This window comes from Oncorhynchus nerka, linkage group LG28 (genome assembly GCF_034236695.1).
Source record: "Oncorhynchus nerka isolate Pitt River linkage group LG28, Oner_Uvic_2.0, whole genome shotgun sequence".
NCBI classification, from domain to species: domain Eukaryota; kingdom Metazoa; phylum Chordata; class Actinopteri; order Salmoniformes; family Salmonidae; genus Oncorhynchus; species Oncorhynchus nerka.
This window is the reverse complement of record NC_088423.1, coordinates 76,627,433-76,915,790: the sequence shown is the minus strand read 5'-3', so window position 1 is coordinate 76,915,790 and position 288,358 is coordinate 76,627,433. Positions and strand designations below refer to the sequence as shown.

At 43.9% G+C, this 288,358-nt stretch overlaps 1 protein-coding gene across 2 annotated transcripts; it reads left to right on the top strand.

Annotated features, from left to right (window-relative positions):
- The first annotated feature begins 92,374 nt into the window (after window positions 1-92,374).
- On the top strand, window positions 92,375-256,850 carry LOC115116157 (spondin-1-like). 2 transcript variants are annotated; one of them, XM_065013128.1, is made up of 16 exons: window positions 92,375-93,048; window positions 93,701-93,807; window positions 106,592-106,725; window positions 141,447-141,520; window positions 141,838-141,960; window positions 154,082-154,230; window positions 230,485-230,549; window positions 237,434-237,635; window positions 239,570-239,710; window positions 243,233-243,308; window positions 244,332-244,514; window positions 250,863-251,033; window positions 251,503-251,670; window positions 251,906-252,070; window positions 254,555-254,848; window positions 255,644-256,850. In XM_065013128.1, the coding sequence occupies exons 1-16, from the start codon at window positions 92,811-92,813 to the stop codon at window positions 255,805-255,807; spliced, it is 2,454 nt and encodes an 817-aa protein (XP_064869200.1). In that variant the 5' UTR covers window positions 92,375-92,810; the 3' UTR covers window positions 255,808-256,850. The 2 variants fall into 2 exon arrangements, with proteins under 2 accessions (XP_064869200.1, XP_064869199.1); XM_065013127.1 differs by having other exon boundaries at window positions 237,413-237,635.
- The last annotated feature ends 31,508 nt before the right edge of the window (window positions 256,851-288,358 follow it).

Sequence of the window (288,358 nt, the reverse complement as noted above, 5' to 3'; positions counted from 1 at the left end):
TTGATCTCTGATCAGAGAATTAATCAATCCTTCCAAATCAGTTGGCTTTTGTGCAGCTCCGCTTTGCTCTAATCTGTCTGTGGAAGATTACAACTCTCTGTGCACTGACTGACGAATGAGAAACAGAGAAAGCTAAAACTCCTTCAGACTTTTTGGATAGGAAAGATACATACTTAGTTTGTGTGGGAACTTTGTTTTGAGTTCAGTAATATTTTATGATGAATTACTTTATGCAGAATCAATGCGTGTTTTTATACTCCTACACTGCACTCAAGTTCAATAAATAATTTCTACGAACCAAACAATTTGTAAGATTCAGTCCTGCATTGGATCTGTCCTGTTATGAACCTTGACCATTCAATTCCATGCAAGAATCTCTCAGAGAATACACTGTAAAAAAAATCTAGTTGTTTCAACTAATTATTAAGGAACTGGTTCCACAGACTTTTTTAGTTTGCTCAGCTTTTCAGTGTTACCTGAACTTAACATTTTTAGTTGGACCAAACTTGCCTCCAATATTCAGTCAACTTTGAATGTCTTTGCTCAAATTCTTGTACAGTATGTTCTTTTAACCCTCCTGCTGTGTTCTGATCGAATTGGACCGATTTACAAGTTTTCTCTCTGAAAAATGTAGTTAATTTAATCTGATTGTCATAAGGTTCCATGACTTTGTCCACACAGGGTATCTGAACACACAAAATACATTTAGATGATTTTCATTACATTTTGGGTGTTTTATTTAACTTTTGTACACTGTGGTGTCACCTGGTCAAAGATTACCGGTCATTAGAAATGAATGTGAGACTACAATTAGTGCATACAATTGAGTTCAGGCACATGCCCATTCATCAGATGGGCACACTTCCTCTCCCAGACCCCCACATGCATGTGTGTTTGAGCACACACACTTCACTCCCCTTCTTGGCATCCAGAGCAACCCTCATGGGAATCTTTCCTCCAGGTGAACCACACCTGTTGGCATTCTCACAAACAATCGCAACATTGTTTCAATAATATATAGAATTTTTCTCGAGCTCTGGTATATAAAGCTTTTTGAGGCCTTGCTCACAATTAATTATGTGGTAGCACAATGACCAAACGATATACTGTATGTGAGGCTCTTGATCACATATTTGATCGTGACACTGGTGAGTCCATGTGAGTCCATGTTAACCATTAACACAAAGTAATCTGTGATAAATAGCACAATATGTTTAATCTGAGTATTTGTTATAGTCAAAATCATCCATACATTATGCTTTTTTTACTCCAAAACTAGTTGTATGAGCTCAGGTCAATGAGAATTAATTAATATGAAACAAACACAAAAGGGGGGTTAACTAGAAATCATTATTTGGGGATTTTACCTAAAAAAAAAGTGGTGGAACTATTTACAAAGACAGTGCTTTTAACAGGCAGAACAATGTTTTAAATGAACATATTTGACACTTTGACATACACTACCGTTCAAAAGTTTGCAGTCACTTAGAAATGTCCTCATTTTCCATGAAAACGTACATGAAATTATTTACAAGATGAATAGGAAATATAGTCAAGACGTTGACAAGGTTATAAATAATGATTTTTAAATTAAATAATAATTGTGTCCTTCAAACTTTGCTTTTGTCAAAGAATCCTCCGTTTGCAGAAATTACAGCCTTGCAGACCTTTGGCATTCTAGTTGTCAATTTGCTGAGGTAATCTGAAGAGATTTCACCCCATGCTTCCTGAAGCACCTCTCACAAATTGGAGTGGCTTGATGGGCACTTCTTACGTACCATACGGTCAAGCTGCTCCCACAATAGCTCAATAGGGTTGAGATCCGGTGACTCTGCTGGCCACTCCATTATAGACAGAATACCAGCTGACTGCTTCTTCCCTAAATAGTTATTGCATAGTTTGGAGCTGTGCTTTGGGCCATTGTCCTGTTGTAGGAGGAAATTGGCTCCAATTAAGTGCCGTCCACAGGGTATGGCATGGCTTTGCAAAATGGAGTAATAGCCTTCCTTCTTCAAGATCCCTTTTACCCTGTACAAATCTCCCACTTTACCACCACCAAAGCACCCCCGGACCATCACATTGCCTCCACCATGCTTGTCAGATGGGGTCAAGCACTCCTCCAGCATATTTTCCTTTTTTCTGCGTCTCACGAATGTTCTTCTTTGTGATCCGAACACCTCAAACTTAGATTTGTCTGTCCGTAACACTTTATTCCAATCTTCCTCTGTCCAGTGTCTGTGTTCTTTTGCCCATCTTAATATTTTGGCAGCTTTATTAAATAGTACCCGCAAAACACCAGTCTCAACGTCAACAGTGAAGAGGCGACTCTGGGATGCTGGCCTTCTAGGCATAGTTCCTCTGTCCAGTGTCTGTGTTCTTTTGCACATCTTAATCTTTTACTTTTATTGGCCAGTCTGAGATGGCTTTTTCTTTGCATCTCTGCCTAGAAGGCCAGCATCCCGGAGTTGCCTCTTCACTGTTGACATTGAGACTGGTGTTTTGCGAGTACTATTTAATAAAGCTGCCAGTTGAGAACTTGTGAGGCGTCTGTTTCTCAAACTAGACACTCTAATGTACTTGTCCTCTTGATCAGTTGTGCACCGGGGCCTCCCATTCCTCTTTCTATTCTGGAAAGAGCCCATTTGCACTGTTCTGTGAAGGGAGTAGGACACAGCGTTGTATGAGATCTTCATTTTCTCGGCAATTTCTCGCATGGAATAGCCTTCATTTCTCAGAACAAGAATAGACTGACACATTTCAGAAGAAAGCTCTTTGTTTCTGGCCATTTTGAGCCTGTAATCAAACCCACAAATGCCGATGCTCCAGATACTCAACTAGTTTCAAGAAGGCCAGTTTTATTGCTTCTTTAATCAGGACAACAGTTTTCAGCTGTGCTAACATAATTGCAAAAGGATTTTCTAATGATCAACTTGGATTAGCTAACACAACGTGCCATTGGAACTCAGGAGTGATGGTTGTTGATAATGGGCCTCTGTACGCCAATGTAGATATTCCATTCAAAATCAGCCGTTTCCAGCTACAATAGTCATTTACAACATGTCTACACTGTATTTCTGATAATTTGTTATTTTAATTGATTTTTTTGTGTGCTTTTCTTTCAAAAACAAGGACATTCCTAAGTGACCCCAAACTTTTGAACGGTAGTGTACATGACTACATTGTTCATGTTAATTCATACAGTAACTAATATTCAACATGGCCTCACCTGGGATTTGAACTCAAAACCTCTTGGTTCACAGATGGGATGGCTTGGCCTGGGGGGATTTACTTGGATGATCACACCCTAGCGACTCCTTGTGGCAGGCCAGGTGCTTGCAGGCTGACCTTGGTCACCAGTTGAACAGTGTTTTCTCCAACACATTGGTGCGGCTGGCTTCCGGGTTAAACTGGCAGGTGTCAAGTATACATTAAAGCAGGCAATACCCCACCAACAATACAGATTAACATTGCTGAAATAAATTAATCAAATCAATGATGAGAAAATAGTCAGATTAAATTATAATTGAAACAGACATGGTGGCATAGCCAGAAGATTAAAATACTGTGAACCAAGAGGTTGTGAGTTCAAATCCCATGTTGAATAATAATGACTGTATAAATGAACACAAACTTCTTCAGGCTAGCCGTCCCACCAGCAGGACAACTTCGCGCAATTTAAATAAATAATCATAAATATTCATAAAAATTATGGATATGAAATTCATAAATTCATAAAATCACAAATAGCAATTATACATTCACTTACTTTTCTGAATTGCAATCCAAAGGGTCCCAGCTACAACATTTATTGTTGTTTTGTTAGATAAAATTCTTCTTTATATCTCAAAAAGTGTGTTTAGTTGGCGCCATCGATTTGAGTAATCCACTTGTTCAACATGCAGAGAAAGGAATCCAAAAAGCTACCTGTAACCTTTTTTAAACCAAGTGAAAATACGTACCCTAAAATGTAATTAAACTATAATATTTCATACGGAAAGAAGTATGTTCAATAGGAAAATGATATTAGCAGGTGCGCGCCCTCTTCGTCGCTCGCGCACAGACTGATTTCCAACTTGGAGTCCCAGTAATAAAACTCATAATTCTTCCTCGTTTGGGAAGAAACAAGCCTGAAACCTTGAACAAAGACCGTTGACATCTAGTGGAAGCCATAGGAATTGCAATCTGGGAGCTGGATTTAGTTTATTTGGATATGACCCTATACTTTCCATTGTAAGAGCATGGGCTCTCAAAAAAAGAAAATCTGATGTACTGTGTGGACAAAGTCATGGAACCTTATGACAATCAGATTAAATTAACTACATTTTTCAGAGAGAACTTGTAAATCGATCCAATTCGACCGGAACACAGCAGGAGGGTTAAAAGAACATACTGTATAAGACAATTTGAGCAAAGACATTCTAACTTGACTGAATATTGGAGGCAAGTTTGGTACAACTAAAAATGTTAAGTTCAGGTAACACTGAAAAGTTGAGCAAACTAAAAAAGGCTGTGGAACCAGTTCCTTAATAATAATAATTAGTTGAAACAACTACAAGAAATGTTTACAGTGTAGAAAGATGAAACCCAACAATTCCCCTCACAACACAGGCTATCAAAGTGTGAGGCTTTGGACGATAAGTTAGGCTCCAGGAACCATTCAGGAACAGTCCTTGCCTATAACCTTCTAAAATATCTCCTCTGATGATCTACAGTGTGTTAGAACCCCAGTTTAGGAGACCTTGCCCCCCTGCTCGTGTTTACGTAACCTGGCTCTGAGTAGCGCTGCGAGGAATGCCATGATTTATTAATCTTCTGCAGGTCTTGGTTGGTGATTATTTGCTTGGCACATTCTTGCCCTGTGCTTTTGTAAGGGTGTTCTGACTGAGAATGAATACTTTCTTATAGTAGAACCGGGCCCTTGATCCGTCATCTTATGCATATACTATTATCGAGCCTGCCTCGGCTTCTTTGCAGATTCATTTTGTTTTTCCCCCAATCAACACTCAGAATCATGGTGACCTCAGCTACACACCACACAAATAGAACTCTCCACTATAACTCTAATTCCACTTTGTAGATCTCATACTCCATGGAGATCGATCTCCACAGTGGGAGGAACTGCTAGCTGATTATTAAACAAGTTTTAGCTAAATTCCTACTAAAGAATTCATGAACAAATTCAATATATTCATTAATACAGTACTTACCTAGCTTTGACTGATTCATTTGGTGCTAAAAAAGCTGTGGTAGGAAATGGTTAACCATTCTCTGCCAATATGGTTCGAAATGCATCAAGCATTTAACATTGTCTCTCTCTCTCTCTCTCACTCTCTCTCTCTCTCTAGCTGTCTCTCTCTCAACAGGGAGAGAAACATATATCATTAATCTCTGTGCAGTGGAGGAGGTGACAGTAACAAAGTTGCACTGCCAGGCCATGTTTTCCAAATAGCTTTGTAATGCATGCCTAGAAACTCATTAATGAGTTTAACGCTAACCCCGTGGGATTGTTTAAAGTAATTAAATTCACCTTAAATTATTCAGAAGAATCCATCAGGTGTCTGCGCTGTGAAAGGAGCCGTGAGAGAGAAGAACACTTCCCATAGCAGTCGTAACATTATGACGTTGAACTAGCAGCAAAGCATAGCCATGTTTTGGAGATTTATGGATGCATGTACTGTATGTGTGTGTAAAATTGGCTGATTAAACAAATTATTGGGGCTGCATTTAAAGAGTAGAAGATTGTATTAACTGGTACAGAGGTATTCATTCTTTTTCAGATTGAAGTTTGCTTAAATAAAAGTCTAAAAAATAGAAAATAAGAAGAAATTCAAGGAGCAGCCTTCCTGTTGAACCCATTATGGAACTATAATCTGAAAGGAAAATGTCATTTTCAACATGAGTCCACTCCAATCAACCTCCTGTATTGTTCAGACGGCAAAATATCCACAGTTTTTCCAATCACGAGTAAGCACACATCTCCGGTGACATAGCCACGGGAATAGTGGGGGTGATGGGGTGTTGCCATTTATCCGCCGGCGGGGGGATAATTATACATATTTTGTCCGCGCTACAGACGACTATATCGGTTCGCTAATACAGGACTAGTAAAGGCCCAGTGCACTACTTTTGTGAAAAATATACACTACCATTCAAAAGTTTGGGGTCACTTAGAAATGTCCTTGTTTTTGAAAGAAAAGCACATTTTTTTGCCCATTAAAATAACATCAAATTGATCAGAAATGCAGTGCAGATTGTTATTAATGTTGTAAATGACTATTGTTGCTGGAAACAGCAGATTTTTTTATTGAATGTCTACATAGGAGTACAGAGGACCATTATCAGCAACCATCACTCCTGTGTTCCAATGGCACGTTGTGTTAGCTAATCCAATTTGATCATTTTAAAAGGCTAAATGATCACTAGAAAACCCTGCTGTGCTGATTAAATAAGCAATAAAACTGGCCTTCTTTAGACTAGTTGAGTATCTGGAGCGTCAGCATTTGTGGGTTCAATTACAGGCTCAAAATGGCCAGAAACAAATACCTTTCTTCTGAAACTCGTCATTCTATTCTTGTTCCAGTAAATGAAGGCTATTCCATGCGAGAAATTGCCAAGAAACTGAAGATCTCGTACAACGCTGCGTACTTCTCCCTTCAAAGAACAGCGTAAACTGGCTCTAACCAGAATAGAAAGAGGAATGGGAGGCCCCGGTGCACAACTGAGAAAGAGGACAAGTACATTAGAGTGTCTAGTTTGAGAAACAGACACCTCACAAATCCTCAACTGGCAGCTTCATTAAATAGCACTCGCAAAACACCAGCCTCAACATCAACAGTGAAGAGGCTACTCCGGGATGCTGGCCTTCTAGTCAGAGTTGCAAAGAAAAAGCCATATCTCAGACTGGCCAATAGAAGTAAAAGGAACTCTGCCTAGAAGGCCAGCATCCCAGTCGCCTCTTCACTGTTGACGTTGAGACTGTTTTTTTGCGGTTACTATTTAATAAAGCTGCCAGTTAAGGACTGGAGCTTGCCGAGGAGTCTTGTTCTGAGCATAATCTGTGCAAGCGGCGATGAATATGAAGATGTCAGGAACCATGGTGGGTCACCAAAAGCGTCATCGCACAAACGCCAGGGTCCAATGAGAACCAGGGTGGCAGGCCAGTCCGAAGGAGTGGGCCCAGTACAGGACCGCTGAGCAGACCGCGTCAGGCACGAGCATCCAGTTATCTGCCAACGTGCGGAAATCCACCGCATAGGCAGCCATACTGCAGGAGTCCTGCCGAAGCTGGATTAGCTTCCGGGCAGCTTCTCTCCCGAAGAACAGGGCGTAAAAACCTTCTTCACCTCTCCCATGATCCCCCAGACTAACACATATGGCCGGCTGCTGTTCCCATACAGCAGTAGCCCAGGTGAGAGTCCTCCCAGACATCAGCGTGATGAGACATGCTATCTTGGAGCGATTCGAGGGGAAGGATGAGGGCTGAAGCTCGAACATGAGGGCACACTGAGCTAGAAACGCCCGACAGGTGCTCGACTCCCCATTGAAGCATTCTGGGGGGGGGGGGGGAGTCCTGAGAAAGTGGAGTGTCCGATGAGACTCCGCTGTGTTAACACTTTTTTGGTTACTATATGATTCCATAAGTGTTATTTCATAGTTTTGATGTCTTCACTATTATTCTACAATATAGAGATTTGTAAAAATAAAGAAAAACCCTTGAATGAGAACTGTAAGTGCATCCAAACCTTTGACTGGTACTGTGTATATATTTTTTATTCTTATTTTTCAGGGGGTGCTTCAGCACCCTCAGCACCCCTACTTCCTGCGGCTACAGTATGCCTGGTGACACATTCACGTGCATTCACACACTCAGTTACTCACTCACTCACTCACTCACTCACTCAGTGACTCACTCAGCAATCATAACAAAAATATTTCATTCCTATCAGTCCAACAGGTCTGTTCCATCTCAATCCAGGAACAGACATTTCCATTGTACTGTACAGCAGGGAGGAGAAACCTACGCTATAGGCTTAGCGCCATTTTGACATTATCTGTAGAGGACAAAGATCTCCTGCCTTCTCCACTTCTGGTTTATAACAACACCACAGGGAATATCTGTTTAACAAGGTGACAAGCACTTAAATGAACAGACAACCTTGCTGCTTCATCAGAGTCTCTTGGTCTCAGTCTCTTTTTCTCATTCAGTATTCCTCCCACGTGTGTCCGTGATTGACTGTAACAGACCAAGTCTTGATAAATAGAACATAGTTCAAGAGAAGTTCAGAGACCCCCGGCAATGACAATCTTTTATTAATTGTTTTCCATGCTCTAGGACTACATATAAAGTAGTTGTAATATGGGAACTATGTAAAAAGCAGGATGTTTTCCACTTGTAGATTGGTTGAAATTGGTGATCAAATAATCCTAATGGCTCAATTGTCTGTTGAGTAAAGTTGAGAACACATGATGCAAGATCAAGTGGTCATTTGTAGAAACAGAGGGCGAGCATTCTGATTGACTGCTTGCCGTCCTCGTTAATCAATTATCTCCAAAAAATGATTGCATGGCAACTGGAATATGGTCTGGGTTTAGCCAATAATGATGATGCATATACACTAGCTTCTAGGTCAGGGGTTTAGCCTAATACCTGAGGCACAGGAAGCATTTAATGTACAACTCCTTTCCATTGGGAGATCTTCTGAAGCATTGACTAGAACACAAGTCATTTCATATGTCCCTTATGTGAATAGGAGACAACTATTTATGTTTTGTCAATGATATAATTTAAAATTCCCTCTCTAGCCACCTTTCTCTGCAATCAGAACAATGCATTCCATTAGCTCACCAGAACATTATAGAGGTGATCGGTTGATTATGTTGTCTCTCTCCATCTGATTGGCTGTAAATGGCAGGTGGATGCTTGGTAGCCTGGCCTAGTCTCTGTGTTAGACATCTTGTTGTTGTCATGTTTGATAGCACCAGAACATTTTGGCTAAAGCCGAAACAGATTGACATCTAGGCTAGATGCTCGGTGACCTTTGAGTGGGGCTGGAGCTGGGGGGCATATTTGGAGAAATAACTGTTTGAGTGCAAAGTCCATCAGTTGTGGGACGATTACTCATAGCTATTATTTCTATGTGTACCTTTTGTGTTGGTACTTTACAACGATGTAAAATTAGTATAGTGTCCCCTGTGTTAATGGTACTCTGGGAAGGAGGGGTGATTCTAAGGGGATATCATCATTCACTGCTGTGCACTGTGCTTTAGTAGCCTACACCATAACATTTACAAGTTAAATAATGCAAGAATACCCTTAAAGTGGAACTGACATCATTTTAGCAACATTAACTATTATTCAAATCTGTTCATATACTCCCCCAGGAACAATATGAAACATTTATTTGACATTTTCTGACAAGTGAGCACTTAGATATGGTCATTTTCATGTTTTCATAAATTCATAGAATGTTTGGAGTCTTTGCAGACCGGTGCGCTATACCCAATCAGAGCTACAGTAGGCCTATATGCAAATAAGCCATTTGCCACACGGGCATGCCATCATTCACTGAACTGTGTGTTTACAGGCAGTAGCAACAGTGCGACTTCAGATCATTAGAATGAATTCGCCAAAAAATTCACCTGAAAGGATTTCTGCATAAATGTAAATACTGTAATGACCTGACTGGATCATAAAGGAACAATTGTCCAGACAGAGGTTTGAGTTTACGAATTGACGGTTTATTAACCCAACTTTACACAGGCTACGGTTTGGCCGTAGCCCACGCCAAATAAATGAAAGGTAACCCACAAGCCAACCGTGATATTCTATTGTGAAGGCCAGACATAAGAGAGAGAACAAAGGCTAAACCTGGTCTTAACTTCCAATGCTCCATCCCCCTGCCCAACCCCCCTCCACCAACTGCCAGGCATCAGAACATTCCAGGCATTCCCGTGATTGGCAGATAGCAGATTGATTGGCATGTCGGACCCCGCGAACACTGGGTACTGGTACATTTACATTTACATTTAAGTCATTTAGCAGACGCTCTTATCCAGAGCGACTTGTAAGTACAACACAACCACCTACTAGCCTAACACATAAAACACAGCTGTCTGTGCAGGTCGCTACAATACCATGGAAGTCCTCTTACATTTGGAAACTTCGTAGTCCGATTGATCAAACAACTATGAAAAGGTATGCTATCGCTCCCTCAGTTGCTTATACACATCAATAAGATCAACAACTAATGCTAGCCAGAGAAAGATGAGCTAAAATCTAACGAGGGAATATTAGTTAAACCCTGGTTGGCCATCATAATTGCACTGATAAACGATGGAGAATTAGTAGCCTTCTCGTCCTTCTGCAGCTTGCCTGCCAATGCATGCTGGTTCCAACCCAAGTTTTGACAACTGAATGGGAACTTGCCTGCACGCTCTTTTGATCAATGCCAAATACATTTAATTGACAACTAAGAGATATGCTAACTGTGGATAAGTCATTCAAGTTCAGTATAGCTGGCTAGCTAGCAATGCGATTCACATTTCTTGCTAGCTAACCAAATTACACATACATCTTTAGCTGTAGTCACAGAAAAACGCTATGAGGGGGAAAAAGTTGGTCACTTACCCACTCCTCCAATGACATGACATCCACCCAGCAGCTAACTAACGTTAGGCTCCGTGTTTTTAGCTTGCTAAATAAATACCTAGCTACATAAATATATATGCTAGTCCAGGGGTGTCAAACACAATCAGTGCACGGGCCAAACACAAATTCACGGGCCAAGAAATAATAAAAAAGAGAAAAAATATTTGTCCAGATTTTGCTGCAATGCTTGCAAATGTGCAAATTATGTGACCCCAATCAAAAAGTATTTATTAACTCCAAATAACAAAAGTACCTTTTTTTAAAATAGGTTTTTGTAACATGTTTTAAATTGTTTTGCACTGTATGGATCACCGGTCCGGTTGAATGCAGCATTGCTGTATGGTCCACACAAAATGTATTGTAGTTGAGTAGCCAGCGTAGGCTACTGCTCAAATGTATTGTAGTTGAGTAGCCAGCCTAGGCTACTGCTCAAATGTTACTATACTAGGCCCACGTGTTTCTCCTTGGCTTGATGTTTTGTTGCAGGTTTAGTTTTTTGGTTATTCATTGTCAAGCTTTAAAAACCAAAGCCAGACTGCAACATTTTAGTATTGTTTGGCCTTTTGTTTGACACGTGCGCTAGCCTATTAGTCACATTATGACGGACTTGAGATCGTTGCCCTTTGATTGTATTGACATTCCCAGCCTTAGTAACAGTCGTCCGTTTTTGTTCAAAATATTGAGTAATTCAACTGAAACAGTGCCTCCCGAATGGGTGGAGGCAGCAATCAATGTCCCATGCCAGCTGTGATTTACAACCTGATAGCAATATTTTTTGGAATACCAAGACATTTATTGGTAAATTAATCATGCATTGAGCTGCATTAAAGCTTCAATGCTTTAATGTAAGTCATGGAATTTTGAGTAAAATATAACGTGTTTTAAAACCTCTTAAGTTGGTTTTGAAGCATACACTGGAAATTACATATTTTTGGCTGGTATTATGATTGTCTGTTTGTTTCATATATGCAAAGTAGTTAAAACGCTGTCAGTTCCACTTCAAAATATGTTTTTCTACACCCTGTACTATTCTCCTCTTGATCCCTTACCTCCTGCTATTCTTCCTGTCGACACAGTAGCGACAATCTTAATTACACCATTTCCTTAATGTGCTGAGTTGAATGGAATATTTATCACACAGTGTCCTAATACTTTGTCATTCTTTAGTAGAACATTGTAATGCAGAGTGTGGTTGTTGTAAAACATATTGGTAAAGCAGTGAAGTAGTATGACAAGGTTTCATGTATGATATAAGAGTTGTTGTTGACCATTGGTGTAAATAGGCAGGAGTTTGTGTACACTGTTGCTTTTGACTCCTTCACTTAGTCACGACAGCTCATATTCTTGCATGGTAATACCATAAAGCTTCCCAATTGAAACAGTTTGCACATATTACGACTTCGGTAGCCGAAGTCCTACGCCCCTTCATCAGTGATTGGTCAAAGTACTACTCCTTGTAGAGGTGGGAACAATGGATGGGATTCTTCAATTAAGTGTTTGTTGTCATTCAACAAGAGACGACTAGTTTTCATGCACATTGTTTCACTTGAAAAAAACTGTGCTTAACATCTTAGTTAGATGTACAATTTGGCGACTAAGACCAAAACATATATTACATGTTTCTTGATTATCTTAGATTAATTTGGCCTATATTGAGGAAGTGTTACTGAGTATGTTGGTGCTACAGTGGCTCAAGAGGGGCAAACAACTAATATTGGTGCTTTTTTCCCTAATTTTTCAAGTGAAGGTCTTTAGGGAGTATGTGAGCACAGATGTTGATTTTGCATAAGTTCTGATAGAAGCAAACCGAACCTACAGTTGAAGTCGGAAGTTTGCATACAACTTAGCAACTTATACATTTGAACTCAGTTTTTCACATTTCCCCGAATTTAATCCAAGTAAAAATTCCCTGTTTTAGGTCAGTTAGGATCACTACTTTATTTTAAGAATGGGAAATGTCAGAATAATAGTAGAGTGATTTATTTCCTCTTTTATTATGTTCATCACATTCCCAGTGGGTCAGAAGTTTGTATACTCTCAATTAGTATTTGGTAGCATTGCCTTTTAAATTGTTAAATTTGGGTCAAATGTTTCGGTAGCCTTCCACAAGCTTCCCACAATAAGTTGGGTGAATGTTGGCCAATTCCTCCTGACAGAGCTGCTGTAACTGAGTCAGGTTTGTAGGCCTCCTTGCTCGCACAAGCTTTTTCAGTTATGCCCACAGATTTTCTATGGGATTGAGGTCAGGACTTTGTGATGGCTACTCCAATACCTTGACTTTGTCCTTACGCCATTTTGCCACAACTTTGGAATGCTTGGGGTACTTGTCCATTTGGGAGACCCATTTGTGACCAAACTTTAACGTCCTGATTGATGTCTTGAGATGTTGCTTCAATATATTCACATAATTTTCCTGCCTCATGATGCCATCTGTTTTGTGAAATGCACCAGTCCCTCCTGCAGCAAAGCACCCCCACAACATGATGCTGCCACCCCGGTGCTTCACGGTTGGGATGTTCTTTGGCTTGCAAGTCTCCCCCTTTTTCCTCCAAACATAACGATATTTATTTTATATAACCTTTATTTTATCCGGGAGTCATTATGTCCAAACAGTTGTATTTTTGTTTAATCAGACCAGAGGACATTCCTCCAAAAAGTACGATCGTTGTCCCCATGTGCAGTTACAAACCATAGTCTGGCATTTTTATGGTGGTTTTGGAGCAGTGGCTTCTTCCTTGCTGAGCGGCCTTTCTGGTTATGTCGATATAAGACACGTTTTACTGTGGATATAGATATTTTTGTACCTGTTTCCTCCAGCATCTTCACAAGGTCCTTTGCTGTTGTTCTGGGATTGATTTGCACTTTTCGCACCAAAGTAGGTTAATCTCTAGGAGACAGAACGCGTCTCCTTCCTGAGCGGTATGATCACTGCGTGGTCCCATGGTGTTTATACTTGCATACTATTGTTTGTACAGATGAATGTGGTACCTTCGGGCATTTTGAAATTGCTCCCAGGGATGACCCAGACTTGTGGAGGTCAACAATTTTTTTTCTGAGGTCTTGCTGGATTTCTTTTTATTTATCTAAAAATAATTATACAGTATGTGTATATATAAAAATATACAAAGTGTGTGTATATATATATATGTATTTGACACACTGCCGATTTTGCAGGTTTTCCCACTTACAAAGCATGTAAAGGTCTGTAATTTTTATCATAGGTACACTTCAACTGTGAGAGACGGAATCTAAAACAAAAATCGAGAATCACATTGTATGATTTTTAAGTCATTTGTATTTTATTGCATGACATAAGTATTTGATACATTAGAAAATCAGAACTTAATATTTGGTACAGAAACCTTTGTCTGCAATGACGGAGATCATACGTTTCCTGTAGTTCTTGACCAGGTTTGCACACACTCGCACTGCAGCAGGGATTTTGGCCCACTCCTCCATACAGACCTTCTCCAGATCCTTCAGGTTCTGGGGCTGTCACAGGGCAATACGGACTTTCAGTTCCCTCCAAAGATTTTCTATTGGGTTCAGGTCTGGAGACTGACTAGGCCACTCCAGGACCTTGAGATGCTTCTTACGGAGCCACTCCTTAGTTGCCCTGGCTGTGTGTTTCGGGTCGTTGTCATGCTGGAAGACCCAGCCATGACCCATCTTCAATGCTCTTACTGAGGGAAGGAGGTTGTTGGCCAAGATCTCGCGATACATGGCCCCACCCATCCTCACCTCAATACGGTACAGTTTTTCCTGTCCCTTTTGCAGAAAAGCATCCCCAAAGAATTATGTTTCCACCTCCATGCTTCACTTTTGGGATGGTGTTCTTGTGGTTGTACTCATCCTTCTTCCTCCAAACATGGCGAGGGGAGTTTAGACCAAAAAGCTCTATTTTGGTCTAATCAGACCACATGACCTTCTCGCATTCCTCCTCTGGATCATCCAGATGGTCATCGGCAAACTTCAAACGGGCCTGGACATGCGCTGGCTTGAGCAAGGGGACCTTGCGTGCGCTGCAGGATTTTAATCCATGACTGCGTAGTGTGTTACTAATGGTCTTCTTTGAGACTGCGGTCCCAGCTCTCTTCAGGTCATTGACCAGGTCCTGCCATGTAGTTCTGGGCTGATCCCTCACCTTCCTCATGATCATTGATGCCCCACGAGGTGAGATCTTGCATGGAGCCCCAGACCGAGGGTGATTGACCGTCATCTTGAACTTCTTCCATTTTCGAATAATTGCGCCAACAGTTGTTGCCTTCTCACCAAGCTGCTTGCCTATTATCCTGTAGCCCATCCCAGCCTTGTGCAGGTCTACAATTTTCTCCCTGATGTCCTTACACAGCTCTCTGGTCTTGGCCATTGTGGATAGGTTGGAGTCTGTTTGAGTGTGTGGGCAGGTGTCTTTTATACAGGTAACGAGTTCAAACAGGTGCAGTTAATACAGGTAATGAGTGGAGAACAGGATGCCTTAAAGAAAAACTAACAGTTCTGTGAGAGCCGGAATTCTTACTGGTTGGTAGGTGATCAAATACTTATGTCATGCTATAAAATACAAATGAATTACTTAAATCATACAATGTGATTTTCTGGATTTTTGTTTTAGATTCCGTCTCTCACAGTTAAAGTGTACCTATGATAAAAATGATCAGACCATGCTTTGTAAGTAGGAAAACCTGCAAAATTGGCAGAATATCAAATACTTGTTCTACCCACTGTATGTATGTACAGTGGGGCAAAAAAGTATTTAGTCAGCCACCAATTGTGCAAATTCTCCCACTTAAAAAGATGAGGCCTGTAATTTTCATCATAGGTACTCTTCAACTATGACAGACAAAATGAGAAAAAAATCCAGAAAATCACATTGTAGGATTTTTTAAAATGAATTTATTTGCAAATTATGGTGGAAAATAAGTATTTGGTCAATAACAAAAGTTTATCTCAATACTTTGTTATATACCCTTTGTTGGCAATGACAGAGGTCTTCACAAGGTTTTCACACACTGTTGCTGGTATTTTGGCCCATTCCTCCATGCAGATCTCCTCTAGAGCAGTGATGTTTTGGGGCTGTTGCTGGGCAACATGGACTTTCAACTCCCTCCAAAGATTTTCTATGGGGTTGAGATCTGGAGACTGGCTAGGCCACTCCAGGACCTTGAAATGCTTCTTACGAAGCCACTCCTTCGTTGCCCGGGCGGTGTATTTGGGATCATTGTCATGCTGAAAGACCCAGCCACGTTTCATCTTCAATGCCCTTGCTGATGGAAGGAGGTTTTCACTCAAAATCTCACGATACATGGCCCCATTCATTCTTTCCTTTACACGGATCAGTCGTCCTGGTCCCTTTGCAGAAAAACAGCCCCAAAGCATGATGTTTCCACCCCCATGCTTCACAGTAGGTACGGTGTTCTTTGGATGCAACTCAGCATTCTTTGTCCTCCAAACACGACGAGTTGAGTTTTTACCAAAAAGTTATATTTTGGTTTCATCTGACCATATGACATTCTCCCAATCTTCTTCTGGATCATCCAAATGCTCTCTAGCAAACTTCAGACGGGCCTGGACATGTACTGGCTTAAGCAGGGGGACACGTCTGGCACTGCAGGATTTGAGTCCCTGGCGGCGTAGTGTGTTACTGATGGTAGGCTCTGTTACTTTGGTCCCAGCTCTCTGCAGGTCATTCATTAGGTCCCCCCGTGTGGTTCTGGGATTTTTTTTCTCACTGTTCTTGTGATCATTTTGACCCCACGGGGTGAGATCTTGCGTGGAGCCCCAGATCGAGGGAGATTATCAATGGTCTTGTATGTCTTCCATTTCCTAATAATTGCTCCCACAGTTGATTTCTTCAAACCAAGCTGCTTACCTATTGTAGATTCAGTCTTCCCAGCCTGGTGCAGGTCTACAATTTTGTTTCTGGTGTCCTTTGACAGCTCTTTGGTCTTGGCCATAGTGGATTTTGGAGTGTGACTGTTTGAGGTTGTGGACAGGTGTCTTTTATACTGATAACAAGTTCAAACAGGTGCCATTAATACAGGTAACGAGTGGAGGACAGAGGAGCCTCTTAAAGAAGAAGTTACAGGTCTGTGAGAGCCAGAAATCTTGCTTGTTTGTAGGTGACCAAATACTTATTTTTCACCATTTGCAAATAAATTCATTAAAAGTCCTACAATGTGATTTTCTGGATTTTTTTTCTTCTCATTTTGTCTGTCATAGTTGAAGTGTACCTATGATAGAAATTACAGGCCTCATCCTTTTAAGTGGTAGAACTTGCACAATTGGTGGCTGACTAAATACTTTTTTGCCCCACTGTGTGTGTATGTATGTATATGTACAAAACATTATGAACATCAGCTCTTTCCATTACATATATTGATCAAGTGAAAATAGGTGAAAGCTATGATCACTTGTTACATCCACTTCAATCAGTGTAGATGAAGGGGAGGAGACAGGTTAATAAGGAATGGACAATTATTTTCAATTTTCGCCTAAAATTACATACCCAAATCTAACAGCCTGTAGCTCAAGACCTGAAGTAAGGATATGCATATTCTTGATATCATTTGAAAGGAAACACTTTGAAGTTTGTGGAAATCTGAAATTAATGTAGGAGAATATAATACATTAGATCTGGTTAAAGATAATACCATCATCTTTGAAATGCAAGAGAAAGGCCATGTTGTATTATTCCAGCCCAGGCCATATTGTAGTATTTCACTCTCAACAGTTTCTTATGTGTCTCAAGAATGGTCCACCAAGGACATCCATAAAACTTGACACAACTGCGGGAAGCATTGGAGTCAACATGGGCCAGCATCCCTGTGAAGTACATAAACTCCTGACTTTCAAAGATAATGAATAAAAATCCAAATAACTTCACAGATCTTCATTGTAAAGGGTTTAAACATTGTTTCCCATGCTTGTTCAATGAACCATAAGCAATTAATGAACATGCACCTGTGGAACGGTCGTTAAGACACTAACGGCTTACAGACAGTAGGCAATTAAGGTCACAGTTATGAAAACGTAGGACGATAAAGAGGCCTTACTACTGACTCTGGAAAAACACCAAAAGAAAGATGCCCAGGGTCCCTGGTCATCTGCATGAACGTGCCTTAGGCATGCTGCAAGGAGGCATGAGAACTGCAGATGTGGCCAGGACAATAAATTGCAATGTCGGTACTGTGAGATGCCTAAGACGGAGCTATAGGGAGACAGGATGGACAGCTGATCGTACTCGCAGTGGCAGACCACGTGTAACAACACCTGCGCACGATCGGTACATCCAAACATCACACTTGCGGGACAGGTACAGGACGGCAACAACTGCCCGAGATACACCAGGAACACACAATCCCTCCATCAGTGCTCAGATGGCCGCAATAGGCTGAGAGAGGCTGGACTGAAGGCTTGTAGGCCTGTTGTAAAGACAGGTCCTCACCAGACATCACCAGCAATAATGTCGCCTATGGGCACAAACCCACCGTCGCTGGACCAGACAGGACTGGCAAAAAGTGCTCTTCACTGACGAGTCAGGGGGTGTCTCACCAGGGGTGATGGTCAGGTTTGCGTTTATCGTCGAAGGAATGAGCGTTACACCGAGGCCTGGATCGATTTGGAGGTGGAGGGTACGTCATGGTCTGGGGAAGTGTGTCACAGCTCATCGGACTGAGCTTGTTTCATTGCAGGCAATCTCAACGCTGTGCATTACAGGGAAGACATCCTCCTCCCTCATGTGGTACCCTTCCTGCAGGCTCATCCTGACATGACCCTCCAGCATGACAATGCCACCAGCCATACTGCTCAAACTGTGCGTAATTTCCTGCAAGACGGGAATGTCAGTGTTCTGCCATGGCTAGCGAAGAGCCCGGATCTCAATCCCATTGGATCGGAGGGTGAGGGCTAGAGCCATTCCCCCCCAGAAATGTCTGGGAACTTGCAAGTGCCTTGGTGGAAGAGTGGGGTAACATCTCACAGCAAGAACTGGCAAATCTGGTGCAGTCCATGAGGAGGAGATGCACTGCAGTACTTTATGCAGCTGGTGGCCACACCAGATACTGACTGTTACTTTTGATTTTGACCCCTCCCCCTTTTGTTCAGGGACACATTATTCCATTTTTGTTAGTCACATGTCTGTGGAACGTGTTCAGTTTGTCTCAGTTGTTGAATCTTGTTATGTTCATTTTTGATACTAGTGCTGAGAATATTGTTTGTGTGTGTGCAAGTGGATGACTTTAGTCTCGGAGGTAAAGGGCTCTATCTTTTTTGTGCCGATTAGCTGTGCTCAGTAAGACAATGAGCTGGAGTAGGGATACACCCCTACCAGCATGGTGCGGCGTGGCATGGATGGGAGGTTTCTAATCACCTTTCGGAGATTCAATTTATCTACTATCTTTGTGGGAGGGAGGCCTATCTGACTCAAGGAGGCTCAAGGAGCTGTGAATGGTGGGAAACTTGTCTGTGTGTGAAATCTTAATTAAAGCCCTCACAGGTGTGTGTGTGTGTGTGTGTGTGTGTGTGTGTGTGTGTGTGTGTGTGTGTGTGTGTGTGTGTGTGTGTGTGTGTGTGTGTGTGTGTGTGTAAAACGGGCAATTAGAACATGTTGATGGAGGAGTGTGTTTTAGTGTTATTTTTTTCTATTACCACAATTGAAAATAGAAAATGATTAAATGAATGCCGGCATGAAATTGCAGGACGAAGGCCGTGGCACATAGTGCGGATAAACAATGGATCGTGTGTATGTTGCAATAGATTCCTTATCTCCTGTAAAGATGGTCGTCATTTGTCAGTCACGGCCCACCCAGCAGGAGGCCATAGTGTTCTCTTAATGAAGAGTGTCCCTCTCCCACTGTGACCAGACCACCTGGCACAGTCCTGTAGTCAACAAGAAAAAAAGTCACCAGTTAACAAACACTGCATCTTCTGCCTTGTGGATTGCAATGTACTGCATGTCCATTCCATCAATGCATGTTCACTTTGCTCTCTCTGTCAGTATACTGTTCAGGATTTACCATTCACTGCTTTGTTGAATAATGTCCTTGATATCTTTGGTTTATTTAAGGTGATGACTATGAGGATCAGGCCGTAATGACCTATACTGTAAACTTTTTCCTAACATGTGACCCAACCAGGAAGTACTCCTGGCCGTAGTCATAACAGGTTACTGTCATGCAAATGAAACTGTCATGCTGATCAGGTAAAATGTAGCTCTGTCCCCATGGAGCCCCCTCTCTCCCTTGCTTTCCTGCCACAAAGATCATTATCTGGCCTTTCAGGTGTTCAACTTCTTCTCCCCTGGCCACATTGATGTTTACCTCAAATTTCTCCTCATGTTAAGATAATCTAATTATTCATGGGCCCTGCCACGGAGTTGGAGTTCATGATTATTCACTTTATTATTCAGCACAGGCTGCTTCCACAAGCATGGACCAGAGCATGGACCAGAGCATTGGAGTAAAGAGAGAGAGAGAAGAGATGAATGCACATATTACATTTGCATGACTGAGAACAGGTAGGCCTATTGGCTAATTACTAACTAGTCATTGGCTTGAGAAAAATAAAAAGTATTTCCTAAATGTTTATCTTTCTGATCACGATTATAATCGATCCAAACAAACAAATTATTTTTTATCCTGCATAGAGCATGTTTTCTGCATAAATTGTTAACTTGTTGATGTCCCCCGCCCCTAAAATGTAGTACAATTAAAAATAGACTACTACCATGGCAGGAAAATACCATGGTAGTGGTGCAAATATCATGGTATGTCTCTGCCACGGTGGTGACAAACATTATTTATTTCATTGTATTACCATGGTACAAATATGCACCATGGTAGTACAATGAAAAACATAACATGATTTTGTACTAGCAGCATGTAGTGAAACATGAAAGCATGGTAGTGGTTTACAATGTATTATCATGATTATCAACCAGTTTTTTGCATAAAGTGACTTAATACTAATTTATGGTACTCACATAATGCAATATTGACTACTCACTCTGCAATGGCAAAGCATAGGCCTAGTGTACCCTCTGAAACCTCTTAAGCTCATAGTGAAAAACCATAACACACATGGTCTAGTTGTGTAGTATACCCTCTTAAATCTTGGGATGTGGATAGGGTATGATGAGTAGAATCGATGGAGTCTGACACCTTGAACATAAGGTTTAAAATAATGAGTTGATCTGGTGCTTTCTCTTCAATACAGTTTTCAGTAGGCTCTCTCTCATTTTAACTTACTAGGCTACTAGTATACATTTCTAAATTTGTGAAAAGTTATTAATTATCTTATTTCATACATTTTCCTTATGTCATTCCCACAGCAAGTTACAATTTTTCCATTTGTTTACGCTCTGTGTCATTGGAGTCCTCTGTCACCATGACTACGACAGGCTAGCTTGACTGCAGCTAACGTTAGCCAATGTTAGCTTCTATTCTAACTGACTTAGTTTAATTAATTTATCAAAATGTCATCACAATCACTTAAAACTGAAGCTGGAAAGACTGCAAACTAGCTGCACTTCGTTTCCTTTTTTCAATTGACATTTCTTTGTACATATCCATAAAAATGATCCATCTGATTCAGGATTTTGACTGGCTGAGAAACGCTGCCTGTCTGTCCGCCTCGTCCCCTCATTACTATGGGACAGCTGGAGATCTAATTTTAATTATAATTTTTTAAATAAATAAAAATTCTTAGGGGTGGATCAGCTTAATATTGCGGAATGAATGTTGCTTCCATCAATGTAATTGTCTGCATCATTTCCATTCCCCCATATATTCTGGGGGTAAATATAAATATCTATATACATACACGCATGCATACACATACCTATATAGACATACATACTTTTTTTTAGAATATACCTTTATTATTACCCGCAAACCCTACCACCCTTCCCCCAATTGGAGTAAACCAATAAACACTTACGCTTCTACCTTCAGTTTATATATCTTATACACATTTTACAGACACAATCTATTTTACAATAGTTATATTTAGTTTGTTTTTAGTCCTTCCTCTATTTCTGATGTCCATCCAGTTTGATTTCTATTTGTAACTGTGCTATTTCACAAAATTTCTTAACCTATAAACATTTGACAACCAACGTAAAACATACGGGGTCTATCTTGTTATTAGTCCCACCCTTCAGCTCCATTCAACCCCGTCCATCTATTTCTCAACATCATCCATTTTGGATTTCTATTTGCCAATAATTTTTCAACTGTGCAGTGAGGCTTCATAAAAATATTGAACCTTTCTATTCTCAAAAATAAACATTTTTGCTAAAATAATTATTATATTATTGATTGATTGACTATGGCTTTTCAAATCACCCAGTATTGCTATCTGCAGCGTTAGTTCTAGGCAAATGTTGCAATTCTTCAGCCATTCCTTCAACCATTCCTGGAGCTACATATGGACAGTACCAAAATAAATGATCTAATGACTCTGCCTCCTCACAGCAGAATCTGCAGAGCTGTGAAGATTGTATCCCCTATATATAACATTCTATTGGTTGCAATAGTTTTGTATGGTAATTTAAATTGGAGTTTTGAATCTGGCGTTGGTTTGCGTATCAATTCATAAACCATGTGCCATGGACTGGGTACATCGCAAATCCCTTCCCAACTATTTTGCAATTTAATGGCACAGCTGTCAGTTTTTGGTCCTTAAATGAAATTGGGATATGTTTTTTATTTTTCATACTTTTCTTTAACCATTTATGTTCTTTAATTCAGGGCCGACAAACAAGTTCCTTACTTTTTTCCCCTTTGACTTGCCTCTTCCATTTGTGGTAATGCTGCAATTAATTGGTTGTAATTATGGGTAGAGCAGATATTTCCATATGTCTGTGTTAGCTATATGTGTGACGTAACTCCACCAGTCCTATTTATGATAACATTCACTAAAATTATACCTTTAAAAAAAAATGTGTTTATGTTAACCTCTTACGTCGACCCGGCACGCATGCATCCCATTTAGACATCTGGAAATGCAAATGCGCTACGCTAAATGCTAATAGCACTCGTTAAAACTCAAACGTTCATTAAAACACACATGCAGGGTACTGAATTAAAGCTACACTCGTTGTGAATCCAGCCAACAAGTCAGATCTTTAAAATTATTTTCGGCGAAAGCATGAGAAGCTATTATCTGATAGCATGCAACACCCCGAAAGACCCGAAGGGGACGTAAACAAAATAATTAGCATAGGCGGCGCTACACAAAACGCAGAAATAAAATATAAAACATTCATTACATTTGACGATCTTCTTTGTTGGCAGTCCTAGATGTCCCATAAACATCACTATTGGGTATTTTTTTCGATTAAATTGGTCCATATATACTCTAGATATCGATCTATGAAGACTGTGTGATCAAGGAAAAAACAGCGCTTTAAAACGCAACGTCATTTTTTAAAATAAAAAAAGTCGACGATAAACTTTCACAAAACACTTCGAAATACTTTTGTAATGCAACTTTAGTTATTAGTAAACGTTAATAATCTATCAAATTGATCACGGTGCGATGTGTATTCAATAGCTCCACGTCTTGAAATCATGTCCGGATATTTCTCATCCAAAACATCCTGTCGGAGACCGGAAGAAATAGGCTGTCTCTCGCTCGTTTGACCAAGAAACAAAGCCCAGGCATATGACAAGACTGGCGACATCGCGTGGAAGCTGTAGGAATTGCAATCTAAGCCCCATGTAATTTGGTTTCCCATCAACAATACATGCAAGTGGCGCATTGATACTTTTTCCAGTTTTCAGTGATCAGTTTTTCTTGCGCTTTTCGATGAAACGCAGGCTCTGTTATAGTCACAGTCGTGGTTTAACCAGTTTTAGAAACGTCAGTGTTTTCTATCCACACATACTAATCATATGCATATACTATATTCCTGGCATGAGTAGCAGGACGCCGAAATGTTCCTCGATTTTTAACAGAATGTTCGAAAAAGTAGGGGGTCAACTTAAGAGGTTAACCTCTTGAACCTCTGGGGGCAGTGTTTCATTTTTGGATGAAAAACGTTCCAGTTTTAAACAAGATATTTTGTCAAAGATGCTTGACTATGCATATAATTGACAGCTTTGGAAAGAAAACACTCTGACGTTTCCAAATCTGCAAAGATATTATCTGTGAGTGCCACAGAACTGATGCTTCAGGCGAAACCAAGATTACATTTCAAACAGGAAATGCCCCAGATTTGAGGCGCTGTGTTCCAATGTCTCCTTATATGGCTGTAAATGCGCAAGGAATGAGCCTACACTTTCTGTCGTTTCCCCAAGGTGTCTGCAGCATTGTGACGTATTTGTAGGCATATCATTGGAAGATTGACCACGAGACTACATTTACCAGGTGTCCGCTTGGTGTCCTCCGTCAAAATTATTGCGTATTCTCCAGCTGCATGCATTTTTCCATTTGGTACAGAGGAGAAACCAAACTGCCACGAATTATTTATCATCGAATAGATATGTAAAAAACACCTTGAGGATTGATTCTAAACAACGTTTGCCATGTTTCTGTCGATATTATGGAGTTAATTTGGAAAAAAGTTTGGGTTGTAATGACTGAATTTTCGGGGTTTTTTCTTAGCCAAACATGATGAACAAAACGGAGCGATTTCTCCTACACAAATAATATTTTTGGAAAAACTGAACATTTGCTATCTAACAGAGTCTCCTCATTGAAAACATCTGAAGTTCTTCAAAGGGAAATTATTTTATTTGAATGCTTTTCTTGTTTTTGTGAAAATGTTGCCTGCTGAATGCAAGGCTTAATGCTTTGCTAGCTATCAATACTCTTACACAAATGCTTGTGTAGCTATGGTTGAAAAGCATATTTTGAAAATCTGAGATGACAGTGTTAATAATGAATGATATGATTTGATCTTTGATTATGAATTTGATTGGATACATGTTTCCTTTGTGATGCAGCACAGACTACTCAGTAAATATACCGCTTTATGGTTAAAGGAATTCCTGCCTGTCTCATCCATTCCTGTCACCTGACACGTGACCACCTGTTCACCTTCACTGTCAGTCATCCTACCTGTCCAGCTACCCACACAGATTCCACTAATCTTTCAATAGGGATGTCTAAGGTCATGGCGTGACACATTCTTAATGTACTTTACTTCCTCTTTCAAAATATCATTCAGTGAATCATGCTTAACTCTATTTTTAACAAGTTTTAATTTTTTTTTTGGGGTAGCATTTCTATATTGAAGATTGAAAAAGAATTTGGTGCATTTTTCAGTTCGCTTTATTTTTCTAATATATTGCACTGGATCTTTCTTGAATCTTCCTCCATTTCTTATTGTTTTTCCTCTAACTTATTCTGTGCCTCTATAGTACCGTTTTTATTGCTATCTAACTGTACTGTTAGTCCTTCCATTTCCTTTGTTAATATGGACTCAATGATCTAAATTGCTTTTGTTTTATAGATGAGTACTGAATTGCATAGCCTCTAAAGGCACATTTAAAAGTGTCCCATACAATCTGGGATCTGCTGTACCTATGTAAGGTCTGAAAGTTAGTTATAATTTATTCTGTCCTAGTTCTAAACAATGTATCATCTAGTAGGCTTTGATTAAATTTTCAATATCCTCACCCTCGTGGAAATTCTGTAAGAGTAATATATATGCCAATTATGTGATGATCCGACCGCATTCTGTCCTCTATCAACACTTTTAAAACTTTTGGTGCCAGAGAGAATGGTATAAGAAACTAGTCAAGACAACTAGCTTGATTAAGCCTCCGCCATGTATATCTCACTAGGTCAGGGTATCTAAGTCTCCATATATCCACTACTTCCAATATATCCTTGACATTCATGATTTCCTTAGGTGTCTGAGGGTGATAGTTTGTAGTGTGATTTCCTTTCCGGTCAATAGAGGTATTTAAGACCGTGTTAAAATCTCCCACCATAATAATAGAGTCTAGTGTTGCTTGTAGAGTTGATACATTTTAAAATATTTTTTCAAAGAAGCTTGGATCATCATTATTTGGACCGTATAGGTTAATAAGCCATATCTGTTCATTGTCCAAAAACATATTTAAAATAATCCATTGACGATCTGTTTGTGCAATTGGATCAAAATTACTGTTAATTAAAACCATCACCAGTTTTTGAATTCCTTTGCCCATTTGAGAAATATATTTCCCCCCCAGTCCTTTTTCCACAACTTCATCTAAAATTGTTGACTGGGTTTCCTGTAAACAATAAATATTATGTTCCTTCTCTTTTAGCCAGGTAAATACTGATCACCTTTTCTTATCTGCTACGCCATTACAATTGTAACTGGCTATACTTATTTCACCACTTACCATAATGAGACACAACTTTCAATTCTATTTATCAAAATATATGTTTGTAAACATGACGATTTGAGTGTCTATATAGTTGTACCATGATATTTGCATTGCTACTAAGTAAACCTCCAATTGGTCCCCACTATTCCACCCTCTAAAACCCCTCATCCCGAGTTGGGTTGTCATACCAATGCCCGGCAGACCACCCCCGACCCACCCATAGCCCCGAAAAGACTGAGATTCATCCTTCCATTTACAGAATAGAAGTAGATTAACTGCCAAATGCATTTCCATCGCCCTCACCTCAAATATATATATATATATTTCTAGAATCCTGTTTCTTATTTTCCATAATTAGCTATTAATATTTGTAGTAATGTAGGCAATTTTTGAAAAGGGTTTTACCTCTCACCAGTCTCGCAATTATCAAAATGACATTGTTACAAGCAATTATTATATTAGCCAACCATTGTTGTGAATCATCCTCTATTGTCCCTAACATATTTTACTCCTTTGCAACAGTTGTGGGATACACTCATACACACTCAACCCTTTCCCCCCGCACAACCATAGGCTCACATTCAACCGTTGCACCCTCCAAGAGCCCATTCAACCGTTGCACCCTCCCAGACCCCAAGGTCTGGATTTACAAATGCATTTACAGTTGCAGCTGTATGAGATGGCCGGCAAGACCGTGCAAAAATGGGGAGATTTTATTAACCATTGTCACGTCCTAGATGATGGAGGTCAAATGTACACCTATTCCCTGAAACACCCACAACACGGTCCCCCCTATTGACCATATTCCCAAGCATCTCCATGCAGTCAGACTTTTTATTTAATATACCCCCTCCCTGAATGTCCGAGTGTGACCCCCTCCCCATGGTTTACTGCAGTTAGTGTTGCCAGCACTGCAACTGCCTGGGTGGGGGCACCCCACCGGAATCCCCACCGGCTAGGTACAAGGTCGTCAAGGTTCTCATTAGCAGCTTTGAGCATTTCCTTGTATATTATGCTCTCCCTTTAGGGGGCTTTGGCTTTGCAGGACCAACCCTGCCAAGCAGGCTCAGAATCTTGAATGGGCAGTGCTACCCTAGGTCTCTGACATCATTTTGGCTGCATACAGACTACTTACAGCAGGCCCTTAAAACAAAGGCCCTTAAAACAGGACTTCTCCTTAGTATCTGGTTCATTCAGGTGGGTGTCTAGGGTAGAGGGCTGAGGACCGTTTCATCAATATAGGATAATAAATAAATAAATTAGATATCATTTATTTTAAAAATGTAGTTACCCATGATAGGACAGTAAATAAATTAAATGTATAATTTATTTTAAAACTGTTCCACCATGACAGGACAATAAATAAATAAGACGTATAATTCATTATAAAAAGTATATCCATCATCTGAACAACATTGAAAGCTCTCTCACACCACCGCTCACAGCAATACATTGGTTCTGGGATATGCAGCCATTTAATTTCTCACTCAACGCTACACTTTCCCAAACATAACAAATTAAATAGAAAATAAACACACACCACACCATCCATACATACCGTGCCTTCTGCTTACTGAGTTGTTAACTTCACCATGTTGAATTAGTGCTTGTGTGTTCCAATTAGTTATATTTGAAGATGTATAAAAGCATTTTTTAAAATGTATTTTATGGTTACAATCCATAACCGGGCTAAAATTGTGTTTTAATTTTCCTCGTCTATGAGAACTTTATAATTTTTTAAATAACCATGGAGTTGTCTTTGTGTCTCTGAACAACTGGTTATCAATATATAGTTTATCGACGACGAGAGCTACTAGTTTCCCTTTTAATCTATTTTCTTTGAAAATTGGATACAGAACTTTACGCCGTTCTGCAATTTCCTTCGGGAACTGATCATTCATGCCAATTTTGGTCCCAGCAAGTCTTGTACCCAGGCTTTTAACCATTTTATCTTTAAAGGAAGCAAATTTGCCAACGATTGGGTGTTCATACCTTTGCCCTCTCTGTCCGAAGCGGTGTACACGTTCGAGTTGGATTTTTTCGATACCTTCGCATGGAATCTGAAGCGCTTGTAAGGAGGAACTCTAACTACAGATTCAGGAACTTCTCCTTCTTTCTCTTGGATACCTGTAAGTACCAGATTCTCTCTCATGGATCTAGTCTGTATGTCAAGTAAAGCTTCTCTCAGAACGGTGTTCTCCTTTTTAAGTTCATTCACTTCGGTTTCAATCTTATTGACTGTCCCTTTTAGCTTGTTTGTTTCCTTCTCCAATGTCACAACTTTTTCCTTCACTCATCTCGAGGCTTGCCTTCAACTATTTTATATCTTTACTGACTAATTCAAGTATACCCAGTTTGTCATTTGTTGATTTTAACAGATCAGTTTCGACCTTTTACCATTGCCGGTGGTGAAAATATTAAATCGTCTGTCTATAGAAGTCACATTTTAGTTTAGAAATCTGTTCCCCTGTCTTACTCTCCGTCATGTTTGGGTGTTTTCATAATATTTTTCGATAAATGTTTCTCGTCCTAAGATTTGTTTTGTGTTATTATCCAGATTGAAGGTTATCACCCACCAGATTGTGTAGTGCTAATATTTAGTCTAACTTGCCGATATTGAATATTACGTTTTTATCTTGAGGTGCTTTACACAACTTCCAAGGCGCAGCGTGGTATGCGTACATTCTCTTTATTAAAACTTCTTGGTGACAGGGAGGTAGTATTGAGTAACTTGGATGAATAAGGTGCCCAGAGTAAACTGCCTGCTACTCTGTCCCAGATGCTAATATATGCATATTGTTAGTAGTATTGTATAGAAAACACACTGAAGTTTATAAAACTGTTTGAATGATGTCAGTGAGTATAACAGAACTCATATGGCAGGCAAAAACCTGAGAAATCCAACCAGGTAGTGGGAAATCTGAGGCTTGTATTTTTTTTAAACTCGGCCCCTAACTTTGTTTGAGGATTCTACTGTGAAGTGGGGGCTCATAAGTGCTGTTTGAGCCAGGTGTCTGGCAGGTTGCCACAGGCTCTGCCCTACACTTTCACTGGTTGTTAGCGAGGTGGGACGCTATCATCCCACATATCCCAGAGAGTTTAAAAGAATGAACACCGAACAAACTAACAAAATAACACCCGAAATGTGAAGCTAAACAATATAGTGCTGACAGGCAACTACACACAGTCAAGATCCCACACCAGAAAGTGGGGAAAAAGGCCTGCCTAAATATGATCCCCAATCAGAGACAACGATAAACAGCTGTCTCTGATTGGGAACCATATCAGGCCAACATAGATATACAAAAACCCCTAGACCTACAAAAACCATAGACATACAAAAGACTAGAGTACCCACACTAGTCGCACCCTGACCAGTAACGTTACCAGTCAAAAGTTTGGACACACCTACTCATTCCAGGATTTCTATATTTGTACTATTTCCTACATTGTAGAATACTAACTATGAAATAACACCAGTCTCCCGCGTGCCCTGCATTCTGTAGTACAGACATGGCCCTTATGTAAGGAATTTGGCACTTTCCCATGTTTACTACAGTATGTATTGTAGACTGCACAGTAGCCTTAATAAACAAATAAACACATTTTGTTAATAAAATAATGATAAAAAATACTCTTTCAAAATGCAGATGTTGATTTAGTTAGGGATCCATAACGAATTACTATGGAAATAAATATCACTGATTTACAGAGATATTGGAACAAAGTTGTCTAATGAAGGCAAACAATTTATAATCCTCCAATCCTGTAGCCTACTCCTGACGGTCATGTTGTACATCGCCATATTTTCCATTCCATCCTGACGTAAACCCTGAGGGTTTCGTTTTTCATTTTTCTCTGAATAGAAACACCATAATATTAATCAAATGAATTAAGCCAAATTTCTTAAATTCAATCCCATACACTATGTTATTACAAAAAAAGGTTCTGGTAAGGTCTCTGGTAATGCCAATACAGAATTCCATAAAATGCTTCTCAAAGATTGCCTCTGGTGCTCAAACTAGCAATAATTTGCAGTAACAGAAAAAATGGCTGGGAATTAAATGACGTGCCACACGTCCAATCGATGTTCAGTTTTGGTAGAAAGTTAAAGTTGAAAGGTCATTGTAAAAACAACTTTATAAAGACATCTGTTTACATTAGTTTTTTTACGACTTGAAAACAACTTAACTTCAATCTACTTGCAGCCTATGAACAATTTTATTAACAATTATACATCACTCCAATTTTTACACACATTATTTCTTCACAACATTCAAGTGCTAATTGTCTTTATTCCATTACCGAAGAAGCTTGACTTGCATCATCACCTACTTATATTTCAAACATCCAGCATGACAAAATATGAGTTTGTTATTATTTCATTCCTCACCATTAAGTTCATTATTGCCACTACATATTAACAAAGGGGTTTCCATTCGGTTTTGTTACTTCATATTTCCACTTCAGCTAAAATTGAGTAATCATCATTATTTATGCAACCAAATGAGACTTTATATTATTTACAAACAATGGAGTAAAACAAGCTTATATTTTGGGTTGGACATTGCATCCTATTCTTACTCTTTTAATCAATGGCATCAACATATTTTAAAACCAATGAAGCCAATGAACTGACTCAACACGTCTTGGTCCATTTTGTTATGAAAAACAGTATGAATTCATTATGTATCTTCCACTATGTCAAAATAGTGCAGGGTAAAGTAAGTAGCCTTGCATGTGCATTGGCTTGTCGAAGCTGGAACCGGAACAGGCTCCTGCCATATGAGCTATCTCCTGTTTCTGTAGTGTAAAGCAGCTTGATGTACTAGTACACCCCCTGGACAGGACACTAATCTATTGCAGGGCCTGGTATATTCACTGAGAACAAAACATTAACAACACCAGCTTTTTCCAGACCTGACCAGGTGAATCCAGGTGAAAGCTATGATCCCTTTTATGTCACTTGTTAATCCACTTCAATCAGTGTAGATGGGGGAGACAGGTAAAAAAAAAGCCTTGAGCCTTGAGACAATTGTGACATGGGTTGTGTATGTATGCTTTCAGAGGGTGAATGGGCAAGACAAAAAATGTAAGTGCCTTTGAACAGGTTATGGTAGTAGGTGCCAGGCACAGCAGTTTGTCAAGAGCTGCATTGCTTCTGGGTTGTTCACACTCAACAGTTTCCCTTGTGTTTCAAGAAAGGTTCCACCCCCCCCAAGGACATCCAGCCAACTTGACACAACCGTAGGAAGCATTGGAGTCAACATGGGCCAGCATCCCTGTGGAACGCTTTCAACACCTTGTAGAGTCCATGCCCCTACTAATTGAGGCTCTTCTGAGGAGGGTGTGATTTAAATTTTAAAAAATCAACACGTGTCATATGTTGCTGCTGTGCTATGTTGTTGTCTTAGTTCTCTCTTTATGTAGTATTGTGGTGTCTCGTCATGTGTTTTGTCCTATATTTTTACATATATTTTTATATATATATATATATATATTTTTTTAAAAATCCCAGCCCACATCCCCGCAGGAGGCCTTTTGCCTTCTAGTAGGCAGTCATAGTAAATAAGAATTTGTTCTAAATAATTGACTTGCCTAGTTAAATAAAGGTTAAATAAAAAGCATAAAAAATCCCTACATCAAAAGATTGAACTACTGAAAAAAACTAAGACAAACGGATCAATCCCACTTTTCCAGCCTGCTGAAGGCATGTGGTGGTGGGGTACTAAACACCACCCTCTGCTTGTCTCCCACAGTTCTGTGTATGTCATGTTCTATGGACTTACCGTTCCATTTCTTGACTGCCCCTACAACACAAAAAGAAACATGTTTAGTTATATTATATAAAACACTCAAAATAATGTATATGGAGCATCTATGGCCTCTGTTGCACCCAGCACTTAAATGTGACCTCGGCCATCCGATCACTCCAAGCTGCATTAGGTCTGGATGCAAGAAAGTCACATTGTGCTCGCATTAGGTTTAGATCTGTCAGGATCGGCATTGTGTTCGTAAATTGACATAGTCTGGATGCAATCGGACCACTGAATATGCATAAGTAATGTAAAAGAGAACAAATGTGAAATTACATGAACATCGGTGGACAAATGTAAATGAACATAGGTGATGGAACATATTCCCTTTTGCTTATGTGATGAACTACTATGGGGATATAGATATTTACCTTAAACCATGTGTGACCTCTCACCTCTCTGGCTGTAGAAGTGTTCTTCCTAACCAGTGCCTCAACAGCTCACAGACTTGAGCTCCACCCTCACTGGGTCCTCAGAGGAAAGTATGGCTGGGGAGAGATGGAGGGATAGAAGGATGAATGGATTAATCATTCAACAAGTCAATCAAATGAAGAGTGTTGATAAGCTTAAATGTCCATCTCCCACCCATGGAGAGACCTATCTACTGTAACTTACCCTCCAGGCAGTCTCGGAGGTAGTGAGGCGGAGCGGCTTAGCTCATTTCCTGGTCAGCATAACAGGGAGTGAGCGAATCATCACTGGTTCATACACACACAGAACAGTTAATACAACACTACTATTGAGAGAAATAGTAATTGCTTATTTTTGTAGGCACTAAATCCGCCATGGTTCTTTGGAAAAAGCCTATGGGGAAATGAATGGCTTTTTTTGTAGGGGTTTTGGATAAATGCCGAACATATGGTCTGGTAGATACAGGTTTAGGAGATCTTAGTTATGAGAATCTTCATAATTAAAAAATAAATAAAAATAATAATAGAATTAAAAGCATTTACAGTATGTAACCAAACAAAGCCAATAAAGCACATAAAGGTATCATACTGGTCATGTTAAGTGACTGGTATTAATTAATAGAACAAAACGTATTATATCTTGTAAGCCAGTGTAAACCTCAGACGTTATTTTCGGCGTTAATCCCAAATTTCCTTTACTCCTACTGTTAGCCATCCGTAATTTGTCTATGTCCTAGTTTTAGAAGTGATAGTTTTGATCAGTTAATGTCATTTTGACAGCACTGACATTGCGGCAGTTTGTAACCGCTAGACTGGCGGTTGATGGGACGTGTTGGTATGTTGTATTTAGTTCGACATTGGGAATCACATGTATAGAGTTTTGGAATATCAACTCTTAAAACGTATTTTATGTTTTAAAATCAGATATGCAAAAACCCAACTGTTACATGACACCTTGTGTAACAGCGGAACAACACGTTGATCTGTGGAAAAAAAGCAAAAAGCTCTGGCATGGCAATATATTATAAAAACTGTTCTGTTGCTATATTATCCTACAATGACTACTGAAGGGGTGTTTAACAGCTATGCCACTGGTATGACAATAATATCACTAGCTAGCTATTACAGTTTTCACTCAGCAATAAAGTAAAGTGCTTCACAGCATAATAAAACTCTGATAAGGAGAAGGAATAGCTCTCATCTTTGAACTGCATTTGCCAGTAAGAGTACACACACACACACACACACGAGAGCCAGGAAGAAGCAAGAGGGAGGGGCAGGGAGGGGGATGAAGGTTTAAACTACAGGATGATTCTTGTTTTTGCTCGTTTAAAACATGTTTGACTAGATCGCTAGCTAATAGAAATGGTGCAGTAATGAAATGTATCACAGTGTATAATTCTGACTTGGAGGGTTATTCAAGGTTAATTCTCCACTGGGAACTAGGAGCTTTCAAAATGTACTACAAAGTGTAAATTGCATCATTTTGGTCATGAAGTAAGTGTCTTCCAAAAGTGTGATTTGCGAGATTTAGAGAAACTCTGACATTCCTACATCCTTGGAAATTTGCAGGTTGGGTTTTGATTTCAAATCATGCCCAGTCATGACCACATTTCCACTAACAAGGGATGGTAATGACAAGTGAGAATTGTCATGCACAGAGAAACAGCTGTGCTGATTGCACTCTATCCAATCGTAGCAGCAGAATCAACCTAGACAGTGAGACAGACCTGCCCAATATGCAGCGACTCGGACATGTTTACATGAGACAACACATCACCAATGTTATGTTGAAAGAACACTTGACCCCTAAGCCCTTTATTAAGTGGCCACTTACTGATATATTTGATATACAGTTGAAGTCGGAAGTTTACATACCTTAGGCAAATACATTTAAACTCAGTTTTTCAAAATTCCTGACATTTAATCCTAGGAAAAATTCCATGTCTTAGGTCAGTTAGGATCACCACTTCATTTTAAGAATGTGAAATGTCAGAATAATAGTAGAGAAAATGATTTATTTCAGCTTTTATTTCTTTCATCATATTCCCAGTGGGTCAGAAGTATACACACTCAATTAGTATTTGGTAGCATTGCCTTTAAATTGTTTAACTTAGGTTAAATTTTGTCCCATTCCTCCTGACAGAGCTGCTGTAACTGAGTCAGGTTTGTAGGCCTCTGTCCTCGCACATGCTTTTTCAGTTTTGCCCACAACTTTTGTGTAGGATTGAGGTCAGGGCTTTGTGATGGCCACTCCAATACCTTGACTTTGTTTCCCTCAACTTTGGAAGTATGCATTGGGTCATCGGGAAGACCCATTTGCCACCAAGCTTTAAGTTCCTGACTGATGTCTTGAGATGTTGCTTCAATATATCCATATAATTTTTCTCCCTCATGATGACATCTATTTTGTGAAGTACACTAGTCTCTCCTGCAGCAAAGCACCCCCACAACATGATGCACCCCCGTGCTTCACGATTGGGATGTTCTTCGGCTTGCAAGCCTCCCCCTTTCTCCTCCAAACATGATTATGGTAATTATGTCCAAACAGTTCTATTTTTGTATCATCAGACCAGAGGACATTTCTCCAAAAAAGTACGATCGTTGTCCCCATGTGCTGTTGCAAACCGTAGTCTGCATTTTTTTATGGTGGTTTTGGAGCAGTGGCTTCTTCCTTGCTGAGCGGCCTTTCAGGTTATGACAATATAGGATTCGTTTTAATGTGGATATAGATACTTTTGTACCTGTTTCCTCCCAGCATCTTCACAAGGTCTTTTGTTCTTGTTCTGGGATTGATTTGCACTTTTCGCACCAAAGTAGGTTAATCTCTAGGAGACAGAACGTGTGTCCTTCCTGAGCGGTATGATGGCTGCGTGGTCCCATGGTGTATATACTTGCGTACTATTGTTTGTACAGATGAACGTGGTACCTTCAGGCGTTTGGAAATTGCTCCAAATGATGAACCAGACTTGTGGAGGTCTACAATTTATTTTCTGAGGTCTCGACTGATTTCTTATGATTTTCCCATGATGTCAAGCAAAGAGTCAGTGTGAAGGTAGGCCTTGAAAAACATCCACAGGTACACCTCCTCAATTGACACAAATTATATCAATTAGCCTATCAGAAGCTTCTAAAGCCATGACATCATTTTCTGGAATTTTGTTGTTTAAAGGCACAGTCAAATTAGTGTATGTTAACTTTTGACCCACTGGAATTTTGTGATACAGTGAAATATAAGTGAAATGTCTGTAAACAATTGTTGGAAAAATGACTTGTGTCATGCACAAAGTAGATGTCCTAACCGACTTGCCAAAACTATAGTTTATTAACAAGAATTGTATGGAGTGGTTGAAAAACGAGTTTTAATGATTCCAACCGAAGTCGGATGTTTACATACATTTAAACTGTATCAATCACTCGAGTCTGAAACTGTTTTGGGCAAAATTTGAATCAACACGATGCACAACTACCTCTTATCAATATTCAACATTTTTCAACCCATTCGTGAGAATCTTGTCTCGCCGTGACCTGTTTTGTAGCCTGATTCGCTAAGAAACACTGCCAGAGAGACGCACACTCCAGTAATGGATAGTGAAGTTTTAAAAATAAAACACTATCGCTCTACTCCAGCACAAGAAAAGCATGTAGCCACTCATCAGTGACTTGATAAAATGATTTAGCTGACATAACATCCCTGTTCTTCCCTAGCTCTAGTAATTTTGGACACTGATAAACAGCTTCCTTTATTGTCTTTAATTTATGATAATTTGACAGCTTGCTGAATCTGATGTTGTAGGCTTGTTCTCAGAAGTCTACAGTCGTGGCTAAAAGTTGAGAATGACACAAATATTAATTTTCAAAGTCTGCTGCCTCAGTTTGTATGATGGCAATTTGCATATACTCCAGAATGTTATGAAGAGTGATCAGATGAATTGCAATTAATTGCAAAGTCCTTCTTTACCTTGCAAATGAACTGAATCCCCCAAAAACATTTCCACTGCATTTCAGCCCTGCCACAAAAGGACCAGCTGACATCATGTCAGTGATTCTCTCGTTAACACAGGTATGAGTGTTGACGAGGACAAGGCTGGAGATCACTCTGTCATGCTGGTTGAGTTACAATAACAGACTGGAAGCTTCAAAAGGAGGTTGGTGCTTGGAATCATTGTTCTTCCTCTGTCAATCATGGTTACCTGCAAGGAAACACGTGCCGTCGTCATTGCTTTGCACAAAAAGTGCTTCACAGGCAAGGATCTTGCTGCCAGTAAGATTGCACCTAAATCAACCATTTATCGGATCATCAAGAACTTCAAGGAGAGCTTGAAGTTGTGAAGAAGGCTTCAGAGCGCCCAAGAAAGTCCAGCAAACGCCAGGACCGTCTCCTAAAGTTGATTCAGCTGCGGGATCGGGGCACCAGCAGTACAGAGCATGTTCAGGAATGGCAGCAGGCAGGTGTGAGTGCATCTGCACACACAGTGAGGTGAATACTTTTGGAGGATGGCCTGGTGTCAAGAAGGGCAGCAAAGAAGCCACTTCTCTCAAGGAAAAACATCAAGGACAGACCTGATATTCTGCAAAAGGTACAGGGATTGGACTGCTGAGTTCTGGGGTAAAGACATTTTCTTTGAATCCCTTTTCCTATTGTTTGGGGCATCCGGAAAAAAAGCTTGTCCAGACAAGACAAGGTGAGCGCTCCCATCAGTCCTGTGTCATGCCAACAGTAAAGCATCATGGGACCATTCATGTGTGGGGTTGCTTCTCAGCCAAGGGAGTGGTCTCACTCACAATTTTGGCTAAGAACACACCCATGATTAAAGAATGGTACCAACACATCCTCCGAGAGCAACTTTTCCCAACCATCCAGGAACAGTTTGACGATCAATACCTTTTCCAACATGATGGACCACCTTGCCATAAGGCAAAAGTGATAACTAAGTGGCTTGGGGAACAAAACATTGATTTTACGGGTCCATGGCCAGGAAACTCCCCAGACCTTAATCCCATTGAGAACTTGTGGTCAATCCTCAAGAGGCGGGTGGACAAACAAAATCCCACAAATTCTGACAAACTCCAAGCATTGATTATGCAAGAATGGGCTGCCATCAGTCAGGATGTGGCCCAGAAGTTAATTGACAGCATGCCAGGGCAGATTGCAGAGGTCTTGAAAAAGAAGGGTCAACACTGCAAATATTGACTCTACATCAACTTTGTAAGGGTTTTCTTCCGTTGAAGGAGAGGAGGACCAATATGCGGTGTGGTAAGTGTCCATGGTTGTTTATTAAACACATAAACTGAACGCTCTATACAAAACAATAAACGTACCGTAAATAACGAAAACCGAAAACAGTACCGTGTAGTGTAAAACACAGAAAAAAAACACCCACAAAAACACAGTGAAACCCAGGCTACCTAAGTATGATTCTCAATCAGAAACAACTAACGACACCTGCCTCTGATTGAGAACCATACTAGGTCGAACACAGAAAAACAACCTAGACACACAAAACATAGAATGCTCACGTCCTGACCAACACTAAAACAAGGAAAACACAAAAGAACTATGGTCAGAATGTGACAAACTTAATGTAATTGTCAATAAAAGCCTTTGACACTTATGAAATGCTTGTAATTGTATTTCATAGTAGCATCTGACAAAAATATCTAAATACACTGTAGCAGCAAACTTCGTGGAAATTAATATTTGTGTAATTCTCAACTTTTGACCACGACTGTACACACTGTTTCTAAGCAATTTATTCAGCTAAGTGCAGCAGCAGCTGACTTGATAATGTATGCTGACTAGTTTTCATGCACTTTTTCCTAACTACAGAAATGCTGCTCTTTCAATCACAACGCCTTAGCTAGATGTAAAATTGCTAAACGAAGGCCTCTTTGGCAAAACGGCAACATGTATTACAGATTTCTTGATTTATCTTAGATTTATTCAGATCATTTTGAGGCCCAAATTGCTATGTTGTTGCTATGGTGGGTAAAGAGGGACAAAGAACATCTGCCAGGAACCGATATAGCGAACATAACACACCCACATTAAACCACACCCCCAAGATGCGAGTGTCATTTTTCTTAATGAGCAGCAGAAAATCCCAGGCAAACCTGGGTGAGTTCATCCCTCCTTAAGTCATTATTTGTTTGGACAAGTGGCCATCCCAACCGTGATTATGGATAATCATGAATGATTCGTGAGAAAGTTGAGGCACAAAGATCAAACACCCCCCAAGAATGCTAACCTCCACTGTTATTGGAGCTGTTGTAGCTTCTGCAACCTTCTCACTCATCATTATTCATGATTCATTCATTATTTTTCTTTATCATGGCATCATGAGTAATCAGAAGTGTTCAGAAATCTTATTTTCTCACTTATAAAGATAAATTAAGTATACATACAAATACCCCAGTCCTCATTCACCATCCATTTGCTACTTGGCAAAACATAACCCCAAACTGTCAAGCCATCTCCTCCCAAGGTGCCACCATTGGTAGGCACGAAGTGTTGCTTCGCGGTCTGATGGAAGGGTTCCAGGCTGTGGCCGAACCTAGCCTTGGACGACCTAGCCTTGGACGCATTGCGGGAGCAATTCCGTGGGTTGCCTATTAGGCAGCCTACCACGATGGTAACCTCCCAGCCCCCCTGTAACCCGGCTGGTAGTAGCGCCATCGCTACGGTTTCCCGGGAACCCCGCTTACCTCCCCCGGAGTGCTACGATGGAGATTCTAGAACCTGCCGGGCCTTTCTCTCCCTCGTTTTCGAGCTGTAGCTTTCTTCGTCCCCCTCGGACCGGTCAAAGATAGCATACATTATTACACTGATGTCTGGGAGGGCACTCACCTGGGCCACGGAGGTGTGGGAGCAACAATTCACTGTCTGCCTCAGTCTGGAGGTATTCATGGCAGAGGTGAAAAGATTTAGGCTCTGGTGTCCGGTAGAGATGCTGCCCGGTAGTTACTCCAGCTTCTGCAGGACACCCTCAGTGTGGTAGACTATGAAGTGGAGTTCCGCACGCTAGCAGTGGAGGGTACCTGGAACCCAGAAGCGCTGTTCGACACGTTCCTGCACGGATTATCAGAGGAGATGCAGTAAAAGATAAGCTGGCAGCCCGAGAACTACCGACGGATCTCGACTCACTCATCGCTTTAACCATCCGGATCGATTGTCGGCTACGGGAACGTAAGAGGGAGAAGAGGTCCGATTGTGCTCCATTTCACTCACTCAGGGATCCCACCTTGCAGCTGATGAACTTGGATGTCCCCGGCGTCTACGTCCCCGAGAGGATCCGAGCTTACCCGAGTCCCTCCAAGAGCCTCCTGAGACTGCCGATTCACTTCTTCCCAAGCCGATGCATCTCGGCAGGGCCAGGCTGTCTCCAGCCGAAAGTGTGCGCAAACTTGAGACCCAAAGTAAATCCAATCAAATCAAAGTGTATTTGTCACGTGCGCCGAATACAACAGGTGTACAGTCACTCCCTGATATGTTTCACCTGTCCTTGTGCTTGTCTCCAGCAGTGTTTGTCCTGTAAGCTCCTGTCTTTTCCCAACCTGCCTTTTTTCTCGTCCTCCTGGATTTTGAACCTTGCCTGTCCTGACCCTGTACCCGCACGCCTGACCCCCCTGCCTGTCCCTGAGAATGCCTGCCATCCTGTACCTTTTCTCCTTCTCTGGATTATCAACCCCTGCCTGCACTGACCTGTCATTTGCCTGCTCCTGTTACAATAAACATTGTTACTTCACCCAGTCTGCACTTGGATCTTACCTTAATACCTGATAAAAACACAACCAAAACAAACTGCACATACATCCAATGTTTTTTAGAGTCCCAAGCTTGATGTAGTCATTACTTGCTAGGAATATGGGACCAAATACTAAACTTTTGACTACTGTAATATGTTAATTTGTCCACTTATTTATGATTTCTTCAAATGGGGGGACTCGATACATACAGTGCTTTCGTTTCAAAACGGTAAAACAGATACAGTATGAATAAAAATAGTCAAATAGAAGGTAACATTCTGTATTTCACCTTGTATGAAATATTTGATCTCCAATTCAAAATGCTGGAGTATAGAGCCAAATATTTTTTTTTTTCTTGGAGGTGAGTGTGCTTGATGTAGGACAACACACCAGAGAAAGGGAGCATAATTATACACTACATATACAATTGTATATATATTGCAGCTCAAACTCAAGTTTGAGCTGCAACCATGACGCAGTTAGCCATTGTGGCTGTGACCGTGGATTGTCCCGGGTTTGTGGCTGTCTAGATCCCTGCTGTTTGTTTTCAATTTACCCTGTGACCTGCTCTGTCTGGAACTGCGAGGAGTAACAGCCTAACCTAAGTTGCTAGCTACCATGACATAGACCAAAGCTGGTGGGAGTACTGTTGAGGACAGTGCCAGTGGTGTCTGTCACATGTGAAGGATCTTTTAAACAAACAAAAAGAGACCTAGAAGCATTTGTTACAACAACAAGAAAATGGTTTCAACTGTTTTGTCCAAATACTCATGGATTATACTAATAAAAGAATGGACAACCTGACCAGAAAGGTCCAGGACCTGAAGAACAGTTTGCAGTTCTCCCAGGGTCAGCTCGACGAGTTGAAACGGGAGAATAGCAAGATGAGAGGACATCCGTTCTGTGTGTGAATCCATGATAACAGATAAATTAGACTATTTCGAGGGACAATTAAGGCAAAACAACATGGTTGTGGACAAATGCAGAATCTCCACATGAGATTTGGATGGAGTCTGTGGACAGTGAGGGAAATGACCTTTGAGAAATTGAAGATGGCCCACAGGAAGATTGAGGTGGTGCGAGCCCATAGGACTGGAAACCCACCACCAGCCCAGGTGATAGGCCCAGGCCGATAGTGGTCAAGTTCCTGAGGTTCAAGGACAAGGTAGCTGATCTGGAAAGAGCCAAGAACTTGATAGGAACGTATATCTTCCTCAACGAGGACTATCCTGAAGCTGTGCGCCAGAAGAGGAAAGAACTGATCCCAGCCATGAAAGCTGCCAGAGCGCGTGGGGACATTGCGTACATCTGCTATGCTCTTTGTCCACCCTCCCAGAAGCCTGGAAGGGATGAGAGCGCCAAATCTATGGGTTCGTAGCCTCAACCCCGCAGCACACACACACACAAATTGATTAATGGACTGCTGAATGTACTTTTTTTTCATGCTTTGTCTGCCCCTTTCAATATTATGTCTATCTCATAAGCTGTGCAGGAAAGGGCTGAAAATAGCCCATATTAATATATGTAGCCTTAGAAATAAGGTTAATGAAATCAATAACTTGCCAACATCAGTAAACATTCATATTAGCCATTTCTGAGACTCACTTAAATAATTCATTGATACAGTAGCAATACAAGGATATAACATTTATAGAAGAGACAGAAATGCTTATGGGGGAGGAGTTGAGCCAGAGCCATATCCCTGTAATGTTTAGAGAATCTTATGTCAAGTGTTTTTGAAGTGTTGTGGTTGCAGATTCACTTGGCACACCTAAAGCCTTTTCTTTTGGGTTGTTGCTTTAGGCCACCACGTGCTAACAGTCAGTATCTAAATCATTTGTGTGAAATGCTTGATATTGTATGTGATGTAAACAGAGAGGTCTACTTTCTTGGGGACCTGAATATTGACTGGTTTTCAACAAGCTGTCCGCTCAAGAGGAAGCTTCTTACTGTAACCAGTGCCTGTAATCTGGTTCAGGTTATTAATCAACCTACCAGGGTGTTTACAAACAATACAGGAACAAGATCATCCACATGTATCGATCACATCTTTACTAATGCTGTAGAACTTTGTTCTAAAGCTATATCCATACCCATTGGATGCAGTGATCACAATATTGTGGCTATATATAGGAAAGCCAAAGTTCCAACAGCTGGGGCTAAAATAATGTATAAGAGATCATACAAAAGATTTTGCTGTGACTCTTATGTGGATGATGTTAAAAATATTTGTTGGTCTGATTTGATTAATGATGAGCATCCAGACGCTGCACTTGATACATTTATGAAATTGCTTCTTCCAATTATTTATAAACATGCACATGTTAAGAAACTGGCTGTTAGAACTGTTAAGGCTCCATGGATTGATAAGGAATTGAAAAACTGTATGGTTGAAAGAGATGGGGCAGAAGGAGTGGCTAATAAGTCTGGCTGTACATCTGACTGGCTTACTTACTGTAAATGAAGAAATTATGTGACTAAACAACAAAAAGAAGAATAAACTTTATTAATGAAGCCAAGCTCAGTGATATAAAAAATGATTGAAAAAAAACTTCAATTATGTTCAATTAAGTTCAATTATGGGCAGAAGACAAATTCTTTCATCGAATCACAAAATCATTTGATGTTGCCAATTATTTTAATGATTATTTCATTGGCAAACTTAGGCAGGAAATGCCCAGGACAAACGGTGAGCAATTATGTTCATGCATAAAAAAAAAAATAATGTAATAAAAGGGCAAGTTTGAATTTTGTAACGTTGGTGTGGGAGAGGTGGAAAAAATATAGTTTACGATCAATAATGACAAACCTGGCATTGACAACTCAGATTGAAAGCTACTGAGGATGGTGGCTGACTCTATAGCCACTCCTATCTGTCATATTTTTAATCTGAGCCTAGAGAAAAGTCTTTGTCCTCAGGTCTGTAGGGAAGCCAAAGTAATTCCGCTACCCAAGAGTGGTAAAGCGAACATTACTGGTTCTAACCGCAGACCTATAAGCTTGCTGCCAGCTCTTAGCTTGTATTTGACCAAATACAATGCTATATCTCTGTAAACAAATGAACAACAGACTTTCAGCATGCTTATGGAGAAGGACACTCAACATGTACTGCACTGATGCAAATGACTGATGATTGGTTGAAAGAAATTGATAATATGAATGAGTGAGCTGTGGTGGTAGATTTCAGTGCAGCCTTTGATATTATTGACCATAACCTGTTGTTGAAAACTTAAGTGCTATGGGTTCTCAGCCTCTGCCATATAGTAGATTCAGAGCTATCTATCTAATAGAACTCAAAGGGTTTTCTTTAATGGAAGCGTGTCTAATGGAACTGTCTCTAACATGTAAAGTCTGGTGTACCGCAGGGCAGCTCTCTAGGCCCTCTACTCTTTTCTATTTTTTACCAATGACCTGCCACTGGCATTAAAAAAAGCATGTGTGTCCATGTATGCTGATGATTCAACCATATACACATCAGCAACCACAGCTAATGAAGTCACTGAAACCCTTACCAAAGATTTGCAGTCTGTTTTGGAATGGGTGGCCAGTAAAAACTGGTCCTGAACATCACTAAAACTAAGAGCGTTGTATTGGGTACAAATCATTCCTTAAGTTCTAGACCTAGGCTGAATCTGGTAATGAATGGTGTGGCGGTTAAACAAGTTGATAAATTACTTGAACCAAGATGGTGTAGCAGTGGTTTGTTGTTCTCTCATGTACTACTTGTATTTTGTAAAAAACTAAAAATTTATATTTTTAAATGTCTTAATCTCCTTTCCATTTTTAAATGAAATATACCTTCCGGTAGCCAGCCTCACCCAATGTGATACGGATCCATCGGAAGCTAGACGTCAGAAGCTAATGAGTTAATTATCTACTAGCTATTTAGTCATTGTCAACCACTGCTAGCGGCCTTTACCTTCCGCACAGACACCAGCCATTTTATAGCCTGGATAATACTTGCCAGCCTGCCACTATCAGACTGTTTTCTCCACTACAACGCCGGATTCCAGCTGTAAGCCCTGGACCATTACTCCTGATCATCACAGCTAGCTAGCTGCCACCGAGTGACCCAGCCCCGAAGCTAGCTCTGAGCCAGGCCTACCTCCCGGCCTACTCAGTGATCACTCGGCTACACTGCTGATGCCTCCTGGACTCTACCCCAAAACTGCTAGAACCCACTATTCCACCGGATCCTTGCCGTAAGCTCTGGACCTTTGCATCGGATCATCACTGCTAGCTAGCTGCTACCGAGTGGCCATAGTGGCTTATTATGCCCCTGCCCCCGAAGCTCGCACCATTTAGTCGCGAGCCAGGCGCATCTCCCGGCTAGCAAACAAAATTACTAGAACTACAATGCCTCTTTCGCCATCTGGCCTGGACTCTTTGTTGACACGGCACCCCGCCATACCACCACGACTGGTCTGCCAACAGAACTCCATCCACAGTGCCCTCAACCGGTCTTTGCCGGACGTCAGCGCAGACGCTTCTACTAACCCCGGCCTGCTAACTTTAAACGCCATATCTCCCACGTGCTAGCATAGTAATGACTACCCCGCGGCTTCCCTGTTCCATCTATTGCTGTTCACTGGACCCTATGATCACTTGGCTACATAGCTGATGCCTGCTGGACTGTTCATTAATCTATTTTAGTTTAGTTTTTTGTTTATCTGTCGACCCCAGCCTCAAACTCAGGCCCTGTGTGTAGTTAACCGACCCTCTCTTCCCATTCATTACCGTTTTACCTGTTGTTGTCTTAGCTGATTAGCTGTTGTTGTCTTACGTGTTGTTGTCTTAGCTAGCTCTCCCAATCAACACCTGTGATTGCTTTATGCCTCGTTTTATGTCTCTCTCAAATGTCAATATGCCTTGTACACTGTTTAGGATAGCTATTGTTTTTAGTTTACTGCGGAGCCCCTAGTACCACTCAACATGCCTCAGATACCTCCTTTGTCCTACCTCCCACACATGCAGTGACCTCACCCAGCATAACTAGCGCGCCCAGAGATGCAGCCTCTTATCATCACTCAGTGCCTGGGTTTACCTCCACTGTACCCGCACCCCACCATACCCCTGTCTGTGCATTATGCCCTGACTCTTTTCTTCCACGCCCAGAATTATTCTCCACAACGCACTAGACAAGTATTGATAGCCTTTAGCTGTACCCTCATCCTACTCCTCCTCTGTTCCTCGGGTGATGTGGAGGTTAACCCAGGCCCTGCTTATCCCCAGGCACTCTCATTTGTTGACTACTGTAATCGGAAAAAGCCTTGGTTTCATGCATGTTAACATCAGAAGCCTCCTTCCTACGTTTTTTTGCTCACTGCTTAAGCACACTCCACCAACCCTGATGTCCCCGCTGAGTCTGAATCCTGGCTTAGGAAGACCAACAAAAATTTGGAGATTTCCATCCCCAACTACAACTTTTTCCATCACGATAGAACTGCCAAAAGGGGAGGAGGTGCAATCTACTCCAGAGATTGACAGAACTTTGCAGGCTAACTTTCCAGGTCTATGCCCAAACAGTTCGAGCTTCTAATTTAAAAAATAAATCTCTCCAGAAATAAGTCTCACTGTTGAAGGCTGTTATAGTATATACAGTGGGGCAAAAATGTATTTAGTCAGCCACCAATTGTGCAAGTTCTCCCACTTAAAAAGATGAGAGGCCTGTAATTTCCATCATAGGTAAACTTCAACTATGACAGACAAAATGGGAGAAAAAAATCCAGAAAATCACATTGTAGGATTTTTAATTAATTAATTTGCAAATTATGGTGGAAAATAAGTATTGACATCGCCGAAGTCGAGGATCAGTAGGATAGTCAGTTTTACGAGGGAATGTTTGGAGACGTGAGTGCAGGAGGCTTTGTTGCGAAATAGGAAGCCGATTCTAGATTTAATTTTGGATTGGAGATGTTTAATAGTCTAGCCCGACACCTAGGGATTTGTAGTTGTCTACATAGTCAGACCACTCCAGAGTAGTGATGCTATTTGGGCGGGTGAAAACGGTTGAAAAGCATGCATTTGGTTTTACTAGTGTTTAAGAGCAGTTGGAGGCCACGGAAGGAGTGTTGTATGGCATTGAAGCTCATTTGGAGGTTAGTTAATACAGTGTCCAAAGAAGGGCCAGATGTATACAGATGTTGTCTGCGTAGAGGTGGATAAGGGAATCACCCGCAGCAAGAGCGACATCATTGATGTATACAGAGAAAAGAGTCGGCCCAAGAATTGAACCCTGTGGTACCCTCATAGAGACTGCCAGAGGTCCAGACAACAGGCCTTCCGATTTGACACACTGAACTCTGAGAAGTAGTTAGTGAACCAGCCGAGGCAGTCATTTGAGAAACCAAGGATGTTGAGTCTGCCGATAAGAATGTGGTGATTGACAGAGTCGAAAGCCTTGGCCAGGTCGATGAAGACAGCTGCACAGTGCTGTCTTTTATCAATGGCGGTTATGATATCGTTTAGTACCTTGAGCGTGCTGAGGTGCACCCGTGACCAGCTCGGAAACTGGATTGCACAGCGGAGAATGTACGGTGTGATTCAAAGTGGTCAGTGATCTGTTTATTAACTTGGCTTAGGAAGATTTTGGAAAGGCAGGGCAGGATGGATATAGGTCTGTAACAGTTTGGGTCCAGGGTGTCTCCCCCTTTGAAGAAGGGAATGACTGCGGCAGCTTTCCAGTCCTTGGGGATCTCAGACGATATGAAAGAGGTTGAACAGGCTGGTAATAGGGGTTGCGACAATGGCGGCGGATAGTTTCAGAAAGAGAGGGTCCAGATTGTCTAGCCCAGCTGATATGTAGGAGTCCAGGTTTTGCAGATCTTTCAGAACATCTGCTATCTGGATTTGGGTAAAGGAGAACCTGGAGAGGCTTGGGCGAGTAGCTGCGGGGGGAGCTGTTGGCCGAGGTTGGAGTAGCCATGCGGAAGGCATGGCCAGCCGTTGAGAAATGCTTGTTGAAGTTTTCGATAATCATGGATTTATCGGTGGTGACCGTGTTACCTAGCCTCAGTGCAGTGGGCAGCTGGGAGGAGGTGCTCTTGTTCTCCATGGACTTCAGTGTCCCAGAACTTTTTGGAGTTGGAGCTACAGGATGCAAACTTCTGCCTGAAGAAGCTGGCCTTAGCTTTCCTGACTGACTGCGTGTATTGGTTCCTGACTTCCCTGAACAGTTGCATATCGCGGGGACTGTTCGATGCTATTGCAGTCCACCACAGGATGTTTTTGTGCTGGTCGAGGGCAGTCAGGGCTGGAGTGAACCAAGGGCTATATCTGTTCTTAGTTCTGCATTTTTTGAACGGAGCATGCTTATCTAAAATGGTGAGGAAGTTACTTTTTAAAGAATGACCAGGCATCCTCAACTGACGGGATGAGGTCAATGTCCTTCCAGGATACCTGGGCCAGGTCGATTAGAAAGGCCTGCTCAGAGAAGTGTTTTAGGGAGAGTTTGACAGTGATGAGGGGTGGTCGTTTGACTGCGGCTCCGTAGCGGATACAGGCAATGAGGCAGTGATCACTGAGATCCTGGTTGAAGACAGCGGAGGTGTATTTGGAGGGCCAGTTGGTCAGGATGACGTCTATGAGGGTGCCCTTGTTTACAGATTTAGGGTTGTACCTGGTGGGTTCCTTGATGATTTGTGTGAGATTGAGGGCATCTAGCTTAGATTGTAGGACTGCCGGGGTGTTAAGCATATCCCAGTTTAGGTCACCTAACAGAACAAACTCTGAAGCTAGATGGGGGGCAATCAATTCACAAATGGTGTCCAGGGCACAGCTGGGTGCTGAGGGGGGTCGGTAGCAGGCGGCAACAGTGAGAGACTTATTTCTGGAGTGAGTAATTTTCAAGATTAGTAGTTCGAACTGTTTGGGTATGGACCTGGAAAGTATGACATTACTTTGCAGGCTATCTCTGCAGTAGACTGCAACTCCTCCCCCTTTGGCAGTTCTATCTTGACGGAAGATGTTATAGTTGGGTATGGAAATCTCAGAATTTTTGGTGGCCTTCCTGAGCCAGGATTCAGACACGGCAAGGACATCAGGGTTAGCAGAGTGTGCTAAAGCAGTGAGTAAAACAAATTTAGGGAGAAGGCTTCTGATGTTGACATGCATGAAACCAAGGCTTTTTCGATCACAGAATTCGACATATGAGGGTGCCTGGGACATTACTTACTTTCATCACATTTCCAGTGGATCAGACATACACTCAATTTGAAATTTTGTAGCATTGCCTTTAACCTTTCTGAACCACCCATCCCGGATCCGGTATAATTGTCACAGCAACGTTGAATAGCATAGCGCCACAGTCAAATAATATTACTAGAGAATATTCATGAAATCACAAGTGCAATATTGCAAAACACAGTTTAGCCTTTTGTTAATCCACCGGTCGTCTCAGATTTTGAAATGATGCTTTACAGCGAAAGCAATACAAGCGTTTCTGTAAGTTTATTGATCGCTAGACAAAACAGTAAGTACACTTAGCATCAGGTAACTTGGTCACGAAAATCAGAAAAGCAATCAAATGAATAGTTTACCTTTGATGATCTTTGGATGTTTTCACTCACGAGACCTCCAGTGAGACAACAAATGTTCCTTTTGTTCCATAAAGACATTTTTTAAATCCAAATACCTCAGTTTGGTGCGTTGTGCCCAGGAATCCACCGGAAAGAGCGGTCACGACAACGCAGACAAAAAATGTCCACAGAAAAATGTCAAGCGGTTTTTATAATCAATCCTCAGGGTGTTTTTCAAATATCTATTTGATAATATATCAACTGTGACAGTTGGCTTTTCACTAGGACCGTGAGTAACAATGGCCGCCTTTCTCTTTTGCGCAAAACTCACTCAGAGCCCCCACCTGTCCACTTACGCAATGTGGTGATTCACGCTCATTTTTTAAAATAAAAGCCTGAAACTATGTCTAAAGGCTGTTGACACCTTAGGGACGCCATAGAAAAAGGAATCTGGTTGATATCCCTTTAAATGGGCAATAGGGATGCATAACAAGAGAGGTTTCAAAAACAGGGGCACTTCCTGATTGGATTTTCCTCAGGTTTTAGCCTGCAATATCAGTTCTGTTTAACTCAGACAATATTTTGACAGTTTTGGAAACTTTAGGGTGTTTTCTATCATCTGTCAATTATATGCATATTCTAGCATCTGGTCCTGAGAAATCGTCCGTTTACATTGGGAACGTTATTTTTCCAAACTCAAAAATAGCTTCAAGAGGTTAAATTGTTAAATTTTTTTGGGTAGAGCTGCTGTAACTGAGTCAGGTTTGTAGGCCAGGTGGTGCTTAAATATCCACATTATGTTCCATCCTCATGATTCCATCTCTTTTGTGAAGTGCTCCTGCAGCGTAGGTCACCCACAACATGATGCTGCCACCCCGAGCTTCACGGTTGGGATGCTGTTCTTAATGTAGATAATAGATACTAGATCATGTATATAATGTTGCCACTATGAAAAGTTTATTTTCAAAAAAGTTATCTGATTAAAGTTTCTTTCTCTACATCTTTCCCTTCCCTCTCTCTTTTCTCTTTGATTTCCTCTGTCTCTCTGTGGGCTTTCGTCAGACCAGAGGACATTTCTCCAAAAAGTACCATGTGCAGTAATGTACACTAGTAATGGACATTATCGAACAAAAACAACGATTTATTGCAGAACTAGGATTCCTTGCACTGCATTCTGATGAAAGATCATCAAAGGTAAGGGAATATTTATGATGTAATTTCGTATTTCTGTATTTTTATGTTTCAGCGCCGTCTCAGATTATTGCATGGTATGCTTTTTTTTCATAAAGTAAAAAAAAACAATCTGACACAGCCGTTGTATCTTTAAGTATATGTAAAACATGTATCTTTCGTCAAAGTTTATGATGAGTATTTCTGTTATCTGACTTAGCTCTTTGTAATTACTCCGGTTATTTTGGAGGCATTTCTGAACATGGCGCCATTGTAAACAAAGAGATTTGTGGATATAAATATGCATATTATCGAGCAAAACAGAAATGTATTGTGTAACATGATGTCATCTGATGAAGATTATCAAAGGTTAGTGATTAATTTTCTCTCTAATTCTGCTTTTGTGACTATCTTTTGGCCGGGAAAAATGGTTGTGTTTTTTTGGATTTGGTGGTGATCTAACTTAAATATATGTTGTGTTTTCGCTGTAAAACATTTTAAAAAATCGGACACGATGGGTAGATTAACAAGATGTTCATCTTTCATTTGCTGTATTGGACTTGTTAATGTGTGAAAGTCAAATATTTCAAAAAAATCTCCCAGGTAAGACCTGGGCGGACTACCCCCCTGTACTTTGGTTAGAGCACCAGGTGGTGCTAAATTAGGTAAGTAGTGGTTAGGCAGGTAAGATAGGAGAGGGGGCTTTGATATTTACTTTCTTTGCTTTGGTTCCGTCCAGCCCCTTTTCCCCATATTACCGTGTGAAGTAATACATTCCTAGTAAACGGGAAATTCTCTGCCTTTTGTCTCGCACCTACAGTCCATACCTCTTTCACTTCACGGAGAGTTGAGTTGTAGCAGGGTGTTGTGTTCCCTCTTCATAGAGGTGTGCGTAACAATGTTGAATAATAATTACTGCACAAATGAACATCTACAGTCTGTGCTGTCATCAAGGCAAAGGGTGGCTACTTTGAAAAATCTCAAATATAACATATATTTTGATTGGTTTAGCACTGTTCTGGTTACTAAATTATTCCATATGTGTTATTTCATAGTTTGTCTTCACTATTATTCCACAATGCAACAAAAATTGAAAAATAAAGAAAAACCTTTGAATTAGTAGGTGTCCAATCTTTTGACTGGTAATGTGTGTCAAATATGTAAGTTGCGCAGCCTCCCGAGTGGCACAGTGGTCTAGTGGCACTGCATCGCAGTGATAGCTGTGCCACTAGAGATTAGAGTCTAGGCTCTGTCGCAGCCGGCTGCGACCGGGAGACCCATGGGGCGGCGAACAATTGGCCCAGCATCGTCCTGGTTAGGGGAGGGTTTGGCCAGCAGGGATGTCCTTGTCCCATCGCGCACTAGCGAATCCTGTGGTGGGCCAGGAGCAGTGCACGCTGACACGGTCGTTGGGTCTACGGTGTTTCCTCCAACACATTGGTGCAGCTGGCTTCCAGGTTAAGAGGGCATTGTGTCGAGAAGCAGTGCGACTTGGTTGGGTTGTGTTTCGGAAGATGCACGGCTCTCGACCGTAGCCTTTCCCAAGTCCGTACGGGAGTTGCAGCTATGAGACGACTGTAACTACCAATTCGATACCAAGAAATTGGGGAGAAAAATGGGTAAAAATATATATATTTAAGTTGAAACCATCGTATGTTGTGCTCCCGAGTGACACAGCGGTCTAAGGCACTGCATCTCAGTGCAAGAGGAATCACTACAGTCCCTAGTTTGATTCCAGACTGTATCACATCTGGCCGTGATTGGGAATCCCATAGGGTGCCGCTCAATTCGCCCAGTGTTGTCTGGTGTAGGCAGTCATTGTCAATAAGAATTTATTTTACTGACTTGCCTAGATAAAGGATAAATGCATAAATAAAATTTAAAAATTTAATTTTTTGTACCAAGTTGCACAGCCATTTTTAGTTAAAATGCCCAATTAAAGTCAATGAACACGTAGAGAACTATTTTAAATGGACTTAATTTTAATTTTTCTCAAGTTGGAGCTAAGTTTGGGCCAACCATTTTTTTTGTTTAGTTCAGGTAACACTTGGACCGAAATATTTAGTAACCACTTACTTCATACAGTTCCTTAATATAAGTAACTGGAACCAGTTAATACAAATGAGTAAAAACAACTAGATTTTGGGGTGTTGTTTTTACAGTGCTGACATTGCACAGAATGGTTAGTGTCTTGGCATTTCTCACCACTCATAACATCATATTCTTAATGAAGTTTCCACAAGTGATCATGACCTTTCTCTGTGCCCCTGTATAACCCCTGTACAACGACTGTGGATCTTTAACGTAGCATATGATGACACGCTTTTAAGGTATGTTCATGATATAGGAGCCATTGTGTGTTCGTGTGTGTAATACTGGTCACTCATTCATTTCACCTGTTGATGATAAATAATGAGAGGTCCCTGTTACTAAAGCAAATTGCATGGGTGATTGTTGTCAACTGTATGTTGATCTGTTTCTTAGTAAGCATATTGTTTGGTGGAAATGCAACTTATCAGGCTGATCAGTAAAGGTTATGATGGACTGTGGTGTTGGTGTAGAGACACTGAGGGTGGTTTTACTCCATCTGATTTGCTGAATCCTATTGATTTAAGTACGGTTGAGCAGACAGGGAGAGCATGCCATTGATTCTGCTACTGGAGCACCGGAACACTGGCGAGGGTTGAGTGAGTGGGAGAGCTAGAAAGCATGTGGAACAATCTCCATGCACACCAAGAAACCATGCTCAAAGAGACACTGCCTGGCCAGTTTCCAAGCCACACAGACTAAACCCTGGAGTGGGTGACAAGTGTTCTGCCCACTTCACCCTTAGACAATTTCCTGTGAGCCTCCATTTTTTGCATTTCTAGCTACGCAACATATCCAGTAGTCTCCGTGGAACCCCACACCCCTAGCTTTAAGGGCAATAACTAAACCCTGCACTTCCAGTTCAGCGCTGAGCTGTTCCTCCATTTCCATTCTTTAATTTTTCTGGAAACTTTATGTAGTATATAGATATATACTGAGTATACCAAATATTAGGAACACCTTCCTAATAGTGAGGTTTTTTTTGCACTCAGAACAGCATCAATTCGTCGGGGCATGGACTCTACAAGTTTTCACAGGGATGCTTCCCCATGTTGACTCCAATGCATCCCACAGTTTTGTTTAGTTGGCTGGATGTCCTGTGGGTGGTTCACCATTCTTGATACACACGGGAAACTGAGTGTGAAAACCCATCAGCGTTGCAGTCCTTGACAGAAACCGGTGCACATGACACTACCATACCCCTTTTTATTAAAGGCATGTAAGTAGTTTGTCTTGCCCATTCACCCTCTGAATGGCACACATACACAATCGAAGTCTCAATTGTCTCAAGGCTAAAAATCCTTCTTTAACCTCTCTCCTCCCCTTCATTTACACTGATTAAAGTGGATTTAGCAAGTGACAATGGATCATGGCTTTCACCTGGATTCTACTGGTCAGTCTGTCATGGAAAGAGCGGGTGTTCTTAATGTGTTGTATACTGAGTGTATGTTAACTAATTGTGAAAGTGGAGCTGATAGCTTTCAATTAGGACTAAAGAGAGAAGGATGAAAAGAGCTCACTTTGGTCCTGTGCCCCTTCAACTCACACACTGTTTTCCTTTCCACACACCTCATCACCTCCTTCCTCCCCTCTGGCACTCTGTTTACTCTCCCTCTGTTACCACTGACGGCCCTGTGTCCCTCTCTCTCCACCCTCTCTCCATCCTTCCATCTGAAGCCTGTAGAGCACTAGACGTCTCGCGCTCTGCTCTGAAGCCAAATTCAGGAGATTAAAACCCAACACTCTTCATTGTTATTCAGTGCTGGCAGGGCTCTATGGAGCTAAGTGGCCCTCCACTCTTTGTACCCGATGCCCAGCAGAAACAGAGAGTGATTGAGACCCCTTTGTTTGTGATGGGCCTCCATGGAATTCACTCAGTATGGATATCTGTCTAAGAGTGTGATGGTTATGAATTCTGCATATGCTTTGTACTCCACAGGTTTTCACACTGCTTTGTTGCTATAGGCTGGAACTAGCATCCCATACAGCCATACAGCATGAATGTACATATTTCCCCCTTTGGTGTGTGTGTGTGTATATGTATCTGTGTATGTGTGATTTTTATCAGTGCATCATGAAAACATGAGGCTAATGTAGTCATTAACTCCTTCAGAAATTGTGCCCCTTCAAGACACCCTCTCGTCCTCTCTCTCACACTGGCATTCTTCATTAATCAAAAAGAACAAACTATCTATTTCTCTCTCTCCATCAGACTCATTCCCAATGATCTGGAATAACTGTATATTACGTTTTCACCCTCTCTGGTTTCCCAGATTATTGCCTGTCGTTTTTCTTCCGAGCTCACTCCTCCAGCCCTGTTTCTGTGGAGATGGGTGGTCTGGGTGTGGGGAGAGTGAACTGATTCAGAGTGTATTAACACATAAATCACCAACTACCATCTGCTGCCGTCTAATAAAACAGACTTTTGGTCTCTCTTCCGCTCTGAGATTCGCTTTCTCTCTCACTCATCTCTCCCTCTCACTATCTCCCTTTCATTCTACTTTACTTCTGTACAGCCTTTTCATATTAATCAACCTTAGTATTGGAATTTAGTTTGAAGGCGTGCCTCAAAGTATGCCTTTTCATTTTCCCTCTTCTTTTTACGATGAGGATTCAGAAACCGTGTCTTGAAAGACATGACCTTAAGAAGAAGTATCCCTGTTCTACTAGATTTATATCTATAGGGCAGAGCAGTGCTTTAAAACATCGATTGGGACACTCTCTGCACTGCAGGCTTCACACAGCTTACATGACAGGGCTGTACTCAGGACCTGGTGTGTCTGCCTTACATGGTAAGACGAATGAGACAACCTGTACTCTTTGTCATGTTGATAGAGGGTAGTGGAGGGTCTACACTCTTAGAAAAAAGGGCTCCCAAAGGGTTCTTCGGCTGTCCCCATAGGATAACCCTTTTTGATTCCAAGTAAAACTATTTTTGGGTCCAGGTAAAACCCCTTTTGATTCCATGTAGAACCCTATGTATGGAACCCAAAGGGGTTCTACCTGCATCCACAAAAAGGGTTTTAAAAAAGGTTAATCTATGGGACAGCCAAAGAACCCTTTAAGGTTCTAGATAGCACTTTTTTTTCTAAGTGTACCCTGCCTTGACTAATATTCCCTCTACTAGGAGAGATAACATACTTTGTTCAGACCTCCAATTGTATTTCTGAACTAAAGAGGAAATAGCATGTAAAGTGGTGGTATGGAATAAAATAAATGTTAGAACATGTGACAGTCTTATACAGTCGTGACAAAGTTTTGAGAATGACACAAATATTCATTTTCAGTCTGCTGCCTCAGTTTGTATGATGGCAATTTGCATATACTCCAGAATGTTATGAAGAGTGATCAGATGAATTGCAATTAATTGCAAAGTCCTTCTTTACCATGCAAATGAACTGAATCCCCCAAAAACATTTCCACTGCATTTCAGCCCTGCCACAAAAGGACCAGCTGACATGTCAGTGATTCTCTCAATAACACAGATGTGAGTGTAGACGAGGACAAGGCTGGAGATCACTGTCATGCTGATTGAGTTTGAATAACAGACTGGAAGCTTCAAAAGGAGGGTGGTGCTTGGAATCCATTGTTCTTTCTCTGTCAACCATTGTTATCTGCAAGGAAACACGTGCTGTCATCATTGCTTTGCACAAAAAGGGCTTTACAGGCAAGGATATTGTTGCCAGTAAGATTGCGCCTAAATCAACCATTTATCGGATCATCAAGAACTTCAAGGAGAGTGGTTCAATTGTTGTGAAGAAGGCTTCAGGGCGCCCAAGAAAATCCAACAAGCGCCAGGACCGTCTCCTAAAGTTGATTCAGCTGCGGGATCGGGGCACCACCAGTACAGAGCTTGCTCAGGAATGCAGCTGGCAGGTGTAAGTGCATCTGCACACACAGTGAGGTGAAGACTTTTGGATGATGGCCTGGTGTCAAGAAGGGCAGCAAAGAAGCCACTTCTCTCCAGGAAAAACATCAGGGACAGACTGATATTCTGCAAAAGATACAGGGATTGGACTGCTGAGGACTGGGGTAAAATCATTTTCTCTGATGAATCTCTTTTCCGATTGTTTGGGGCATCCGTAAAAATGCTTGTCCGGAGAAGACAAGGTGAGCGCTGTGTCATGCCAACAGTAAAGCATCCTGAGACCATTCATGTGTTGGGTTGCTTCTCATCCAAAGGTGTGGTCTCACTCACAATTTTGGCTAAGAAAACAGCCATGAATAAAGAATGGTAATCACACATCCTCCGAGAGCAACTTCTCCCAACCATCCAGGAACAGTTTGGTGATGAACAATACCTTTACCACCATTATGGACCACCTTGCCATAAGGCAAAAGTGATAACTAAGTGGCTCGGGGAACAAAACATTGATTTTACGGGTCCATAGCCAAGAAACTCCCCAGACCTTAATCCCATTGAGAACTTGTGGTCAATCCTCAAGAGGCGGGTGGACAAACAAAAACCCACAAATTCTGACAAACTCCAAGCATTGATTATGCAAGAATGGGCTTCCATCAGTCAGGATGTGGCCCAGAAGTTAAATGACAGCATGCCAGGGCGGATTGCAGACGTCTTGAAAAAGGGTCAACACTGCAAAAATTGACTCTTTGCATCAACTTCATGTAATTGTCAATAAAAGCCGTTGACCGGTATGAAATGCTTTTAAATATACTTCAGTATTCCATAGTAACATCTGACAAAAATATCTAAATACACTGAAGAAGCAAACTTTGGAAATTAATGTTTGTGTCATTCTCAAACCTTTTGGCCACGACTGTACAGTATCATGTGATTGCTGTTGAACTAATACATCTGTGTGGACAGAGCAGAGTAGAGTCTATACTATACTGCCTTGTCAGTATCTCCTACCGCCTTTACACGTCACACAACCTCCAGCTCACGGTTCTATCAGACACACATCCCTGTGTTCCCCCATCCCTGTTACTGGGGAGCCCACCTCCCATCCAGCCTGGCGGGATGAGTGAAGACTCCAGCAGCAGTTACATCAGGAGGGGAGAGAGGGGGATGTGGAGGACAAGAAAGCTGGTATGGAGAAATAAAGAGGTTGGATGGAAGAGGGAGAAGAGGAGGGAAGGAGAGGGGGTTGTATAGTTGTACTGGTGGATTTGTGAGACACACAGAGCTCTCATACACCCCAGAGACCTGAGTACTTACATGTAGGGAAGAGATGGATCTATGCTGGTGCGTCTGGCATTCAGGAGAGGAAAGTGTCTCTTCAAAAACATCCCCTCCAGTTGGACTTTTGGAGTGCATGGTGAAGCATCAGCCGTAATAAACACAATTATGCCAGGGTGTGTCAGTTGGTGCTGAGCGTTGAGCGAAATGTCACATTTTTGTTTAGATGATGTTCATGAACATCACAGAGAGATAATAGTAAGAGATGTTATGCTGAGATTTGGGGTAAGACACTCAAGTCCAGTAGGCCTAGTCCCAAAACGTGTTCCCCACTCCAATACATACAACATAAAGACAAACCCCTAACTCTCACACTATAGATGGACGATGATTACTTTCGGTTTCTCTTTTTTATGATCTGTTGTCCCAGGATCTATTTTAAGTGAGATAGGAAAATAATTGACAGTGTGTCTATTTGGAATCCATTACATACGTGTTCTTGAGATGGGCCCAATGTAATTTTGGAGCGACGGTGATAGCGGTGGGAAATTGTGTGGCTCTGCCATGAGATAAGGAATGTAATTACAGAAGCAGCGAGGCGGAGAGCGTGAAGGTCCGTGTGTCAACACACACCCAAAGCCTGTACTTACTACCTCTCATCATCTCAGGCGATGGGGAACGGACGAGAGGGCAGTGGTAAGGATAAAAGGAAGATGAAGAACGAGAAAGGAATGAGAATGAGGGAGAGGTGTGTGTGTGTGCTTGCCTTCCTGCGGGTGTGTGTGTTTGGGAAAACGCCACCTAACATCTTATCTCATATATTCTTCTAATGAATCTCTGTGTGAGAGGCTGCTGGTTTCAGACCACTCACACCGCGCTCCACATTGAGCAGGCCTGCTCCATATCAAGATGATATCCTGCTGATTTCAGCAGAGCCGCTTGTCGTTGGCACTTCAAATGGGCCCAAACCTCATTAACCTGGGCAAGGCTCATTATTTTGGCCAAGGGAGCTCGACAGAGACATATGCTGTGTGAGCGGTCCATGACAGGGGAAGACATTAGACTTCAATTAGCAAGAGGCCTGGCCACCAACTGTGTGTCAGAGCGGCAATCTACCTGACCCCAGTGTCCTGATTACAACGCTTCAGGAGAGGAGAGGAGAGGAAAACATGTCCTGTAGTACTCTGGCCTTCATGCACCCACACTTACCACTCACTCTCACAATCTCTCCTGTATTAAAAGGAAACTGTTCTGTGTATTATTGAACTGATTGGACTGACCTTCTCAAAAGCCTGTTCAGAGAGAAAGCACATCAACATTATCTCATCAAAGTGATGCCTGTGTTAATTAAAAATGAATGTTGTCTGGCACTCCAGGTTCATGGCTTGTAAATGCCTGCTTTCTACCTCCGCTTTTGATCTCCGAGAGGGTTTGCATGTGTTTTTGTTATTGCAGAGCCAAGCTTTTTGTAGTACGCTTGGAAAGTGGAGACACAAATCGCAATAATGTAAACAAAACTGGAGACACCTTGGCTGTTTTGGAGACTGCCTTCTTTTGCTGGCAAAGAGTGGTGCACAGCTAACTAATGGGGAAATAACTGACTTGTTCCCCCCCACACTTTGCCAAGATGGTTCGCTACAGCTGTCTACAGTTAGCTAGCAAGCAATCACTCTACCAATTCCTCTATAGTAGAGTGGGTAATTGGGTAAGGAGTTGTTCACTTATATAACTTTTTTCAGGGTTTGTGGAGAGTGATGGATCCCTATTCTTCTGTTTAAGTACTTCCCTCTCAGCCTCATCTCAGCCTCATACACACCAAGTATAAAAATGATCATATCAACATTGTCCATCGCTTGATATGACTTCCTTTCAGTAAGTCCTGCATGGAAAACACAACAGATGTAAGCTCTCTCATCCTTCCTGTTTCAACTCCAATCTCCACTTGACTTTATCTCGGCATTGTACACTCAAAGAGAGTGAGTTTTTTTGTTCTGTCATCTTCTTGTTACCTCAAGTGGTATCACTGAACCAAATCACGTTTAACTTAACCAATCACCTTGACAATTTCAATGAGGACTTAGTATTTGTATTGTTTGATATTACCTTTTTTTACGTCTTTCATATTTCACTGGGCTGTTGACAGGTAGCTCACAAGTAAGCATTTAATTGCACTGTTTACACCCTGCTGTGTCCTGTGTGTATGAGACATAAACAATATTAAATTGTGTGCTGGGCAGGGTCAGAATAAATATATAGGCCGATAATACATCATGTATCCGAATATGTTTCTTTTCTTTCGGATATCATTCTGAATCAGGTGACATTCTTAGGAAATACATACTTTAAATGCATACATGTATTTCACCAGATCTGATGCAGGTAGATTGCTATTTCCCAGTTTTGCCTTCTTGCCAGGTCACCCTCTGAAAATAGGTTTTCAGCCTCAATGGGTCTTACAGCCCCTACAGCAAATACCCTTTATGATTGGAATACATTTTCCGGGGTGGAATACACTAACAAATCCAATGAAAAATATGAGCTTTCTTTATAATCATTTCAATTAGCTGAGGAAGGAACAGGAGCAGAATGTTGAGTGCAGTATATAGAACCCCCAGCTGCAGCTCTCAATGTGGAGCGTAAAGCTGCAGGATAATGTCACCATACAAATCAGATTCCTGTGTGAGCCTGAACTGCTATTAGACGTTATTGCCACTTAATGTATCCCCAGATAATCGTCCTCTTTCCACCAACCATGGCTGATTGATAGCGTTTAAAGAGCGTCACCTCTTTAGCCCCATGTGGGATTGGGAGAGGATTCCACCATTACCCGGTTCGCGCTGGAACAAGAGATTTAGTTTGGAGGTGGAAATGTTGTCAAACTGTGACAGTGAATTTCACCCTCTGTGTTGCTCTGTTTTTCTCCTGATTGTTCTAGTCATCTCTAAAAAAGTAAACATCAAGCATTGAGTGTACAGCATTTACATTGTTTCAAAGACCATGACTGGCTTTTCAGTTTGTCACTACAGTTAGCATATCCAACCCTCACAAGAAAATAACCTTGATGTTGAGTACAGTGGCTTGCGAATGTATTCACCCCCCTTGACATTTTTCTTATTTTGTTGCCTTACAACCTGGAAGTAAAATGAGGTTTTGGGGGGTTTGTATCATTTGATTTACATAACATGCCTTCCACTTTGAAGATGCAAAATATGTTTTATTGTGAAACAAACAAGAAATAACTTGACCCCTCCCCCCCAAAGTACATACTTTGTAGTGCCACGTTTTGCAGCAATTACAGCTGCAAGTATCTTGGGGTATGTCTTTAACCTTGGCACATCTAGCCACTGGGATATTTGCCCATTCTTCAAGGCACAACTACTCCAGCTCCTTCAAGTTGGATGGCTTCTGCTGGTGTACAGTAATATTTAAGTCATACCACAGTTTCTCAATTGGAGTGAGGTCTGGGCTTTGACTAGGCATAGCGTTTTCCTTGATGTCCAAAAAGCTACGTTTTAGTCTCATCTGACCAGAGTACCTTCTTCCATATGTTTGGGGAGTCTCCCACATGCCTTTTGGCGAACACCAAACGTGTTTGCTTATTTTTGTCTTTAAGCAATGGCTTTTTTTTCTGGCCACTGTTCCATAAAGCCCAGTGCTTTGGAGTGTTTGGCTTGGTGGTCCTATGGACAGATACTCCAATCTCCGCTGTGTAGCTTTGCAGCTCCTTCAGGGTTATCTTTGGTCTTTCAGCTGCCTCTCTAATTAATGCCCTCCTTGCCTGGTCTGAGTTTTGGTGAGCGGCCCTCTCTAGGCAGGTTTGTTGTGGTGCCATATTCTTTCCATTTTTTATAACAGATTTAATGGTGCTCCATGGGATGTTCAAAGTTTCTGATATTCTTTTTATAACCCAACCTTGATCTGTACTTCTCCACAACTTTGTCCCGGACCTGTTTGGAGAGCTCCTTGGTCTCCGTGGTGCCGCTTGCTTGGTGGTGCCCCTTGCTTAGTTGGGTTGCAGACTCTGGGACCTTTCAGAACAGGTTCTGAGATCAGAACATGTACTGAGATCATGTGACTGACATTGCACACTGGTGGACTTTATTTAACTAATTATGTGACTTCTGAAGCTAATTTGGTTGCACCAGATCTTATTTAGGGTCTTCATAGCAAAGGGGTTGAATACATGTGCACGCAGCACTTTTCCGTTCTTTATTTTTTAGATTTTTTTAAACAAGTAATTTCTTTTCATTTCATTCACATTTTTGGACTAATTTGTGTATGTCTGTGACATGAAATCCAAATAAATCTATTTCAATTACAGGTTGTAATGCAACAAAATAGGAAAAATGCCAAGGGGGATGAATGCTTTTGCAAGGCACTGTATGTTCTATGGTACTGCTGGGCACAAAGTCATGCATAGTGCATTCCAAGGTCTACCTACTACTACATCAATGGTCTGGTCTGCTGCACTGGTTCTGCTTTATACATAAATGATTCCCCAGCTCGCATCCACTTTCTGTTCAGCCGTCTTACTTTGGCCAAACATGGGAGTGGAGGTGCTCCATGTTCTTTACATGACTACTGAGCTGCGGAACGCCACACCTGCCCTGATAAAGGTTCCTGTCAGACCCATTCCACCCCTCCACCGGATAAAGGTTCCTGTCAGACCCATTCCACCCCTCCACTGGATAAAGGTTCCTGTCAGACCCATTCCACCCCTCCTCTGGATAAAGGTTCCTGTCGGACCCATTCCACCCCTCTCCACTGGATAAAGGTTCCTGTCGGACCCATTCCACCCCTCTCCACTGGATAAAGGTTCCTGTCGGACCCATTCTACCCCTCTCCACTGGATAAAGGTTCCTGTAGGACCCATTCTACCCCTCTCCACTGGATAAAGGTTCCTGTAGGACCCATTTCACCCCTCTCCATTGCCTGCTTGTGCTGGCTGAGGATTACAGCTCACAGAGATTGGGGCTTAGACTAGTCCAGGGAGGGGACGTCCACACTTTTAACTAGACACAGATCTCCCTGAGTACCTCGTTCAAAGCCAGACCCAAAAGCACAGGGTTATTGATCTACTTACTGCTAAACTGCTTCAATAATGGCTGGGTCTGAGACATTAAGGGCTGGCGAATATCATTATACAACAATGAGAATACTTGGGAAAGACAGAGGTGGAGATTACATGACTATTACTATTAGGCAACACAATGTAAATCCACCTGGATGTGGACAGAGAATAGGAGACATGTTTGTTTGACTCTCCCTTTATGTGTAGTGCATACCCATACGTTAAGGATTGGCAAACAGTGGTAGAGGACTAATTTAGCTTCATTCTGGACAACTTGCTATACACTTTCAACGCATATATTAAAACAAGGGTATGGGTAGAGGTATGGTTTACCATGGCAAATGTGCACACCTTGCTAATAGCATGTACAGCCCCCTCACAAGAATTGGCTATTAGCATGCAGAGTATTGGCACACCTAGATATTAGCATCGGAAGTCCGCACAGTCTGCTGATGGCATGGACACAGGCGTCCTGCTCAGCGTGCTATTAGCCTGGCTATCCTGCACAGCTGGGCTAGCGCAGCATCCACATCTTACAGCTGGCCCTTGGCACGGTTATAAGTCACAGTCAACCAATAACAGAGAAGCGCGGCTCCACGCTTGGCTAATTACACTGGAGCTCCCTCGGTGCCACGCTATTCTAGCAGACGGCAAGACCTCATTGCGGCCCTGACCCTGAAATACTTACCCATGACCACTTCCCCGGACGACGGTCAGAGAAACTAGCCATCATCCATCATGGACCTAACGCTGCAGAGAGAGAGGTAGAGAGAGAGAGAGAGAGGTAGAGAGAGAGAGAGGTAGAGGTAGAGGTAGAGAGAGGTAGAGGTAGAGAGAGAGAGGTAGAGGTAGAGAGGTAGAGGTAGAGAGGTAGAGGTAGAGAGAGGTAGAGGTAGAGAGAGGTAGAGGTAGAGAGAGGTAGAGGTAGAGAGGTAGAGAGAGGTAGAGGTAGAGAGAGGTAGAGGTAGAGAGAGAGAGAGGTAGAGAGGTAGAGGTAGAGGTAGAGGTGGAGGTAGAGAGAGAGAAAATCTTGGTTCCCAATAGGCATTACACAAGCGCATTGTGAAAAGCACAGTGTATTCTCATCATTGCATCAGCACAAAAATCCAACAGAACAGCTACATCTGTAATTGATTATTTTGAAACGTGTAATTTGTTGCTTGCTCTCTTATCCCCTCCCTATAGCCTGCTTTCTCCATTCTTCTTTTCTCTCTCACTCCCCAGCCTATATTTCCCTCTTATATACTCTCATCTCATATCACTCTCTAACTTCCGTTCTCTCTCCCTCCCTCCCTCTCTCCACGTTTACTCTATATCCCGCTCTCCTTCCCTGTGGGAAAATCTCAATTGCATTTTCCTCGTGTCCCCTCTCCTTGTCTCCTTCTCAAAACCCATTGGAAGAGAAGGTTAGAGGGGCAGGGACATCTGGCTTTCTCATCCAATGGGATTTGAGAAAGAGACAAGGAGAGAGGATACGAGGAGTGTGCAATTGTGATCTTCCCACAGTTTCTATACTGAATGTAATGAGGTGAGTGTATATACACTGAGTGTACAAAGCATTATGAACACCTGCATTCCATTATATAGACTGACCAGGTGAATACTATGATGCCTTATTGATGTCCACTTCAAATCAGTGTAGATGAAGGAGAGGAGATGGGTTAAAGACAGATGTTTAAGTATTGAGTATTGAGACAATTGAGACATGGATTGTGTGTGTGCCATTCAGAGGGTGAATTGGCAAGACAAAATATTTAAGTGCCTTTGAACTCGGCATGATAGTAGAAGCCAGGTGCACCGGTTTGTGTCAAGAACTGCAACGGTGCTGAGTTTTTCACACAACAGTTTCCTGTGTGTATCAAGAATGGTCCACCACCCAAAGGACATCCAGCCAACTTGACACAACTGTGGGAAGCATTGGAGTCAACATGGGACAGCACCCCTGTGGAACACTTTCGACACCTTGTAGAGACCATGCCCCCACGAATTGAAGCAGTTCTGAGGTCAAAAGATGCTCAGAAAGATGTAATGGGCTTTTAGTCCTCCATTACACCACAGCTCCTTGTCAGCGAGTAACAAGAAAACAGCCATCCGCCCCTCATCTTCTTTCTCCCGGTCATGACAGTCTTGAGAGGAAGACTAGGAGTCGTGTTTCGCTCTCTCCAGTTCACCAGAACTATAAACCAGGCATAGCGTGAGATATGAGTTAAAGTTCAAATGATGTGACCGCTCGTCTTGGTTTGGGTACACATGCTCAGCATACTGATTGAGTCAGCCGCCTTAGAGGCTCGCTTCAGGAAAGACTGCAAGGATGGTAGTGGTTTTGTGCTGGATGTGGTCCTCGCATTGCACCACCTGGAAATGCTTATTGGAAAGGAGATATTCTAAACATGAATTCTGATTATATTGAAGGCAATGTCCCTGCATTATTTCAGTACCACCTGAACTGAGAAACTCAAAGTAAAATCCCAGCCACACCAGGTAAAGCAGGGTAGGCAGATGCAACTGGAGTCAATAATACAGTATGTTCACTTGCAAAAACACAGCAAATATTCACCCCTATACACACATGCCACATTATCTCCCATTGGCACACAAACTCACACACACGACATTAACACCCAGTGGAAGACATTACTCAGGTAAGGACAGTGGTGTAGCTTTACCTCCCACACACCCGTCTCACTCAATGGGCTCTGACCGTAGGGTGGAAACACATCCCATGGGCCCGTTATGATAGTAATTATGAAGAGATGGGTGGTTTACCTGTTTAGCTTGAGTCACAAATACTCTGTAATCTGAATTATAAATATATAAGATTTTGCATCATTGGAAATCTATAATAAATAAATCAATACATTTCTGGTTTGAAAAGTAAAACAATTTCTTCGTCTCTGTACCGTACATTCTGTGCTTATATCACTTCTTCTCTCTCTCGAACACAGGTAAGATCCTGCATCCAGAGCCCAAGTGGCTGTGGGTGTTTTGCCTCAAATGTCAAGGAATTCATTAAAAAGCCCATAACGAACGCAGCTCACCTGCACAAAGGCAAAAGCAGAGGGATGTAGGGAGAGACGGGGAGAGAGTCTGTGCTCAGAGCAAACCAACTCACCTCTGTGCTTCACTTCTGTGCCATTGGCACCCACGGGCTATCACTGTTGTGGTTGCCGATGGCAATTTACATATTTATTTATTTGAAATTTTGCAGGACGAAATCTCGTTTTCAAGTCTCCAAACGAAAAAAGCTAAACAAACAAACAATACTTAGTAACAACAATAATATGGCAACTTTTACATTATCATCGACGGGGCAGGCAATATCAACACTGTGCGTTACAGGGAAGACATCCTCCTCCCTCATGTGGTACCCTTCCTGCAGGCTCATTCTGACATGACCCACCAGCATGACAATGCCACCAGTCATACTGCTCGTTCTGTGTGTGATTTCCTACAAGACAGGAATGTCAGTGTTCCGCCATGGCCAGCGAAGAGCCCGGATCTCAATTCCATTGGATCAGAGGGCTTGGGCCATTTCCCCGCAGAAATGTCCGGGATCTTGCAGGTGCCTTGGTGAAAGGGTGGGGTAACATCTCACAGCAAGAATGGGCAAATCTTCTGCAGTCCATGAGGAGGAGATGCACTTTATGCAGCTGGTGGCCACACCAGATACTGACTGTTACTTTTGATTTTGACCCACTCTTTTGTTCAGGGACACATTATTCCATTTCTGTTAGTCACATGTCTGTGGAACTTGTTCAGTTTATGTCTCAAGTTGTTGAATCTTGTTATGTTCATGCAAATATTTACACATGTTAAGTTTGCTGAAAATAAACGCAGTTGACAGTGAGAGGACATTTCTTTTACATACATACATACATACAGGTGAAGTCAGAAATATACATACACCTTTAGCTAAATGCATTTGAACTCAGTTTTTCACAATTCCTGACATTTAATCCTAGTAAAACTTTCCTGTCTTAGGTCAGTTAGGATCACCACCTATTTTAAGGATGTGAAATATCATCAATAGTAGAGTGATTTATTTCAGCTTTTATGTCTCATCACATTCCCAGTGGGTCAGAAGTTTACATACACTCAATTAGTATTTGGTAGCATTGCCTTAAACAATTTAAACTTGGGTCAAACGTTTCAGGTAGCCTTCCACAAGTTTCCACAATAAATTGGGTGAATTTTGGCCCATTCCTCCTGACAGAGCTGGTGTAACTGAGTCAGGTTTGTAGGCCTCCTTGCTTGCACACCATTTTTCAGTTCTGCCCACAGATTGTCTATAGGATTGAGGTCAGGGCTTTGTGATGGCCACTCCATTATCTTGACTTTGTTGTCCTTAAGCCATTTTGCCACAACTTTGGAAGTAGTCTTGGGGTCATTGTCCATTTGGAAGACCCATTTGCGACCAAGCTTTAAGTTCCTGACTAATGTCTTGAGCTGTTGCTTCAATATATACACATAACATTTCCATCGTCATGATAGCATCTATTTTGTGAAGTGCACCAGTCCCTCCTTCAGCAAAGAACCCCCACAACGTGATTATGCCACCCCCGTGCTTCACATTTGGGATGGTGTTCTTCAACTTGCAAGCCTCCCCCTTTTTCCTCCAAACATAACAATGACCAAACAGTTCTATTTTTGTTTCATCAGACCAGAGGACATTTCTCCAAGAAGTACGTCTTTGTCCCCGTGTGCAGTTGCAAACCAAAGTCTGTATTTTTTTATGGTGGTTTTGGAGCTGTGGCTTCTTCCTTGCTGTGCGGCCTTTCAGGTTATGTCGATATCGGACTCGTTTTACTGTGGATATAGATACTTTTGTACCTGTTTCCTCCATCTTCACATGGTCCTTTGCTGTTGTTCTGGGATTGATTTGCACTTTTCGCACCAAAGTAGGTTAATCCCTAGGAGACAGAACATGTCTCCTTCCTGAGCGGTATGTCAGCTGCATGGTCCCATGGTGTTTATACTTGCCTACTATTGTTTGTACAGATGGACGTGGTACCTTCAGGAATTTGGAAATTGCTGCCAAGGATGAACCAGACTTGTGGAGGTCTACAATTCTTTGGCTGATTTTCTTTTGATTTCCCCATGATGTCAAGCAAAGAGGCACTGAGTTTGAAGGTAGGCCTTGAAATACATCCACAGGTACACCGCCAATTGACTCAAATGATGTCAATTAGCTTCTAAAGTCATGACACATTTTTCTGGAATTTTCCAAGTTGTTTAAAGGCACAGTCAACTTGGTGTATGTAGACTTCTGACCCACTGGAATTGTGATATAGTGAATTATAAGTGAAATGGTCTGTCTGTAAACAATTGTTGGACAAATTACTTGCATCGTGCACAAAGTAGGTGTCCTAACCGACTTTTCAAAACTATACTTTGTTAACAAGACATTTATGGAGTGGTTGAAAAACGAGTTTTAATGACTCCAACCGAAGTGTATGTAAACTTCTGAATTCAACTGTACATACATACATGCAAATTTACAAATATCTTCACACGGTGATGTTTCTATTAGTTAAACAGATTGAAACAATAGGGCTTCTTAAAATTCACTGTGTGGTTGTAATGCCCTGATTTCTATTTGTAAATTATTCCAGTAAGTTGGGCCTTTGTATCTGAAAGGTCTTACTCAAACCTCATGATGTATTTTGTCATTTCTGTTGTTGAAAATAGTAGTGTGAGTTTTGCAATGTTAGGTGTTCCTTAATATGTACAGAGATGTGAATTGACACATTTCAACATTTAAATATTATGCAGTAGCTACATCAAAACCTGTTTTTTCAATGTGAATGAAATCCGAGACTCCAAGAAAGGAACTTGTGGTCAGAGTTCATGGTAAAATGGCATAATCCACAATAAGAGGCAATAGGTGGAATCGTAAGTTAAAGTATTTTTGGGGGTATTTGGTATTTTATTAGGATCCCCATTAGCTGTTGCAAAAGCAGCAGCTACTCTTCCTGGGGTCCACACAAAACACAATACAGAACATCAATAGACAAGGACAGAACTACATACATACAAAGTCAAGGTCAGTATTAGCATAGGCAATAGCATTACAAAAGTCCCTTGGCCAACCGCAGCATATAATGTAACAAAGTCCAGTGTCATATTCGGGTGTTTTTTTTCTGTATTTATATCTCTCTGTAAATGTACCTTGACTTTCAACTTAATCTGAATAAATATAAAAATGTATCATTATAATGACAGACGTTTTACTACAATGTATGTGTGAGGGCTAGGGGGTTTCTTTTTAGAATATAAATGTCATACTGACTGAAAATCTCCAACTGTGCAATTGGATTTTCTTTAGATAGCATTGTGGTATTGTCCTTCGGGCTAGAGAGATCTCTCCGCTATAACACACGCCATGGTTTCTTACTTTTATTTGTGTGGATACATGTGGAGATAAGCATAATAACTTGCATAGCCCAAAACAGTACTGAAACTATAAACATATTTGTATGCTTAATCATTTATTAAGCTATATGACAGATTTTCTTCTCAGTTCTGTGTAACTCCTTATTTACCCACCAGTACGTCCAGTATATGTGCATAAAAACAAGTTTGCAGTCAGCACTCCATAAAGCTGTGTGCGTGTGTGTGTGTTGTGTTTGCGTGTGTGTGTGTTCATGCGAGTGTAGTCTACTACGTGTGTGTGTTCAAGTGTGTGGTAAGGAAAGACACTGTATCACCGAACTTTTGACATCATTCCCTTATTCAAGTTGAAATTAGGCCTTTGATAAATGTTTGTCTTTTCAAGCAACATTTCTCTTACATTAGTCTGACATGACCTCATTTTGTCAGGCCTTTTTTTGTGAGCATTTAGCTGCTGTTTTAATAACAGCATAACAGCTTGAATGGTGATAAAGTGAGATGCCTGTAGATGAGCTACAGAGCACTGTTGTGCCTCCAGGCATGACATTCAGGAAGGGAAAACACGAGTGAGTCTTCACATTAACAAACTCGCCTTCCCAGCGAAAGGTCAGCAACCGAGTGGAAGGCCCAGTTGTGGAGAAAAGGTCAGAGTTGCTTGGAGGGGGTTGTAAACAAAATGGTTGACATTGTGAACAAGTGAAATTCAATAGGACTGATTAGTGATGACGGTGTAGTATGTGCAGTCGGCTGTGAATAATGACATACTGTTTGTTCAATCTGGGTAACAGCGTTATAAAGGGACTGATATGAATCGTGTCACTGAGTTACAGTTTTTCTTAATCACGTACAATAATTTTTGGGAACAATTTTGGCGATTTTAAAAACAGTGTCCACAACACACAGAACTCTGTGGCCTTTTGCAAAACATTAAATGCATTTTCAAATTGTAGTTGCCTTCTCAAAACATAAATACATACATCAAAACTATATTATATTCTTAAAATTCATACACATACGATCTAATATTATCCCTGATGAAAAATGTAATAAAAAAATAAGCACCTTGTGTGCAGGATTTATTCACACAATCCGATTCCATGTATTCAATACATAGGTTGGTTTGCTTATAGTTTTGTAGACTTTCTATTGGCCCACAGAAACACAATCCACTATAGACATAAGGAAAGGTGACCACAATAGAGGAACACAACTAAATCCACACCAAAGCAAAGCTGTAATGGAAGGTCACAATGTTGGAGATGATGACTTAAAAGTAACCCAACTTCATTCTCCGCATCTCTGCATGTCTGCAATATTGTAAAAATAATAATTACACAGTCCCCATTGCCTATATTGTACATGTTCAAATCCTATCCAAAGTACAACAGGTGTGGACTTTACAGTGAAATGCTTACTTAGATGCCCTTTCCCAACAATGCAGAGTAAAAAAAAAAACATTTAGAAATTTAGTGCACGAGAGTCAGTGCCCCCCAAAAAGGGGGGTCAATGCAGATAGTCCGTGTAGCCATTTTATTAACTGTTCAGCAGTCTTATGGCTTAGGGGTAGAAGCTGTTCAGGAGACTTTTGGTCCTGGACTTGGTGCTCCGGACCTGCTTGCCGTGTGGTAGCAGAGACAACAGTCCATGACTTGGGTGGCTGGAGTGTTAGAAAATTTGGCACCGCCTGGTACAGAGGTCCTGGATGGTAGGGTGCTCAGCCCCAGTGATGTACAGTGCCTTGCAAAATAATTAATCCCCCTTGGCATTTTTCCTATGTTGTTGCATTACAACCTTTAATTTAAATGGATTTCTATTTGGATTTAATGTAACGGACATACACAAAATAGTCCAAATTGGTGAAGTGAAATGAAAAAAATTACTTGATTCAAAAAATTATGGCAAAAAATTATGGCAGGGTGTGTGTATATATATATATTTTTTTAAAGTGGTGCGTGTGTATGTATTCAACCCCTTTGCTATGAAGCCCCTAATAAGATCTGGTGCAACCAATTACCTTCAGAAGTCACAGAATTCGTTAAATAAAGTCCAGCTGTGTGCGATGTAAGTGTCACATGATCTCAGTATATATACACTTGTTCTGATATGTCCCAGAGTCTGCAACACCACTAAGCAAGGGGCACCACCAAGCAAGCGGCACCATGAAGATCAAGGAGCTCTCCAAACAGGTCAGGGAGAAAGTTATGGAGAAGTACAGATCAGGGATGGGTTATAAAAAAAAATTCTTAAACTTTGACCATCCCAATGAGCACCATTAAATCTGGTACAAATAAATGGAAAGAATATGGCACCACAATAAACTTGCCAAGAGAGGGCCGCCCACCAAATCTCACGGACCAGGCAAGGAGGGCATTAATCAGAGAGGCAGCAAAGAGACCAAAGAACCTCAGTCCCAGTCTCACATCTCTAGAAGACTGAAACAGGTTTTCCTCAAGAATTTCCCTGTACTTAGCGCTATCCATCATGCCTTCGATTCTGACCAGTTTCCCAGTCCCTGCCGATGAACAACATCCCCACAGCATGATGCTGCCACCACCATGCTTCCCTGTGTGGATGGTGTTCTTGGGATGATGAGAGATGTTGGATTTGCGCCAGACAGCATTTTCCTTGATGGTCAAAAAGCCAAATTTCTGTCTCAACTGACCAGAGTACCTTCTTCCATATGTTTGGGGAGTCTCCCACATGCCTTTTGGCGAACACCAATTGTGTCTGCTTATTTTCATCTTTAAGCAATGTTTTTTTTCTGGCCACTCTTCAGTAAAGCCCAGCTCTGTGGAGTGTATGGCTTGGTGGTCCGATGGACAGATATTAAATCTCTGTTGTGGAGCTTTGCAGCGCCTTCAGCTTTATCTTTGGTCTCTTTGTTGCAAGTGGAAAATTGGAAAATCACCAAGGGGGATGAATACTTTTGCAAGGCACTGTATCATCGGAAGCAGAGTACGCTCTGTATATTGATGTTCGTCTTGCTGAGCCGGCCACAGTACTTGTGGAAGTGTCCGGAGGGCAAGAGAAGTTTATCTCAACTACCGTATTGCACAACTTTAAGGAGGAGGGAAGTTGCTCATTCACAGAGACAGCTAGCTCGAAATCATGAAAAGAATGGTCAATCAGGTTGGCTGATGGAATGTGTCGAGATATCGTAACATCTCCTTGGATCGAATTCTTCACCAAGAGGCTTCAAAATGTATTTTTCCCAAGGGGTGCTTACGACCGATATCCCTCATGAATGACTGTGTTGCAGCTAGCGTTAGGGGAAGACCGTGTGGTCGGTTGAGAAGGCACTGTGGCCTGTGACCATACCTGGTTGGTTTTCCAATCCATTAGTGGGAGTAACCGATCCATCAAGTCTGCTCCAAGAAGCAGGGCTTCAGATTCGAGGCTAGTAACATACACAGGCTGAACGAGCAATACTTCCTGGAAGTGTAGTTTCAGCATGACTCTCAATGTGAGAGGCGAGGTTGTCTGAGTGAAACCTCAAAGTGTAGTGTCGCATCATTCCACTTTTTAACCAACGTTTAGTTGGTTTCAAAGCCCTTTTGATATCATCGAACAATGTTTGAGAGATGAGCGATATTTTCACGCCCGAATCAATTACACGGAACCCAAACTGGCTGCGCGGTGTGCCATCATGCGTTATCGTGAATAAATGTATTCCCCCCCCACACCAAATGTGAGGTTAAAATATCAAAACAAACTCTGAACCAATGACATTCATTTGGGGACAGGTCGAAAAGCATTAAACATGTATGGCAATTTAGCTAGTTAATTTGTCCTATTTAGCTAACTTGCTGTTGCTAGCTAATTTGTCCTGGGATATAAACATTGAGTTGTTATTTTACCTGAAATGCACAAGGACCTCTACTCCGACAATTAATTCACACATAAAACGGCATACCGAATCATTTCTAGTCATCTCTCCTCTTTCCAGGCTTTTTCATCGTTTAACTTATATGGTGATCACATCTAAACCTTCATTGTATTACCACGACTACTCGTCTTTCAATCACCCACGTGGGTATAACCAATGAGGAGATGGTACGTGGGTACCTGCTTCTATAAACCAATGAGGAGATTGGAGAGGCAGGACTTGCAGCGCGATCTGCGTCACAAATAGGAATGAGTTCTATTTTAGCCCTTGGCAACGCAGACGCTCGATGGCGCGCGCAATAATTGAATAACATGGATTTATATTATTATTATTTTGTATATTATTATTATTTGTATTTTGCGATGACAAGTTAAAAGTTCTTTGGGCTAGGCCCCTTTTTTCTCCACTTCGTGTCTGAATGAAGTGCCCAAAGTAAACTGCCTGTAGCTCAGGCCCTGAAGCCAGGATATGCATATAATTGGTACCATTGGAAAGAAAATACTTTGAAGTTTGTGAAATGTTAAAATAATGTAGGATAATGTAACACAATAGATATGATAGGAGACAATCCAAAGGAAAAACCAACCGGAATATCTTTTTTTGAGAGGGACCATTCTCTTAAATGCAAGAGAAAGGTCATATTGAACATTAGCTCCCTGGATGCAATTTCTATGACTTCCACAGTGTGTCAGCAGTCTGTGTTCAAGGTTTCAGGCTTGTAACTTCAAAAATGTATAAGAAATATCAGTTTTAGTAGAAGGACACAGTCTTGGAAATTCATGTTTGCATGCGCCATGAAGACATTACGCACCTGCTAAATCGGTTTCCTATTGAACATACTTCTTTCCGTAAGAAATATTATAGTTTGAAACAAAGTTTAGGGGTAGATTTTCAGATTCCTTTCTTTGCAAGTTGAATGAGTGGATTACTCAAATCGATGGCGCCAACTAAACTGACCTTTTGGGATATAAAATAATTATTTTTTTCCAACAAAACGACACTACATGTTATAGCTGGGACCCTTTGGATGACAAATCAGAGGAACATTTTCAAAAAGTGAATATTTAATCTTTATGCGATTTGTATGAAACCTGTGCGGTGGTTTCTTTTTAATGTGGGGTGCCTTCCTCAAACAATTGCATGGCATGTTTTCGCTGTAATAGCTAATGTAAATTGGACAGTGCAGTTAGATTAACAATAATTTCTTTCATTCGATATAAAATACTTATGTACCTAAATGTTTAAAATCCATAATATTTATGATTATTTATTTGAATTGCGTGCCCTCTAGTTTAACCGGAAGTTGTCCCGCTAGCAGGACACAGATTCTTATTAAGCAGTCCTACTGGACTGTTTCCAGGTTTAGATTGGTGTTCAGTGGTCGTTCGCAACGACCTGATGTGCCATTTCTGTTCAAGGTGGAAGCAGATCGACTTTTCAGATTTTGAGTGAGCTTGGCTTTAACGAAGCTTTTGACAATTTTCTTCGCAACCTTTGTATCAGAGTCTATAGGCAAAGCCTGTGGGCTTCTTTCTTGATCAAGCGGGCCCTGGATAGGGTCTCGAGTGAGAGCGGGAGAAAGTTGAATTTTAACGTCCTTGCTATTAGTGTTAATTCCTGCGGACCTGGTGTCCGGTAATTCCCTTTCTAGTCCTTCTAGTCTTTTGCCCTTTTTCTCAAAATGTTCTCGCTTTAGTGGAACTAGAGTAGTGGAACTTCGGGACTACCCTTGTTACCCTTGTGCTCTGACACTTTGTGTGGGTTGGTTGCAGGAAGGTAGCGAACAGGTTGATTGTAGCTGTAGTCGTTCCGATTGCAACGTACTTTACAGTTATTTTTGATAGTGGAGATTATTGGACTCGTGGTTCCGTGGTCGAAACCGTTGTTGTGCTCCATCTCTTAATGCACCAATACTTGATAATGCACCCTCTAACTGGAGTGAGTGATCCTGGTCAAACTTCAAAACCTTGTGGACAGGGCTCTTAGCGTTGTGAACTTTTGATGCGTCAAAAGCTGTGCTTGCAAGCTCTCTGAGTTGTAAGATAGGCAAGCCAACGTGGGATGCAGGGCACAAGTACGTAGGTATGAAGGTGGGAAACATGTTCTACAGAAACATTTGTTTGAATGGTAACAGCTCTTCCATTCCTTTTTCAGTGAGTAGGCCAAAGTAAGCTGAACGAAGCCTATGATAGTAATCTTGTGAGTGTTCGTTCCGAGCTTGTTTGATGGTGTTAGCCAGGGAGCTATGTGGCACATATAGCATATTCATTTAGCACGTGTTGCACTTTTTAGATGAATGAAGCTCGTCATGTGTCTATTTGACGTTCCCTTCAACAGGTAAACCCTGTCAGAACCCGCAAGCATTCGGGTAGCCATCCAATGCGACCTCTATGTCAGATCGGAACATCTCAGAATCTGTTTGGCTGACCGGGAAAGGGGTCAAAGGTGGGGAAGTTCTTGTCAAGGTATTCCGCGTCAAGTGGGTGGAGAGGGTTGGCTTCCTCCTGTGGAGAATTTGGGGCCGAAAGTCCAAGAGGAGAAGCCAAGCTTTGGCTTTGTTGGCCAAGAGGCGCCATATTACTCAGTGCCAAATGGCCAATAGGAGAAGACTGAGGGAAACATGAGCGAGGCAAAGTCTCAAACCTATCGTCTTTACTCCTTTGAGTACCGGTCTCCGATTGCTTGGATGGGAAGACACGTTGTTATGCGTGATCATTCTGGATTTTTTCCAGATGGTAACTAAGGGTGTTATTCTGGTGCATTGCAGAGTCCACTTGAGCTCTTACAGTACTAAATTTGGATACGTGAGTGTCGCACTTGCTCCTTTTGGTCTCAAACTTAACTGTCATTGTTTGCAGATAGAGTTCTTGAGTTGAACGAGAGATTCAGTGGTGAGATTTCCTCCGCTTGCTTAGAAATCAATATTTTAGTTAAATTCGATTAGACATCAATATCCAGTCAATTGCGATTGGCTGGATATCTTAACCTGAGCCACGTTCGGGTGTTACCTAATTTCTTTTTAAGAAAATGTACTGGTGATTCTTCACTACCAGGGGGTCACTAATAACAGAAAGTTGAAATCAACGGAAATACAAATGGGTGTTACCTGGTGTTACGTTCGGGTGTTACCTAATTTCTTTTGAAGAAAATGTACTGGTGCTTCTTCACTACCAGGGGGTCACTGATCACAGAAAGTTGAAATCAACGGAAATACAAATGGTGGGACTTCCATCGCGCAAGGTGGAGGGATTTCAACGCGACACAGGAAAAAGAAAATGCTGTTTTCCATTTGTAAGCTTAGTATCTCGTGCAAGCTAATCCTACTTTGTACAGAAATCTCACTTCCAAGCAGAAAATAGGGTCCCCTTCACCATGGAAAGGGGGGTTTACTAGTGACATCTCACATTAACCCATTCGGAATACTATTTGCTAGCATTATATTACCGGAGCCCACGGTACATAAAAACAGATATGCCTGTGGCCTACCCACACTGGTTTAGCGAGGTAGGCGGACAGATAATACTTCGGCTCGGTTACCAAACAGATATCTCCTCTAATTTCTAACCTTGCTGGCTCTATGCTCTTGCTCTAGAAATTAATATTGACCGACAGAAATAGTACCGTTTGGCCTGGACTAAATCTGGAATTTACAACTCATTGCGCTGACGCTATCGACACACGACCGGAGGCACTTCCAAATAGCTTGTTCAAATGGAAACACACATGCAACCAATAATTTTCTCTATTTGCATACAAACAATTCTGTTTCCACAATTGATAAATACATAATTCAACAGCAAAGTCTCGTGCAATCTTAGATGCCTCACACGGGGCACAATAATATGTTGTGTCTTTGGCATCATTAACCTCTAGTGACTCCCCATCCTGGGTGCGGGAGCGTAATCATCGACTGACACTAATTAGCATAACGCAACGGACATAAATATTCCTATTTATGAAAATCACAAGTGGAATATCTTGAGACACAGCTTAGCCTTTTGTTAATCACCCTGTCATCTCAGATTTTCAAAATATGCTTTACAGCCAAAGCTAGACAAGCATTTGTGTAAGTTTATCGATAAGCTAGCATAGCATTTTGTCCAGCTAGCAGCAGGTAACTTGGTCACGGAAATCAGAAAAGCAATCAAATTATCGTTTACCTTTGAGCTTCGGATGTTTTCACTCACGCGTCTCCCAGTTAGATAGCCAATGTTCCTTTTTTCCAAAAATATTATTTCTGTAGGCGAAATAGCTCCGTTTGTTCTACACGTTTGGCTGAGTAATCGCCCGGAAATTGCAGTCACAAACGCCAAATATTCCAAATTAGCTCCATAATATCGACAGAAACATGGCAAACGTTGTTTATAATCAATCCTCAAGGTGTTTTTCAAGTATCTATTCGATTCCTATCGGACCTTGTAGTCATTGCAGATAATATTCTAATCTTTGGTGACTTTAATATTCACATGGAAAAGTCCACAGACCCACTCCAAAAGGCTTTCGGAGCCATCATCGACTCAGTGGGTTTTGTCCAACATGTCTCTGAACCCACTCACTGTCACAGTCATACGCTGGACCTAGTTTTGTCCCATGGAATAAATGTTGTGGATCTTAATGTTTTTCCTCATAATCCTGGACTATCGGACCACCATTTTATTACGTTTGCAATTGCAACAAATAATCTGCTCAGACCCCAACCAAGGAACATCAAAAGTCGTGCTATAAATTCACAGACAACACAAAGATTCCTTGATGCCCTTCCAGACTCCCTCTGCCTACCCAAGGACGCCAGAGGACAAAAATCCGTTAACCACCTAACTGAGGATCTCAATTTAACCTTGCGCAATACCTAGATGCAGTTGCACCCCTAAAAACTAAAAAAATGTCTCATAAGAAACTAGCTCCCTGGTACACAGAAAATACCCGAGCTCTGAAGCAAGCTTCCAGAAAATTGGAACGGAAATGGCGCCACACCAAACTGGAAGTCTTCCGACTAGCTTGGAAGGACGGTACCGTGCAGTACCGAAGAGCCCTTACTGCTGCTCGATCATCCTATTTTTCTAACTTAATTGAGGAAAATAAGAACAATCCGAAATTCCTTTTTGATACTGTCGCAAAGCTAACTAAAAAGCAGCATTCCCCAAGAGAGGATGACTTTCACTTTAGCAGTGATAAATTCATGAACTTCTTTGAGGAAAAGATTATGATTATTAGAAAGCAAATTACGGACTCCTCTTTAAACCTGCGTATTCCTCCAAACCTCAGTTGTCCTGAGTCTGCACAACTCTGCCAGGACCTAGGATCAAGAGAGACGCTCAAGACTTTTAGTACTATATCTCTTGACACAATGATGAAAATAATCATGGCCTCTAAACCTTCAAGCTGCATACTGGACCCTATTCCAACTAAACTACTGAAAGAGCTGCTTCCTGTGCTTGGCCCTCCTATGTTGAACATAATAAACGGCTCTCTATCCACTGGATGTGTACCAAACTCACTAAAAGTGGCAGTAATAAAGCCTCTCTTGAAAAAGCCAAACCTTGACCCAGAAAATATAAAAAACTATCGGCCTATATCGAATCTTCCATTCCTCTCAAAAATTTTAGAGAAGGCTGTTGCGCAGCAACTCACTGCCTTCCTGAAGACAAACAATGTATACGAAATGCTTCAGTCTGGTTTTAGACCCCATATTAGCACTGAGACGGCACTTGTGAAGGTGGTAAATGACATTTTAATGGCAACGGACCGAGGCTCTGCATCTGTCCTCGTGCTCCTAGACCTTAGTGCTGCTTTTGATACCATCGATCACCACATTCTTTTGGAGAGATTGGAAACCCAAATTGGTCTACACGGACATGTTCTGGCCTGGTTTAGATCTTATCTGTCGGAAAGATATCAGTTTGTCCTCTGACAAATCAACTGTAAATTTCGGTGTTCCTCAAGGTTCTGTTTTAGGACCACTATTGTTTTCACTATATATTTTACCTCTTGGGGATGTTATTCGAAAACATAATGTAAACTTTCACTGCTATGCGGATGACACACAGCTGTACATTTCAATGAAACATGGTGAAGCCCCAAAATTGCCCTCGCTAGAAGCATGTGTTTCAGACATAAGGAAGTGGATGGCTGCAAACTTTCTACTATTAAACTCGGACAAAACAGAGATGCTTGTTCTAGGTCCCAAGAAACAAAGAGATCTTCTGTTGAATCTGACAATTAATCTTAATGGTTGTACAGTCGTCTCAAATAAAACTGTGAAGGACCTCGGCGTTACTCTGGACCATGATCTCTCTTTTGAAGAACATATCAAGACCATTTCGAGGACAGCTTTTTTCCATCTACGTAACATTGCAAAAATCAGAAACTTTCTGTCCAAAAATGATGCAGAAAAATTAATCCATGCTTTTGTCACTTCTAGGTTAGACTACTGCAATGCTCTATTTTCCGGCTACCCGGATAAAGCACTAAATAAACTTCAGTTAGTGCTGAATACGGCTGCTAGAATCCTGACTAGAACCAAAAAATTTGATCATATTACTCCAGTGCTAGCCTCTCTACACTGGCTTCCTGTCAAAGCAAGGGCTGATTTCAAGGTTTTACTGCTAACCTACAAAGCATTACATGGGCTTGCTCCTACCTATCTCTCTGATTTGGTCCTGCCGTACATACCTACACGTACGCTACGGTCACAAGACGCAGGCCTCCTAATTGTCCCTAGAATTTCTAAGCAAACAGCTGGAGGCAGGGCTTTCTCCTATAGAGCTCCATTTTTATGGAACGGTCTGCCTACCCATGTCAGAGACGCAAACTCGGTCTCAACCTTTAAGTCTTTACTGAAGACTCATCTCTTCAGTGGGTCATATGATTGAGTGTAGTCTGGCCCAGGAGTGGGAAGGTGAACGGAAAGGCTCTGGAGCAACGAACCGCCCTTGCTGTCTCTGCCTGGCCGATTCCCCTCTTTCCACTGGGATTCTCTGCCTCTACCCTGTTACGGGGCTGAGTCACTGGCTTACTGGGGCTCTCTCATGCCGTCCCTGGGGGGGTGCGTCACCTGGGTGGGTTGATTCACTGTTGTGGTCGGCCTGTCTGGGTTGGCGCCCCCTCTTGGGTTGTGCCGTGGCGGAGATCTTTGTGGGCTATACTCGGCCTTGTCTCAGGATGGTAAGTTGGTGGTTGAAGATATCCCTCTAGTGGTGTGGGGGCTGTGCTTTGGCAAAGTGGGTGGGGTTATATCCTTCCTGTTTGGCCCTGTCCGGGGTGTCCTCGGATGGGGCCACAGTGTCTCCTGACCCCTCCTGTCTCAGCCTCCAGTATTTATGCTGCATTAGTTTATGTGTCGGGGGGCTAGGGTCAGTTTGTTATATCTGGAGTACTTCTCCTGTCCTATTCGGTGTCCTGTGTGAATCTAAGTGTGCGTTCTCTAATTCTCTCCTTCTCTCTTTCTTTCTCTCTCTCGGAGGACCTGAGCCCTAGGACCATGCCCCAGGACTACCTGACATGATGACTCCTTGCTGTCCCCAGTCCACCTGGCCATGCTGCTGCTCCAGTTTCAACTGGCCTGGGCCCTAGGACCATGTCCCAGGACTACCTGACATGATGACTCCTTGCTGTCCCCAGTCCACCTGGCCATGCTGCTGCTCCAGTTTCAACTGTTCTGCCTTACTATTATTCAACCATGCTGGTCATTTATGAACATTTGAACATCTTGGCCACGTTCTGTTATAATCTCCACCCGGCACAGCCAGAAGAGGACTGGCCACCCCACATATGCTCTCTCTAATTCTCTCTTTCTTTCTCTCTCTCTCGGAGGACCTGAGCCCTAGGACCGTGCCCCAGGACTACCTGACATGATGACTCCTTGCTGTCCCCAGTCCACCTGACTGTGCTGCTGCTCCAGTTTCAACTGTTCTGCCTTATTATTATTCGACCATGCTGGTCATTTATGAACATTTGAACATCTTGGTCATGTTCTGTTATAATCTCTACCTGGCACAGCCAGAAGAGGACTGGCCACCCCACATAGCCTGGTTCCTCTCTAGGTTTCTTCCTAGGTTTTGGCCTTTCTAGGGAGTTTTTCCTAGCCACCGTGCTTTTACACCTGCATTGTTTGCTGTTTGGGGTTTTAGGCTGGGTTTCTGTACAGCACTTTGAGATATCAGCTGATGTACGAAGGGCTATATAAATAAATTTGATTTGATTTGATTAATACATCCCCCGGGACAACTGGTTTTTCAGTAGGACCGATTGGAATAATGGCTACCTCCTGTATTTTACGCGATAATCACTCTGGGAGCCATCATTTATCACCACCATTTATTGAGAAATGTACACATTCAGAGATATAGTTATGTGTGTTTCCTGTCCTTCGGAGGGTCATCAAATGAAACACACTCAACATAACTGTCCCTTAAGTGTCCATAGACCCTTCCCATATCCTCACAAATCCTTTGTTCACTCTGTGGTCTCTCTCTCTGCATGAAAAGGGGAAGAGAGTCTCCGCCAGGAATTTACAACCTGAGATAATAGAACTTGGGTGTAGGAGAGAGTGAGAGAGGGGGAAGCCATGATATACACCCAGAAAGGGCCACGTCATGACACTTGCTTCCTCCAAAGCTCTGACTCATTGAATCTTGATTAGCAACATTAGACGTGCCAACACCAGGGTTTTATTTTATTTCACCTTTATTTATTTAGGCTTAATTCTTTTTACATTTCTGTTAATTCAGGAAGTACACTGAAATTCCTATTTGAATTATCTTCAATGCTTTTCAGTTAGGAAAATGTGTATTTGGAATTTGGTGTACTTTCGGAATTGAGTGGAATTCAAATGGAATTGATCCCAATCCTGTCCAACACACATTCTCCCTCACACACAGGCACACAGACCCAGACACATACACGCACACACACACACAAACCTATTCCCCCTAAGCTCCTTCTTGCTGTCAAACTGGTAAACAGTGCTTGAAGCTGTCAGTTCAGAGTGTGTGTATCAGTCTGTATTGATCCCTGTCTTCATGTTGTCGCATTCTATCTAACAGAGTGCAGTTCAAGGGCCTATAATGGTGGCTGACGTCCGTGCTGAGCAGAGCTGAGTGTTATGTCTATCTAAATAGCCCAGTCTGATTCCTCTTATCGGCCCCTTTTGTTCAGATAAGTCCTACTCAGGTTGACGTGTGGCGCAGATGGGTGTCTGGGGGAACTCAAAGAGAGCTTAGCCAGAGCTACAGGTTTATAATCTTAATTTGATTACACTGTTACAGGGGTAATCAAATTATAATCCACATAATAATAATTCACATTTCCTGTTGCTGCAGGATTATTTTCCTGATGTAGCAAACTGGCTCAAATTAACATCATTACATTACATTTAAGTCATTTAGCAGACGCTCTTATCCAGAGCGACTTACAAATTGGTGCATTCACCTTATGACATCCAGTGGAACAGCCACTTTACAATAGTGCATCTAAATCTTTTAAGGGGGGGGGGGATATTACATCTGTTTTTACAACTACGCTGGATGCAGGGAATTGACATTAAAGGTAAAAAATGTCTGGCTGCTTGAAAAATAATGCAGGAGGAATCAAACCTGCTACTTATATCAAGGCTGTCAAACAGATTCCTACAATCCACTCACTGTCTTGGATATAACTTGGTTTAGCCAGCCCCTTTATCACTGCCCAACACTCTCCTTCTCATTTCTCTTTCTTAGCACACGTTGGCTGACCCTGGCTGCATCTGTGGCGGGGGCTCAATAGCTTCTGACAGGGTGTATGATTTCCTTAGAGTCACTAGGATACGCCCGAGCCCCTCCGGAGCGGGAGACAGGACCCAATGAGTGACGCCTTAGCGACTTCCCATACCTGGGGATGTGGGTCCCCCAAATCCCCTCCCCCTGTTCAGCTCCGTCCACCCAACTGACTCTAATCACTTCTGAAGGACCCCATACACTACCAGCCCTCGAGTGCACACGTTTCACTCAGGCATTTAGACGGACATCAAAACGCATTACCTCAGAGATCAGGAGACGTGTGTGCGTGTGTGTGTCTGTGTGTGAGGCAGGGTGTGGAAATGAAGACATTAACTCTGTCTGCTGACTTGGAGGAACCTGTACAGTTCCTGAGTGGCAGAAAACAGAAGGTCAGTTATGTGTTTATCCTACCAGGGTTATTGAGTACAGCCTGTAGGGAGGTCAGGTAAAAGTAGGCTATAGTTATGATTAAAACATCCTATTGTATCAATCTCTATTTTCATCAACCTTCTGCCTATCTGTCTGTCTGCTGGCATTTCTGTCTAGATTGACATTATTTAAGTCCATAAATTTCCATAAGTCACATTTACATAGATTTTCTTGGGGTTTATACAGTGGAAGTCAGAAGTTTACATGCACTTAAGTTGTCATTACAACTCGTTTTTCAAACACTCCACACATTTCTTGTTAACAAAGTATAGTTTTGGCAAATCGGTTAGGACATCTACTTTGTGCATGACACAAGTAATGTTTCCAACAATTGTTTACAGACAAATTATTTCACTTATTAATTCACTGTATCACAATTCCAGTGGGTCAGAAGTCTACATACACTAAGTTGACTGTACTTTTAAACAGCTTGGAAAATTCCAGAAAATTATGTCATGGCTTTAGAAGCTTCTGATAGGCTAATTGACATCATTTGAGTCAACCTGTGGATGCATTTCAAGGCCAAGACCTCAGAAAAAATTGTAGAACTCCACAAGTCTGGTTCATCCTTGGGAGCAATTTCCAAACGCCTGAAGTTTCCATGTTCATCTGTACAAACAATAGTATGTAAGTATAAACACGATGGGACCATGCAGCCGTCATACCGCTCAGGAAGGAGACACGTTCTGTCTCCTAGAGATGAACGTACTTTGGTGTGAAGGTGCAAATCAATCCCAGAACAACAGCAAAAGACCTTGTGTAGATGCTGGAGGAAACGGGTACAAACGTATCTATATCCACAGTAAAACGAGTCCTATATCGACATAAGCTGAAAGGCCTCTCAGCAAGGAAGAAGCCACTGCTCCAAAGCCGCCATAAAAAAGCCAGACTACGGTTTGCAACTGCACATGGGGACAAAGATCGTAATTTTTTGAGAAATGTCCTCTGGTCTGACAAAGGCCCACAGAGAGAGACAAAAAGAGGGAGGGAAGGGAAAGATGCAGAGATAAAGAAACTTTAATCAGATTATAACTTTTTTGAAGATAATGTTGCCACTATGAAAAGTTTATCTACATTAAGATAAAAACGTTTGATAGTGGCAACATTATCTACATTCTGATAGAAACCTTTCATAGTGGCAACATTGTAGCGGTATTTATTAGAGAGGGGTAAAGAATGATTTTGTTCGGGCGCCAGGCAGGTATTAACCATGCCGAAAGGAAAAGAGTAGAATAGAGAGAGTACCACTACCAGACCCACACACATCAGCAGAAGAGACTGCCTAGAGTGTAGCCTAGAGTGTAGCCTGTTTACCAGATAGCCAGTGGAGAGAAAAGAGAATACACACCATATAAAACCCAAACAAGAATACCTCATACAATAATACTAATACTAATAATGGCAGAGCAATTCAACAGCAACTTCATACAAGAACGAACCCAGTCATCAACATAGGATTTGCAATAATCTGTATTATTTTCTAGTGGATGAGTGCAGAGGGTATGAATGTGGGGGGTGTTCATCGACACAACAAAGGCCTTAAAAATGTCCACAGTCTTCTCGGCCTATTGTCATTAGTACACCTCACCTCAATACAGTTCACATAACAATACACAACTTGCAAGCAACCTCCCTTTTAACTAAAATGTTCATCCAGATACTTCTGGCAGGGAAATAATAGTCCAGCTCTAATGAACTTCAATGGGAAGTGCATTTGAAAAATAGAGAGTCTGTTGCAGGGTAAAGCACTGGAATGAGAGGGAAGAGAAAGAGAGAAAAAAACATAAATCTTAGCTGTGGTCTTCAGGCCTGCCGGTGTCTGACTGTCCGATGGTTTGTTGGTTTGTTTGTTAAAGCTTCGCAACAATGTTGCTACTAATCCATGCGATCCATAACGGGCGCGGTCCCAAACAAAAACAACCACGATCTAAAGCGATCACACCGATGATTGAGTTAAATACTTTATAAACTACAAACGCTGAAAACAAACAACTTCTGCAGCACAGCACACACAATCAAACTGTCGCGCCACCCAAGAGTTCCTCCCCAAAGAGCTGAACGAGCTCTCTTTATTTCCTCCTTCCTTACTGCTCATGCGCTCTTAAAGTGGCAGCGCACGGTGAAGGCTCCGAGCAGATTTCGCCACACTCCTCCCCCCATGAAAAAACAATGCCTGTAGAAACAGAGGATGCAGGCTTTGACAGGTTCATGTTCCTGCTACACAAAACCAGGGAAGTCCTCATCAGAGTCCTCCACGAAGAGGTCCTGCAGGTGTTGCTTTTGCCTGCGATCCAGCTCTTCTGCCGTAGGGTAGCAGGGCTTTAGGACAACAACATGCACTGTCCTGACATCTTCCCCAGTGTCCTCCAAACAGACCAAGTAGTTCACTGGTCCCATTTGCTGCACTACACGGTATGGACCTTTCCATCTCGAAGCTAGCTTGGCAGTGAACTTCTTAGATGCCTTTGACAGATGATGTGAACGTACCCAGACACAAGACGGGTGGAAAACACATGTCTCGTCTATGTTTGTCATAGTTTCTCAGCTGTCGTTGTTTGGCTTTGGTTTTGCTGGCCTCCACTCTGGCTAGCAAGGTGTGGTGGTGTTGTACGGCATCAAACGCTGTGCAGTCAGGTGAAACATTCGAACTTTGCAAGACCCTGTCCATCGACCCTTTTAGTGGTCTTCCCAGGTGGAGTTCGGCGGGAGTGACCCCAGAAGTCTCCTGCACGGCAGAGTTCAGTGCAAAGCGAAATTCAGGGAGATGCTGATCCCACCTTGTGTGCTGATCCCCCACGAATGAAGCAATCATCCCCTTCAGGGTTCGGTTTACCCTCTCGGTCAGGTTGGTCTGAGGATGATAGGCTGTGGTCAACTTGGCAATTACACCCCAATAGGTACAGAGCTCTGTAGATTCCTGATATGAACTGCGGACCTCGGTCAGAGAGGATTTGGTCTGGAATTCCAAATCTGGTAAAAACCTCCCTTCGCAGAATTAGAGCAATGGCTGATGCAGTAGCTTTGCGGAGGGGAAACAACTCCACCCAGTGTGTGTAGTAGTCCACTACCACCAATAAAAATTCATTCCGTGTCCCCCGGCTGGGAGGAAAAGGTCCCATGAGGTCAATTCCCAACATTTCATTTGGATGGTTCACCACGGTCTGCTGCATTTTCCCGGCAGGTCTGCCAATGTCTGGTTTGTATTTCTGGCAGACTTCACACTGCTGTACAAACTTCCGGGTATCAACCCACATGCCTGGCCAGTAAACCACCTCTTGTAGTCTTCGTTAAGTTTTAAGAACTCCAAGATGGCCACTCATGGGATTGGCATGATAAACTTGGATTATCTGGTCACACAATGTAGAGGGAATGAAGACGAGATAATGGGTGCTGTGTAGTCCATCTCCTCTTGGAGTTTTTCGATACACTTTATCCTGAATTATGCTATACTTATCATTGAAGCGACTCTTGGAGTCTTCTTCAGACAGACTCTTGTGGATCGCCATGATGGCAGCATCCTTCTGCTGTGCTCTCCATACACTCTCATCATCCAGAGGAAAGGAATCATCCAGACATTTAGCGGTAGTATAAGTACTGCACAAGGGAGGACAAACATTGGCAGTCTCTGTAATCCGAGAAAGGGCATCTGGTACAACGTTCAGTTTTCCTTCGCGATACTCAATGATGAAGTCAAACTTCTGCAGTCTGATAGACTAGCGAATAAGACAGCTGTTGGTCTTGCCTGATGCCAGAACCCACTGCAGAGCAGTATGGTCTGTGACAACGGTGAAGATCTTTGCCTCCAAGTAGTAGCTCCATTTCTCCAAAGCCCAGACCACAGCGAGGCACTCCCTTTTCAGTCGTTGAATAATTCCTCTCCGCTGAATTAAGGGTGCGACTTGCATAGGCAAGAACTTCTTCTGTTCCAAGTCCTGTTTGTTGAGCGAAGACTTGCATCTGTGTACACAATGAAATGAGCATTCAGGTTAGGATGTCCAAGCACTGGAGGAGTAATTAGACTGTTTTTGAGTGCTTCAAATGCACCTTGGCATGCAGGGGTCCATTGGAATTTCACACCTTTCTTCTTAAGGTGGTTGAGGGGTTCAGCTACCTTTTGAAAAATCAGGCACAAACCTGTGGTACCATCCAGCCATACCCAGAAACCGCTGAACAGCCTTGAGGGATGTGGGAATTGGGAATTCCTGCACGGCTGCAACTTTGGCTGGATCTGCATGGATACCTTCAGCATTAACCACATGACCAAGGAACTTGAGTTCTGGCAGACAGAAACGACACTTCTTCAAGTTCATGGTCAAACCTGCAGCCTTTAGTCTGTCGAAGACGGACTGAATGTCTTGCAGATGATCCGCAACAGAGGAGGAGTAGATTATGATGTCATCCAGATACACGAGACAATTTCTACCCCTCAGATCTCCCAGGACAGTCTCCATCAACCGTTGGAAGGTTGCTGGAGCATTCTTCAAACCAAAAGGCATGACTTTGAAGGAGTACAAACCAGCAGGGGTGACAAAGGCAGTCTTGTCCTGACTAGCGGGGACCATTGTACTTGGCCAATGGAGAACCTACCATACCTACTCTTTTCTCTCCACTGGCTATCTGGTAAACAGGCTACACTCTAGGCAGTCTCTTCTGCTGATGTGTGTGGGTCTGGTAGTGGTACTCTCTCTATTCTACTCTTTTCCTTTCGGCATGGTTAATACCTGCCTGGCGCCCGAACAAAATCTTTCTTTACCCCTCTCTAATAAATACCGCTACAGAAGTGGCGCCCAAACAGGGACAACCACGATGTAAAGCGATCACACCGATGATTGAGTTAAATACTTTATAAACTACAAACGCTGAAAACAAACAAAACTTCTGCAGCACAGCACACACAATCAAACTGTCGCGCCACCCAAGAGTTCCTCCCCAAAGAGCTGAACGAGCTCTCTTTATTTCCTCCTTCCTTACGGCTCATGCGCCCTTAAAGTGGCAGCGCACGGTGAAGGCTCCGAGCAGATTTCGCCACAACATGATCTACATTAAGATGGAAACCTTTCGTAGTGGCAACATTATCTACATTAAGCACATACACCCATACAAACACACACACACACACATATTGTACACCTACATAGAGACATATAAACACACATACACATACTGTACATTCACACACAGACAAACACGCACATACACACACACATACACACACATACAGGCATACACTTAATGGATTAAAATAACAACATAGTCATTAAACAGCAACTAGAAGAACACACATGTCATACATATGGAGGTATATGTTTCTATAGACAGGCAACACACACAGTCAGTCCTGTCATTAGATGAGCTGCTTCCTTCAGGAGTGGATACCATTGTGACCACTTCAAAACCAACCCTGTGACAGTGTTGTGACCGCGGCGTCACCAGCTAGGAAAACACAACACGAGTGTCTGGACCGGAGGCGACCGCCTCGCGTGCCGGTGTAACCACATTCAGAGGCCACATGTGCATTCTCAGAATGATGTCATTTATGGTGAGGAAGGATTACCACCTCCTCCCTCTCTTTTCCTCTCGCTCTCACCACTCTTCATGTTTCGTATCTCCTCTCTCCTTTTCATCTCTCGCTTCATGTTGCACCTCTCCTCTCTCCTTTTCATCTCTCTCCATGTTGCGCCTCTCCTTTCTCCTTTTCATCTCTCCATGTTGTGCCTCTCCTCTCTCCCCATCCTCTCTCCTTTTCATCTCTCTCTTCATGTTGCACCTCTCCTCTCTCCTTTTCATCTCTCTCTCTATGTTGCGCCTCTCCTCTCTCCCCATCCTCTCTCCTTTTCATCTCTCTCCCCATCCTCTCTCCTTTTCATCTCTCTCTCCATGTTGAACCTCTACTCGGTCCCCAGCATCTCTCCTTTTCATCTGTCTCTCCATGTTTCACCTCTCCTCTCTCCCCAGCCTCTCCTTTTCGTCTGTCTCCATGTTGCACCTCTCCTCTCTCCTTTTCATCTCTATCCCCATTATTTTATTTTATTCCTTTCCCCATCCCTGCAGCGTATGTTACTCAATCAATCTCTTCTCTTCTTTCCCCTGCTGCCCTCTCTCCTTTCCTTTTCCAATTATCTCCCCTTTCCCTCTTTCCCTTTCCAATTAACAGCTGACCACCTCCCAGCCGTTCATACCCATGGGATCTTGGTGAACTTTCATCTCTATATGGAGGTGCATCTAACTGGAGGAGATTGAGCTTCCATCTGGCTATATGAGATCCACCCCTGATATGAGTTTTCAAAATCAGAACCTGCATGCTACTCCTCTTTCACAATTTTGCTCCCTTCTTCTGTGCCCTCCATCCCTATTGCCTTGCTATTTTATTCCCTCTCACCATTTTCTCTTTATCTTCCTCCCTCCCCCCTTCCACTCTTAGAGGCCATCAAACTGTGTGCCATCAGACATTATGTGTCTCCATCCATATCACTGAGTGAAGTCATTCCTAGTAAACAGAGGAAACAGACTTTAAGCAAAAAAAAAAAATCATGACTGAATTATGAAATTGTACCATTTTTTTACTGCCCTTGCAACAGTCCCCTGGCTACTAAAAATAAGCACAGCCTTTGCTGTAGGCTACCATTAACTAGAGACTAGAGGGAGGCTGAGGCAGGGTAAGGCAGTCTAACATATGTGTGGTTGCACTCCCCCGTGTAAAAGCCTATACATGATAATTACAAACACAAACCCGTTGGATCGTAAATAATTTTATTACGCAAGTCTGTTGAGTCACTGCTGTGAGCTGGCGGGGAATGAGTCAATTTGCTTCTCTGAAAAATAATAGATGTGATTGTGTGTTCGCTTTCATATGCAAACATCAGTAGGCCTACACGTCAGGAAATGCTATGAGGAACAGGTTCAGTGTGTTGTCTTTTCTATATGCAAAATGTATGTGTTGTAGTTCTATGCTTTGGACAGGAAAAGTTAGACCTACAGTCAGGTCCATAATTATTGGCACCGTTGACAAAGATTGTATGAAATAAATTATACAAATACTGAGCTATATTGCATGCAATTATGTATTTTATACTACAAGAACTGCTCAGAGAAATATATTTTGTTTAATAAGTCATATTAAACAAAAACAGGGGTCAATTATTGGCACCCCTGTTTTCAGTACTCCGCATCCTACCCTTGTGAGGATAACGCCACTGAGCCTTTTTCAAAAATGTTTTCTGAAATTGGAGAACACATTGGGAGGGATCTTCGACCCTTCCCTCATTCAGAATCTTTCCAGATCTTTGGATCTTTTCAAACCATAGGTTTTCAATGCGGTTTAAGTCCGGAGACTGAGATGGCCATTACAAAATGTGGATTTTGCGGTCAATTAATAATTTATTTGTGGATTTTGATGTGTGCTGATGTGCGTGGCCAAAGAGGTCTACTTTCATGTCATCTGACCAGTGCTATGGTCAGATGACATGAAAGTAGACCTCTTTGGCCATGCATACCAGTTGTGGGTTTGCCGTTGGAAAAACAGAAGCATATGCAGAACAGTACCTCATACCTACGGTAAATTATGGTGGTGGATCTTTGATGTTATGGGGCTATTTTGCTTCCACTGGTCCTGGGGTACTTGTTAAGGTCAACGGAAGCAATATCTTTACCAAGTACCAGGACATTTTAGCCAAAATCCTGGTTGCCTCTGCTAGGAGGCTGACACTTGGCCGGAATTGAATCTTCCAGCAAGACAATAACCCCAAGCACACTTTAAAATCCACAAATAAATTGTTAATTTTCTACAAAATCAACATTTTGCAATGGCCATTGCAGTCTCCAGACTTTAACCGAACTTAAAGAGGGAAGTCCATAAGCGCATACGAAGGATATCAAGGTTCTGGAAAGATTCTATACGGAGTAATGGTGGTCTAAGATCCTTCCCAAAGTGTTCTCCAATCTTTTTTTATTTTTAATACTAAATGTCATTATCCTTGCAAAAGGGGAGGGTGCTGTAGTATTGAAAACTGGGGTGCAAATAAATTTGACCCGTTTACCTCTTTCTCTAAGCAATTGTATTAGTATAAAATAATATCATTTCCCAATTTTAGCATATTATACAGCTCAGCATGTGTATAATTTATGTGATAGTCTTTTTTGCTCATCTTTATGATCTTTATCAAGGGTGCCAATAATTATGGACCTGCCTGTAGGCTACATATAGGATCAAAGGCGAAATAAATAAATGTACGTATTGCTTTGAATTGCGTTCTTCAAATATCTCTGAACACAGCACTTTTAGTCGAGGAAAATGTGCTTGATATGACCACAGCCTATGTACAATCTATAAGCTGAATCATTATTTGTTTCCTTGTTGAGAGAAATGAAGGCATTTTCCCAGTCTGTGTCAAACCTTCCCATCCCAAACAAGAAGGAACAGGAGCAGAGACAAGCGTCATTTTCAGCACAGTAAATGCCTGACTGCTATGCTTATCCCCTCGATGCTGCCTTTTATCTGCAGTTTTATATAGTCTACTCTGTGGTTGTGTTGTAGGAGGACGAGCTGTGACCGCAGTGGAGACTTTCATGACACCTGCTGGTGTTTTGCCCAGCTATCCCTGGCCTTCCCCGCTCCGCTTGCATCTTCTCCGCGTAGAGCACCACGTCTGACCGCATCCATTGGACGGATCGGCAGGCTTCTATATATTCACATCTTACTCCTACGTATTCCTTTGAAGACTGAAATAAACTGAAGATCTTTGAAACAATGTTGCAGAAGATGAAGTAGAATATGTCTCACAGGTTGAAACTTTATCTAATGAAAACGTGTGATTGCTCCAACACTTCCCGTTTATCGATTTGTAGCGTACTTGTTTCTTGTTACACATCTGAGAAAACAGCTTCCACACCTGTTTCAAAAGGCTAATCGAAAATACACAATTCTTTGACTTTTTTTGTAAACCTCATTAAGATGTATTTAATTCAATCAATGATGTAATCAAATCAAATCATGATAGATAATAAAGTGCTGAGAAAGTATAGGTCTACAGCAACACTAGCACACCCTGTCCCATGTCCAAGCAAGGCTATTTTTTCTCATATTTCCAATGGCTCTGAAGCAAGGGAACTAGAGAGGAAAAGGCAGAGGTACAAAGAAATGGGGAAACAAGAGACTATACAGTGTGTGTGTGTGGAGGAGGCTGAGGGGGTGAGTGAGATCATTTTAATTTCAAAGAAAATCATTTTAAAGCTGGATTACAGTATGCCTACCATAGGAACTATTGACCTATATGGAAGATGAAAGTTCACTGAGGCCCCAAGGGTATTGTGGGTGATACTGAGGAGAACGCATGACAGGGCATCATTACTCATATTGTTGCTATAACAAAGACAGTCCACATATATCATTTCTGGTGTTGTTTTCATTATTGTTTTTCAAGGTCTGTTGTGGTCAGTTATACAGTTGAAGTCTGAAGTTTACATACACCTTAGCCAAATACATTTGAACTCAGTTTTTCACAATTCCTGAAATGTAAAAAAATCAATAAAACTGTAACATATACTGCCCCCAACTTGTGAGCATTGTTGATTCATCATTCAAGACATATTAAAATAAAAGTTTATTGATTATTGTGACCATTCTCCTTCTCTGACAGTGACCATTCTCTGTCAGTGGCAACAGCTGGACAGTGGCTGAAAGAAGCCAATATGAGGTTAAGAATGAAGTCCCTGGAAGCTCGGTCCACATTCCATATTTCTTTAACTTCATTCCCTCTAAATGAAGGGCTTATCGGCCCTGTCTCTCTCTTTCAAACACAGACACACACACACAATAGACTGTGCAGAAGGGGGGGGGGCATAAAGGAAACCGTTTAGCATACATTATTAATTACTATTTGAGAAACTGTCTGTGTCTGTGTCTGTGCGGTCAGCTTTGGGGGCGGGGGGATCCGCGGCTGAGCAAACACACAGGCAGGTTCCAGCTAGAGCGTCAAACGCGTCCCTCCATCACTGCAGCCATTGGTAGAAATGTCTGTTTCCAGTCTGTTGGCTTGGGTCGTTGGGCTCATAGCCTGCGTCAATGCCTTGGAGACAGCAGCGCTACACTGCTCCACTATTTCCCCTGACCCTGAGTAGGCTCTCACGCTCAGTTAAGCAAACACTAGACCCTCTGATCATCAGACGCTCTTCAACAAATCAGTGTGCGATTCTGCGAGAGCGAGTCCACATCGTAAACTATTCTTTCTCTACACTATATATTTCTCCATGATGGATTTACCTTTAGCGGTGACAGCTACCTCGTATCCCGAGTGAGGGGAGTCTTATCAATTGCCAAGTTTCGTCAATTCCTGGAGTTTTGAGTGGGGAAGCAAGCGTTTTTTCCTCTCTTTATCCTCACTCGTATTTCACCACCGCATCAGCTGGAGCGATAGCTGCCGCTTCATGATGGCAGGAGCGGGAATATTTCTGTGCATTCTGCTGTTACAGTGTTTTATCTCCACTGCGCTGTGCAACGCCGGATTCATCTTCACGGAGGAGCCCTCGGAGAGAGCTGGGAAGTCAGACGGGTATTGTAGTCGGATATTACGGGCCCAGGGCACTCGGAATGAAGGCTACAACGAGTTTCGGCTCCGAGTCGAGGGGGACCCAGAAAATTATCAGCCTGGGAGCACTTACAGAGGTACTGTATTCCGTCCTATTGCGCGCACATTGTCTGACACCCAATAGGGTATTTTTTGCCTTTACACTATTTCTCTTTTGTGTTCAACTCATGTGAAGACGCAGTGTTGTGGTCATTTATAAGGAAGTGATATAAGTCTAGAAGTCAGAGCTGTGTTATGACAAGTCAAACTCTCTTGTGGAAAGAGGAGTTGGGCACAGACCAGAATGCCCTCATACTGTAACATCATAGGCGTCTGTTTATCGCTTAAATATTTGGAACTTGTGATGCTCTAACTTCATTTTTGGTGACTCCACCTGCAAACTCATTGGTCATTATAGTTAACATTTTGTTTCATTAGTCTAACAAAAGTCCCATTTTGGCTCAATCACTCATCACATCACAGTTTTATTCGAACACATTATCTCAGGGCAGCTAGTGTATATCAATACAGTAATGATAATGACACGAGTAATGGCAGCAATTGCCAGTTGTTTCAGCAAGTGAAGAGCTAATTTCCCTTCTGATTGATATAGCCTATAAAGATCTCATTCCTATGAGGTACGAATCCAGAAGGGTTAGTACTTTAGGATTTTGCAAACCTTTATTAAACCTATCAATCTGTTCCCCGTCAGTTAGTTTTCTTCATTGACTGTGTGTTTGTGATCCCCAGTGACTCTGTATGCATCCAGTCCCGCTTACTTCAGAGGTTTCACCCTCATCGCTCTGAGGGAGGGCAGGGAAGGAGACAAAGAAGAGGACTATGCTGGCAATTTCCAGGTAAGACAACAATTCAACTTGTCATTATATGTCATTGAAATGATAAAAAATGAAAATGTAGATATTACAACATGCATATTTTTTTAAATTGTAAATGACCTTCAGTTATTCAGGTGAAAGTAATGTTATTTCAAGATGCAGTCAGTCATCAGAAGCTAGCAGATTCATTACTTAATGTACCAACAACAGCTGCAAATTCCAATAAAACTACATCACGTTTTGAAGTTCACCTTCCTTGCTTTGTCTATCATGAATCTAGCAAATAAGTTTTGTAGGTCAGATTGCAGTATTTATTTGATTTCATAGCACAAACGTTTGTTAGAACATTTCTCACACATGCTTTAGCCAGGTATAGACCAGGCCTGCCCAGGCAAGTGCAGGGGGTTGCCTAGTAAGATGTGCCTCAGAGGGAGACAACGTCTTCACAGTGCGGCAAATACCCTTGATTTGTGAATCTGTTCGGCCTGAACAGCTAGCCAACAGCTAAAATGTCTTTGAAAAATAAGATTTCAGCTCATAGAGAGAAGTTTCTAACTAAATAACTACATTATGGCGTTCACTAATCATAAACTATTTACATATAATATAAATATGGGTACATTTGTGGACATAATTCCTACTTACTCAACCTTTAACTTGTTATGCCTGAGATCCTGTTACCGGGAGCAATATAACAACAACCAGTGATAGTACAGGGCGCCATATTCAAAATAACAGAAATCTCATAATTAAAATTCCTCAAACATACATGTATCTTATATCGTTTTCAAGGTTGTCTTGTTGTTAATCCCACCACAGTGTCCGATTTCAAATAGGATTTATGGGGAAAGCACCACAAATGATTATGTTAGCTCACCAACAACTCACTAAAATACACAGCCAATTTTACCAGCCAAAGAGACAGAGAGAAAAAGCACATATAGAGATAAAATGAATCACTAACCTTTGATAATCTTCCTCAGATGACACTCATAGGACTTCATGTTACACAATACATCCATGTTTTGTTTGATAAAGTTCATATTTATATCAGAAAATCTGAGTTTACATTGGAGCATTACATTCACTAGTTCCAAAAACATCCAGTGATTTTGCATAGCCACATCATTCAACAGAAATACTCATCATAAATGTAGATGATAATACAAGTTATACACACGGAATTATAGATATAACTCTCCTTAACCTCTTGCCTCTACTTGGGACGCTTGCGTCCCAACTAGAGCTCTGGAAATGCAAATGCGCTACGCTAAATGCTAATAGTATTAGTTAAAACTCAAAAGTTCATTAAAATACACATGCAGGGTATCAAATTAAAGCTACACTCGTTGTGAATCCAGGCAACAAGTCAGATTTTTAAAATGCTTTTCGGCGACAGCATGAGAAGCTATTATCTGACAGCATGCACCAATACACTACAACAGAAAAGCACAGCAGGGGACGTAAACAAAATAATTAGCATTTCGGCGTTACACAAACCGCACAATAAAATAGAAAACAGTCATTACCTTTCACCATCTTCATTGTTGGCACTCCTAGATGTCCCATAAACACTATTGGGTCTTTATTTCGATTAAATCGGGCCATATAAAGCCAAGATATCGTTATATGTAGACTGTGTGATAAACGAAAAAAACAGCGATTTCACAACGTAACGTCATTTTTTAAAATTCAAAAAGTAGACGATAAACTTTCACAAAACACTTCGAAATACGTTTGTAATGCTACTTTAGGTATTAGTAAACGTTAATAAGCGATAAAAATCATCCATAGGCGATGTAGAAATCATTAGCTGTCGTCTTGGAAAAAATTTCAGGAGAGAGCTCTTCCGGAATGATCTGGGCGGAGACCGGAGGTAAGTCGTGCCCCTCTTTCGGTTCAACCAAGAATCAAAGATGATTCAATTCACAAGACTCTAGACAACATGGGGATGCTGTGGGAGTTGAATGCTCGGTCTTATCTAATTCGGCTCACTGTTAACAATTGCTGGAAGTGGCGCAAGGATATTTATTTCCATTTTCTGTGATCAGGTTTTCCTGCGCTTTCCGATGTAACGCACGTTATGTAATAGCCACAGTCGTGATTTAACCAGTTTTAAAAACGTCCGAGGGTTTCCTATCCACACATTCTAACCATATGAACGTACTATATTCCTGGCATGAGTAGCAGGGCGCTGAAATGTTGCGCGATTTTTAACAAAATGTTCAAAAAAGTAGAGGGTCGACTGAAGAGGTTAATGCAACCGCTGTGTCAGATTTTAAAAAAACTTTACGGAAAAAGAAACCCATGCAATAACTCATCCATATCTCGCTGTAATTTCAATGGGAGCTTGTTTGAAAATCTACCAGCCTCAGACAAAATCCAAACAGGAAGTGGAACTTCTCAGGTTTTTGCCTGCCATATGAGTTCTGTTATACTCAAAGACATAATTCAAATAGTTTTAGACACTTCAGAGTGTTTTCTATCCAATACTAATAATAATATGCATATATTAGTAACTATGACTGAAGAGCAGGCAGTTTACTCTGGGCACCTCTTCATCCAAGCTACTCAATACTGCCCCTGCAGCCATAAAAAGTTAATACATTTATTCACAGTGTAAGTCAAAGACATTTTGATTATACTGTATTTCAAGTTTGCATGATACAGGAACAAAAGAAGGCTGCACTCGAAGTTCACAAAAGTAGTGTAGGTTTTTATACCCTATTCGTATTATGGAGTCAGTCAGTCAGCAAGTCAGTCGCTAGGGGCACAGCAGTCCCAGCGAATAGGGAGTGTATTGATGCAGTCATGCGATATACAGGTGCAAGGATATCCTCTCTCCCAGAGCTGAGAAGAGCCAACACACTTAACCACACCTGGCAGAACACTTACATCAACACCATATGCTGCCTGTGCTGGCACTCACCCTCTCCGCTCTGTGTGAGAGAGAACTCCCAACATAATCTGTCCCCTCTCAGACCCCTCATGCCAGAGTCGTTCTGTTTCACGCATCATCTTGGAGGAAGCGCAATTACTTTCACCTCGTTTCCTCTAATACCTCTATTTATGCCCCCCTCTGTATTCCGTGTGTGTGTGTGTGTGTGTGTGTGTGTGTGTGTGTGTGTGTGTGTGAAAATGGGAAAAGGAGCCTTGTGCCAGTCAGGGAGAGCCCAGGTGTGTGAAATTGGCAATGCATGCATGTATGGTGCGCACACACAAATCTAGCCAGGTTTAGAGCAAAGATCGTTCCCAGCCTACACAGACAGCTCCAACTGGACTGGAAAAGGGAGGGAGCGAGAGAGGGGGAAGGAGGGATGGGGAAAGTGTTTTCACACTTAGATGTCAGGGGATATTGTAGGACATGTCCCCAGCTCTGATGAGGCCCTCCGGGTTCTAGTGTGGTGAGACATGGGCTGGGGGAGACAGAGGTTTCAGGCCAAGAACACACAGCAGGTGAATTGGCCAATAATATGTTGTGTATAGGTTTTATAACCAGATTGCTGGGCCAGAGGACTGATACTCCTCCCTTACAAACACTATTTTAAACAAACAATGTTATGAAGCCATTTGTTAAACTAGTCACGCACAATCTGACTGAAATCTTATGAATAAATCAATGAAAACTGAGCTCCTATAATGCTTCGGGAAAGAAAATCTTCTAACAAGGTGGAACTTCCACAATATATATTATATTTATGACCTTATTATAAATCATTTTCGCACCTTGTAACAACGATAAATGTAATAACACTTGTAAGTGTAATAACTCTCCTTTTAGACTCTCCAATCCAAAATTAAACCTAGAATCGGCTTCCTATTTTGCAACAAAGCCTCCTTCACTCATGCTGCCTAACATACCCTCGTAAAACAGACTATCCTACCGATCCTTGACTTCAGCGATGTCATTTACAAAATAGCCAACACTCTACTCAGCAAATTGGATGCAGTATATCACAGTGCCATCCGTTTTGTCACCAAAGCCCCATATACTACCCACCACTGCGACCTGTACGCTCTCGTTGGCTGGTCCTCGCTACATATTCGTCGCCAAACCCACTGGCTCCAGGTCATCTATAAGTCTTTGCTAGGTAAAGCTCTGCCTTATCTCAGCTCACTGGTCACCATAGCAACACCCACCCTTAGCACGCGCTCCAGCAGGTATATTTCACTGGTCATCCCCAAAGCCAAATTCTCCTTTGGCTGACCTTTCCTGCCAGTTCTTTGCTGCCAATGGCTGGAACGAACTGCATAAATCACTGAAGTTGGAGACTTATATCTCCCTCACTATCTTTAAGCATCAGCTGTCAGAGCAGCTTACCGATCGCTGCAACTGTACACACCCCATCTGTAAATAGCCCATCCAATCAACTACCTCATCCCATATTTGTTTCTGTCTTTCTGCTCTTTTGCACACCAGTATTTCTACTTGCACATCATCATCTGCACATCTATCACTCCAGTGTTAATTTCTAAATTGTAATTACTTCGCCACTATGGCTTATTTATTGCCTTACCTCCTTACTTCATTTGCACACACTGTATACAGATCTTTCCATTGTGTTATTGACTGTACCTTTGTTTATCCCATGTGTAACTCTGTGTTGTTGTTTTTGTCACACTGCTTTGCTTTGCTTTATCTTGGCCAGGTCGCAGTTGTAAATGAGAACTTGTTTTCAACTGGCCTACCTGGTTAAATAAAAGCAAAACATTTTTTTTAAAATGAACGTTCTATTTGAATAACTTTTCTAAAATTTGGTAATACCCCCGGTACAGTTTATAACTTGCCGATAAACAGAATTTTCCCACTAAATGGAGTAAGTTATTACATTAACCGGTGGTTATTACGTTAACTGGTGGTTTCATGAATAATGTAATAACTTCATCCAATCATGTAATAACATACCAAAATATATATATTTTTGATGTAATACTTCAGTAAATGTGATGCACATACAGTACCACCACCCACTGCCAATTACAACACTAACAAACTCTTGCACATCATACATGAATAGTCATACATAGAGACACCCACAAGCACACATTGAAATGTACACACACACACACACACACACAGATACAAAATACCTGAATGAATCTGTAGGCCCTGGTATTAAACATGTCATCTGCAATATTTCCCCGCAAACAATAATGAATCATTAGGTCACAAAAGTCACCTAAAGTCGCCAGGATGTTGTGTCATGGTCCCTGGAGTTTTTTTTCTAGATTCCAGTTGGTCCTGGGGATGTTCTTGGAACATTGTGTCATGGTCCCCTCAAGATTTTTTCTAGTTCACAATTTGACCCGGAGACGTCCCAAAGGACGTTGTGTCATGGTTCCCTGGAGGTTTTGTCAAGTTCCCAGTTTGTCCCGAGGACGATTTTGGGACATTGTATCATGGTCTCCTGGAGGTTTTGTCTAGTTTCCGGGTTTGTCTCGAGGACAATTTTAGGGACGTTGTGTCATGGTCTCCTGCAGGTTTTGTCTAGTTCCCGGTTTGTTCCGAGGACAATTAATGTAATAACCAAGGATTAATGTAATAACTTTTTGCATTTAGCGTAAAAAGTTATTACATTTACCATGTTTCTTAAATAAAAAATGTATTACATTTAGAAAAGTGATAACATTTACTGGTGTTATTACATTTACAGTTGTTACACACCTCTCCACCTTACTCTGCTTCACTCCCCTTTGGCACCGCATGTTCTTTCACTACACTCCCCTTTGGCACCGCATGTTCTTTCACTACACTCCCCTTTGGCACCGCATGTTCTTTCACATCACTCCCCTTTGGCACCGCATGTTCTTTCACTACACTCCCCTTTGGCACCGCATGTTCTTTCACTACACTCCCCTTTAGCACCGCATGTTCTTTCACTACACTCCCCTTTGGCACCGCATGTTCTTTCACATCACTCCCCTTTGGCACCGCATGTTCTTTCACATCACTCCCCTTTGGCACCGCATGTTCTTTCACTACACTCCCCTTTGGCACCGCATGTTCTTTCACATCACTCCCCTTTGGCACCGCATGTTCTTTCACTACACTCCCCTTTCACCGCATGTTCTTTCACATCACTCCCCTTTGGCACCGCATGTTCTTTCACATCACTCCCCTTTGGCACCGCATGTTCTTTCACTACACTCCCCTTTGGCACCGCATGTTCTTTCACTACACTCGCCTTTGGCACCGCATGTTCTTTCACTACACTCCCCTTTGGCACCGCATGTTCTTTCACATCACTCCCCTTTGGCACCGCATGTTCTTTCACATCACTCCCCTTTGGCACCGCATGTTCTTTCACATCACTCCCCTTTGGCACCGCATGTTCTTTCACATCACTCCCCTTTGGCACCGCATGTTCTTTCACATCACTCCCCTTTGGCACCGCATGCTCTTTCACTACACTCCCCTTTGGCACCGCATGTTCTTTCACTACACTCCCCTTTGGCACCGCATGTTCTTTCACATCACTCCTTTGTTTTTAGACCTTTGAAAAGAAGAGTGCAGTTAGTTCAACACTCAGCAAGGGCTGAATGTATGTGTACAAGCCAGACCTCATCAATTAGAGCCTGTTACATTGGTTTTAAGAGCAACCATAACTGTAGCAGAACTATCACTCTCGTGAACCTTTTCGTTTCATTCCCTTTCCACATAAAGCTGTAGTGGCCACAACACGGCGTGACAGAGCATCGTAAATGTCACAGGGTGAAACAGGGAAAATGTATCATCCAGTCAGTTCCAATCACTCAGCTCTACACACACTGACAATGCTGCTGTATCTTCTGTGAGATACAAAGGGTAAACTGAAATATCTGCTGTGGGATACGAGGGGTAAACTGAAATATCTGCTGGGTGATACGAAGGGTAAACTGAAATATCTGCTGTGGGATACGAGGGGTAAACTGAAATATCTGCTGTGGGATACGAAGGGTAAACTGAAATATCTGCTGGGTGATACGAAGGGTAAACTGTAATATCTGCTGTGGTGATACGAAGGGTAAACTGTAATATCTGCTGTGGGATACGAGGGGTAAACTGAAATATCTGCTGTGGTGATACGAAGGGTAAACTGAAATATCTGCTGGGTGATACGAAGGGTAAACTGTAATATCTGCTGTGGTGATACGAAGGGTAAACTGTAATATCTGCTGTGGGATACGAGGGGTAAACTGAAATATCTGCTGTGGTGATACGAAGGGTAAACTGAAATATCTGCTGTGGGATATGAGGGGGAATTTGATTGTTAGTGCTCTTGTAGAGGTCTTGACAAGCACAAGTGCTAAGGCGTAATTGTAATGACTGTGTTGTGTTTATGTTGATACTAACGTATTTAACCATTTAAATGGGTGTTTATTGTTGTATTTATAGGTACACAGAATGTAATTATTCAAAACACGCAAACACACTAATACAGTACCAATACCCACTACTATGTGTGGTACGGCACACAGTACACACAGAGTACAATATTGCTCCTCCCCTTTCTTCTTCCCGTCCTCTCTTCCTCCCCCCATTCCTCTGCTGCTCTAGAAGTGTTCCTTTCACTGTCAACCTCAACTACATGCAAACAATCCATATACACACTCACACACACAAACAAACATGCATGTACACACACACACACACAGTTCTAATATGTTAGAGCGCCCCTCATCAACAAAATCCCATTTCTATGTCTTTCTCTGTAGTGTCTTCCCATCATCAGCTAGTCATATTGGAGATTTGACGCACAGCTCCTTTCAAACACAACTATCTGGTCCTGCCTGGTAGGACAGAAACTGTAACATGTAACAACACCTGCACAGGATCGGTACATCCGAACATCACACCTGCGGGACAGGTATAGGATGGCAACAACAACTGCCGAGTTAAACCAGGAACACACAATCCTTTCATCAGTGCCCAGACTGTCCGCAATAGGCTGAGAGAGGCAGGCCTGTTGTAAGGCAGGTCCTCACCAGACATCACCGGCAACAACTTCGCCTATGGGCACAAACCCACCGTCTCTGGACCAGACAGGACTGGCAAAAAGTGCTCTTCACTGACGAGTTGTGGTTTTGTCTCACCAGGGGTGATGTTCGGATTCGCGATTATCGGCGAAGGAATGAGCATTATACCGAGACCTGTACTCAGGAGCGGGATCGATTTGGAGGTGGAGGGTCCATCATGGTCTGGGGCGGTATGTCACAGCATCATCGGACTGAGCTTGTTGTCATTGCAGGCAATCTCAATGCTGTGATTTACAGGGAAGACAACCTCCTTCCTGCAGGCTGATCCTGACATGACCCTCCAGCATGATAATGCCACCAGCCATACTGCTAGTTTTGTGTGTGATTTCCTGCAAGACAGGAATGTCAGTATTCTGCCATGGCCAGCGAAGTGCCTTGATCTCAATCCCATTGAGCACATCTGGGACCTGTTGGATCAGAGGGTGAAGGCTAGGGCCGTTCCCCCTAGAGATGTCTGGGAACTTGCAGGTGCCTTGGTGGAAGAGTGGGGTAACATCTCACGGCAAGAACTGGCAAATCTGGTGCAGTCTGAGGAGGAGATGCACTGCAGTACTTAATGCAGCTGGTGGCCACACCAAATACTGACTGTTACTTTTTTTTGACTCCCCTTTGTTCGTGGACACATTATTTCATTTCTGTTAGTCACATGTCTGTGGAACTTGTTCAGTTTATGTCTCAGTTGTTTAATCTTGTTATGTTCATACAAATATTTACACATGTTAAGTTTGCTAAAAATTAACACAGTTGACAGTGAGAGGACATTTCTTTTTTTTGCTGAGTTTATCTGCCTCACTTTCCTGACATCCCCACTTGTTTTGTCATCTCACCCTGCTGTGAAGTGATGTGTAGTCAGAAATCCATTTCCCTTGAAAGTATTGTTGGCAAATCGTGCACACACACACACACACACACTTCTAGCTGACCTCCCCAGAGAGCTCAATAAAAAGCGCTTTTCAAAGACAGCTGAGATGGAGCACATTTTCAAATTTCAAATGAGCTGTACGTCAAGTAGACGCTGTCGTGTGTGTGTGTGTAACGTGTAATCACTTTTCATGTTGGCCCACAATAGTTTGGGCAGAATGTTGTTGAATGTTATTGTTAAAGTCTGACCAGCTGTTGCAAGCAAACAGACTACCTAAAACAGTCTTCCCCTTTCTCTGTTTCTCACATTTATTCTCTCATGCACGGTCTCAGTCTCCGTCACTCGCTCTCTCAAACGCACACACATACACACACACACACACACACACACACACACACACACACACACACACACACACACACACACACACACACACACACACACACACACACACACACACACACACATGCAGTCAGAGCCATAGGTCAGTTGAATGGCTGCTGCTTTTCACAGATGGTGTTTAATGCTTTCAATCAGTCAATTAAATGTATTTATAAAGCCCTTCTTAAATCAGCTGATGTCACAAAGTGCTGTACAGAAACCCAGTCTTAACACCCCAAATAGCAAGCAATTCAGGTGTTGAAGCATGGTGGCTAGGAAAAACTCCCTAGAATGGCCGGAACCTAGGAAGAAACCTAGAGAGGAACCAGGCTATGAGGGGTGGCCAGTCCTCTTCTGGCTGTGATTATAACAGAACATGGCCAAGATGTTCAAATGTTCATAGATGACCAGCAGGGTCAGATAATAATAATCACAGTGGTTGTAGAGGGTGCAACAGGTCAGCACCTCAGGAGTAAATGTCAGTTGGCTTTTCATAGCCGATCATTCAGAGTATCTCTACTGTTCTTGCTGTCTCTAGAGAGTTGAAAAGAGCAAGGTAGCACGTCCGCTGAACAGGTCAGGGTTCCACAGCTGCAGGCAGAACAGTTGAAACTGGAGCAGCAGCACGGCCAGTTGGACTGGGGACAGCAAGGAGTCATCAGGCCAGGTAGTCCTGAGGCATGGTCCTAGGGCTCAGGTCCTATGAAAGAGAGAGAGAAAAAGAGAGAGAATTAAAGAGTGAATACTTAAATTCACACAGGACACTGGATAAGACAGGAGATATAACAGACTGACCCTAACCCCCGACACAAACTATTGCAGCATAAATACTGGAGGCTGAGACAGGAGGGGTCGGGAGAACACTGGGTCATCACAGACTCCAGTCAGCTCAGTCAGCCCCCACCCCAGGGATGCCTGTCAGAAACCATGGGAACCCAGCAAGGGTTTTATGACCTCTGGGTGTGATTCAGAGGGCTGGATACAGACGCAGCCAGGCCAGTCAATCCCAGAGCTCGCTCTCACACACACACATACACACATACACACAGTCCAGTCCAAAGTAACCTGATTCATAACATGGCGTGACAGAGGGAATTCTCCGCTGACAGCTTTAATGAGTGAGAGAGTTCCGAGTATTTATCGCCCTGATGTCACTTCCGGTCAAATAGAACTGTGGAGAATGTTGTCACAAACATGCACAAACACGCACACACACGCACGCACCCACATGCACACAAACGCACAGGTACGCACCCACACACATGCAAACACATGCACGCACACACCAAAAGCAATTGGAGTTGAAAATGCGCACACACGCTGAAAATGACCCTTCAAGGACGGCACTTAAGCCCTTCATTCATTTGCTAAGAATTGTTGCTGGTCACATACAGTATGTCTGTGAAATGCGCTATCGATCCTACAGTATAACTACTGGTGCGTGACACAGAGGTTGTGAGTGTGTGTGTGTGTGTGTGTGTGTGTGTGAAAAACTATTATATTTGCTGTATAGCTGTCAATTAGCCACTATAGGATAGACTTATGTATGTATTCAAACACAATATATTACATTGCATACCAGCCAGACATACAGTGCCTTGCAAAAGTATTCATCCCCCTTGGCGTTTTCCTAGTTTGTTGCATTACAACCTGTAATTTAAATCGATTTGTATTTGGATGTCATGTAATGGACATACACAAAATAGTCCAAATTGGTGAAGTGAAATGGAAAAAAAATATTGTTTCCAAAATCGATAAAAAATATTTAAAAAACGGAAAAGTGGTGCGTGCATATGTATTCACACATAATTAGTTAAATAAGGTCCACCTGTGTGCAATGTAAGTGTCACGGCAGGTAGCCTAGTGGTTAGAGTGTTGGACTAGTAACTGAAAGGTTGCAAGATTGAATCTCCGAGCTGACAAGGTAAAAATCTGTTGCCCCTGTACAACCATCACTGTAAAGTTGTGGAGAAGTACAGATCAGGGTTGGGTTATAAAAAAATCTGAAACTTTGAACATCCCACGGAGCACCATTAAATCTGTTATAAAAAAAAGAAAGAAAGAATATGGCAACACAACAAACCTGCCAAGAGAGGGCCGACCACCAAAACTCACGGACCAGGCAAGGAGGGCATTAATAATCAGAGAGGCATCAAAGAGACCAAAGATAACCCTGAAGGAGCTGCAAAGCTCCACCGCGGAGATTGGAGTATCTGTCCATAGGACCACTAAGCCATACACTCCACAGTGCTGGGCTTTACCGAAGAGTGGCCAGAAAAAAGCAATTGCTCAGAGATAAAATAAGCAAACACGTTTGGTGTTCGCCAAAAGGCATGTGGGAGACTCCCCAAACATATGGAAGAAGGTACTCTGGTCAGATGAGACTAAAAGTTAGCTTTTTGGCCATCAAGGAAAACACTATGTCTGGCGCAAACCCAACACCTCTCATCACCCCAAGAACATCACCCACACAGGGAAGCTTGGTGGTGGCAGCATCATGCTGTGGGAATGTTTTTCATCGGCAGGGACTGGGAAACTGGTCAGAATTGAATAAATTACGAATGCAACTAAATATAGGAAAATTCTTGAGGAAAACCTGTTTCAGTCTTCCAGAGATTTGAGACTGGGATGGAGGTTCACCTTCCAGCAGGACAATGACCCTAAGCATACTGCTAAGGCAACACTCAAGTGGTTTAAGGGGAAACATTTAAATGTCTTGGAATGACCTAGTCAAATCCCAGACCTCAATTCAATTGAGAATCTGTGGTATGACTTAAATATTGCTATACACCAGCAGAACCCATCCAACTTGAAGGACCTGGAGCAGTTTTGCCTTAAAGAACTGGCAAAACACCCTGTGGCTAGATGTGCCAAACTTATAGAGACACCCCAAGATGCTTGAAGTTGTAATTGCTGAAAAAGGTGGGTCTACAAAGTATTGAATTTGGGGGGTGAATAGTTATGCACGCTCAAGTTTTCTGTTTTTTTTCTTGTAGGTCTCACAATAAAACATATTTTGCATCTTCAAAGTGGTAGGCATGTTGTGTAAATCCAATGATACAACCCCCCCATGAATCCATTTAAATTCCATGTTGCAACAAAATAATAAAAATGGCAGGGGGGGAATAGTTTCGCAAGCCACTGTATCCACGGAGTCATATTGTAGAACGACACAAGGAGCTTAAAATGGACCAAATTCATTTAATTGAAAATCATTTGTGAAATGCCAAAATGTACTATTACTTTGCAATGAACAGATGCTGCTAATGAATGAGATAATGTCTAATTGAAGCGTTCTAATTAGGCCTGGTAATGGGAGCCAATGGCAGTTAAATGAAGTTGCACTTGAACTCACATTGAGAGAGGGTAACATAGTAATGAAATGTATGGTATAATACCGAGAGAACATGAGGTACAATGCCATTACTATTACATTATCTTTCCTCATTTGCTTGTCCTTATTTAAATCGAATCCGTGCTGTGTGTGTGTGTCGTCTGTCTGTCTGTCCGTCTGTGTGTGTGTGTCTGTTTTGATGTGTTATACAGATCATCGATGAAGAGGACACCCAGTTCATGATCAACTGTCCCTCGGCAGTGACAGAGAGTACCCCTCGGAGACGCACCAGGATCCATGTGTTCTGGACAGCACCCCCCAGCTCCTCTGGTTGTGTCACCCTCAAGTAGGTACATTTACTTGGGGCTCTCTGAAGAATCCTAAAGTAAGGATCTATATGGCTGTGTCCCCATTTTCCACCCCTCTCCCGAAGTGTGCACTTGTCCTGCATACTCCCCATTATGGATGCATCAACAGTGGAAACTCCCTCTAGCCAATGCTTACCTCAATCCAATGTGCAAGTGCACACTTTGGGAGAAGTGTGGAGAATCGGGATGCAGCCAAATGTGATCACCACCCGTGGTACTGGAGAGCTACGGTGTTTAGAGGCTTTTATTCCAGACCAACGGTAATATTATCGGATTCATCGAATCAATGTTTTGATGGCTTGGTGATTAGTTCATCCAGGTGTGTTAGTGCTGGGCTGGAACAAGACATTCCCAACCTTTAGCTTGTGTATAGGACCAGAGTTGGTGACCATACTATGACACAAATCCAGTGTGTGGTTGATTGTATACTGTGAATAAGGAGCTGTATGTGGACCACTTAGGCATGTTTACATACAGTATCGTACTCACATGTGTCAACCAGTGTGTACCCAGTGGGGGGAGAAACATAGGGTGGTGCCCTACATGGCATGCTAATCTCTGCATTATTAAAGAGTTCAGTTGGCCTGTCACTTTCTCTCCTGCCCCGTTTAAATCTCTCACTGTGCCGTTGTTATGTGTGTAGGGGCGTAAAAAAAGGCTTGCATTTCTTATTAATGTACGTTATTATGTGCCTGTCAGAGTGAGTGATGAGATGTCCTTGCCTTCGTCTCTGTCTCTGAACTCCCCCTTTCATTGGCTTTCTTCCTCCCTCTCTCTCTCTACTCTCACTCACTCTTCTCTCTCCTGTCGGTTTCTCTCTCTACTCTCACTCACTCTTCTCTCTCCTGTCAGTTTCTCTCTCTACTACACACACTCTTCTCTCTCCTGTCGGTTTCTCTCTCTACTACACACACTCTTCTCTCTCCTGTCGGTTTCTCTCTCTACTACACACACTCTTCTCTCTCCTGTCAGTTTCTCTCTCTACTCTCACTCACTCTTCTCTCTCCTGTCGGTTTCTCTCTCTACTACACACACTCTTCCCTCTCCTGTCGGTTTCTCTCTCTACTCTCACTCACTCTTCTCTCTCCTGTCGGTTTCTCTCTCTACTCTCACTCACTCTTCTCTCTCCTGTCAGTTTCTCTCTCTACTACACACACTCTTCTCTCTCCTGTCGGTTTCTCTCTCTACTATCACTCACTCTTCTCTCTCCTGTCAGTTTCTCTCTCTACTCTCACTCACTCTTCTCTCTCCTGTCAGTTTCTCTCTCTACTACACACACTCTTCTCTCTCCTGTCGGTTTCTCTCTCTACTACACACACTCTTCTCTCTCCTGTCGGTTTCTCTCTCTACTACACACACTCTTCTCTCTCCTGTCGGTTTCTCTCTCTACTACACACACTCTTCTCTCTCCTGTCGGTTTCTCTCTCTACTCTCACTCACTCTTCTCTCTCCTGTCGGTTTCTCTCTCTACTACACACACTCTTCCCTCTCCTGTCGGTTTCTCTCTCTACTCTCACTCACTCTTCTCTCTCCTGTCGGTTTCTCTCTCTACTCTCACTCACTCTTCTCTCTCCTGTCAGTTTCTCTCTCTACTACACACACTCTTCTCTCTCCTGTCGGTTTCTCTCTCTACTATCACTCACTCTTCTCTCTCCTGTCAGTTTCTCTCTCTACTCTCACTCACTCTTCTCTCTCCTGTCAGTTTCTCTCTCTACTACACACACTCTTCTCTCTCCTGTCGGTTTCTCTCTCTACTACACACACTCTTCTCTCTCCTGTCGGTTTCTCTCTCTACTACACACACTCTTCTCTCTCCTGTCGGTTTCTCTCTCTACTACACACACTCTTCTCTCTCCTGTCGGTTTCTCTCTCTACTCTCACACTCTTCTCTCTCCTGTCGGTTTTCTCTCTACTACACACACTCTTCTCTCTCCTGTCGGTTTCTCTCTCTACTACACACACTCTTCTCTCTCCTGTCGGTTTCTCTCTCTACTACACACACTCTTCTCTCTCCTGTCGGTTTCTCTCTCTACTACACACTCTTCTCTCTCTGTCTCTCTCCTACACACACTCTTCTCTCTTTTGTCGGTTTCTCTCTCTACTACACACACTCTTCTCTCTCCTGTCGGTTTCTCTCTCTACTACACACACTCTTCTCTCTCCTGTCGGTTTCTCTCTCTACTACACACACTCTTCTCTCTCCTGTCGGTTTCTCTCTCTACTACACACACTCTTCTCTCTCTGGCGGTTTCTCTCTCTACTACACACACTCTTTCTCTCTCTACTACACACACTCTTCTCTCTCCTGTCGGTTTCTCTCTCTACTCTCACTCACTCTTCTCTCTCCTGTCGGTTTCTCTCTCTACTACACACACTCTTCTCTCTCCTGTCGGTTTCTCTCTCTACTACACACACTCTTCTCTCTCCTGTCGGTTTCTCTCTCTACTACACACACTCTTCTCTCTCCTGTCGGTTTCTCTCTCTACTATCACTCACTCTTCTCTCTCCTGTCGGTTTCTCTCTCTACTCTCACTCACTCTTCTCTCTCCTGTCGGTTTCTCTCTCTACTCTCACTCACTCTTCTCTCTCCTGTCGGTTTCTCTCTCTACTCTCACTCACTCTTCTCTCTCCTGTCGGTTTCAAATCAAATGTATTTATATAGCCCTTCGTACATCAGCTGATATCTCAAAGTGCTGTACAGAAACCCAGCCTAAAACCCCAAACAGCAAGCAATGCAGGTGTAGAAGCACGGTGGCTAGGAAAAACTCCCTAGAAAGGCCAAAACCTAGGAAGAAACCTAGAGAGGAACCAGGCTATGTGGGGTGGCCAGTCCTCTTCTGGCTGTGCCGGGTGGAGATTATAACAGAACATGGCCAAGATGTTCAAATGTTCATAAATGACCAGCATGGTCGAATATTAATAAGGCAGAACAGTTGAAACTGGAGCAGCAGCACAGTCAGGTGGAAGTTGACACTGGAGTAGCAGCATGGCCAGGTGGACTGGGGACAGCAAGGAGTCATCATGTCAGGTAGTCCTGGGGCATGGTCCTAGGGCTCAGGTCTCAGGTTTCTCTCTCTACTCTCACTCACTCTTCTCTCTCCTGTCGGTTTCTCTCTCTACTCTCACTCACTCTTCTCTCTCCTGGCGGTTTCTCTCTCTACTACACACACTCTTCTCTCTCCTGTCAGTTTCTCTCTCTACTACACACACTCTTCTCTCTTTTGTCGGTTTCTCTCTCTACTCTCACTCACTGTTCTCTCTCCTGGCGGTTTCTCTCTCTACTCTCACTCACTCTTCTCTCTCCTGGCGGTTTCTCTCTCTACTCTCACTCACTCTTCTCTCTCCTGGCGGTTTCTCTCTCTACTACACACACTCTTCTCTCTCCTGGCGGTTTCTCTCTCTACTACACACTCTCTCTTCTCTCTCCTGTCGGTTTCTCTCTCTACTACACACACTCTTCTCTCTCCTGTCGGTTTCTCTCTCTACTACACACACTCTTCTCTCTCTTGTCGGTTTCTCTCTCTACTCTCACTCACTCTTCTCTCTCCTGTCGGTTCCTCTCTCTACTACACACACTCTTCTCTCTCCTGTCGGTTTCTCTCTCTACTACACACACTCTTCTCTCTCCTGGCGGTTTCTCTCTCTACTACACACACTCTTCTCTCTCCTTTCGGTTTCTCTCTCTACTCTCACTCACTCTTCTCTCTCCTGTCGGTTTCTCTCTCTACTACACACACTCTTCTCTCTCCTGTCGGTTTCTCTCTCTACTACACACACTCTTCTCTCTCCTGTCGGTTTCTCTCTAGCTGATATCTACACACACTCTTCTCTCTCCTGGCGGTTTCTCTCTCTACTACACACACTCTTCTCTCTCCTGGCGGTTTCTCTCTCTACTCTCACACACTCTTCTCTCTCCTGTCGGTTTCTCTCTCTACTACACACACTCTTCTCTCTCCTGTCGGTTTCTCTCTCTACTGTTCAACACTCTTCTCTCTCCTGTCGGTTTCTCTCTCTACTACACACACTCTTCTCTCTCCTGTCGGTTTCTCTCTCTACTCTCACTCACTCTTCTCTCTCCTCGGTTTCTCTCTCTACTCACTCACTCTTCTCTCTCCTGTCGGTTTCTCTCTCTACTCTCACTCACTCTTCTCTCTCCTGACGGTTTCTCTCTCTACTCTCACTCACTCTTCTCTCTCCTGTCGGTTTCTTTCTCTCTCTATTTATATAGCTTTTTCCTTCTACACTCACTCTTATCTCTCCTGTGCTGGAAACCCAGCCTAAAACCCCAAACTCTACTGCAGGTGTAGAAGCACGGTGGCTAGGAAAAACACACTCTTCTCTAGGAAGAAACCTAGAGAGGAACCAGGCTGTGGGGTGGCCAGTCCTCTTCTGGCTGTCGGGTGGAGATTATAACAACATGGCCAAGATGTTCAAATGTTCATAAATGACCAGCATTCTCTCTCTACTAAGGCAGAACAGTTGAAACTGGAGCAGTTTCTCTCTCTCAGGTGGACTCAAGGAGTCATCATGTCAGGTAGTCCTGGGGCATGGTTAGGGCTCAGGTCTCTACTCAACACTCTTCTCTCTCCTGTCGGTTTCTCTCTCTTACACTCTTCTCTCTCCTGGCGGTTTCTCTCTCTACTACACACACTCTTCTCTCTCCTGTCGGTTTCTCTCTCTATAACAGAACTGGCCTTCAAATGTTCTCTCCTGTCGGTTTCTCTCTCTACAGTTGAAACTGTCGGTTTCTCTCTCTACACACAACTCTTCTTCTCCTCTCTACTACACACACTCTTCTCTCTCCTGGCGGTTTCTCTCTCTAACACACACTCTTCTCTCTCCTGTCGGTTTCTCTCTCTACTCTCACTCACTCTTCTCTCTCCTGTCGGTTTCTCTCTCTACTACACACACTCTTCTCTCTCCTGGCGGTTTCTCTCTCTACTCTCAACTCTTCTCTCTCCTGTCAGGTTCTCCTCTCTACTACACACACTCTTCTCTCTCAGGTTTCTCTCTCTACTCTCACTCACTCTTCTCTCTCCTGTCGGTTTCTCTCTCTACTCTCACACACTCTTCTCTCTCCTGTCGGTTTCTCTCTCTACTCTCACACACTCTTCTCTCTCCTGTCGGTTTCTCTCTCTCTACTACACACTCTTCTCTCTCCTGTCGGTTTCTCTCTCTACTACACACACTCTTCTCTCTCCTGTCGGTTTCTCTCTCTACTACACTCACTCTTCTCTCTCCTGTCGGTTTCTCTCTCTACTACACACACTCTTCTCTCTCCTGTCGGTTTCTCTCTCTACTACACACACTCTTCTCTCTCCTGTCGGTTTCTCTCTCTACTCTTCACACACTCTTCTCTCTCCTGTCGGTTTCTCTCTCTACTACACACACTCTTCTCTCTCCTGTCGGTTTCTCTCTACTACACACACTCTTCTCTCTCCTGTCGGTTTCTCTCTCTACTACACACACTCTTCTCTCTCCTGTCGGTTTCTCTCTCTACTACACACACTCTTCTCTCTCCTGTCGGTTTTCTCTCAGCCTACTACACTCACTCTTCTCTCTCCTGTCGGTTTCTCTCTCTACTCTCACTCACTCTTCTCTCTCCTGTCGGTTTCTCTCTCTACTGTCACTCTTCTCTCTCCTGTCGGTTTCTCTCTCTACTACACACTCTTCTCTCCTGTCGGTTTCTCTCTCTACTACACTCACTCTTCTCTCTCCTGGCGGTTTCTCTCTCTACTACACACACTCTTCTCTCTCCTGTCGGTTTCTCTCTCTACTCTCACTCACTCTTCTCTCTCCTGTCGGTTTCTCTCTCTACTACACACACTCTTCTCTCTCCTGTCGGTTTCTCTCTCTACTCTCACACACTCTTCTCTCTCCTGGCGGTTTCTCTCTCTACTACACACACTCTTCTCTCTCCTGTCGGTTTCTCTCTCTACTACACACACTCTTCTCTCTCCTGGCGGTTTCTCTTTCAAATCACTCTTCTTTATGTCGGTTTCTTCGTCTCAGCTGATATCTCAAAGTTTCTCTCTACTACACTCTTCTCTCCCAGCGGTTTTCTCTCTCAAACTCCTGCAGGTCTACTACACACACTCTTCTCTCTCCTGTCGGTTTCTCTCTCTACACACTCTTCTCTCTCCTGAAGGCCAAAACCTAGGAAGAAACCTAGAGAGGAACCAGGCTATGTTGGGGTGGCCTCTTCTCTCTCCTCGGTTTCTCTGGCTGTCGGGTCTCTCTATAACAGAACATGTCGGTTTCTCTCTCAAGATCTTCAAATGTTCACTAAATTCTCAGTTCCTGGAGCAGCAGCACACTCAGGTCTTGAAACTGGTTTCTCTCTCTACAGCTCTCTGGCCAGGTGGACTGGGGACAGCAGTCATCTCTCCTGGGGCTCTCTAGGGCTCTCTCGGTTTCTCTCTCACTTTACTCTTCTCACGGTTTCTCTCTCTTAAAACACTCTCTCCTGTCGGTTTCTCTCTCTACTCTCACTCACTCTTCTCTCTCCTGGCGGTTTCTCTCTCTACTCACACACTCTTCTCTCTCCTGTCGGTTTCTCTCTCTTCTCTCACACACTCTTCTCTCTCCTGTCGGTTTCTCTCTCTACTCTCACACACTCTTCTCTCTCCTGTCGGTTTCTCTCTCTACTACACTCACTCTTCTCTCTCCTGTCGGTTTCTCTCTCTACTCTCACTCACTCTTCTCTCTCCTGTCGGTTTCTCTCTCTACTACACACACTCTTCTCTCTCCTGTCGGTTTCTCTCTCTACTACACACTCTTCTCTCTCCTGTCGGTTTCTCTCTCTACTCTCACTCACTCTTCTCTCTCCTGTCGGTTTCTCTCTCTACTACACACACTCTTCTCTCTCCTGTCGGTTTCTCTCTCTACTACACTCACTCTTCTCTCTCCTGTCGGTTTCTCTCTCTACTCTCACTCACTCTTCTCTACACTCACTCTTCTCTCTCCTGTCGGTTTCTCTCTCTACTACACACACTCTTCTCTCTCCTGTCGGTTTCTCTCTCTACTACACACACTCTTCTCTCTCCTGTCGGTTTCTCTCTCTACTCTCACTCACTCTTCTCTCTCCTGTCGGTTTCTCTCTCTACTCTCACTCACTCTTCTCTCTCCTGGCGGTTTCTCTCTCTACTCTCACTCACTCTTCTCTCTCCTGGCGGTTTCTCTCTCTACTACACACACTCTTCTCTCTCCTGTCGGTTTCTCTCTCTACTACACACACTCTTCTCTCTCCTGTCGGTTTCTCTCTCTACTACACACACTCTTCTCTCTCCTGTCGGTTTCTCTCTCTACTACACACACTCTTCTCTCTCTTGTCGGTTTCTCTCTCTACTCTCACTCACTCTTCTCTTTCCTGTCGCTTCCTCTCTCTACTACACACACTCTTCTCTCTCCTGTCGGTTTCTCTCTCTACTCTCACTCACTCTTCTCTCTCCTGGCGGTTTCTCTCTCTACTACACACACTCTTCTCTCTCTCACTCTTTCTCTCCTGTCGGTTTCTCTCTCTACTCTTCACTCTTCTCTCTCCTGTCGGTTTTCTCTCTACACACACTCTTCTCTCTCCTGTCGGTTTCTCTCTCTACTCTCACTCACTCTTCTCTCTCCTGTCGGTTTCTCTCTCACTCTCACTCTCTCTCCTGCGGTTTCTCTCTCTACTACACACACTCTTCTCTCTCCTGTCGGTTTCTCTCTCTACTCACACTCACTCTTCTCTCTCCTGTCGGTTTCTCTCTCTACTACACACTCTTCTCTCTCCTGGCGGTTTCTCTCTCTACTCTCACTCACTCTTCTCTCTCCTGTCGGTTTCTCTCTCTACTCACACACACTCTTCTCTCTCCTGTCGGTTTCTCTCTCTACTCTCACTCACTCTTCTCTCTCCTGTCGGTTTCTCTCTCTACTACACACACTCTTCTCTCTCCTGTCGGTTTCTCTCTCTACTACACACACTCTTCTCTCTCCTGTCGGTTTCTCTCTCTACTCGGTTTCTCACTCTTCTCTTCTCTCCTGTCGGTTTCTCTCTCTACTACACACACTCTTCTCTCTCCTGTCGGTTTTCTCTCTCTCTCACACACTCTTCTCTCTCCTGTCGGTTTCTCTCTCTACTACACACACTCTTCTCTCTCTCCTGTCGGTTTCTCTCTCTACTACACACGGTTTCTCTCTCTACTACACACACTCTTCTCTCTCCTGTCGGTTTCTCTCTCTACTCTCACACACTCTTCTCTCTCCTGTCGGTTTCTCTCTCTACTTTCACTCACTCTTCTCTCTCCTGTCGGTTTCTCTCTCTACTACACACACTCTTCTCTCTCCTGTCGGTTTCTCTCTCTACTACACACACTCTTCTCTCTCCTGTCGGTTTCTCTCTCTACTCTTCACACACTCTTCTCTCTCCTGTCGGTTTCTCTCTCTACTACACACACTCTTCTCTCTCCTGTTTCTTTCTCTCTCTACTACACACTCTTCTCTCTCCTGTCGGTTTCTCTCTCTACTCACTCACTCTTCTCTCTCCTGTCGGTTTCTCTCTCTACTCTCACTCACTCTTCTCTCTCCTGGCGGTTTCTCTCTCTACTCTCACACACTCTTCTCTCTCCTTCGGTTTCTCTCTCTCTACTACTACTCTTCTCTCTCCTGTCGGTTTCTCTCTCTACTACACACACTCTTCTCTCTCCTGGCGGTTTCTCTCTCTACTACACACACTCTTCTCTCTCCTGTCGGTTTCTCTCTCTACTACACACACTCTTCTCTCTCTTGTCGGTTTCTCTCTCTACTCTCACTCACTCTTCTCTCTCCTGTCGGTTCCTCTCTCTACTACACACACTCTTCTCTCTCCTGTCGGTTTCTCTCTCTACTACACACACTCTTCTCTCTCCTGGCGGTTTCTCTCTGTACTACACACACTCTTCTCTCTCCTGTCGGTTTCTCTCTCTACTCTCACTCACTCTTCTCTCTCCTGTCGGTTTCTCTCTCTACTACACACACTCTTCTCTCTCCTGTCGATTTCTCTCTCTACTACACACACTCTTCTCTCTCCTGTCGGTTTCTCTCTCTACTACACACACTCTTCTCTCTCCTGGCGGTTTCTCTCTCTACTACACACACTCTTCTCTCTCCTGGCGGTTTCTCTCTCTACTACACACACTCTTCTCTCTCCTGTCGGTTTCTCTCTCTACTACACACACACTCTCTCTCCTGTCGGTTTCTCTCTCTACTCTCACTCACTCTTCTCTCTCCTGTCGGTTTCTCTCTCTACTACACACTCTTCTCTCTCCTGTCGGTTTCTCTCTCTACTCTCACTCACTCTTCTCTCTCCTGTCGGTTTCTCTCTCTACTACACACACTCTTCTCTCTCCTGTCGGTTTCTCTCTCTACTACACACACTCTTCTCTCTCCTGTCGGTTTCTCTCTCTACTACACTCACTCTTCTCTCTCCTGTCGGTTTCTCTCTCTACTACACACACTCTTCTCTCTCCTGTCGGTTTCTCTCTCTACTCTCACTCACTCTTCTCTCTCCTGTCGGTTTCTCTCTCTACTACACACACTCTTCTCTCTCCTGTCGGTTTCTCTCTCTACTCTCACTCACTCTTCTCTCTCCTGTCACTCTTTCTCTCTCTACTACACACACTCTTCTCTCTCCTGTCGGTTTCTCTCTCTACTACACACACTCTTCTCTCTCCTGGCGGTTTCTCTCTCTACTACACACACTCTTCTCTCTCCTGTCGGTTTCTCTCTCTCTCTCTACTACACACACTCTTCTCTCTCCTGTCGGTTTCTCTCTCTACTCACACACTCTTCTCTCTCCTGTCGGTTTCTCTCTCTACTCTCACTCACTCTTCTCTCTCCTGTCGGTTTCTCTCTCTACTACACACACTCTTCTCTCTCGGTTTCTCTCTCTACTACACACACTCTTCTCTCTCTGTCGGTTTCTCTCTCTACTACACACTCTTCTCTCTCCTGTCGGTTTCTCTCTCTACTACACACACTCTTCTCTCTCCTGGCGGTTTCTCTCTCTACTCTCACTCACTCTTCTCTCTCCTGTCGGTTTCTCTCTCTACTACACACACTCTTCTCTCTCCTGTCGGTTTCTCTCTCTACTCTCACTCACTCTTCTCTCTCCTGTCGGTTTCTCTCTCTACTACACACACTCTTCTCTCTCCTGTCGGTTTCTCTCTCTACTACACACACTCTTCTCTCTCCTGTCGGTTTCTCTCTCTACTCTTCTCACACTCTTCTCTCTCCTGTCGGTTTCTCTCTCTACTACACACACTCTTCTCTCTCCTGTCGGTTTCTCTCTCTACTCTCACTCACTCTTCTCTCTCCTGTCGGTTTCTCTCTCTACTACACACACTCTTCTCTCTCCTGTCGATTTCTCTCTCTACTACACACACTCTTCTCTCTCCTGTCGGTTTCTCTCTCTACTACACACACTCTTCTCTCTCCTGGCGGTTTCTCTCTATACTACACACACTCTTCTCTCTCCTGGCGGTTTCTCTCTCTACTCTCACTCACTCTTCTCTCTCCTGTCGGTTTCTCTCTCTACTACACACACTCTTCTCTCTCCTGTCGGTTTCTCTCTCTACTCTCACTCACTCTTCTCTCTCCTGTCGGTTTCTCTCTCTACTACACACACTCTTCTCTCTCCTGTCGGTTTCTCTCTCTACTCTCACTCACTCTTCTCTCTCCTGTCGGTTTCTCTCTCTACTACACACACTCTTCTCTCTCCTGTCGGTTTCTCTCTCTACTACACACACTCTTCTCTCCTGTCGGTTTCTCTCTCTACTACACTCACTCTCACTCTCTCCTGTCGGTTTCTCTCTCTACTACACACACTCTTCTCTCTCCTGTCGGTTTCTCTCTCTACTCTCACTCACTCTTCTCTCTCCTGTCGGTTTCTCTCTCTACTACACACACTCTTCTCTCTCTTGTCGGTTTCTCTCTATACTACACACACTCTTCTCTCTCCTGGCGGTTTCTCTCTCTACTACACACACTCTTCTCTCTCCTGTCGGTTTCTCTCTCTACTACACACACTCTTCTCTCTCTGGCGGTTTCAAATCAAATGTATTTCTATAGCCCTTCTCTCAGCTGATATCTCAAAGTGCTGTACAGAAACCCAGCCTAAAACCCCAAACAGCAAGCAATGCAGGTGTAGAAGCACGGTGGCTAGGAAAAACTCCCTAGAAAGGCCAAAACCTAGGAAGAAACCTAGAGAGGAACCAGGCTATGTGGGGTGGCCAGTCCTCTTCTGGCTGTGCCACACTCTTCTCTTTCCTGGTGGAGATTATAACAGAACATGGCCAAGATGTTCAAATGTTCATAAATGACCAGCATGGTCGAATAATAATAAGGCAGAACAGTTGAAAGTGGAGCAGCAGCACAGTCAGGTGGAAGTTGAAACTGGAGCAGCAGCATTGCCAGGTGGACTGGGGACAGCAAGGAGTCATCATGTCAGGTAGTCCTGGGGCATGGTCCTAGGGCTCAGGTCTCAGGTTTCTCTCTCTACTCTCACTCACTCTTCTCTCTCCTGTCGGTTTCTCTCTCTACTCTCACTCACTCTTCTCTCTCCTGGCGGTTTCTCTCTCTACTACACACACTCTTCTCTCTCCTGTCGGTTTCTCTCTCTACTACACACACTCTTCTCTCTCCTGTCGGTTTCTCTCTCTACTCTCACTCACTCTTCTCTCTCCTGTCGGTTTCTCTCTCTACTCTCACTAGCTCTTCTCTCTCCTGGCGGTTTCTCTCTCTACTCTCACTCACTCTTCTCTCTCCTGGCGGTTTCTCTCTCTACTACACACACTCTTCTCTCTCCTGTCGGTTTCTCTCTCTACTACACACACTCTTCTCTCTCCTGGCGGTTTCTCTCTCTACTACACACACTCTTCTCTCTCCTGTCGGTTTCTCTCTCTACTACACACACTCTTCTCTCTCTTGTCGGTTTCTCTCTCTACTCTCACTCACTCTTCTCTTTCCTGTCGCTTCCTCTCTCTACTACACACACTCTTCTCTCTCCTGTCGGTTTCTCTCTCTACTACACACACTCTTCTCTCTCCTGGCGGTTTCTCTCTCTACTACACACACTCTTCTCTCTCCTGTCGGTTTCTCTCTCTACTCTCACTCACTCTTCTCTCTCCTGTCGGTTTCTCTCTCTACTACACACACTCTTCTCTCTCCTGTCGATTTCTCTCTCTACTACACACACTCTTCTCTCTCCTGTCGGTTTCTCTCTACTACACACACTCTTCTCTCTCCTGGCGGTTTCTCTCTCTACTACACACACTCTTCTCTCTCCTGGCGGTTTCTCTCTCTACTCTCACTCACTCTTCTCTCTCCTGTCGGTTTCTCTCTCTACTACACACACTCTTCTCTCTCCTGTCGGTTTCTCTCTCTACTCTCACTCACTCTTCTCTCTCCTGTCGGTTTCTCTCTCTACTACACACACTCTTCTCTCTCCTGTCGGTTTCTCTCTCTACTCTCACTCACTCTTCTCTCTCCTGTCGGTTTCTCTCTCTACTACACACACTCTTCTCTCTCCTGTCGGTTTCTCTCTCTACTACACACACTCTTCTCTCTCCTGTCGGTTTCTCTCTCTACTACACTCACTCTCACTCTCTCCTGTCGGTTTCTCTCTCTACTACACACTCTTCTCTCTCCTGTCGGTTTCTCTCTCTACTCTCACTCACTCTTCTCTCTCCTGTCGGTTTCTCTCTCTACTACACACACTCTTCTCTCTCTTGTCGGTTTCTCTCTATACTACACACACTCTTCTCTCTCCTGGCGGTTTCTCTCTCTACTACACACACTCTTCTCTCTCCTGTCGGTTTCTCTCTCTACTACACACACTCTTCTCTCTCCTGTCGGTTTCTCTCTCTACTACACACACTCTTCTCTCTCCTGTCGGTTTCTCTCTCTACTACACACACTCTTCTCTCTCCTGGCGGTTTCTCTCTCTACTACACACACTCTTCTCTCTCCTGTCGGTTTCTCTCTCTACTCTCACTCACTCTTCTCTCTCCTGTCGGTTTCTCTCTCTACTACACACACTCTTCTCTCTCCTGTCGGTTTCTCTCTCTACTACACACACTCTTCTCTCTCCTGTCGGTTTCTCTCTCTACTACACACACTCTTCTCTCTCCTGTCGGTTTCTCTCTCTACTACACACACTCTTCTCTCTCCTGGCGGTTTCTCTCTCTACTCTCACACTCTTCTCTCTCCTGTCGGTTTCTCTCTCTACTACACACACTCTTCTCTCTCCTGTCGGTTTCTCTCTCTACTCACACACTCTTCTCTCTCCTGTCGGTTTCTCTCTCTACTACACACACTCTTCTCTCTCCTGTCGGTTTCTCTCTCTACTCTCACTCACTCTTCTCTCTCCTGTCGGTTTCTCTCTCTACTACACACACTCTTCTCTCTCTTGTCGGTTTCTCTCTCTACTCTCACTCACTCTTCTCTTTCCTGTCGCTTCCTCTCTCTACTACACACACTCTTCTCTCTCCTGTCGGTTTCTCTCTCTACTACACACACTCTTCTCTCTCCTGGCGGTTTCTCTCTCTACTACACACACTCTTCTCTCTCCTGTCGGTTTCTCTCTCTCTACACTCACTCTTCTCTCTCCTGTCGGTTTCTCTCTCTACTACACACACTCTTCTCTCTCCTGTCGGTTTCTCTCTCTACTCTCACTCACTCTTCTCTCTCCTGTCAGTTTCTCTCTCTACTACACACACTCTTCTCTCTCCTGTCGGTTTCTCTCTCTACTACACACACTCTTCTCTCTCCTGTCGGTTTCTCTCTCTACACTCTTCTCTCTCTTTTCTCTCTCTCCTGTCGGTTTTCTCTCTACTACACACACTCTTCTCTCTCCTGTCGGTTTCTCTCTCTACTCTCACTCACTCTTCTCTCTCCTGTCGGTTTCTCTCTCTACTACACACACTCCTCTCTCCTGTCGGTTTCTCTCTCTACTACACACACTCTTCTCTCCTGTCGGTTTCTCTCTCTACTACACTCACTCTCACTCTCTCCTGTCGGTTTCTCTCTCTACTACACACACTCTTCTCTCTCCTGTCGGTTTCTCTCTCTACTCTCACTCACTCTTCTCTCTCCTGTCGGTTTCTCTCTCTACTACACACACTCTTCTCTCTCTTGTCGGTTTCTCTCTATACTACACACACTCTTCTCTCTCCTGGCGGTTTCTCTCTCTACTACACACACTCTTCTCTCTCCTGTCGGTTTCTCTCTCTACTACACACACTCTTCTCTCTCCTGGCGGTTTCAAATCAAATGTATTTATATAGCCCTTCGTACATCAGCTGATATCTCAAAGTGCTGTACAGAAACCCAGCCTAAAACCCCAAACAGCAAGCAATGCAGGTGTAGAAGCACGGTGGCTAGGAAAAACTCCCTAGAAAGGCCAAAACCTAGGAAGAAACCTAGAGAGGAACCAGGCTATGTGGGGTGGCCAGTCCTCTTCTGGCTGTGCCGGGTGGAGATTATAACAGAACATGGCCAAGATGTTCAAATGTTCATAAATGACCAGCATGGTCGAATAATAATAAGGCAGAACAGTTGAAAGTGGAGCAGCAGCACAGTCAGGTGGAAGTTGAAACTGGAGCAGCAGCATTGCCAGGTGGACTGGGGACAGCAAGGAGTCATCATGTCAGGTAGTCCTGGGGCATGGTCCTAGGGCTCAGGTCTCAGGTTTCTCTCTCTACTCTCACTCACTCTTCTCTCTCCTGTCGGTTTCTCTCTCTACTCTCACTCACTCTTCTCTCTCCTGGCGGTTTCTCTCTCTACTACACACACTCTTCTCTCTCCTGGCGGTTTCTCTCTCTACTACACACACTCTTCTCTCTCCTGTCGGTTTCTCTCTCTACTCTCACTCACTCTTCTCTCTCCTGTCGGTTTCTCTCTCTACTCTCACTAGCTCTTCTCTCTCCTGGCGGTTTCTCTCTCTACTCTCACTCACTCTTCTCTCTCCTGGCGGTTTCTCTCTCTACTACACACACTCTTCTCTCTCCTGTCGGTTTCTCTCTCTACTACACACACTCTTCTCTCTCCTGGCGGTTTCTCTCTCTACTACACACACTCTTCTCTCTCCTGTCGGTTTCTCTCTCTACTACACACACTCTTCTCTCTCTTGTCGGTTTCTCTCTCTACTCTCACTCACTCTTCTCTTTCCTGTCGGCTTCCTCTCTCTACTACACACACTCTTCTCTCTCCTGTCGGTTTCTCTCTCTACTACACACACTCTTCTCTCTCCTGGCGGTTTCTCTCTCTACTACACACTCTTCTCTCTCCTGTCGGTTTTCTCTCTACTCTCACTCACTCTTCTCTCTCCTGTCAGTTTCTCTCTCTACTACACTCACACTCTTCTCTCTCCTGTCGATTTCTCTCTCTACTACACACACTCTTCTCTCTCCTGTCGGTTTCTCTCTACTACACACACTCTTCTCTCTCCTGGCGGTTTCTCTCTATACTACACACACTCTTCTCTCTCCTGGCGGTTTCTCTCTCTACTCTCACTCACTCTTCTCTCTCCTGTCGGTTTCTCTCTCTACTACACACACTCTTCTCTCTCCTGTCGGTTTCTCTCTCTACTCTCACTCACTCTTCTCTCTCCTGTCGGTTTCTCTCTCTACTACACACACTCTTCTCTCTCCTGTCGGTTTCTCTCTCTACTACACACACTCTTCTCTCTCCTGTCGGTTTCTCTCTCTACTACACACACTCTTCTCTCTCCTGTCGGTTTCTCTCTCTACTACACACTCTTCTCTCTCCTGTCGGTTTCTCTCTCTACTACACTCACTCTTCTCTCTCCTGTCGGTTTCTCTCTCTACTACACACACTCTTCTCTCTCCTGTCGGTTTCTCTCTCTACTCTCACACTCTTCTCTCTCCTGTCGGTTTTCTCTCTCTACTACACACACTCTTCTCTCTCTGTCGGTTTCTCTCTATACTACACACACTCTTCTCTCTCCTGGCGGTTTCTCTCTCTACTACACACACTCTTCTCTCTCCTGTCGGTTTCTCTCTCTACTACACACACTCTTCTCTCTCCTGGCGGTTTCTCTCTCTACTACACACACTCTTCTCTCTCCTGTCGGTTTCTCTCTCTACTACACTCTTCTCTCTCCTGTCGGTTTCTCTCTCTACTACACACACTCTTCTCTCTCCTGTCGGTTTCTCTCTCTACTCTCACTCACTCTTCTCTCTCCTGTCGGTTTCTCTCTCTACTACACACACTCTTCTCTCTCCTGTCGGTTTCTCTCTCTACTACACACACTCTTCTCTCTCCTGTCGGTTTCTCTCTCTACTACACACACTCTTCTCTCTCCTGTCGGTTTCTCTCTCTACTACACACACTCTTCTCTCTCCTGTCGGTTTCTCTCTCTACTCTCACTCACTCTTCTCTCTCCTGTCGGTTTCTCTCTCTACTACACACACTCTTCTCTCTCCTGTCGGTTTCTCTCTCTACTCTCACTCACTCTTCTCTCTCCTGTCGGTTTCTCTCTCTACTACACACACTCTTCTCTCCTGTCGGTTTCTCTCTCTACTCTCACTCACTCTTCTCTCTCCTGTCGGTTTCTCTCTCTACTACACACACTCTTCTCTCTCCTGTCGTTTCTCTCTCTCTCACTCACTCTTCTCTTTCCTGTCGGTTTCTCTCTCTACTACACACTCTTCTCTCTCCTGTCGGTTTCTCTCTCTACTACACACACTCTTCTCTCTCCTGTCGGTTTCTCTCTCTACTACACACACTCTTCTCTCTCCTGTCGGTTTCTCTCTCTACTACACTCACTCTTCTCTCTCCTGTCGGTTTCTCTCTCTACTACACACACTCTTCTCTCTCCTGTCGGTTTCTCTCTCTACTCTCACTCACTCTTCTCTCTCCTGTCGGTTTCTCTCTCTACTACACACACTCTTCTCTCTCCTGTCGGTTTCTCTCTCTACTACTACACACTCTCTCTCTCCTGTCGGTTTCTCTCTCTACTACACTCACTCTTCTCTCTCCTGTCGGTTTCTCTCTCTACTACACACACTCTTCTCTCTCCTGTCGGTTTCTCTCTCTACTCTCACTCACTCTTCTCTCTCCTGTCGGTTTCTCTCTCTACTACACACACTCTTCTCTCTCTTGTCGGTTTCTCTCTCTACTACACACACTCTTCTCTCTCCTCGGTTTCTCTCTTTCTCTCTCTCTCTACACACACTCTTCTCTCTCCTGTCGGTTTCTCTCTCTACTACACACACTCTTCTCTCTCCTGTCGGTTTCTCTCTCTACTACACACACTCTTCTCTCTCCTGTCGGTTTCTCTCTCTACTACACACTCTTCTCTCTCCTGGCGGTTTCTCTCTCTACTACACACACTCTTCTCTCTCCTGTCGGTTTCTCTCTCTACTACACACACTCTTCTCTCTCCTGTCGGTTTCTCTCTCTACTACACACACTCTTCTCTCTCCTGTCGGTTTCTCTCTCTACTACACACACTTCTCTCTCGGTTCTCTCTCTACTACACACACTCTTCTCTCTCCTGGCGGTTTCTCTCTACTCTCACTCACTCTTCTCTCTCCTGTCGGTTTCTCTCTCTACTACACACTCTTCTCTCTCCTGTCGGTTTCTCTCTCTACTACACACACTCTTCTCTCTCCTGTCGGTTTCTCTCTCTACTACACACTCTTCTCTCTCCTGTCGGTTTCTCTCTCTACTACACACACTCTTCTCTCTCCTGTCGGTTTCTCTCTCTACTACACACACTCTTCTCTCTCCTGTCGGTTTTCTCTCTCTCTACTCTTCTCTTCTCCACTTTCTCTCTCTCTCTTCTCTCTCCTGTCGGTTTCTCTCTCTACTACACACACTCTTCTCTCTCCTGTCGGTTTCTCTCTCTACTACACACACTCTTCTCTCTCCTGTCGGTTTCTCTCTCTACTCTCACTCACTCTTCTCTCTCCTGTCGGTTTCTCTCTCTACTACACACACTCTTCTCTCTCCTGTCGATTTCTCTCTCTACTACACACACTCTTCTCTCTCCTGTCGGTTTCTCTCTCTACTACACACACTCTTCTCTCTCCTGGCGGTTTCTCTCTACTACTACACACTCTTCTCTCTCCTGGCGGTTTCTCTCTCTACTCTCACTCACTCTTCTCTCTCCTGTCGGTTTCTCTCTCTACTACACACACTCTTCTCTCTCCTGTCGGTTTCTCTCTCTACTCTCACTCACTCTTCTCTCTCCTGTCGGTTTCTCTCTCTACTACACACACTCTTCTCTCTCCTGTCGGTTTCTCTCTCTACTACACACACTCTTCTCTCTCCTGTCGGTTTCTCTCTCTACTCTCACTCACTCTTCTCTCTCCTGTCGGTTTCTCTCTCTACTACACACACTCTTCTCTCTCCTGTCGGTTTCTCTCTCTACTCACTCACTCTTCTCTCTCCTGTCGGTTTCTCTCTCTACTACACACACTCTTCTCTCTCCTGTCGGTTTCTCTCTCTACTACACACACTCTTCTCTCTCCTGTCGGTTTCTCTCTCTACTACACACACTCTTCTCTCTCCTGTCGGTTTCTCTCTATACTACACACACTCTTCTCTCCTGGCGGTTTTTCTCTCTCTACTACACACTCTTCTCTCTCCTGTCGGTTTCTCTCTCTACTACACACACTCTTCTCTCTCCTGTCGGTTTCTCTCTCTACTACACACACTCTTCTCTCTCCTGTCGGTTTCTCTCTCTACTACACACACTCTTCTCTCTCCTGTCGGTTTCTCTCTCTACTACACTCACTCTTCTCTCTCCTGTCGGTTTCTCTCTCTACTACACACACTCTTCTCTCTCCTGTCGGTTTCTCTCTCTACTCTCACTCACTCTTTCTCTCTCCTGTCGGTTTCTCTCTCTACTACACACACTCTTCTCTCTCCTGTCGGTTTCTCTCTCTACTACACACACTCTTCTCTCTCCTGTCGGTTTTCTCTCTACTACACACACTCTTCTCTCTCCTGTCGGTTTCTCTCTCTACTACACACACTCTTCTCTCTCCTGCGGTTTCTCTCTCTACTACACACACTCTTCTCTCTCCTGTCGGTTTCTCTCTCTACTCTCACTCACTCTTCTCTCTCCTGTCGGTTTCTCTCTCTACTACACACACTCTTCTCTCTCCTGTCGGTTTCTCTCTCTACTCTCACTCACTCTTCTCTCTCCTGTCGGTTTCTCTCTCTACTACACACACTCTCTCTCTCCTGTCGGTTTCTCTCTCTACTACACACACTCTTCTCTCTCCTGTCGGTTTCTCTCTCTACTACACACACTCTTCTCTCTCCTGTCGGTTTCTCTCTCTACTACACACACTCTTCTCTCTCTTGTCGGTTTCTCTCTCTACTCCACTCACTCTTCTCTTTCCTGTCGGTTTCTCTCTCTACTACACACACTCTTCTCTCTCCTGTCGGTTTCTCTCTCTACTACACACACTCTTCTCTCTCCTGTCGGTTTCTCTCTCTACTACACACACTCTTCTCTCTCCTGTCGGTTTCTCTCTCTACACACTCACTCACTCTTCTCTCTCCTGTCGGTTTCTCTCTCTCTCTCTCACTACACACACACACTCTTCTCTCTCCTGTCGGTTTCTCTCTCTACTACACACACTCTTCTCTCTCCTGTCGGTTTCTCTCTCTACTACACACTCTTCTCTCTCCTGGCGGTTTCTCTCTATACTACACACACTCTTCTCTCTCCTGGCGGTTTCTCTCTCTACTCTCACTCACTCTTCTCTCTCCTGTCGGTTTCTCTCTCTACTACACACACTCTTCTCTCTCCTGTCGGTTTCTCTCTCTACTCTCACTCACTCTTCTCTCTCCTGTCGGTTTCTCTCTCTACTACACACACTTCTCTCTCCTGTCGGTTTCTCTCTCTACTCTCACTCACTCTTCTCTCTCCTGTCGGTTTCTCTCTCTACTACACACACTCTTCTCTCTCCTGTCGGTTTCTCTCTCTACTACACACACTCTTCTCTCTCCTGTCGGTTTCTCTCTCTACTACACTCACTCTTCTCTCTCCTGTCGGTTTCTCTCTCTACTACACACTCTTCTCTCTCCTGTCGGTTTCTCTCTCTACTCTCACTCACTCTTCTCTCTCCTGTCGGTTTCTCTCTACTACACACACTCTTCTCTCTCTTGTCGGTTTCTCTCTCTACTACACACACTCTTCTCTCCTGGCGGTTTCTCTCTCTACTACACACACTCTTCTCTCTCCTGTCGGTTTCTCTCTCTACTACACACTCTTCTCTCTCCTGGCGGTTTCTCTCTCTACTACACACACTCTTCTCTCTCCTGTCGGTTTCTCTCTCTACTACACACACTCTTCTCTCTCCTGTCGGTTTCTCTCTCTACTACACACACTCTTCTCTCTCCTGTCGGTTTCTCTCTCTACTACACTCACTCTTCTCTCTCCTGTGTTTCTCTCTCTACTACACACACTCTTCTCTCTCCTGTCGGTTTCTCTCTCTACTACACACACTCTTCTCTCTCCTGTCGGTTTCTCTCTCTACTACACACTCCTCTTCTCTCTCAAAACTCTTCTCTCTCCCGGTTTCTCTCTCTACTACACACACTCTTCTCTCTCCTGGCGGTTTCTCTCTCTACTCTCACTCTCTTCTCTCTCCTGTCGGTTTCTCTCTCTACTACACACACTCTTCTCTCTCCTGTCGGTTTCTCTCTCTACTCTCACTCACTCTTCTCTCTCCTGTCGGTTTCTCTCTCTACTACACACACTCTTTCTCTCCTGTCGGTTTCTCTCTCTACTCTCACTCACTCTTCTCTCTCCTGTCGGTTTCTCTCTCTACTACACACACTCTTCTCTCTCTTGTCGGTTTCTCTCTCTACTCTGGGGCACTCCTCTTCTCTTTCCTGTCGGTTTCTCTCTCTACTACACACACTCTTCTCTCTCCTGTCGGTTTCTCTCTCTCTCTACACACACTCTTCTCTCTCCTGGCGGTTTCTCTCTCTACTACACACACTCTTCTCTCTCCTGTCGGTTTCTCTCTCTACTACACTCACTCTTCTCTCTCCTGTCGGTTTCTCTCTCTACTACACACACTCTTCTCTCTCCTGTCGGTTTCTCTCTCTACTCTCACTCACTCTTCTCTCTCCTGTCAGTTTCTCTCTCACTCTCACTCACTCTTCTCTCTCCTTTCTCTCTCTACTACACACACTCTTCTCTCTCCTGTCGGTTTCTCTCTCTACTACACACACTCTTCTCTCTCCTGTCGGTTTCTCTCTCTACTACACTCACTCTTCTCTCTCCTGTCGGTTTCTCTCTCTACTACACACACTCTTCTCTCTCCTGTCGGTTTCTCTCTCTACTCTCACTCACTCTTCTCTCTCCTGTCGGTTTCTCTCTCTACTACACACACTCTTCTCTCTCTTGTCGGTTTCTCTCTCTACTACACACACTCTTCTCTCTCCTGTCGGTTTCTCTCTCTACTACACACACTCTTCTCTCTCCTGTCGGTTTTCTCTCTACTACACACACTCTTCTCTCTCCTGTCGGTTTCTCTCTCTACTACACACACTCTTCTCTCTCCTGTCGGTTTCTCTCTCTACTACACACTCTTCTCTCTCCTGTCGGTTTCTCTCTCTACTACACACACTCTTCTCTCTCCTGTCGGTTTCTCTCTCTACTACACACACTCTTCTCTCTCCTGTCGGTTTCTCTCTCTACTACACACACTCTTCTCTCTCCTGTCGGTTTCTCTCTCTACTACACACACTCTTCTCTCTCCTGTCGGTTTCTCTCTCTACTACACACACTCTTCTCTCTCCTGGCGGTTTCTCTCTCTACTCTCACTCACTCTTCTCTCTCCTGTCGGTTTCTCTCTACTACACACACTCTCTCTTCTCTCTCCTGTCGGTTTCTCTCTCTACTACACACACTCTTCTCTCTCCTGTCGGTTTTTCTCTCTCTACTACACACACTCTTCTCTCTCCTGTCGGTTTCTCTCTCTACTACACACACTCTTCTCTCTCCTGTCGGTTTCTCTCTCTACTACACACACTCTTCTCTCTCTTGTCGGTTTCTCTCTCTCACTCACTCTTCTCTTTCCTGTCGCTTTCTCTCTCTACTACACACACTCTTCTCTCTCCTGTCGGTTTCTCTCTCTACTACACACACTCTTCTCTCTCCTGTCGGTTTCTCTCTCTACTACACACACTCTTCTCTCTCCTGTCGGTTTCTCTCTCTACTCTACACACACTCTTCTCTCTCCTGTCGGTTTCTCTCTCTACTACACACTCTTCTCTCTCCTGTCGATTTCTCTCTCTACTACACACTCTTCTCTCTCCTGTCGGTTTCTCTCTCTACTACACACTCTTCTCTCTCCTGGCGGTTTCTCTCTATACTACACACACTCTTCTCTCTCCTGTCGGTTTTCTCTCTCTCTCACTCACTCTTCTCTCTCCTGTCGGTTTCTCTCTCTACTACACACACTCTTCTCTCTCCTGTCGGTTTCTCTCTCTACTACACACACTCTTCTCTCTCCTGTCGGTTTCTCTCTCTCTACACACACTCTTCTCTCTCCTGTCGGTTTCTCTCTCTACTACACACACTCTTCTCTCTCCTGTCGGTTTCTCTCTCTACTACACACACTCTTCTCTCTCCTGTCGGTTTCTCTCTCTACTACACTCACTCTTCTCTCTCCTGTCGGTTTCTCTCTCTACTACACTCACTCTTCTCTCTCCTGTCGGTTTCTCTCTCTACTCTCACTCACTCTTCTCTCTCCTGTCGGTTTCTCTCTCTACTACACACACTCTTCTCTCTCTGTCGGTTTCTCTCTCTACTACACACACTCTTCTCTCTCCTGGCGGTTTTCTCTCTACTACACACACTCTTCTCTCTCCTGTCGGTTTCTCTCTCTACTACACACACTCTTCTCTCTCCTGTCGGTTTCTCTCTCTCTACACACACTCTTCTCTCTCCTGTCGGTTTCTCTCTCTCTACACACACTCTTCTCTCTCCTGGCGGTTTCTCTCTCTACTACACACACTCTTCTCTCTCCTGTCGGTTTCTCTCTCTACTACACACACTCTTCTCTCTCCTGTCGGTTTCTCTCTCTACTACACACACTCTTCTCTCTCCTGTCGGTTTCTCTCTCTACTACACACACTCTTCTCTCTCCTGTCGGTTTCTCTCTACTACTACACACACTCTTCTCTCTCCTGTCGGTTTCTCTCTCTACTCTCACTCCTCTTCTCTCTCCTGTCGGTTTCTCTCTCTACTACACACACTCTTCTCTCTCCTGTCGGTTTCTCTCTCTACTACACACACTCTTCTCTCTCCTGTCGGTTTCTCTCTCTACTACACACACTCTTCTCTCTCCTGCGGTTTCTCTCTCTACTACACACACTCTTCTCTCTCCTGTCGGTTTCTCTCTCTACTACACACACTCTTCTCTCTCCTGGCGGTTTCTCTCTCTACACACACTCTTCTCTCTCCTGTCGGTTTCTCTCTCTACTACACACACTCTTCTCTCTCCTGTCGGTTTCTCTCTCTACTCTCACTCACTCTTCTCTCTCCTGTCGGTTTCTCTCTCTACTACACACACTCTTCTCTCTCCTGTCGGTTTCTCTCTCTACTACACACACTCTTCTCTCTCCTGTCGGTTTCTCTCTCTACTACACACTCTTCTCTCTCCTGTCGGTTTCTCTCTCTACTACACACACTCTTCTCTCTCCTGTCGGTTTCTCTCTCTACTACACACACTCTTCTCTCTCCTGTCGGTTTCTCTCTCTCTACTACACACACTCTTCTCTCTCCTGTCGGTTTCTCTCTCTACTACACACACTCTTCTCTCTCCTGGCGGTTTCTCTCTCTACTACACACTCTTCTCTCTCCTGTCGGTTTCTCTCTCTACTCTCACTCACTCTTCTCTCTCCTGTCGGTTTCTCTCTCTACTACACACACTCTTCTCTCTCCTGTCGGTTTCTCTCTCTACTCTCACTCACTCTTCTCTCTCCTGTCGGTTTCTCTCTCTACTACACACTCTTCTCTCTCCTGTCGGTTTCTCTCTCTCTCCTCTTCTCTCTCCTGTCGGTTTCTCTCTCTACTACACACTCTTCTCTCTCCTGTCGGTTTCTCTCTCTACTACACACACTCTTCTCTCTCCTGTCGGTTTCTCTCTCTACTACACTCACTCTCTCTCTCCTGTCGGTTTCTCTCTCTACTACACACACTCTTCTCTCTCCTGTCGGTTTCTCTCTACTCTCACTCACTCTTCTCTCTCCTGTCGGTTTCTCTCTCTACTACACACTCTTCTCTCTCTTGTCGGTTTTCTCTATACTACACACTCTTCTCTCTCCTGGCGATTTCTCTCTCTACTACACACACTCTTCTCTCTCCTGTCGGTTTCTCTCTCTACTACACACACTCTTCTCTCTCCTGGCGGTTTCTCTCTCTACTACACACACTCTTCTCTCTCCTGTCGGTTTCTCTCTCTACTACACACACTCTTCTCTCTCCTGTCGGTTTCTCTCTCTACTACACACACTCTTCTCTCTCCTGTCGGTTTCTCTCTCTACTCTCACTCACTCTTCTCTCTCCTGTCAGTTTCTCTCTCTACTACACACACTCTTCTCTCTCCTGTCGGTTTCTCTCTCTACTACACACACTCTTCTCTCCTGTCGGTTTCTCTCTCTACTACACTCACTCTCTCTCTCCTGTCGGTTTCTCTCTCTACTACACACACTCTTCTCTCTCCTGTCGGTTTCTCTCTCTACTCACACACTCTTCTCTCTCCTGTCGGTTTCTCTCTCTACTACACACACTCTTCTCTCTCTGTCGGTTTCTCTCTATACTACACACACTCTTCTCTCTCCTCGGTTTCTCTCTCTACTACACACACTCTTCTCTCTCCTGTCGGTTTCTCTCTCTACTACACACACTCTTCTCTCTCCTGTCGGTTTCTCTCTCTACTACACACACTCTTCTCTCTCCTGTCGGTTTCTCTCTCTACTACACACACTCTTCTCTCTCCTGGCGGTTTCTCTCTCTACTACACACACTCTTCTCTCTCCTGTCGGTTTCTCTCTCTACTACACACACTCTTCTCTCTCCTGTCGGTTTCTCTCTCTACTACACACACTCTTCTCTCTCCTGTCGGTTTCTCTCTCTACTACACACACTCTTCTCTCTCCTGGCGGTTTCTCTCTACTACACACACTCTTCTCTCTCCTGGCGGTTTTCTCTCTACACACTCACTCTTCTCTCTCCTGTCGGTTTCTCTCTCTACTACACACACTCTTATCTCTCCTGTCGGTTTCTCTCTCTACTACACACACTCTTCTCTCTCCTGTCGGTTTCTCTCTCTACTACACACTCTTCTCTCTCCTTCGGTTTCTCTCTCTACTACACACACTCTTCTCTCTCCTGTCGGTTTCTCTCTCTACTACACACACTCTTCTCTCTCTTGTCGGTTTCTCTCTCTACTCTCACTCACTCTTCTCTTTCCTGTCGCTTCCTCTCTCTACTACACACACTCTTCTCTCTCCTGTCGGTTTCTCTCTCTACTACACACACTCTTCTCTCTCCTGGCGGTTTCTCTCTCTACTACACACACTCTTCTCTCTCCTGTCGGTTTCTCTCTCTACTCTCACTCACTCTTCTCTCTCCTGTCGGTTTCTCTCTCTACTACACACACTCTTCTCTCTCCTGTCGATTTCTCTCTCTACTACACACACTCTTCTCTCTCCTGTCGGTTTCTCTCTCTACTACACACACTCTTCTCTCTCCTGGCGGTTTCTCTCTATACTACACACACTCTTCTCTCTCCTGGCGGTTTCTCTCTCTACTCTCACTCACTCTTCTCTCTCCTGTCGGTTTCTCTCTCTACTACACACACTCTTCTCTCTCCTGTCGGTTTCTCTCTCTACTCTCACTCACTCTTCTCTCTCCTGTCGGTTTCTCTCTCTACTACACACACTCTTCTCTCTCCTGTCGGTTTCTCTCTCTACTACACACACTCTTCTCTCTCCTGTCGGTTTCTCTCTCTCTACTACACACTCTCTTCTCTCTCCTGTCGGTTTCTCTCTCTACTACACTCACTCTTCTCTCTCCTGTCGGTTTCTCTCTCTACTACACACACTCTTCTCTCTCCTGTCGGTTTTCTCTCTCTCTCACTCACTCTTCTCTCTCCTGTCGGTTTCTCTCTCTACTACACACACTCTTCTCTCTCTTGTCGGTTTCTCTCTATACTACACACACTCTTCTCTCTCCTGGCGGTTTCTCTCTCTACTACACACACTCTTCTCTCTCCTGTCGGTTTCTCTCTCTACTACACACACTCTTCTCTCTCCTGTCGGTTTCTCTCTCTACTACACACACTCTTCTCTCTCCTGTCGGTTTCTCTCTCTACTACACACTCTCTTCTCTCTCCTGGCGGTTTCTCTCTCTACTACACACACTCTTCTCTCTCCTGTCGGTTTCTCTCTCTACTACACACACTCTTCTCTCTCCTGTCGGTTTCTCTCTCTACTACACACACTCTTCTCTCTCCTGTCGGTTTCTCTCTCTACACACACTCTTCTCTCTCCTGGCGGTTTCTCTCTCTACTACACACACTCTTCTCTCTCCTGGCGGTTTCTCTCTCTCTCACTCACTCTTCTCTCTCCTGTCGGTTTCTCTCTCTACTACACACACTCTTCTCTCTCCTGTCGGTTTCTCTCTACTACACACACTCTTCTCTCTCCTGTCGGTTTCTCTCTCTACTACACACACTCTTCTCTCTCCTGGCGGTTTTCTCTCTCTACACACACTCTTCTCTCTCCTGGCGGTTTCTCTCTCTACTACACACACTCTTCTCTCTCCTGGCGGTTTCTCTCTCTACTACACTCTTCTCTCTCCTGTCGGTTTCTCTCTCTACTACACACACTCTTCTCTCTCTTGTCGGTTTCTCTCACTCTCACTCTCTTCTCTTTCCTGTCTTCCTCTCTCTCTACACACACTCTTCTCTCTCCTGTCGGTTTCTCTCTCTACTACACACACTCTTCTCTCTCCTGGCGGTTTCTCTCTCTACTACACACTCTTCTCTCTCCTGTCGGTTTCTCTCTCTACTCTCACTCACTCTTCTCTCTCCTGTCGGTTTCTCTCTCTACTACACACACTCTTCTCTCTCCTGTCGATTTCTCTCTCTACTACACACACTCTTCTCTCTCCTGTCGGTTTCTCTCTCTACTACACACACTCTTCTCTCTCCTGGCGGTTTCTCTCTATACTACACACACTCTTCTCTCTCCTGGCGGTTTCCTTCTCTACTCTCACTCACTCTTCTCTCTCCTGTCGGTTTCTCTCTCTACTACACACACTCTTCTCTCTCCTGTCGGTTTCTCTCTCTACTCTCACTCACTCTTCTCTCTCCTGTCGGTTTCTCTCTCTACTACACACACTCTTCTCTCTCCTGTCGGTTTCTCTCTCTACTCTCACTCACTCTTCTCTCTCCTGTCGGTTTCTCTCTCTACTACACACACTCTTCTCTCTCCTGTCGGTTTCTCTCTCTACTACACACACTCTTCTCTCTCCTGTCGGTTTCTCTCTCTACTACACTCACTCTCACTCTCTCCTGTCGGTTTCTCTCTCTACTACACACACTCTTCTCTCTCCTGTCGGTTTCTCTCTCTACTCTCACTCACTCTTCTCTCTCCTGTCGGTTTCTCTCTCTACTACACACACTCTTCTCTCTCTTGTCGGTTTCTCTCTATACTACACACACTCTTCTCTCTCCTGGCGATTTCTCTCTCTACTACACACACTCTTCTCTCTCCTGTCGGTTTCTCTCTCTACTACACACACTCTTCTCTCTCCTGGCGGTTTCTCTCTCTACTACACACACTCTTCTCTCTCCTGTCGGTTTCTCTCTCTACTACACACACTCTTCTCTCTCCTGGCGGTTTCTCTCTCTACTACACACACTCTTCTCTCTCCTGTCGGTTTCTCTCTCTACTCTCACTCACTCTTCTCTCTCCTGTCGGTTTCTCTCTCTACTACACACACTCTTCTCTCTCCTGTCGGTTTCTCTCTACTACACACACTCTTCTCTCTCCTGTCGGTTTCTCTCTCTACTACACACACTCTTCTCTCTCCTGGCGGTTTCTCTCTATACTACACACACTCTTCTCTCTCCTGGCGGTTTCTCTCTCTACTCTCACTCACTCTTCTCTCTCCTGTCGGTTTCTCTCTCTACTACACACACTCTTCTCTCTCCTGTCGGTTTCTCTCTCTACTCTCACTCACTCTTCTCTCTCCTGTCGGTTTCTCTCTCTACTACACACACTCTTCTCTCCTGTCGGTTTCTCTCTCTACTCTCACTCACTCTTCTCTCTCCTGTCGGTTTCTCTCTCTACTACACACACTCTTCTCTCTCTTGTCGGTTTCTCTCTCTACTCTCACTCACTCTTCTCTTTCCTGTCGCTTCCTCTCTCTACTACACACACTCTTCTCTCTCCTGTCGGTTTCTCTCTCTACTACACACACTCTTCTCTCTCCTGGCGGTTTCTCTCTCTACTACACACACTCTTCTCTCTCCTGTCGGTTTCTCTCTCTACTCTCACTCACTCTTCTCTCTCCTGTCGGTTTCTCTCTCTACTACACACACTCTTCTCTCTCCTGTCGATTTCTCTCTCTACTACACACACTCTTCTCTCTCCTGTCGGTTTCTCTCTACTACACACACTCTTCTCTCTCCTGGCGGTTTCTCTCTATACTACACACACTCTTCTCTCTCCTGGCGGTTTCTCTCTCTACTCTCACTCTCTTCTTCTCTCCTGTCGGTTTCTCTCTCTACTACACACACTCTTCTCTCTCCTGTCGGTTTCTCTCTCTACTCTCACTCACTCTTCTCTCTCCTGTCGGTTTCTCTCTCTACTACACACACTCTTCTCTCTCCTGTCGGTTTCTCTCTCTACTCTCACTCACTCTTCTCTCTCCTGTCGGTTTCTCTCTCTACTACACACACTCTTCTCTCTCCTGTCGGTTTCTCTCTCTACTACACACACTCTTCTCTCTCCTGTCGGTTTCTCTCTCTACTACACTCACTCTCACTCTCTCCTGTCGGTTTCTCTCTCTACTACACACACTCTTCTCTCTCCTGTCGGTTTCTCTCTCTACTCTCACTCACTCTTCTCTCTCCTGTCGGTTTCTCTCTCTACTACACACACTCTTCTCTCTCTTGTCGGTTTCTCTCTATACTACACACACTCTTCTGTCTCCTGGCGGTTTCTCTCTCTACTACACACACTCTTCTCTCTCCTGTCGGTTTCTCTCTCTACTACACACACTCTTCTCTCTCCTGTCGGTTTCTCTCTCTACTACACACACTCTTCTCTCTCCTGTCGGTTTTCTCTCTCTACACACACTCTTCTCTCTCCTGGCGGTTTCTCTCTCTACTACACACACTCTTCTCTCTCCTGTCGGTTTCTCTCTCTACTACACACACTCTTCTCTCTCCTGGCGGTTTCTCTCTCTACTACACACACTCTTCTCTCTCCTGTCGGTTTCTCTCTCTACTACACACACTCTTCTCTCTCCTGTCGCTTCCTCTCTCTACACACACTCTTCTCTCTCCTGTCGGTTTCTCTCTCTACTACACACACTCTTCTCTCTCCTGGCGGTTTCTCTCTCTACTACACACACTCTTCTCTCTCCTGTCGGTTTCTCTCTCTACTACACACACTCTTCTCTCTCCTGTCGGTTTCTCTCTCTACTCTCACTCACTCTTCTCTCTCCTGTCGGTTTCTCTCTCTACTACACACACTCTTCTCTCTCTTGTCGGTTTCTCTCTCTACTACACACACTCTTCTCTCTCCTGTCGGTTTCTCTCTCTACTACACACACTCTTCTCTCTCTTGTCGGTTTCTCTTGCTACTACACACCCTTTTCATTCCTTCCCCTCTCTCTCTCCTTTTCCGCGTCACTCTTTCTGCCTTTCTCAACCAGGGCGCAGTTCTGTTGTTCCCACAGCACACTAACCAGACAGGCAGGCATCTTCGCCTACTTTACCTCTCAGCTATCTTGTATCTATTGGGAGAAAGGAGGTGAGACAGAGAGTTGGGGACAGAGGTAGAGAAAGAGGTAGTGAGAACAGATGAATGGAAAGAGAGTGGCAGCATGTGAGATGAGGAGAGAGTGAGACAGTCACTTGTGGAGGTTGGGGAGTGGGGATGTGATACTAAGGTACGTCCAGTAGGGAAGCTTGTTTTTCACTGTAGAGTGATGACACCAGGCGAGGACAGGTTCATAATTGAGTGTTTTTGTTTTTTTTGGAAACTGGAAAGTTGAATTACTGGGTGATCACACTTATTAAAGTTTTGTCAGTGAAGTGGGGCAGGTTTACCCCTAAACATCATACTGATTGATTATTATTGAGAAGCTGTTGTATATCTCTAGCTAGATAGAGCCCAAGCAGCAACAGCCTCTTTCCTCTCTCTTCCTAAACAAATGCAAACACATATTGGTCATCTACACACAACATACACATTCCTGCACACACACACACACACACACACACACACACACACACACACAGAGAGAGACACGCAGGCAGCATTGAATCTGAAATGGTTGATTATAGTGTGTTACGGGTTTCCCGATATTGTGACTTTACTAGCTTAAATAACAAATGGACAGAGAGCGAAATATGGTTAATGCCAACAGGCGTTTTTATGTTACACCGCACGGGGTAATGGGGAGCTGCACAAAACAACCAACCTAGCCTGAACTAGCTGGCCATAAATCACAGTACAGCAGGAGGTATCTCCCCAGAGATATAATCACCAGAGAAAGAAAATGGGTCTCTCCCCATTAGATATATCCCCACAAACCTACGGCTCCCCCCTCTTCTATTACCATGACAACCCCATATACACTGAACGTGACTGGTGCTGCCAGCCTGGTGGAGTGTCTGCCCACCTTTCCTTAGCTACAATAGCATTTGTTTCATCAGAGAATGGGGGATTTCACTATTGATACGAGTTTTTAATTTCAACGCTCTCAGCCAGCCTGTCTGCCTACCTGTCAAATAACCTGGTTAACTCAGACACCTCTGGCAATAACTATTATGGAAAAACAGACTGTGCATGTGTCTGGTGTCTGTGTGTGCGTTTGTGTGTCTTTACATTACATTTACATTTAAGTCATTTAGCAGACACTCTTATCCAGAGCGACTTACAAATTGGATGTACGTGTGCGTTTGTGTGAGTGTGTGTAATACAGCATAATTGAACATGTGTAGATGTGTACTCTGTGTGTATTGCTGTGTATAGTGTCATCATCGCTCAGTGTGTCTGTGTGGAAAGTGATCAGTTCAGAGCACCGTCAGAGTCTTTGAGAGCTCCTCTAGTGCTGTGGCTAGAGAGGCTGTGGTATGACGGCCTCGCCTCCCTGACGGTTAGCTGTAATTGAGGAGTAGCTGCTGTCTCCTGGTGGCTGGAAACAGTGAGTGTGGTGGTTTGATCTGGCTCACCATGATTATGGGGGTCAAAAAGGGACAGACGTTTGTCTGATTTCTGGACCACACTCCCTGTAGAATCTTTATATTTTTGTTCATTTATACATTTTTCAGGTTCACCTGACATAAAGTGTAGTACAGTTTTGACAGTCAGAACATGATAGTGTCAAAACCTATTTGAAATCTCTAGGAATTTAATGACATAAACACAATGGCAGGTAGATTAAAAAGCCTTCCCAGAGAGAATGGCAGTCTAACTCTGCAGTTATTACATGTGAGATGAGTAGGAATGGTTCAATGAAACTGGTACAGTATGTGCCTTCCCAAAGGAACAAACTGTAAACAAATAGCTATGTTTATTTATCCCTCTCTGACCTGGCCACACACATGCACGCACACACACACGCGCGCACGCGCACACACGCATGCACACACACACACGCATGCACACACACACACTCCTACCCACCCCACATACCGGAGCGCTTTTGAGGCGATAACCATCGGCGGTGTGGAGCCAGGAAAGTGAGTCTGGCTTTAATAGCATCTCATTGATAGAATTTAAATTGGATGTTAAATAAGCATTACTGTGCCTGATTGCCTGGCCAGCCCCAGAAAGTGGGCAGCTAGTGAGGCAGTTTGTGAGCGGCTCGCTCAGGGAGAGATATCTGAAATTGGGGTGAGATTGAATTAAGGTGTGAACATTTAGAGATATGGTGGCGGTGTGTTTAGGAGCTCCTGGGGTGGGGTTCCCCTGTCACCTCTGTACTTCTAGGTACACCCCTCAGACAGGTTTCTTCATGTCCTGCTACTGTCCCCTTCCAAACCCATTCCTTGTTTTCGGATGGGATCTGTTGTGTTCTTCTCTTCTTATTTCCCTCTCTCTCTCTCTCTCTCTCTCTCTCTCTCTCTCTTCTCTTTCCTCTCTGTCTGTCTGTCTCTGTCTCGCTGTGTGCCTTGGAGAGTACAAAATTGCTAAAAAAACTAAAGCAAGAGAGAGGGTGAGAAAAAGAGAGATGAAGAAAGAGTTATGTTATGTTAATAGGGGCATATAGCTGTCACTCCGTCACTGTAGAGATACCATCCCTTCTCTGGCCGGCCTGCCTGACACAGCCTCCTCTGCCACTGGTCCTCTGCAACTGGTCCAGCCCTTAGGTCATCAAACATAATCCCCTGATAGCCTGCTCTGGAGACAGGCAAGATAAACAGACAGGAGAGTGGTTGGAGGTTTATTTATAATAAAATAAAATAAATGTACTTTTTATCACTTTGTTATGATATCTAATTGGTAGTTATGGTCTTGTCCCATCGCTGCAACTCCCGTACGGACTCGGGAGGGGCAGAGGTCGAGAGCCAATGCGTCCTCCGAAACACAGACGTGCCAAACCGCACTGCTTCTTGACACACTGCTTGCTCCACCCAGAAGCCAGCCGCACCAATGTGTCAGAGGAAACACTGTACAACTGGTGACCGAAGTCAGCGTGCATGCTCCTGGCCCACCACAAGGAGTCACTAGAGCACTTAGCGACAAGGACATCCCAGCCGGCCAAACCCTCCCTTAATCTGGACGACACTGGGCCAAGTGTGCGCCGTCTCATGGGTCTCCCGGTCGCGGCCGGCTGCGAAACAGCCCGTGATTGAACCCGGGTCTGTAGTGACGCCTCTAGCACTGCGATGCAGTGTCTTAGACTGCTGCGCCACTCGCAATGCCCTAGCAGTAGGAGGCTTGCTTGGGGAATAGGTTGGAATCCCATCAGAATTGAGAGATGATGTATTGTTCCAAAGCAGCTCATCTGAAGTGTGTCCTTCAAGCATAAGGTGAAATGATTTGTCTTCTTTGTCCTTGTCTTGTATCTCTCTTTCTTTGTGCCGTTTCTCCTCCTCACTACCACGGCTTCCTGAGATGAGCATATAGTACATCTCTCTGTCTTTATAACTTTCCTCTTCTACGTCTACGTCTCCTCTCGCTCTTCCCCCCTTTCTCTTTCTTTATTTTTGTGAATGTGGGAGAGCACAGTGACAGCAGTGGGCTTGGCCCAGCTCGGACTCCTGCTCCATAAACAGTCCAGCTGGACAGGAACCACCTGGACCAGACCCAGAACCCAGACAGTCCAGAGCCTAGAACCTACACCCTGCTGCTACCCTCTGCCCACTATCACCATGGAAACCTGCAGCCTGTTGTGGGAGGCCAAGTCTGATGTAATGCACAGCACCTAAATGGAGTTTGTTTGTGACAGCTTTTGGGCCCTGAAAGTAATTTGGTTGCGATTGTTTCTGGCCCACATGCGGGGCCCCTTTCTGGTCCTTGAATGGGTTTGTTTGTGTCTGATTTGCATGTCAAGGCCCCACTAAGACCTGTGTCCACCCAGCACTCAGTGGCTCTGTCCCCAGACAGCTCTATCAGAACAGTCTCTCTGCCAGGACCAAGAGCAGGACTTTAGCTCTGGGAAACTTAACTTTTGGCCTGTCACTCAGTCTTATCTCTGACACACTGTAGTTCCTCTCGCCTGAGTGTGTGTGTGCTCGTTCAATCTTGATCGTTTCTCAAAAGCGAAGCTTACTTTCTGACTTTTTTCTCTCCTTTTTCTCTTTCTCTCTAGGTTTTCAATCTCTTTTCCAACCGCATCTCTCTCCTGCTAAATACAAGTCTTTATGTTAATAAATACTTTCTGTAAGAGCTAGCAAATCCCTCCGGTCTGAGAGTGCCTGTGATTCAGCACCCCTGTGTGCTCTAGTAGCTGATCTCAGACCTGTCCACAATCACATTCAAATGGTGATGAATAACACAGAACCTGCTCTAGTATTCGATCTCAGACCTGCTGGCAGACCTGTCTGGAAGCACAAGAACACTTCCTCCCCAGGTTTTATTCATTCAGACACTCAACACTCATCCTGAGTTCAACATTACTCCAAATGCCCCCCGGTTACTCCCTGTGCTAAAAGTACTGTATGAGTATTTAACTCTTCTCTTCTTTCTCATCTCCTGCTTCTTTCCTCCCTTATTCCACCTGCCTTCCATCTCCTGCCTTGTACTCCTCTCATTCTTTCTTGTCTTTTCTCCTCTGTTCATTCCCTATCTCTTTCAACCCTCATCTCCACTTTACCCTCATCTTTTCACTTTTCATCTGCTTTCTCTTTCTATCCTCTTTCTAATCTCCTTTCTCATAACCTGAAACTTCCTCTTCTCCTCCCACCCTCCTCCTCTCCTCATTCTTTCTCTGCAGGGCCAGCATTGTCCAGAAGAGGATCATCTACTTCCAGGATGAAGGCTCTCTCACCAAGAGGATGTGTGAGAAAGGTAAGTCCTCCATTACTGAGACGCAGTAAAGGGCGCTACATGTCTTCCACTCCTCCTCTCTCTCCCTTACTATATCTCAGTATCTCCTGTCTTACTCTCTCTTCCCTTACTGGGTCAGGATCTTTACGCTTGTACTGTATCTCCCATGCTGTGCATGACATTGGATAGAGAATTTATGGAGACTGATAACAAGAACAGCTTTACACCTCCATCCCTCCTTCCCACACCTCCCTCACTTTCCCTCCCTCCCTCCCTCCCTCCCTCCCTCCCTCTCCTCCATTAACCTCTCTCTCACTCTCTCTTCTCTCCCTTCTCAGAGTCATTGTATGGGGAGACCACAGAGAAGCCTCTGCTGGATTGCTGTGCCTGTGGAACAGCTAAGTACAGAGTCACCTTCTATGGCAACTGGTCAGAGAAGGTGCACCCCAAAGACTACCCTCGTAAGTACCCCATAACTTCCAAATTATCCAGGCACATACCCCATTTAATCCCAGAAAGACAACTTTAGTTAGTGCCCCATTTCACCCCAGGGCTACACTAGTTGGTGCCTCCATTGCGTGCAAAATACCCCTTTACTCATAAAATTGCAATACTGTTCAAGTACCTAAAATCACAGTCTACTGAGGACACTATAACCTCCATGGTCACCCCAGGATACTCTCTCCCCAGGGAGCTGTGCCCCTGTCTCATTCTTACCCCAGCTTGGCCCTGGGCTTCAGTCTGTGGTGCTGCACTGTATAACCTTGAGCCTGACTCCTCACCAGGCAGGCAGGCAGGGTGTGAATGGAGATGGGGATACTGGACTCTTCCCTCCTTCTAAGACACTCCTCTCTCTCACAGCCCAGATCAATATAATGACGACGAGCAATCCCGTATCCGGGATCCTATTTATAGCCTCAAGCTCATTACCATAACGCAACGTTAACTATTCATGAAAATCGCAAATTAAATGAAATAAATATATTTGCTCTCAAGCTTAGCCTTTTGTTAACAACACTGTTTCACAAAAACAAGAAAAGCATTCAAATAAAATCATTTACCTTTAAAGAACTTCAGATGTTTTCAATGAGGAGACTCTCAGTTAGATAGCAAATGTTCAGTTTTTCCAAAAATATTATTTGTGTAGGACAAATCGCTCCGTTTTGTTCATCACGTTTGGCTACGAAAAAAACCTGTATCCAGGAGTGTAATTATAGCCGCAAGCTCATTAGCATAACGCAACGTTAACTATTCATGAAAATCGCAAATGAAATGAAATAAATATATTAGCTCTCAAGCTTAGCCTTTTGTTAACACTGTCATCTCAGATTTTCAAAATATGCTTTTGAACCATAGCTAAACAAGCATTTGTGTAAGAGTATTGACAGCTAGCATAGCATTAAGCCTAGCATTCAGCATGCAACATTTTCACAAAAACAAGAAAAGCATTCAAATAAAAATAATTTACCTTTGAAGAACTTCAGATGTTTTCAATGAGGAGACTCTCAGTTAGATAGCAAATGTTCAGTTTTTCCAAAAAGATTATTTGTGTAGGACAAATCGCTCCGTTTTCTTCATCACGTTTGGGTAAGAAAAAACCCTGAAAATTAAGTCATTACAAACGCAAACTTTTTTCCAAATTAACTCCATAATATCGACAGAAACATGGCAAACGTTGTTTAGAATCAATCCTCAAGGTGTTTTTCACATATCTATCGATGATAAATCATTCGTGGCAGTTGACTTTCTCCTCTGAAGAAAATGGAAACGCGCATGGAGCTAGAGATTACGCAATAATTACGACGGAGGACATCGGACGGACACCTGGTAAATGTAGACTCTTATGGTCAATCTTCCAATGATATGCCTACAAATACGTCACAATGCTGCAGACACCTTGGGGAAATGACAGAAAGTGCAGGCTCATTCCTGGCGCATTCACAGCCATATAAGGAGACATTGGAACACAGTGCATTCAAAATCTGAACCATTTCCTGTATGAAATTTCATCTTGGTTTCACCTGTAGCATTAGTTCTGGTGCACTCACAGATAATATCTTTGCAGTTTTGGAAACGTCAGAGTTTTTTCTTTCCAAAGCTGTCAATTACATGCATAGTCGAGCATCTTTCCGTGACAAAATATCTTGTTTAAAACGGGAACGTTTTTTATCCAACAATTAAAAGAGCTCCCCTATCTCGAAGAAGTTAACATGGAGTCCCACAGTAAGATAAACCTGCAGATCGAGTGACACCCTAATTTATTGGCTTAGGAGAGACAGGAGTGTATGTATTTGAGAATGTGTGTGTGTGTATCTTTCTGTTTGTATGTCTTTCTGTTTGTGTGGATGTCTGTCTGTGTTACATTTTGTGTGTGTGTGTGTGTGTGTGTGTGTGTGTGTGCTGTTTATGCATGCGTTTCCACTCTGTGTCTTAGGAAACCCATAATTGGTTTTGTGGTTTTTATAATTGAGTTTTCCTCACCACCACAAAGTCATAGCCAAGGTAACCATCCCTGGTTGTCATACATACAGCAGATCACCATCTACAACTTCCTCCCCAAGGATCATTAGTATCTGGTAATTATTTGTTAATGTGCCTGTGTATTTTCTATAACTACTGTCAATCAAACACAGATAGAACCATTGCTAAAAGAGGTTTTAGCAATGTTTTTCACACGCTATCCATGGTCATGATGGTCTGTGAGTGTTTGCTTCTTCATTGCTAGCAGCAGGAGTGAGAGAGAGAGAGAAGAAAGAGAGAGGGATAGAGAGAGAGAAGAAAGAGAGAGGGATAGAGAGAGAGAAGAAAGAGAGAGGGAGAGAGAGAGAGAAGAAAGAGAGAGGGAGAGAGAGAAGAAGATACAGCACAATGTAACGTCAGGCTGATATTTTTACAAGGCGTCCATTTGTCCTTCAAGCTGAAGGGAGGCACACGTGAAGGGCCGATGCCATACACTCTGATGTTGAAGGTTACTCTAAAACAGCCTATCAGGTTTTTTATTCTCCTCGCTCCCTCCATCGTCACATGCACAGCTTTATTTCCCTCTCTGTGTGACTATAGTTAAACAATAAGGCCAGAGGAGGTATGGTATATATGGCTAATATACCACGGCTAAAGGCTGTTCTTAAGTAAGACAATGTGGATTGCCTGGACACAGCTCTTAGCCGTGGTATATTGGCCATATATCACAACCCCAGAGGTGCCTTATTGCTATTATAAACTGGTTACCAACGTAATTAGAGCAGTACAAATATATATATATTTTTTTTATTTCACGTTTATTTAACCAGGTAGGCTAGTTGAGAACAAGTTCTCATTTACAACTGCGACCTGGCCAAGATAAAGCATAGCAGTGTGAACAGACAACACAGAGCTACACATGGAGTAAACAATTAACAAGTCAATAACACAGTAGAAAAAAAAACAAAAAATGAGAGTCTATATACATTGTGTGCAAAAGGCACGAGGTAGGCGAATTAATTACAATTTTGCAGATTAACACTGGAGTGATAAATGATCAGATGGTCATGTACAGGTAGAGATACTGGTGTGCAAAAGAGCAGAAAGGAAATAAATATAAACAGTATGGGGATGAGGTAGGTAAATTGGGTGGGCTATTTACCGATAGACTATGTACAGCTGCAGCGATCGGTTAGCTGCTCAGATAGCAGATGTTTGAAGTTGGTGAGGGAGATAAAAGTCTCCAACTTCTGTGATTTTTGCAATTCGTTCCAGTCACAGGCAGCAGAGAACTGGAACGAAAGGCGGCCAAATGAAGTGTTGGCTTTAGGGATGATCAGTGAGATACACCTGCTGGAGCGCGTGCTACGGGTGGGTGTTGCCATCGTGACCAGTGAACTGAGATAAGGCGGAGCTTTACCTAGCATGGACTTGTAGATGACCTGGAGCCAGTGGGTCTGGCGATGAATATGTAGCGAGGGCCAGCCGACTAGAGCATACAAGTCGCAGGGGTGGGTGGTATAAGGTGCTTTAGTAACAAAACGGATGGCACTGTGATAAACTGCATCCAGTTTGCTGAGTAGAGTATTGGAAGCTATTTTGTAGATGGCATCGCCGAAGTCGAGGATCGGTAGGATAGTCAGTTTTACTAGGGTAAGTTTGGTGGCGTGAGTGAAGGAGGCTTTGTTGCGGAATAGAAAGCCGACTCTAGATTTGATTTTAGGTTGGAGATGTTTGATATGAGTCTGGAAGGAGAGTTTACAGTCTAGCCAGACACCTAGTTACTTATAGATGTCCACATATTCAAGGTCGGAACCATCCAGGGTGATGATGCTAGTCGGGCGTGCGGGTGCAGGCAGCGAACGGTTGAAAAGCATGCATTTGGTTTTACTAGCGTTTAAGAGCAGTTGGAGGCCACGGAAGGAGTGTTGTATGGCGTTGAAGCTCGTTTGGAGGTTAGATAGCACAGTGTCCAAGAAAGGGCCGGAAGTATACAGAATGGTGTCGTCTGTGTAGAGGTGGATCAGGGAATCGCCCGCAGCAAGAGCAACATCATTGATATATACAGAGAAAAGAGTCGGCCCGAGAATTGAACCCTGTGGCACCCCCATAGAGACTGCCAGAGGACCGGACAACATGTCCTCCGATTTGACACACTGAACTCTGTCTGCAAAGTAGTTGGTGAACCAGGCAAGGCAGTCATTAGAAAAACCGAGGCTACCGAGTCTGCCGATAATAATATGGTGATTGACAGAGTCGAAAGCCTTGGCCAGGTCGATGAAGACGGCTGCACAGTACTGTCTTTTATCGATGGCGGTTATGATATTGTTTAGTACCTTGAGCGTGGCTGAGGTGCACCCGTGACCGGCTCGAAACCAGATTGCACAGCGGAGAAGGTACGGTGGGATTCAAGATGGTCAGTGACCTGATTGTTGACTTGGCTTTCGAAGACCTTAGATAGGCAGGGCAGGATGGATATAGGTCTGTAACAGTTTGGGTCCAGGGTGTCTCCCCCTTTGAAGAGGGGGATGACTGCGGCAGCTTTCGAATCCTTGGGGATCTCAGACGATATGAAAGAGAGGTTGAACAGGCTGGTAATAGGGGTTGCGACAATGCCGGCGGATAGTTTCAGAAATAGAAGGTCCAGATTTTCAAGCCCAGCTGATTTGTAGGGGTCCAGGTTTTGCAGCTCTTTCAGAAAATCTGCTATCTGGATTTGGGTAAAAGGAGAACCTTGAGAGGCTTGGGCGGGGGGAGCTGTTGTCCGAGGTTGGAGTAGCCAGGAGGAAGGCATGGCCAGCCATTGAGAAATGCTTGTTGAAGTTTTCGATAATCATGGATTTATCAGTGGTGACCGTGTTACCTAGCCTCAGTGCAGTGGGCAACTGGGAGGAGGTGCTCTTGTTCTCCATGGACTTTACAGTGTCCCAGAACTTTTTGGAGTTAGAGCTACAGGATGCAAATTTCTGCCTGAAGAAGCTGGCCTTAGCTTTCCTGACTGACTGCGTGTATTGGTTCCTGACTTCCCTGAACAGTTGCATATCGCGGGGACTATTCGATGCTATTGCAGTCCGCCACAGGATGTTTTTGTGCTGGTCGAGGGCAGTCAGGTCTGAAGTGAACCAAGGGCTATATCTGTTCTTAGTTCTGCATTTTTTTAACAGAGCATGCTTATCTAAAATGGTGAGGAAGTTACTTTTAAAGAATTACCAGGCATCCTCAACTGATGGGATGAGGTCAATATCCTTCCAGGATACCCGGGCCAGGTCGATTAGAAAGGCCTGCTCGCAGAAGTGTTTTAGGGAGCGTTTGACAGTGATGAGGGGTGGTCGTTTGACTGTGGATCCGTAGCGGATACAGGCAATGAGGCAGTGATCGCTGAGATCCTGGTTGAAGACAGCGGAGGTGTATTTGGAGGGCCAGTTGGTCAGGATGACGTCTATGAGGGTGCCCTTGTTTACAGATTTAGGGTTGTACCTGGTGGGTTCCTTGAAGATTTGTGTGAGATTGAGGGCATCTAGCTTAGATTGTAGGACTGCTGGGGTGTTAAGGGTTTTCATACTCATGGTATACGGTCTAATATAGCATGGCTGTCAGACAATCAGCACTCAGGGCTCAAACCACCCAGTTTTTAATAAGTAATACACCACTGAGAAGCTATTCAACCATTATCTGTGGAGAGCGGAGTTAGCCAGCAGGTTTCCTGCTTACCTAAACCCATTCAGACACTCAGGAGAGAGACAGGTAGAGAGAGAGAGCCCAGTCAAGATAGCCATGACTGGTACTCAGGTGGCTAAGTGTACAAGATAATTGCCCTGTGGTTTCGATGGATTTGATGTTACATCTAGGGATTCACAGCTCAAATGTCATTTCATGTCTACTGTGGATATGGGTTCTCAAAAGCATTTCTACTTGACTCAACACAAAGCTGAAATATGAGCAATATGAGCAATCACGTTGCTGTTAAGACAGAACACAGACAAGACCAGAAATTCAGCAAGACTGTTATTAGACTGAGAGAAAGAGAAATAGATGAAAGGAGTTTTTTTTTTGAGAATATGAAAATAGGCTGTGGAACATCAGTGTATATGATCGAGATTGGATACAGTTCTGATGTATCTAGAGGGAATAACCTTAGTGAATTTTGTAGTGACCACTTCCCCTATTTGTGTGTGTCTGTGTACACCCCATCACGCCAGAGGAGTGTTATAAATTGCAAAAGGAAATGAGACAGAAGGATTTGAGTGGTCAGATAGAGAGCCTCGCTTTGCTGAACAAAAACTTTACGATAATATTTTGGACACTGTGTTAACAACCCTCCAGACGAGCTTCAATACCATACAACTCTCCTTCCGTGTCCTCCAACTGCTCTTAAATAGAAGTAAAACTAAATGCATGCTCTTCAACCTACCGCTGCCTACACCTGCCCGCCCGTCCAGCATCACTACTCTGGACGGTTCTGACTTAGAATATGTGGACAACTACAAATACCTAGGTGTCTGGTTAGACTGTTAACTCTCCTTCCAGACTCACATCAAACATCTCCAATCCAAAGTTAAATCTAGAATTGGCTTCCAATTTCGCAAGAAAGCATCCTTCACTCATGTTGCCAAACATACCCTCGTAAAACTGACCATCCTACTGATCCTCGACTTCGGCAATGTCATTTACAAAATAGCCTCCAATACCCTACTCAATAAATTGGATGCAGTCTATCACAGTGCCATCTGTTTTGTCACCAAAGCCCCATATATTACCCACCACTGCAACCTTTACGCTCTCGTTGGCTGGCCCTCGCTTCATACTCGTCACCAAACCCACTGGTTCCAGGTCATCTACAAGACCCTGCTAGGTAAAGTCCCCCCTTATCTCAGCTCGCTCGTCACCATAGCTGCACCCAACCGTAGCACGCGCTCCAGCATGTATATTTCTCTGGTCACCCCCAAAACCAATTATTCCTTTGGCCGCCTCTCCTTCCAGTTCTCTTCTGACAATGACTGGAACAAACTACACAAATCTCTGAAACTGGAAACACTTATCTCCCTCACTAGCTTTAAGCACCAGCTGTCAGAGCAGCTCACAGATTACTGCACCTGTACATAGCCTATCTATAATTTGGCCCAAACAACTACCTCTTCCCCTACTGTATTTATTTATTTTTGCTTCTTTGCACCCCATTATTTCTATTTCTACTTTGCACATTCTTCCACTGCAAATCTACCATTCCAGTGTTTTACTTGCTATATTGTATTTACTTCGCCACCATGGCCTTTTTTTGCCTTTCCCTCCCTTATCTCACCTCATTTTCTCACATCGTATATAGACTTATTTTTCTACTGTATGACTTATGACTTATTTTTATTGACTGTGTTTGTTTTACTCCATGTTTAACTCTGTGTTGTTGTATGTGTCGAACTGCTTTGCTTTATCTTGGTGAAATAAATAAATAAATAAAAATATGTGTGAGTTGCTCTTGACGAGGAGAGGAGGGAGGGATGAGGAAGTGGGATATGAGTTTATTATGTAGTAATAAAGAAGACAATTATCCACTCGTAGGTCTTTGACCTTGGGAAGTGAAGAGAGGACAATATATTGCATCAGCAGATCGAATTTTGACTTTATATTTGGAAACTCAGTGTGCTATTTCAAGTTTTTAATGTCACGTGAACAAGTACAGTGAAAGGCCTTTCTTGCAAGCGCTAAACTCAACAACGTAGTAATCAATAACAATGTAACACTAAAAATAACATAAGGTAGAAAAAGACACACAGGAAATAAAAATAAGAAGAACACAAGACAGTACGTAAGCATACTATATACAGGTTCAGTCAGTTCCAGTACCGTATTTACAATGTGCAAATGTGCAGGGATACTGGAGTGATAGATGTAGATATTATTAGGGGTAAGGTGACTGAGTATCATGATATATGTGTAACATCTGCTTCCAACTCACACTCTCAAACACGTAGATCCCCTGAACACAGCTCACTTTCCAGCTCACAATCTCAAACACATAGATCCCTTGAACGCAGCTCACTTTCCAGCTCACACTCTCAAACACGTAGATCCCCTGAACACAGCTCACTTTCCAGCCCACAATCTCAAACACGTAGATCCCCTGAACGCAGCTCACTTTCCAGCTCACACTCTCAAACACGTAGATCCCCTGAACACAGCTCACTTTCCAGCTCACACTCTCAAACACGTAGATCCCCTGAACACAGCTCACTTTCCAGCTCACACTCTCAAACATGTAGATCCCCTGAACACAGCTCACTTTCCAGCTCACACTCTCAAACACGTAGATCCCCTGAACACAGCTCACTTTCCAGCTCACACTCTCAAACACGTAGATCCCCTGAACACAGCTCACTTTCCAGCTCACACTCTCAAACACGTAGATCCCCTGAACGCAGCTCACTTTCCAGCTCACAATCTCAAACACGTAGATCCCCAGAACGCAGCTCACTCTCCAAATCCCAATCACCTGAATTCTGATCACCTGTTCACACACCTGTATGTCATTATCACACACTATTTATTTGTACCCCATCATTGTGAGGTATTGTTTGATTTGTGACACACTTCTATTGGGAGCTCTGGTTTTCTCCTAACGTAATCCTCCCGTGTATGATAGTTTTGGCCTGCCTCACTAACGACGCCTTTTGCCTATTCTCTGCCTGTACTTTATCGGATTTCCTGTTATCAATCTATTGCTTGATCTCCCGGATGACATTACTAGCCTTTTCCCTGCTTGTACTATTGCCTTTTGGACCCCCTGTGTATGACCTTCTGCCTGCCCCTGGACCCAGCTACCTGCCTCTTCCTGTGGTCATTTATAATTAAACACCTGCTGCACCCTGCCCTTGAAACCAGCTCTCCATCTCCCATCGTGTCCATTACAATATGATAAACAGAGTAGTAGCGGTGTATATGATAATTGTGTGTGTGTGGAGTCAGTATAAATGTTTGTGCATATTATGTGTGTGTGAGCAAATGATAAAGTGAGTGTTTGTGTCTGTGTTGGAGTGCCAGTGTGTGTGAGTGTGTAGGGAGGGCACTGTGAGTGTGCAAAAATAAGGGTCAACTCAGAGTCCGTGTTGCTATTTAGTTAGCTATTTACTAGTCTTTTGGCTTGGGGATAGATGCTGTTCAGGAGCCTGTTGGTGTCAGACTTGATACACCGGTACCGCTTGCCGTGTGGAAGCAGAAAGAACAGTTTATGGCTTGACTGGTAGGAGACTTCAACAATTTTTCAGGCCTTCTTTTCACACCGAGGTCCTGGATGGCAGGGACCATCCAGGACCTGGGCTGTCCGCACCACCCTCTGTTCGGCCATGCGCTCAAGGACGGTGCTATTGCCATATCAAGCAGTGATGAAGTCAGTCAATATGCTCTCAATGGTACATCTGTAGAACTTTTGGAGGATTTGAGGGCACATGCCAAACATGTTTAGCCTCCTGAGGTGTGTGTGGACCATTTTAAGTGATTTGGACACCAAGGAACTTGAAGCTCTCAATCCCCCCCCGGATGTGATGTTTGCCTACCTTCACCACCTCGGGTCAGCCCGTCAGGAAGTCCAGGATCCACTTGCAGAGGGAGGTGTTCAGTCCCAGGGTCCTAAGTTTGGTGACGAACTTTGAAGGGACAATAGTGTTGAACGCTGAGCTGTAGTCAATGAACAGCATTCGCACATAGGTATTCCTCTTATCTAGGTGGGTGAGGGCAGTGTGGATTGCAATTGAGATTGCGTTGTCTATGGGTCTGTTGGGGCAGTAAGCAAATTGGAGTGTGTCTAGGGTGTCTGGCATGATGGAGTTGATGTGTGCCATAACCGGGCTCTCAAAGCAACTCATGATTACAGATGTGAGTGCTACATGGCAGTAGTCATTGTGGCATGAAGTCTTAGGTGTTCTTAGGAGTTCTTAGGAACAGGGATGATGATAGTCATCTTAAAACATGTGGATTACAGACTGGGACAAGGAGACGTTGAAAATGACCATGAATATGCCTTCCAGCTGTTCTTCACATGCTCTTAGACCATGACATGGAATACCGTCAGGCTCCGCAGCCTTGTGGATGTTGACCTGATTAAAGACCTTTCTCACTTCAGCCTCAGAGAGCAATGGTGGCGGCACTCACACCCGGCTCAATGTTGTTATTGACGAAGCATGCATAAAATGCATGGAGTTTGTCTGGTAGAGAGGCATTGTTTGGCAGATCACGGTTGGGTCTTCCCTTGTAATCCGTATTTTACTGTAGCCCCTGCCACATGTGGCGGGCGTCGGAGCCTGTGTAATATTATTCCACCATATTCCTATATTGTCCTTTTGTTTGTTTGATTACTCTGCGGAGGTCATAGCAGGATTTCTCATATGTGTTCCAGTCCTCAGCCGAAGCCTCAGGGTTGTCAGCAATGTTTCTTTATTTTAACTAGGTAAGTCAGTTAAGAACAAATTACAATGACGGCCTACCCCGGCCAAACCCTAACCCGGACAACGCTGTGCCAATTGTGCACCGCCCTATGGGACTCCCAATCATTGCCGGTTGTGATACAGCCCGGAATCGAACCAGGGCCCGTAGTGACGCCTCTAGCACTGAGATGCAGTGTCTTAGAACGCTGCACCACTGGGGAGCGATACCTCTGTGTGTGGTAGCCCTGACCTCTAGTTTAGCGCCAACCTCGGTGTTAATCCAGGGCTTTTGATTGGAGAAGCAGCGAACCTTCACTGTGGGGACAATGTCACAGATGAATTTCCTATTGAAGCTAGTGATGGACGTGGTTAGCGTGTTGATTTTATCGACGGAGTCTCGAAAAATATTCCAATCAGCGCTGTATCATAGTATCTGATTCTGGTCACCACTTCTCAACGGGTACTTCGTGTTTGAGCTTCTGTGTAATATTATTCCACCATATTCCTATATTGTCCTTTTGCTTGTTTGATTACTCTGCGGAGGTCATAGCAGGATTTCTCATATGTGTTCCAGTCCTCAGCCGTAGCCTCAGGGTTGTCTGCAATGTTTATTTATTTTCATTTAACTAGGTAAGTCAGTTGTACGGAGTCATGATCTCATTTGCTGAATGGCGGATGAGACAGGGCCTTGTATGCTTGCTTGTGGGTAGAATAACAGTGGTCTAGGGCTTTATCGCCCCTAGTGGCGCGAAGGAGACTCGTTGATGGAAGTTGGGCATCATGTGTCTTAATGACACAGAGTTAAAACTGCCGTTAATCAGAAAAGCAGCCTCCGGATATAAGTTTTCCTACTTGTTTATAGTACAGCTCGTTATTGTGTCTCTCTGAACATCGTAATAGGCTGTACGGACCAATGGCAACCATCGAAAGCCACCAGATTATCGCCAGCTGATCTCTCGTTAAACCATCAATACACACTAAAGTCACCCGCACAACTAATCTCAATTGCAACCAACATTGACCAGTGATTTACCGCTCCCTAACATAGATGTCAAGGTTATCAGACTATTTCACCCTCGGGTTGGTATTATCATCAGAACAACATAGTCCTACTTTATGAGCAGACTAAGGGCGATATTTCTATTGGACAATAATTCTCTACATCTGAAATAAAATATTTCCTTGTTTACCACTGCAAATCTACTCTCTACTGTTTACCGACATGTTGTATGAATGGAAAACTAATGTTGATGGTCTAGCCTACTGTTCTTATACTCAAATAAGTCTTTCTTTACATTCATCAGCCTTGCGGTTTTCCGATGCTACTGGTCAATATTTCATTGGGGGCAGGAGCGTGATAAATTCTACCTGTTCATTGCAATCTAGCGTAAATGTCTACAGAGAGAGTTAGGTACTGAGCCTCTGAAGTCCAGAAATCTGTAATATAATACTGTAATTACTGTGTCACGATCTGATACGTACATTACTTCTATATGAATCATCTGTCATTTTCAAAGTGAATAAGAAACAGAACATTCCGTAACCTTACATTAATCTTATCTTCTTTTTTTTTAACCTATATATATTATGCCTTGCGGAATGGAAATAGGTGCAAACCTTTCACTGGCAGAAATGTTTGGCCAGCCTGCCTCCTGGATTGTAAGAGATTATGATACATCTGTTGTTTTGTTTTTCTTAACCTCACTAGGGCGTGCTAACCACTGGTCGGCCATCATCGGAGCGTCCCACTCCAAGAACTACGTGCTGTGGGAGTATGGTGGCTACGCCAGCGAGGGCATCAAGAAGGTGGCCGAGCTGGGATCACCGGTCTCCATGGAGGAAGAGATCAGGCAGAAGGTAGGACTTGGCACGGCCGTATGTACGTACACCTGCTATTGATATTGCAGCACATTTTAGGTCCAACGATTGACAAGCCAACACCTTATCCGTTACGCCAAGAGATCTGTATCCCTTGCTGATGTTCTGGGTGTTGGGTCGCCACATTATGTCACTTTTTATCTGACCTCAAATGGAGTCCAGATTAGCATTGTATTCTGAGTGGGGAAGCAATGTTGTTCAAATGTGGTTGAAAGCTTGAGAATCCATTATAAACATGTTGGTAGTGCTATTGCTACTGCAGTGGATGATCTATGAGTCTTTTATAAAGGTCAAGGATGGCAAACTCATAAAAATAATTTTAATCTCCATCCCCATTCAAGTCATTGTTCAACTTGCCTTGGTTTGAGGGTCTTTTCCCGTTCTAGTAATTATATCTATATGGGCCAGCCAATGGCTCTACTCTCTGGATAATCCAGGTGGCTGTGGTATCAGTACAGTAAGTAATGGAATTTTCATATCTCAGTGGGCGTTCTGATCGATCCGTGAGCTACAGAGTACTTTAATTAATTACATTCAGTAAGTCTCTCAACTTGCACCTTTATGTGGTTTTATACTTCACAGCTGTGAAATGCATGGTGGACACTGTTGCGTTATCTACGTCCTCTGGATATTCAAAGTAGATGGTGTCTATTTGGTATTTACAGTATAAAGCCATGGAATTGGAACATGGAATGTTTTCCAAAGTGTGTTGAAGTATTCCATACTTTTTGCATAATGATTTCCACAAGCGATGACCTAAATGAGAGAAACATCTGTACTATAAGGATCATTGCAAATGTTGGTTAATGGTCTGCTTAATTGTCTACAGTAGTTCCTCCTTTAAAAGTTGCGAGCTTGCACCGCGGGACTTAGTGGTACCCAGCGTCACGGCTTCATTGCTCCAGACCACCACAAGGGGGAGTTAGAGCACTCATTATGCATTTTGGGTCCCAAGGTTTTTATATGACCAATCATATCGGGTGGTTCCAATGACGAATTTTGATGCGAGCCACCCGTGCCTGGTAGCGTTCTTCAACAAAGATGGCTGACAAAACATTACGGTGGAACCAAATGTAAGTAGTTATAACGCCATCATGAGTCGAGCAAAAATATGTACAATTGAGAGGAATATGTTAGTTAATGTAGAGACAAACATTTGTGCATATTTTTTGGCATTAAGTCCATTTACGAAAATTGCTATTTAGCAAGTTATCTGTCTAGCTAACATTAGCCAGCTAGCCCATGTTAGGAGAATGTCCCTTGCAACTGGTGATGACCTCAAATCCTAGGAAGTTCACATTCATGCAAGGTTAATAGATACATTCATGTTCGTAGGTACGAGAGCCTCTCTCTTGTTCAAAAATATTAAATATGAAAATATAGTTTAGCAGTTTTACCTCTAGTAAAAATCTTCCTTTCTCACCATATTTCTGTCTTTGCATGTCTTTCACACTCTCTCCCACTCCCTTTGTTACTTTTTCCATCTCTCTCCCCAAACCTCTTCTCTCTCTCTCTCTCTCTCTCTCTCTCTCTCTCTCTCTCTCTCGTTCTCTCTCCGTCTCTCTCTCTGTCTCTCTCTCTATCTCTCTCTCTCTCAATAGCTAGTGTGTAGCAGATGGGCCCATAGAGTGTAATATTGAAGACCTGGAGTCATGGCACATAATGAGAGCACACTGTGAGAGCTGGGCTCTGTGCGTCATCACTGCCACCTATCCACAAGGCTGTATTATCCACAATACTGTCTGCTATAGTATCTGTATTAGTCCTCCTGGACCTTCTCCAAACGATTAGAGCAAATAGAGGATTTATGGAGAGATGGCCGCAAAGCAAGGTTGGCGTCAGTTTTAACCCTACAGTGCAGAGTAGTTACAGTACTGTTGAGTGACAAGATAATTGATGACATAAAATGGTGGATGGTTCTTTTCACCCACTTGTCAGCTATTACAGTAGGCTTACATTGATATTCTAGGTAGCTCTCTGTAGAATATTATCCCAGTGGGGGGTGGTAAATGATCCAATCCCCCCACCCACTGAACAGACCTCAATTTAAACCAGGTAGAAAGCAACAGGATCAAACCATTACCTTCTCCTGGGGGAGATGTGAAAATATTACATATGGAATATTGCACAGTACTCTACATGGCAGAGGAGAGAGAGAGATGATTTCTGTAGCCTGTGATTTCAGTGGAGACTGCTGGGGAAAGTAAACGTGATGGGCTGTCACCAGATCCCATGGTGATAATGGCTGCCACTTAAGCCTTGTTCACACTGCAGGCCTTAATGCAGCGCTTTAATACATGTGCTTACCAGCTGTCAGGTGTCTTCACTGACATTTTCAACCTTTCCCTGACCCAGTCTGTAATACCTATGTTTAAAGCAGACCACCATAGTCGCTGTGCCCAAGAATGCCAAGGTAACCTGTCTAAATGACTATCGCCCCGTAGCACTCGCATCTGTAACCATGGAGTGCTTTGAAAGGCTGGTCATGGCTCACATCAACACCATCATCCCAGACATCCTGGACCCACTATAATTAGGATACCAACCCAACAGATCCACAGATGGCACAATCTCTATTGCACTTCACACTATTGCACTTCACACTGCCCTTTCTCACCTGGACAACACCTATGTGAGAATGCTGTTCATTGACTACAGCTCAGCATTCAACACCATTGTGCCCTCCAAGTTCATCACTAAGCTAAGGACCCTGGGACTGAACACCTTTCTCTGCAACTGGATCATGGACTTCCCGACGGGCCACCCCCAGGTGGTAAGGGTAGGCAACAACACATCCACCATGCTGACCCTCAACACTGGGGCCCTTCAGGGTGCGTGCTTAGTCCCCTCCTGTACTCCCTGTTCACCTACAACTGTGTTGCCATGCACGACTCCAACAACATCATTAAAGCCTGATCACTGACAATGATGAGACAGCCTATAGGGAGGAGGTCAGATACTTGATAGTGTGGTGCCAGGACAACAACCTCTCCCTCACATCAGCAAGATAAAGGATCTGATCGTGAACTACAGGAAACATCTACGTGGCTGTAATTTAGCGAGTGGTGAGCTTCAAGTTCCTCTGTGACCACATCTCTAAAGACCTACCATTGTCCAAACACACCCATGCAGTCGTGAAGAGGGTATGACAACGTCTCTTCCCACTCAAGAGGCTGAAAATATTTGACATGGGCCCTCAGAGCTTCAAAAAGTTAGTGCGTATGGCCCAGTACATCCTCTGACACCGCTATACCAGGCGGTGTCAGAGGAAGGCCCTAAAAATTGTCAAAGACTCCATCCGCCCAAGTCATAGACTGTTCTCTTTGCTACCGCACAGCAAGTGGTACCAGAGCGCCATGTCTGGGACCGAAAGGCACCTGAACAGCTTCTACCACCAAGCCATAATACTGCTGAACAGTTAATCAAAATGTGTCTACCCGGACTATTTACACTGACTCTTGCACTCGCTCTATGCACACTCACTGGAGTCTACGCACACACTCACACATACTACACTGACACTCCAACACACACATATACACACACACACACACTACATACACTCACATGCATATTGACACCACACACACTCACTACATACACACACACACACACACACACACATTCACGTTCTTTCACACACTTGCACATTGACTTGTTACTGGTACTCCTTGGAGCCAGATCCAGCCAATCAGAATGAGATTTTCCCCAAAAAGGGCTTTAGAAATATTCTTCAGTTTCATCAACTGTCTGGGTGGCTGGTCTCAAACGATCACGCTGGTGAAGAAGCCGGATGTGGAGGTCCTGAGCTGGCTTGGTTACACGTCTGCGGTTGTGAGGCCGATTGGACGTACTGTTAAATTCTCTAAATTGACGTTGGAGGCGGCTTATGTTAGAGACATTAACATAAAATGCCCTGGCAACAGCTCTGGTGGACTTTCCTGCAGTCAGCATGCCAATTGCACTCTCTCTCTCATAAATTAAGACATCTGTGTCATTGTGTTATGTGACAAAACTGCACATTTTAGAGTGGCCTTTTATTGTCCCCAGCACAATGTTCACCTGTGTAATGATCATACTGTTTAATCAGCTTCTTGATATGGATTATATTGACAAAGGAGAAATGCTCACGAACAGGGATGGTAACAAATGTGTGCACAAAATATGAGAGAAATATGCTTTTTGTGGAACAAAATTTGGAAAATTTCTGGGTTATTTTATTTCAGCTGAAACAGGACCAACACTTTACATGTTGCGTTTATGTTTTTGTTTGGTATATTTCCTTTTTTTAGCAAATTTTTCTTACGTTTTAAATCTGCTTTGTTGGTAAAGGGCTTGCAAGTAAGCATTTCATGGTAAAGTCTACACCTGTGGCATTCGGCGCATGTGAGAAATAAAATAACATTTTACTTAATGCTCAAATCAGTTTTGTTTTTAAATCTGTTAATGAATACTGACTGTCCGAGTTGAAAATGTAATGAATTGAAGGTTATTTGTTAGGCTGTGTCTTTAGATTTGGGGTGGGGTCGTGAGAAATAAAAAAAATGAGATCCCCAGATATTCTTGCAGAAAAAATTGGTTCCCTGCTAAAAAAGTTTGAACACCACTAGTGGATAAATGAAGAGTCAGATTGGCTGGTTCAAAACATAGCAGCATGGTGATTACCAGCTCATTACCAACTGTCTTGTAAAACAGGTTGGAAGAACATGCTGTATCAAATAAAAAATTATGTATCAAATCAAATTTGATTTGTCACATGCACTGAACCTTACAGTGAAATGCTGACTTACAAGCCCTTGACCAACAATGCAGTTTCAGTATTTAATCAAATAAACTGAAGTAAAACATAAATGAAGAAAAAAGAAAAAGAAGAAAATAGAAAAATAACAAATAATTAAAGAGCAACAATAAAATAACAGTAGCAAGGCTATATACAGGGTACCGTTACAGAGTCTATGTGCAGGGGCACTTGTTAGTCAAGGAAATTGAGGTAATATACACATGGCTTAAAGAGTGTGTGTGAGTGTCATTAGTGTGTGTGCTGTGGAGGAGATGAGCCTGTAGTCACACACAACCTCTCGTTATGTCAGAGGGCGTACTGGGCACTAACTGGTGAGCTCCATACAGTATGTGCTGTGTTAACTAGGAGTTGACAGCTCCATTGCCCTGGGCTGCTTGGCTGTCGCCTGCATTCACTGTGTTCCCTTTTAATATTTCTCTGAGAACGCACACACAGTCTCTCCTTGTCCTTGAGGGAAAGTTAGCCTCTGGGGTGAAGGAGCCGCTCTGTTTTTGAGCAGCGGAGCAAGAAAGCACTCTTTGGTATAAATGCTGACACAAACAAAAAGGCGCTTTGCTTTTGTGTCAGGTAGGGTGTGGGGGCTAGCAACCTAGCAATGAAGGCAGTTATACATTGATATTCATAGAAAGCAGAAATTGATATTCATAGGCAGAGGCTCGACACGAGCCAAGGGGTGCACTGATCTCAATGTTCATACAAAGTTTCATTTGCCGAGCCAAGTAGGCATTGAGTATGCACGCTCACATACTGTACACACACACAACCCAACAAACACACACACACACAACCCAAACACACACGCACATGGACGCACGCTCACATACTGTACACACACACACACAACCCAACACACACGCACATGGACGCACGCACACACACACACGCACACACGCACACACACACACACACACACACACACACACACACACACACACACACACACATTCGTAAACACACACACATGCAGCTCCCCCTCATCACGTCAGCACAATGCTGTGCGTGATGGCTTTATCTTTCACTGCCGGGACCAAGACTGTGCCATCTGTCTAGCTGTGTCTCTACGTCGGGTTCCTATTGATATATGGCGTGTGTTCTTTACCCACGATGCCTCTCTCCTGGGGACTGAACAACAACTTTCCAGTCTACATACAGAAGAGAAACCCATATCGATTCAGAAGTGAAACCCACAGTCTCTGTATGAACCAATAGGAAACACGTATCAGTCACACATCGCGCATTACATACACAGCATGTTCTTTGTGTTTTCACTTCATTACGGTGTCTGTGTTGAAAAGAGGGGTGAAGATACATGCATGATAACCACACTTGGCTGGATTCAATTTGTCCATCCCACACAGCCTGCATGTTTTCACAGCCAGCCAGCCGTATGCTTCTGCTTGGTGAACTCGTTACAATCTCTCCCATGTGACCCGCTGGGAATGAAAATACGATTGCGTGTAAGAGGCTCCTCAAACAGAGCCCTCACCCACATTCTCTCAGCACCCCTACTCCACCATATTGAGTCAGACATGACACAGGGCCACTTAATCACATTTAAATGATCTGTTAGAAACATTCCAAGGGTCACCATTGTTGCTCTAATAAGAATTTTTAGTGGATGGGTGAATTTTTAGTGGACGGGTGAAGGTGGAAAAGGGTAATGTGTGTGGAATAGAAAATATCCACATCTTGTGTGTGCGTGTGCGTGTGTGTGTGTGGTGTGTGTGCATGCGTGTGGTGTGTGTGCGTGCGTGTGGTGTGTGTGCGTGCGTGTGGTGTGTGTGCGCGTGCGTGTGCGTGTGTGTGTGTGTGCGTCTGTCCACATGATCTGTTCCTGCTTGTGTTCTTAATGTACCGAATGAGAACATTTTCTTCCTCTTTAGTCCCCACGCCATGTGTCTTTACGTTTCATTAGCCAATGCAAATCTGATTTACAGGAAACTTGGTATTATGTAGTGTAACTGAGGCATTGCTGCCCTCTCCCCCCTCCACACACACATACACTGAGGTGATTTGTGTATGCGGTCAGCCATTACAAAGGCACTAATGACAGTCTGATAAAAATACTCTCCCTCCACAGGTGAGTGGTGGAAACGTGGCGAAGGGACTATGATTTCTCTCGAACGTATTGTGAAATCTGCCAGTATGGGTGCGTTTTGTTACTGCACAGTAGCTTACAGACGCCCACAGAATGCAGAACTATGTGAAACCACATAGCAGACAGTTACAGATGCCACAGGCTGGACCAATGAGGGATGGCACAACCTGACTTAGAGGAGATGGTCTGGTACTCAGGAGAAGTTTTCTAGGAGTATGATTGGCCTGGGTTTTTTAGTAAGTCATAGATCCTACTTTTCTCTCCAGCTGTTTATCATGCGAGAGTATCAATCAGCCTGCATAATTATAACTGAATTGGAGCCTCAAATAAAGAGACTAGCTACCACCTGTGTGTGGGAGAGGATCAGGACATTTGATCTGGAAGACATACAGGTGAGAACAAATGAGTGGGAGAACGCAGGTCAGTTTGAGACAGCAGGTCAGTTTGAGACAGCAGGTCAGTTTGAGACAGCAGGTCAGTTTGAGACAGCAGGTCAGTTTGAGAGAGCAGGTGAGTGGGAGAGTAAGGTTTTAAGTATTATTTTTATTAAGGGATCATATTCTCAAGCTTTTACTCTCCCTGCCATGAAATATATTAGGTGTGTGTGTGTGTGTGCGCGCAGTGTTTTCCGTAAGTACATGGAGTAGCCAGCCAAACCGAAACATTTGCCAGCCAGGGAGTTCCGGCATGCAGAAAACAATGCAGAATGAGCTCTATTTTGGTGTCCACTGGTACATTCTAATTCCATCCAAAATATACTGCTAAATTATTGAATACTTTTAACGACTTTACCTCCCAGATTCGTAAAATGAATTGTGGTATTGCAATTACATGACTTTGCAATTAAAGTTACTGAAAATGGATGAATTCAGTTGTTATTTGTTTTGGATATTGTCTAGGCCCATATTATCAAGACAATTTTCTAACATTAAACTTGTCTTCTCTTCAGAGTCACTTCATGATGTTCATGTTTACAGTTTTACTGTAAGATATGCATTGCCACAATGATGTTTGTTCTTCAAATTATGTATTTTATTCTCTCTGCTGCTGTGGAAACTTAGGGTAAGGAAACCAATGTGTAATTTTACAATTTGAATCAACTGTCCCTTTAAAATGTTGCCAAATACAAATGCACCGAATACAACAGGTGTAGGTAGACCTTACCGTGAAATGCTTACTTACGAGCCCTTAACCAACAATACAGTTCAAGAAATAGAGTTACGAAAATATTGACTAAATGAAAAGTAACACAACGACGAGGTTATATACAGGGGGTACCGGTACAGAGTCAGTGTGCGGGGGTACAGGTTAGTTGAGATCATTTGTACATGTAGGTAAAGGTAAAGTGACTATGCATAGATAATAAACCGATGCATCAATCACTGTGGGTGGGATTGTCAGGGAAGAGGGCAGCATTTTTGTGTCACAGAGTTGGTAGGGTTTCAGACCTGTCAATCAATCAATGTGGGTGGGACTGATGAAAGGCGGTAGATTAGTAATCTAGTCAGAAAAACAAGTCTAGTCTACCTTTTTAATTTATCGTAGCAAAAACTAAATCTACTCTTTCAATTTAGTTTATTGTGGCAAAAACCTAAGAAAAGAGGTTGTGTTCTGTCAAGTAAACATGGACTCCCTTTTGAGAAGCAAAATAGAATTGCAGGAAAATGGTTTTAAAAATGCAACTGTCACGGATAGCTAGGAGTGGTGGGTGTGGAGTCAGGCCCAGAGATCAATGCTTCCAATGCATACATTTATTACACTGGGTCTAGCCAACAAACAGGCAAAATGACCAATAATCAGGTATGTCCCCAAAACCAGGGAAAATAACAGACAGCAAAATACGTAAAAGCAAAACAATTTCGCCAGTGACAGTGAAAATAAGCCTGCAGAAAAGCAGGCGGGCCCTGGAAGTATAAATAGGCCATAATTAACAACAAATAAGTAACAGGTGAAAACAATCAAGACAAAACTAAAAGAAAAGGAAAAGGAATCGGTGGCGGCTAGTAGACCGGTGACGACGACTGCCGAGCTCTGCCCAAACAGGGAGAGGAGCTACCTTTGGTGGAAGTCGTGACTGCAACAGTTTTCAGAGCGAGGACCCCAGACCCCTGCAAGGTTGTGCACCTCAACTTTTATACAAAGTCAGGCGCCCATGAATAGACTGTATTGAGTGCGCCCAAACAGGGAGAGGAGCCACCTTTGGTGGAAGTCGTGACTGCAACAGTTTTCAGAGCGAGGAATGCTTACTTACGAGCCCTTTAACCAACAATGCAGTTCAACATGGACTCCCTTTCGGGAAGCAAGTTAAGGGAGTGAGTGTTTTAATAAATAAAATAAACACGAAACACAAACAATGCACCGACATGAAAACAGAGTCAATAACACCTGAGGTAAGAAACAAGGGAAGTGACAGATATAGGGAAGATAAGCAAGGAGGTGATGGAGTCCAGGTGAGTGTCATGAGGAACTGGTGCACGAGACGATGTGACAGGTGTGCGGGATAATCAGCAGCCTGATGACCTGGAGGCCGGAGAGGGAGTATACGTGACATAGACCTACAGTTAAGATTGAAGAATGAAGCAGGTGTAAACATGGGCTTTTCTGCATAGAAAGCAGCAGTTAACTACTCCATTGTCGACACTAATCAAATCAGTAGTTCTATATCAATATCCTTAATAATACCATATAGCCTAAGAATCATGACGTTAGCTTTTATAACCTTCAATCTGTTTTCTTTTCTCATGCTTTCACTCCACTATGTATTATTCCTGCAGTGAGGATTCATAATCTTCATTGAATATTTTCATAATTTATCTGCAGAAGTAGTAAGTGGCTGGAGTTGAGTCAGTGTGTTGGCAGCAGCCACTCAATGTTAGTGGTGGCTGTTTAACAGTCTGATGGCCTTGAGATAGAATCTGTTTTTCAGACTCTCTGTCCCAGCGTTGATGCTCATGTACTGACCTCGCCTTCTGGATGATAGCGGGGTGAACAGGCAGTGGCTCGGGTGGTTGTTGTCCTTGATGATCTTTATGGCCTTCCTGTGACATCGGGTGGTGTAGGTGTCCTGGAGGGCAGGTAGTTTGCCCCCGGTGATGCGTTATGCAGACCTCACTACCCTCTGGAGAGCCTTACGGTTGTGGGCGGAACAGTTGCCGTACCAGGCGGTTATACAGCCCGCCAGGATGCTCTCGATTGTGCATCTGTAGAAGTTTGTGAGTGCTTTTGGTGACAAGACAAATTTATTCAGCCTCCTGGGGTTGAAGAGGCGCTGCTGCGCCTTCTTCACGATGCTGTCTGTGTGGGTGAACCAATTCAGTTTATCTGTGATGTGTACGCCGAGGAACTTAAAACTTACTACCCTCTCCACTACTGTTCCATCGATGTGGATAGGGGGGTGTTCCCTCTGCTGTTTCCTGAAGTCCACAATCATCTCCTTAGTTTTGTTGACGTTGAGTGTGAGGTTATTTTCCCGACACCACACTCCGAGGGCCCTCACTTCCTCCCTGTAGGCCGTCTCGTCGTTGTTGGTAATCAAGCCTACCACTGTTGTGTCGTCCGCAAACTTGATGATTGAGTTGGAGGTGTGCGTGGCCACGCAGTCGTGGGTGAACAGGGAGTACAGGAGAGGGCTCAGAACGCACCCTTGTGGGGCCCCAGTGTTGAGGATCAGCGGGGTGGAGATGTTGTTGCCTACCCTCACCACCTGGGGGCGGCCCGTCAGGAAGTCCAGTACCCAGTTGCACAGGGCCTGGGTCTTGAGCTTGATGACGAGCTTGGAGGGTACTATGGTGTTAAATGCCGAGCTGTAGTCGATGAACAGCATTCTCACATAGGTATTCCTCTTGTCCAGATGGGTTAGGGCAGTGTGGTTGAGATTGCATCGTCTGTGGACCTATTTGGGCGGTAAGCAAATTGGAGTGGGTCTAGGGTGTCAGGTAGGGTGGAGGTGATATGGTCCTTGCCTAGTCTCTCAAAGCACTTCATGATGACGGAAGTGAGTGCTACGGGGCGGTAGTCGTTTAGCTCGGTTACCTTAGATTTCTTGGGAACAGGAACAATGGTGGCCCTCTTGAAGCATGTGGGAACAGCAGACTGGGATAGGGATTGATTGAATATGTCCGTAAACACACCAGCCAGCTGGTCTGCGCATGCTCTGAGGGCGCGGCTGGGGATGCCGTCTGGGCCTGCAGCCTTGCGAGGGTTAACACGTTTAAATGTTTTACTCACCTCGGCTGCAGTGAAGGAGAGGCCACATGTTTTGGTTGCAGGCCGTGTCAGTGGCACTGTATTGTCCTCAAAGCGGGCAAAAAAGTTATTTAGTCTGCCTGGGAGCAAGACATCCTGGTCCGTGACGGGGCTGGTTTTCTTTTTGTAATCCGTGATTGACTGTAGACCCTGCCACATACCTCTTGTGTCTGAGCCGTTGAATTGAGATTCTACTTTGTCTCTATACTGACGCTTAGCTTGTTTGATTGCCTTGCGGAGGGAATAGCTACACTGTTTGTATTCGGTCATGTTTCCGGTCACCTTGCCCTGATTAAAAGCAGTGGTTCGCGCTTTCAGTTTCACGCGAATGCTGCCATCAATCCACGGTTTCTGGTTTGGGAATGTTTTAATCGTTGCTATGGGAACGACATCTTCAACGCACATTCTAATGAACTCACACACCGAATCAGCGTATTCGTCAATGTTGTTGTCTGACGCAATACAAAACATATCCCAGTCCACGTGATGGAAGCAGTCTTGGAGTGTGGAATCAGATTGGTCGGACCAGCGTTGGACAGACCTCAGCGTGGGAGCTTCTTGTTTTAGTTTCTGTCCGTAGGCAGGGATCAACAAAATGGAGTCGTGGTCAGCTTTTCCGAAAGGAGGGTGGGGCAGGGCCTTAAATGCTTCGCGGAAGTTAGACTAGCAATTATCCAAGGTTTTGCCAGCCCTGGTTGTGCAATCGATATGCTGATACAATTTAGGGAGTCTTGTTTTCAGATTAGCCTTGTTAAAATCCCCAGCTACAATGAATGCAGCCTCAGGATGTGTGGATTCCAGTTTGCAAAGAGTCAAGTAAAGTTCGTTCAGAGCCATCGATGTGTCTGCTTGGGGGGGAATATATACGGCTGTGATTATAATCGAAGAAAATTCCCTTGGTAGATAATGCGGTCGACATTTGATTGTGAGGAATTCTAAATCAGGTGAACAGAAGGACTTGAGTTCCTGTATGTTGTTGTGGCCACACCACGTCTCGTTAGCCATAAGGCATACGCCCCCGCCCCTCTTCTTACCAGAAAGATGTTTGTTTCTGTCGGCGCGATGCGTGGAGAAACCAGCTGGCTGCACCGACTCCGATAGCGTCTCTCCAGTGAGCCATGTTTCCGTGAAGCAAAGAACGTTGCAGTCTCTGATGTCCCTCTGGAATGCTACCCGTGCTCGGATTTCATCAACCTTGTTGTCAAGAGACTGGACATTGGCGAGAAGTATACTGGGGAGTGGTGCACGATGTGCCGGTCTCCGGAGTCTGACCAGAAGAACGCTTCGTTGGAATGCATTCTGGGTGACTACCTCATGAAGCTGGTTGAGAGAATCCCAAGAGTGTGCAAATCTGTCATCAAGGCAAAGGGTGCCTTCTTTGAAGAATCTAAAATATGTTTGGATTTTCTTTTCTTTTTTTCTCCCCAATTGGTAGTTACAGCCTTGTCTCATTGCAGCAACTCCTCTACGGACGAAGGTCGAGAGCCTAGTATCCTCCAAAACACAACCCAACCAAGCCTCACTGGTTCTTGATGCAATGCCCACTTAACCCGGAAGCCAGACGCACCAGGAAACACCGTTCACCCGGCGACTGTGTCAGTGCCCAGCCTGCCACAGGAGTCGTTCGTGCGCGATAGGACAAGCCCTCCCCTAACCCTCTCCTAACTCTTGTTGGGCCTCACTTACCGCTTCCGAAGAAACTCGCCAGCGACCTTTGTTTGTTTTTATTAATGTCAGCTAACGTAGCTAGCTAATACAAAGTTGGCGGGCAACACAGCTCACGCAGACCGTGATGAACTCGCATTACTCAAGTTCAAAATCTGTGAACTGTTGTGGGCGTGACAGAGATTTTAGAGTGGTGAGAACAGGACCAACAGACTGCACCAAGTGCAATGTAATTACTGCACAAATAGCCTATAATTGTACATCATTATTATTTTATTTTACAGATTAAAAAAATATATATAATAATTTACCCTTTCCATGCGGCCTGGTAGTATCAATCCAACTCTGAAGATTAAATAATGTTTCTGCTCTGCTCTGGAGAAACAGGGAAGGGTGAGGTGGAGAGAGAGATGTGGAGAGAGAGATAAAGGAGGTATTTACATCGTAAATACGCTATTAAAACCCAAGCAGAACGTCTGCTCAGCTCTTGATTGCTTTATGTGGTGTCTCAGAGCGAGGAATGTATCCCAGATTCCACTGGGACCATTAGCCTGACAAGCACTAATGAGCAATGTGGCCCTGGCTCATTCTCTTCATTCTCTAAACACTTTCATATATTTAGCCTTAATATGTTTGGATCTGCAGCAGTCGACACACACACACACACACACACACACACACACACACACACACGAGCTTGAGCTTGAATCGGATAGATGATACCTGCTGCCCCATGTGAAGTTAAAAGTTGCCGTGTATCTGCCTTCAGTCCTCCTGTCCTCCCATCCTCCAGGCTTATGTTTCTCTAGGTAGCACGTTCCTTTAGAGAGTGAAAACTTGTCAAGCAATAGTAATACCTCTCAAAAATCTACAGCAAAATGGTGATTGTTCATTAAACAGCTTCACCATGCAGTTATAAGCCAGTTAAACCATTTTGATTGCTCATTTAATAGTGAACAGATTGAAACCCGGTATTTACAAACTGCCAGGGTTTATTTTTGAGCACAAACTGATCAGGCAGTTATTCTGTATTATTAAAGTAAATGCCTTTATTGAGGCAGGATAACAAGTGGGTCACTAAAGGGGGTCAGGTTGTGATGGGTTTTGTAGTTAAATGGGGTCAGGATGCTCAGCGGTTTGTAGTTCCTCTCTCTCTCTCTCTCTCTCTCTCTCTCTCTCTCTCTCTCTCTCTCTGTATAATAAAGCACCAAGAAGGTAAACCTTGCTCACTACCAACACTCTCACAAAGGAGGCCAGGTAGATAGATACTGTAGTATCTGTGCCTCCAGCATAACTGGCCGTGGATGGGAAATGTAATGTAGCAGGTGTGATAGAATCTGTCATGGTCTGTGATAAATGTACTTAATTCAATGTAGCCAGGTAAGTCAATATAACAAGTGATTGCTTGTCCATCTGCCTTTGAATGACTATTTGTTTTTTCTTGAGCAGTACTTCCTTGTGTGTCAGGGTCAACTCTATGATTCCTCCTCTCACACTTGAATGTTTTGAGTGACATAATCACTCTACTACACACTTACAGAGGAAGTGCATTTGAGAAAGTTGCTCAATATTGGTCAATCCTTTCCCAATCAAAATTCCAGAAGGGTGACAATATTGTTTTCGAAAAGTTTTGGTTTATTGGACTGACAGAAATAAACTTTTTGCTTTATTGGAATGTGAACAGAAATGAAGACACTGGTTTGAAACATGTGTGCCTTACATGCCACCAATATGAGCCATAAAAATGGAGTACTGGTTCTTGAAAGGACTCGTGCACTGACAAAAAACTGAGATGATTTATTCAAATGTAGACCACGTTTTACTACACAAACCCAAACAGATGAAGAAACTGGTATAATTCCATCTTGATGAATAACTGGCATCCCATCAGTCACTGGCATATGCTGCCAATGGGGACTGTTGTTATTTTGTCAATGTGTTGACATAATGATGAGTGGACCTGTATTCTATGATTGATTGTCCACCGTAGCCTGTCTAGAGAGGCTCTCATAGGTCATGTCTCTGTTAGATATGTTACAGAGTGTGACCCGGGAAGCAATAAGTGACCTGGCTGCAGACCATGGTTCTATCTTTCTCTATCTGTCTTTTTATTTATTCATCTCTCCCCCTCTCATTCTCTCTGGCCCTGTCCTTCTCTGTACCTCTTTTTCCAGTCCTCTAATTCTCCCTTTCAGAGGTCGTCTCTCTCCAGGAGGGCCGAGGTCAACTTGGCCTGAGTGGGGAGCAATTAACCGTAAACGGCCTCCCCAGGGGGTGAGCGCCTGACCCCTATCCCTGTGCCAAACCCTGGCTGAACCTCACTGAGCCGTGCCAAATCCTGAGACAAGCGGGCTGAGAACTACGAGCTGACAGAGAACACATTCCCCTAACTCCTGTCTACAGACAGACAGGTCTTAAGCTAGCTGGGCTTTGGGTTGCTGCCACCACATCCACGTTGCCCATCCCATCCCTCCTACACCCCATCCCTCCTACACCCCCCTCGCAATGCCACTCTTCTGCCCGCTGAGCCTTTTGTTTGCCTGGTATCCGTCTAGCCCACGTTCTGTTTGCAAAGCGGGCACACGAGTTTTAGCGGGCACAATTGTTTTATTTTAACCAACTGGCAGGTTTCTGGTGGCCTGTCAAGTTGGCTTTGTGAGTCGTGCAGAGATATTCCTGTTTGTGAAAACGAAGAGCTCAGAAAGCCTAATGCTTTCCTGCCTTGGCCAGCAACACTGTTATTATGATTGTCAAAGAAGGACAATATGGCCAGAGGCAAGCACATTCTGAGATGTATTGGGGTAGAGAGCTAGCCAATATGTCCATTGCATTGTGTCTGTGTGTGCGGATCTAGAATCCAAATCTTTCTCAGTGCACAGATACCAGAAAACATCTCATGTACTAGAAGGAGATTGTACATAGTGTTTTCCTCATACTGTAGCCAGTGAAATGTAATACTGTACGAAGCACTGATTCAATAAGTTGTCTGTAGTCATCACCACAAAGCTAAAGTACATAGGCCTACTTTTAGAGGATTTTACAGATAGAAAGGCTGTTAGTGAGTGATTATTTGGAGCTCTGTGCAGTAGTCAGAGTGGTCTGGAGTGCTGACTCTGGAGGTCCGTTTGGCCAGCCTGAAGGGTCCACATCAGGAGCTGCAATGTTCCCAGGATGAAACCTGGATTATTCTTGAATCTTATACATCTTGGCAGAAGGTGTCTTTGATAACACCAGTGCCTAAAAGATACCCACTGAAATCCAAGACTAGCAGGTACTGATGGGAAGGCCGGCCAAGCGCTAGAGGTCACAGCTGTATCTGTATCGCTCTGTTTCAAACACATCACAGTGTGAACCAAATGCAGTGAGTGTGTGTGGGCCGAGTGTGTTAGACTATCTTTTCTGTCAGGCAATGGGAGTTTAGTGGGAATGTGTGAGTTCTTCTGCCAGTGTGTGAGATGAGAGAGGGTGTAACACAGACAGAGCTCAAGCTAATTAAAATTTCAATTAATCCAAAAACATTGCAATGATTTCAGTGAGGGTTAGATCTGCAGTATCGGGGGGGCAAATGATCCTGTATTATCATTAATCCGTGCTGTTAATACCTTATTAAATATGTGTGTATGTGGTTGTGTGCCCATACTTTCTGCATACCTTGTCAAATCAAATCAAACGTGTGTCCTTGTACATGCGTGTGCCTATGTTTCTGTCTGTGAATGTGTTTGGGTGTCAATGGTCTATGCATTCATTAGGGTTGGCCGACATTACGATAATATCAGATATCGAAGATGATTGACAGCCATCATCAATGGTGAAGACTTTGTGGTGTGACAGATGATGTTTAGCCTATTTCTACTTGACCGGCACCACGCAGTAAAGAGCTGACCGGGCAGCCCATAGTAGGGCCATGCTAAGTGGCCTATTCCTAGTACCTGGAAAACACCCGTCTCAACATCAACAGTGAAGAGGCGACTCTGGGATGCTGGCCTTCTAGGCAGTTGCAAAGAAAAATCCATATCTCAGATTGGCCAATAAAAAGAAAAGATTAAGATGGGTAAAAGAACACAGACACTGGACAGAGGAACTCTGCCTAGAAGACCAGCATCCCGGAGTCACCTCTTCACTGTTGATGTTGAGACTGGTGTTTTGCAGGTACTATTTAATGAAGCTGCCAGTTGTGGACTTGTGAGGCGTCTGTTTCTCAAACTAAATACTCCAATGTACTTGTCCTCTTGCTCAGTTGTGCACCGGGGCCTCCCACTCCTTTTTCTATTCTGGCTAGAGCCAGTTTGTGCTGTTCTGTGAAGGGAGTAGTACACAGCATTGTACTAGTTCTTCAGTTTCTTGACAATTTCTCGCACACACAGACACACACCAACAGGTATAAGCTACTAAAAAAGTTTCAGCTCCAAAATATATTTGGTCAGGATTCCTCTCGTCTCTCCAGTAGCATGCGAGCTCGCGCTAACGGCCCATTTTAGCTGTATTTTTTTTAATTAAATGTTGTACTAATTTTCTCCAGTGATTTATTTTATTTAATTTGGCCAATAGGGGGCAATACCATCATATATCAAAATGTTTTATTGGTACTTAATAATGATAGGACAAAGGTTGACATTGCCTAACCCTATCATGCATCATACCGTAGTGTGTTTGCCTGTCCATATTGGTTGAGTCTCTCAGAATTCTGCTCAACCGAGCGTGCCAAAATGAAACTCCTACTGCCATGTTAGAAGTGAAGGGAATAGACAGATGGTGGACAGTGATTGGCTAACAGAATGTAGGAAGTGTTCCAGAGACCGACATATAAAGCCCAGAGCAGCAGAGGGAGATGGGTGTGGGCATGGATAAAAGCCTGTTGGTATGACACCATATGCCCGCCTCTCATGTTCATCCCACCATCACTGCACCGGCACCAAGCACCTTCAGAAAGTATTTACACCATTTGACTTTTTTAGTGTGTTAGAGCCTGCATTTAACATGGATTAAATTGAGATTTTGTGTCACTGGCATACACACAATGTCAAAATGGATTTAAAAAAAAAAAGAAATTATGTTTACAAATAAATTAATAAGAAATTCTGTAATGTCTTGATTACATACGTATTCAACACCTTTGTTATGTCAAGCCTAAATAAGTTAAGGAGTAAAATATGCTTAGCGAGTCACATAATAAGTTGCATGGACATTTTTGAATGATTACCTCATCCCTGTAACCCACACATACAATTATCTGTAAGGTCCTTCAGTAGAGCAGTGAATTTCAAACCACAAAGAACAGGGAGGTTTTGCAATGCCTTGCAAAGAATGGCATCTATTGGTAGATGGGTAAACATTAAAAGCAGACATTAAATATCCATTTGAGCAAGGTGAAGTTATTAATTACATTTTGAATGGTGTATCAATACACCCAGCCACTACAAAAATACAGGTGTCCTTCCTAACTCAGTTACTGGAGAGGAAGGAAACTGCTCAGGGGTTTCACCATGAGGCCAGTTACAGAGTTTATTGTTGTGATAGTTGTAAACTGAGGATGGATCAACAACAGTATAGTTACTCCACAATACAAACATAATTGACAGAGTGAAAAGAAGGAGGCCTGTACAGAATAAAATGTTCCAAAACATGCATCCTGTTTGCAATTAGGCACTAAAGTAAAACTGCAAAAAATGTGGCAAATAAATTAACTTGATGTACTGAATACAACACGCTATGTTGGGGCACTGAGTACTACTTTTCATATATCCAAGCATGGTGGTGGCTGCATCATCGGCAAGGACTAGGGAATTATTGTTTTGATAAAAATTTACAGACTTGTGCTAGCTCAGGCAAAAATCCTAGAGGAAAACCTAGTTCAGTCTGCTTTCCAACAATAAAAATAACCTAAAACACAAGGCCAAATATACACTGGAGTTGCTTACCAAAACAACATTGAATGTTCCTGAGTGGCCTAGTTACAGTTTTTACTTAAATTGGCTTGAAAATCTATGGCAAGACTTGAAAATAGCTATCTAGCAATGACCAACAACCAGAGCTTGAAGAATTTTAAAAGTGTGCAACACTCTTAGAGACTTAAACAGAAAGACAACTGTAATCACTGCCAAAGGTGATTCTAACATGTATTGACTCAGAGGTGTGAATACTTATGTAAATGAGATATTTCTGTATTTAATGTTCAATAAATTAGCAAACATTTCTGAAAAACATGTTTTCACCTTGTCATCATCGGGTATTGTGTGTAGATGGGTGAGGGAAAAAAAGAAAGATTTAATCCATTTTGAATTCATGTTGTAGCTCAAACAAATGTGGAATACGTGGAGGGGTATGAATACTTTCTAAAGGCGCTGTAAGTCTTTCACTCACCTCCCAGTATGATGAGAGGAGGTATTACTCGTTCTCTCCATCCCTTCTCCATTGTCTATATTTTGCTTGACCTACTTAAAGTACATCCACAAGATCTAGGGTATGTTCAAATGGGAGCAACGTTCAAGACCTTTACACATTTGCATAGACTGATTATTGTCAATCATGTCCGGCTACCTATACATTCCATTTCTATGTTTGAGGCTTCAAAGTGAGAAGTTCAGTACTACTCTGGATTCAACTGGCTAGCTTGCTCATTTGCTTTCGATTGTGTGTTTTTCTGAACTACATGAGTCATTGAACTTCATCAGGACTATTTAGGTATCTCTCATACGTCATCTATTTCTCTGAAGAGAGGAGAGGAGAACTCTCAGCTGCTGCGAACTTCAAATGTCTATCAGATGCCAAGCCTCTTGTGATCTCTGAAGCGTATTGCAAACACACGCTCACTAACAAACAAGTTTTTGGAAGCAAATCTCCAAACCGGGAATCGCTTTGATAATGTTTATCTCTCAGCCGGTTGACAGCCATCGCTGAGAATCTACTGATGACAACAACAACAGTAGACAGAAACAAGCGGGGAAAAAACCTGTGGATATATATATATTCACCAGAAACAGCTCTGAGATATTCAGCCGAGCTGGAGAGACAACCGTTCGCTGCAACACCTGGATACTGAAATCCCCACAGAGTTGTTACACTGTTACAGTGGGAGATCTAAAGTGATGTGCTGTCACAGACCGTGCTTCCCCTATAGAATTTACATGCAGTAAACGCCTTTAAATTGCCACCGCTGAGTCACACCGCTCCTCTGACTCCCATACTATTCCGGTGTTCCCAGAAGTCCACTCCCAGCCTAGCAGCATAGGGAAGCAGCATTTCCCTGGATTAACATTCCAGAGATGCCATTTTCTATTTTCTTCCCTTTACGATCTTCATAACATCAAGTGCTGCTAAATACAATAAACCTGTGTAATGCGTATTTTATTCATGATGGTCTGGCTAAATCTGTTTTCAGTAATGGTCTCCACCTACCATGTTTTCCCTATGTAAATGAGATCTTGGCTCCAAGGTCTCCATCAGCTCCAACCAGACAATATCCATATTATTTGGTTGGTTGGGTCTTTCCTTGTGATGGATCCCCAGAGGGGCAGTGTCTCGCAGGCACAGGTCACACATAGCGAGCATACAGGGCTTGATAGGCAGCCTGAACCCCAAGTGGAAAATCACACAGTACAACGCTCACACAAACATTCATATGCTGCAGACCACAGTCGCACAAAGGCAGATGGACTCACACACAAGGGAGTACAGACATGTACAAGCTAGTCTGCGTACACATGCACACACCTGCGCACAGACGCATGCACGTACACAAACTGTGGACACTGCATAGAGATTGATGCTTTTCGTGGTCTGACAGCTTTGCCTTGATATTGTGAAATCCTCTGCAGATGTGATAAGGAGCTTTCACAGCCAGACCGGACTGCATCATAAGCAATGCCATCATCATATCTACTGCTTAAAAATATTAATTCTATATGGAGTAAGAACAAAATGGCTTCAAATGGAAGTTATTGTAATAGCTGTTTATGTGTAGTGAGTTGATTCAATATTGCAGCAGTGATGTACAGGTAACTGCCAAAGTAAAGGAAACACCAACATAAAGTGTCTTAATAGGGTGTTGGGGCATCACAAGCCAAACTCTATTGGAGGGATGCGACACCATTCTTCCACAAGAAATTCAATAAGTTGGTGTTCAATTGATGGTGGTGGAAAACGCTCCACTCGTGCCCTGTGGATGGGGGCATTGTCATCCTATGAGGGCATATCCATGGTAGCCAAAATAATGGCCTGCCCATAATGTTTACACATAACCCTAAGCAGTATGGGTTGTTAATTGCTTAATAAACTCAGGAACAACACCTATGTGGATGCACCTGCTTTCAATATACTTTGTATCCCTCATTTGCTCAAGTGTTTCCATTATTTTGGCAGTTACCTGTAGCTCGTTTACTTCATTATAATAAATTAGATTTAAGTACCACAACAGCGAAAATCTATTTATTTTCAGGTGAAAGACAACGCCCAAAGCTTACCCATGATGTTGCACAACAATTTTAGTCAATAAGTCATTGTTTTAGTCAAAGTATGGTATATGTGGGCTTAAATTGGGAAATCTGAAGTGGGAACTTTGTGGAAATCTGTGTCAATGCCGTGTGTTTCTGCTATGAGTTGATGTGCAGATATTTTTCAGACTACGTTTCTTTTCAGTGCTGTATTTTATTTGAATGTGCCCACTGTTGCTAGATCAAATCCCCGAGCTAACAAGGAAAACATCTGTGGTTCTGTCCCTGAGCAAGGCAGTTAACCCACTGTTCCCTCGGTGCCCAAAAACGTGGATGTCGATTAAGGCAGGCCCCTAGCACCTTTCTGATTAGTCCGAAGACTTGGTACCGACACTGCTCATTATTCTACTCCTTCTAATATTGATTGTGTTATAAGTTGATTACAGTGATTTCTGAGCTCGTTGTTGCAGAAACAGCTCTACTGGACTCCCAAAGTCGACTTTTAATTAAGATTGTGATCAAGACACAAGGATTCATGAATGATAGTGTTTGTCTGTCTATGTAGCTTGTAAGATGCCCCTGATGCGACCTAAGTTGGATGTAATTGCTAATTAAAATGGAAGATTCAATCTCAATGTTATATTGATTGTCTTATTGTAAGACTAGGATTCATGTGGGAGGCAGAATGTTTTAAATGTGTGTTCCATTCTCTATATAGCTAAACAAATACAATGTTATTGGTCGCCAACACATATATAATGGTATGTATAGACAGTATGGACAATACATTAGTAGAAAAGGTGTGTACGACAGTAGTTATATAGGATGAGCCTTGACTAGAATATAGTATAAACACTCAGTGTACAAAACATTATGAACATCATGCTATTTCCATGACATAGACTGACCAGGTGAGTCCAGGTGAAAGCTATGATCCCTTATTGTCACTTGTTAAATCCACTTCAATCAGTGTAGATGAAGGGGAGGAGACAGGTTAAAGAAGGATTTTTAAACCTTGAGACAAGGATGTGTATGTGTGCTACTCAGAGGGTGAATGGTAAGACAAAATATTTTAAAGTGCCTTTGAACAGTCACCCTCCTTACCATTTTTCTTATTTTGTTGCCTTACAACCTGAAAGAAAACTTGAGCTTCATAACTATTCACACCCCCAATGTCAATACTTTGTAGAGCCACCTTTTGCAGCAATTACAGCTGCAAGTCTCTTGGGATATGTCTCTATAAGCTTGGCACATGTAGCCACTGGGATTTTTGTCCATTCTTCAATGCAAAACTGTTCCAGCTCCTTCAAGTTGGATGGTTTCTGGTGGTGTACAGCAATATTTAAGTCATACCACAGATTGTCAATTGGATTGAGGTCTGGGCTTTGACTAGGCCATTCCAAGACATTTAAATGGTTCCCCTTAAACCACTCGAGTGTTGCTTTAGTAGTATGCTTAGGGTCCTTGTCCTGCTGGAAGGTGAACCTCCATCCCAGTCTCAAATCTCTGGCAGACTGAAACAAGGTTTTCCTCAAGACTTTCCCTGTATTTAGTGCCATCCATCATGTCAGTTCTGACCAGTTTCCCAGTCCCTGCCGATGGAAAAACATCCCCACAGCATGATGTTGCCACCACCATGCATCAAATCAAATCAAAGTGTATTTGTCATGTGCGCCGAATACAACAGGTGTAGATCTTACGGTGAAATGCTTACTTACAGGCTCTAACCAATAGTGCAAGAAAGATATTAGGTGAACAACAGGTAAGTAAAGTAAAAAAAACAACAGTAAAATGACAGTGAAAAACAGTAGCGAGGCTATACAAGTAGCGAGGCTACATACAGACACCAGTTAGTCAGGCTGATTGAGGTAGTATGTACACGTAGATATGGTTAAAGTGACTATGCATATATGATGCACAGAGAGTAGCAGTAGTGTAAAGAGGAGGTGGTGGGTGGCGGGACACCATGCAGATAGCCCGGTTAGCCAATGTGCGGGAGCACTAGTTGGTCAGGCCAATTGAGGTAGTTAAAGTGACTGTGCATATATGATAAACAGAGAGTAGCAGCAGCGTAAAAGAGGGATGGGGGGGCACACAATGCAAATAGTCCGGGTAACCATTGGTTACCTGTTCAGAAGTCTTATTTGTAAGTCGCTCTGGATAAGAGCGTCTGCTAAATGACTTAAATGTAAATGTAAATGTTATGGCTTGGGGGTAAAAACTGTTGAGAAGCCTTTTTGTCCTGGACATGGCACTCTGGTACCACTTGCCATGCGGTAGTAGAGAGAACAATCTATGACATGGGTGGCTGGGGTCTTTTTAGGGCCTTCCTCTGACACCGCCTGGTGTAGAGGCCCTGGATGGCATGCATCTTAGCCCCAGTGATGTACTGGGCCATACGCACTACCCTCTGTAGTAGAGGTCGACCGATTAATCTGAATGGCCAATTAATTAGGGCCGATTTCAAGTTTTCAACAATCGGAAATCTGTATTTTTTATATACCTTTATTTAATTAGGCTGTTCAGTTAAGAACACATTCTTATTTTCAATGACAGCCTAGGAACGGTGGGTTAACTGCCTCGTTCAGGGGCAGAACGACAGATTGTCACCCTGTCAGCTCGGGGGATCCAATCTTGCAACTTTACAGTTAACTAGTCCAACGCAATAACGACCTGCCTCTCTCTCGTTGCACTCCACAAGGAGACTGCCTGTTACGCGAATGCAGTAAGCCAAAGTAAGTTGCTAGCTGGCATTAAACTTATCTTATAAAAACAATCAATCATAATCAATAGTTAACTACACATGGTTGATGATATTACTAGATATTATCTAGCGTGTCCTGCTTTACATATAATCTGACTGAGCATACAAGCATACAAGTATCTAAGTATCTGACTGAGCGGTGGTAGGCAGAAGCAGGCGCGTAAACATTCATTCAAACAGCACGTGCGTTTTGCCAGCATCTCTTCGTTGTGCATCAAGCATTGCGCTGTTTATGACTTCAAGCCTATCAACTCCCGAGATGAGGCTGGTGTAACCGAAGTGAAATGGCTAGCTAGTTAGCGCGCGCTAAAAGCGTTTCAAACATCATTCGCTCTGAGCCTTCTAGTAGTTGTTCCCCTTGCTCTGCATGGGTAACGCTGCTTCGATGGTGGCTGTTGTTGTTGTGTTGCTGGTTCGAGCCCAGGGAGGAGCGAGGAGAGGGACCGAAGCTATACTGTTACACTGGCAATACTAAAGTGCCTATAAGAACATCCAATAGTCAAAGGTTAATGAAATACAAATGGTTTGGAGGGAAATAGTCCTATAATAACTACAATCTAAAACTTCTTACCTGGGAATATTGAAAGGAACCACCAGCTTTTATATGTTCTCATGTTCTGAGCAAGGAACTGAAACGTTACCTTTCTTACATTGCACATATTGCACTTCTACTTTCTTCTCCAACACTTTGTTTTTGCATTATTTAAACCAAATTGAAAATGTTTCATTATTTACTTGAGGATACATTTATTTTATTGATGTATTATATTAAGTTAAAATAAGTGTTCATTCATTATTGTTGTAATTGTCATTATTACACACACACAAAAAAAGGCTGATTAATCGGTATCGGCTTTTTGGTCCTCCAATAATCGGTATCGGGGTTGGAAAATCATAATCGGTAGACCGCTACTCTGTAGTGCCTTGCGGTCGGAGGCCGAGCAGTTGCCGTACCAGGCAGTGATGCAGGTAGTCAAGATACTCTCGATGTTGCAGCTGTAGAACCTTTTGAGGATCTCAGGACCCATGCCAAATCTTTTTAGTTTCTAGAGGGGGAAAAGGCTTTGTCGTGCCCTCTTCACGACTGTCTTGGTGTGTTTGGACAATTCTAATTTGTTAGTGATGTGGACACCGGGGTGTACTCAGTCCTCCTTTTCCTGTAGTCCACAATCATCTCCTTAGCCTTGGTTACATTGAGGGATAGGTTGTTATTCTGGCACCGCCAGGTCTCTGACCTCCTCCCTATAGGCTGTCTCGGCGTTGTCGGTGATCAGGCCTACCACTGCTGTGTCGTTTGCAAACTTAGTGATGGTGTTGCAGTCATGGGTGAACAGGGAGCACAGGAAGGGACTGAGCACGCACCGCTGGGGGGGCTCCAGTGTTGAGGATCAGCGTGGCAGATGTGTTGCTACCTACCCTCACCACCTGGGGGCGGGCCGTCAGGAAGTCCAGTATCCAGTTACAGAGGGAGGTGTTTAGTCCCAGGATCCTTAGCTTAGTGATGAGCTTTGAGGGTACTATGGTGTTGAACGCTGAGCTGTAGTCAATGAATAGCATTCTCACATAAGTTTTCCTTTTGTCCAGGTGGGAAGGGGTAGTGTGGAGTGCAATAGTGATTGCATCATCTGTGGATCTGTTTGGGCGGGATGCAAATTGGATTGGGTCTAGGGTTTCTGGGATAATGGTGTTGATGTGAGCCATTACCAGCCTTTCAAAGCACTTCATGGCTACGGATGTGAGTGCTACGGGTCTGTAGTCATTTAGTACAGGTGCAGTGATCTGTGAGCTGCTCAGACAGCTGGTGCTTAAAGCTAATGAGGGAGATATGAGTCTCCAGCTTCAGTGATTTTTGCAGTTCGTTCCAGTCATTGGCATCAGAGAACTGGAAGGAAAGGCAGCCAAAGGAGGAATTGGCTTTGGGGGTGACCAGTGAGATATACCTGCTGGAGTGTGTGCTACGAGTGGATGCTCCTATGGTGACCAGTGACCTGAGATAAGGTGGGGCTTTACCTAGCAGAGACTTGTAGATGACCTAGAGCCAGTGGGTTTGGCGACGAGTATGAAGCGAGGGCCAGCCAACGAGAGCGCACAGGTCACAGTGGTGGGTAGTATATGGGGCTTTGGTGACAAAACGGATGGCACTGGGATCCAATTTGTTGAGTAGAGTGTTGGAGGATATTAAGTCGAGGATCGGTAGGATGGTCAGTCTTATGGGGGTATGTTTGTCAGCATGAGCGAAGGATGCTTTGTTGTGAAATAGGAAGCAGATTCTAGATTTAATTTTGGATTGGAGATGGTTAATGTGAGTCTGGAAGGAGAGTTTACAGTATAATCAGACACCTAGGTATTTGTAGTTATCCACATATTCTAAGTCGGAGCCGTGCAGAGTAGTGGACGGGAAAGCAGGTGCGGGCAGTGATCGGTTGAAGAGCATGCATTTAGTTTTACTTGCATTTAAGAGCGGTTGGAGGCCACGGAAGGAGAGTTGTATGGCATTGAAGCTCGTCTGGAGCTGTCCAAAGAAGAGCCAGAAGTATACCGAATGGTGTCCTCTGCGTAGAAGTGGATCAGAGAATCACTAGCAGCAAGAGCGACATCGTTGATGTATACAGAGAAAAGAGTCGGCCTGAGAATTGAACCCTGAGGCACGCCAGAGTTCCGGACAACAGGCCCTCCGATTTGACACACTGAACTCTATCGTTCTGCCCCTGGACAGGCAGTTAACCCACTGTTCCTCGGCCGTCATTGAAAATAAGATTTTGTTCTTATCTGACTAAAGGTAAATATAAAATAAAAAAATACAGTGGGGGTAAACCTGTGCATAGAGTGACGATGAAAGAGATAATGTCTCTAGAAATATAATTTAAACCAGGTAATGTCATCACATGTGTGGTAGGTGGAACTTAAGTGTTTAATAAGGTGTATTGAGGAGGGCTAGAGGCTCTACCCTGAAATAAAGCAATAAATACTAACCAAAACAGCAATGGACAAGGCATATTGACGTTAGCGAGAGTCGAGGCAGCTAGCAAGTTAGCAGAAAGTTATTGGAAGGACGTCGCAACGCACGAAAGTCGGCAGACTGAACAGCAGGGCTCCGTGTGGTAAACCAGGCCAATTGGCAAAATGGGTATGGTGGCCAAAGAATTTGTCCGATTGGCCTCTTAAGCTAACAGTCCGATGTGCTCTGGACAGCTAGCAGGCCACAGCTAGCAGGCTAACAGATGGGCATTCAGGGGACGACGCGGAGGCAGTTGAGAAAACCCCCTCAGGCTAATCACGTCGGTGGTCCAGTCGTGATGAGTTCGTGGGGGTCCGGGCCAGTAGGTATTGTAGCCCAGGGAGTGGCTGATGGGCCTCTTTGGCTAGCCGGGAGATGGGTCTGGCAGGGCTAGCTCCAGGCTAATTGGTTCTTGCTTCGGGACAGGGACATTAGCCAGGAGTGGCCACGCGGATAGCAGTTAGCTAGCTGCGATGATCCATGTGAAGAAAAAGAAAGGAAAAAGTTCAGAGCTTTTGATAGGATTCCGGGAATATGTGGAGAAAAATACGTCTGATTTGCTCTGGTTTGAGTCGCACTGTGCAGACTGGCGAAAGTTGTCCATGCTAGAGGTAGCTGATGACCGCTAGCAGTGGCTAGCTGACTACTTGCTAGTTAACTGGCTGGCTTCTGTTGGGGTTCCGGTTCAAAATACTTTTCCGCAGGGCACCGTGTGACAAACCAGGCCAATTGGCAAAATAGGTATAGTGGCCAAAGAATTTGTCCGATGGGCCTCTTAAGCTAACAGTCCGATGTGCTCTAGACAGATAGCGGGCCGCGTTTAGCTAGTAGCCAGTGAGCTGGTAGCCAGTTAGCTTTTGATGGGAGTTCTGATTCTTAAGTATTAAAATAGCAGATCCATACCACATTGGGTGAGGCTGGTTGCAGGAGAGTATATTCAGTCCGTAGATGGAAAGTGATATTAAAATATATACCAAAAAAAAAAGGAAAAACTATGTTTACAAGGGACAGGAAGGGACAAGATAAAAACACACATCCGACTGCTACGCCATCTTGGGAGCTCAGCAAAGGTGCCCGGAGCACATGTCCTGGTTATCCGTCTGGCCCCGCAGCCTGGTGTATGTTGACCTGTTTAAAGGTCTTACTTACATCGGCTACGGAGAGCGTGATCACACAGTTATCCGGAACAGCTAATGCTCTCATGCATGCCTCAGTGTTGCTTGCCTCAAAGCGAGCATAGAAGTGATTTAGCTCATCTGGTAGGCTCGTGTCACTGGGCAGCTCGCGGCTGTGCTTCCCTTTGTAGTCTGTAGTAGTTTGAAAGCCCTGCCACATAAGACGAGCATCGGTGCCGGTGTAGTATGATTCAATCTTAGCCCTGTATTGACGCTTTGCTTGTTTCATGGTTTGTCGCAGGGCATAACAGGATTTCTGGTAAGCTTCCGGGTTATCGTCCCGCACCTTGAAAGCGGAAGCTTCCCTTTGTGGATGGTGTTCTTGGGGTGATGCGAGGTGTTGTGTTTGCGTCAGACATAGCATTTTCCTTGATGGCCAAAAAGCTCAATTTTAGTCTCATCTGACCAGAGTACCTTCTTCCATATGTTTGGGGAGTCTCCCACATGCCTTTTGGCGAACACCAAACGTGTTTGCTTATTTTTCTCTTTAAACAATGGCTTTTTCTGGCCACTCTTCTGTAAAGCCCCGCTCTGTGGAGTGTATGGCTTAGTGGTCCAATGGACAGATGTTCCAATCGCCTCTGTGGAGCTTTGCAGCTCCTTCAGGGTTATCTTTGGTCTCTTTTTTGTCTTTCTGATTAATGCCCTCTTTGCCTGGTCCGTGAGTTTTGGTGGGCAGCCCTCTTTTGGCAGGTTTGTTGTGTTGCCATGTTCTTTCCATTTTTTATAACAGATTTAATGGTCCCCCGTGGGATGTTCAAAGTTTCTGATATGTTTTTATAACCCAACCCTGATCTGTACTTCTCCACAACTTTGTCGCTGACCTGTTTGGAGAGCTCCTTGGTCTTCATGGTGCCACTTGCTTAGTGGTGTTGCAGACTCTGGGACCTTTCAGAACAGGTGTATATATACTGAGATCATGTGACACTTACATTGCACACAGCATGACTTTATTTAACTATTTGTGTGGCTTCTGAAGGTAATTGGTTGCAACAGATCTTATTTAGGGGCTTCCTAGCAAAGGGGGTGAATACATTGGCACGCAGCACTTTTCCATTTTTTATCAAATAAAAACAATTGTAACAAGTCATTTTTTTCATTTCACTTCACCTTTTTGGACAATTTTTTGTATGTCCATTACATGAAATCAAATTCCAAATTACCATTTGTAATGCAACAAAATAGGAAATCATCCAAGGGGGATGAATACTTTTGCAAGGCACTGTAGATGCCAGCCCCACCGGTTTGTGTCAAAAACTTCAACGCTGTTGGGTTTTTCACGCTCAACAGTTTCCTTTGTGTATCAATAATGATCCACCACCCAAAGGACGTCCAGCCAACTTGACACAACTGTGGGAAGCATTGGAGTCAACATGGGCCAGCAGCATCCCTGTGGAATCTTTTCAGCACCTTGTATAGTCCATGCTGCGATGAATTGAGGCTGTTCTGAGGACAAATTTCAGGGTGTAAGTGATGTGCATGCCGAGAAACTTGAAGCTTTTCACCTTCTCTACTGCGGCCCTGTCGATGTGGATGGGGGTGTGCTCTCTCTCTGCTGTCTCCTGAAGTCCACAATCAGCTCTTTAGATTTGCTGACGTTGAGGGAGAGGTTTACATGGCACCACCAGTGCTGGCTACAGCTCCTCCCTGTAGGCTGTCTCTTCGTTGTTGGTGATCAGGCCTATCAAGGTTGTGTTGTCAGCAAACTTGATGATTAAGTTGAAGACATGCGTGGCCATGCAGTCTTAGGGAAAATGAAGTATAGGAAGGGGCTGAGCACGCACCCTTGTATGGCCCCCATGGTTGAGGATCAGCATGGCGGAGGTGTTGTTGCCTACCTTCACCACCTTGAGTCGGCTGGTCAGGAAGTCCACGATCCATTTGCACAAGGCGTGGTTCAGACCCAGGGCCCTGAGCTTAGTGATTAACTTGGAGGGCACTGATGTTGAAGGCTGAGCTGTAATCGATGAACATCATTCTTACATATATATTCTTGTCCAGGTGGGATAGGGCTGTGTGCAGTGCGATTGCTTTGTCCGTGGATCTGTTGGTGCGGTATGCAATTTGTAGTGGGTCTAGTGTGTCGGATAAAGTGGAGGTGATTTGATCCTTAACCTCTTCAGTCGACCCTCTACTTTTTTGAACATTTTGTTAAAAATCGCGCAACATTTCAGCGCCCTGCTACTCATGCCAGGAATATAGTACGTTCATATGGTTAGAATGTGTGGATAGGAAACCCTCGGACGTTTTTAAAACTGGTTAAATCACGACTGTGGCTATTACATAACGTGCGTTACATCGGAAAGCGCAGGAAAACCTGATCACAGAAAATGGAAATAAATATCCTTGCGCCACTTCCAGCAATTGTTAACAGTGAGCCGAATTAGATAAGACCGAGCATTCAACTCCCACAGCATCCCCATGTTGTCTAGAGTCTTGTGAATTGAATCATCTTTGATTCTTGGTTGAACCGAAAGAGGGGCACGACTTACCTCCGGTCTCCGCCCAGATCATTCCGGAAGAGCTCTCTCCTGAAATTTTTTCCAAGACGACAGCTAATGATTTCTACATCGCCTATGGATGATTTTTATCGCTTATTAACGTTTACTAATACCTAAAGTAGCATTACAAACGTATTTCGAAGTGTTTTGTGAAAGTTTATCGTCTACTTTTTGAATTTTAAAAAATGACGTTACGTTGTGAAATCGCTGTTTTTTTCGTTTATCACACAGTCTACATATAACGATATCTTGGCTTTATATGGCCCGATTTAATCGAAATAAAGACCCAATAGTGTTTATGGGACATCTAGGAGTGCCAACAATGAAGATGGTGAAAGGTAATGACTGTTTTCTATTTTATTGTGCGGTTTGTGTAACGCCGAAATGCTAATTATTTTGTTTACGTCCCCTGCTGTGCTTTTCTGTTGTAGTGTATTGGTGCATGCTGTCAGATAATAGCTTCTCATGCTGTCGCCGAAAAGCATTTTAAAAATCTGACTTGTTGCCTGGATTCACAACGAGTGTAGCTTTAATTTGATACCCTGCATGTGTATTTTAATGAACTTTTGAGTTTTAACTAATACTATTAGCATTTAGCGTAGCGCATTTGCATTTCCAGAGCTCTAGTTGGGACGCAAGCGTCCCAAGTAGAGGCAAGAGGTTAACCTCTAGCGACGAGCAATCCCGTATCCGGGAGCGTAATCATAGCCTCAAGTGCATTACCATAACGCAACGTTTCCAATTCATGAAAATCGCAAATGAAATGAAATAAATATATTCAAACACAAGCTTAGCCTTTTGTTAACAACACTGTCATCTCAGATGTTCAAAATATGCGTTACAGCCAACGCTAGACAAGCATTTGTGTAAGTTTAGCATGGCATAATGCTATGCTAGGCTGTGCTGGCAGCAGGCAACATTTTCACAAAAATAAGAAAAGCAACCAAATTAAATCATTTACCTTTGAAGAACTTCAGATGCTTTCACTCAGGAGACTCCCAGTTAGATAGCAAATGTTCCTTTTTTCCAAAAATAATATTTTGATAGGCGAAAAACGTCACGTTTGTTCATCCTGCTTGGCTGAGAAATCGACAGAAAAATACTTCAACTATAATGCATTAGCATAACGCAACTTTTTCTATTCATGAAAATCGCAAATGAAATGAAATAAATATATTGAAACACACGCTTAGCCTTTTGTTAACAACACTGTCATCTCAGATTTTCAAAATATGCTTTTCAACCAAATCTACACAAGCATTTGTGTAAGAGTATTGCTAGCCTAGCATAGCATTCAGCCTAGCATTCAACATGCCTTGATAAGCTCCTTTCCTGAGGACGGCTCACCTCTCACAGTGCTGGGTGACTTTAACCTCCCCACGTCTACCTTTGACTCATTCCTCTCTGCCTCCTTCTTTCCACTCCTCTCCTCTTTTGACCTCACCCTCTCACCTTCCCCCCCTACTCACAAGGCAGGCAATACGCTCGACCTCATCTTTACTAGATGCTGTTCTTCCACTAACCTCATTGCAACTCCCCTCCAAGTCTCCGACCACTACCTTGTATCCTTTTCCCTCTCGCTCTCATCCAACACTTCCCACACTGCCCCTACTCGGATGGTATCGCGCCGTCCCAACCTTCGCTCTCTCTCCCCCGCTACTCTCTCCTCTTCCATCCTATCATCTCTTCCCTCTGCTCAAACCTTCTCCAACCTATCTCCTGATTCTGCCTCCTCAACCCTCCTCTCCTCCCTTTCTGCATCCTTTGACTCTCTATGTCCCCTATCCTCCAGGCCGGCTCGGTCCTCCCCTCCCGCTCCGTGGCTCGACGACTCATTGCGAGCTCACAGAACAGGCTCCGGGCAGCCGAGCGGAAATGGAGGAAAACTCGCCTCCCTGCGGACCTGGCATCCTTTCACTCCCTCCTCTCTACATTTTCCTCTTCTGTCTCTGCTGCTAAAGCCACTTTCTTCCACTCTAAATTCCAAGCATCTGCCTCTAACCCTAGGAAGCTCTTTGCCACCTTCTCCTCCCTCCTGAATCCTCCTCCCCCTCCTCCCTCTCTGCAGATGACTTCGTCAACCATTTTGAAAAGAAGGTCGACGACATCCGATCCTCGTTTGCTAAGTCAAACGACACCGCTGGTTCTGCTCACACTGCCCTACCCTGTGCTCTGACCTCTTTCTCCCTCTCTCTCCAGATGAAATCTTGCGTCTTGTGACGGCCGGCCGCCCAACAACCTGCCCGCTTGACCCTATCCCCTCCTCTCTTCTCCAGACCATTTCCGGAGACCTTCTCCCTTACCTCACCTCGCTCATCAACTCATCCCTGACCGCTGGCTACGTCCCTTCCGTCTTCAAGAGAGCGAGAGTTGCACCCCTTCTGAAAAAACCTACACTCGATCCCTCCGATGTCAACAACTACAGACCAGTATCCCTTCTTTCTTTTCTCTCCAAAACTCTTGAACGTGCCGTCCTTGGCCAGCTCTCCCGCTATCTCTCTCAGAATGACCTTCTTGATCCAAATCAGTCAGGTTTCAAGACTAGTCATTCAACTGAGACTGCTCTTCTCTGTATCACGGAGGCGCTCCGCACTGCTAAAGCTAACTCTCTCTCCTCTGCTCTCATCCTTCTAGACCTATCGGCTGCCTTCGATACTGTGAACCATCAGATCCTCCTCTCCACCCTCTCCGAGTTGGGCATCTCCGGCGCGGCCCACGCTTGGATTGCGTCCTACCTGACAGGTCGCTCCTACCAGGTGGCGTGGCGAGAATCTGTCTCCTCACCACGCGCTCTCACCACTGGCGTCCCCCAGGGCTCTGTTCTAGGCCCTCTCCTATTCTCGCTATACACCAAGTCACTTGGCTCTGTCATAACCTCACATGGTCTCTCCTATCATTGCTATGCAGACGACACACAATTAATCTTCTCCTTTCCCCCTTCTGATGACCAGGTGGCGAATCGCATCTCTGCATGTCTGGCAGACATATCAGTGTGGATGACGGATCACCACCTCAAGCTGAACCTCGGCAAGACGGAGCTGCTCTTCCTCCCGGGAAGGACTGCCCGTTCCATGATCTCGCCATCACGGTTGACAACTCCATTGTGTCCTCCTCCCAGAGCGCTAAGAACCTTGGCGTGATCCTGGACAACACCCTGTCGTTCTCAGCTAACATCAAGGCGGTGGCCCGTTCCTGTAGGTTCATGCTCTACAACATCCGCAGAGTACGACCCTGCCTCACACAGGAAGCGGCGCAGGTCCTAATCCAGGCACTTGTCATCTCCCGTCTGGATTACTGCAACTCGCTGTTGGCTGGGCTCCCTGCCTGTGCCATTAAACCCTACAACTCATCCAGAACGCCGCAGCCCGTCTGGTGTTCAACCTTCCCAAGTTCTCTCACGTCACCCCGCTCCTCCGCTCCCTCCACTGGCTTCCAGTTGAAGCTCGCATCCGCTACAAGACCATGGTGCTTCCCTACGGAGCTGTGAGGGGAACGGCACCTCAGTACCTCCAGGCTCTGATCAGGCCCTACACCCAAACAAGGGCACTGCGTTCATCCACCTCTGGCCTGCTCGCCTCCCTACCACTGAGGAAGTTCAGTTCCCGCTCAGCCCAGTCAAAACTGTTCGCTGCTCTGGCCCCCCAATGGTGGAACAAACTCCCTCACGAAGCCAGGACAGCGGAGTCAATCACCACCTTCCGGAGACACCTGAAACCCCACCTCTTTAAGGAATACCTATGATAGGATAAAGTAATCCTTCTCACCCCCCCCCCCTTAAAAGATTTAGATGCACTATTGTAAAGTGGCTGTTCCACTGGATGTCATAAGGTGAACGCACCAATTTGTAAGTCGCTCTGGATAAGAGCGTCTGCTAAATGACTTAAATGTTAAATGTAAATGTATTTTCACAAAAACAAGAAAAGCATTCAAATAAAATCATTTACCTTTGAAGAACTTCGGATGTTTTACATTACATTACATTACATTTAAGTCACTTAGCAGACGCTCTTATCCACAATGAGGAGACTCTCAGTTAGATAGCAAATGTTCATTTTTTCCAAAAATATTATTTGTGTAGGAGAAATCGCTCCGTTTTGTTCATCACTTTTGCTAAGAAAACAAAACGAAAATTCATTCACTACAACGCCGAACTTTTTTCCAAATTAACTCCATAATATCGACAGAAACATGGAAAACGTTGTTTAGAATCATCCTCAAGGTGTTTTTCACATATCTATTCGATGATAAATCCTTCGTGGCAGTTGGGTTTCTCCTCAGTTGCAAACAGAAAAGTACTGCAGCTGGAGATTACGCAATAATTGCAACGGAGGACACCAAGCGACCACCTGGTAAATGTAGTCTCTTAGGGTCAATCTTCCAATGATATGCCTACAAATACGTCACAATGCTGCAGACACCTTGGGGAAAACGTGGAAAAGGTAAGCTGACTCCTAGCTCCTCCACAGCCATATAAGGAGTCATTGCCATGAGGCGGTTTCAAAAAATGCGGCACTTCCTGATTGTATTTTTATCTGGGTTTTTTCTGTAACATCATCAGTTCTGTGGCACTCACAGACAATATCTTTGCACTTTTGGAAACGTCAGAGTGTTTTCTTTCCAAAGCTGTCAATTATATGCATAGTCGAGCATCTTTTCGTGACAAAATATCTTGTTTAAAACGGGAACGTTTTTCATCCAAAAATTAAAAGAGCGCCCCCTATATCAAAGAAGTTAACTGGCCTCTCAAAGCACTTCATGATGACAGAAGTGAGTGCTATGGAAAATATGAAAATATGATGCAACCTTGGAATTGGAAATTAGCCAGCAGCTTCTCAGACCCTGTGTAAACCAGTCATGGGGTTAGAAGTCAATTTAGTACTGCTCTAAACAACACTACCGTAATTTCCGGACTATAAGCCGCTACTTTATTCCCACACTTTGAACCTTGCGGTTTATACAATGACGTGGCTAATTTATATTTTTCCCGCTTTCGCAAGATTCATGCCGCCGCCAAAAAACTGAGCACCGTCACATAATGTAAATCGAGCACGCTCAAACTTCCCATCATTCTGATTACAGTAGTAATTTTGTCACCCTTATCATGGCAAAGACACGGAGAAATGCATATGATGCAGCTTTCAAGTTGAAGGCGATCAATCTGGCTGTTGGAAAAGGAAATAGAGCTGCTGCATGGGAGCTTGGCCTTAATGAGTCGATTATAAGACTTTGTAAACAGCAGCGTGAGGAACTGACTCAGTGCAAAAAGACAACAAACCTTTCAGAGGGAAGAAAATCAGATGGCCCAAAGTATTTGCAGCCACTCGACATCAGTGTAAATCGTGCATTTAAGGTGGCACTCCGTGTTCAGTGGGAGGCTTGGATGACAAGTGGGGAGAAATCCTTTACTAAAACGGGCCGCATGCGAAGAGCAACTTATGGTCAAGTCTGCCAGTGGGTTCTGAAAGCGTGGAGCATTGTCAAAAAATCCACTATCATCAACGGTTTTCGAAAGGCTGGACTGCTGCGTGTTGAAGGGGCAGCATGAGCTCAGGTATTTGCCTCCGGATGAAAGTGACGAGAGCGACAATGAAAACGATCCAATATTTGATGAAGCAATTCTGATGCTATTCAACTCCGACACCGAAGGAGATGACTTCAGTGGTTTCAGTGCACAGGAGGAGGCTTGGTAGGCTACTGTTTTAATTTTTGTTACAAGCCGTGTTTCGTTAAAGCCTATTTATTTTTGTTACAAGCCGTGTTTCGTTTAAAGGCTGTGTAAAGTTCATTTGTTTCAATGTACCGGTAGGCACCTGCGGCTTATAGACATGTGCGGCTTATTTATGTACAAAATACATATTTTTTTATAATTCAGTGGGTGCGGTTTATATTCAGGTGCGCTTAATAGTCCAGCAATTACGGTAGTTAATTTTTACAAACCCATTAAACACAATTAGAAATCTGCTCTTCTATATTTCACTTCCTGTAAATGATAGATATCCCTTCTGTTTTATTGTTCACATATTGGAAGAGAGTGTGTTTTATTAGGCCGGTTGCACATCATTTTGGAAAGATAAGGTAGGATTTAGTAGTATTTGTATTCACCACCACTCATTGTTTGTGTTGGGAAGTGACAGTCATTCAGATTGCTTGGCTGCATCTTGACTTGAGTGTGTCATTATGCATCTGTCCATTCCCTGTCAGTGTGTATTGGGCATATGGGGTTGACTGACTACAACAGTTCAGCAGCCTGTCTCTAGCCCACCTTCTTTGCAGTTCATTGCATTCCATACCACTGTTTTACTGCAGATGCTGTAACAGTATGCAGGTCTGTCAGCACTGTAAAACCTGTGTGAGCAACCCAGAGCAATCACATCTACAGACAGTCAGTCCAGAGGACCTTTCCTGCTGACCTGCGATTAAGACAGAGTCAACAAGGCACTGAAACATGTTAGTATCAAATCAAATCAAATCATTTTTGGGGCTTGCATACACAGTTTGGCAGTCAATATACTTATTTTAACCAAATGCCTAAAATACCCTTTGGCATAGGCTAGATGTTTGACATTCGTTTTGGAGTCCTTTATTTTGTAATACAATCAGTTTTTGTGTTTTTGGCAGCTACGTATGCTTAAAAGTGAGAAGCTTTCAAAACAACACAAGTATGTATTCTGCCAGGGTTGGCTGGCTCTCCTGAGAAGTGATGTGGTCCTTTGATGAGCATCTAAAAGCTGGTCTTTGACATTTCAACTAAAGGAAACTGAAATAATGCTGTGAAGCGAAGTGTGTGTTGGGTGTGTGTGTGTGGTTGGTATCTGAGCGAGTAGCCTCGTTCAGCCTGAATTAGGCCTGGCCTTGGCCTGAGATAGTGGAGCAATCATCAGTCACCTTCGCTGGTCCCCACGGTGTGCTGCAGACCTCCCACAGCGTATCACTGCACACCAGGTCTTAATAAACACTGACCTCTTTAAAGAACAAAGGATGTGAGGGGAGAAATAAAAAAAGAATAGAACTGAAGTGGCCTGGAGAGGGAAAGAGATTGAATTGGGTCATCAGAACCAGTTACCTTAATAATACCCCCTATTCCCCTCGTCCCTTGCCCCTGGTTTCTGCTGAAGCTGCCTGTGTGTTGTCACGCCCTGGGTTGATGAATGAGTGTGCCAGACAGCAGCAGTGGATCCAGGCTGCGCTGCCTGGCTTACCGATAGCCACTCAGGACGTCTATGGTCGGTCAGCAAATCAATTTACAGTCCTACTGAGAAGCAGCGGCGGACGCTCTCAGAAACTCATCATTCCTAAACACGGAAAACCTTTTGTTACCGCGTTGCTTCCCCCCTCACCTGTGGTTTGGATTCTGTTTCATGGGAATATTTATACATACAGCATGTGCCTGCTGTGGTGTTACCTACCAACACAGTATCTGGGCTGCAGATTCTCCATCCTGTGGGCTGGGAAGGCAAAATGTCAATGGAGATTTAATGAACACCTGAAGGCTGTGTAAAGCTACGCTAGCGTGCAGATAACATTGTGTCCCTTTGGAATTCCAAGACATCTTTTCTGTCTATTAATAGTTAAGGACGTACTGGGACAGTCCAATATGAGATGCCTGAGCAGAGCTTTGATTACAGCATCACAGCAGCTCCTGGCTCACCCGGGGAATGGGCCTTGCTAGAACAGTGAGAGAGCCCTTGAATTGAATTGAATTGAATTGAGTAAGGAAGGAGTCACTGCCTCACAGGCAGAAAACAGCTCTTAATTTGATGGTCTCCCAGGGAATAGGTGGTAGGCTTGGCCATCGTTTGTTAATGCAGAATGAAACAAATGGTATGTTCACTGCCACATATACTTACCCTATTAAAGTACTGTCTGTTTTATTCAGTTTCCTTTCCATGAGATTTGGGTTGGTAGCATTGATTGTGGTGTTTTTGACACACATATAGTTTGTTCCTGTTGCACACACATTAGTTGAATGTGATATCTACACCGTAGGACAGTCACCATGAGATCCCAACACATTAATCCCATCCCACTGCTCCTTTCATTGTAACAAATACAGAAGGCCCTTGTCGCTAAGCCACCACGTCACATTACTTCAGCAATAGAGGAAGTCATTGACTTATCTGCATAGTTATGTGCTCCGTGGAAATAAGCTTTCCTCTTAATATGAATGGGGTGAATAAATAACAGAGGTATTTGCATGGTAATTAGAGCTAATGACTTTTTAAGCATGATGATTAGCTTAGCACATGCAGCTGGGATTCAGGGGGGCTCCAAAGAGGCAGCAGCTCCAGCTGTTGTTGCCTAGCAAGGTTTTTGTTTTCTCTCTAGCGGCCTAGCGCGTGGTGAGGATGCCTAGCTGGCACAAACTGTTAGCAATGACATGCAGGAGCCATATTAGCATAGTAGCCTTTTTCTCGTAGGTAAAAGCTGTATAGTGATGTGGGTTTATTCCATGGGGTATTCACCTTGTCTGCTGTCCTTTTTGTCACTGTCAGACTAGCATAGTTAACAGAGAAAGTGGCCAGATAACTGGGATCTGCCTCCAGTGATTACACTGGCCAATAGACAGTAGTGGGAAACATGTGCATCATTATTACATTGTCTGATTTGTTCCAGGTATTGTCTGGTATCAGAGAATGGTTAATGACTATCGACCTATAGTCAAGTTCTGTTCAGTTTGAACATGCGTACACACACAGCCATAATGTCATGCTCAAATAAACTTGTGTGTGTGTTTTTGCCATGGTTTCTGTGATAACCTTCTCTTTATAGCCAGGAGACATGATGATTTGCTAGTGCATGCCTGTTAGCCGAGTCAAGTTTATTTGAGCATGACATTTGTTAGAATATCCAGTAATTGTTCTGGATTTTAATTGTAGTCTGGAACATTGTGTTAAACAAAGCTTTGGGCTGCTCATCCATCCAACACAACACCTCTGAAAGAAGCAGATATACTATGGCTGTCTTCCCACTCATCCCCATACTAAATCAGAACAAGTGTCATCGGAGCAAGGAGGCGATATTTAAAGATGTTAACAATGTGACTCCATTCCTAACTTTTCCAGTTTGTAATGATGCCAGTTTAAATGTCGGTCCTCGCCTAACGGGAAATTAGAGAAGCTAAATCAAGCATTGCAAATGAAGGTTCACTGCACTTGTCAGCGCTAGATGGAAATTATTAATGCAATGTAAATCTTTTCCCTCCAAGATGAGTGTGTCATCTATGTTTCCTGGTGTATTTCCTCTGATGGATAGAAGCAGTTCCGTGTTCCAGAAATGTCTCTGCACTGACAAGTTTGACAAATTATGATTTTTTTTTCTCACAATTTAAACTCATTTGTGTGTAGCCCTTTACACTCGTACCCTCAGGTTGAAAAATGCAGATTTGGCAGTGGCTGTGGCTATACAGTAATATGCTATAAATTACATCAGAACTCAGGTTCAGCACTTAACAGTGCTGTATGGGTTTTGACTGACAGTCGTTTTGAACATGAGCACTGCACACGACAAGAAGCTGACCCCATCCAACCTGCTAATTGGGCAACTTTTGCAAATGTTTTCTTGTCTGAGTGAGGGAAATGCAGTAAATTAAGAGGACTCAGTGTATTTAAATACCGCTTTGATGTCATACAAGCAAGACAAACAGCCATGAGTCCAAATTTGCACTTCACATTTCCATATGATATAACTCATGTCATTCCACAGGAGGTTGGTGGCATCTTAATCCGGGAGGACGGGCTCATGGTAATGGCTGGAGCAGAATTCATGGAATGGTAGCAAATACATCAAACACATGGATGCCATTCCATTCACTGCGTTCCAGCCATTTATATGAGCTATCCTCCCCTCAGCAGCCTCCACTGTGTCATACAGTATACAGTGCCAACGTTTATGTTCACTATATGTTATGGACAGTTACAAGATGACGTGGCGTTAAACAAGACAACTGCAGGGCTGTGTTCCAAACAAGACAACTGCAGGGCTGTGTTCCAAACAAGACAACTGCAGGGCTGTGTTCCAAACAAGACAACTGCAGGGCTGTGTTCCAAACAAGACAACTGCAGGGCTGTGTTCCAAACAAGACAACTGCAGGGCTGTGTTCCAAACAAGACAACTGCAGGGCTGTGTTCCAAACAAGACAACTGCAGGGCTGTGTTCCAAACAAGACAACTGCAGGGCTGTGTTCCAAACAAGACAACTGCAGGGCTGTGTTCCAAGCAAAACAACTACAAGTGTGTTTGCTCTAGCTTCTAGCTGCACAGCTAGGAGAGCTCAAAAAATCCCCTTGTAGTTGAAGACTTCTTTGAGTCATAGTGCATAAGATAATTACTTAGAATCTTTGCACACTTTGGAGAGGTGTGTGGCCACATGGGAGACACTACTCCCACATGGGAGACACTACTTAGTGCTTTCTCTCAAACCCGGGTCATTGTGTTGTCTTATGTTGCAGCTACCCCACATTATCCAGGAATATTCTTATCGTTTTACTGAATGTATTCTGAGTATTTTCAGATTTCGTTATCAACAAATGCGGCAAAAAGTACAGTAAATGTAAAATGCACATAACATCAACAGTGTAATGTTTGGATTCAGTCTTGTGTCAGGTGAACTGTTTGTCTAATAATTGTCCTATGACCTTCAAACTGTTCCCTTTCCATTACTACAATGCTTATTAATTTTCATACTTCTTCTGCAAGAAACAGTTCAATTTAGCCCAATCCATATAGGCCAATTTCCAGGAGTGTAAAGGGTTAACCGTGACTAGCTAGATAAGTGTGGTGCGAGGACTATTAAAATGAGAGCACATCAAATCAACCCTCAACTGTAGGTAAATGTGTTCATATTAATCTCACAACTTGGTTGACAGGGATGTACAGTACCAGTCAAAAGTTTCGACACACCTACTCATTTTCTTAATTTTTTACTATTTTCTACATTGTAGAATAATAGTGAAGACATCAAAACTATGAAATAACATATATGGAAACATGTAGTAACTAAAAAAGTGTTAAACAAATCTAAATATATTTGAGATTTGAGATTCTTCAAAGTACCCACCTTGAGAGTCACCTGGAATGCATTTCAATTAACAGGTGTGCCTTGTTAAAAGTTAATTTGTGCGTGTGAGCCAATCAGTTGTGTTGTGACAAGGTATGGGTGGTATACAGAAAATAGCCCAATTTTGGAAAATACCAAGTCCCTATTATGGCAAGAACAGCTCAAATAAGCAAAGAGAAACAACAGTCCATCATTACTTTAAGACATGAAGGTCAGTCAATGCGGAAAATTTCAAGAACTTTGAAAGTTTCAAGTGCAGTCGCAAAAACCATCAAGCGCTATGATGAAACTGGCTCTCATGAGGACCGCCACATGAAAGGAAGACCCAGAGTTACCTCTGCTGCAGAGGATAAGTTCATTAGAGTTACCGGCCTCAGAAAATGCAGCCCAAATAAATGCTTCACAGAGTTCAAGTAACAGACACATCTCAACATCATCTGTTCAGAGGAGACTGTGTGAATGAGTCCTTTATTGCTGCAAAGAAACCACTACTAAAGGACACCAATAAAAACAAGAGACTTGCTTGGGCCAAGAAACACGAGCAATGGACATTAGACCGGTGGAAATCTGTCCTTTGGTCTGATGAGTCCAAATGTGAGATTTATGGTTCTAACCGCCGTGTCTTTGTGAGATGCTGAGTAGGTGAACGGATGATCTCCGCATGTGTGCTTCCAACGTGAAGCATGGAGGAGGAGGTGTGATGGTGGGGGGGTGCTTTACTGGTGACACTGTCAGTGATTTATTTAGAATAAACAGCATTCTGCCATCCCATCTGGTTTGCACTTATTGGGACTATCATTCGTTTTTCTACAGAACAATGACCCAAAACACACCTCCAGACTGTGTAAGAGCTATTTGACCAAGAAGAAAAGTGATGGAGTGCTGCATCAGATGACCTGGCCTCCACAATCACCCAAACTCAACCCAATTGAGATGGTTTGGGATGAGTTGGACCGCAGAGTGAAGGAAAAGCAGCCAACTAGTGCTCAGCATATGTGGGAACTCCTTCAAGAATGTTGGAAAAGCATTCCTCATGAAGCTGGTTGAGAGAATTCTAAGAGTGTGCAAAGCTGTCTTCAATCAAATGTATCAATCAAATGTATTTATAAAGCCCTTTTTACATCAGCCGATGTCACAAAGTGCTGTACAGAAACCCAGCCTAAAACCCCAAACAGCAAGCAATGCAGATGTAGAAGCACGGTGGCTAGGAAAATCTCCCTAGAAAGGTATGAACCTAGGAAGAAACCTAGAGAGGAACCAGGATCTGAGGGGTGGGCAGTCGTCTTCTGGCTGTGCCGGGTGAAGATTATAACAGTATATTGGCAAGATGTTCAAACGTTCACAGATGACCAGCAGGGTCAAATAATAATCACAGTGGTTGTAGAGGGTGCAACAGGTCAGCACGTCAGGAGTAAATGTCAGTTGGCTTTTCATAGCCGGTCTTTCAGAGTTAGAGACAGCAGGTGGGGTAGAGAGAGAGTCGAAAACAGCAGGTCCGGGACAAGGTAGCACGTCCGGTGAACAGGTCAGGGTTCCATAGCCGCAGGGAGAACAGTTGAAACTGGAGCAGCAGCTACTTTGAAGAATCTCAAATATAACATATATTTAGATTTTTTTAACACTTTTTTTGTTACTATATGATTCCATATGTGTTATCTCATAGTTTTGATGCCTTCACTATTATTCTACAATGTAGAAAATAGTAAATATAATGAAAAACTCTAGAATGAGTAGGTGTGTCCAATGTTTTGACTGGTACTGTACCAGTCCTTGATGGATGAAGAGGAAATTACATCATCAATATGAGACACTAGAGAAAGCGGAGGTTTAAAGTGCTACTCTAATCTGTTTTCCCTCACATGGTAAACCCACACAGACTTGTCTTCAGGGGCTCCTGACACGTCCATTGATCAGGTGAGCTCTGTTAACACCAAACCTCTGGTCCTGTCTCCACTGTCTCAGCTCTATTAATTCCTCCCTGCAGTCTCCAAATGTGAACCAACAGGTTAAGACACAGAGTAATGAGGGGAGATAATCTGTGTTTATTTTGTTTGCCCATAATAGCTAAGACCACAAGGAAGATTATGTTTGCCCATCATAGTTTAGGCCACAAGTATGATTGTTTGCCCATCATAAGGCCAAATGGATGATTATGTTTGCCTATCATAGTTAAGGCCACAAGGATGATTATGTTTGCCCATCATAGCTAAGGCCACAAGGATGATTGTTAGCCCATCATAGTTAAGGCCACACGGATGATTATGTTTTCCCATCATAGCCAAGGCCACAAGGATGATTATGTTTGCCCATCATAGCTAAGGGATGGGGACATTTTGGCCACAGGGTCGTTCCGTGACAGCAGCTAATTTTTCCTCAGGTGGATGGATGTTGCTTTTCTGTCTGACTCACTCCTGTGGTGTGTTTTTTAAAGTCCTTAGTAGGGATAATGGTACTGTAGAGTGCTGGAGTGATGACCACATGTTAAAGAAATACTACCTAAAGATAGTGTAGATCACAGTATCAACACACTGGTCAATCACTGAGCAACAGACGTTGTGTTACAGTTATTCTCATCCCCTGACTGTAGAGTGGGAACAGATGTGTTCTTCTCTGCCAGAAAGTGGATAAGGACCATTGGTAGATTCCATTCAAGGCACACATCCAATGGATCAGTGGTTCACCTTAATAATGTGTGTATTTGTGTGTGCGTGTGTACGTACTGCACAAGCTGTCAGCTCCCATCTTCCTATGATGCAGATCTGCATGGTGATCATTTGTGTCTGCTAACCATGATGGTCAGTGACTCAAAACAGTCCACACTCCAATCAAACAAGTTTAAAGAGTTTTAAACTTTAAATTCCAATAACGCAGCAAGGCAGAAGTTAGGGGAGGGCTAGCCTCTGAAGCCCAGGCTTACTCACGTTAACGTTGAAAGCCTGTTAGAGGTTCTCTTCAGAAAGCAGTCTCACATGGGTGGTGTTCGGTAGATTCTAGATGGAAACTTGGGACGCATTGCCACTTATCAAACCAATCAAACATTTTGGATGGGCAGAGTTCCAAGGAGACATGTGTTTGTAAAAAATGTAATTGGACTTTCAACAATCTAGCAGGCACAAGATGCAAAGGAATATGGCATAGGCTACTAAGAGACGGACAAAGTAAGAAAGAAATGAAAAACAAAACATAAGGAAATGCCTCTCCTGGAGGGAAATGTCATTTCTACTCAAAGCCCATGAGTAAGAGTGTTGAATGGCACTGTTCTCATCTAAACTCAAAATCCAAACGTGAAATTCGCCAGACTTCCAATTCGCCAGACTCCAATAGAATAAGACAGGAGGCTGGCCACGCAAGATTAGGGGAGGGCTACAGATGTCAGGGAATGACATTTCTAATTGATCCAAAATGGCTGTTCATGCTGCTGTCACATTTCACATCGATTCCCTCTGTCTGTGCTTCAACACATACATCCTCTTCGACAGGCATGCATGGCCATCTCCCAAGGTAAAAGCTGTTCTCTCTCGCCAGCTGCTTGAGAAGCCCTGCAGACGGTGAAGCAACCTGTCCGTGCTCACTGGGAGCTCACTGGGAGCTCAGAGACGTACCACTGCTGTTAGCAGGCTCATACCTCACCTCAGCATGGGACCTAGCCGGGCTTGTCTCATCTACCAATACTTTGACAGAACCTCAAACAGACAGGGGGAATCAGTGTATCCTCATGCAGATTGTAAACTAACACCATGTAAGTGTACAACCTCAGTCCAGAGCTCCAAATGGATGCTTGATGGTTTTGGCACTTTGCCGAACACAGAGTAGAAACTGTGGGAGCGAGAGAGAAAAAATACAGAAAATGCTGTGAAATTCAAATCCTCCTCCTCCGCCTCCTCCTCCTGCCCCAGTAATGACACCCTGGGAAGAAAGTGAGGGAGAGAAGAGAGTAGAGAAAGAAAACTGTCATCTGCTTCCTTCCTAAGGCTCTCATTTATTTGATAACCCCCTCCTCCTTCTATCTACGCTCCCTTATCTGAACTCCCCAACTCCCTCCCCATCAAACTTAGGCCTGTAAGAAACCCAAATCGCCAGTAATTTCGGCTGCCGATAAAGCGAGGCAGGAGAGGATGGATGGATATAAACGATTTGATTAGATAACTGATCTATTCAGTCATTACTCGGAGAGGAATTTTGTCCCTAATGAGATACGGGCTTATGAATATGTATTGTGACGCCTGCAAGGCGATAAATGGAAATCACTGTGGGACGATGGGAGTTTTGTTTGGAGAACCTTTTCTCCTGGTGGTGCAGGAGCTCTCAAACAAGGCCACACACCTGTTGTTTTGTTTGGCTGGCAGTGACATCACAGGGTGGTGGCTTAGAATCAATTACCCAGAATTCCCCAGTGTGGATATTGGGTGAATAATGAAATCGTAGTTCTGAATTAGCGAGGATGAGCCTTGAGTCGTGTGTGTGTGCGTGCATGCGTGAGTGTAAGAGTCTGCAGATTGTGCAGCCAGGGCTATGCTGCTTGGGTGTGCATATCCAACCAAAACAAGGAGATTAAAAGATCTGGGAGACAGATTGGAGTCGAATTGGGACACTGTCCCTATCCCATCCTTAGAGAAACAAAAAATGCGCCTCTCAGTTTTGATTAAAGGAAAATTTGTTTTTTTGGAATGGAACAAAGAAAAGACTAAAGAGAGGATGAGCTTGGTGAGTTTTTGCTGAACTTGAAAGAACAATAGATCCTCCTGAATTGTTAGGTGTGGAGTAAGGTTGTAGGTGTGGAGTAAGGTTGAGGATGGAGGTAGGTGTGGAGTAAGGTTGAGGATGGAGGTAGGTTTGGAGAAAGGTTGAGGATGGAGGTAGGTGTGGAGTAAGGTTGAGGATGGAGGTAGGTGTGGAGTAAGGTTGAGGATGGAGGGTGTGATGGAAGATGGAGGTAGGTGTGGAGTAAGGCTGAGGATGGAGGTAGGTGTGGAGTAAGGTTGAGGATGGAAGTAGGTGTGATGGACGATGGAGGTAGGTGTGGAGTAAGGTTGAGGATGGAGGTAGGTGTGGAGTAAGGTTGAGGATGGAGGTAGGTGTGGAGTAAGGTTGAGGATGGAGGTAGGTGTGATGGAAGATGGAGGTAGGTGTGGAGTAAGGTTGAGGATGGAAGTAGGTGTGGAGTAAGGTTGAGGATGGAGGTAGGTGTGGAGTAAGGTTGAGGATGGAGGGTGTGATGGAAGATGGAGGTAGGTGTGAAGTAAAGTTGAGGATGGAGGGTGTGATGGAAGATGGAGCTATGTGTGGAGTAAGGTTGAGGATGGAGGGTGTGATGGAGTAAGGTTGAGGATGGAAGTAGGTGTGGAGTAAGGTTGAGGATGGATGTAGGTGTGGAGTAAGGTTGAGGATGGGGGTAGGTGTGGAGTAAGGTTGAGGATGGAGGTAGGTGTGGAGTAAGGTTGAGGATGTTAGGTAGGTGTGGAGTAAGGTTGAGGATGGAGGTAGGTGTGGAGTAAGGTTGTAGGTGTGGATTAAGGTTGAGGATGGAGGTAGGTGTGGATTAAGGTTGAGGATGGAGGTAGGTGTGGATTAAGGTTGAGGATGGAGGTAGGTGTGGAGTAAGGTTGAGGATGGAGGGTGTGATGGAAGATGGAGGTAGGTGTGAAGTAAGGTTGAGGATGGAGGGTGTGATGGAAGATGGAGGTAGGTGTGAAGTAAGGTTGAGGATGGTGGGTGTAATGGAAGATGGAGGTAGGTGTGGAGTAAGGTTGAGGATGGATGTAGGTGTGGAGTAAGGTTGAGGATGGGGGTAGGTGTGGAGTAAGGTTGAGGATGGAAGTAGGTGTGGAGTAAGGTTGAGGATGGATGTAGGTGTGGAGTAAGGTTGAGGATGGGGGTAGGTGTGGAGTAAGGTTGAGGATGGAGGTAGGTGTGGAGTAAGGTTGAGGATGGAGGGTGTGATGGAAGATGGAGGTAGGTGTGAAGTAAGGTTGAGGATGGAGGGTGTAATGGAAGATGGAGGTAGGTGTGGAGTAAGGTTGAGGATGGAGGTAGGTGTGGAGTAAGGTTGAGGATGGAGGTAGGTGTGATGGAAGATGGAGGTAGGTGTGGAGTAAGGTTGAGGTGTGATGGAGTTGAAGATTTGGGGACCTGAATTCATGGAAGTGGGGGACTTTTTCCCCATTGTGTGTGGATGGTTTTTGGCTTCAAGCATCTGTCAGTGTGGCACCTGGCAGCTGCTTTTGAGTTTTTGGGATTTAGATGCTTCCTCCCTAATTTCCTCTGTGTTCTTAGACAGGTGTGGAGAAGGAGCCTGCCAAATGACTGGCTTTATGTGCTGTTTATATTTAATCTGCAGACACTTCTTCTGTTTCAGGAGATGAGATGGAGATGGGTATGCTGTTACCTTTTCCAGCTTATCTGCTTATTCCCTGATTTTGCCCTATTGCGCTTTTAGCTGAATGGTCTCGAGTGAGAATGACAGTGAGACGAATAGGAGGCATCATTTGATTGTAACACCGATTTTAAATTGAATTTGGGTAATAATTAAACGTTAGGTAATTATTTGATAAATAGCATGTCATCACATTAATGATAGTCACGTCACAACACCCCCCTCTCAAAGCCTTTCCAAGCCAATCATTAATCACACGCTAGGCGTTCATGCGGTGATGGGGTTTACCTCAATGCTGTTATTAACAATGGTATTCATCATAATGACGTTTGTCTTTTCCTTTGGCTTTGTTTAGTGTCTCTGCCCACCCTGTTGTCTCTGCCAACCTGTCTCTACCCTACTATTGGGTGAGGCTAGCATATGGCGTCCTGACATGCATCACGCTCCTCTAGCTAGCTAGTGTACAGTACAGTAGCACTTAGTCTCTGTAAGCTGCTGTACACGGCCTGCCTCCTGTCTCCTGCCTCCACTCTCATCTGTTTGTCTAATTTTAACAGAGCTGCATGTGGAACAGATTAATACAGACGAGATGACAGGACACACATACATTATACACCCAGATGTTGAGTGTGACAAGGTTGGCATTTGACAGCAAATTAATGCACAAGTAAGCACACTCACACATTGTCATGCACACAGGCACAAGTGGGGATACACACAGATGAGCATGCACATACACACATACACACACACACACACACACTGCACACATACTTACACCCGATGTCAAAAACAATTATTTGCCTCCCACGCTTAGAGGCTATTTGTGAAAACTCGCCCTTGTCATCTATGCTAAATAGATTTTAAGCAAAGAAATGCAATGTGCCACGAGAGAACAAGTGTTGCAGAGTTAGCTGCAAGACACTGTTTCTTACCAGCTAAAGGAAGAAGAGGGAAAGTCTGGTCATGAGAAGTAGAGTTGAGGAGAGAGGCAGTCAGGAATGTAAAAGAAGATAATGGAAGTTTGTTTATAAACCAAAAACGAAGCCATTCACTTTCTAACATGCCAAAGTCAAAACTAGATAACTGCTTTCAAGCAGTCACTGTGAAACCGATGGACCCTCCCATTATGAGAGGAGCACAATATGTGTCCATTGTTTTCTCCCTGACCCTGCTGACCTGAGAGGCAATATTTAAACGCCATGAACCAATTTCATGGCTGATCTCCCCAAACGGAGGGCCCACGACAGGCCAATTCCTTGCCAGCTGAGAAGCCCGGCCTCTAGGGTCCGGGGCCTCTGACAGTGGGCTCACATCCAACACGTAATATCCCTATTTAACAGGTCAAGAGCAAATTGAAATGGACCTCAGGGAGAAGCCTAATCTAGCATTAACAAGCCGGTAACGCCGTTATAAATATTCATAAGAGTCCTTGTGAATTGAGAAGTGCATCTGTATTATAACTGTGAGATCAGATCTCCTCCTCCTTACCTTTGTTCAAGGATGAAAAAAAAGAAAGTGAAAGTCTGTTAAGCCAGGGCTATCATGCAATTAACCAGAGATAGACAGAGTAAAGTCTTCTGTGAGCACTAATTGAGCACTGTCATCACTAGCTGGGAAAATTCCACATTCAGAAGTGAGATTCAAGACATGAAAGTAAAAGTGGAAAAAAGAGGAAGATAGGAGGAAGTGTACAGAAAAAACAAAAATAAATATGTTTGGATTCTGACAGACAGACACAGGGAGATGGCTAAATATGAATATGTTACAGAGGTCTGGGTTTAGGAGTGTAGGCAGATGGTGACATATGTTAGCCTAAGTTGTCTTAAGTGTATTCACGGGAGCATTACGTTTGGACAGGAGTTGTCATTGTTCAGCCATGAGAGTAGAGAACTCCACTGAGTAGACCTCAGACATGCACACATGCAAGTGTTCACACACACAAACACACACACATGCAAGTGTTCACACACACACATGCCAAGTACCTATCTGAATGTTATGCTCAGTTGCTTCTCTTCCCCAGGTCACCAAACTCTCTAACTGACATATAGTACCTGTTTAAAAGTATTAGACTACACTTAGGAATTATATGAATATTTCATGTAATTAATATTTACTGTTGTTTCTAGTGCTATTAATCATTACAGCCAATTATATCCATAATACTCCATCCTGTCAAGCTATTTCCCACAAAAATGTTGTGTTAACCTGCCCCACCATCTCTAAATGAAATCTAATTTTGCTGCAACATGGAAAACTAATTCATTGGAATGATTTCCGTGCACAGAAAATGCCAAAATTCAGGACGGAATTGCATGCTTGGCATTGACAAATGCGCCTTTTGCTCGCCACGCTGGACTACAGTGAGATAATTAATTTGGAGCAGATGTTTTGTTACCGAATAGCATATTTTAATCAGGCCCACGTTCCTGCCTTTCCCTGGAGTAGCACTGTTCCTGTCCGCTTGGTCAGACCTGACTGGCTGGTTTAGGCTGACACTGATTAATGAGATAGAGGGACTGTGACTCACCGCAGTACGCCCCAACCAATGCTGTCTCACAGGCGACACACTACCAGCAAAGCTATGCTGTCATCTAGGAAGTCTAAGACCATGAAGATTGGGATGAGAAAGAGATGGGTTGTCTAAATGTGGTGAAGAGATAGAGAACAAGGTCTGGTTGTACACACTTTTTCCCTCTGAAATGCATTAGTAATAAGCATGTAACAAATGTATTCAAGTATTTTTATCTACTTCTTGCACAGTGATTTTAGGATATTTTACTGCACTTAATTAAGTGCTTGAATATGGCATCAAATGGGACTTCCATATTTTTTTTTTCAATGTACTCAACCAAAAGATACATAAAGAAAATAATTCATTGAAAGTTGAGAAGAAGAGAGTGTTGGATACTCAGAGCCAGGCAAAGCTGATTCTGAATGGCATTAGTATGTATTTATTCTGCGACAGAGAGCAGAGAGAAAGGGTGGCGGCTGTGTTATTATTAACTAATGCCGACTCTTATTAAAGTGTATAATAGGGATGTGACTGCTTGAGCTCATCCAAATGAACATCATGAGAGGCTCTCTCTCTCTCTCTCTCTCTCTCTCTCTCTCTCTCTCTCTCTCTTTCTCTCTCTTTCTCTCTCTCTCTCTCTCTACCTCTCTCTTTCTCTCTCTTTCTCTTTCTCTCTCTCTCTCTCTCCTCTCCTCTCCTCTCCTATTGAAATTGAATTAGTCTGGGGGAAACAACTGACTCTCTGAACAGATAATTGGTGGGTATCTGTGGTGGGAGAACCCAGGGACCATGTCCTGTTATGTAGCTAATGGGGATCAGTCATTAAGTGTCCTGTCATGGGCTCTGATATGCCCTCCCTCTGTGGAGACTGTTCTTAGACCAGGACACAATACGGCCCTGGTGGAATACTTTAAACAATGCATTCCTTACTTTCTTGAGGTAAAGACTGTTCTGTTTGGGATAAGAGAGGTGAAAGCTAGGTTTATAACCTATTGCTTTCCCAGTATTCTGAGCAGAGAGATGTGAATTAGATGGTACTTTTGAACCTCTATCATAAGGTTAATAAACTGTTACTAAACTTACATAACAAACTGTCCTTACTGCTGGTGCAAGATGATGGCAACTTCACTGCAAATGTGTTTGGAGCTGACAATTATAGTCTCTGAGCTGAAATTGATCCAGTCAATTGTGTCTAAACCAACTTTGTGTGTATGAATGCTTCTCTCTAGCTTGTCTGAGTGTTAATGCTATGCCTGCTATTGTGTCAGAGGAATCACATTTAAGTAAACATGCATTGCTAAAGCACAAGTTTAGAATGTTGTTGTCCTCTGAAGAACCATCCCGGAGATTGAAGCCTTGGCCACCTCTGCCAAGAAGAAAGCCCTATGGGCTTTTGGTGTGAAGCCACTTTTCTGCTGATTCGTCAGTCTCCAAATGCAAGAGATCCCTCCTTCCTCTCCTGCCCTGAGAACAGCCTAGGAATCAGAGCAAAAATGGGCAATCTGTGCCACTGTATTTACTTGAACACCGTAACCACCTTATCTGTCTGTGTGTGTGTGTGTGTGTGTGTGTGTGTGTGTGTGTGTGTGTGTGTGTGTGTGTGTGTGTGTGTGTGTGTGTCCATGGAGTCGGAGTGTCTGTGTCTGGCAGGTAAAGCGGCCAATTCACTTTCATGTTTTTCTTTCCAGTAGCCTACAGTACCTACTACTATAAAGAACATGGACCTCGTCCTTTATTGACTCACATTAGGTCTTTGTTGTTTAATGCTGTTAACTTATGTAACAGGCATGGGGGGCAAATACTGTTTAAACGGGGTTGTGTGAATCCTCTATTAATGCATTCACTTGATAGCAAAAAAAAGCATGACTGTTTCCCTACATGAAATGGCTGCTCTATAACATCTGTAAACGTACTGTAATGTTATTTCAAGGCAGAGTTGACATCTGTGTTGATTCTCCAATAACTTTTTTCTGCTACCACTTCAATCATAGTTAATCCAGAGATCCTGCGTTTTATCTTTATTTGTGTTTCCGTATCAAACTGTCATAATAATCATGTTCAAGTTAGACAGCAGATATTACTAACCTACCGTCGCGGCTGCAGTGGCAGCAGGCGGAGATTTTAATGTGTTCATTAAATTGGAAAGCAAACAAATGGGTGCGGGAGTGGTTCCTGTCATTAATTGAGTAGTGTAGGCGGGGGCTGCAGCTTGCGTTGCTAAGGTAATGATATGTGGCGCGTGTGACATTAAGCCAATAAATTCAGGTGTTACCGGTCATTAACCCTAATGGCAAAGTTGTGTGAAGCGGCACAAGTGGCTGGGGTTTATTTATGGCAGGCTACTTTGGTGTTTGCGGCAAACTTATCAACTTAGCGCCATAGCTAATGAACAGATTGGACTCAGTGTTCCCAACACACGCACTCTCTCTCTCTTTCTTTCGCTCTCTCTCGTTCTTTCTCAGGATGATGGAGAAGAGATTCAGCAGGGATGGGATGTGAGGAGAGAGCAGGGGATGCAGCAAAACAGGCTAGATAAAGTCTCATGTACTTTCAAAATTGTGTTTTAAATCAACATTTTCATTTGTTAGTTTTTTTTCTTGATTGGTACCTTTAAAATCACTTCTGACTCATGGCTTCATTACTCCAGGAGATAAGACATGACATTCACAAACATATGAATCACATCAGGAAAGGAAATATGATTGCCTTGCTGGGAATGTTGCGTGGAGGGGGGTACTGCATGATGGCCTGTGGGAGGGATACCAGTGGTAAGGACTATATAATTGAAGTAGTGCTCTCTCAGTATCTGAGGGAGCAGATTGACACACTCCCGAATCTCAGAGAGCCCCATAAATCTATGTTTTATGAACGGAGCAGCCCACTGATGACGTCATTCACTTTTAAATTCCATTTCTGAGTTGATGAGCGGCTGATTGAGACCCTACACTCTTGGGAAGGCTGTGTCAGAGCACTCTGTCCTGACATTGAGGGAGAGTGGCTCAGAGGATGCGGAATGGAGAGTGACTGACACTGTGGGAGAGTGGTTCGTACATAAGGGGTCTGTACTAGTGGGGAGGGTGATTTTAACATAGGGCAAAAGGAGGTCTGTACATGGGTAAACAGTAGATCTATGGATGGAGAGAGTGATAGAGGTTCTGAGGATAGTGGTGGAGGGTATCTGACATGGGAGAAAGTGGTTCTGACACAGGGCTCTGAAGGGACCATCACAATCAACGATCAGTCACTTTCATCCCAGTCAAGTGACCTTTCCCATTCTCTTCCCTGGAAAATATAGAACAACTCCTCCCAGGAAGATCATCCATGTTGTTGGGAGTTTGTGGAAGTCATAGCTGTGACCTTCCATAATGTATTCCCCCCCATAATGATGGGTGACACACTGACACATCACTCTGCAAAACACAGAAGAAAGCTGGGAACACTGAATGACCCTTGAATTGATAGATCTGAGTTACTGATTGGATGAAGAATCCATCCACTTCTCATCACAGTCTGAAATCTGTTTCTGATTAGAATGCAAAACATAAAACTAGAAGTGGAATGGGAAATTCCCTTTGGAATCACTTGACAGAAAAACAAATTACACAACATCACCTAATACCTACATGCAAAGATAAGAGCATGATATACATGCTGTATTACAGGAATATCTAGACACATCTATTTAGTAGGCCTGCAAATAAACCGTTTCTTCCCTTTAAGTCTTAAAAAAAGCTAGAGAGAGAGAGAGAGAGATGGGGGTGGACACAGATGGCAGCATGAAACCACCCAACACCACCACACAACCATAAGCCACTGTCAAACCTCATGCTCCGGCGCTTATAACATGCAATGAAACTGTTGGCTAAATAACAAACACTGTTAACATGTTCTCCCCATCAGGTTCCAAGGGAATCTGTATTCCAAAAACGAACAGCGGATTTGACAGCTCTGGCAGCAGCAGCACGTCCATATCCAAAGCTGACTGAGGGTTGATTTGAAAACAAAGCTCAGCCCGGCGTAGGTCTAATGCTGTGTGATATGAACAGGAAGAGAGAGTTTGTACTGTAGCCTATCTGGGCCTCTAGATTAAATGGTGGTATTCTATAACATTTGATGAAAGTAGAAGCCATGCAGTGTATGAGGCCCTGCTAAAGTGGATAGGGCATTAGCTTTCTGTTCACTCTGCCCTATCCCCAATCAATAACGTAATCCAATGAACCTCTGTCTTAGCTGTTTACCCGTTGTTGTCTTAGCCCTCCCAATCAACACCTGTGATTGCTTTATGCCTCCCTCTAATGTCAATATGCCTTGTATACTGTTGTTTAGGGTAGCTCTCATTGTTTTGTTTTACTGCGGAGCTCCTAGTCCCGCTCTACCTGCCTCGGTTAGCACCCTTGCCCCACCCCCCACATATGCAGAGACCCCACCTAACTTAACTGGTGCTTTAAATGCCTAGGTTTACCTCCACAGTACTCGCACCCTACCCTACCCTGGTCTGTGCATTATGCCCTGAATCTATCCTACCATTCCCAGAAGTCTGCTCCTTTTACTCTCTGTTTCCAAACACACTAGACGACCAGTTCTTATAGCCTTTAGCCGTACCCTTATCCTACTCCTCCTATGTTCCTCTGGTGATGTAGAGGTTAACCCAGGCCCTGTGTGTCCCCAGGCGCTCTCATTTGTTGACTTCTGTAACCGGAAAAGCCTTGGGTTCATGCATGTTACCATCAGAAAATTCTGAAATTTCCATCCTCAATTACAATATTTTCCGTCAAGATAGAACTGCTAAAGATGGCGGAGTTGCAATCTACTGGAGATAGCCTGTAGAGTTCTGTCCTACTATCCAGGTCTATGCCCAAACAGTTCGAGCTACTACTTTTAAAATCCATCTCTCCAGAAATAAGTCCCTCACTGTTGCCTCTTGTTATAGACCCCCCTCAGCTCCAAGCTGTGCCCTGGACAGTGAATTGATTGCCCCCCATCTATCGTCAGAGTTTGTACTGTTAGGTGACCTAAACTGGGATATGCTTAACACCCCGGCCGTCCTACAATCTAAACTACATGCCCTCAATCTCACACAAATTATCAAGGAACCTACCAGGTACAACCCCAAATCCGTAAACATGGGCACCCTCATAGATATCATCCTGACCAACTTGCCCTCTAAATACACCTCTGCTGTTTTCAACCAGGATCTCAGCGATCACTGCCTCATTGCTTGCGTCCGTTATGGGTCTGCGGTCAGACGACCACCCCTCATCACTGTCAAACGCTCCCTTAAACACTTCAGCGAGCAGGCCTTTCTAATCGACCTGACCCGGGTATCCTGGAAGGATATTGATCTCATCCCGTCAGTAGAGGATGCCTGGTGGTTCTTCAAAGTACCTTCTTCACCATCTTAAATAAGCACGCCACTTCAGAACTAAGAACAGATATAGCCCTTGGTTCACTCCAGACCTGAATGCCATCGACCAGCACAAAAACATCCTGTGGCGTACTGCACTAGCTTCGAAAAGTTCCTGCGATATGCAACTTTTCAGGGAAGTCAGGAACCAACATACACAATCAGTTAGGTAACCTAAGGCTAGCTTTTTCAAACAGAAATGTGCATCCTGCAGCACTAATTCCAAAACGTTTTGGGACACTGTTAAGTCTTTGGAGAATAAGAGCACCTCCTCCCAGCTGCCCACTGCACTGAGGCTAGGAAACACTGTCACCACCGATAAATCTATGATAATCGAGAATTTAAATAAGCATTTCTCTACGGCTGGCCACACCTTTCACCTGGCTACCCCAACCCAGCAAACAGCTCTGCACCCCCCACAGCAACTGGCCCAAGCCCCCCCCCCCCTGCATCTTCTTCACCCAAATTCAGACAGCTGATGTCCTGAAAGAGCTGCAGAACCTGGATCACTACAAATCAGCTGGGCTTGACAATCTGGACCCTCTCTTCATTAATTTATCCGCCGCCATTGTCGCAACCCCTATTACTAGTCTGTTCAACCTCTCTTTCGTATCGTCTGAGATTCCTAAAGATTTGAAGGTGGCCGCGATCATCCCCCTCTTCAAAGGGTGAGACACTCTAGACCCAAACTGTTACAGACTGTTATATCCATCCTGCCCTGCCTTTCTAAAAGTCTTCAAAAGCCAAGTGAAGAAACGGATCACCAACCATCTCGAATCCCACCGTACCTTCTCCACTGTGCAATCTGGTTTCCGAGCTGGTCACGGGTGTACGTCAGCCACACTCAAGGTCCTAAACGATATCATAACTACCATTGATTAAAAAAACAGTACTGTGCAGCCGTCTTCATCGAACTGGCCAAAGCTTTCGACTCTGTCAATCACCACATTCTTATCGACAGACCCAACGGCCTTGGTTTCTCTAATGACTGCCTCGCCTGGTTCACTAACTATTTATCAGATAGAGTTTAGTGTGTCAAATCGGAGGGCCTGTTGTCCGGACCTCTGACAGTCTCTATGTTGGAGATTTATATCTCCCTCAATAAGTTCAAGCATCGGCTGTCAGAGCAGTTTACCGATCACTGCAGCTGTACACAGCCCATCTGTAAATAGCCCATCCAACCTTCTACCTACCTCATCCTCATATTTGTTTTTTGTTTTTACTGCACACCAGTATTTCTATTTGCTCATCCTCATCTGCACATCCATCACTCCAGTGTTAATTGCTAAATTGTAATTATTTCGCCACTATGGCCAATTTATTTCCTTACCTCCTTACTTAATTTGCACACACTGTATACAGATTTTCTATTGTGTTATTGACTGTACGTTTGTTTATTCCATGTTTAACTCTGTGTTGTTGTTTTTGTCGCACTGCTTTGCTTTATCTTGGCCAGGTCGCAGTTGTAAATGAGAACTTGTTCTCAACTGGCCCACCTGGATAAATAAAGGTGAAATAAAAATCTTGCGATACTGAGTTGTAGAGCCAGTGTATTACATTACAATGGGGCATATTATATTACATGAACAAATTGATCTTCTACAGGTGTCCTTTGTCCATCTGTCCGTCCATCCATATGTCTGTCTCACTCTGCCTTTCTTTCTTTCTTTCTTTCTTTCTATCTCTCCCAGTCTTTCTCTCTCATTCTCTCCCTTCCTGTCTGTCAGATTGCCACAAATTGTGGCCAAACACTATTGGAGTTTTTTCCCCCCTCACCAGTCTGTCAAGGGCCCATTAGTGATTATGTGTGTATGTTAAGCCGGGCGTACACTACACATTTTTGGCGCCGATTTAGCTCTCCCAGACAGGTTTTTGAGATTGTACATGAATCCCCATGTTGTTGCCTATTCGTGCCTATCACAACGTTCATTTAATATGCGCTGGTCAGATACACAATCTGAGGGCTACCGATCTCGTCTTTCAGCCATATCAATATTTTCAAACATCCCATTGGGCAAAAAGTGTTTGAATCATCCTTGTTTTCACATCATTTAAACCCCCCAAAAAGCAATGTGAGGACGTTGAATCAACGTGGAAAACTAATTTGATTTGCAAAAAGGCTTCAATGTAAGGGCATTTCATATGTTTTTACCTAAATACAATGACATTGTGAAATAAATGTAAATAAAATGTAAATAATAACTAGACGTTGAACTGACGTCTGTGCCCATGGGATTTTTGGTTTTATCCTCACAAAATCTGCAACTCTCTTGTAGTTTGAGAACGGTGATTAGCAATACCCAATGATATGATGACGTTGCTTCGCATCACCCAGAATGTGCGGACTCTCGAGCAGGAGCAATGACTACTACTAGCATGTGTTTGTACTTGCTTTTAACCAAAGCCAAAGTGTGAAATCATTACAGCTCTGAAGTTCACAAGCATTGTTATTCAATTATAAATGTATTGGCTAGATATTTCAATGCTGTATGACAATGTCTTACTGAAAACATTTATGAGGCTGCTTTGAGCCAGAGCTCGGTTTAGCTACGTTAACAATCTAATCACATCATCACGTCATATTTTTTTACGAGACAGCGTAAAAGCTTGTAAATCACAAAACGTTCATTTGTGTGTGTGTGTGTGTGTGTGTGTGTGTGTGTGTGACCTGCAGTTAATGTATCTGCGACGAGTCGATTACTAAACAGACACTCACTTCTCAGTTGAAGTGTTTTGCCTCCAAATCACTGCATGTCAGATGTAGAAGCCTTAGAAAAAACTTGAACAGAGATTTGGTATAAAGCCATCGACAACTCCTGTCGATTCTCTCTACAAAGTACCACTCTTTCACTTACAGTAGACTCTGTTATTGTTTTCATTAGAAGTCTTTCTCAACCAGATTAGAAAGTGTGTGTGGGAAGCTTCTATTTCCTGCTCACCAGCAAGTAGCATTTTGGCATTTCTCTCTGCGTTGTACTTAGGCTACCACATTTATCTTCACAAACGTGTGCTATCTGCTGGTCCCCATCGCAGCACTGTGTTTCGGTCACAAATTCCACTGCTCACTACGTTTGTCATTTTGGTAGATTAAGTACACTGTAGTCATTACTGACATGGGTTTATTTTTTTTCCTTGTTTCTTGACATCGCTCTTGGTCATTCCCACTTTCCCTCTTACAATTTTAGGTTAACTTCTTGTCTTTCTTGCTTCTGTCTCTCTTCTTCCCCTACACCTCAATCTCTATCTCCTTCTGACCCCTGTTCATATTCTACAGGGTATGTTAACCTTGAGTCTCTGAATCTCTTGTTTTTTCCTGATCCCTCTGCCAAGGGAGGAGAGCTTTTGAACCCTCCCTCCACATCATTATTTAAGACTAAATGACATTAAGTGTGGGCTGCGTGGGAGCCAAGCTGTCTCTTAAAGCCAGGTGGGAGCAGGTTCCCCATGCTCCACCTCAAAGAGTTATGGCTCACCTTTTACTGCCTCCTCCTCTCCTCCGTCTCCTCCTCTCTCACTCCACTTCAAGTGCTACAAGTGAAGGAGTGAAGAGGCCAGGAGTCATCAGGAGTCATCTCTCTCTTCTCCAGGACCTCTCTGCTTCCCTGCCAAGCCACACCTGTGCCAAGCAGATTGTGTGTATCACCTAGGAAATATCTCTTGAACCCAAAGTGACAGTACAGCACCGTGAAGGGACTGCCATCGGCTCCGCTATAGGCACATTTACAGAGCAGTCAAAGCCAGTTGCCACTAAAAATTAAATAGAATATGTTTCCCCCCTGTATGCAAGGCAAGTACAGTGTGGCTCTAGTGAGGCCTCTACATCAAACGATTCATTATGGATTAAAAGCAGTGGGCCAGAGAATGAGGCAGACGGGGCTACTGCTTGCACTGACCGTGATCAGATAGACAGACTCCAGACCGGCCAATTAAAAGGCCACATATTCAATTTCCTCCCTGCATAGGGACTGGGGATGAGACGAGACCACTGTGAAAGTATGAACCTTTTAAAGCACACAGCCTTTCACTAAGTGTTATTTATCTTAGTGGTGGAAGAATAGAAAATGGTCTGCTGTGCTGGTTTATTAGAGAGCCTGTTGAACTTGATCAAGTTATCAAGTTAAACCTGTTTGGCTACCACTAGCTAGAACTTAACAGGTGGGAGGCATTGCCATGTAAATTCTACCTAGCCCACTGGTTTAAATCTATGGTAATTACCAGGTTAAAATAGTCTGGACGAAGTGGCACTCTATCAGGCAGACAACTAATGTGTTCTGTCGAGGCATGGTCCATTTGATGATCGAGAGATGGGGATAAAGACAGAGCACCTCTGAAGACACTCTTAGGGTAAAACCACCAACATTTATTTTTTTCATCTGTGTCCTTCCGGAAGCCATTATTGCAATCTGATGGCTTTAGAGAGTGTATGTTCAATGTGTTGGTTCCCTAGTATGACCACGGCAAGGAAATATCTAGCACTATTGTGTGATTTGCAGTCTCCTGACAATGACATCTTTGGGATGCATTTTGTGTCGACAGTGTGGATTAGTGGTATGTATGCTTGTCAGAAACGGTCTACAATAATGCATGTTTTATGGTTGATCCTTGTATACCTTCCACCAGTCATTGTGTATCAATCCCACATACGTGCAATGCAAGTTGTTTAAGTAGCGTTATTTACAGAGGTCTGTGAAATTATCCTTAACTTTCACAGTTGTACCTGTCTGTACTGTATATTGAACTCTGGTGTTTGTTTCTATTAAAACGTACTGGTTAGATGTTGCCTGTAAACCCTCTGTGCAGCAGATCAGCTTGGCCTCTCCTAGAGGGAGAGATGCTATAAATTCCCTCCCAAGGTTTTTATGGTAACGAGCAAGGCCACAGTGAGCAGAGAAGACCTATAGAAGGAAGGTCAGACACAAAGGCAACTATAGAAATTTGAGGAAAAAGCAGACATCTGTCCGAGCATGCAGAACACTCACATGCACAAACAGTTACAAACACACACACACACACACACACACACACACACACACACACACACACACACACACACACACATCTAAACTTAGCAAAAAAAGAAACATCCTCTCACTGTCAACTGAGTTTATTTTCAGCAATCTTAGCATGTGTAAATATTTGCATGACATACAGAAATGGAATAATGTGTCCCTGAACAAAACGGGTGGTCAAAATCAAAAGTAACAGTCAGTATATGGTGTGGCCACCAGCTACATTAAGTACTGCAGTGCATCTCCTCCTCATGGACTGCACCAGATTTGCCAGTTCTTGCTTTGAGATGTTACCCCACTCTTCCACCAAGGCACCTGCAAGTTCCCGGACATTTCTGGGGGAAATGGCCCTAGCCCTCAACCTCCGATCCAACAGGTCCCAGACGTGCTCCATGGGATTGAAATCCGGGGTCTTCGCTGGCCATGACAGAACACTGACATTCCTGTCTTGCAGGAAATCACGCACAGAACGAGCAGTATGGCTGGTGGCATTGACAAGCTGGAGGGTCATGTCAGGATGAGCCTGCAGGAAGGGTACCACATGAGGGAGGAGGATGCCTTCCCTGTAACGCAAAGCATTGAGATTGCCTGCAATGACAACAAGCTCAGTCTGAGGATGCTGTGACACACCGCCCCAGGCCATGACGGACCCTCCACCTCCAAATCGATCCCACTCCTGAGTACAGGCCTCGGTGTAATGCTCATTCCTTCAACGATAAACACGAATCCGACCATCACCCCTGGTGAGACAAAACCGTGACTCGTCAGTGAAGAGCACTTTTTGCCAGTCCTGTCTGGTCCAGTGACGGTGGTTTTGTGCCCATAGGTGACGTTGTTGCCGGTGATAACAACAGGCCTACAAGCCCTCAGTCCAGCCTCTCTCAGCCTATGCGGACAGTCTGAGCACTGATGGAGGAATTCTGCGTTCCTGGTTTAACTCGGGCAGTTGTTGTTCCCATCCTGTACCTGTTCCGCAGGTGTGATGTTTTGATGTACCGATCCTGTGCAAGTGTTCTGCCACTGTGAGGATGATCAGCTGTCCATCCTATCTCCCTGTAGCCCTGTCTTAGGCGTTTCACAGTACGGACATTGTAATTTATTGCCCTGGCCACATCTGCCGTCCTCATGCCTCCTTGCAGGATGTTCAAGACACGTTCACGCAGATGAGCAGGGACCCTGGGCATCTTTCTTTTTGTGTTTTTCAGAGTCCATGGAAAGGCCTCTGTAGTGTCCAAGTTTTCATAACTGTGACCATAATTGCTTCTCATCTGTAAGCTGTTAGTGTCTTAACGACTGTTCCACAGGTGCATGTTCATTAATTGTTTATGGTTCCTTGAACAAGCATGGGAAACCGTGTTTAAACCACAATGAAGATCTGTGAAGTTATTTGGATTTTTACGAATTGTCTTTGAAAGACAGGGTCCTGAAAAAGGGACTTTTCTTCTTTTGCTGAGTTAATATATCTCTAACGTCACCCTGTTGTAACTGTTCAGTGTGATTACGTTTACAACCTTTGTCAATTTCATAACCTTTTATATACAGGCAGCAACCTGAGCTCATCCATCAAATTCATTTCCTAAAAAGAGATGGAGGGCTTTTAAAAAGAGATAACCTTGTTATTTTGTGCTGAAATGAAATGAGTTCATTTGTTTGTCAGGCTTGTCCCACTCCTCAGTCTGACAATGAGAGGAACAGAGACAAATCCAAGCTCTAGGCAACAACACTTTAATTTACAATGCCAATGCAGCTTTCCCAGATAGTCAGTTTACATGTATTAGAAAAGACCACTGCCACAATTGGCAGTCTCCGGTACTATTCTAGCATGTCCGTAACCCACTCACTCAGTATGAACTCATACGTTTATTGACTATTGTACCATTCATTATAACAATAGCATCATTACACTATTATCTGTCTATCAACTTCACTACATATCCTCCCTACAGTTGGCTTGCTGATGTTATGTTAGCATTCACAACACGACGAGTGGGTGTTACAATCATTAGCACAGTGGTGTCCAATCAGAGACTTCCCAGGTGCTACCCTAGGATCATGTTCATTATCTATTGTATGAGATTTGAGAGTATCATCCCAGAGAGGAATTGAGAGAGAGAGTGGAAGAGAAAAAGAGAGTGCTGAAGAGGGGAGAGTAAGAAAGAGGTAGAGAGAGGGAGGGAGGGAGGGAGAATGAACGAGATGGAGGGAGAATGAACGAGATGGAGGGAGAATGAACGAGATGGAGGGAGGGAGAGAGAAGGAGAGAGACAAGTGAAAGAATCACCAATTTGCTTTTAAAATCAAGTTAGAAAATTATTTCCCTGAAAAAAAGGGACCATGATCCCAAGTGATTGGGCGGCTAAATTGCTTATAGCATTCAAACACATCTTGAATGCATTTCATTTTGGTAAAAATGAGGGAAAAAAAACGAGAGAAAAATGTAAGTTGCACATTCTTTGCACAAGTAAAAAGCTAATTCTTCTCATCCTTGCCGCTTTGTGATGAGAAGCCTGTTTCGGCGTACTCTTTTGACGGCGTCCTGAAGTGGTGGAGGAATAGGCTACCTTAAAGATCCGAGCCAGAGCACTACCTGTGGGTGGTTCAATTAAATCAAATGTATTTTAAAGTGACTGGGGAATGGGGCTGGCTGTCATGTCATAGAATGCAGGATGTTCTGAAGTGGATTGAGTGTCCCGCAAAAATCTGTCCCCCTTCTATCTCTTTGTTCCCTGGAGTGCCTTTTGAAGCAGACCACACACACACCACACATACACTGCCATCCACATCCGGAGATCTGTCAGTGTGTTCCTTCTGGGCCGGTGAGAGGAGAGAACAGATCCTGTTGGAACCACCCTTTCTGCCTTAGTAGTAATGCTATAATAAAGCTTTTTGGGGGCTGGAGTGGAGTATTGGAGTCTGGAGTAGAGCAGTGGTGTCATTAGACATAGCTATGGTTCACACAGACCATCAGCACACGTCCCACTACAGTGGCTGCCTCATTCTCCCTCTCTCTTTTTCTCTTTCATCCGCTTTTTAGGGACTTCTGTCTCTCTCTCTTCTCTCTTTTGCTCTCTCTGTCTGTCTCTCAATCTCTCTCTCGCTCTCTTTCTTTTTCTATATTCCTCCATGCACCATGAGTGGAGAGTTTAATTAATCTATTTCCCTGATGTTTCCTTTCAAGTCCAAATCTAAAACACAATCATCAAGCCGACAGAGCTATTCTGAACAACACTGGGCTATTATGTTTCTTTGGCAACAAAGCACTTGTCTGAAACTAAGATGAATCAAAACGTATTTTTTCGGATGCGTCAGAGAGGCATAGACTTGCAACAATAGACACAGCGGGAACTGAAGAGCAGTCTTGGCGGGTGTATGCTCAAATGAGCAGCCTTAGTACATCAGTTTGTTTTGCTATACTTTCTGGTACAGACTAACCTGTTATTTGACACTGAGGTGTTCCACAATAGGGGATTTCCTTACGAAACTAGAACAAAACAGGACCGTGATCTTTTTAATTTTCACGAAATTGTATCCATAGAAGGGTCCTTTGGTGGAATAATTGTTGACATTTGTAACTTAAAGCATAATAAAAAAAATATATTACTGTAAGAGAATTGTTATTGCAATAAACTACTCATTACAGAGCAAGCGGTAAAGCTTCATATGACAAATATTTTATTTCTGGCACTTACAGATGAAACATTATGGTGGGTAAGGCCAAAATGTTCCAACTTCAATTAATTATTTCTAATTATGCTTTAAGATACATACAGTAAATGTATGTCAACAATACGTCCTCCTGTTACGCGGAGTGGAACATGGGAACCCAAGAGCAGACTCAGACGAGGAGACTGGGAGAAGTAACCAAGGTATTTATTGAAACACAAGCGGAAGATGGAGTGCAGGTCAGGGGAAGCTCGGGCGGGTTGCTGGAAACCAGGTGCGGAGGCTGAGGCTGGAGCGAGAGGGGTCGAGACAGGGTAAGCAGGTCCGGAGGGGAATCCAAGGGAGTAGTAGAGTGGGGAATCCAGGACAGAGTAGCAGGATGACGAGATGTGGGACTGGAGACAGGGACCAGAGTCAGAGCGGGCAGAACTGTAGCGGAGAGGAAAACAGCGTCAGGCAAGGAAAACAGGCACAACAGGATAACAGGATCTGAATAGTAACAAACGGCTAGAAACGTAGATTGACTGAGCAGAGATTACGATCTGGCAGCATAGAAGTGGCTGAGTATTTGTAGAGGTCTTGATTATGAAACAGGTTGTAGCTGGTGGGGATCTGCTCTGACTCACACACATACACAGAGAGAGAGAGGGAGAGAGAACTGGGGAAGTGATGGCCGGTCAAGGAGACACAGGATGAGCAGTAGAGGGTGTTGCAGGAGCAGATGTGACACCTCCAAGGTACCCTTCAATGGACAAAGGGTTCTTTGGAGGTGGGTCCTTTGGCGCCACCTGGTGCCCGACCAGGCTTATCTGGGTGTGAGGTATAGAAATCCCGTAAGAGGGAGGGGTCCAGAATGTGATGGCGGGGCAGCCAGCAGTGCTCCTCAGGCACATATACCTTCCAGTCCACCAGGTACTGCCAGCAACGACCCCGACGGTGCACGTCCAAAAGCTGCCGGACAGTATAGGCAGGATTGTCATCGATGAGCCGAGGGGGTGGAGAAGCTACTGCAGGAGGAGACGGGACTGGAGCAGACAGGCTTAATCAGGGATACATGGAAGGTAGGATGGATCCTGAGAAAGGTTGGGAGTTTCAGGCGCACCGCAGACGGGTTAATGACACGGTCAATTTCAAAGGGACCAATGAATCAAGGGGAAAGTTTCTTCAATGCCACCTTCAATGGCAGGTCTTTCGATGGAGAGCCATACCTTTTGACCTGGGGTGTAGATTGGAGCAGAGGCACGGCGACGGTTGGCTTAGGACTGGGTCCTGTCGGAGGCACGAAGAAGGGCAGCCCAGGCTTCCCTCCAGGTACGGTGACAACAGCACAGATGGTCCTGGACAGAGGGTACCGCAACCTCAACCTCTTGGGTGGAAAACAAGGGGGGTTGGTAACCCATAGCACACTCGAAGGGTGACATACCTGATAAGGCGTCGATGAGGGTGTTGTGGGAATATTCAACCCAGGGCATCTGAGCGCTCCTGGAGGAAGGTTTAGCAGAAGTCACGCAGCGGAGGGCTGTCTTCATCTCTTGGTTGGCCCATTCGGTCTGGCTGTTGGTCTAGGGGTGATATCCAGAAGAAAGACTAACATTGATACCAAGAGCTGTACAGAAGGATATCCATACCTGGGAGGTAAACTGGGGTCCTCTGTTTACCTTTACAATGTCAGTGGGGATGCCATGCAGATGAAGAACATAGGGTACTAATAGGTCCGCAGTCTCCCTTTGAGTACGGGAGCTTGAAGAGGGGAATGAAGTGAGCCATTTTGGAAAACCTGTCAATAATGGTGAGGATTACGGACCAGAGGGCGGAGTAGACCGGAAGTGGGTTTAGTGGAGGTTTTGTTCCGGGCACAAACCGAACGCCCTGAGACAAACTCCCGGACATCTCTCTCCACGGTGGGCCACCAAAAGCGCTGACACAGGAAAGCAAGATTCCGGTTCATACCAGTGTGACAGGTGAGATGGGTAGAATGGCCTCACTGAAGAACATCAGAGCGAATACAATCTGGAGCAAACAGAGCTTTACAAGGACTGTTACCCGGGTCAGGCTGGTTCTGCTGAGCCTGGCGGATACGGGACTCGATCTCCCAGGTGACGGCAGCAATGATGCAGGTGGATGGCACAATGGCTTCTGGTTCGGTACCCGTGTTGTCGGTGATGAACTGGCGAGAGAGGGCATCAGGCTTGGTATTCTTCGAACCGGGGTGATAAGTGAGTGTGAAATTGAATCTACCGAAGAACAAGGCCAACCTGGCTTGCCGGGAGATCACACGTTTGGCGGTCTGAGTGGAGGACGGGTTTTTATGGTCAGTCCACATGATGAAGGGGGTTACAGAGCCCTCCAGACAGTGACGCCATTCCTCCAGAGCCAGCTTAACTGCCAGGAGTTCCCAGTTTCCGATGTCAAAATTGCTCTCTGGAGGTGAGAGCTTACGGGAAAAGAATGCACATGGACAGAACAGCACCTACCCCGGTGTCAGTGGCGTAAAGACCAGAGCAAAGGTGAAACAACGCTTGAGTTCCAGGAATGCTGCCTCTGCCTCAGGAGTGGAGTGTGTTGCTGGTGAAAAAAAAGTCCGGATGTCATCTAAATAGACAAAAACGAAGCGTCCAATCACCTCCCTCAGCACGTCATTGACTAGGTTCTCGAAAACAGCAGGGGCGTTAGTAAGACCAAAAGGCATGACCAAATACTCAGTGACCAAGTGGTGTGTTGAATGCAGTCTTCCACTCGTCCCACTCTCTTATGTGGACAAGGTTGTAGGCATTCCGGAGGTCGAGTTTGGTAAACATCGTGGCACCATGGAGGGGGGAAAAAGCAGAGCTGATGAGTGGTAAAGGGTACTTGTTCTTAACAGAGATATTATTCAGCCCACGGTAGTTTATGCATGGTTTCAGTGACCCATCCCCCTTCTTCACAAAGAAAAACCCAGCACCCACCGGGGAGGAAGATGGCTTGAGTCCTGCAGAAAGAAAATCCTGGATGTACCTCTCCATAGCCTCTTGCTCAGGACGAGAGAGGTTAAACAACTGGCTACTGGGAAGAGGAGCCCCAGGCGCAGTTGTATGGCCGATGAATCGGCAGAAACAGGGTGCGGTGCTTGCTGAACACAGGAGCTAGATTGTGATTCTCGGGAGGAACTGATGACAGGTTCAGGGGTTATGGAATTAACTGGGGCACAGACAAGGCAGGGGAGGGCAGAATGTAAACAATTAGAGTGACAAAATGAACTCAGAGTGGTTACTTTTCCAGCAGTCCAGTCAATCTGTGGATTGCGTAGCTTTAACCATGGATGACCAAGAACCAGGGGAGAGTAAGGACACAGATCTTTTCCTGGTGATTTCCAGAGAGACGCAAGATGACAGTGACTGTTCTCACAGACACGGGCGAGGAGCTGTCTTTTGAGAGCGTTGGCATCGAGGGGTGAATCGAGTGGGACAGTGTCCAGGCCCAACTGGGTAATGACACTTCGGGCCAGGAAGCTCTCGTCGGCGTCCGAATTGAAGAGAGTAGACAGAGGAAAAGCCTGGCTCTGCCACACACGGTTGCCTTCAAGCAGGGGTCTGGGGGAAGATGGGCAGGCGATTTGGCTCAACAAAAATCCCCCACGACTGCCAAGCCCCCTCTTTTTCTGGACGCAGGGAACAAGTGGAGACAAAGTGACCAACCTGGTCACATTATAGGCAGCTCCTAGCGCCGATTCGTCATTGCCTCTCCTCTGGAGAGAGACAGGCCCGGCTGAGCTGCATGGGTTCAGGATCTGGATGAGTCTGGGGATGGGATGCAGTCGGAGAAGGAGGACAAGGCACTGAAGCAGATGTTATGGGACATGCAACCCTACCTACCTTCTCTGTCCGATGCTCACGGAGACGGTTGTCGATGCGGATAGCAAGAGAGCTGAGTACAGCAAGTCCATCATTGACTGTCTCTCCCACACCGCTGTGTCCCAGGAAAGCGCTGCTCCACCGAGGCAGCCAATCAGAAAGGAAATCTTGGCCCGTTCGCTAGCATAAGAGTAGGGCTGTTGCTCAACTTCTAGTAAACATTGTACCAAAAAGGCTCTGCAAGCTCCAAGGTTTCCATCTTAACTTCTTGCGGATCAGTGGGACGCTAGCGTTTCGACAACTTCCGGTGAAATTGCAGACTGCCAAATTCAAATTAAATTACTATAAATATTAAACTTTCATGAAATCACAAGTGCAATACATCAGAATAAAGCTTAACTTGTTGTTAATCCAGACGCCGTGTGAGATTTCAGAAAGGATTTACGGCAAAAGCAAACCATGCGATTATCTTAGGACAGCGCCCAGCTCATAACAAATAATTTTCAACCAGGGAGTTGCGACACGAAAGTCAATAATAGTTTATTTTATTTTTATTTTATTTATTTTATTTTTTATTTCACCTTTATTTAACCAGGTAGGCTAGTTGAGAACAAGTTCTCATTTGCAACTGCGACCTGGCCAAGATAAAGCATAGCAGTGTGAACAGACAACACAGAGTTACACATGGAGTAAACAATTCAGTAAACAAGTCAATAACACAGTAGGAAAAAAAAGGGGAGTCTATATACATTGTGTGCAAAAGGCATGAGGTAGGCGAATAATTACAATTTTGCAGATTAACACTGGAGTGATACATGATCAGATGGTCATGTACAGGTAGAGATATTGGTGTGCAAAAGAGCAGAAAAGTAAAAAAATAAAAACAGTATGGGGATGAGGTAGGTAAAAATGGGTGGGCTATTTGCCGATAGACTATGTACAGCTGCAGCGATCGGTTAGCTGCTCAGATAGCAGATGTTTGAAGTTGGTGAGGGAGATAAAAGTCTCCAACTTCAGCGATTTTTGCAATTCGTTCCAGTCACAGGCAGCAGAGAACTGGAACGAAAGGCGGCCAAATGAGGTGTTGGCTTTAGGAATGATCAGTGAGATACACCTGCTAGAGCGCGTGCTACGGATGGGTGTTGCCATCCTGACCAGTGAACTGAGATAAGGCGGAGCTTTACCTAGCATGGACTTGTAGATGACCTGGAGCCAGTGGGTCTGGCGACGAATATGTAGCGAGGGCCAGCCGACGAGAGCATACAAGTCGCAGTGGTGGGTGGTATACGGTGCTTTAGTGACAAAACGGATGGCACTGTGATAAACTGCATCCAGTTTGCTGAGTAGAGTGTTGGAAGCACTCTAGTCGAGGATCGGTAGGATAGTCAGTTTTACTAGGGTAAGTTTGGCGGCGTGAGTGAAGGAGGCTTTGTTGCGGAATAGAAAGCCGACTCGATTTGATTTGATTTTCGATTGGAGATGTTTGATATGAGTCTGGAAGGAGAGTTTACAATCTAGCCAGACACCTAGGGACTTATAGATGTCCACATATTCAAGGTTGGAACCATCCAGGGTGGTGATGCTGGTCAGGCGTGCAGGTGCAGGCAGCGAACGGTTGAAAAGCATGCATTTTGTTTTACTAGCGTTTAAGATCAGTTGGAGGCCACGGAAGGAGTGTTGTATGGCATTGAAGCTCGTTTGGAGGTTAGATAGCACAGTGTCCAAGGACGGGCCGGAAGTATATAGAATGGTGTCGTCTGCGTAGAGGTGGATCAGGGAATCGCCCGCAGCAAGAGCAACATCATTGATATATACAGAAAAAAGAGTCGGCCCGAGGATTGAACCCTGTGGCACCCCCATAGAGACTTCCAGAGGACCGGACAGCATGCCCTCCGATTTGACACACTGAACTCTGTCTGCAAAGTAATTGGTGAACCAGGCAAGGCAGTCATCCGAAAAACCGAGGCTACGGAGTCTGCCGATAAGAATATGGTGATTGACCGAGTCGAAAGCCTTGGCAAGGTCGATGAAGACGGCTGCACAGTACTGTCTTTTATCGATGGCGGTTATGATATCGTTTAGTACCTAATAGTGATATAATATATGCCTTACTTTTGAAGATCTTCTTCTGTTGGCACTCCAAAAGGTCCCAGTTACATTACAAATGGTCATTTTGTTCGATAAAGTCCTTTCTAAATAGCCATAATAACTCAGTTTAGCTGGCGCACTTCAGTCAAAAATGCATGCAAAATGAATCCCAAACGTTACCAATAAACTTATCCAAACATGACAATCAACATTTATAATCAAACCTTAGGTACCCTAATACGCAAATAAACAATCAAATTTAAGACAGAGAATCATTATTGTCTTTACTGGAGAAAAATACCAAAGAACGCGCTCTCATTCACGCGCTTGGAAAAACTACAGCCAAAATGGGAGCCACCTAGAAAAACTACAATTTCTGGCTAATTTTTCCAAAAACCAGCTTGAAACTCTTTCTAAAGACTGTTGACATCTAGTGGAAGCCCTAGGAACGGCAATCGGGCACGATTTCGCACTGTTATAAAAGTGCCAGCCATTGACATCAGTGGTAGGATGATTTTTTTGGGGGGTGGTTTGTCCTCGGGGTTTCGCCTGCCATTTTAGTACTGTTATACTCAAAGACATTATTTTAACCACTTCTAGAAACTTTGGAGTGTTTTCTATCCAAATCTACCAATTATATGCATATCCTAGCTTCTGGACCTGAGTAGCAGGCAGTTTACTTTGGGCACGCTTTTCATCCGGACGTTAAAATACCGCCCCCTGTCCCAAAGAAGTTAACGGTCGGGAGTGGGAACAAACAGCTCCCGGAGCGGAGGAGAAGGACTTGGAACTGATTTTGAGCTTTGGGCGAAGGGTCAGCCCTGTAGGTCAGACAGGCTTCAGGGCTTGGTCATGTTGCTCGAGCAGGGCGCCTGGGTTCTGCTGGGTTCATCTCTTTGGCCAGATCATGCTGTTACGCGGAGTGGAACAGGGGAACCCAAGAGCAGATTCAGACGAGGAGACTGGGATGAAGTAACCAATGTATTTATTCAAACACGGGGAAGATGGAGTGCAGACCAGGGGAAGCCCGGGTGGGTTGCTGGAAACCAGGTGCGGAGGCTGAGGCTGGAGCGAGAGGGGTTGAGACAGGGTAAGCAGGTCCAGAGGGGAATCCAAGGGAGTAGTAGAGTGGGGAATCCAGGACAGAGTAGCAGGATGACGAGACGTGGGACTGGAGACAGGGACCAGAGTCAGAGCGGGCAGAACTGTAGCACAGAGGAAAACAGTATCAGGCAAGGACAGCAGGATAACACGCTTGGTTAACATAGAGATTCTGCGAACATCAGAAGGTGGGGGGAAATTAACTATATTCTGGTAAACCGACCAATTGAACGGTGGTACTTAATGAATATAGTGTCAGTTCGGTTGTCATCTGAGACATTCTCACCAATGATAAGATGACATAAACTCTACAGTGGAAAGTCTACACATCCGAGTTATCGGATTCAGATGGAATTGTTGTTCAATTTAAATGTTTGAATATGAAATTACTTGTGATGGGATGAAATGTGATTTTAGCTTCTAAAATGTGAGATTTGGGTTTTCATAAGATAAGGCTCTGCTCAATCAGTGGCCCGCCCCTGTGAAGGGACATGGGCTATAAAACGTTTCAAACACGCCCTCCTCTCCCTTCCTATATAAAGCCTTGACGACAATATAACCTCGTGTTCCGAGGATGTGAGGAAGACGGTCCGATGTCAGAATGGTTCAGATAATAACTACAGAACGAAGCCAACATCAGCGTGAGCTTTGGTTGCGAATGGTATGAACTTTGAACTTTTATTCACTACAGAAGTGATACCTCCTAGCCGTTGCGTTAACAACAGCAGCTGCAAACGCAGGTTAGGAAGGAACATACAGAGTATCCCGTCTACCACACAACAACGTTACTACAACGTATTCAATATACCAGCAGATACATTCTTCAAAGGACTCGGTTGGGCAACATGGCCTTCCATCTACCACCAACCTACCGAAGCGCAGCTCAGAGTAAATATTTATTGCATTTTCCTTTTCCAAATGGGCGGTAATTTAGAATGCATAAGATACTGTATTTACGATAGCACAGCTTCGCCCTTTGTTCCTCAGTCTTCCCGAACTTTCACTCAAACCCAGCCCCTTTTCTTTTGTGTAACAAGCTGTCAAATCTGTTCCGCCCGCTAGGGACGTTTTCCTCTATGACGTCATTTGTAATCAAGTTATGATTAATTATATGTATGTGTAATTCTGTGTGATTAGTTAGGTACAGTGCCTTGCGAAAGTATTCGGCCCCCTTGAACTTTGCGACCTTGTGCCACATTTCAGGCTTCAAACATAAAGATATAAAACTGTATTTTTTTGTGAAGAATCAACATCAAGTGGGACACAATCATGAAGTGGAACAACATTTATTGGATATTTCAAACCTTTTTAACAAATCAAAAACTGAAAAATTGGGCGTGCAAAATTATTCAGCCCCTTTACTTTCAGTGCAGCAATCTCTCTCCAGAAGTTCAGTGAGGATCTCTGAATGATCCAATGTTGACCTAAATGACTAATGATGATAAATACAATCCACCTGTGTGTAATCAAGTCTCCGTATAAATGCACCTGCACTGTGATAGTCTCAGAGGTCCGTTAAAAGCGCAGAGAGCATCATGAAGAACAAGGAACACACCAGGCACGTCTGAGATACTGTTGTGAAGAAGTTTAAAGCCGGATTTGAATACAAAAAGATTTCCCAAGCTTTAAACATCCCAAGGAGCACTGTGCAAGCGATAATATTGAAATGGAAGGAGTATCAGACCACTGCAAATCTACCAAGACCTGGCCGTCCCTCTAAACTTTCAGCTCATACAAGGAGAAGACTGATCAGAGATGCAGCCAAGAGGCCCATGATCACTCTGGATGAACTGCAGAGATCTACAGCTGAGGTGGGACACTCTGTCCATAGGACAACAATCAGTCGTATATTGCACAAATCTGGCCTTTATGGAAGAGTGGCAAGAAGAAAGCCATTTCTTAAAGATATCCATAAAAAGTGTTGTTTAAAGTTTGCCACAAGCCACCTGGGAGACACACCAAACATGTGGAAGAAGATGCTCTGGTCAGATGAAACCAAAATTGAACTTTTTGGCAACAATGCAAAATGTTATGTTTGGCGTAAAAGCAACACAGCTCATCACCCTGAACACACCATCCCCACTGTCAAACATGGTGGTGGCAGCATCATGGTTTGGGCCTGCTTTTCTTCAGCAGGGACAGGGAAGATGGTTAAAATTGATGGGAAGACGGATGGAGCCAAATACAGGACCATTCTGGAAGAAAACCTGATGGAGTCTGCAAAAGACCTGAGACTGGGATGGAGATTTGTCTTCCAACAAGACAATGATCCAAAACATAAAGCAAAATCTACAATGGAATGGTTCAAAAATAAACATATCCAGGTGTTAGAATGGCCAAGTCAAAGTCCAGACCTGAATCCAATTGAGAATCTGTGGAAAGAACTGAAAACTGCTGTTCACAAATGCTCTCCATCCAACCTCACTGAGCTCGAGCTGTTTTACAAGGAGGAATGGGAAAAATGTCAGTCTCTCGATGTGCAAAACTGATAGAGACATACCCCAAGCGACTTACAGCTGTAATCGCAGCAAAAGGTGGCGCTACAAAGTATTAACTTAAGGGGGCTGAATAATTTTGCACGCCCAATTTTTCAGTTTTTGATTTGTTAAAAAAGTTTGAAATATCCAATAAATGTTGTTCCACTTCATGATTGTGTCCCACTTGTTGTTGATTCTTCACAAAAAAATACAGTTTTATATCTTTATGTTTGAAGCCTGAAATGTGGCAAAAGGTCGCAAAGTTCAAGGGGGCCGAATACTTTCGCAAGGCACTGTATTTAGTAAATAAATAATGAAATCCAATTTCGTATTGCTGATTCAACTTGTTAGCCAGGGTTCATGAAGATAACCAAGAATTTAAAACTTTCAGATGAGACTGAATTAAGGTGACGAGTAACATTGACTGCTATTGATTTCAAATATTACTAGGTCTTTAAGAGTTTATTCGGAAGATAACAGCTCTATAAATATTATTTCATGGTGCCCCAACTCTCTAGTTCATTACATTTACATGATTAGCTCAATCAGGTAATATTAATTACGGAGAAAGGATTTTATAGAATAGCATGTCATATCACTTAATCCGGCATAGCCAACGACACGACAGCTCTGTATGACTGGGATCACAGCCTTTTACTAATAATTATCTTACAGGAAATAAATAATTAAAAAGTGATCACCCAACACACAGCAATGGGACTGGATGGTACTGGAACAGAATCCTCTATTGGAAACATTAATTGCTGGCTTGTAAAGCAATGATCTGGCATTGGATACTTAACTTTGATCTTTATAGACGCCACAGGTGCAAACATGCCCGGTGGCAGATGTCTGACAAGATGTGCTGAGCTGCAGTTTTCTTTTCTTCTGAGGACTTGTGTTCGATGTTCATTGTTCATCGGGACACAGGGTTTCCATTTATGTCACCATTTACAGTCTCGCCAAATTATAGCTTTATAATTGCTGTATTACATATGAACCAATATATCCATGTTTTCTAATGTGCTTTATCTACACCATTGTGTAAAGGCGTCAAAAATGCCCAGAGCAGGGTTTGGTTCATCGTACATATGGCAGAATGCACTTTTCATTCCATTGTACATCACACAGTCTCTCTCATTTATAGCAATACAAACAGAATGTTCTAGTCAACTGCTAGCCACCTATTCACAGCCAAAGAGCCATTACTGCCACAGTGTGATGTCATAAATCACAGCCGTAATGAAAAAGTCTGGGCGCAAATGAGCCAGTGTGGTGCTCAAACACTTTTAATTGTGTCTTTTGCTATCGCAGTGATCCTATTGTGCTCCAAGTGAATTGCGCTTAAGAAATATGATTTCCACTTGGAATGGGCCAGAGTGTATAGTGCTGTTATCCAAGATATATGTTTAATGTTGAACATTAAAACTGATTATATAGGCCATATAATAAATACAATTTGATTTGATATAATATTTTCATGTCCACACCACATTTCTATGATATGGACAGGAGAAGTATTATTTCACAAGCCAATCCAGTAGAAAGGAAAAAACTATGTTGATTAAACATTTTCTCACAACCCTCAAGGCTTCTCCTTTGTTGTGATTGGATGTCGATGGAGCTGTGTCTCTCTCAGGTCTGAGTTCAGTCTGAGGTTAAATCCTGCTCTATGCGTTGAGTGTTTTATCTGATCATGGGCCAGCACAGAGACATTCCCTCTCTCTCAGGCAGTGACACAAAGAACCCTGCGGTGTCCAGAGCTACTGATTAAATATTTATGCAGGTTTTATGAATTACGCTGTATTCATCACTCCTTTGTCTCAGAGAGAAAAAGAGAAGAGGGGAAATAAACGACCATCATCTGTTCTCTCTCCTCATCTGTAAGTGTAATGTGGTGAATATGGCTGGGCCTCCATCTGTCAGACGACATGTAAATTTGATTCTCTCTCTCTCTCTCTCTCTCTCTCTCTCTCTCTCTCTCTCTCTCTCTTTCTCTCTTCTCTTCTCTTCTCTTCTCTTCTCTCTCTCTCTCTCAGGGTGATGACGTTCTGACAGTCATCAAAATGAAGGCTCAGTGGCCTGCCTGGCAACCCTTGAATGTGTGAGTAGTCCAACAGTAACCTCCTCTATCATCCCTCGCTCTCTCTCTGTTTCTTTCACTCTCTCTTTGTCTAACTCACTCACACTTTCTCTTGAGGGATTGACCCATCCTGCAGCAACGTCCTTTTTCCTTCCTCTCTCTCCTTTCTGTATGCCATCCTCACCCTTCTTCTTCTCTCTCCTTTCTGTATGCCATCCTCACCCTTCTTCTTCTCTCTCCTTTCTGTATGCCATCCTCACCCTTCTTCCTCTCTCTCCTTTCTGTATGCCATCCTCACCCTTCTTCTTCTCTCTCCTTTCTGTATGCCATCCTCACTCTTCTTCTTCTCCCTCCTTTCTGTATGCCACCCTCACCCTTCTTCTTCTCCCTCCTTTCTGTATGCCATCCTCACTCTTCTTCTTCTCTCTTCTTTCTGTTTGCCACCCTCACCCTTCTTCTCTTTCCTTTCTATATGTCACACTCACCCTTCTTCTTCTCACCCCTTCCATTTTTTCTCTCTTTTCACAAATGCATGAGTTACACCACACTGCAAGGTCTTCTTCATCGCTCATCTACTCACGTTGAATCATGCCTTGCCTCCCAAGCACAGAAATTAGATATCACAACTCATTCATCCAAAGTTCTGCACTCGACTTGTTGCTCTGTGCCATGGAGCCAATTAAATGCATATGGCCTGAATCTGTGAGCTCATCTCCACATGCACCAAGCTGATCAGTGTGACTAGGCTTCCTTTAGACTCCTGCATGCATAAACCTTAATTTAATCTCTTATTTAGGACAAAAACAAGGAGCAAGTTAGCCCAGGTAGCGCAGAGAGACGCATCCTCAATGTAAAAAACACTCTCACAGAGGATCTGAGTGTGAGACTCCAAAGAGAGCTTCCAGAGGCAGCCACAGCTAGGGACAGAGCCAATCAAATACACAGAGGGTAATTATCTCGCTATCTTGTTTATATGCCAGAAAATTAATTGTATCATAAAGTGGTTGTGTAAATGCAGAGGAAATCAAATCAACTGGTTTAGGGGATGGGTGGTAGGAAAGGGAGGATGAGAGGAGGGGAAGAGGAGAGGAGGAGGTGGAGGTTCTTGCTTGTAGTGTGATGTGGAAATGGACACATTCTGTTTGTACATTCTTCCTTGAAAGTAGGGTGCAGAAATGGTTAAGTGCGTATTTTTCTCCTACAATTGAAAGATGTTTCTTTTTATTCTTTAAAATGAGTCTGTTGGGATTGCATGCGATTTTTGTTCATATGTGTTCGTACATGTTTTTGAACATGTTTATAAATGTTGTTTGTTCGTCTTTGTACATCGTGATTCATAAAGTTTGTGTGTGTGTGTGTGTGTGTGTGTGTGTGTGTGTGTGTGTGTGTGTGTGTGAATAAGTGAAGGGGGCTTATGTTACTGCACCTGTGTGTACGTGTGTATGTATGTGTGTGGGTTAAGAGGGTGTGTGTTTTGATGGTGATTGATAGAACTCCTGGAGGGGTTTTTCTCCATCAAGGTTAATGGCCTCCAGGCTCCTGTGTATCAAGACATCAGGCTGACCTATACTACACAGCTGCCTGCCAATTAACAAACCCTCCTACCCTGCCTTTGAAGAAAAGGAAGAGCGAGAAAAAAATAAACAGAGAGAGAGCAAGAGAGAGAGAAATAGACGTTGATTAATTATCAGTGGTTAGACAACCAGCTCTTTATCACGTCTGAAGGATCCAAGGCAGATCTTTAGAGATGGAACTTCAGGTTCAGGGATATCTGGGATCAGTGTTGGGTTTTCCCTCACTCCCTCACTCCCTCACGACGCCAGGACAGCGGAGTCAATCACCACCTTCCGGAGACACCTGAAACCCCACCTCTTTCAGGAATACCTAGGATAGGATAAAGTAATCCTTCTCACCCCCCCCCCCTTAAAAGATTTAGATGCACTAATGTAAAGTGGCTGTTCCACTGGATGTCTTAAGGTGAACGCACCAATTTGTAAGTCGCTCTGGATAAGAGCGTCTGCTAAATGACTTAAATGTAAATGTAATGTAAATGGGTTCGGAAGTGTTTGGAAGAACTATCATAATGGGACCACGTGTAACCACATATTTCTTTACCGGTCTCTCTATGCATCTTCCTTTCTGGTGCCTTTGTTCCCCATTGATCACTTGTACTGATTACGAACTAAAGTGGTCATCTTGAGAGAGATGTGGTGGCTGGAGCAAAGGAAAGGGAGAGTCAGAGGAGGGTGGAGAGGGAGCGAGGGAGGAGGGTGAGCGGAGGGGTGCAGATATGACAGCCATTATTACACACAGCAGAGCTACAGCAGTTTGTCTCCTGAGACTCATAACATGTTCAAGGGAGAGGAAGAGAGAGAGAGAGGAAGTGAGAAATTAGCCAAAATAGGGAAAGGTGGACACAGAGAGAGCAACAGAGAAGGAGATGTGGTCAGAGAGAGTGAGGGAGGAAGAGAAAGTAATGGAAGGAGGAATAGAATTCCACCAGAGCCGTCTCCAACCAACCAACCGCTCCACGCCGCCACACCAAGGTCAGCATTATGGTGTTCATGGATTTACGAGGCTTGCTGGACCTATCGTTGAGGGAAGCTCGCCTAATTAAAAACACTGCGGCGCACTGATGAAATTACCCCCTGCCCGCCTCATTTGCATACACGCCAGGGGATTAGCCGGGCTGGACTTGGAAGGAATCAATTTCCTTTGTGTTGTGTTCAAGTTCCTCCTACTTCGCTTTGGCCATGTTTTATTGACGTGCAAACACATCCTTCTCCCTGCCTGTCGTTTTCACAATGTCCTTTTAAATGACATGTTTGCTTTTGCCCTCCCCGGCTGGAGTGATGACGAGTACATTTTACACAGTAAACTGGAGACTCAGGGGCGCTGCAGCTCCTTTTGAGTTTGAGGTCTGTGTCTGTCCTGTCTGTCCTGTCTGTCCTGTCTGTCTGTCTGTCTGTCTGTCTGTCTGTCTGTCTGTCTGTCTGTCTGTCTGTCTGTCTGTCTGTCTGTCTGTCTGTCTGTCTGTCTGTCTGTCTGTCTGTCTGTCTGTCTGTCTGTCTGTCTGTCTGTCTGTCTGTCTGTCTGTCTGTCTGTCTGTCTGTCTGTCTGTCTGTCTGTCTGTCTGTCCTTTATAGGTAAACCACGTTTGAGAGGATGTCTGGTTTCATCTGGTTTCCCTCTCAGTCCCACTGGTCTACCTGCACATCTAGACAACCTGACATAATTCGCTTCAATGTTTCTCTGGGAATATCTCTATCTCACGCATACACCTGTCCCATGTACACACGCATGCACGCGTCTGAGCACACACACACACACACGCATGCACACACACACACACATACACACACACACACACACACACACATGCACACACACACACACCACTCGTATGGTCAGGTGCGGGAGAGAGGGACCTTGGAAAAATACAATTGGCTCAGAACAGGGCAGCACGGCTGGCCCTTAAATGTACTCAGGGAGATAACATTAATAATATGTATGTAAATCTCTCATGGCTCAAAGTGGAGGAGAGATTGACTTCATCACTACTTGTTTTTGTAAGAAGTGTTGACACACACACACAGTTAACACAGCTGTTCTATAATATACTATTTATTCAACTGTGAGACCAAGACACTATCCACTTTATATTTGTAACACAGTCATACTTGACATAGCACATTAATCATGAATACTGTATATCCTATTGTGTAGATATCAGTCTTATTACTATGCATACTACTTCCTCTAATGACTTGTTCATTTTGATTGACCTCTGATGAATATTGTTTGATATTGTAATGCCATGTTGAGGGGCTATAGCACGCAAGTATTTCACTGCACCTTTTATATCTGCTGCCAACTGTGTATGTGACAAATAACATTTCATTTGACACACACAACAACGGTGTCACACAATGTGCTAGTGACACACAGAGAGCAATCTGCTGTGGGAATCTTCGTCGCTGGGCGGTGTTCTCTGTGACACAGTACAGAGCCATCCCTCTCTCAAACACACATTCGGACATGAAGGCAAGCATGCACACACACCCTCCAGAGTCCTAATGTACTCAGACGGTCCCCACAGAAGACAGCCTACACCCCTCATTTTCTCACCATCTTCCTCTCTTTCTTCTGCTCTATCTGACCCCACTCACACACCTCTCTCTCTCTCAGAACAGGAATGGCTGTGCCTGAGACAGCTACAGTTACCTCCATGATGTCCAGTAGTGAGTCCCTCGTCTTTTTAAAGCACACTATATGTCTCATCAGACCCTTTCTAAAGACAGCAGGACTCCCCCAGCTCCCCGTGGCTTCCAGTTGATTAGCACTGTGCTGACAGACAGACAGAAACAGAGAAATAAGGGGTTGTCAATGAAAACACAGCTCTTAATGAGCTAAAGGGCTTGTCTTTGTCACTCAGAGACAGCGTGTTTCCTGGGGATGTGGGTGGTGGGAAAGATGGAGGGACGGTGTCAGAGTCACTGAAGAAAGAAGGAAAAAAGGGAATTAGAGAGAGAGTCTAATCAGATATACTGTATAACCATTACAGGATATATATCCAACTGTCCCAATAGGTGATGGACAGTGATGTTCACTGTACTTAGACTTGAACAGATTAAAGGATAAACATTTGAAAGTTGAGATCTGGGCTCTTCGCTGGCCATGGCAGAACACTGACATATCTGTCTTGGTGAGACAAAACCACAACTCTTCAGTGAAGAGCACTTTTTCCAGTCCTGTCTGGTCCAGCGACGGTGGTTTTGTGCCCATAGGCTACATTGTTGCCAGGGATGTCTGGTGAGGACCTGTCTTACAACAGACCTACAAGCCCTCAGTCCAGCCTGTCTTAGCCTATTGCGGACAGTATGAGCACTGATGGAGGGATTGTGTGTTCCTGGTGGAACTCGGGCTGTTGTTGCCATCCTGTACCTGTCCCGCAGGTGTGATGTTCGGATGTACCAATCCTGTGCAGGTGTTGTTACACGTGGTCTGCCACTGTGATGACGATCAGCTGTCCATCCTGTCTCCCTGTAGCTCTGTCTTAGGCGTCTCACAGTACGGTCATTACAATTTATTACCTTGGCCACATCTGCAGTCCTCATGCCTCCTTGCAGCATGCCTAAGGCACGTTCACGCAGATAAGCAGGGACCCTGGACATCTTTCTTTTGGTGTTTTTCAGAGTCAGTAGAAAGGCCTCTTTAGTGTTCTAAGTTTTCATAACTGTGACCTTAATTGCCTACCATCTGTAAGCTGTTAGTGTCTTAACGACCGTTCCACAGGTGCACGTTCATTAATTGTTTATGGTTCATTGAACAAGCATGGGAAACAGTGTTTAAACCTTTTACAGATCTGTGAAGTTATTTGGATTTTTACTAATTAACTTTGAAAGACAAGGTCCTGAAAAAGGGATGTTTCTTTTTTTGCTGAGTTTAGAACCATAGAGTAAATCATATTTCCCAGCATGCTCTTTTGCATGGTGATTTTCAGAATTGTTTATTGTTTTTATGTGTTTTTGCATGGAAATTGATTGATTGATAAATGGTATGCTACACAAAGATAAATAACGTACATTTTTTGTAAACTAAACCAATTTGTTAATAATTTGACTCATTGCACCCATTACTGAGATGGTTGTTCCAGTTTAGACCATTGAGGTAGTATCAGTTTTCCATTTTCCCTACCATGGCAGTCATTCTCAATGCAAATTGCGGGTGATAAAAACATCCATTTGTTGGATATCCTAACTCTGGCTTGATTCCAATAGGAATTGAACATCACTTTGCAAGCCAACATAATGTGACTTGCAAGCCTGATGTGGCCTGTAAACCAGGAGTTTTCTAATAACACTGTTTTTGGGTATAACATGGCCCTCAATGAAAGGTGTTATGATATACTGTATGGTTCTACATAGCACCTTCTAAGACTGTACAGAAGCTCAATTGTCACCTGAAACAATTATCCCTCCTGCTATTCTCCTGTCACTGTTCTGTTCTTCATCTGCCGATAAATCCATCAGATTTTCTATCACCACACACACCTCAGCCCTGTCCAGTCCTGTCCTGTCCTCCCATACACAGTAATAATCACCTCTAAGGATGTGTAAGAGCTCTAATCCTCTGGGAACACACAGCAGGCTGCCAGCCGTCCCCTCTTCCCCCTCACCGTGTGTCACCACGTCCCTTTGCTCAGCTCAGCTTTGCTGGAGGCCTTAGGTTTATTTCTGACAGCCACATTGGACCCAACACAAAGCTGACTTGTAATTGACAGGGTGGCAGGAGGGATAGGGTCTAGGAGGGTGTAGGAGGGTGGGAGGTATCTATCAACCCCTGATAAATGTTTATTAGAAGTGCTGTGGTTTGGTACTAGGAAAAAGTATTTCTGAACAGATATTTGTGCATTATTGTGCTTGTGACTGTCTGTGAACTAGCGCGCACACACACACACACACACACAGCTCTCTGCCACCAGTAAAGTGTTTATGGGTGTTTATTACTCTTTACCTCTGGCTGGCGGCTCTGTGTTGAACTGTTGTAGGGGGTGAGCTGGATGCGCAGGGCATGCCTGAGGCAGTAAAGAAACTTCTCTACATCTCTGTGGACTTAAGTACCGCTTCTATCATCCTTTCCTCATATAGTCATCATCTCCCTTTCCTTGCTATCCCTCTTTCGCTTTTTCATGCTTTTTAGGGTCTTCAGTCAGTATTTCTGTTCTCTCTCTTCCTCTGTACTCTCTCTCTTCTACTTTTCATATTTAGTCATTTAACAGGCACCCTTATCCAGAGTGACTTGCAATCAGTGCATTGATCAACTAAAGGTAGGTAAAACATCACATATCACAATTATTGCAATTGTGACTTTCTTCAAAATAGTCCCTTCTCTCTGTCCTCCAGTCGTGCTGCCCCGTCGGCTGAGTTCTCAGTGGACCGTACCCGTCACCTGATGTCCTTCCTCACCATGCTGGGGCCCAGCCCTGACTGGAACGTGGGGCTGTCTGCAGAGGACCTCTGCACCAAGGAGTGTGGTTGGGCCCAGAGGGTTGTCCAGGATATGATCCCCTGGGATGCAGGCACCGACAACGGGGTCACCTATGAGGTCAATGACCTCCTCAAAATGTCACAACTACACGCTCTAATCTTCACACTATCTCTACCACAGTGATTCTAACTATAACCCTGGAGCGCAAGCCCCAGACATCACTCACACCGCCTACTGTATAAAATCACACTTCTTATAGGGCTGGGAGTTCCCAGGGTCCTCACGATACCATATTATCACGATACTTAGGTGCCATTATGATATCTATTGCGATTCTTACTATTCGATACTGCAATGCGATGTTCCAAACATACGTCTGCTGCAGAGGGACAAGAGAGAGCCATGACAAAACGACTTTTGATCAGTCATGGAAATAAATGTGCTGAAAACAAATTGGCTCAGTATTTAAAAAGAAGATGGAGAACAAGCTATGAAGGAAAAATACTGGAATTTTGGTGCCTGTACAGCCGACTAGCACAAAAATAATATGAAGATATTGTCAAAACGTATATACACTGAGTGTACAGAACATTAGGAACACCTTTCTATTATTGAGTTGCCCTCAGAACAGCCTCAATTCAACGGGGCATTGACTTTACAAGGTGTTGAAAGCTTCCTACATTTGTGTCAAGTTGGCTGGAGGTCCTTTGGGTGGTGGACGATTCTTGATACACATGGGAAACTGTTGAGCGTGAAAAACCCAGCAGCATTGCAGTTCCTGCCACGTTCAAACCGGTGCGGCAGGCACCTACTACCACACCCCTTTCAAAGGCACTTAAATATTTGGTCTTTTCCATTTACCTTCAGAATGGCACACACACACAATCCATGTCTCAAGGCTTAAAAAATCCTTCTTTAACCTGTCTCCTCCACTTCATCTAAACTGATTGAAGTGGATTGAACAAGTGACATCAATAAGGTACTATAGCTTTCACCAAGATTCACCTGGGCAGTCTGTCATGGAAGAGCAGGTGTTCCTAATGTTTGGTACACTCCGTATATATGTCAATATATTATTTTTCCATATGGACAGACTGGTTGAGGAGAGTCTATGACTGTGCTGTGCTGTGTGAGCTCACAGACAGACCTTTGGCTGATCCCTGGGAGTTCACAGACGAACCTGTTGAACTGTTACTCCCCTGTTTGATTTGGCTCGCCCCACCAATGACCTTACTCATATCAAATGTCTGGAGCCTCAGACATTTGAACACGTTGTGTAAGAACCGGTCAAGAGTTATGAAATGAGGTTGTAGAGTGTTTTATCATTGAACGGTGTCTATATATTTTAGTGGTCTCTGTTGTTTCAGGAAGCCTGAAGTTGACGTTTGGAGTTGTTAAAACAGCTCCTGGTAACCTCCTGTGGTGTTCTCTCTCACTGTGTGACTCTGCTCTCCACTGGTGTGAAACAGTAGGATGTTTGTAGGGATGTAGCAACCACATTCTGTACATTGTAATTGAATCAGAAGTTCACAGGTGTGAAAGATGTTGATCACCATAAACACAACAGCACTTTTACGAAGTGACATGTCAACCCTTCATGTTCAGACTAGTGGATGGCTTATTTTCCCTTCAGAAGCCCTGTGGCTGTGTTTGCTGTGTTAGCCCCCTGCTGGCAGGCGCTTGCTGCAGACTAATGACAACAGTTTCACCACATAACACCATAACTCACAGTGTCCCTGACCAAGATCGATGGATTCATGTTGTTTTAGTGGATGTGGCTTTGTGACTTGTATAATCTAGGTTTGCCAGTCTTAGGAGGCCGTATATTTTTTGTGCTGGGACGAGACTTTATTATAGATGTGTTGTATACCTCCATAGTGCACATGAAGAGACCTATTGCAACTTTTCAAGGTTATCTGCAAATACATATTTCATCACTGACATCATGACACTGTTACTCAATACTACAATGGAACACATATTGACATGAAAAGACAGTCATGTATCTATGTTGACTCTTCATTTGTGTGTGTGTGTGTTCTGACCTCCAGTCTCCCAACAAGCCCACAGTCCCTCAGGAGAAGATCCGCCCCCTGACTAGCCTGGACCACCCCCAGAGCCCCTTCTACGACCCTGAGGGGGGCGCCATCACCCCCGTGGCCAGGGTAGTAGTGGAGCGCATCGCCCGAAAGGTCTGTTCATCCAATCATCTCTCTCCATTTCTTCCATTCCTTTGGCTGCTATATCTCTCCCACTTTTGTTGCCTCGATCCTCTTTCTTTGCTCACTTCAATTCCTATTTCCATCCTCTTTCTGTCTCATGCTCTACTCACTCCTCATGTTCTTTCCCTCCATCTGTCACCAACACAACCTGATTTCATGCATGTCAAGGCATTGTTTGAGGTTCCCTCTAAGATCTCAAAGCGGTTACAAACGTTTGATTATGTGCCTGTGTTCATAACATTGTTTCGGTATATGACTCGAAATGAGAAGGTAAACAAACAGCACAATGGAACATATTGGTGCATTGAACTAGAGATGTCAACTTAAAATCTTCAGACACTGAGAGGAAGATACATCTTTTTCAGTCAGAAGAAAGTAACTTTATTTGAACTCCCTCTGCATTGTTCCAGTGTCTAACTGAAGACGTTGTGGGTCAATGCAGCTGTAGATATAGATGTTAGTTGTATAGGTGCAGTTTGAAGAGAACAGCTGTTGAACAGTGAGGTAAATGTCAGTGGACTATAGCATTTACACAGCATCCAACCTGGCAGACTCAACTGGAATCTCTCCATCTACTCATAGTCTTTATCAATATATTGATCCTCACACACTGTAGCACAATCCTACAATGCCCTCCTACGTACCATCAAACAGGCAAAGCGCTAAGATTGAATCGTACTACACCGGCTCCGACGCTCGTATTATGTGGCAGGGCTTGCAAACTATTACAGACTACAATAGGAAGCACAGCCGCGAGCTGCCCAGTGACACAAACCTACCAGACGAGCTAAATCACTTCTATGCTAGCTTTGAGGCAAGCAACACTGAGGCATGCATGAGAGCATCAGCTGTTCCGGACGACTGTGTGATCACGCTCTCCGTAGCTGACGTGAGTAAGACCTTTAAACAGGTCAACAAACACAAGGCTGCGGGGCCAGACGGATTACCAGGACGTGTGCTCCAGGCATGTGCTGACCAACTGGCAGGTGTCTTCACAGACATTTTCAACATGTCCCTGATTGAGTCTGTAATACCAACATGTTTCAAGCAGACCACCGTAGTCCCTGTACCCAAGAACACTAAGGCAACCTACCTAAATGACTACACACCCATAGCACTCACATCCGTAGCCACGAAGTGCTTTGAAAGGCTGGTAATGGCTCACAACACCAATATCCCAGAAACCCTAGACCCACGCCCAAACAGATCCACAGATGACGCAATCTCTACTGCACTCTACACTGCCCTTTCCCACCTAGACAAAAGGAACACCTACGTGAGAATGCTATTCATTGACTACAGCTCAGCGTTCAACACCATAGTACCCTCAAAGTTCATCACTAAGCTAAGGACCCTGGGACTAAACACCTCCCTCTGCAACTGGATCCTGGACTTCCTGACGGGTTGCCCCCAGGTGGTGAGGGTAGGTAGCAACACATCTGCCACGCTAATCCTCAACACTGGAGCCCCTCAGGAGTGCGTGCTCAGTCCCCTCCTGTACTCCCTGTTCACCCACGACTACGTGGCCAGGCACGACTCCAACATCGTTAAGTTTGCAGACGACTCAACAGTGGTAGGCCTGATCACCAACAATGACGAGACAGCCTATAGGGAGGATGTCAGAGTCCTGGCCGGGTGGTGCCAGAACAACAACCTATCCCTCAACGTAACCAAGACTAAGGAGATGATTGGAAAAGGAGGACCGAGCACACCCCCATTCTCATGGACGGGGCTGTAGTAGAGCAGGTTGAGAGCTTCAAGTTCCTTGGTGTCCACATCACCAACAAACTAGAATGGTCCAAACACACCAAGAGAGTCGTGAAGAGGGCACGACAAAGCCTATTTCCCCTCAGGAAACTAAAAAGATGTGGCATGGGTCCTCAGATCCTCAAAAGGTTCTACAGCTGCAACATCGAGAGTATCTTGACTGGTTGCATCCCTGCCTGGTACGGCAACTGCTCGGCCTCCGACCGCAAGGCACTACAGAAGGTAGGGGGCCTCTACACCAGGCGGTGTCAGAGGAAGGCCCTAAAAATTGTCAAAGACCCCAGCCACCCCAGTCTTAGACTGTTCTCTCTAGTCTAGGACCAAAAGGCTTCTCAACTGCTTTCACCCCCAAGCCATAAGACTCCTGAACAGGTAATCAAATGGCTACCAGGCTTTTGGCATCTCCCCCACACCCTCCCCCAACCCCTCTTTTAAGCTGCTGCTACTCTCTGTTTATCATATATGCATAGTCACTTTAACCATGCCAACATGTACATACTACCTCAATTAGCCCGACTAACCGGTGCCGGTATATAGCCTCGCTACAGTTATAGCCTCGCTACTGTTATTTTTCACTGTCTTTCTACTGTTGTTTTTTTTATTTCTTTACTTATCTATTGTTAACCTAATACCTATTTTTTACTTAAAAATTGCACTGTTAGTTAGGGCCTGTAAGTAAGCATTTCACTGTAAGGTCTACCTACACCTGTTGTATTCAGCGCACGTGACAAATAAACTTTAATTTGATATGGAATTGCACACACACAGCAACTCCCCCAGCCCCACACACACAGCAACCCCCCCAGCCCCACACACAAAGCAACCCCCCCAGCCTCACACACACAGCAAACCCCCAGCCTCACACACACAGCAACCCCACCAGCCCCACACACACAGCAATCCCCCCAGCCCCACACACACAGCAACCCCCCAGCCCCACACACACAGCAATCCCCCACCAGCCCCACACACACAGCAATCCCCCCCAGCCCCACACACACAGAAACCCCCAGCCCCACACACACAGCAACCCCACCAGCCCCACACACACAGCAACCCCACCAGCCCCACACACACAGCAATCCCCCCCAGCCCCACACACATAGCAATCCCCCAGCCCCACACACACAGCAACCCCACCAGCCCCACACACACAGCAATCCCCCCCAGCCCCCACACACAGAAACCCCCCAGCCCCACACACACAGCAACCCCCCAGCCCCACACACACAGCAATCCCCCAGCCCCACACACACAGCAATCCCCCCCAGCCCCACACACACAGCAACCCCCCAGCCCCACACACACAGCAATCCCCCACCAGCCCCACACACACAGCAATCCCCCCAGCCCCACACACACAGAAACCCCCCAGTCCCACACACACAGCAACCCCACCAGCCCCACACACACAGCAACCCCGCCAGCCCCACACACACACCCTATCACTCTGATCGTTTATCACTTGCCCTAAGCAGACCTCTGTTGTTATGACAGCTGAATGCCATTATCAGCATGTCCCCATATCACCTTAAATAACTAAATATGCTAGCTAGATAGCGACAACGTGTATCTGTGAGCTCCAGCGAAGGTGAGAGGATGTATCAGCTGACCTCCCTGTTTACCCCCTTCTTTGTCTGATAGCCGCCAGAGGCAAACGGAGGATCTTATCACAACAGAGTAGTATGTATTCCACAACGCAGGCCTGTGTTTGTCTGTCCGCAGGGAGAGCAGTGCAACGTCGTGCCTGATAACGTGGATGACATTGTGGCTGATATCGCCCAGGAGGAGAAAGAGGAAGGTCTGTGTCTCTCTTTATCTCTCTCCCCTCTGTGTCCCTGTATCTCCCCAACTCTGCCAACAAAGGCTGTAACAGAGGAGCGATAAGCAAGAGAGAGGAGAAAGGCATGTCTCTCGCTCTCTCTCATTCTCCCTCTGCCCATCTCCAGGAGTGTGAGATTAGAACCAGAGCTTGAGAAACAGTTGAATTAGTTAACCCAGCATAATCGTCCTCCATGTTGCCTCTCTCTCTCTCTCTCTCTCTCTCTCTCTCTCTCTCTCTCTCTCTCTCTCTCTCTCTCTCTGTCTCTCTCTCTCTCTCTCTGTGGAATGCTGCACAGATGGAATCGTAAGCAGATTTGATCAGTAGTGGCATTTTCAATAAATCAGTAATGCTGCATTTGAGATTGTTCCAATTGAACTTTCACTCCTTAACATGTCCCAGGAACAGAGATGTTTGATTTGAGTCAGATCAGTGTTTCAATAGCACATCACTTAGTGAATAGGGACTTAGGCACTCAACACACACCTGAGGAAACACATAACTAGTTATGACTTTGAACGTTTGTGTTTGTGGCCTTCATTTGATTAATGTCCTTCTCCTCCCTCTCTCTCTATCTCTCTTTCTCTCTCTCTCTCTCACACTCTTCCTCTAAACCCTCCCCTCCTCTGCCACCCTTTATCTCCCTCCATCCCTCTCTCTGTCTTGCTGTCTCTCTTGTTCCCACTTTCCCTCCCTCCATCCCTCTCTCTGTCTCACTGTCTCTCTTGTTCCCACTTTCTCTCCCTCCATCCCTCTCTCTGTCTCACTGTCTCTCTTGTTCCCACTTTCTCTCCCTCCATCCCTCTCTCTCTCTCACTGTCTCTCTTGTTCCCACTTTCTCTCCCTCCATCCCTCTCTCTCTCTCACTGTCTCTCTTGTTCCCACTTTCTCTCCCTCCATCCCTCTCTCTCTCTCTCACTGTCTCTCTTGTTCCCACTTTCTCTCCCTCCATCCCTCTCTCTCTCTCTCTGTCTCTCTTGTTCCCACTTTCCCTCCCTCCAGACGACACTCCAGAGACATGCATCTACTCCAACTGGTCTCCCTGGTCAGCCTGCAGCTCAGCCACCTGTGACAAGGGCAAGAGGATGAGACAGAGGATGCTGAAGGCCCAGCTGGACCTCAGTGTACCCTGTCCTCACACGCAGGACTTTGAGCCCTGCATGGGGCCCGGCTGCAGCGACGAGGGTCAGTATGTTGGACGCACTAGGCAGCTCATGAGACATGGCGGGGTTTCGAACAAAGGTTAACCTCAGATTTACAAGCTGATATATTAAGCACCCCCGTTACCACTCCCGTTACACAAATGTATATTGACATGAACTCATATAGTGCAATACAATCTAGGATACAATCTGGAAATGTGTATTTCTTGTTGCTGTCTTGGTGTATAAACACCCATCTAAAAACAAACTTCAACATCCGACCAAGTCCCTGTATGAGCTCTAGGAGCTTTATTAGTGTGGACGTCATCTTTGTTAGCATTTCATAGGTTATTGTAAAGAGTCAGACAGGGAAAGGTAAAATCTGGTTTACTGTAGGTCTTTATTGGTGTTGGGTCATCGATAAAGCCCCCAGCTCGTTTGTAGCTCAGACAATAAAGTTGTAGCAGCATAGAGGTGAGAGGGACACTGTATTTCTGAGACAAGCCTATAAAATGTGTAATGGGCTAAAGCTGCTGGGAGGCCACAGTGGATACTAAGGCTTTATTAAAAGACATATAACAAGTTATGAGAATACACACAGGGGGCCTCACGTCTTTGCTGCTTGCAGTGAAAGACTAATGAATAATAAAATAGGTTTGGGATGTGTGTGTGTGTGTGTGTGTGTGTGTGTGTTTGTGTCTGCATCAGTGTGTGTGTGTGGTGGGGGGTGTGTAAGGGTCCCGTACACACACACATGGGCTCTTATTCGGGGCTCTTATTCATGATGTGCTTATTAATAATGATTCATTAATGATTTGCTCATCTTATTAATGATGAGCTGCTTTATTGAGCAGAATTGAATGAGTCTTTCAGTCTGGAGAGGGAGGGTTTAGATATAAATCCATGTCAGTCTCACCCAGAACGACTCTTATCCTCCCTCCCGCCCACCTGAACATAATGCAACAACAGCAGGGGGTTGTTTTTAATGAGGAGAAACATTTCTGTTGCATAAATGTGTTCACAGCTCATGCATTTTCAAAGCTCTTGGGTAACACTGTAGGTACAGGCGTACTGGTACAAGCTTTTGGGTAACACTGTGGGTACAGGCGTACTGGTACAAGCTCTTGGGTAACACTGTGGGTACAGGCATACTGGTACAAGCTCTTCGGTAACACTTTAGGTACAGGCATACTGGTACAAGCTTTTGGGTAACACTGTGGGTACAGGCGTACTGGTACAAGCTGTTGGGTAACACTGTGGGTACAGGCGTACTGGAACAAGCTCTTCGGTAACACTTTGGGTACAGGCATACTGGTACAAGCTTTTGGGTAACACTGTGGGTACAGATGTACTGTTACAAGCTCTTCGGTAACACTGTGGGTACAGGTATACTGGTACAAGCTCTTCGGTAACACTTTGGGTACAGGCATACTGGTACAAGCTTTTGGGTAACACTGTGGGTACAGGCGTACTGGTACAAGCTGTTGGGTAACACTGTGGGTACAGGCGTACTGGTACATGCTGTTGGGTAACACTGTGGGTACAGGCGTACTGGTACAAGCTGTTGGGTAACACTGTGGGTACAGGCGTACTGGTACAAGCTCTTCGGTAACACTTTGGGTACAGGCGTACTGGTACAAGCTTTTGGGTAACACTATGGGTACAGGCATACTGGTACAAGCTTTTGGGTAACACTGTGGGTACAGACGTACTGGTACACGCTGTTGGGTAACACTGTGGGTACAGGCGTACTGGTACAAGCTCTTCGGTAACACTTTGGGTACATGCATACTGGTACAAGCTTTTGGGTAACACTGTGGGTACAGGTGTACTGTTATAAGCTCTTCGGTAACACTTTGGGTACAGGCATACTGGTACAAGCTTTTGGGTAACACTGTGGGTACAGCCGTACTGGTACAAGCTGTTGGGTAACACTGTGGGTACAGGCGTACTGGTACATGCTGTTGGGTAACACTGTGGGTACAGGCGTACTGGTACAAGCTGTTGGGTAACACTGTGGGTACAGGCGTACTGGTACAAGCTCTTCGGTAACACTTTGGGTACAGGCGTACTGGTACAAGCTTTTGGGTAACACTATGGGTACAGGCATACTTTTACAAGCTCTTCGGTAACACTGTGGGTACAGGCATACTGGTACAAGCTGTTGGGTAACACTGTGGGTACAGGCGTACTGGTACAAGCTCTTCGGTAACACTGTGGGTACAGGCGTACCGTTACAAGCTCTTGGGTAACACTGTGGGTACAGGCGTACTGATACAAGCTGTTGGGTAACACTATGGGTACAGGCGTACTGGTACATGCTGTTGGGTAACACTGTGGGTACAGGCGTACTGGTACAAGCTCTTGGGTAACACTGTGGGTACAGGCGTACTGGTACAAGCTGTTGGGTAACACTGTGGGTACAGGCGTACTGGTACATGCTGTTGGGTAACACTGTGGGTACAGGCATACTGGTACAAGCTCTTGGGATAACTGGTACAAGCTCTTGGATAACACTGTGGGTACAGGCGTAATGGTACAAGCTGTTGGGTAACACTGTGGGTACAGGCGTACTGGTACATGCTGTTGGGTAACACTGTGGGTACAGGCGTACTGGTACAAGCTTTTCGGTAACACTTTGGGTACAGGCGTACTGGTACAAGCTTTTGGGTAACACTGTGGGTACAGGCGTACTGGTACAAGCTGTTGGGTAACACTGTGGGTACAGGCGTACTGGTACAAGCTCTTCGGTAACACTGTGGGTAGAGGCGTACTGTTACAAGCTTTTGGGTAACACTGTGGGTACAGGCATACTGGTACAAGCTGTTGGGTAAAACTGTGGGTACAGGCGTACTGGTACAAGCTCTTCGGTAACACTTTGGGTACAGGCGTACTGGTACAAGCTCTTCGGTAACACTGTGGGTACAGGCGTACTGTTACAAGCTCTTGGGTAACACTGTGGGTACAGGTGTACTGGTACAAGCTGTTGGGTAACACTGTGGGTACAGGCATACTGGTACATGCTGTTGGGTAACACTGTGGGTACAGGCGTACTGGTACAAGCTCTTGGGTAACACTGTGGGTACAGGTGTACTGGTACAAGCTGTTGGGTAACACTGTGGGTACAGGCGTACTGGTACATGCTGTTGGGTAACACTGTGGGTACAGGCATACTGGTACAAGCGCTTGGATAACACTGTGGGTACAGGCGTACTGGTACAAGCTGTTGGGTAACACTGTGGGTACAGGCGTACTGGTACATGCTGTTGGGTAACACTGTGGGTACAGGCATACTGGTACAAGCTGTTGGGTAACACTGTGGGTACAGGCGTACTGGTACAAGCTCTTCGGTAACACTTTGGGTACAGGCGTACTGGTACAAGCTTTTGGGTAACACTTTGGGTACAGGCATACTGGTACAAGCTTTTGGGTAACACTGTGGGTACAGGCGTACTGGTACACGCTGTTGGGTAACACTGTGGGTACAGGCGTACTGGTACAAGCTCTTCGGTAACACTTTGGGTACATGCATACTGGTACAAGCTTTTGGGTAACACTGTGGGTACAGGTGTACTGTTATAAGCTCTTCGGTAACACTGTGGGTACAGGCATACTGGTACAAGCTCTTCGGTAACACTTTGGGTACAGGCATACTGGTACAAGCTTTTGGGTAACACTGTGGGTACAGCCGTACTGGTACAAGCTGTTGGGTAACACTGTGGGTACAGGCGTACTGGTACATGCTGTTGGGTAACACTGTGGGTACAGGCGTACTGGTACAAGCTGTTGGGTAACACTGTGGGTACAGGCGTACTGGTACAAGCTCTTCGGTAACACTTTGGGTACAGGCGTACTGGTACAAGCTTTTGGGTAACACTATCGGTACAGGCATACTTTTACAAGCTCTTCGGTAACACTGTGGGTACAGGCGTACTGGTACAAGCTCTTGGGTAACACTGTGGGTACAGGCGTACTGGTACAAGCTGTTGGGTAACACTGTGGGTACAGGCGTACTGGTACATGCTGTTGGGTAACACTGTGGGTACAGGCATACTGGTACAAGCTCTTGGATAACACTGTGGGTACAGGCGTACTGGTACAAGCTGTTGGGTAACACTGTGGGTACAGGCGTACTGGTACATGCTGTTGGGTAACACTGTGGGTACAGGCGTACTGGTACAAGCTGTTGGGTAACACTGTGGGTACAGGCGTACTGGTACAAGCTCTTCGGTAACACTTTGGGTACAGGCGTACTGGTACAAGCTTTTGGGTAACACTATGGGTACAGGCATACTGGTACAAGCTTTTGGGTAACACTGTGGGTACAGGCGTACTGGTACACGCTGTTGGGTAACACTGTGGGTACAGGCGTACTGGTACAAGCTCTTCGGTAACACTTTGGGTACATGCATACTGGTACAAGCTTTTGGGTAACACTGTGGGTACAGGTGTACTGTTATAAGCTCTTCGGTAACACTGTGGGTACAGGCATACTGGTACAAGCTCTTCGGTAACACTTTGGGTACAGGCATACTGGTACAAGCTTTTGGGTAACACTGTGGGTACAGCCGTACTGGTACAAGCTGTTGGGTAACACTGTGGGTACAGGCGTACTGGTACATGCTGTTGGGTAACACTGTGGGTACAGGCGTACTGGTACAAGCTGTTGGGTAACACTGTGGGTACAGGCGTACTGGTACAAGCTCTTCGGTAACACTTTGGGTACAGGCGTACTGGTACAAGCTTTTGGGTAACACTATCGGTACAGGCATACTTTTACAAGCTCTTCGGTAACACTGTGGGTACAGGCATACTGGTACAAGCTGTTGGGTAACACTGTGGGTACAGGCGTACTGGTACAAGCTCTTCGGTAACACTGTGGGTACAGGCGTACTGTTACAAGCTCTTGGGTAACACTGTGGGTACAGGCGTACTGGTACAAGCTGTTGAGTAACACTATGGGTACAGGCGTACTGGTACATGCTGTTGGGTAACACTGTGGGTACAGGCGTACTGGTACAAGCTCTTGGGTAACACTGTGGGTACAGGCGTACTGGTACAAGCTGTTGGGTAACACTGTGGGTACAGGCGTACTGGTACAAGCTCTTGGGTAACACTGTGGGTACAGGCGTACTGGTACAAGCTGTTGGGTAACACTGTGGGTACAGGCGTACTGGTACACGCTGTTGGGTAACACTGTGGGTACAGGCATACTGGTACAAGCTCTTCGGTAACACTTTGGGTACAGGCATACTGGTACAAGCTTTTGGGTAACACTGTGGGTACAGGCGTACTGGTACATGCTTTTGGGTAACACTGTGGGTACAGGCGTACTGGTACAAGCTCTTGGGTAACACTATGGGTACAGGCATACTGGTACAAGCTTTTGGGTAACACTGTGGGTACAGGCGTACTGGTACAAGCTTTTGGGTAACACTATGGGTACAGGCATACTGGTACAAGCTTTTGGGTAACACTGTGGGTACAGGCGTACTGGTACATGCTTTTGGGTAACACTGTGGGTACAGGCGTACTGGTACAAGCTCTTGGGTAACACTGTGGTTACAGGTGTACTGTTACAAGCTTTTGGGTAACACTATGGGTACAGGCATACTGGTACAAGCTTTTGGGTAACACTGTGGGTACAGGCGTACTGGTACATGCTTTTGGGTAACACTGTGGGTACAGGCGTACTGGTACAAGCTTTTGGGTAACACTGTGGGTACAGGTGTACTGTTACAAGCTTTTGGGTAACACTGTGGGTACAGGCGTACTGGTACATGCTCTTGGGTAACACTATGGGTACAGGCGTACTGGTACATGCTCTTGGGTAACACTATGGGTACAGGCGTACTGGTACATGCTCTTGGGTAACACTATGGGTACAGGCGTACTGGTACATGCTCTTGGGTAACACTATGGGTACAGGCATACTGGTACAAGCTCTTGTAATGGCCATGAGCTGACATGGATGCTCATAGGGGTGGCAGGGTAGCCTAGTGGTTAGAGCGTTGGACTAGTAACCAGAAGGTTGCAAGTTCAAACCCCCGAGCTGACAAGGTACAAATCTGTCGTTCTGCCCCTGAACAGGCAGTTGAACTGAACACTCACTGTTCCTAGGCCGTCATTGAAAATAAGAATTTGTTCTTAACTGACTTGCCTGGTTAAATAAAGGTAAAATAAAAAAAATTAAAATAAAAAAATGGACTCCTACTGTCTTATTATGATAAATGAAACTAACAGAAGTTCCCATGATGTAGATGCATTATACACTGGTTGATTATATAAAGTATGATGTGGCTACTAACACTGTAACGACATTAAAATCCTGAATGCAACTCAAATGCCATATCTGACTGTGACCTTCTGCACTTTGCCCCCGACCTCTCAGAAGGGTCCACCTGCACGATGTCAGAGTGGATCACCTGGTCTCCGTGCAGCATGTCATGTGGGATGGGCCTGCGGTCCAGGGAACGCTACGTCAAGCAGTTCCCTGACGATGGCTCTGTGTGTACCTTGCCTACTGAGGAGAATGAGAAGTGTATTGTGAACGAGGAATGCAGTGAGTAGCTTTAACCCCTAAAATCAATGGTTCACAAAGTCATTTATCACAAACATTGCTGCATTTACCAAAGTTTTAGTTTTTAATCAGGTAAACAAACATTTTCCGTGGTATAGGAAACTTTTGATTAATCTGTGTATGCCCTTTTCATACAAACAAATCTATGTATTTCTATGCTGTAGATAAATGAGGCTCATTGTGTGCATCAATTCACAGTGGAAGAGCGTCTGCTAAATTATTCAAATGTACTGTTCAAACTATTAGGATGATGTATAATTATGCCTGATTACAGGACAAAGTAATGCATATGTGGATTAAGTTCTGTCTCTCTCATTGAACACACCCACTCCCCCTCTCTTCCTCTCCCCACCTCCCTCCTCTTCCCTCTCCCTTTCTCAATCCCTCCTCCTCTTCCCTTCCCCCTCTCTGCCTTCTCCACTCTTAACTGTCTGATCCCCCCTCTCTTTAGCCCCCAACAGTTGTCTGGTGACAGAGTGGGGTGAGTGGGACTCCTGCAGTGCCACCTGTGGGCTGGGTATGAAGAGAAGGGAACGCATGGTGAAGATGCCTCCCCCGGACGGCTCCATCTGTGGGGCTGAGGTGCTGGCGGTGGAGAAGTGCATGATGCCAGAGTGTCGTGAGTAACACACACACTCACACACACGCACTCACACATACGCACTCACACACACACATACTCACACGCACGCACTCACACCGATAAGCATAAGCAGGCTTATACAAACAAACATACACTTGCACACACACACTCATCTGTACACACACCTGCACACTTACACACACCACAACAAATGCCAACTACATGAAATCAGATAGACACTGTGTGTGACACTGATTCTGTGTGTGCACAGACACCATTCCCTGTATGCTGTCTCCGTGGTCTGACTGGAGTGACTGCAGTGTTACGTGTGGGAAGGGCATGCGGACGAGGCAGCGCGTGCTCAAGTCTCCTGTGGAGCTGGGAGAGTGTATAGAGGACCTGGAGCAGGTGGAGAAGTGCATGCTGCCAGAGTGTCGTAAGGAACACACACACACACACACACACACACACTGGAGCGAACCTACTTTATTCATGTGTGGACACACCAACTGAAACAGTACTGCACATGTGTAATTCATGATAATGCTGATTAGTATCTTCATTGTGCAACCTAACATCCATCTGCTTATAATACTCTCCCTATCATATCCAAATGCATACACACTTGTTAGTGTGTACACATCTGGTTGACATCTGCGTTAGGAGTGCCCATAGACTCATCTCCAGCCCAAACTCTCCCAGATAGGGTTATCATGGGAATACCGTGGTGGGTTATTAGCTGGTTTATATGAGAGGGAACAGCTTCCTCAAGCTGCTCCTCCATTGGATACCAGAAGTGCCCATGTGCTCTTACATTTAAGCCTGACTTAATCGGTTATATACAGTTGGAGTCGGAAGTTTACATACACCTAGGATGGAGTCATTAAAACTCGTTTTTCAACCACTCCACAAATTTCTTGTTAACAAACTATAGTTTTGGCAAGTCGGTTAGGACATCTACCTTGTGCATGACACAAGTAGATTTTCCAACAGTTAAAAAAAAAAAAAAACTTAATAAACTTTTTTTAAACTTAATAATTCACTGTATCACAATTCCAGTGGGTTTACATACACTAAGTGCCTTTAAACAGCTTGGAAAATTCCAGAAAATGATGTCATGGCTTTAGAACCTTCTGATAGGCTAATTGACATAATTTGAGTCAATTGGAGGTGTACCTGTGGATGTATTTCAAGGCCTACATTCATGGGAAAATCAAAATAAATTAGCCAAGACCTCAGAAAAAAAATTGTAGTCTGGTTCATCCTTGGGAGCAATTTCCAAACGCTTGAAGGTACCACGTTCATCTGTACAAAGACTAGTATGTAAGTATAAACATCATGGGAACACGCAGCCATCATTCCGCTCAGGAAGGAGACGTATTCTGTCTCCTAGAGATGAACGTTCTTTGGTGCGAAAAGTGCAAATCAATCCCAGAACAACAGCAAAGGACCTTGTGAAGATGCTGGAGGAAACAGGTACAAAAGTATCTATATCCACAGTAAAACCAGTCCTATATCAACATAACCTGAAAGTCCACTCAGGAAGGAAAAAGCCACTGCTCTAAAACCGCCATAAAAAAAAGCCAGACTACGGTTAGCAACTGCACATGGGGACAAAGATCGTACTTTTGGGAGTGCTCTGGTCTGATGAAACAAAAATAGAACTGTTAGGCCATAATGACCATCATTATATTTGGAGGAAAAAGGGGGAGGCTTGCAAGCCGAAGAACATCATCCCATCCATGAAGCATGGGGGTGGCAGCATCATGTTGTGGATGGTGCTTTGCTGCAGGAGAGACTGGTGCACTTCACACAATAGATGTCATTAGAAGCAGCATCTCTAGACATCAGTCAGGAAGATAAAGCTTGGTCGCAAATGGGTCTTCCAAATGGACAAGGACCCCAAGCACACTTCCAAAATTGTGGCAAAATGTTCTATGGACAACAAAGTCAAGGTATTTGAGTGACCATCAGAAAACCCTGACCTCAATCCTATAGGAAATGTGTGGGCAGAACTGAAAAAGCGTGTGCGAGCAAGGAGGCCTACAGACCTGACTCAGTTAAACCAGCTCTGTCAGGAGGAATGGGCCAAAATTCACCCAACTTATTGTGGGAAGCTTGTGGAAGGCCACCCAAAACATTTGACCCAAGTAAAACAATTTAAAGGCAATGCTACCAAATACTAAGTGAGTGTATATAAACTTCTGACCCACTGGGAATTTGATGAAAGAAATCAAAGCTGAAATAAATCATTCTCTCAACTATTATTCTGACATTTCACACTCTTAAAATATTGTGGTGATCCTAACTTACCTAAAACAGGGAATTAATACTTGGATTAAATGTCAGGAATGTGAATAACTGAGTTTAAATGTATTTGGCTAAGGTGTATGTAAACTTCCGACTTCAACTGTATATTCTAGTCAGGTACGGGACTGGCAGACACATTACCATAGGAAAATACTCTCTTTCTCCTCTCCTTTCTCCTGTTCCCTAGAAAATGAGGGAGCTCATTTAAGGGCTGTATTGTGAAGAAAGGGATTAAAAGGCAGAAATAACCATCTTTAACTTCGGCACACATTGTATTAGGGTGAAAAGCTTGTTAACTGGTCTTCCCTCAGTCTTAGTGAGGGGATAAAGCTGGCCGTATTATTCTGGCCAGCCCTAATCATCCCTGCAGTTCTTTAAGAATGTTCCCGTTATGGACATAAGTCAGAGAATCTGTTTCCAGGAGATTCATATTGTGTTATGTTTAGAACAAGGAACACTAATGCAAAGTCATGAGGTGTATCTACAAGCTTTCTTCCCATATTAACTCTTCACCTTTCTTACTCCATGCTATCCCCCTCTTCATTATCTCCCATCCCCCCTCTCTTCTGTCTCTCTTACTGCCTCTCTCTCTCTCTCTCTCTCTGTACAGCGACAGACTGTATGGTGTCAGAGTGGACGGAGTGGTCTGAGTGTAACAAATCCTGTGGTAAAGGTCACATGATAAGGACACGCATAGTGAAGCTGGAGCCCCAGTTCGGAGGGGACTCGTGTCCCGAGACTGTACAGAGGAAGAAGTGTAAGATCAGGAAGTGTAACCGCGACGATGGCCAGGGCCAGGCCAACAGCGACGAGAAGAAACGACGCAAGGAGGCGAGGGAGAAGAGGAGGAGCAAACAGGGGGGTCCACAGGGGGAGGAGACCATGTCACCTGCTGAACACCCAGGTTGGTGGGAGTCATTATCACCACCATAACCATTGTTAACAGCAGTGTTAAAGTCATTATCATTTGCATCATCATCAACTATGTAATCATCATCACTGTCATCACATATCATAGCAAGCTCAATTATAGAGTGTGGATACATGCACACAATAATGTGATTATTGTGGATAGTCAGGTTAATATAATAGTTTGATTAAAATGTTTACATGCAATGCAAGAAGAACGATTTCCATAATAATTTACATGGACACATCTGAAATCAGGAAATCTGATGGCACTCTGATAAATGTTTTAAAAAATACATTTAAAAAAGTTCTACCACGGCGAACATGTTATTTGTAAGAAGCATATTTGATTCTGAGTTGGGACATTTAAAGTTTGTATGAGAAAACTACTTCTAAGACACGTACATTCAGTTGTTCCGAACACACTTTACTCGCTCTAAAGAGGGAGGCACTCGGCTGGTGCTAATCACATTCACAGATCAAATACACCGCTGGCACGCCGATTAAGGTGTTTACATGTCCTAATAATGACTTATTTCTTTTGACCTTTTACCCCGATTAAGATGAGCAGAGGAATTTGTTTACATGACTATTGAATATTCTGCCAACTGCCATAATCAGTTTAATATGTGTGCATATTGCATTAGTGTGCATGTAAATGTACTAATAGAAAACTAAATCACAGTCAGTTTTGATAGTCAGTATCTTCAATATGATCATTGCTATTCTTTAACATGGAACAATTTTCAATGAAAATGTATAAACTCTCTCTCTCTCTCCTTCTCATCAGGCTGTAAAATGAGGCCGTGGTCCAGCTGGACGGACTGTACCAAGCTGTGTGGCGGGGGGATCCAGGAGCGGCTCATGACAGCCAAAAAGAGGCTTAAGAGCACCCAGCTCCCCAGCTGCAAGGACAGGAAGGAGATCCGAGCGTGTAACGTGTACCCCTGCTAGATGGACCAAGGTGTGCAGGACGGGGATGGGATGGGTACGGAGTGGGTGGAGGTTGCCCATAAACACTGGTGTGAGCTCAGTTGTTTTCCCCTCTGACAGTTCAGGTTAGGATTGGGGATTGTAAACTGATCCTAGATCTGTGCCTATGGGCAAGTTGGTTATGGGACAGAGCGTGAGGTGGCATAGTGTCACTCAATGATCCAATGCACTCTGTGGGCTGGCACGGACCTTAATCTCTCTTGGTTTAATCCAGGGCTGAGTCTGAAGATTCTAGATTGGGGAAAGTACACTGGTTCTGTATACACCTCTAGTCAGAGGTTGGAAAGAGTTTGGCAAATTCTGAAATGACCCATCCTTCCAGGTCAATGGTCATGGGTTATTTTACAAGAAGGAAGGAAGGAATTCCCTTGGTCTCTTCTCGAGCCTAAAACAAACAGCCATTTTGAGAGAGGATCTAGGCTAGGCTTCCCCAAATAACGCCTAGCCTATGATGAACCTGACTGATTTCCCTCTGTGTGTAAAATAAACTAGCTCTGTTACATATAGAATTCTTCTGCAAGATTACTGTAAACTTGTTGTGATATAATATTCTTGAAAAATGATAATGATGAAAACACCAATTGATTTAATAAGCGATAGTACTGTTAGGCTATATCCTGTAGTATCCTCTTTGGTAGTGTATATTATCCCAGAACTTAAAGCACAGTTACCCAGCCATTCCAGCATTTTATAATCCTTCAGAAAAAAAATATGTTTCTAGGATCAAGAAATCTCCTGTATGACTTTTTACTCAGCTGTACTACTGTTCATGTAGACACACCGCAACGGAAATCTCTATGATTTTGTGCATTGTTATTATAAGATCATTTTTTTTTTTTTTTGCTGTGGATGTTTTGATAGGAATATCACCCAAGAGTCTTACCCAAGTCTTGTGTAGGTGTTTTTTACGTGTCTTTTACGTGTCTTTTTCCTCTGCTCCTCTAACATATTCATATTTTGGAATATATCACCTTTACAATAAAAGTAAATGTTAGAAATTGTCATCTGGATGTTTATTTTTGTTTGAATACCATTTAAATTGAGGTAAATGTTTACATACAATACCAATGCAATTCATACTCTTGGCCACTAGATGGAGACTATAAGCTGATTAGAAGTGAGTTCTTTTTGGTTTGACAGGTGGAGTCAGTACACCAGTAGGTGCCATCTAACCCTGTGCTATTTCAATACACTTTGGTCATACATAGTACTGTAACAGCATACTTGATTATCATGAACCCTTTTTCTCAACCCATAACCAGAGATATGTGAGTGTCTAGGCAGGGAGCTGCATAAGCAGCACAGTAACACTGGTCTGCGCTTCCCGGTGATGCAGTACATAAACACATTTTTTTATATATTTTTTTTATTTTACTAGGCAAGTCAGTTAGGAACAAATTCTTATTTACAATGACGGCCTAGGAACAGTGGGTTAACTGCCTGTTCAGGGGTAGAACAACAGATTTGTAAGCTCGGGGGTTTGAACTTGCAACCTTCCGGTTCCTAGTCCAACGCTCTAACCACTAGGCTACCCTGTCGCCCCACATTAACCAGACGGTGGCAGAAGATACCTATTTAGTGTTGAGCCTTGAAGTGTTTATTTATTTTTGCCTTCGGGCAACACTGTGATTAGTGCTGAGTGTGTGTAAAAGGTCCACTTCACTCTGTCAGAAATGTATGGAAATCCAACATCAGTCTCATACAGTGAGACATGTGCCTCGTCCCATCAACGTTTGGACCTAGACACAGTCATGAGGGCCATGCTCACTATCCAAACATTAGGAAACGCTGTAGATAGAAATGTCATGAGTAGAGCTGAAATGATTCCTTATTCTACATGTCAGAGAGGCATGTTTGTTCTACATGCTATATTTCTACATGCTATCTGAAAGTTGTACAACGATGTGCCTTGCTGAATGCACCCAGGTTGCTCATAGTCTGAGCTCATCTTCTAAAGATATTCACAGTGACACAATTAGGGACAGTTAGTTGCCAGCTTTGCTCATTAAAGCAACATGCTTTGGTTTCAATTTGTGTCTCCATTAAGTAGTATTTCACTTAAACCAAGCAGAGTAAAGAGAGGGGAAATAATTGAACAGAGATGTCATGCACTGGCGGCCATCTTGAGAAACATATTCAAATGAGTCTGATTCGACCTTTGACAGTCTGAGGAATATGATGGTGTCCTATGGGTGGTGGAATTCAGAGGGAAAAGGTGAATAATGCAACACAAACACACTTTACAATGATTTACACAATGCCATTGCCATAACAACCACACATTAGGTTCACACTGCAGCTTTGGGAGATTTCCAACATGAATTGTCAAGGTGATATCTGTTGAAATATACATTAAATATCCATGGTGGTAGTGGCTAAATGGGAGAAGAGAGATGTGAGATAAAGAGTTGCATAAGATCGTTGATGCTGGTGATGTGTGTGTGCGCGTGTGTGCGCGTGTGTGCGCGTGTGAGTGTGTGCATGTTTGCATGTATGTGTGTGTGAGTGAGTGAGAATGCAGCACACGGCGACTCGTCTCAAAGCGCTGCCCCCGGACCTCATCAGGCGTTGTTTTTTGCATTCACTGTTGCCACAGCAACCACTCACAGCAGATCATAAGCAGCTCTCCAGGACTCGCCACTGCGGGCCTATTTGAAACGTTGCCCACAGTAAATAGGGGCGGTGCTACAGCTTTACACACACAGACTGGGGGCAGTGCAGTGGTCGACTGTGTGGGAGTGTTCCAGAGTACCCATAAGGCATCCGTCAACATGAACTGTCTCTTCTCTGACAGAGGGCCGGCTTGCTGGCTTCTCTCCACCTTCTCTCCCTGTTGGCAACAAGGCAGGATAGGTGGGCTCAAAATAGATGTGATGTCTACCTCTCTATCTCAGACTGCCTTTAGGCTACTGCTGGTGAGATCTTAAGTCGACTGATGAAACACTTTGAGTCCAATGAGAAGTATTTCTTCGGTATGTTAAGTGCTCTGTGATATAAACATTGATAAAGCCACTAGTAGGAAAAGCCTCCTTTGTGCTGCAATGGCACTGCATAATGTATGGTGAGACTCTATACATTCCTCTGCATTCCTTTGCATTGAAATGTGCATTGACTGTGCATAGTGTGAAGTTGGCACACATTTATTAACAGTAGAGAGACTGAAACTGCCATGTGGAAATGGAGCTGGAAGAAACAAAATAGTAAATCCGCCCTAACATCATGATGCTGTACTGTAATTGATGACTGATGGTGATATATCATCACAGAGTAATCTAAAACATTCATTATGAGGCATTTAATATAAAATACATATCTTTCCCGGCGACTTTTGATGTTATTTGAATCATTATTGTGCACATTGAGATGCAGGTAATAAAGTGTTTCGGTCCTGCATTTGTTTTCTTTATCTTTCCCAAAAACAAATCTACATAAACCCAACACTTGCTTTAAAACACAGCAGGTGTCTGCTCGTACACATGGAGCTCGTACACATGGAGCTCGTACACATGGAGCTTGTACACATGGAGCTCGTACATATGGAGCTTGTACACATGCTTGTACAATTCCTCATATGGATTCAGTCAGAAAATGTCAAAAAGCCCTAGAGCTGAAAGAAATAACTGTTGCTATAGGAGCTGTGATTTTATTTAACTACCACACAAAGCGGAACCTAGTAGATAGGCAATGGAATTCCAATTTGTTCAATCACATTATGCAAATGTTGCATGCTTTCAGTGAATATTAATGTGAATACTAATTTATGACCAAACATGGCTATTCTTATTGGGTACTTGTATGAGCTCTGGTCCAATATATCAAATGACTGGAAACCTAATATTACGGGTATTTTACAGTATAGCACCTTATACCCTCTCATTTGGCAAACGTGTCTTTCTTTCATTCTCATGTAATGGGTGTCTGAATTCTCTTTTTAGCTGCAGTGATCAGAATCGCTTGAGCTGCAGAAGCAGGGCATGGAAAGGGTTAACCACCTACACATCTCAGTCTAGCGTGGCTAAAAGGATAGATGTGTCTCTGAGATAATTGCCCTGTGATGTGCCTGACACTCAAATCATCCCAGTTGCTGACAGACTGCTGACAGACTGCTGACAGACTGCTGACAGACTGCTGACAGACTGCTGACAGACTGCTGACAGACTGCAAGACGAAAGAGAAAGAAAGAAAAGGAGAAGAAAATAACAATAACTTGATTTTCAATTTTCAAACTGCATTGGGAAATACAGCAGCTCCTTCCTTCCCTGGCCAGTCTCTCTATCTGTCTGACAAGGAGTCAGAGGAAATATAACATTTCATAAACCAGGCTAGTAAAAATCAATATGAAGATCAGACATCCAGAAGCTCTTTTCCACAAATGTACAGACCTCAATTGGGCTCCATGGCAGTGATACATTCGTATAGGGAGGGGAGGTGATGGTGGGTAGGACTGACTACGGCTGTTCATATCAATATTGGTGCATATGTGGCATGGCAGAACAAGGTCGGTCATCTCGTTAAACGCACCATGTCTATAGACTGGCACTGAGCTGCGATGTTATAATTTAATGCCAGTGGTGTAAAGTACTTAAATAAAAAATACTTTAAAGTACTACTTAAGAAGTTTTTTTGTTATCTGTACTTTACTTTACTATTCATATTTTTGACAACGTTTACTTTTAATCCACTAAATTCCTAAAAATAATGATGTATTTTCTACTCCATACATTTTCCCTGACACCCAAAAGTACATTTTGAATGCTTAGCAGGACAGGAAAATGGTCCAATTCAAGCACTTATCAAGAGAACATCTCTGGTCATTACTACTGCCTCTGATCTGGTGGACTCACTAAACACAAACGCTTTACTTTTCAAACTTAGCTATATTTTCACTTTTACATTTACTTTTGATACTTTTAAGTATATATAAACCAAATACTTTAAGACTCAAGTAAGCATTTTACTGGGTGACTTTCACATTTACTTAGTCATGGTTTTGTTTATCCATGTTCTCTGGCCCAACATCTTACATGTATATATTATGCAATTGTCTCTGCTGGCAGGTGTCACACAGAGGCTAAGTCAGTCAATATCATGGTTGAGTATAATTGATCATTTACTATGGATAGTTTGTTTAGTCTTGTCTACATTTTTATATAAATTTTAGTTTTATTTACTGTCTTTCTTCCCCCATTGCAGAAAGAGAAAAGAAAAGCCCATCCTGACGATAGCAGAAAACAAATTCCCTGTCATGTTATCTTGCTGTTGCTTGGGAAACGCATTTCACGGGAATTCATCACGCACTAATCAGAAATTGACTGCTGTTCTACAGCAATGCCAAAGGACTCCAAACAATGTGGCGGTTGGCTTGGTAGCCGCTGGTCATTGTTTAATTAAAGCTAGAGGAACGGATGAGTGCAGAAATAATAAAAGAGTGTTTAATAATGTATTAAATAATAAAGATGATCGTTAGACATAACAAATGTCTGGCGTAACCTAAACCCAAACGATCCTTTTCTCTCCCTCAAGCCTCAATCAAATCTAATGAGTTGTTTCCTCTCCACTCAATATTTGTTTGTCTCTCACTCTTTCTATTATCCATGATATCAACAAAGTGGAGGTCCATGAAGTCCACAAATATAGAATTTTTCATATCTTGTGGGACAAGAGAAAACCCAACAGGTGGGTGGTCAAGCCTGAAGAAGTGTATCTGTTAGCCTGAGGGTGTATCCATATGTTGGTGTGTTGGATTCTTCCCCCCGTGGTGTGACACCTCCTGCTCTCACACACACACACACACACACACACACACACACACACACACACACACACACACAAACTAGAAACCCACATGTACAGTCATGGCAAAAGTACAGACACTCACACCCATTCCTCCTATCCTCCTATCTCCCACACTCTAACATTCATCCATCTGCTCTGCTGCTTTTAGATAAAGAGTGGTTGTTATGTGGCTCTAGGATTTCTGTCTTACAGCCTCTCCCCACACTTATACATATCCTCACACTCTGCTGGCTCACCTCTCTTATCTCAACAGCCCAACACTTATAACTCAAACACCTAGGAGGGTGTCTATGCCCACCACACATGCTACTCTGAGGGGATCTGGAAAAACACAACTATTCAGACTGAAAGCCTAACATAAGATTGTAATGGTTTGGCCTGCATATACAGGTATATGATAGATAGATCAATAAGATAGATGGCATTTTTCTTATTTTGTTGCCTTACAACCTATAATTAAAATTGATTTTGGGGGGTTTGTATCATTTGATTTACTTTGAAGATTAAAATAGTTTTTTATTGTGAAACAGGCAAGAAATAAGACAAAAAAAACAGAACATTTGAGCATGCATAACTAATAACTATTCACCCCCCCCAAAGTCAATAATTTGTAGAGCCACATTTTGCAGCAATTACAGCTGCAAGTATCTTGGGGTATGTCTCTATACGTTTGGCACATCTAGCCACTGGGATTTTTGCCCATTCCCAAGGCAAAACTGCTCCAGCTCCTTCAAGTTGGATGGTTTCCGCTGGTGTACAGCAATATTTAAGTCATACCACAAATTCTCAATTGGATTGAGGTCTGGGCTTTGACTAGGCCATTGCAGGACATTTAAATGTTTCCGCTTAAACCACTCAGGTGTTGCTTTAGCAGTTTGCTTTAGGGTCAACCTCTGGAATCTCTGTCCCAGTCTCAAATCTCTGGAAGACTGAAACAGGTTTCCCTCGAGAACTTCCCTGTATTTAGTGCCAATTATCATTCCTTAATTTCTGACCAGTTTCCCAGTCACTGCCGATGAACAACATCCCCACAGCATGATGCTGCCACCACCATGCTTCACTGTGGGGATAGTGTTCTCGGGGTGATGAGAGGTGTTGGGTTTGCACCAGACATAGCGTTATCCTTGATGGCCAAAAATGTTAGTCTCATCTGACCAGAGTACCTTCTTCCATATGTTTGGGGAGTCTCCCACATGCCTTTTGGCAAACACCTAACGTGTTTGCTTATTTTTTTATTTAAGTAATGGATTTTTTTCTGGCCACTCGTACGTAAAGGTCAGGTCTGTGGAGTGTACGGCTTAAAGTTGTCCTATGGACAGATACCCCAATCGCCGTTGTGTAGCTTTGCAGCTCCTTCAGGGTTATCTTTGGTCTCTTTGTTGCCTCTCTGATTAATGTCCTCTTTGCCTGGGGAGAGCTCCTTGGTCTTCATGGTGCCGCTTGCTTGGTGATGCCCCTTGCTTAGTGGTGTTGCAGACTTTGGGGCCTTTCAAAACAGGTGTATATATACTGAGATCGTGTGACAGATCATGTGACGTTTAGAGTCCATCTATGTGCAATCTAATTATGTGACTTCTGAAGGTAATTGGTTGCACCTTATTTAGGGGCTTCCTAGCAAAGGGGGTGAATACATATACATGCACCACTTCCTTTTAAATATATATTTTTTAAATTAGTAATTAGTAAGTAATTTATTTAATTTGATGTATATCCATTATATGAAATTCAACTGAAAATCCATTTAAATTACAGGTTGTAATGCAACAAAATTGTTAACACGTGCAAGGCACTGTAGATAGATACCTATATGTACAGTACCAGTCAAAAGTTTGGATACACCTACTCATTCCACGGCTTTTCTTTTTTTTATACTATTTTCTACATTGTATAATAATAGTGAAGACATCAAAACTATGAAATAACACATACACATGTAGTAACCAAAAAAGGGGTTTTAAAAAATGAGATTCTTCAAAGTAGCCACTCTTGGCATTCTCCCAAACAGATTGAGGAAAAAAGTGTTAAACAACTGAAAATATATTTCATATTTGAGATTCTTCAAACCCTTTGCCTTGATGACAGCTTTGCACACTCTTGGCATTCTCTCAACCAGCTACACCTGGAATGCTTTTCCAACAGCCTTGAAGGAGTTCCCACATATGCTGAGCACTTGTTGGCTGCTTTTCCTTCACTCTGTGGTCCAACTCATCCCAAACCATCTCATTTGGGTTGAGGTCGGGTGATTGTGGAGGGCAAGACATCTGATGCAGTACTCCATCACTCTCCTTCATATAGCCCATACAACCCAGAGGTCGGTTTTGGGTCATTGTCCTGTTGAAAAACGAATGACAATCCCACTAAACGCAAACCACATGGGATGGCGTATAGCAGCAGAGTGATGTGGTAGCCATGCTAGTTAAGTGTGCCTTGAATTCTAAATAAATCACAGACAGTGACACCAGAAAAGTACCCCCACAAAGTACCCCCATGCTTCACGGTGAGAACCACACATGCAGAGATCATCCATTCACCTACTCTGCGTCTCACAAAGACACGGCAGTTGGAACCAAAAATCTCATATTTGGACTCATCAGACCAAAGGGCAGATTTCCACTGGTCTAATGTCCAATGCTCATGTTTTTTGGCCCATGCATGTCTCTTCCTTTAATGACCGTTTGTAGTGGTTTCATTGCAGCAATTTGACCATGAAGGACTGATTCACGCGGTCTCCTCCTTATTGAAATCTTCCTGATTAACTGACCTTCATGTCTTTAACCTGTTGCTTCTACCCGGGACGCTTGCGTCCCAACTAGAGCTCTGGAAATGCAAATGCGCTACGCTAAATGCTAATAGTATTAGTTAAAACTCAAAAGTTCATTAAAATACACATGCAGGGTATCGAATTAAAGCTACACTCGTTGTGAATCCAGGCAACAAGTCAGATTTTTAAAATGCTTTTCGGCAAAAGCATGAGAAGCTATTATCTGATAGCATGCAACACCCCAAAAGACCCACAGGGGACGTAAACAAAATAATTAGCATTTCAGCGTTACACAAACCGCACAATAAAATAGAAAACATTCATTACCTTTCACCATCTTCTTTGTTGGCACTCCTAGATGTCCCATAAACACTATTTGGGTCTTTATTTCGATTAAATCGGTCCATATAAAGCCTAGATATCGTTATATGTAGACTGTGTGATAAACGAAAAAAACATCGTTTCAAAACGTAACGTCATTTTTTTTAATTCAAAAAGTCGACGATAAACTTTCACAAAACACTTCGAAATACGTTTGTAATGCAACTTTAGGTATTAGTAAACGTTAATAAGCGATAAAATTCATCAGGAGGCGATGTAAAGATTATTAGCTGTCTGTCTGGAAAAATGTCCGGCTAGACCAAGAAAAAACTCGAAGGGAAATGACAAGACTCTAGACACCCTGTGGAAGCTGTAGGTACTGCAACCTCAGTCAATTAATTGTGGTTCACGTTTATCAATGGGTTCAAGTAGCGCATGGATATATTTTCCCCATTTTCAGTGATCAGTTTTTCCTGTGCTTTTCGATGTAAATGCCGTTCTGGTAAAGCCACAGCAGTGATTTAACCAGTTTTTTAAACGTCTGAGTGTTTTCTATCCACACAGACTAAGCAAATGCATATACTATATTCCTGGCATGAGTAGCAGGGCGCTGAAATGTTGCGCGATTTTTAACAGAATGTTCAAAAAAGTAGAGGGTCGACTGAAGAGGTTAAGTAATGATGGACTGTCGTTTCTCTTTGCTTATTTGAGCTTTTCTTGCAATAATATGGACTTAGCCCTATTTGGGCTAAGACCATCTTCTTTATACCAAACCAACCTTGTCACAACACAACTGATTGGGTCAAAAGCATTAAGCCAATCAGAAGGAAAGAAATTCCACAAATCAACTTTTAACAAGGCACAACTGGTAATTGAAAAGCATTCTAGGTGACTACCTCAGGAATCTGGTTGAGAGAAAGCCAAGAGTGTGCAAAGCTGTCATCAAGGCAAAGGGTGGAAACTTTGAAGAACCTCAAATACAATTTGATTTGTTTTACACTTTTTTGGGGTACTACGATTCCTTTTGTGTTATTTCATAATGTTGTTTCTCTCTCTCTCTCTCTCTCTCTCTCTTTCTCTCTCTCTCTCTCCCTCTCTCTCTCTCTCTCTCGTAATGTATAGTTTAAAAAGTAATGTATAGTTTAAAAAGTAATGTATAGTTTAAAAAGTAATGATTGATCACTTGACCTTTCTTCAATGTATTTTATGTGGAGTATAACCCTTTCATACTTAGTTTGAATGTGGTATATTTGATTGAACGCACCCCACATATCTCTAAATCATATTTTGACCACTGTGCTGTGTTTAAGACAAATTACTGACTCAATTCCCCTTGCCAACAAATCTACAATCACATAATCTGAACTGATATAGGACAGGCGTACGATCCATACTGTACTTTCTCAGCCAATACAAAACAGTTCCCATCATGTGCCAACTTGGGGTTGCATCTTTATTTCCATCTAAATTTGATTTAACCAGGACTTTAAGGTCTTGACTGTTTCACAGCTGGTTAGAGTGGTCAGGTGTAGAATGATTCATACGTACAATTGGAGAGCTTTGAGATTCTTATATTCAGTTTTTTCCATGAGAACATAACCCGTGTTATACTGTGTCATATCCATGTAATTAAGCACGGTACATGTCCCATGTGGCTCAGTTGGTAGAGCATGGCGCTTGCAATGCCAGGGTTGTGGGTCCGATTCCCATGGGGGACCAGTATGAACAAGTATGAAAATGTATGCACTTACTACTGTAATTCGCTCTGGATAAGAACATCTGCTAAATGACTAAAATGTTGTGTAAATATAATAATCAGGCACTCATCTGCAGTACTTTTCTGAGAAGTCACCCTATATTAATACAATCATCTGCAGTACTTTTCTGAGAAGTCACCCTATATTAATACAATCATCTGCAGTACTTTTCTGAGAAGTCACCCTATATTAATACAATCATCTGCAGTACTTTTCTGAGAAGTCACCCTATATTAATACAACTTCACATTCACACATTATTCATAACAAGTGTAAAATGAGTCCTGTCCAGAATAATTACATTTTAATAATTGGATCTAGCTACTCTATAACAAAAATGTAATTTATGCAATATTGTGATTGCATTTACAATTTGAGTCCAACCCAATCATGGACTTTCTCTGAGGGAGGCTGAACATCCATTGTTGTAAGACATTGCATCAGTTATGAAGACATTACACCATGGATCTCCCATCAGTCATCCTGTTATGTTGTGATGAATGTCTTCTTTTCCAACTGATTCACGTTCCTGAGAATCATGTTGTCTTGAGCGTACCGCACAATCAAACAAGCCCAGCTCTCCCCTGCGGCTTGCACCCCTTGGTTTGTGTTTCCGTGGCAACAGCTTCCCTCATGTCAGAAATTGCGATCTGTGGGTGTGGGTGGGCGTATCAATGTGTGTGTGTGGTATGTTTCCGTGGGTGGGAGTGTATGTTTGGGTGAGAGTCCGAGTATCTGTGTGTGTCCAAACATGCGTGTGTGTGTGTGTGTGTGTGTGTGTGTGTGTGATTGAAGAACACATCTCCGTGTGCACTATTCCACACAGAGGGAGTGTTGGAAGCCCACACACCCATATGGAGGCATCGATCGGCTGCTTCCTACGGGCCGGGCTGCCATAGTTCTGAGACAAGGTCACAGTGAATCAGTCCAGCTCAGAGTAGGCAGGAGAGAGAGAGGGAACCAGAACACACTCATCCATCAAACTGTGATCCACTTAAATGGAGCGGAAAGAGAGGGTTAACCTCTTAACTGGCCCCCACGGCCTGTAGTGAAGCCATAAAAAGACATTCTCATGGTATCATCCCTCCTTCGATAGATTGCTGTTGCTGAGGAAGATTATATTATATTATTGATACATTGGAGGTGGAACTGTCTCCAAAGTTAAGTTACCCCAGGTCATTTGGAAACTTCAGTATTGGGATTTTTCTTACCCTTTCCATCTTTTCTTTCCATTCACCTGTGTCACAAACTGCCAGGCTCAAGCTCACACTCTCTGTACTGTCTTTGTAAGTCACAGAACACTCCAACAGGGAACTAGCAACAGGACACTACAGAGACAGCCCCTGGACAGAGTATCACTCCACCATGCTGTTACTGTACTATTCTCTATGAGTCATAAAACACACTCCATATGCAATAGAACACACTCCCTATGCAATATAACACACTCCCTATGCAATAGAACATGCTCCCTATGCAATAGAACACACTCCCTATGCAATAGAACACGCTCCCTATGCAATAGAACATGCTCCCTATGCAATAGAACACACTCCCTATGCAATAGAACACGCTCCCTATGCAAGGCCTGTTTCTCCCTCTCTAAGTTCTCCCTGGTTGTGTTCCCCTGCTGTGGTTCTCTCTCCTTTAGGTTGCCTCTTCCAGTATCCCCTGTCTCCATAGTGTTTCCCCCATTAACCCGTAGTCTCTGCATACTGCTCCCGACACCCCTAATGTCCCCTAATGTCCCCTACTTTAACCCAGCCTCACCTTGCCACCTCAGCCTCCCTCATTCTCCCCCAGTCTCCTCAGTCTCCCCTACTGTTCTCCATTCTTCCCATGTGTCCCACTAGCATCCTCCTGTCTCCCCTAGCCTCCCCAGCACCCCAGCTTTCACCCGCCTACAACAGTCTCTCCCAGCCTCCCCTTTCCCAGGGTGGGTAGAGACAGACGGATGAAACATGGGCCATGACAGCTAGTGCCAAATTAGATCATGGCTCTGTCAATGTGGCTGGCACGGGGACAGGAACGGTACCACACACTCAGCAGGTAGTCTACTGAGTCTACTCCTTACTTCACTACCAGCATAGCAGCTGATCTATGGAGCTGTGTAGGGAATGGCAATGGCTGTGTCTCATTGACCACAAGATCACCTGAAGAAGGCTTTCATAGTGAGATGAGATATGTGTTAAGAGTTCAAATGAGGCATTTTGGAGTTTGGGGAATACATTTCTGAACCAGCAGTTATACTGTACCTGGCAGCCTGTTTATGTGATGGTGCTTGATCATGAATGAACACATTTGCGAGGTGTGTTTTCAGTAAATGTGCCATGGAATAGAAATTATAACCGTTATTGTGTAAACATCAATGGGGTTAAAGATCCATCCCTTTAGATTGTGTAAAGAATTTCTGTTTAGCGTTTACATACATGAGACTTAATAGAAAATTACTTATAATAGGTTGGTTGCTATACAGTTATAGTACAGTCTGATTTGGAAAGTTCTGGATGTTCGACTACATGTGCGCCTGGAGGGAGGGAGTGGAGAGAGATTATCTGTAAATCAAGGTGCAGAGCTCTGGGGAGGAATGGACTATATTTACAAAATTACACCAAGGCGAGAGCTATAGTAATTAACTGAAATTTGTGAGTCACACCAGAGAGGATGAGGTGAAGCGAGAGTGATAACTGGGCCCAAAGTCTGTCTTCTCCAGAAGGTGGCAGTTTTTTGGGGTCACGTGACCTTGAGTATAGGCAGTGGGTTATCTAAAGAAACTGCAGTTGCTGGCCCAGAAACATCTGCCAGTTAATCAAGCTTTTATATGGCCCACTTGGGCCAGTAGGCTACATTTTCAAACTCCAAAATAAATATATTTGTAATTAATCCTTCAGAATCTCCCTGACGTCTGACACTTCACACTTGTTATCAACCATCATTCTCTCTCAAGTGAGCCCTGTCTCCAAAAGATTGGCCACTTCATGGGTGTGTGCGTAGGCATGAACCATTTCAAGTAAGTAAATGTATTATTAGCTAGCTAGCTACAACAGGCTAATGAGCTGCTAGCTAGATAGCTAGCTAGCCAACTTTACATACTATGGCTGTCACGCCCTGACCTTAGAGATCCTTTTATTCTCTATGTTTGTTTGGTCAGGGTGTGACAAGGGTGGGAAAGTCTATGCTTTCTGGTTCTTTGTTTTTGGCAGGGTATGATTCTCAATCAGGAACAGCTGTCTATCGTTGTCTCTGATTGGGAATCATACTTCGGCAACTTTTTCCCTTTCTCATTTGTGGGTTGTTGTCTTTGTTTAATGCATGTATAGCCTGACGGAGCATCACGTTCGTTTTTGTTGTTTATTGTTTTATAATAAAGAAAAATGTACGCTCACAACGCTCACCACGCTGCACCTTGGTCCGGTCATTTTCAAGACGACGTTCGTGACAATAGCTAAGTAAAATGTCATCAGCTAGCTAACTACATATTAGCATGTTATCTTGACGTAAGCCTATTTATAGTTGTAAATTATAAACACATGATCCGAATGCATTTGTAGATAGCAACAATGTAAAAGGGTGAAAGGATTTGCTGCTCCAGCTGTCAGAAAAGGAAGTAGGTGTACAAGTTAGATAGGGCAGGTTGTGGGATGACATTATGAAAATATTCTAGTCCATATAGAGGAAAACTATGAAGACAAAGAGAGATACTAGTCAGAGCTGTCTAATTGTAATTGTACATTTTTTTGGTACTTTGTTGCCCCTTTTTCGTGATATCCAATTGGTAGGGATGAACTCGGGAGAGGCTAAGGTCGAGAGCCATGCATCCTCCAAAACACGACCCTGCCAAGCTGCATTGCCTCTTGACCCACTGCTTGCTTAACCCGGAAGCCAAATCCTACCCTAACCTGGACGACGCGGGGCCAGTTGTGCGCCGCCTCATGGATTTCTCGGTCTCGGCCGGCTGCGACGCAGCCTGGGATCAAACCTTGGTCTGTAGTGATGCCTTAACCACTGTGATGCAGTGCCTTAAGACCTTTGTGCCACTCGGGAGGCCTGTCTAATTGTAACATAATGAAGCCTGTTTCTCTGTGAGGTTGTCTGCTCTCAGATATGGAGACCTGCGTAAGCCTCTCTGCAGATGAATTGGTCACAGTGAATGCCCCAAGAGACTGCTGGCACATCCTTTTATGCAATGGGTTGTATGTGTGCATTCGGAAAGTATTCAGACCCCTTGACTTATTCCACATTTTGTTACCTTACAGCCATATTCTAAATTTGATTTTTTTTAAATATCCCTCATCAATATACACACAATACCCCATATTGACAAAGCAAAAACAGGTTTATAGAATGAAAATGTATAAAAAAATAAATAACCCTTTACGCATTACTTTTGTTGAAGCACCCAGTCACTGCCTCTGAAAAATGAATGGAATGGTGCCAGGTTTCCTCCAGACGTGACACTTTGCATTCAGGTCAAAGTGTTCCATCTTGGTTTCATCAGACCAGAGAATCTTGTTTCTCGTGGTCTGACAGTCCTTAAGGTGCCTTTTGGCAAACTCCAAGTGGGCTGTCATGTGCCTTTTACTGTGGAGTGGCTTCCGTCTGGCCACTCTTCCATAAAGGCCTGATTGATGGAGTGTTGCAGAGATGGTTGTCCTTCTGGAATGTTCTCCCATCTCCACTGAGGAACTCTGGAGCTCTGAGTGACCATTGGGTTCTTGTTCACCTCCCTGACCAAAAGCCCTTCTCCCCAGATTGCTCAGTTTGGTCGTGCGGCCAAGTCTAGGAAGAGTCTCGGTGCTTCCAAACTTTTTCCATGTAAGAATGATGGAGGCCACTGTGTTCTTTGGGACCTTCAATGCTGCAGAAGTGTTTTGGTACACTTCCCCAGATCTGTGCCTCGGCACAATCCTGTCTCAGAGCTCTACAGACAATTCCTTTGACCTCATGGCTTGGTTTTTGCTCTGACATGCACTGTCAACTGTGGGACCTTATATAGATAGGTGTGTTCCTTTCCAAATCATCTCCAATCACTTGAATGTACCAAAGGTGGACTCCAATCAAGCTTTTAGAAACATCTCAAGGATGATCAATGGAAACAGGATGCACCTGAGCTCATTACCACTCTAAATTCCAAGCATCTGCCTCTAACCCTAGGAAGCTCTTTGCCACCTTCTCCTCCCTCTTGAATCCTCCTCCCCCTCCCCCCCCCTCCTCCCTCTCTGCAGATGACTTCGTCAACCATTTTGAAAAGAAGGTCGACGACATCCGATCCTCGTTTGCTAAGTCAAACGACACCGCTGGTTCTGCTCACACTGCCCTACCCTGTGCTCTGACCTCTTTCTCCCCTCTCTCTCCAGATGACATCTCGCGTCTTGTGACGGCCGGCCGCCCAACAACCTGCCCGCTTGACCCTATCCCCTCCTCTCTTCTCCAGACCATCTCCGGTGACCTTCTCCCTTACCTCACCTCGCTCATCAACTCATCCCTGACCGCTGGCTACGTCCCTCCCGTCTTCAAGAGAGCGAGAGTTGCACCCCTTCTGAAAAAACCTACACTCGATCCCTCCGATGTCAACAACTACAGACCAGTATCCCTTCTTTCTTTTCTCTCCAAAACTCTTGAACGTGCCGTCCTTGGCCAGCTCTCCCGCTATCTCTCTCAGAATGACCTTCTTGATCCAAATCAGTCAGGTTTCAAGACTAGTCATTCAACTGAGACTGCTCTTCTCTGTATCACGGAGGCACTCCGCACTGCTAAAGCTAACTCTCTCTCCTCTGCTCTCATCCTTCTAGACCTATCGGCTGCCTTCGATACTGTGAACCATCAGATCCTCCTCTCCACCCTCTCCGAGTTGGGCATCTCCGGCGCGGTCCATGCTTGGATTGCGTCCTACCTGACAGGTCGCTCCTACCAGGTGGCGTGGCGAGAATCTGTCTCCTCACCACGCGCTCTCACCACTGGTGTCCCCCAGGGCTCTGTTCTAGGCCCTCTCCTATTCTCGCTATACACCAAGTCACTTGGCTCTGTCATAACCTCACATGGTCTCTCCTATCATTGCTATGCAGACGACACACAATTAATCTTCTCCTTTCCCCCCTCTGATGACCAGGTGGTGAATCGCATCTCTGCATGTCTGGCAGACATATCAGTGTGGATGACGGATCACCACCTCAAGCTGAACCTCGGCAAGACGGAGCTGCTCTTCCTCCCGGGGAAGGACTGCCCGTTCCATGATCTCGCCATCACGGTTGACAACTCCATCGTGTCCTCCTCCCAGAGCGCTAAGAACCTTGGCGTGATCCTGGACAACACCCTGTCGTTCTCAACTAACATCAAGGCGGTGGCCCGTTCCTGTAGGTTCATGCTCTACAACATCCGCAGAGTACGACCCTGCCTCACACAGGAAGCGGCGCAGGTCCTAATCCAGGCACTTGTCATCTCCCGTCTGGATTACTGCAACTCGCTGTTGGCTGGGCTCCCTGCCTGTGCCATTAAACCCCTACAACTCATCCAGAACGCCGCAGCCCGTCTGGTGTTCAACCTTCCCAAGTTCTCTCACGTCACCCCGCTCCTCCGCTCTCTCCACTGGCTTCCAGTTGAAGCTCGCATCCGCTACAAGACCATGGTGCTTGCCTACGGAGCTGTGAGGGGAACGGCACCTCAGTACCTCCAGGCTCTGATCAGGCCCTACACCCAAACAAGGGCACTGCGTTCATCCACCTCTGGCCTGCTCGCCTCCCTACCACTGAGGAAGTACAGTTCCCGCTCAGCCCAGTCAAAACTGTTCGCTGCTCTGGCCCCCCAATGGTGGAATAAACTCCCTCACGACGCCAGGACAGCGGAGTCAATCACCACCTTCCGGAGACACCTGAAACCCCACCTCTTTAAGGAATACCTAGGATAGGATAAAGTAATCCTTCTCACCCCCCCTCCCTTAAAAGACCTAGATGCACTATTGTAAAGTGGCTGTTCCACTGGATGTCATAAGGTGAAAGCACCAATTTGTAAGTCGCTCTGGATAAGAGCGTCTGCTAAATGACTTAAATGTTAAATGTCATAGAAAAGTGTTTTATTTTTTTGTCTAAAACACTGTTTTTGCTTTGTCATTATGGGGTATTGTGTGTAGATTGATGAGGATTTGTATTTATTTAATCAAAAACGTAACAAAATGTGGAAAAGGGGAAGGGGTCTATGAACTAGAGCTAGCTAGCTATATGTTCTCAATTTAAAATTATACCAGTAGATCATGTATATGAAGCTAACCATGAGCTAGATTTTCTACATGATTTTTCTGACATATTAAATTGTTTAGTGCAAATCCAAACCTTGTATTCTAGGTACTGTACTGTACATGGAAATAAGGAGCTGACAACTTGTAGGATAAAATTACAACAAAGAAAATAATGGGGCGTGGGGAGCGTTGTAATTCTACCTCGTTTATTTGCTGAGAATGATTTTTAGAATACAGAGACAAAATCAGAAGGTCAATAGGATGGAGGAGGATTGCAGATTGTTGGTGTTGATGGTACGTGAAGAGAAATTTGCACAACAATGTTTGCAAGTCAAACCACACTTTCCTTTACCCAAAGTACCCATTCATGTGCATTTTACATGCAGGCTTATGTATTTTACAGGAAGTGAGCTATAATCATCAATGTCATGACACAGGTATAATGAAAGAGCCATTAGATATAAGAGAATCATAATGTTAAAATACCATAATCCAATTGGTAGCATATTGCATGGGAATTGTATGCTTAATGTATAATTTTCAAGGTTATGTGTGATTTCTATCCTTTGGTTGCCACAATTTCATTTAGTCAACACAATGGTGGCTTTGATCGCAGTTGAGGTTAGAGTTGATTGACGTTCATATCTAGCTAGCAGCACAAGCAAATCTCTCTTCACCCATCATCAAGACCAACAATCTCTGCAATCCTCTTCCATTCCATTGACCTTCTGATTTTGTCTCTTTATTCTAGCATAGCGACATTGATGCTTTTCATCAATATGTTATTGGGCTCATCATTTCTGGAGGGAATATTACATTTTAAACAGTTTAATATAAGCTATATGTCGACATTGAGAGGGGGATGGTTTAATTTTTGCTTTCCAAGCAATCAGTGTAAATATCAGATTTGATGGTTTGATGTAATAATATAATGTAGTTGCCCAGACTGTAAATGAAACATGAAATCAACCACGATTGAAATTCTGTGTGCATAACTTGCTGTGATCTTGGCCCAGGCCAGTAATTTTCTGGTACTGGCCTGGTGTGCAATCTTAAAGACATTTATTTTCATTGTTAGAGCGACCATTTGCGTATCTGGTCAATATAATAGATAGTCTGTGGTCACACATGATAGTCACACGTGTTATCTTAATTGGGGGGGGGGTCTGAATCCTTCGTGAGGGACGATATGTTACCTCTCTCTTTCTCTATCTAGCTCTTTCTTTCTCCCTCTCTCCTCTTCTGCACTTACTTAATGTACATACTGTATTATATATAAACATTTTACAGACTGTGGAGAAGGCACAGGATGAACCAGGCTGAGAAGACCTACTGGAGGCCTGGTCCGTGGAGGAGGCACAGGATAGACCGGGCTGAGAAGACCTACTGGAGGCCTGGTCCATGGAGGAGGCACAGGATAGACCGGGTTGTGGGAGAGCACTGGAGCTCTGGTGCGTAGACTTGGCACCACTCTTCCAGGCTGAATGCCCACTCTAGCCCGGGACCTCCAGAGCGCAGGCACAGGTCGAACCGGGCTGTGGGGGGGCATTGGAGCTCTGCTGCTTAGCACTTGCACCGCTCCTCTTGGCTGCATGCCCACTTTAGCCCGGCACGTGCAGGGAGCTGGAACAGGCCACACTGGGTTCTCCTGGCAAACCAGTGCTTAGGGAAACCGTGCTTAGAGCAGGCACAGGACTCACCGGGCTGTGGAGGCACACTGGAGGTCTGGAGCGCCAAGCTGGCACAAGACGTGCAGGGCTGGGGAGGCGCACAGGAGGCCTGGTGCGTGGGGCTGGCACAGTCTTCACCAGACGGCTAGCACGCACCTTAGGACGAGTATGGAGAGCTGACTCAGGTGACATCAAACCGAGGACACGCTCCGTAGGGCGAATATCGTGCCTCATGCACCAACAAAGCAGCAGCTCTCTCATAGCGCTCTCCTCCAATCTCCCCATCAACTCCTTCACTGTCTCCCCTCCATGTTCACTGGCTCTGGTTCCAACCTCGGCTCCGCCAACCGTCCCGTATGCCCCCAAAACATTTTTGGGAGGGGCTGCCTCTCCTGGCCACGCTGCTCTGTCCTTTGGTGGTGGGAAGTTCTGTCACGGGCGTCGTAAGAAGTGGACCAAGGTGCAGCGTGGTCAACATACATATTCCTTTTATTTTAAAATGTTGCCAACAAAACAACAAACGAAAAAAAGAAACAACCGTGACGCTTACAGGGCTAATTCCCACAAATAACAAAGGGAAAATGGCTACCTAAGTATGATTCCCAATCAGAGACAATGATAGACAGCTGTCCCTGATTGAGAACGACCAAAACAAAGAAATACAAAAACATAGAAAATAGAACATAGAATGCCAACCCAAATCACACCCTGACCAAACCAAAATAGAGACCTAAAAAGGTCTCTACGGTCAGGGCGTGACAGTATGTCTGTTTATGCGTGTGTGCACGCGTATTTGTGCGCGCGTGTGTGTGAATGTACGTGCATTCCAGTGGAAATTCAGTGTTTGCCATCCTAGCCCGAGGGCAAACTATTTCGTACTATACCCACTGGGGAGTCTGTCACACACAGGTCAATGTGAACTGGAGAGGAGTTAAGCCAGGGTGTTGGGCAAAATGTCATACAATCCTCTCTCCATCCACTGACTGTCCTCAGATCAGTTGTAATACAGTATTAATGCCCTGTTCCTGTGTGTGAGGCATGCTGCCTAATGTGTGCTGTGTACAGGAATGTCGCCAAATTATTCATAGGCCGATGTGTGTCTACAGAGATATACAGTGGCATGAGATATGTAGTATCATCACAATATCAGGGAAGTGCATGAACGTTTGCTGTTTTGAATCCCAGAGCCGACTAGATGAAAAATCTGTTGAGGTACCCTTGAGCAAGGCACTTAACCCTACTTGTTCCTGTAATGTAAGTGGCTCTGGATAAGAGCATCTGGTAAATTATGTAAATATAAGGATACAGGGAAAGGCTAGACTTTAATTCAGTGTCAAATTCAAATGTTGCCTGACCATTGTTTCATGGTTGCTTCAGTGTTACACTATTGTTGTTGAATTAATCAGACCCAGCACATCATGAGAACGCCACCTGAACATACAGGTTGTCTTTGTTCGTCAAAGCAAACTGCAGTGGCCTTCTGTTAGGTGGATCTGTGAAGGTGTGTAAGGACAAGGACACATTATCTTGCCTTCATCCATATGATTCTCTCATCTTTTGCAATGTTTTGAGAGGAGTGTGTATTTTTACATGCTATGTGATGTTAGAAACATAAGGCTTGTTGTTTAGAGGAATGGTTCCTTTAATTCCTTTATGAACATAATTGGTTTCCGCCAAATGTCTCAATGCTCTGCATGTCAATATTCAATGTCCCTAATTGATTTGTGTGTTTCATGCTTTTTCCCTCACTGCATGTAGACTATGTCCTACTGTATGTGACTATAACTAATCCATTGGGCCTAACAATGGAAAACACACACAAACACACAACTTCACAATCACCTGACATTTTACATTTTGCCAAGCAGTCTCAATAGCAAGGAGCCCAAGTAAGAGCATAGTTTTAAAACAATTACCTGCTCAACTCTTGCACTTCTTACACAGCAAGGCAAAGCTTGTACCGAGCCCACACTATTCCATAACACCATGGTTGGAAACATATTATAGAGACAATCTCAGACAGTATGATTTTATCAGTGAACACCTCTCAACTTCAATCTCAAATGGTGCCCATTCCTGAGCGTTCTGCATCAGTGGTAACTTGTGTCTATCACTTAGAGAGCGGGCCAACAATCAATACCTTCAACTCGGAATGGAATGAGACAGGCTTTACTGGGGGGGGGGGGGGGGGGGATCTGGGACAGTGAGTGAGGTGCCGATGGTGGTAGTGGTTGCTGGGTTGCTATGGCAACAAGAATGTGGGAAACGACATACAGCTGTATATGGAGCTTTACATGGGGTGTTTGAGGATATTTGTGACTCCCCTACACTCTTAGAAGAAAAGGTTCCAAAAGGGTTCTTTGGCTGTCTCCAGGAGAACTTTATTTCGTTCCAGGTAGAACTTTTGGGGATTCTTTGTAGAACCTTTCGGGGTTCTATGTAGAACCCTCTGTGGAAAGGGTTCTACCTGGAACCAAAAAGGGTTCTTTAAAGGGATCTCCTATTGGGACAGCTGAAGAAGCCTTTTAGGTTCTATATAGTAAGCATTAGTAAGCAAGAACCCTGTTATATTTGGCGCATGTCACCAATAAAATTTGATTTGAGATAGAAAAAAGCTGCTAAGAGTATACCTTATTGGTGGTAAAAAACCTGGTTTATTTTTTTTCACCATTATTTACCCCCAAATGTGTAGAATTTGGCCAGTATGGTTTTCAATTACCCCTTCTCAGTTCCATAGGAGCTGAGGTCCAGGGTTGGAGAGGGACACTGTCACACTAAAACTAATCTCCTGTACTGATTAATAATTGATGCTAGCCATGGGGATAATGAATAATAATTCATACTTTTTACAGACCGTTCCAGCATACCTTAAATCCTGCATTGATACTGGTGAGAAGATATAATTGTTTCTGAGGCTCATGGTAGCATGTGTCATGCAAGGACACGCACACTAAAACCGTCCATTGAATACGGCACATATTTTATATAGCCAGTAGACCAACGGACACCAGCTTGATTAATGGGAGCTAATGGGCTCATCCATCCCGAACAAATCAAAGCCACATAATGAAAATGATGTGAATCTATATGAAGTCATATTTAGTAAATATCATGAGAGACATCTAGTTCATAGTAAATCAGCAGGGCCAGTTTAAGGGACAGCCAGTATATAGCTGTGTACTCCCTAATTACACCATTATGTCATGTCCCAGTAGCTGAACTGTTTTGTTGATGTAGCTGTCTGTGTATCCTCCTCTACAGTATACTGGCCCATAGGGGCACATAGCTTCCATTCAATTAATTATTACTGATACATCAACGCACACACACACACACACACACACACACACACACACACACACAAATACATGGATGCACAAACAGATGTATATCCATAAACAAATAAACACATACACCTGTACACAAACATGCACACACTCGCACACACTTGCAAACTCGCACACACAAACATACACACAATCGTACATCTAGCTCCACAGCCCATCCCCATGAGGCCATTTAGAATTCTCTCTGAGTCAGAAGCCATGAGCCCAGTGATGTGGAGCTGGGAATGTGTCAGACTGACTGAGAGGAGTGTAACTGCACCACTAACCATCCGTAGGATTAGAATCTTACTTTCTGTAATTAACCACATACACATGCACACACACAAACACATACAATCTTCCTATTTCCGGTTAAGTTTGTACACACGCATGCATGCACACATACACACAAAAACACACACACAGTGGATGGCAGGTAGCTTAGTGGTTAGAGCAATGGGCCGGTAACTGAAGGGTTTGTAGTTTGAATCCCCGAGCCGTGAAATATCTGCCCATCTGCCCCTTGAGCAAGGTGTTCAAACACTCCAGGGTCGCCATCAATAATGACTGATCGCTGGCTGTGTCCCCATTCTCAGGGACATGCAATTTCCATTTCACACCACACACTTGTAAAGGTTACCTTTACTGACTTTATTGTCTCCATGGGGAAATGTTGTTGCAGTGTCATGTACATGTTTAAAGTGGTGTTTTAAATACAAAAAAATGGACAATATAACTTTCATAATAGTTACATACCAACAAAAAGATACTAGCCTTCTGGCCTTACTGGGTTGATAGGAACATTAGCCCGAGCTATTTAGGAGGGATTTCACACCTGGTACAAATTGTTGTCTTGTTCTGTTTTTCCTGCTGAGGGGTGCTGATATCTGCACCCAGAGGGGAGTAGTTCAAAGTCCGGGTACAGCGGGTGGCTTGAGTCTAAAATTATTTTACGGGCCTTGTAGTCTGACGTGATAAAAGAAATCTGAGCAACAGGTAACTCCTCCAAATGGATTCATCCTTCAAATCGATGCATCCCCCAAACCTTCCCACCACCTCATCTACAAAGGGCCAATGTGATACTTCAATAAGTGATGAGGCCTTTATGAATGATGCATTCATTTGTTCAATAAAATATACATAGGCAGAACAGTTTGGTTCGCTGTCGCATTTTAGCCCTGAAGAAAATGACTAGGTTGACATCCTGCATCTTGTTCCAGTCTAAATGGTTCTGCTTTTAGAGAACAGTAAATAATACCTCCATAGAACTAGAGACCATGAGCTTCTAGTGCTTTCTATCAAAACTGGCTGCTAATTAGCTACACATGTGTCCAACATAATGGTCTGTTTTTGGCTAAATGTTTCTATCATGGACAATGATCTTAGTTAGGGTTGCAAAAAAACCCCAGTTACTTTCCCACAATTCACAGGTTTTCCAGAAATCCTGGTTAGAAGACTCCCAGCATCAGGAGGGAACAAGAAGGAATTCCAACAGTTTTGGAATACCTGGGAATTTTGTGAAATGTATTACATTTTTTGCAACCCTAATCATAGACGTTGGTTGTTGGCGGGAATCAGCTAACTATGTAATCTATACATCAAACTCTGGCAGCATTAACACCCAAATCAAAAGTAACATTGAAAAATATTCAGCATTATATAGAGAAACACAGAATCCCAAACACCAAGCTTGATGTTCATAAAACTGAGTGTTGTGTGGTGTATACACTTCTTATGTGTTATTTGAACATGTTTGTTTGCTAATTGCAGTTATACACAATGAGAGAATGAGACAGATCTGGGTGTCTGCTGTAGACATGAAACTGCCTGTAATTTGCATGTTTCATAATAGAGATACAATGCAATATATTTAATCATGTGGTTTTCATAGTAAAGTGCAGTGCAATAATGATCAGTAATGCGGGATTGTTCCCAAGGGCCGAGGGAGGGAAAACCGAGAACATCAGCCACTGCAGAAACCCCTCCCACTCCCATTCACATTCAAATTTCAGTTATTGTCCACAAATAAGCAAATTCATTTTCACAGCTTGAGGAAAACAACGAGACGCATGAGAAACAACAACCGGCAATTTTCCCACAAGGCATTTCAGCATTCCAAGTAGACGCAAACAATTATGTTCCAAAGGATTCACTGCAGTTGATCTAAAATTCCTACGTAGAGATATCCATATTAAACCGAAAGCATAGACTAGAAACATGTCTTCTGACACTGATTTATGTTGTCATCTGGTATCACAGTCTGTATCCAGTGTCAATGATTACTTTTGTATTGACATGTCGAGGTTCAGAGATCCACAGTTAAGACACTGAAGACTCCAGCCAGCAACTCCAGGCTCTCCTCAGGATTACAGGCTAACCACTCCACTGCAGCCTTAGGTACCCCCACAGCGAGACTAAGACCTGAGTCAATGTGAAGAGATACAGTAAACAATTGGCAAAACGAGTGAAGTGGAAGATGAGGTGTGAGCAGAATATCCTTTACTGTAATCTCTAGCAATGTTTCCTCACTCCATAAGAGAAGGTTTCTTGCTGTTTGTTATCTGCTGTTTGTAGAGATGCCGTCAACCGGGGGAGGGGAGTTCCCTGAGACAGAGGATTGTTGCTTAATGCTTTGAGGTAAGGTATAGCAAACACCTACTCATATACACACACACACACACACACACACACACACACACACACACACACCCCTCCCCCCACACACACTCCCCCAACACAGCTTTATCCTGTATCCTCCCATGAGGGCCAGGTTTCTGCAGGTCTAACAGGTGTGCACCAGTATCAGCAGGGTTCCCTAACCCCCATCAAGGCTGCTTCCCCCTGGGGTAACACCTAGCCTAGCGGAGCACCAGGCCTCACACCCTCAGCGGCTCTCGTTCTGTCAATCACCCAGGTGGAGCCAGGAGACAGGCAGAGGGATGGGAGAGGGGGTGTCTTCCTCACTCAGTTTGACAGCTGTGGGACTCCCAGAGTGGATTTGAGGTAAGCCAGTGGAACAGTATCAGTTTCTGCTCCTATTCAGGCTTTCTCATTAGCATACTCCCAAGCCAATACTGACAATCACGCACACACACCACTTGGGCTAGCAAGTATAAAGAGAGTACATAGTCATTATGGGTATGAAGACGCTAAATGTTTTGGGACAACTCCATAAGAGTGCTGAACAACTCATGTCTGTATAACTCACAGTAATCAATCTGCTGGAACATGTGTACTTGTTGTCCATAGAGACAGGACAGCATCAAGGTTGGTTATTTTGATCTCTATGCAGATGCATTAGTTTTTGTATTTACGCACTGCGGACGTGACCAAACTCATGAATACAGACACATTAACAATGTGAATGTGAACGCGAGCAAAGTGACTTTAGCTAACATGAACATGATTTCCCTCCATTCAGCCCCATGTGTTTCCTTTTCATGTGCACATTACACGTCTGCATTCACCGCTGTAATATGGATGGACACTCAAAAGGTTTGGGCCAGAGCCGAGGAAAGGAAAAATCATCCCCAGGCATAGGTTTCCATTGTCCTGTCTGCTGTTATGATATAGAGTTGAGTCCAGTACATTACAGTTCAGTAGCGGATGTAATAGTGACCTGGACTTCCTGCTATGTCCCCTGGCTTGTTCACTCAATTATTTAAGAGAGCTCTCTATCTCTGTTTTGTCAAAGGGTCAGAGGACACACAGCAGCCTGAAAACAGCCTGTTAATAGTGCCAGTCTCCTATTTCACATTAGTCAGAGAGATGGAAGAGTGGACACATGCATGCCCATATGCAGGTAGGCAATCAGACTGACAGGATGCACACACTCACACACACTGAAACCATTATACACGGGTAACATTTGTTTGACTAATGGATGTTTATTTATTCTCTTATCACCAAGGGGTTGATATATGCCATAGAATTTGGTCTTTGATTCCACCTTGCAACACTATTTAACTCCATTCATCACAGGCCCATTGATACCGTGTGTAGGTATCTTCCACCCAAGTACAGTAGGAATGGAGAGTCATCTAATTGGTGTGTATCTCTATCAGGTAATGGCATTGAAAGGAGAGATCTAAGGGAGATTTGATATTACACACCATCTAATTATCTCTGCTTGTTACACAGAGAATAAAAGACGCTGGGTCTATTTTTAGCGTCATTCAGGCCGTTTCCTCCACGCTGCGCCCTGAAGACACTACTACCATGTGTGAAGAATGCTTCCGTCCAATTAGCATTGGGCTTTTCAGGGTTGACGGCAGTTCAAGGCTCCAAGTTAAAATTACTTATATTTTATTTGCATCTTTGGTGCTTTCACATTCCCGTGTTCCCATCCCCTCCCTCTAGCAACCCCATTCTCCTGAAAATCTGATAACGAGGGATTCATTTGGTGCTTCCACGTTCCCGTGTTCCCATCCCCTCCCTCTAGCAACCCCATTCTCCTGAAAATCTGATAAAGAGGGATTCATTTGGTGCTTCCACGTTCCCGTGTTCCCATCCCCTCCCTCTAGCAACCCCAATTTCCTGAAAATCTGATAACGAGGGATTCATTTGGTGCTTCAACGTTCCCGTGTTCCCATCCCCTCCCTCTAGCAACCCCAATTTCCTGAAAATCTGATAACGAGGGATTCATTTGGTGCTTCAACGTTCCCGTGTTCCCATCCCCTCCCTCTAGCAACCCCATTCTCCTGAAAATCTGATAAGGAGGGATTCATTTGGTGCTTCAACGTTCCCGTGTTCCCATCCCCTCCCTCTAGCAACCCCAATTTCCTGAAAATCTGATAACGAGGGTTTAATTTGGTGCTTCCACGTTCCCGTGTTCCCATCCCCTCCCTCTAGCAACCCCATTCTCCTGAAAATCTGATAACGAGGGTTTCATTTGGTGCTTCCACGTTCCCGTGTTCCCATCCCCTCCCTCTAGCAACCCCATTCTCCTGAAAATCTGATAACGAGGGATTCATTTGGTGCTTCCACGTTCCCGTGTTCCCATCCCCTCCCTCTAGCAACCCCATTCTCCTGAAAATCTGATAAAGAGGGATTCATTTGGTGCTTCCACGTTCCCGTGTTCCCATCCCCTCCCTCTAGCAACCCCAATTTCCTGAAAATCTGATAACGAGGGTTTCATTTGGTGCTTCCACGTTCCCGTGTTCCCATCCCCTCCCTCTAGCAACCCCATTCTCCTGAAAATCTGATAACGAGGGATTCATTTGGTGCTTCAACGTTCCCGTGTTCCCATCCCCTCCCTCTAGCAACCCCAATTTCCTGAAAATCTGATAACGAGGGTTTCATTTGGTGCTTCCACGTTCCCGTGTTCCCATCCCCTCCCTCTAGCAACCCCATTCTCCTGAAAATCTGATAACGAGGGTTTCATTTGAATTTTTTAAGGGGCCTAGTTTTTAGCAGAGAGCCGACGAATTGTGTGTTGCTCGCTCTAACAAAACTACAGCATGAGAATGGTGGGGGAGGGATTCTGTGTGTGTAACTGTGGCTGTAACACTGGGGCATATCCACACACTTTCTTAGTGTTTAGTGTGGGTCCAGCAAACCCCGGTCTGTTATGAGGGTATGGTGTCTGGTAAATGGCCAGGAGAGGAGCTGGCCTGGGGGACTCATAGATTAAGCCTTACAATACAGTGGTGGTCATCTCAGAATGGAAATGAGGCAGTTTTCACTCAAGGGACGTGCTCTGTTCACAGCCATCTGAAGCCTGGGTTAGTTTGAGCCTCTTCTCTGTTTTCTCAGCTCTTGTATAGGGTAGTGAAATGCCTGTTGGATATTTCAAGATGGTTGTGTGTGTATAAGCATGGTACGATGCAATTAATATACACATTTCACAATATATATCTTCATCGTTTTGCTATACATCATTAATAAACTTGTTACACATCCATAGTGTATTGAGGGGTATGTATACTTGGTGTAGAAGTGTAAGCCTGATATACAATGGAGTAAACACATAAGCTACTGTGAATGGTGAAGGTTGCGAGATGAGAGAGTTTACCGATCTGACACATCTCAGGAAGATGGGATAACGAGTGGGCTACAGGAAAGCTCAGGCCATCCAGACGATTACCGAAAGATTACAGGATGCTCAGAGTGCTTTACTGTAGAACACAAGGGAGCCATTTTACATCTCTCAGTCTCCTGCTCGCTAAAAAGCCCAGCGCTGGAGATGTGAGTGAAATGCAAACAGGTTAGATGAGACGTGAGGTGAGATGCTAGATAATGTTTTATAGAGAAATAGTCATCAGTTTCCACCAATGGGGGAGCGACTCATGCATGGAGGAATGACTCATACATGGAGGAATGTGATGGAGTGATGTTTGGTTTGCTGGAAGTAATAGAGGTTTCATTCAAGATATGAACTCTGAAGCGAAAAGGTTAGCTAAAGCTTTCAGGGATGCAGGTCTCTGTCATGCATATTAACTACAAACAATACAGCACAGTTATCACAAGCCAAATCAGTAACAAACAGAAACAGCTCTTGATGAAGTCTCAAAGAGACAGCACTGTCTTTCTTTAGGGCTGAGATACAGAGAGAGGTATCTGCCTACTCATTTGCTTCAGATGTAAATGAAATTCACGATTGTCTGACACATGAGTTCGGATTGCCTCAGAGAAGTGTTTGATGTGGTGCTTTACACAAGGGGATTCAGGCAAACACAGAGAGAGGAGGAAGTAGAGCCTGCTGTGCAATGCTCTCTCCTCTGGAGCAGATAGTAAAGTGTTCCTCGTCGCAGCGCTACTCCTTCTCTCGGTCTCTCCAGGGAATACGTTGAAAATAAATATGTTTACGGCTAAAGCTCTTTGGTTGTGTGTGTGTATTCCCTGGGGTTCCCGCTTTAGTGTGCTGGCCTTCTGGAGGGAGAGAGCAGACGAGGCAGGTGGCGCCAACACACGCTTGTCAAAACACCCTCAGTGCGACTTCTTAGTCCTAAGCCACAACGCATGTTTCATAAATCCACAAGCTCACATACATACATACACGGAAAGACAAACAAACATGCATTTTGAAATGTATTGGCATATAAAAAGGGCATTAGAACCTCGGAAGCTGATATGTCCTGAAGCCTACTGTGTCTTTATCCTTTATCAATGTAACTGATAACAGATGTTTGCACGCTGGCCCTATGCACGTGGCATAGAGTGAAGGCTCTGAGACCAGCAGGAATCAATGGTAGATTATATTTGTATGATTTTACATTCTGAGCTTGGGAGATAGACAGGTGCGATGTCAGCCAGATACTCTGAATGGCGATTGGGAGCAAATCACTCAAATGAACTGCAATTACGGCACTGGCACTGCCAGGTGAAGGTCTCATCTCCCTAGTTAATCAGGCAAGAGGGGTTGTGGCGAAATGACCATAACGCCTCTAGCCAGTGGGCTCTAAGCATGGACATGGTCATGACCAGCTGTGGTCAATGGTTAATGACTGCCTGCTGCCAGATCAGTGGTCCCAGGGTAAGCAGAACAGGTTACCTGTGGACGTCTTCTTCACATATAATTCTTGTGATAGAGAACCTGGTGGTTGTGTAACACCAGCCTTTGTTTTAAGACATGGAGTTAAGAGGCTTGGGCATCGCTTGTGAGGTTCTGCTTCAAATCAACAGTAATGAATCATCTGAGTTATGAGATACAGAACCATCTCTCTCTCTTCTCACTCATCCCCCTCTCCCTCTATCCTCCCTGGATATTGCAGATTGGCAGAGGGTCTATGGGAGGCTTCTAATCATCCTCTCTTTTTTAGACTGAAAGAGAAGAGGAAAGCTCAGTCAAGCTCTGACAGCGACACATTTTCATGGCATCCAGAGATGCTTCTCTTAGTCTGCCATCCAAAACATTTACATTTCTCCATTTGACATTTCAGAATCCCCTCACTCTGTCCTACCCCTCACTCTGTCCTACCTTCTGACAGTGATGGCTTAATTGTGTTACTGCACAGAACAGCACAGCCATTTTGGATAAACTTTGTATTTGGAGGGATTTTCTAAATGTATAATTATCCTCTTTGTGCAATTTGCATTTATTTTGGTCACTCATGTTTATTTGATGCGGTGATGTATCCGAGTATTTAAGATTGAACACTTAAAACCATACAGACCAATTGCAACAGAAAAGAGCCAGAGGCACGATTCAGCCTAGCTTCCCAGCATAACACACCTTGAAACGCTTATAGTGCTCAATAGTGCTTAAACCCTATACACCACAGGCCCACAGGATACGAGAGAAGGAAATAGAAAAGGAGACAGATCCATAAAACAAGAGAAAAAGAAAGAGATCCATAAAACAATATCAAGCACTCATTACAGAACATCGCCATCACAGCAGAATCAATCAGAAAGTGTTTAGAGATGGGCCTGGGGAGCCAGTCTATTGGATTAATGTTACAATAATCAAAACACAGGGTCAAAACACTACAGAAAGAGCCATATATCCTGATTGTATTGTGGCACTGATTAATTTTGAATTTGCTTTGTTTTAATAAACAAACACCAATTGAACTGCACAATCTGTACATGTATATAATTGATACAGTAGGCTGAGCTTTGATCTAAGCTGTAATCATATGATTACAGCTTAGATCATCACTTTCTATATTGGCTGGAGCCATACGCTTCCAGTGCCCAGAGTTATCTCATACAGTATGAGACTACAGTATGAATGTGGGTTTGAGGGTTATTCAGAAAAATACATTCCAGAGACTTTATCCTGTATTACTCCATTTCTTATACCTTCCCCATTGCTGGGGTGGGCTGGAGAGGGTTAAGGGTTGGAGTGAAGCGGTGATGAGGATGCGGATGCAGGCTGTGTGTGCCCAGGGGCTCTGTGATTGTGTGTGTGATTGTGTGTGTGTGTGTGTGTGTGTGTGTGTGTGTGTGTGTGTGTGTGTGTGTGTGTGTGTGTGTGTGTGTGTGTGTGTGTGTGTGTGTGATTGTGTGTGTGTGTAAGGCTCTGCCGGTGCATTCCACCAGCCTTTTATCACTGTGATGCCCCATTGAGCTGCTTCTCAGCTACAGACTGTAACACACTGCCATTACTGGAGCAGGAGAGAGGGATGGGGAGTGAGAGAGAGAAATAGAGATGGATACAGATGGGATTATGGGTAGGAAATAATTGAGGAGGAAAATGAGACAATGTGGATGATTGAGCCATAGAATAACTGGAGGGATGAAGGGAGAAGGTGCATAGGGATAGATTGAATAAAGAGGCAGGGTAGAGGAGGAAAGGTAGATATCGAGAGGAGCAAGAGTAGAGGAGGCAGGGTAGAGGAGTCAGGGTAGATATAGAGAGGAGGCAGGGTAGATAGAGAGGAGGCAGAGTAGAGGAGGCAGGGTAGATATAGAGAGGGAGCAGGGTAGATATAGAGAGGAGACAGAGTAGAGGAGGCAGGGTAGAGGAGGCAGGGTAGATATAGAGAGGAGGCAGAGTAGAGGAGGCAGGGTAGAGGAGGCAGGGTAGATATAGAGAGGAGGCAGGGGAGATATAGAGAGGAGGCAGGGTAGATATAGAGAGGAGGCAGGGGAGAGGAAGCAGGGTAGAAGAGGCAGGGGAGAGGAGGGTAGAGGGGGCAGGGTAGATGTAGAGAAGAGGCAGGGGAGAGGAGGCAGGGTAGATATAGAGAGGAGGCAGGGTAGAT

Excerpts from the sequence above, each read along its gene's own strand:
- LOC115116157 (XM_065013127.1), top strand. The coding sequence starts at position 92,811 with ATGATGGCAGGAGCGGGAATATTTCTGTGCATTCTGCTGTTACAGTGT. Across the intron at positions 93,808-106,591 it reads ACTATGCTGGCAATTTCCAG|ATCATCGATGAAGAGGACAC; the intron begins GTAAGACAACAA and ends TGTGTTATACAG. Across the intron at positions 254,849-255,643 it reads GTCACCTGCTGAACACCCAG|GCTGTAAAATGAGGCCGTGG; the intron begins GTTGGTGGGAGT and ends CCTTCTCATCAG.